General features: G+C 42.9%; 8 protein-coding genes across 68 annotated transcripts; 5 read left to right on the top strand and 3 right to left on the bottom strand.

Annotated features, from left to right (window-relative positions):
* Positions 1–47,785: 47,785 nt before the first annotated feature.
* wnt9a (wingless-type MMTV integration site family, member 9A) lies at positions 47,786–75,338 on the bottom strand. Its single transcript, XM_021613613.3, has 4 exons — positions 75,121–75,338; positions 56,378–56,637; positions 55,806–56,068; positions 47,786–51,915 (listed from the first exon to the last, which is right to left on the bottom strand). The coding sequence occupies exons 1-4, from the start codon at positions 75,321–75,323 to the stop codon at positions 51,430–51,432; spliced, it is 1,212 nt and encodes a 403-aa protein (XP_021469288.1). The 5' UTR covers positions 75,324–75,338; the 3' UTR covers positions 47,786–51,429.
* Positions 75,339–98,477: 23,139 nt separating this feature from the next.
* On the top strand, positions 98,478–133,769 carry wnt3a (wingless-type MMTV integration site family, member 3A). The gene is made up of 4 exons (XM_021614260.3): positions 98,478–98,703; positions 110,061–110,299; positions 131,660–131,925; positions 132,061–133,769. The coding sequence occupies exons 1-4, from the start codon at positions 98,609–98,611 to the stop codon at positions 132,538–132,540; spliced, it is 1,080 nt and encodes a 359-aa protein (XP_021469935.3). The 5' UTR covers positions 98,478–98,608; the 3' UTR covers positions 132,541–133,769.
* Positions 133,770–155,048: 21,279 nt separating this feature from the next.
* Positions 155,049–159,109, top strand: arf1 (ARF GTPase 1). Of its 2 annotated transcripts, none has more exons than XM_090242395.1 (5): positions 155,049–155,208; positions 155,644–155,823; positions 156,015–156,125; positions 156,224–156,348; positions 156,511–159,109. In XM_090242395.1, exons 2-5 carry the CDS (start codon positions 155,679–155,681, stop codon positions 156,670–156,672), a joined length of 543 nt encoding a protein of 180 aa, XP_090098521.1. In that variant the 5' UTR covers positions 155,049–155,208; positions 155,644–155,678; the 3' UTR covers positions 156,673–159,109.
* Positions 159,110–160,176: 1,067 nt separating this feature from the next.
* On the bottom strand, positions 160,177–164,542 carry c8h1orf35 (chromosome 8 C1orf35 homolog). Its single transcript, XM_021613612.3, has 8 exons — positions 164,129–164,542; positions 163,201–163,354; positions 163,070–163,115; positions 162,688–162,770; positions 162,205–162,277; positions 161,915–162,003; positions 161,709–161,801; positions 160,177–160,867 (listed from the first exon to the last, which is right to left on the bottom strand). The coding sequence occupies exons 1-8, from the start codon at positions 164,223–164,225 to the stop codon at positions 160,618–160,620; spliced, it is 885 nt and encodes a 294-aa protein (XP_021469287.1). The 5' UTR covers positions 164,226–164,542; the 3' UTR covers positions 160,177–160,617.
* guk1a (guanylate kinase 1a) lies at positions 163,569–174,247 on the top strand. 9 transcript variants are annotated; one of them, XM_090182552.1, is made up of 9 exons: positions 164,509–164,906; positions 167,672–167,816; positions 168,438–168,582; positions 169,722–169,835; positions 169,936–169,977; positions 170,130–170,365; positions 170,568–170,652; positions 170,753–170,838; positions 171,017–174,247. In XM_090182552.1, exons 4-9 carry the CDS (start codon positions 169,724–169,726, stop codon positions 171,053–171,055), a joined length of 600 nt encoding a protein of 199 aa, XP_090038678.1. In that variant the 5' UTR covers positions 164,509–164,906; positions 167,672–167,816; positions 168,438–168,582; positions 169,722–169,723; the 3' UTR covers positions 171,056–174,247. The 9 variants fall into 9 exon arrangements, with proteins under 9 accessions (XP_021466923.1, XP_021466920.1, XP_090038679.1 ...); XM_021611245.3 differs by lacking the exons at positions 164,509–164,906; positions 167,672–167,816 and adding an exon at positions 163,611–163,840; XM_090182553.1 differs by lacking the exon at positions 167,672–167,816 and having other exon boundaries at positions 164,455–164,560.
* Positions 174,248–174,546: 299 nt separating this feature from the next.
* On the bottom strand, positions 174,547–266,648 carry LOC110530483 (obscurin). Of its 50 annotated transcripts, XM_090182507.1 has the most exons (73): positions 266,348–266,648; positions 263,417–264,515; positions 260,122–260,391; positions 259,374–259,634; positions 256,912–257,217; positions 256,264–256,530; positions 255,397–255,503; positions 254,868–255,036; positions 253,823–254,095; positions 253,319–253,597; positions 252,566–252,844; positions 251,327–251,602; positions 250,591–250,869; positions 247,533–247,808; positions 246,888–247,163; positions 246,272–246,547; positions 245,914–246,186; positions 245,534–245,800; positions 242,757–243,026; positions 240,024–240,293; positions 239,077–239,346; positions 238,853–238,965; positions 238,551–238,704; positions 238,096–238,257; positions 237,297–237,401; positions 230,886–231,155; positions 230,416–230,682; positions 221,862–222,128; positions 221,427–221,693; positions 220,371–220,637; positions 219,651–219,917; positions 218,915–218,989; positions 218,117–218,218; positions 217,803–217,895; positions 216,509–216,595; positions 215,732–215,809; positions 212,303–212,572; positions 211,367–211,630; positions 208,768–209,046; positions 208,039–208,296; positions 207,508–207,774; positions 206,750–207,025; positions 202,978–203,244; positions 202,112–202,387; positions 201,562–201,834; positions 195,812–196,102; positions 195,267–195,539; positions 193,262–194,668; positions 192,018–192,299; positions 191,719–191,800; positions 191,464–191,585; positions 190,743–190,940; positions 190,554–190,586; positions 190,307–190,405; positions 189,345–189,563; positions 188,948–189,118; positions 187,995–188,051; positions 186,766–186,905; positions 186,257–186,457; positions 186,056–186,132; positions 185,517–185,687; positions 182,418–182,577; positions 182,184–182,300; positions 181,854–182,018; positions 181,576–181,734; positions 181,113–181,290; positions 180,788–180,901; positions 180,473–180,640; positions 179,662–179,764; positions 179,330–179,459; positions 178,850–178,943; positions 178,570–178,612; positions 174,547–177,994 (listed from the first exon to the last, which is right to left on the bottom strand). In XM_090182507.1, the coding sequence occupies exons 2-73, from the start codon at positions 264,504–264,506 to the stop codon at positions 176,854–176,856; spliced, it is 17,433 nt and encodes a 5,810-aa protein (XP_090038633.1). In that variant the 5' UTR covers positions 264,507–264,515; positions 266,348–266,648; the 3' UTR covers positions 174,547–176,853. The 50 variants fall into 50 exon arrangements, with proteins under 50 accessions (XP_090038633.1, XP_090038640.1, XP_090038634.1 ...); XM_090182514.1 differs by lacking the exon at positions 212,303–212,572; XM_090182508.1 differs by lacking the exon at positions 218,915–218,989.
* Positions 266,649–278,433: 11,785 nt separating this feature from the next.
* LOC110530481 (uncharacterized) lies at positions 278,434–280,235 on the top strand. 2 transcript variants are annotated; one of them, XM_036986852.2, is made up of 4 exons: positions 278,434–278,654; positions 278,825–278,947; positions 279,066–279,173; positions 279,431–280,235. In XM_036986852.2, the coding sequence occupies exons 1-4, from the start codon at positions 278,475–278,477 to the stop codon at positions 279,605–279,607; spliced, it is 588 nt and encodes a 195-aa protein (XP_036842747.2). In that variant the 5' UTR covers positions 278,434–278,474; the 3' UTR covers positions 279,608–280,235. The 2 variants fall into 2 exon arrangements, with proteins under 2 accessions (XP_036842747.2, XP_036842748.2); XM_036986853.2 differs by having other exon boundaries at positions 278,446–278,654; positions 279,434–280,235.
* Positions 280,236–285,474: 5,239 nt separating this feature from the next.
* Positions 285,475–287,430, top strand: LOC149982107 (uncharacterized). Of its 2 annotated transcripts, none has more exons than XM_090182501.1 (4): positions 285,475–286,200; positions 286,369–286,491; positions 286,610–286,717; positions 286,978–287,430. In XM_090182501.1, exons 1-4 carry the CDS (start codon positions 286,021–286,023, stop codon positions 287,140–287,142), a joined length of 576 nt encoding a protein of 191 aa, XP_090038627.1. In that variant the 5' UTR covers positions 285,475–286,020; the 3' UTR covers positions 287,143–287,430. The 2 variants fall into 2 exon arrangements, with proteins under 2 accessions (XP_090038627.1, XP_090038626.1); XM_090182500.1 differs by having other exon boundaries at positions 286,975–287,430.
* Positions 287,431–288,358: the final 928 nt, after the last annotated feature.

The raw sequence follows: 288,358 nt of genomic DNA, 5'->3' as shown, positions 1-288,358 counted from the left end.
TAAGCTAAGGATCCTGGGACTAAACACCTCCCTCTGCAACTGGATCCTGGACTTCCTGACAGGTGGCAAGGGTAGGCAACAACACATCTGCCACGCTGTTCCTCAACAAGGGGACAACTTATGGGTGCGTGCTTAGTCCCCTCCTATACTCCCTGTTCACCCATGACTGCGTGGCCAAGCACGACTCCAGCACCATCATTAAGTTTGATGACAAAACAATGGTTGTAGGCCTGATCACCGACAACAATGAGACAGCCTATAGGGAAGGAGGTCAGAGACCTGGCAGTGTGGTGCCAGGACAACAACCTCTCCCTCAAAGAGAGCAAGACAAAGCAGCTCATCGTGGACTACAGGAAAGGAGGGACGATCACGCCCTCATTCACATTGAAGGGGCTGTAAGGGAGCACTTCGAGAGCTTCAAGTTCCTTGATGTCCACATCACCAACAAACTTTCATAGTCCCAACACACGAATACCGTTGTGAAGAGGGCGCAACAATGCCTATTCCCCTTCAGGAGACTGAAAAGTTTTGGCATGGGTCCCCAGATCCTCAAAAAGTTCAACAGCTGCACCATCGAGAGTATCCTGGCAGGTTGCATCACCTCCTGGTATGGCAACTGCTCGACATCCGACTGTAAGGCCCTACAGAGGGTAGTGTGTATGGTTCAGTACATCACTGGGGCCAAGCTTCCTGCCATCCATGACCTCTATACTTGGCGGTGTCAGAGGAAGGCCCCAAAAAATGGTCAAAGACTCCAGTCACCCAAGTCATAGACTGGTCTCTCTTCTACTGCACAGCAAGTGGTACGGGAGTGCCAAGTCTAGGTCCAAAAGTCTCCTTAACAGCTTCTACTCCCAATCTATATGACTGCTGAACAATTAATCAAATGGCTACCCGGACTATTGGCATTTGCATTACATTTTTTTCTCTGCTGCTACTGTACTTGCTGTTTCTTATCTGCGCATAGTCACTTTACCCCTACCTACATGTACATATTACCTCTATCTCGACTAACCTGTAACCCCGCACATTGACTCGGTACCTGTGTACCCCCTGTATATAGCCTCATTGTTGTTATTTTACCATTTTAAAATTCCTTGACTATATTTTAAAACTGCATTGTTGGTTAAGGGCTTGTAAGTAAACATTTCACGGTAAGGTGTTGTGTTTGGCGCATGTGACAAATACAACATGATGAGGTCATACTGTAGGCCAATATATAAATAACCCACACATGCAGCCTTATAATTTCCTCCCAGTAGTTCTACTCCAAGACTCATACAAAGCCACATCACCCAACAGAGCCTCCCTCCAGCACACAGCCCCATCACCCTACAGAGCCTCCCTTCAGAATACAAAGCCCAATCACCCACAGAGTCTCCTTCCAGCAGACATAACCACAATCCTGTTGGAGAACCAAAATAAGAAAGGGATAGGAATTAAAAGAAAAGGAAATAAAAGAAAGTGGTGGATCAATGTAAGAATCAGTGTTCTAGTGTCAGGAGGATTGACTGGCATTCTAGTTTCCCAGGCAGCCTCTAGCCCGGCCCGGCTCCGATGGGCTCCGTGCTCACAGGGGGCAGCTCCACCCAACTCCTGCTGGCTTCTCATGGGCTTAGGCCACTGGACTGGTGGCACCTGTCTCCTCTTCAGCGCCAGCCTGGCCGGGGAGACTGTGCCGCTAGCCCTGATCCCTGCACTAATTACGCTCAAAGCAGCCTGGATTTATTGTGCTCTTCTGCAGGCGCCAATAGAGTCGCAGCCTAGCAGCTCACTACTCTGGACGTCAGATTTGATTTGCCTCTCTATCTGGCCTGGGGGCAGCATGTGGGATGTGTCGTACATGTTGGAGGACACCAGCGAAACACCTATGTACTGTTCATCTTCGAGCTTCAATTGGATGGTCTGTCATGTCTAGAATAAATACATTTTCTTCCATTGGCAGGACACAATGATAACCTGGTTCATATATTCCTTTGAGAACCCCAACCCCTCCAAGTCATATTCTGATGTTACTACATACAAAATGCTAAAAAGAAAATCACTGAATTCAAGTGTGAGACTGAAAATAACACAGATATTTCAGTAGCTACATAATTTATATTTGGAATAAGAACAGCCTTTATGTTAATAAGCAATTACACCAATCATAACTAAGCAAAATTCAGCTAATACACTAGCTTAACCTGTTCAACTCTATCGCCCTCTGGTGGTATTTTCTAAAGGACGTGTAATATTGTATACTACTTTTACCTAATGGTGACTCTCTAAACATGCGCAAATTCCCATAGGAACACAGACATTTTGAAAGTACAGGGCTTGTGAAACGTACGTTTTCGGAATAATATACACTACCGTTCAAAAGTTTGGGTTCACTTCGAAATTTCCTTGTTTTTCAAAGAAAAACTATTTTTTTGTCCATTAAAATAACATCAAATTGATCAGAAATACAGTGTAGACATTGTTAATGTTGTAAATAACTATTGTAGCTGGAAACGGCTGATGTTTTAAGGAATATCTGTCACGTCCGCTCCCGCTCTTCCCCCCTCTGGCGCTTGAGGGCGCCAGGCTGCCCTGAATCACTCACTCCTATCATCTATTACGCACACCTGGCTTCCCTCATCACGTGCATCAGCGATGTTGGACTCTCCTGGACTCACCTCATCTGTTTATTACCTCCCCTATATTTGTCAGTTTCCCTGCTCTGCTCCCTGCTGATGCATTCATTGTTTTTTGTCTGTGTTACCTGTTTGCTGACGCTGTTACTGTCTTATTCCATGTCACTTCTTTATTGTTGTTTTACTCCCCGTACCGCTTTGTCTCTCCAGCATCATACAATGTGACAATATCTACATAGGTGTACAGAGGCCCATCATCAGCAACCATCTCTCCTGTGTTCCAATGGCACGTTGTGTTAGGTAACCTTTTGCAATTATGTTAGCACAGCTGAAAACAGTTGTACCGCTTAAAGTTTGTTCTGTTCTGTGAAGGGAGTAGTACACAGCGTTGTACGAGGTCTTCAGTTTCTTGGCAATTTCTCTCATGGAATAGCCTTCATTTCACAGAACAAGAATAGACTGATGAGTTTCAGTAGAAAGTGCTTTGTTTCTGGACATTTTGAGCCTGTAATCGAACCCACAAATGCTGATGCTCCAGATACTCAACTAGTCTAAAGAAGGCCAGTTTTATTGCTTCTTTAATAAGGACAACAGTTTCATCTGTGCTAACATAATTGCAAAAGGGTTTTCTATTGATCAATAGCCGTTTAAAATTATAAACTTGGATTAGCTAACACAACGTGCCATTGGAACACAGAAGTGATGGTTGCTGATAATGGGCCTCTGTACGCCTATGTAGATATTCCATAAAAAATCAGCCGTTTCCAGCTACAATAGTAATTTACAACATTAACAATGTCTGCACTGTATTTCTGATCAATTTGATGTTATTTTAATGGACAAAAAAATTGATTTTCTTTCAATTACAAGGACATTTCTAAGTGACCCCAAACTTTTGAACCGTAGTGTACATATGAACAGGAAGCTGAACTCTCTCTAAATACTTATTTTCCACCATAATTTGCAAATAAATTCATTAAAAATCCTACAATGTGATTTTCTGGATTTTTTTTCCTCATTTTGTCTGTCATAGTTGAAGTGTACCTATGATGAAAATTACAGGCCTCTCTCATCTTTTTAAGTGGGAGAACTTGCACAATTGGTGGCTGACTAAATACTTTTTTTGCCCCACTGTATATCACCTGTCTGATTCCCAGTTCACTATATAGCAATAGGTGATCACATGATGTCTCTTTGCCACTTGGATCTGGTTTGGATAGTGAGTCCTTGTGCCAAAGTGGGAGAACGGATTTTCAAACCTGACATCTTAAAACGACCCTAGCAATCAGGTCTTTCAAGTTATCAAGTTTGTTTTTTGGAAATAAAACTAAATAAACTATCCAACAATTACTGGTCTATAGAGGGACCTCTCTTTGGGGATGTTTTATTGCTTATTGTGTTTTTCCAAAACCGAATTTGACAGATTGACCTGTATTGTATTGTTAGGATATGTTTTATTGGAATCAACTAAGAAATATTTATAACGTCACAGTTCCGGTTATATACAGTATTCACCTGATTATAACCAGGTAAAGTATTTGTTCCACTCCAAAGGAAGCGAACCGTAAAACACACAGACCGCTGTGCAGTGACCCTTCATACAGTAACCTATTCTCTCTAACTCTTTCCTTTACCCTGAAGTTGGACTGGGTCATTAATTTTACTAGTTCCTTGTGGCTTAATACATCCTTTGATGTTTTCCAACACACTGCACTTAACAGTCCCCCTGTGCTTCTGGTCACTTGTGTGTGTTGAAGTGACAAACAAATAACCCATGTACCGTGCAGTTATCAAAACACCATGCAGAGAAATGTTATAAAAGCAAAGTGGCCGAAGCTCTTGGCCCTCTGCCATCATATGCTGCTGAGATAAGGTCCCCCTTTTGATGTTGTCATCGGAACGAGGCCAGCTCTGGGAGGTCAGTGTACTCTTGACCCGGGCAACACATGCAAGCACACTTACTGAATATAATGGGTCAATTGACACAGGTTCGGGTCTGTGGAATGAAAAATATTCCTTCCTTGTTCCTTTCATTCAGTTCTATCACATATGACACCACCCGGAATGTATCATATACCTCACTGGTTCCAAATGTTTTCAAATAAATAACCTGATAAAAATCATATTGATAACATTGCATGAAATCTCATTGAATAATATCACATCATGATCCAAGGGGAAACTCCTAGCTTGATACATGGGTACAATAAATCTCTTTAGCAGCAATACTCAGTTAATACCATTTCTTATATATTATCAAGATCTGATTTTGATATGAAATACACTATATATACAAAAGTATGTAGACACCCTTTCAAATTAGTGGATTTGGCTATTTCAACCACACCCGTTGCTGACAGGTGCATAAAATCAAGTACACAGCCATGCAATCTCCATAGAAAAACAAGCTCAGTGACTTTCAATGTGGGACCGTATAGGATGCCACCTTTCCAACAAGTCAGTTCATCCAATTTCTGCCCTGCTGGAGCTGTCATGGTCAACTGTAAGTGGAAACGACTAATAGTAACAACAACTCAGCCACGAAGTGGTAGGCCACACAAGCTCACAGAATGGGACCGTCAAGCGCTGAAGCCTGTAAAAATGTGCCTGTCCTCCTCTGCAACACTCACTACCGAGTTCTAAACTGCCTCTGTAACCTACGTCATCACAAGAACTGTTCGTCGAAAGCCTCATGAAATGGGTTTCTATGGCCGAGCAGCCGCATACAAGCATAAGATCACCATGTGCAATGCCAAGTGTTGGCTGGAGTGGTGTAAAGCTCAACACCATTGGACTCTGGAGCAGTGGAAATGTGTTTTCTGGACTGATCAATCACGCTTCATCGTTTGGCGGATGCCAGGAGAACTCTACCTGCCCCAATGCATAGTGCCAACTGTAAAGTTTGGTTGAGGAGGAATAATGGCCTGAGGTTGTTTTTCATGGTTTGGCCTAGGCCCCTTAGTTCCAGTCAAGGGAAATGTTAATGCTACAGAATACAATGACATTCTAGATGATTCTGTGCTTTCAACTTTGTGGTAACAGTTTAGGGAAGGCCCTTTCCTGTTTCATCATGACAATGCCAACCGTGCACAAAGCAAGGTCCATACAGAAATGGTTTGTTGAGATCAGTGTGGAAGATCTTGACTGGCCTGCATAGAGCCCTGACCTCAGCTCAATCAAACACTTTTGAATTTATTTGGAACGCTGACTGTGAGCCAGGCCGAATCACCCAACATCAGTGCCTGACCTCACTAATGCTCATGTGGCTGAATGGAAACAAGTCCCCGCAGCAATGTTCCAATATCTAGTGGAAAGCCAACCCCAGAAGAGTGGAGGCTGTTATAGCAGTAAAGGGGGACCAACTCCATATTAATACCCATAACTTTGGAATGAGATGTTTGACAAGCAGATGTCCACATACTTTTGGTCAGTTAGTGTGCGTGGTTATTTTTTCTGAAACTGTAAAATGAATAAATGATGTATTCTTATAAAAGGTAAATCATGTTTAAAATCAGGTATGGCCCTCATCTCATCCTGAATTTCATTTCAACATGGTATTGTTATGAGTTGTTTACACTCTACAGATTGGCAGGATTGTCCGGAACTCTGGCAGTCTCTATGGGGGTGCCACAGGGTTCAATTCTTGGGACGACTCTCTTCTCTGTAAACATCAATGATGTCGCTCTTGCGGCTGGTGATTCTCTGATCCACCTCTACGCAGACAACACCGTTCTGTATACCTCTGGCCCTTTTTTGGACACTGTATTAACTAACCTCCAGACGAGTTTCAATGCCATACAACTCTCCTTCAGTGGCCTCCAACTGCTCTTAAATGCAAGTAAAACTATATGCATGCTCTTCAACCGATCGCTGTCCGCACCTGCCTGCCCGTCCAGCATCACTACTCTGGACGGTTCTGACTTAGAATATGTGGACAACTACAAAGTCCTAGGTGTCTGGTTAGACTGTAAACTCTCCTTCCAGACTCACATTAAACATCTCCAATCCAAAATTAAATCTAGAATCGGCTTCCTATTTTGCAACAAAGCATTCTTCACTCATGCTGCCAAACATACCCTCGTAAAACTGACCATCCTACCAATCCTCGACTTCGGCGATGTCATTTACAAAATAGCCTCTAACACTCTACTCAACAAATTGGATGCAGTCTATCATAGTGCCATCCGTTTTGTCACCAAAGCCCCATATACTACCCACCACTGCGACCTGTACGCACTCGTTGGCTGGCCCTCGCTTCATACTCGTTGCCAAACCCACTGGATCCAGGTCATCTACAAGTCTCTGCTAGGTAAAGCCCCACCTTATCTCAGCTCACTGGTCACCATAGCAGCACCCACCCGTAGCACGCGCTCCAGCAGGTATATCTCACTGGTCACCCCCAAAGCCAATTCTTCCTTTGGCCACCTCTCCTTCCAGTTCTCTGCTGCAAATGACTGGAACAAACTTCAAAAATCACTAAAGCTGGAGACTCTTATCTCCCTCACCAGCTTGAAGCACCAGCTGTCAGAGCCGCTCACAGATCACTGCACCTGGACATAGCCCATCCGTAAATAGCCCATTCAACTACCTCATCCCCATACTATATTCATTTATTTATCTTGCTCCTTTGCACCTCAGTATCTCTACTTGCACATTTATCTTCTGCACGTTCCGGTGTTTAATTGCTATATTGTAATTTACTTCATCACCATGGCCTATTTATTGCCTTACTTCCCTTATCCTACCTCATTTGCACATTGTATATAGACTATTTCTACTCTATTATTGATTGTATGTTTGTTTATTCCATGTGTAACTCTGTGTTGTTGTATGTGTCGAACTACTTTGCTTTATCTTGGCCAGGTCGCAGTTGCAAATGAGAACTTGTTCTCAACTAGCCTACCTGGTTAAATAAAGGTGAAATATATATATATATATTTTTTTTGAATAGGCTGATAAACTGTCTTGTTTCTTATTGACCAACTAGTTCCTTATTGCTTACAGGTAAGAGGTCTTCAAACCATTCACCCAGCATCCCAAAGGGATCTTAAAAAAAACAGACCATAGTGTTTGACCTTTTCAAGAGACTCTTGTACCAACAGGCTAGGCTCCCCTTACAACTCATATCAGCTTCCATTGAAGTCCAAACAAAGGCTCAGTAATAGTATCCAAATAAAATTCAAGCTCTGAGTAGGAGCCCTGCTGCTAGAGCCAAGGTACCAAGACATTGTGGGACGTGTGAATGTTGCAATGATGCAGAACCAGCCATCCAGAATTAACATTTTTGCGTCAGACACAGTCAATACAATGTATCAATTCAATTGGTGTTCTCATTCTTCATCCTCGCACAGTATTTATACGTAGAAGCCACAGTACACTATGAGAGAGAGAGAAAAAAAGTTGTCCTTTTTGGATATTATAATTGATCACTTCTCAGATATTCTCAGTTGTGTTCTATTAGAACCCTGATTTGCTTGTCAGAAATGTGACAACCTTAAGAACCTGTCTGTAACACTGTACAGTATCAGTGGTCTTTGTGATATTACAAGTCTGGTATCCTCTCTATTCTTATAGATTATAATTTTCATTGACACCGGGAAGGATGGTACCTCCAGGGGAGTAGCCCATTACGACTGCATTTGTAAATATTTAGGCTAAGCCACATTAAGCTGATTTGCTCTGCAGGTCTGCCGTGAACACTTGAGACTAACTAAATCTGCTTTCATTTTTACTGTGCCACTCCACGCGAGCTTCACATTCCCCATGGGAAAATGTAAATGCCTGATCATCAGGATTTCTTTACATTAACAAAGGTACTTTATGGACGGTTTCTGATTTTATTCTCCTTTTTTAAACTCTGCCTTGGCGACAGTGTCAGGAGTATGGCGATTTCTTTTGGAATTGGGTCTGGTATTTTTGGGGATCGTCATATTAGACGAGAGAGGGACGCTTTCTTTCTTTCTTTCTTTCTTGGGAAGTTGGGAAAGTCTGGGAAGGCCTGTAATAATTGATTTGAGGAGCCAAGAAGACAAAGGTTTCTGGCTGAGCGTGAGTCTACTGGTCTATTGGGTGAATGAGGGATCCAGCACCAGGTTCTTGTGGCGAGACATTGGAGATGTTGCTGTGAAAGGCTAAGCTCTTCGGGTGAAGGGCTGTAGTTGGGCTCCGAAGGAACAATTACTGGAAGAGTTAAAAAGGGTTCATGATGAGCATTAGGCTAGAAGTTGAAACAGAGATGTTTGTTTTTCCAAAATACTCTAGTCTGTTTTAGATGTTGAGACATTTTTGTGAATCTCAATCAAAAGGTCGGATGCAGAAAGAGAAAGAATGCCTGTGGTTGAATCTTTGATCCGTTGTTTCAAGGTGCAGACCCAAACCAAAACATCCAAAATAAGGGGAATAGGATTCAATTATGAAATTATCCTAAAGTGTTTTGTTTCCTCCAAAAATTGAACAAGACCAACATTTTGAGGAAGGCATGATAATAGGGTTGTCAAAACATAATCCTGGAAATATTTCACCATCCCTGAATTTTTTTACAAAGAAGATGAAATATGCTGTAAATTAATGGGAGACTGTGTTTATTTAAATTGTGGTGTCATCTATCAAAAACCCCTCCCGCTTCCCATCAACCTTCTGTCCAGAATTCTTCCACATGTGTAGTGCAACACAGCATTCAAACGAATTGGTTTCTGTGATTCCATCTCCAACGTTAGGAGGGCAGTTACCCCAGAAATCCCTGCACTGAATCTTCTATCTCGGGCAAAATTCTTAGCACAAACCAGCCTGAAGAGCCAATGACGAGCTGGTCACACAAGTATTATGTTTTATGTTTCCCCATTACTGTCTACTGTTTCACATCGAGGTTAGGACCATCAAGCAAACTGCAGCTTACAAATGAATGGGCCCATTGATTCCCTGAGGAATAATTTTAGTGAAGGGAGAATTTAGAACAGGCCAGTTAAGAGAGAACTAGCTTCTTCTCCAGTTCTTTGATCCATGACTGGGACGCCTCAGTCTTAGTCAGAGGGGAGAAAGGGGACTCTAGACTGGCACCGATTCATTCCCGTCAGCTCAATGTGTGGGAGTGATGAAGTCATATTTAGAACGATGTTTGTTTGTTTCATTCCGGAGCATAAGATGGATATGTCGGCTGCCTCCTACCTGGAATTCGGTACAACATAATTAATCAGTGTCTGTTTTTTTTTTTCAGATATGCCAAAGTAAGATAAGCAATACCTGTGAGATAAACACAGTAGTTGTTCATTTCAAAAGCTATTGGGTCGTTCCACTTCAAAAAGCAAGAACGAGAATTTCGACACCCACCATTTCAGTTCTGAAATTGTTTCTGTTGTTAGATTAGCATCCTGCAACATTCTTTTGTTAAAATTTAATGTAATCTCTGAGAAATTAACCTAATTGATTGCACCCAAATTAGCCATTTTAATTTATAGGATTCACATAATATAGAAGAAATATAGTTCCTAACATTCCATTTGGACCAAACCTTTTTCTAACAAGGAGTTAGACATGAGGAATCCAAAGAAATGGTGAAAAGCCACCCAGGAATCCCCCACACCCCACGCCAATCCCACCCCAACAATGAGTATATACTGAGTATACACTGAGTATACCAAACATTAGGAACAACTTCCTTATATTGAGTTGCACCCCCCCCCCCTCAGAACAGCCTCAATTCGTCGGGGCATGGACTCTACAAGGTGCCGAAAGCGTTCCACAGGAATGCTGGCCCATGTTGACTCCAATGCTTCCCATAACTGTGTCAAGCTGGCTGGATGTCCTTTGGGTGGTGGACCATTCTTGATACACATGAGAAACTGTTGAACATGAAAAGCCCAGCAGCATTGCAGTTCTTGACACAAACCGGTGCGCCTACTACCACAATCCATGCCTCGGTTGTCTCCAGGCTTAAAAATCCTTCTCTAACCTGTCTCATTCCCTTTGTATTGTTTCTTCATAATTTTTTCTCAATGAATTTGATGGTTTTTCCCCCCCCCCACTTCAGAGACATTAGTCATTGAAGCTGTTGGTTTTATGTCCCATTGTACATCCTAATATTACCAGGTTCTGACCATTAGACGGTAATGTTCCTGCTATTAGGTGACCCCTCCCCCCTATTTTTAAAGGGATAGTTCACCTAAATTACAAAATTACTTTACCGTTCAAAAGTTTGATGTCCTTGTTTTTGAAAAAAATGCTATTTTTTTTTGTCCATTAAAATAACATCAAATTGATCAGAAATACAGTGTAGACATTGTTAATGTTGTAAATGACTATTGTAGCTGGAAACAGCAGATTATTTTATAGAATATAAAAGAACAGTAGGCGTATAGAGTCCCATTATCAGCAACCCTCACTCCTGTGTTCATTTTAAAAGGCTAATTGATAATTGAAAATCCTTTTGCAATTATATTAGCACAGCTGAAAAGTGTTGTCCTGATTAACGAAGCAATACAACTGGCCTTCTTTAGACTAGTTGAGTATCTGGAGCATCAGCATTTGTGGGTCCGAGAACTTTCTTCTGAAACTCGTCTAGTTGCGACATTTTTCTTTGCAAATGCACAACATCAAAATCATAAGTGCACTTATAAATCTATACATTGCATGACCTTTATATGCAATATGCATACTTTTAAAAAACAGTGACATATCATAGGCTAATAATTTAAACAGCTGCAGATTAGTGGCTGTTATACAGTACAAGGTTGTTAGCAGTCAGATAGGTCATGTTCATTGGAGTACGCACTCAGCACTCTAAAACAACACTGTAACACTCCTGTCGTCCATCACCTGGTCATGAGCTGTGCAGCACGTTGTACTGTGGTGAACTGTCGACACCTGACTAGAGGAAATATGTGCTCTCTGTGTGCTCAGCCTCTTAGTCAGCCAGTAGAAATATCGTACTACGTTTTTGAAATCCCCCCTTCACTTGAAACATCTTGGATTTCAGAGATCTTTTCAGGTAGAATTTTTTCTCCATCTAATGGCGATGAAAGTAAGACCAATGTAACCTGTTACCAGGTAAATATGCCTTCAGAAAGTACCAGGTAAATACTCAAACTGTATGTTGAATATCTAGACATACTAAAGTATAGGCCTACTCTACTGTATTCAGAGTTCATAGAGTGCATAGATCCAGAATTTAAAAAAAGCCAGTCCTCCAACAGTCTTTGTTACATCGAGGCATCACTTCATTCCACATAAAAACAAACTTGAGAAAATGGCTCCACCAGGCCTCATTTGTCAGCCAGATCATGTGACATGTGTGTGGAGTTGACCCAAATCATGACCCGCTGTCATTGTGATCAGAGAATGCAAGGTGCACCCAGCTACCTCCCCTGGCCCCAGTCCTAGCCGGTTACAGCCAGAAGAATGGAGTGCACAGAGAGAGAATGCACTGACAGCTGTGGAATAGGGATGAGTAAAATTAATACATGGGAACACACAGCGAGGGAGACAGTTGCTCAACCTGTCGACAGAGTCTTCATAATTCAATAAGTCAAGGTGAAGGACCATTCCTGTGTCACTGCAGCACATCCATAAATACATGTAAATGTCAGGCTTGTGAGGGGGTTTTTCATGGTATTCTCGCCTGTCTCTCTCAACAGGTCTGCTAACGTAATTGAAAACATTGTGAAGGAAAACAAGAACCACTGACACAAGGAATGTCTCTTTGTCCTGGTCTGCTATGTGTGTGTTTGCTCTCCTGTTTTAACACGTCGCCAGAATCTCCCAATCCGTCTCCGGGTCAACTCGTTTGACAATGCACCCCTTGTTCCTAACAGTCTCTCCAAATGAAATGATCTATCACTACGTGTGTTTGATACAGATGATGACAATGTTTGAATGTTTTGCATCGCTATGGAAAATATTCTTAGGTGGTATGATTTAACAATAAATATTTGTAAGAGATGGCAATGTATGACTGCTTGGTTTTTTCCTCAGTCAATTTGTCTTTCTGACATGTTGTTTAGTCCAACATAGTTTAGTTAACCTTGATTACAGTCTGGCAAAATTGTCTAATACCTTACCATTCATATCTTAATCGTCTTATCCAAGTAAACCTGTGATAATAAAGATAAAGTACATTAACTAAATCGGTAACAATCATGTTCAACTCCATTGCATTGATCAGGTAGCGGAGATGAGGAGGAGTATCCATGGAGTTGGTTTTATAGTGAAACAAACCTACCGCAGACCACCGTTCCAATTTCCTCTTCAGACTGATCTTCAAATTCCCTCTTTTTGTTAAAGAAAAGCAGCATTTCAACTTTCCCACCATCTCCTCTCAATATCTCCCCCCCAGTCCTCATTGTGACTTAAGTCTCACTTGGAACCAGGCCAGTGTGTTAACTCCTGCAAAATCAATGGATTAACGAATTTCACCCCCCTGATCTGAAAGGGCCGACCTCAGCCAACAAATGATCAAATTCACACAAAATGGAGATCCGCCCCCTCTCTCCATGTCCTTCTAGAATAGATCCCCGTCCTTTATGAGAGGTTCCCATTGAAATCCAGCAAGCCACACTTGTTGAGTTCTTCGTGACAGATATTTAAGTGCCTCTTGGTTAAACAAGACCCCCCTATCCACTGGGATTCAATTTGGTTGGCAAACACTGGCCTTGCCGACAAAAACCAGCCAGTGTGGGAATTCGCACTAAGGCAAACTATCTAGCATTTGTGGTTGGGATTACAGCAGTAGCTAGTGCTGTAGGGTTGTAGGACTCAGTGCATTCCTCAAACTCACTCACAATTCTGCCACGTTTCATTATGTCATTTACTATTGGCATGTCTTACGAAGTTAAAATACAATGGAAAAGAAAAGAAAAAACGAATGGGGATGGACCCTTATTTGCACAACAACATAATTAACTATAACACTGTTGGTTGACAATGAATAAGACAACATTTAATTCAGTAAATTGAAAGTGTGTTTGAATTGGCATCATGGACTTTGACATTGACTCAAATGAGGACAAATGTGACAGTGCTCCGTGAGGTTCTCTATTAATGTAGCTCACTAAGTAGACTGTTTGAATTGCACAGCTGGTGAGACAGAGGGATGAAAGGCAGTCTGCCCACTGCCTTTCATCCCGGACACTAAATCCCTGTTCTGCTGCAGCTCTACAAGGGAAAATGTTTCCTTTATACAGCAATACTGTTTAATATTGTTTACTACTGTTGATAGAATACCAGAAAGATTCTGAGAGTCATTGAGAGAGTGAGACAGATAGCGAGGGTGAGAGAGAGGGAGGAAGAGAAAAAGAGAGAGAGAGAGAATGTGAGAGGCAGAGGGAGAGAGAAAGCAAGTAAGTAAGAGGCACTGCACACTCACAGGTTGAGCAGAGAATATTTATGTTAGAATATCTGTTTTACGGGCTACTGCAATAACTACCTTACTTAAGCTAGGGCTGGTTATGACCCATGAGTTCAGCATTTCTGTTGACTCTGAGCCATAGTGTCTGGTACTGTGTGTGTGTGGACTCCTTGAACCGTGTGCAGCTGTGCAAGGCTCTGAGCTGGAGGGCCTCGGGTGCTCACAGCACACACCATGCTGTCACACTGTTTGTCATTCCACATGTCAGTCAATTCAAGCACTACCCAGCCAACATGAACACATTTCGGTAAGAGGATACGGTGGAAAGCCAGGGTTATTCCTATTAACGTCACTGTTTCCCATGTTTTAAAGTTTTCCCATGGTTCCCATCAAGACCTTGTAAGTTGTTCCGCTTTGTAGAAATCAATGACTTCCCAATAGTTACTCTTCAGTGAGAGCATGTATTCAATGTTTAATCGGCTGCAAAGGGAACTTGCTATTATGGTAATTTGGACTGTATTAGAATCAACACGTTCATCTGGGTAAATTCTCTGCCTACATGAGCTGGTATTTCTCTACCTCCAGGGTTGTCCATGGATGGCCTTTAGTGTGCCCATGCCCAGCCTCATGGTGTGTTGTGCCCAATCCTGCCCATCCCATCTCATCCCATGATGGCATCACCCATCCCATCTCCCATCTCACATTCCCGGGGTGGGCCAGAGGCGCCTGGTCTAGCCACAGTGCCATGTGGCCTAATCACGTAAGCACAAAGCCTAATCCTTGGGACAGCTGGATAATCTTTACTGGACAAACTTTAGCAGGATCTGCTATGGACTGCAAACTGCAGCCTCACCGTCCCCATCGCCATCCATCTGAACCCCCTGATTGATCAGACTTTCCAACAGGCTACAGGCAGGGCATAGAAACAACCTAATAATTGTCCCATAGTCAATGATCTTGTAGAGAGACGATTCCATGTTTACTAATTGGCTAAACGCTAAAGTGGGTATAGAATTTCACCATTGTTTTTATTTTGTGTAGATGTTTGCGGTAAATTGTGTCATACAGTATTAATGTTTACCATGTTGAACCTTACCGTGCCCTTTGTTGTTCTTACATACAGCCGGTTGAGTTATTACAGACAGCCGAAACTAACTTTTGGATATCAGAGCGGCAGTAACTCACCAGCATTATGACCAGGAATATGACTTTCCCGAGTTGGATCCTTTGTTCGCACCCCCAAGGGCAATTTAACTTATCCCAGAGGCTGTTCCAACACACCACCGGCGGAGAAGAGGTATACGGAGTGGACTTCTAGTCTGACTTAGGAGGCAGGCACACCATCCATCGCTTAAGAGTATATTATTTTATAATGTTCAGTCTCTGCACAATAAAGTAGACGAGCTCAGGGCGAGGATTTCCTTCCAGAGAGACATCAGGGACAATAACATACTCTGTTTCACAGAATCATGGCTCTCTCTGGATATACTGTACCCGTCAATACAGCTATCTGGGCTCTCAGTACATCGCACAGACAGGAATAAAGAACTTTCCGGAAAAAGAAGGGCGTTTTATGTTTTATGATTAACCACTTGTGGTGTGATTGTGACAACGTACAGAAACTCAAGTCCTTTTGTTCACCTGACCTAGAATACCTCAGAATCAAATGCTGACCGTATTACCTCCCAATATATTTATCCTTCAGTTACAGTCACAGCCGTGTATATACCCCTCAAGCCGACTCAACGGCGGCCCTCAAGGAACTACACTGGACTTTATGCAAACTGGAAACCACATATCCTGAGGCAGCATTTTTTTGTGGCTGGGGATTTTAACAAAGCAAATTTGAGGAAAACGCTACCAAAGTTCTATCAACACATTGACTGTAGCACTCGCGCTGAGACAACACTCGACCACTTCTATTTTCTCTTCCGGGATGCCTACAAGGCCCTACCCGCCCAGAACATGATTCCATTTTGCTGCTCCCTTCCTATAGGCAGAAACTCAAACAGGAAGTACCCGTGCTAAGATATTTTCAACGCTGGTTTAACTAATCGGAATCCATGCTCCAAGATTGTTTCAACCTGGGATATGTCCTGGGTAGCCTTGGATAATAACATTGATGTATACACGAACATGGTCAGGAAGTTTTTAGGGGATGTTGTTCCCACTGTGACTATTAAAACCTACCCAAACCAGAAACCGTGGATAGATGGCAGCATTCGTGCTAAACTGAAAGCGCATTTAACCATTGCAAGGTGACTGGGAGTATGGTCGTATATAAACAGTGTTGTTATTCCCTCTGTAAGGCAAAAAAACAGGCAAAAAATCAGTACAGAGACAAAGTGGTGTAGGAATTCAATGGCTCAGACACGAGACATCTGTGGCAGGGCCTACAGACAATCACGGATTACAAAGGGAAAACCAGCCACGTTGTGGACACCGACGTCTTGCTCCCAGACAAGCTAAACACCTTCTTTCACTCACTTTGAGGAAAAAACAGTGCCTTCAATGCGGCCCGCTCCCAAGGACTGTGACCTCTCGTTCTAGCCGACGTGAGTAAGACATTTAAGTGTGTTAACCCTCGCAAGGCTGCCGGCCCAAATGACATCCCTAGCCGCGTCCTCAGAGCATGCGCAGACCAGCTGGCTGGAGTGTTTACCGACATATTAAATCTCTCCTTAGACCAGTCTGCTATCCCCTAATGCTTCAAGATCTCCACCATTGTTCCTGTACCCAAGAAAGAAAAGGTAACTGAACTAAATTACCATAGCCCCGTAGCACTCACTTCTGTCATCATGAAGTGCTTTGAGAGGCTAGTTAAGGATCATCTCTACCTTACCTGTCACCCTAGACCCACTTCAATTTACTTACCGCACCAATGGATCCACAGACGATGCAATCGCCATGCACACTGCCCTATCCCATCTGGACAAGAGGAATACCTATGTAAGAATGCTGTTAATTGACTATATCTCAGCCTTCAACACCATAGTATCCTCCAAGCTCATCATCAAGCTCAGGCCCTGGGTCTGAATTCTGCCCTGTGCAACTGGGTCCTGGACTTCCTGATGGGCCGCCCCCAGGTGATAAAGGTAGGAAACAACACCCCCACTTCACTGATCCTAAAAACAGGTGCCCCACAAGGGTGCGTACTCAGCCCCCTCCTGTACTCCCTGCACAATTGAGAGCATCCTGTCGGGCTGTATCACCGCCTGCTTTGGTAACTGCACCGCCCGCAACCGCAGGCCTCTCCAGAGGGTGGTGCGGTCTGCCCAACGGATCACAGGGGGCACACTGCCTGCCCTCCAGGACACCTACAGCACCTGATCCTCATGGACATCAACCACCCGAGCCACGGCCTGTTCACCCAGCTATCATCCAGAAGGCGAGGTCAGTACAAGTGCATCAAAGCTGGGGACGAGAGACTAAAAAACAGCTTCTATCTCAAGGTCATCAGACTGTTAAATAGCCATCACAAAATCCAAATAACTCCAAATAACAAAATAACAAAGATCTTCATTGTAAAGGATTTATGCTTGTTCAATGAACCATAAACAATTAATGAACATGCACCTGTGGAACGGTAGGCGGTAGGAACGGTTATGAAAACTCAGGACACTAAAGAGGCATTTCTACTGACTCTGAAAAACACCAAAAGGAAGATGCCCTGGGTCCCTGCTCATCTGCGTGAACGTGCCTTAGGCATTCTTCAAGGAGCGATGAGGACTGCAGATGTGGCCAGGGCATTAAATTGCCATGTCCGTACTGTGAGACACCTAAAACAGTGCTACAGGGAGACAGGTTGGACAGCTCATCGTCCTTGCAGTGGCAGACCAACACCCGCACAGGATCGCTGTATCAACACCCGCACAGGATTGGTACATCCGAACATCACACCTGCGGGACAGGTACAGGATGGCAACAACAACTGCCCGAGTTACACCAGGAACGCCCAATGATCCTCCAGCATGACAATGCCACCAAACATGCTACTCGTTCTGTGCGTGATTTCCTGCAAGACAGGAATGTCAGTGTTCTGCCATGGCCAGCGAAGAGCCCAGATCTCAATCCCATTGAGCACATCTGGGACCTGTTGGATCGGAGGGTGAGGGCTAGGGCCATTCTCCCCAGAAATGTCTGGGAACTTGCAGGTGCCTTGGTGGAAGAGTGGGGTAACATCTCACAGCAAGAACTGGCAAATCTGGTGCAGTCCATGAGGAGGAGATGCACTGCCGTACTTAATGCAGCTGGTGGTCACACCAGATACTGACTGTTACTTTTGATTTTGACTCCCCAATTGTTCAGGGTCACATTATTCCATTTCTGTTAGTCACATGTCTGTGGAACTTGTTCAGTTTATGTCTGTTGTTGAATCTTGTTATATTCATACAAATATTTACACATGTTAAGTTTGCTGAAAATAAACGCAGTTGACAGTGAGAGGACCTTTCTTTTTTTGTTGAGTTTACATAGACATGGAATCACTGGTCACTTTAATAATGGAACACTAGTCACTTTAATAATGTTTACGTACTGCTTTACTCATTTCATATGTATATACTGTATTATATTCTACTGTATTTTAGTCAATGCCACTCCGACATTGCTCAAGCTAATTTTTATATATTTCTTATTTCCATAATTTTATTTTAGATTTGTGTGTATTGTTGTGAATTGTTAGATATTATTACACTGTTGGAGCTAGGAACACAAGCATTTCGCTACACCCGCAATAACATCTGCTAAATATGTGTGTGACCAATAACATTTGATTTGATTTGATGTACCTAATTTGTTGAAGCCTGCCATTTCATTTAATGTAGGCTACCTGTGGATTTTGTGAGAAAGCACAGCCTCTCCACTCGTCCAACTGGTCAATATTTCATGCCTCCCTGATGCAAATAACATGTGGAAGTCCGGTGGGGGGAAGACTGTTATAGTCCTTGTTTTTCAATACTTAGCCCAGATTCTTCTACACTGTAGGTCCATTCACGTCCTCTGAAGAGGGCATTGTACAACTATTGAGTGATGAAGTCAATAGGAAGTGTGTATCCCATATGTCCTTCAACTTTCACATATGATATGCGTTTCTTTCCTAGTTGGATATCTATGGGGATGAATCGTTTTTATTCGGACTCGTCTCTGCTAGAGCATTTAGAGCGTCCAACCCCTCTGAGAACATGATGAATAATGGAGAAATAAAAGGAATTTCCTCTCAGAATAAAATGTTGCTAACCCTGCATCTCTCCTGGCAAGTGCACCAATTCCCCCGATGCAATCGCGAGATCATCAGCTCTGCCAAGAGTGTAAGGCTTCTACACAGATCTATGTTTATCCAATCCCCCTAGAAACACTGCTATGGGATCTCCAGGGCTTTTCGCACTCCCTAAGTATGTAAGCCAATGAAAGAAACACATTCTCCATTATTATTTATATGTATGTATTTATTTTGATGATATTTCTCCTGAATGAATCTTTTTTTTTTTAAGTGAAAAACAGTCCCAGACCATAATTCCTCCTCCGCCAAACTTTACAGTTGGCACTATGCATTGGGTTGGGGTAGGTAGCACTCCCCTGGCATCCCCTAAACCCAGATTGGTCCGTTGGACTGGCAGATGGTAAAGCGTTATTCATCACTCCAGAGAACGTGTTTCCACTGCTCCAGAGTCCAATGGCGGCGAGCTTTACACCACTCCAGCCGACCTTTGGCACTGCACATTTTAATCTTAGGCTTGTATGCGGCTGTTTGGCCATGGAAACCCATTTCATGAAGCTCCCATTGAACAGTTCTTGTGCTGACATTGCTTCCAGAGGCAGTTTGGAACTCGGTAGAGATTGTTGCAACCGATGACAGAAGATTTTTATGTGCCACGCACTTCAGCACTCTGCGGTCCTGTTCTGTGAGCTCTCATGGCCTGCTACTTCTCGGCTATGCCGTTTTTGCTCCTAGACGATTCCACTTCAATAACAGCACTTACAATTGACCAGGCAGCTCTAGCAAGGCAGAAATTTGACGAACTGACTTGTTGTAAAGGTGGCATAATATGACTGTGCCACGTTGAAAGCCACTGAGCTCTTCAGTAAGGCCATTTTACTGCCAATGCTTCTCTATGGACATTGCATGGCTGTGTGCTCGGTTTTATACACCTGTCAGAAACGGGTGTGGCTGAAATAGCACACCACACCACGGGGCCGGGCGTGGGCACGCCTTACCATGGAGCTGGACGTGTGCACACCACACCCGTGACGTGCACACCCACTATGTATTAAATTGTTTTTTACGTCATCAATTTACACACAATCCCCCATAATGACAAAGCAAAAACTGTTTTTTTCAATGTTTGCAAAAAAAAATTACAAAAATGAAACATCACATTTACATAAGTATTGAGACCCTTTACTTAGTACTTTGTTGAAGCACTTTTGCAGCAATTATAGCCTTGAGTCTTCTTAGGTATGAAGCTATAAACTTGGCACACCTGTATTTGTTTTTCTTTCTCCCATTCTTCTCTGCAGATCCTTTCAAGCTCTGTCAGGTTGGATGGAGAGCTTCGCTGCACAGCTATTTTCAGGTCTCTCCAGAGATGTTCGATTGGTTTCAAGTCCGGGCTCTGGCTGGGCCACTCAAGAACATTCAGAGACTTGTCCTAAAGCCATTCCTGTGTTGTCTTGGTTGTGTGCTTAGGGTTGTTGTCCTGTTGTAAGGTAAACCTTCACCCCAGTCTGAGGACCTGAGTGCTCTGGTGCAGGTTTCAATCTCTCTGTACTTTGCTCCGTTCATCTTTGCCTCAATTCTGACTAGTCTCGCCGGCCCCCTGCCGCTGAAAAACAACCCCACACCAAGATGCTGCCAACACCATGCTTCACCATAGGGATGGTGCCAGGTTCCCTCTAGACGGGATGCATGGCATTCAGTCCAAAGAGTTTAATCTTGGTTTCATCAGACCAGAGAATCTTGTTTCTCATGGTCTGAGACGCTTTAGGTCCATTTTGGCAAACTCCAAGTGGGCTGTCATGTGAAACAAGATTTTGCTCTGGCTTGGATTTTGCTCTGACATGCACTGTCAACTGTGGGACCTTATATAGACAGGTGTGTGCCTTTGCAAATCATGTGCAATCATTTGAAATCACCATAGGTGGACTCCATTCAAGTTGTAGAAACATCTCAAGGATGATCAATGGAATCAGGATGCACCTGAGCTCAATATCGAGTCTCATAGCAAAGGGTCTGAATACTTATGTAAATAAGGTATTTCTGTTTTTATTTTTTATACATTTGCAAACATTTCTAAAAACCTGTTTTCGCTTTGTCATTATGGGGAATTGCATGTAGATTGATGAGGACAATTTGTAATTTAATACATTTTTAGAATAAGACTGCACCGTAACAAAATTAGGAAAAAGTCAAGGGGTCTGAATACTTTCCAAATGCACTGTATATAGTGTATGACTAGTAAGGCTAAAATCCACCCATCATTAATCATACGTATGTGTTTACTAACTATTGATTCTCATTCTCATTTGTGTCAAATGCATTGAGTGATATGACTTGGTAGTTGCTCCAAATTGTTGATCGTTCACCACTTTGCTCAGACACCTAACTGACTCGAAGATTCCACTACTATCACATAGCAGACCAGCATTTGAGCTCAAACAAAGTTTTCCTTGTCTTCACAGCAAATACCTTAGCACAACTCACAACCAGATGCGAACAGGTGTAGGATATTACTTTGAGCCAGCAACAGGAAATGTAAATTATTATGTGAATTATAATGAATGGACATTTTTTGTGGAGGTTGAAACATTTCTCATTAGGGCAAATCTAGTCCTGTGTTGCCGTACCTCCAAAATATCATCGTTGTCACAGCTCCCTTGGGGATCTGGAGAATGTTGTATTGCAGAAACGGTTTGAATGGCCCTCCTGGCTCCCAGCGGCAAGATTTTGATTGAATTTCAAGAACCTTCCCCCCACACGCCCGTAGAACAGCTCTGCTGTGTGTTATATGCATCACTGTTTTCCGTCCGGGTAGTTGTTGACTATGCTACTTGTGGCCGACAGCCTGCAATTTATATGTTCTAAACCGCTCTTGAGACAAACACTTTTTTCATTGTCTCCATTCGTCCACATGGCTGCTGGTTGTGCTTTGCTTCCCCCAAAAATATTGTGAAGATTGCCCATTATTATGTTTTTGTAAGGACCCAAACAATGGAGGCAGTGGCAGAACATATTCAAGTAAGTAAATACATTTTTTAAATGTAAAAACGATTATCTATTATTAGCTAGCTAGCTAGATGGCTACATTAGGCCACTTTATAGGCTAACTCAATTGAGCTGCTAGCTAGATATCTAGTTAACTTTACACACTGTTTAGCTAAGTGAATTAAATGTAATCAGCTAATGTTCTATTAGCTAGCTATCTTGATTGTAAATGATTGCAATATAATATTCAGTGCTGTCTAATTTGAGTATAATGAAGCCTTTTTCTTTATGATGTTTTCTGTCCTCTGATAATCAAAGCTGTGAAAGCCTGTTTGCAGATGAAGAGAGTAGGGTATATCCTATATGGATAGGCCTACCTATGGGTGCTTGACTGCAGTTGTTGGGTCAGCTAGCTAATGTTATGTGTATCTGTGTAGTAATATTATTCATATCTCAGAGCCATTTGCTTTGCTAGTTATAGCCTAATGTTAGCTAGTTAGCAGATTCATGCAGGGTAGTAACGTCATGAGTTGGGATTATGGTTCATTGTTTACCTAGCTAGCTAGCTGCATTTCTTAACAAAAGACTCCACTATGTAAGTAACCATTTTAATAGAACGTCACTGCGACATCTGTTGATAGACATAGCTGGTATATTAGCTCTGGCTATCTACTCCCGTCTGAGTGTGCCAGAACGTAGAATAACTGACAAATTTACAAACGCTCAACACCCGATGATTATGGCCGGTGTCTGTAAACGTTGGCAAAAAAACGTAAATTGTTGTCAGCAGCACAGTTGCAGTCACCAATCCTCTGAATAACATAAAAACAGCCCAATCAGCTCTTCTAGGGTGAGTAAAATTGTCAGTGAGCTGTTCTCTCATTTATGTCTGGAAGTAGCTAGCAAGCTAGGCAATGTTAACCAGTTAACTTGGGTCATTGACTGCTGTTGTTCAAAAAAATCAAATGTTATTTGTCACATGCGTCGAATACAACAGTGAAATGCTTATTTACAAGCCCTTAAACAACAATGCAGTTTTCAGAAAAATAAGTGTTAAGAAAGTATTTACTAAACAAGCTGAAATAAAAGCAACAATAAAATAACAGTAGCAAGGCTACATACAGGGGGTACAGGTACAGAGTTAATGTGCGGGGACACAGGTTAGTCGAGGTATTTGAGATCATATAGGTAGAGGTAAAGTGACAAAGAAATAGATAATCAACAGAGCAGCAGCATAAAAATGGGGGTGTGGGGGGTTAAGGGTCAATGCAAATAGTCTGGGTAGCCATTTGATTAGCTGTTCAGGGATCTTATGGCTTGTGGGTAGAAGCTGTTAAGAAGCATTTTGGACCTAGATTTGGTGCTCTGGTACCGCTTGCCGTGTAGTAGCAGAGAGAACAGTCTATGACTTGGGTGGCTGGAGTCTTAGCAATATTTAGGGACTTCCTCTGATACCGCCTGGTATAGAGGTCCTGTATGGCAGGAAGCTGGGCCGTACAAACTACTCTCTGTAGTGCCTTGCGGTCGGAGGCTGAGCAGTTGCCATACCAGGCGGTGATGCAACCAGTCCGGATGCTTTCGATGGTGCAGCTGTAGAAACTTTTCTGCCCTCCTTTTCCTGTAGTCTCCAATCATCTCCTTTGTCTTGATCACGTTGAGGGAGATGTTGTTATCCTGGCACCACACTCCTCCCTATAGACTGTCTCATCGTTGTCGGCGATCAGGCCTACCACTGTTGTGTCGTTGGCAAACTTAATGATGATGTTGGAGTCGTGCTTGGCCATGCAGTCATGGGTGAACAGGGAATACAGGAGGGGATTTAGCACGCACCCCTGAGGGGCCCCCGTGTTGAGGATCAGTGTGGCAGATGTACTGTTACCTACCCTTACCACCTGGGAGTCCAGGATCAGGGAGAGAGTCCAGGATCCAGTTGCAGAGGGAGGTGTTTAGTCCCAGGGTCAAGGACAGGTTGAAAATGTCAGTGAAGACACCTACCAGTTGGTCAGCACATTCCCGGAGCACACGATCTGGTAATCCGCCTGGCCCCGCAGCCTTGTGTATGTTGACCTGTTTAAAGGTCTTACTCACATTGGCTGCGGAGAGCGTGATCACACAGTCGTCAAGAACAGCTGGTGCTCTCATGCATGCTTCAGTGTTGCTTGCTTCAAAGCGAGCATAGAATTATTTTAGCTCATCTTTTAAGCTTGTGTCACTGGGTAGCTCGCGGCTGTGCTACATCCGACGAGCATCGGAGACGGTGTAGTACGATTCAATCTTAGTCCTGTATTAACACTTTGCCTGTTTGAGGACGATGTCATCGATGAACTTATTGATGAAGCCAGTGACTGATGTGGTGTACTCCTCATTGCCATCGGAAGAATCCCGTAACATGTTCCAGTCTGTGCTTGCAAAACAGTCCTGTAGTTTAGCATCTGCGTCATCTGACCACTTCTGTATTGAGTGAGTCACTGGTACTTCCTGCTTTTTTTGCTTGTAAGCAGGAATCCGGAGAATATAGTTACGGTCACATTTGCAAAATGGAGGGTAAGAGAGCTTTGTACACATCTCTGTGTATGGAGTAAAAGTGGTCTCTAGTTTTAACCTTAACATCGCCTTAACATTCTATATACTCCACTTGTCCTAAGGGTAAAAAAATGACCTGCCTTCACTAAATCCCTAAAATAAAGCAGCTTAATTTAATTTCAAACCCCAAATCTATTTTACATGAAGAAGCAACCTGTCATTCATCACAAACTTTGTCAATATCTGGGTTTTCCCTCTTAACAATGCAGAAAGACTGCATTTAATCAGTGAACACCACTCGTTTTTATTACAACACACCTGTCATAATTGTTTTCTTTACTAAAGTAGAGATGTATTTTTATTATTATTATTATTATTATTATTACCAAAGGTACTGCATAGGTATAAACATATTTTGTGTTGCAAGACATAGCACAAGAAAGTAGCAGAAACGTGCAGAAAGTAGTTTTGAATGCATTTTATTGAAGAGAAACAATAACAGTCTTGAACTTTTTGTCAACATAGTGATATGCTCAAGGTGTATGAACAACAACAATAAATAAGAATAAAATAAGATAATAGATACAAAACAAAAATGTGAAGAACATAAATCAATCAACTCTAACTAGCACATGTAGGACAGTATTCAAGTGTGTGTACATGGACTTTGCAGATGTATTTCTTACATGTGCAGGACATAGTATTTGTTTAACGGTCCTTCTTTTGGGGGCAGAAATGGCAACTCCTCCTCTTACCTACCCCAGCTGCAGCATCAGGTGGATCATGACAAGATTTTGCCCCCTGAACAGCTTTCACAAGCGCTGCAGAGGCTGCTGTGCGGGGGAGGCGCTCCCGTCTTTGAATGTGTGGGGTTACAAGTGCCTTTCCCAGCTGCTCCAAGAACACCATCCTCTTGTTCCCCTTATCAAGCATCCAGGTAGGGTTGATCTTGTTCCATATCACAAAGGCATTGTATGAGGATACATCAATGATGTTATGAAAGATGACCAGGGGCCAGCGGGCAGTCATCCTCCTGCAACTGTAAGTTCCAATCACCTTGTCCAGGTTGTCCATGCCTCCTTTGTTGTGGTCGTAATCAAGGATGATGGCTGGCTTCCTGTCCTCACGATCACTGATCTCAGCCGTTTTGTGCAGTGTGCTCAGGAGGACCACGTTCTTGTTCCTCTTTGGAAGGTAAGAAACTAGAGTGGTGGTGGGGGTGAAGGCAAACTTTGATGAAAAGGCCTCTCTCCCCGTTGTTGGGAGGAATGCGGGGGGAGCTCAGGCTTGTTCTTTCTAACTGTGCCAACCATGGTGATCTTCCTCTTCAGGATCTGCTGGCTGAGTTCATAAGAGGTGAAGAAATTGTCACACGTTGGATTGTGCCCCCTCGGTCCATCTGTCACATCAAGCACAACCCGCATCCCCTGGTTCTTCTCCGGCCCTCTACCAGTCGGCTTCCCTCTGTTGTCGTGCATCTTCCAAGCATAGCTGGATTGTGCGTCACAGGCCACCCATATCTTGATATCATACTTTGCTGGCTTGCTGGGCACATACTGCCGGAAAGGACAGCAACCTTTTGTCAAAAGTGATTACTATCAGTAATTAGTATCAGTGTCACAGATAACAATCACGATAATCAATGATATTACAGCAATACATAATACAACTAACAGTGTAAATCCCTTACATTACAGATATGTAAATATAAATGTACCTCTGAATGGAACCAGTTGCTCATTCACCGTTACTTCAGGCCCAGGGTTGTAGAGGTATGGCAGGCGCTCCACCCACTTCTCCCAGAATCTCTCTTATGGCCGCCAGTTTGTCCCTCACACATCTTACAGGTCTTGACTCATGGTTGTCAAATCGTAGCATTCTTGAGAAAGTGTGAAAGACTTTCAGTGGCATCGTGGCACAGATAATCTCCCTTCCACTCTCTGCATCCCAGAGACTACACGTAGCCTCGCCTTGGGACCTATGCACACCCGCTAAGATTCACAGCCCTATGTAGGCACGCAGGTCAAACTCATCCATCCTTTTCCAGTTGTCTCCATATTTACAGAAACTCTCCAAATTTTTCATCTGCAGGATGATTTTTTCGATGGCTGTTGTGATGACCATGTAGAATGTTAAGTCGATGTCCTGGGCATGAGCAACTGCATGTCTTGTGGGCCCTGAGTCATCCTTGTGACATTTTGTGCTGCCATCCTGCCCTGGTTGTCATATGATGACAAGGACCATGTTATTTTGCTGTTCTTGTCTCTCTTTCAGCTTAGGGGTTTTCTTCTTCATCTGAAGACCAGACCCCCAGCCTCTCCATAAACGCCCTCAAAACTCTGGACGTGAACTGGGGACCCCGATCAGAGACGATGTCCTCATCGGCACCCCGTAGTGCCGGAAGACATGGGTAAACAGAGCCTCCTCAGTCCGCAGTGCCGTAGGGAGACCGGGCAACGGGATGAGACGGCAGGACTTAGAAAACCGATCCACAACGACCAGGATCGCGGTATGTCTATGGGACAGGGGAAGGTCGGTGAGGAAGTCCACTGACAAGTGTGACCACGGCCGTTGTGGAACGGGGAGGGGCTGTAACTTCCCTCTAGGCAGGTGTCAAGGAGCCTTGCTCTGAGCGCACACCGAGCAGGAGGAGACATAAAACCTCATGTCCTTCGCCAACGTGGGCCACCAGTATCTCCCCCTAAGACTCCGCACTGTCCCCCTGATGCCAGGATGACCCGAGAAGGGTAGAGTATGAGCCCAACGAATCAGCCTATCACGGACACCCCACGGCACGTACTGAGCCCCCGCTGGACAGGGGGCAGGCTCCAACCGTAATGCCCTCTCTATCTCCGCGTCCACCTCCAATACCACCGGTGCCATGAGACGTGAAGGTGGAATGATGGGGGTCGGCTCGATGGACCGCTCCTCGGTATCATACAGGCGGGACAGCGCTTCAGCTTTTGTGTTCTGGGAGCCTGGCTTGTACGAGATGGTGAAGCGGAACCGGGCAAAGTACATGGCCCATCTAGCCTGACGCGGATTCATTCTCCTCGCTGCCCGGATATACTCGAGATTACGATGGTCAGTCCAGATGAGAAAAGGGTGCTTAGCCCCCTCAAGCCAATGTCTCCACACCTTCAGAGCCTCGACTATAGCTAACAACTCCCGGTCACCCACGTCATAGTTTTGCTCCGCCGGACCAAGCTTCTTCGGAAAAAAAAGCACAAGGGCGGAGCTTTGGTGGCGCGCCCGAGCGCTAGGACAGCACGGCCCCGACCCCAGCCTCGGACGCGTCCACCTCCACTATGAATGCTAAAGAGGGGTCCGGATGCGCCAACACTGGCGCATTGGTGAACAGCTCCTTCAGACGACTGAAAGCTCTGCCCCCCTCTGCTGACCAGTGCAAGCGCGCCAGTCCTCCCTTGAGCAGTGAGGTAATGGGAGCAGCCACCTGACCAAAACCGTGGATAAACCTCCGGTAGTAATTGGCAAACCCTAAAAACCGCTGCACCTCTTTTACCATGGTCGGAGTCGGCCAATTACGCACGGCTGTAACGCGGTCACACTCAATCACCACCCCGGAGGTGGAAATGCGATAACCCAGGAAAGAAAAGGCTTGTTTGGAGAACACATATTTCTCAGCCTTGACATATAGGTCATGCTCCAGCAGTAAGTACCTTAGTACCTTACGCATCAGAGACACATGTGCGGCGCGTGTGGCAGAATAGATCAAGATGTCATCGATGTACACTACCACTCCCTGCCCGTGCAGGTCTCGGAGAATTTCGTCTACGAAAGATTGGAAGATGGCTGGAGCATTTCTCAACCCATATGGCATGACGAGGTATTCATAATGGCCAGATGTAGTGCTAAATGCGGTTTTCCACTCATCTCCTCCCCGGATACGCACCAGGTTATATGTACTCCTCGGGTCCAGTTTTGTGAAGAAATGCGCCCCGTGAAATGATTCCACCGCCGTAGCGATGAGAGGTAGTGGGTAACTAAACCCCACTGTGATTGAATTTAGACCTTTATAATCAGTGCACGGACGCAGACCTCCCTCCTTCTTCTTCACAAAAAAGAAGCTCGAGGAGATGGGTGACGTGGAGGGCCGAATGTACCCCTTCCCCAGAGATTCAGTGACATATGTCTCCATAGCCACTGTCTCCTCCTGGGACAATGGGTACACGTGACTCCTGGGAAGTGCAGCGTTCTCCAGGAGGTTTATCCCGCAGTCCCCTCGACGATGGGGTGGTAATTGGGTCGCCTTCTTCTTACAGAAGGCGAAAGCCAAATCGGCACATTCAGAGGGAAAGCGCACGGTGGAAACATGGTCTGGACTCTCCACCGTAGTCGCACCTACGGAAACTCCTATACACCTGCCTGAATACTCCTCTGACCACCCTCGATGAGCCGCCTGTCTCCCTGAAATCACCGGGTTGTGATGAGCTAGCCACGGAATCCCCAGCACCACTGGAAACGTAGGTGAATCAATAAGGAATAGACTAATCCGTTCCTTATGACCCCCCTGCGTTACCATGTCCAGTGGCACCGTGGCCTCCCTGACCAGCCCTGACCCTAATGGTCGGCTATCTAAGGAGTGCATGGGGAAAGGTTGGTCTAACGACACCAGGGGAATCCCTGGCCTTAGGGCGAGCCCATGATCCATAAAGTTCCCAGCTGCGCCTGAATCGACTAGCGCCTTATGCTGTAGAGAGGGAGAAAATCCAGGGAAAGAGATTACTACAAACATATGGCCGACAGGAAGCTCTGGGTGAGTCTGGTTCAGACTTCACTTCCGTCATCATGAAGTGCTTTGAGAGACTAGTCAAGGACCATATCACCTCCACCCTACCTGACACCCTAGACCCACTCCAATTTGCTTACCGCCCAATAGGTCCACAGACGACGCAATCGCAACCACACTGCACACTGCCCTAACCCATCTGGACAAGAGGATTACCTATGTGAGAATGCTGTTCATCGACTACAGCTCAGCATTTAACACCATAGTACCCTCCAAACTCATCATCAAGAGACCCTGGGTCTCGACCCCGCCCTGTGCAACTGGGTACTGGACTTCCTGACGGGCCGCCCCCAGGTGGTGAGGTTCGGTAACAACATCTCCAACCCGCTGATTCTCAACACTGGGGCCCCAAGAGTGCGTTCTGAGCCTTCTCTTGTACTCCCTGTTCACCCATGACTGCGTGGCCATGCACGCCTCCAACTCAATCATTAAGTTTGCAGACAACACTACAGTGGTAGGCTTGATTACCAACAACGACGAGACGGCCTACAGGGAGGAGGTGAGGGCCCTCGGAGTGTGTTGTCAGGAAAATAACCTCACACTCAACGTCAACAAAACAAAGGAGATGATCGTGGACTTCAGGAAACAGCAGAGGGAGCACCGCCCTGTGCACATCGACGGGACAGTAGTGGAGAGGGTAGTAAGTTTTAAGTTCCTCGGCGTACTTATATATACTTATTTTCGACCATAATTTGCAAATAAATTAATCAAAAATCCTACAATGTGATATACAGGAAAAAAAATTCTCATTTTGTCTGTCATAGTTGAAGTGTGCCTATGATGAAAATTACAGGCCTCTTTTTTTAAGTGGGAGAACTTGCACAATTGGTGGCTGACTAAATACTTTTTTGCCCCACTGTAAGTAGCTTACCAGGTTAGCTGACTTTTTTCAACACAAATCTAATGTTGGCTAGCTACTTGTCCTTCATGCTAGCGTTTACAGACATTTCATCCCTTCAGAAATGGCATAATAAAAAATATTGATACGGACAGCTTTGTAGACCTTTTCTCCCCTCTTGCTGCAGCTTTACCTTATTTCATTCTTAAATGTTTTGTCACCAGTGCTTGTTTTGTTGACATGTTTAGTCCTCACCCACTGTTTCTCCTAACGCACAAACCTTTTGAGCTCCACCAAGCAAGGCATTTGATTGTTTTAATGTGTTGCAAGGTGTCACTGATTTACATTGGGTTCCGACCCCTCTTCCCCAGACTTCCCATTTTAGGGAAGCCTGATTCCCGACGGGGATAGGTCAAATCAAGTCTGACATTTTAAAGTGGAAATGTACTTTTAAACCTTGAATACCCTACAAAATTGCATGTCCTGCTTTGCAGGGAAATTCCCACCAACAAAAGAGTGATCAAATTAAGATACTACATCTGTATTTTCCCTCCACCTGGTGCATTTTATTTTGCTCCTGTTTTGAGAAATGCTGAGCTCACATGTTTTTCCAGGCAAGAGGGACAAGTGGGAACCTTGACAGGTACTTAACAACAATCAAAAACAGTTGTAAACAGGGGACGTTATTGGGCAGGGTGCAGGAAGTGAGCGAGCTAAGGCACATACAGTACTGCCGAGCCTACAGACCCCTCCTATCACACTTTCCAGACAGGAACTGACTTTTTCCCAAAGAGCTAAAAAATACGAATAAAAAAATCTAAATGTATAAATCTGTGCGTTCCATAGTCCTGTATGAGCTAAGGTGTTTTTACAGGGTAGGGCATTGCCCGTTTCGTCCTGAGCTTGTCCTTGGACAACAAATATTTTGCCTTGATACTGTATGAATGGTTGAAGCATTCGGATGAAAGGTCTGAAATCATATGCACTGTTGAGCTTTTGTTTAACTGGTGTTTGATAAACACTCTCTGCATCTCTCATATAACTGTTACATTTCTGTCACTGGCCAGTCTTGACAGTCTCTTCTAGGTTGCATTCTAGTTCACCAAGCAGCAGTAACTCACTTAGTAGTAGCTAAGTGGTAGCAACTTCTCTGGCCCGCACCTCCTGGGCCTCAACACTGCATTCAATTACAAAGAAATTAACTACACCACAATCAACACTCCTTAGCAAAACCTCTACGAATACAGTGCCTTCAGAAAGGATTCATACCCTTTGACTTACTCAACATTTTGTGGTGTTACAGCCTGAATTCAAAATGATTACATATATTTCTTTCTCACCCATCTACACACAATACCCCATAATGATTATTTTTGTTTTACAAATGTAATCTGAATAATCCTTCCACATTTTTTCAAGTAGTGAAAGATTTATTGTGCAAAAAAGATTCACAGCTCCCTGAACAACTGCTGGTTGACTCACAGGTGGTAACTGAGAGAACCACTAGAGCTAAAAGTCTGATGGCACCAGCGCCCATATCGCCTATATCAACCATATCGGTGGACATACCGGTATGTCAGATTAGCTCAATTAGCTCAATCGCCAATTTCACAGCCTCTGAGTATTACAGAAACACAATACTTTGAATGAATAACAGACAAATGTTCATAACAAGAACATAACAAAAACATACAAAACGTCTAATAATTCTCAATTTGGGGTCATAAATGACCCCTGTTGGCACTTTTAGGGTTAAAGATTTTATGTAATTTTCAGCATTTCAAGGGTTATCTCATAGCCTTATTCACTAAGCTTGACGGCCACAGACCTATCCTATTGTGTGCCTCAGCAGACCAGAAGGATGAGAATGAGAGAGAGTAAGGGGGGGGGGGGGGGTTATTTGAGGCGTGTATTAGATAATGTTTTACTATTTTTTAGTTGGTCTGTGCTCTAGCTGCACCCACTTCCTCTATGGTAACAGCTGTCAAAACCTTGCTGGATTACAGCACACCACAGAGCTACGGCTCATATTAGAGCCTGGTACTGGGCAGGAAGTAAGGAGGGGTCCGGGCCGAGCAGGGAATATTCAGGACACACTGTTCCTCAGGGCAAGGCGAGTAGGACCCTGGGGAGTTATATCTAAGACCAGGTCCCTGCTGCTTGTAACTGTAGTGTCTGGTTGATTCAACTACACGTGTTGAGGATACCACAGGGCTTTTCTAGTGATGTTTTAGGTATTAGAACAGATACACTCCCTGTAATTGGGTTTTGTTTTTCACAATCTGAAGGGAGGTTATTCTTCACAGACTCAGATTCAGGGACTCAAGTCTCATTCTTTTGGATGAAGTCAGGGCTTCCAGGCTTGTGCGCATGGAGCAATGAGAAGCTTCGCCTCGTGAAGGTTGTTGAGAAACAAAATTCTTTACACATCTGGTAGGGGAATTGGGCTTGTTGAAATAATAGGAGTTCAACAAGGAGATTGTATCAGTTTTGGCAAACATGTCCTGTTCTGTGTAAACCAAAACAGACTGAAATGTTTGTAGTGATATTTCATATTAATGAGTTAGAAATTAATTGTGCTTGACTTTCTGGTAAACGGACACCATGACAGATTGAAATGTATACTGTACAATGACAGAAGACAATCGTAGGGCTTTATAATCATTTTAAAATGCTACCCTTGGGCATCGGGGGAAGACATTTGAAATGTCATAGCAAATAGTGGGTGAGTCTCCATGCTGTATATGGTAATCCAACAGGAGTGGGTATCAGATTCTAATAAACACTTATCTCGGCATGACTTAACTCAGTTCGCAGACATGACCTTCCTTGTGTGTGACATCACTCCACAACACGGGATGTACAGCTCTTTTCCAACTGAAAGTGTCTCTAATGTTCATGTGTACTTTAATCTGATGACAGAGGTGGGTACCTCTCCCTCTCTGTAGCTTCACTACTCTCAGCACCTCATCTTTATTATTTTGCACGAGGGTTTACCCCCTTTGTAGAAAAATGCATTGAAAGTTAAGCAGGAGCGTTACTTTATTCACCGCAAACAGTGATCAGTTTTACACACCTATTGTATTTCAGTACCACTACATCACTGATTGATCCCAGTTTAACATGCATCTTTAACCTCATCCAAGAATCTTCTGAAATACCTAAGTTGTGGAAGTCAGCATTTGTCCTACCTCTTTGTCCTACCTCTTTAGAAAGGAGGTGATCCTACTCTACTGAATAACGGCCCATATGTCTATTCTGGCAAAGGTATTGGAGTCCCTAGTCATAAGAAGCTTAAGGTGTACCTCCAGGAAAACAATATTTTGAGTGGTATTTCAAATCAAATCTAATCAAATGGTATTAGTCACATGCTCTAGTCGGTTAGCAGATGTTAATGCTAGTGTAGCGAAATGCTTGTGCCTCTAGTTCCGACCGTGCAGTAATATCTAACAAGACATCTAACAATTTCTCAACAACTACCTTATACACATAAGTGTAAAGGAATGAATAAGTACGTACATAAATATGTACATATAAATATATCGATGAGCGAGGGCCGTGCGGCATAGGCAAGATGCAGTAGATGGTATAGAGTACAGTAAATACATATGAGATGAGTAATGTAGGGTATGTAAACATTATATAAAGTGGCATTGTTTAAAGTGACTAGTGATACATTTTTTTCATACAATTTCCATTATTAAAGTGGCTAGAGTTGAGTCAGTATGTTGGCAGCAGCCATTCAATGTTAGTGATGGCTGTTTAACAGTCTGATGGCCTTGAGATAGAAGCTGTTTTTTAGTCTCTCGGTCCCAGCTTTGATGCATCTGTACTGACCTCGCCTTCTGAATGATAGTGGGGGGAACAGGCAGAAGCTGTGGTTGTTGTTGTCCCTGATGATATTTTTGGCCTTCCTGTGGCATCGGGTGCTGTAGGTGTAAATGGAGGGCAGGTAGTTTGCGCTCAGTGATGCGTTGTGCAGACCTTACTACCCTCTGGAGAGCCTTACGGTTGTGGGCGGAGCAGTTGCCGTACCAGGTGGTGATACAGCCCGGCAGGATGCTCTCGATTGTGCATCTGTAAAAGTTTGTGAGTGTCTTCGGTGACAAGCCACATTTTTTCAGCCTCCTGAGGTTGAAGAGGCGCTGATGCACCTTCTTCACCACGCTGTCTGTGTTGGTGGCCATTTCAGTTTGTCCATGATTGTCACGCCCTGACCGTAGATTGCTTTGTATGTTTCTATTTTAGTTTGGTCAGGGTGTGATTTGGGTGGACATTCTATGTTTGTATGTCTACGTTTTTGTATTTCTATGTTTCGGCCGGGTATGGTTCTCAATCAGGGACAGCTGTCTTTCGTCTCTGATTTTGAATCATACTTAGGTAACCTGTGTTGCCATCTTAGTTTGTGGGTAGTTAATTTCTGTTTAGTGATATTCAACTTGCAGGACTGTTTCAGTTTTCCTTTTAGTTGTTTTGTTTATTCAGTGTTAGTGCAATTATTAAAGATGAACATGTTCCCTGCTGCATTTTGGTCTGATGATTCCTCTTCTTCCGAAGCAAGCCGTTACAGAACTACCCACCACAAAAGGAACAAGCAGCGGGGTAACAGGGAGCAGAAAGTGTTGGACTCATGGACATGGGAGGAGATATTGGACAGTAAGGGACCCTGGGCACAGGCTGGGCAATATCGCTGCCCCAAAGAAGAACTGGAGGCAGCTAAAGCTGAGCGGCGGTGATAGGAGGTAAGGCAACGCAACAGGCAAGATAGGCACACAGGGAGATTGGCGGAGTCAGGCAGAGACCTGAGCGAACTCCCCGTGCTTACCGGAAGCAGTGTGGTACTGGTCAGGCACGTGTTATGCGATGAAGTGCACGGTGTCTCCAGTGCGCGTTCATAGCCCGGAGTGCTATAGGCCAGCCCCCCGCAAGTGCCATGCGAGAGTGGGCATCCAGCCAGGGCGGATTGTGCCAGCTCAGCTTGTTTGGTCTCCGGTGCACAGGTTCGGTCCAGGGTATCCTGCGCAGGCTCTGCGTACTGTGTCTCCGGGGCGTTGGGAGGGTTCAGTTCGCTCTATGCCTGCGCTCCGCTCATGCCGGCGAATGTGGGCATTGAGCCTAAGGGAGAGGTGCGTTTGGTATGCACCAGATCTCCAGTGCTCCCCCACAGCCCAGTTCGACCTGTGCCGGCACTCTGGAGGGGCCGGGTTAAAGTGGTCATCCAGCCTGAAGGAGTGGTGCCAAGGCTGCGCACCAGAGCTCCAGTGCTCCCTCACAGCCCGGTTCATCCGGTGCCTCCTCCACGCACCAAGCCTGTCCGAAGGTGCCAGAGTCGCAGCCCCTCAGTCCGGAGGTGCCAGAGTCACCTCCCCTCAGTCCAGAGGCGCCTTTCAGTCCGGGGTCAGTGGTGAGGGTCCCCGCTCTAGAGGCATCACCTAAGTGAGCCGAGCCAAACGTGGAGCGGGGTCCACATCCCTCACCAGAGCCGCCACCGCGGAGTAATGCCCACCCAGACCCTCCCCTATAGGTTCAGGTTTTGCGACCGCAGTCTGCACCTTTGGGGGGGAGGGTACTGTCACGCCCTAACCATAGATTGCTTTGTATGTTTCTATTTTTGTTTGGTCAGGGTGTAATTTGGGTGGACATTCTATGTTTGTATGTCTAGGTTTTTGTATTTCTATGTTTCGGCCGGAAATATGGGGAATCATACTTAGGTAGCCTGTGTTGCCATCTAAGTTTCTGGGTAGTTAATTTCTGTTTAGTGATATTCAACTTGCAGGACTGTTTCGGTTTTCCTTTTTGTTGTTTTGTTTATTCAGTGTTCAGTGCAATTATTAAAGATTGCACTGCATTTTGGTCCGATGATTCCTCTTCTTCCGATGAAAGCCGTTACAGAGATGTGTACGCCAAGGAACTTAAAACTTCCCACCTTCTCCACTACTGTCCCATTGATATGGATAGGGGGGTGCTCCCTCTGCTATTTCCTGAAGTCCACGATCATCTCCTTTGTTTTGTTTCCTGACACCACACTCTGAGGGCCGTCTCCTCCTCCTTGTAGGCCACCTCGTTGTTGTTGGTAATCAAGCCTACCACTGTAGGGTTGTCCGCAAATCTTATGATTGAGTGGGAGGCGTGCATGGCCACGCAGTCATGTGTGAACAGGGAGTACAGGAGAGGGCTGAGAATGCAGCCTTGTGGGGCCCCAGTGTTGAGGACCAGTGGGGTGGAGATGTTGTTTCCTACCCACACCACCTCGGGGTGGCCCGTCAGAAAGTCCAGGACACAGTTGCACAGGGCAGGGTCGTGACCCAGGGTCTCGAGCTTAATGACAAGTTTGGAGGGTACTATGGTGTTAAATGCTGAGCTGTAGTTGATGAACAGCATTCTCACATAGGTATTCCTCTTGTCCAGATGGTTTAGGGCAGTGTGCAGTGTGATTGCGATTGCGTCGTCTGTGGACCTATTGGGGCGACGTCTTGGAGTGGGTCTAGGGTGTCAGGTAGGGTGGAGGTGAGATGATCCTTGACTAGTCTCTCAAAGCACTTCATGATGACAGAAGTGAGTACTACGGGGCGATAGTTGTTTAGCTCAGTTACCTTAGCTTTCTTGGGAACAGGAACAATGGTGGCCCTCTTGATGCATGTGGGAACAGCAGACTGGGATAGGGAATGTTTGAATATGTCAGTAAACACACCAGCCAGCTGGTCTGTGCATGCTCTGAGGATGCGGCTAGGGATGCCGTCTGGGCTGGCAGCCTTGCGAGGGTTAACACATTTACATGTTTTACTCACATTGGCTTCAATGAAGGAGAGCCCGCGGGTTTTGGTAGAGGGCCGTGTCAGTGGCACAGTATTGTCCTCAAAGCGAGCAAAGAAGTTGTTTAGTTTGTCTGGGACCAAGACGTCGGTGTCTGCGACGGGGCTGGTTTTCTTTTTTGTAATCCATGATTGACTGTAGACCCTGCCATATACGTCTTGTGAGCTGTTGAATTGCGACTCTACTTTGTCTCTATACTGACGCTTAGCTTGTTTGATTGCATTGCGGAGGGAATGGTTCGTGCTTTCAGTTTTGCGCGAATGCTGCCATCAATCCACGGTTTCTGGTTGGGGAAGATTTTTATAGTCACCGTGGGTACAACATCACCGATGCACATGCTAATATACTCGCTCACTGAATCACCGCATACATCAATGTTGTTGTCTGAGGCTATCTGGAACATATCCCAGTCCACGTGATTGAGGCAATCTTAAAGTGTGGAATCAGATTGGTCGGACCAGCGTTGAACAGACCTGAGCATGGGCGTTTCCTGTTTTAGTTTCTATCTTTAGGCTGGGAGCAACAAAATGGGGTCATCGTCAGATTTTCCAAAAGGAGGGCGAGGGAGGGCTTTGTATGCATTGCGGAAGTTAGAGTAGCAATGATCCAGAATGCTGCCAGCCCGGGTCGGGCATTCGATATGCTGATAGAATTTAAGGAGCCTTGTTTTCAGATTAGCTTTGTTAAAATCCCCAGCTACAATAAATGCAGCCTCAGGATATGTGGTTTTTAGTTTACATAGAGTCCAATGAAGTTCTTTCAGGGCCGTCAAGGTGTCTGCTTGGGGGGGATATACATGGCTGTGATTATAATCGAAGATAATTATTTTGGTAGATAATGCAGTCGGCATTTGATTGTAAGGAGTTCTAGGTCAGGTGAACAAAAGGACTTGAGTTCCTGTCTGTTGTTATGATCACACCATGACTTGTTAATCATAAGGCATACACCCTCTTCTTCTTCTTACCAGAGAGATGTTTGTTTCTCTCGGTGCGATGCGTGAAGAAACCGGGTGGCTGTACCGACTCTGATAACGTATCCCGAGTGGGTCATGTTTCCATGGAACAGAGAATGTTACAATCTCAGATCTGGAAGGCAACCCTTGCTCAAATATCGTCTACCTTGTTGTCAAGAGACTGGACATTGGCGAGTAGTTTACTCGGGAGCGGTGAGCGATGTGCCCGTCTATGGAGCCTGACCAGTTGACCGCTCTGACTGCCCCTTCTGCGGCGCTGTTGTTTTGGGTCACCTACTGGGATCCGATCCATTGTCCTAGGTGGTGATCCAAACAGAGGATCCGCTTCAGGAAAGTGGTATTCATGGTCGCAATGTTGGTAAGTTGATGTTGCTCTTATATCCAATAGTTCTTCCCGGCTGTATGTAATAAGACTTAAGATTTCCTGGGGTAACAGTGTAAGAAATACTACATAAAAAAACAAAATACATGCAAAGTTTTCTAAGAACGTGAAGCGAGGCGACCATCTCTGTCGGCACCATGTTGAAATCCATGGCGCCGACATAGATGTAATCAGGTTTGAAGGTTTTGAATGATACCCACTGGGCAAAAACTGCTTGAATAAACGTTGTTTCCAAGTCATTTCAACCAAAAAATGTTTTGTGATGAAGTTGAATCAATGTGAAAAACTACACTGAACAAAAAATATAAACTCAACATATGAAGTGCTGGTCCAATGTTTCATGAGCTGAAATAAAAGATCCCAGAAATGTTCCATACTCACCAAAAAACATATTTATTTCAATTTTTTTGCATCAATTTGTTTATATCCCTCTTAGTGTGCATTTTATCCTTTGTCAAGATAATCAATCCACCTGAGAGATGTGGTATTTCAAGGAGCTGATTAAACAGCATGATCATTACACAGGTGCACCTTATGCTAGGGACAATAAAGGGCCACTCTAATACACAATGCCACAGATGTCTGTTTTGAGGTTTGAGACAGTGTGCAATTGGCATGCTGACTGCAGGAATGTCCACCAGAGCTGTTGGCTGAGAATTGAATGTTAATTTCTCTACCATTAGCCACTTCCAATGTTGTTGTCATGCGGTGAATGAGGACCCAAAAGCGAATTAACAAAACAGAGTTTCTTTAATGATGAAACACACGTAGGCTCAGATGGACAGGCAGATTCCGACAGGACAGGACAAGGTTGCAGCAAACACGACGATAGTCTGGTTCAGGCATGAGTAACACAAACGAGAATCCGACAAAGACAGGAACAAAAACAGAGAGAGATATAGAGGACTAATCAGAGGGAAAAAGGGAACAGGTGGGAAAAGGGGTGACGAGGTAGTTAGGAGGAGACAAGGAACAGCTGGGAGAAAGAGGGGGAGAAAAGGTAACCTAATAACGACCAGCAGAGGGAGACAGGGTGAAGGGAAAGGACAGAAACAAGACACAACATGACAATACATGACAGTACCCCCCCACTCACCGAGCGCCTCCTGGCGCACTCGAGGAGGAAACCTGGCGGCAACGGAGGAAATCATCGATCAGCGCACGGTCCAGCACGTCCCGAGAGGGAACCCAACTCCTCTCCTCAGGACCGTACCCCTCCCAATCTACTAGGTACTGATGACCACGGCCCCGAGGACGCATGTCCAAAATCCTACGGACCCTGTAGATGGGTGCGCCCTCGACAAGGATGGGGGGGGGGGGAAGACGAGCGGGGGCGCGAAGAACGGGCTTGACACAGGAGACATGGAAGACCGGGTGGACGCGACGAAGATATCGCGGAAGAAGAAGTCGCACTGCGACAGGATTAATGATCCGAGAAATACGGAACGGACCAATGAACCGCGGGGTCAACTTGCGAGAAGTGGTCTTAAGGGGAAGGTTCTGAGTGGAGAGCCAAACTCTCTGACCGCGACAATATCTAGGACTCTTAGTTCTACGCTTATTAGCAGCTCTCACAGTCTGCGCCCTATAACGGCAAAGTGCAGACCTGACCCTCTTCCAGGTGCGCTCGCAACGTTGGACAAAAGCCTGAGCGGAGGGGACGCTGGACTCGGCGAACTGAGATGAGAACAGCGGAGGCTGGTACCCGAGGCTACTCTGAAAAGGAGATAGCCCGGTCGCAGACGAAGGAAGCGAGTTGTGGGCGTATTCTGCCCAGGGGAGCTGTTCTGACCAAGACGCAGGGTTGCGAAAAGAAAGACTGCGTAAGATGCGACCAATAGTCTGATTGGCCCGTTCTGCTTGACCGTTAGACTGGGGGTGAAAGCCGGAAGAGAGACTGACGGAAGCCCCAATCAAACGGCAAAACTCCCTCCAAAATTGAGACGTGAATTGCGGACCTCTGTCCGAAACGACGTCTGACGGAAGGCCATGAATTCTGAAAACATTCTCGATGATGATTTGTGCCGTCTCTTTAGCAGAAGGAAGCTTAGCAAGGGGAATAAAATGAGCCGCCTTAGAGAACCTGTCGACAACCGTAAGAATAACAGTCTTCCCCGCTGACGAAGGCAGTCCGGTGACAAAATCTAAGGCGATGTGAGACCACGGTCGAGAGGGAATGGGAAGCGGCCTGAGACGGCCGGCAGGAGGGGAGTTACCGGACTTAGTCTGCGCGCAGACCGAACAAGCAGCCACGAAGCGACGCGTGTCATGCTCCCGGGTGGGCCACCAAAAACGCTGGCGAATGGAAGCAAGCGTACCCCGAACGCCAGGATGGCCGGCTAACTTGGCAGAGTGAGCCCACTGAAGAACGGCCAGACGAGTAGGAACGGGAACGAAAAGAAGGTTCCTAGGACAAGCGCGCGGCGACGGAGTTTGAGTGAGTGCTTGCTTTACCTGCCTCTCAATTCCCCAGACAGTCAACCCGCGCCTGACGCGCATTAAGTCGTTTGGCAGAACGGATGTACTCAAGGTTCCTATGGTCAGTCCAAACGACAAAAGGAACGGTCGCCCCCTCCAACCACTGTCGCCATTCGCCTAGGGCTAAGCGGATGGCGAGCAGTTCGCGGTTTCCCACATCATAGTTACGTTCCGACGGCGACAGGCGATGAGAAAAATACGCGCAAGGGTGGACCTTGTCGTCAGAGAGGGAGCGCTGAGAAAGAATGGCTCCCACGCCCACCTCTGACGCGTCAACCTCGACAACGAACTGTCTAGTGACGTCAGGTGTAACAAGGATAGGTGCGGATGTAAAACGATTCTTGAGGAGATCAAAAGCTCCCTGGGCGGAAACGGACCACTTAAAGCACGTCTTGACAGAAGTAAGGGCTGTGAGAGGAGCTGCCACCTGACCGAAATTACGGATGAAACGACGATAGAAGTTCGCGAAGCCGAGAAAGCGCTGCAGCTCGACGCGTGACTTAGGGACGGGCCAATCAATGACAGCTTGGACCTTAGCGGGATCCATCTTAATGCCTTCAGCGGAAATAACAGAACCGAGAAATGTGACGGAGGAGGCATGAAAAGAGCACTTCTCAGCCTTCACAAAAAGACAATTCTCTAAAAGGCGCTGGAGGACACGTCGAACGTGCTGAACATGAATCTGGAGTGACGGTGAAAAAATCAGGATATCGTCAAGGTAAACGAAAACAAAGATGTTCAGCATGTCTCTCAGGACATCATTGACTAATGCCTGAAAGACAGCTGGAGCGTTAGCGAGGCCGAAAGGAAGAACCCGGTATTCAAAGTGCCCTAACGGAGTGTTAAACGCCGTCTTCCACTCGTCCCCCTCCCTGATGCGCACGAGATGGTAAGCGTTACGAAGGTCCAACTTAGTGAAAAACCTGGCTCCCTGCAGGATCTCGAAGGCTGAAGACATAAGAGGAAGCGGATAACGATTCTTCACTGTTACGTCATTCAGCCCTCGATAATCTATGCAGGGGCGCAGGGACCCGTCCTTCTACTTAACAAAAAAAAACCCCGCTCCGGCGGGAGAGGAGGAGGGGACTATGGTACCGGCGGCAAGAGCTACAGACAAATAATCTTCGAGAGCCTTACGTTCGGGAGCCGACAGAGAGTATAGTCTACCCCGGGGGGGAGTGGTTCCCGGAAGGAGATCAATACTACAATCATACGACCGGTGTGGGGGAAGAGAGGTGGCCCTGGACCGACTGAACACCGTGCGCAGATCGTGATATTCCTCCGGCACCCCTGTCAAATCACCAGGCTCCTCCTGTGAAGAAGAGACAGAGGAAACAGGAGGGATAGCAGACATTAAACATTTCACATGACAAGAGACGTTCCAGGAGAGGATAGAATTACTAGACCAATTAATGGAAGGATTATGACAAACTAGCCAGGGATGGCCCAAAACAACAGGTGTAAAAGGTGAACGAAAAATTAGAAAAGAAATGGTTTCGCTATGATTACCAGAAACAGTGAGGGTTAAAGGTAGCGTCTCACGCTGAATCCTGGGGAGAGGACTACCATCCAGGGCGAACAAGGCCGTGGACTCCCTTAACTGTCTGAGAGGAATGTCATGTTCCCGAGCCCAGGTCTCGTCCATAAAACAGCCCTCCGCCCCAGAGTCTATTAAGGCACTGCAGGAAGCTGACGAACCGGTCCAGCGTAGATGGACCGACAAGGTAGTGCAGGATCTTGAAGGAGAGACAGGAGTAGTAGCGCTCACCAGTAGCCCTCCGCTTACTGATGAGCTCTGGCTTTTACTGGACATGAAGTGACAAAATGACCAGCGGAACCGCAATAGAGACAGAGGCGGTTGGTGATTCTCCGTTCCCTCTCCTTAGTCGAGATGCGGATACCTCCCAGCTGCATAGGCTCAGCACCCGAGCTGGCAGAGGAAGATGGTAGTGATGCGGAGAGGGGGCCAACGGAGAACGCGAGCTCCTTTCCACGAGCTCGGTGACGAAGATCAACCCGTCGCTCAATGCGAATAGCGAGTTCAATCAAGGAATCCACGCTGGAAGGAACCTCCCGGGAGAGAATCTCATCCTTTACCTCTGCGCGGAGACCCTCCAGAAAACGAGCGAGCAAAGCCGGCTCGTTCCAGCCACTGGAGGCAGCAAGAGTGCGAAACTCAATAGAGTAGTCTGTTATGGATCGATTACCTTGACATAGGGAAGACAGGGCCCTGGAAGCCTCCTCCCCAAAAACAGATCGATCAAAAACCCGTATCATCTCCTCCTTAAAGTCCTGATACTGGTTAGTACACTCAGCCCTTGCCTCCCAGATTGCCGCGCCCCACTCACGAGCCCGTCCAGTAAGGAGAGATATGACGTAGGCGACACGAGCAGTGCTCCTGGAGTAAGTGTTGGGCTGGAGAGAAAACACAATATCACACTGGGTGAGGAACGAGCGGCATTCAGTGGGCTCCCCAGAGTAACACGGCGGGTTATTGATTCTGGGCTCCGGAGATTCGAAAGCCCTGGAAGTGGCCGGTGGATCGAGGCGGAGATGGTGAACCTGTTCTGTGAGGTTGGAGACTTGGGTGGCCAGGGTCTCAACGGCATGTCGAGCAGCAGACAATTCCTGCTCGTGTCTGCCTAGCATCGCTCCCTGGATCTCGACGGCTGAGTGGAGAGGATCCGAAGTCGCTGGGTCCATTCTTGGTCGGATTCTTCTGTCATGCGGTGAATGAGGACCCAAAAGCGAATTAACAAAACAGAGTTTCTTTAATGATGAAACACACGTAGGCTCAGATGGACAGGCAGATTCCGACAGGACAGGACAAGGTTGCAGCAAACACGACGATAGTCTGGTTCAGGCATGAGTAACACAAACGAGAATCCGACAAAGACAGGAACAAAAACAGAGAGAGATATAGAGGACTAATCAGAGGGAAAAAGGGAACAGGTGGGAAAAGGGGTGACGAGGTAGTTAGGAGGAGACAAGGAACAGCTGGGAGAAAGAGGGGGAGAAAAGGTAACCTAATAACGACCAGCAGAGGGAGACAGGGTGAAGGGAAAGGACAGAAACAAGACACAACATGACAATACATGACAGTTGTTTTAGAGAATTTGGCAGTATGTCCAACCAGCCTCACAACTGCAGACCATGTGTAACCATGCCAGCCTAGCTTCTTTATCTGAGGGATCTGTTTGTAATAAAGCCCTTTTGTTGGGAAAAAATGTATTCTGATTGGCTGGGCCTAGCTCTCCAGTGGGTGGGCCTGGCTCCCTGCCCAGTCAAATCCATAGATTAGGGCCTAATAAATGTAAGGGATTTCTTATTGTTTTCACATAACTTTGAACCTAAGTCCAATGACAGGGTGACATTTTTGGGTTGATTTTTCATTGAATTCATGTTAGTTGACAACTCAACCAAGTATAAATAAAACCTAGCCATCGAACTGAAGTCTGTGCCCAGTGGGGTATTCACTGTGCCCTGGATAAGAAGTTGCATTGTATATCTGTATTCATAGAGGCGTTTGACATGTGGACCATACTGACTTGGTGCAGAGATTGGACTGTACTGGGATTACTGGTCATGTTCTGGAGTGATTTGTGAACTGCCTGTCAAATCAAACCCAAGGCAGATGGTTGTATGTCGGACACTGTAGAGTTGTGCTCGGGTGTGCCTCGAGGACCTATTGTAGGTCCCCTGTTGTTTATTATCTAGATCAACAATATTGGAAGACATATGGAGACTGCTGATGTATTATTATTTGACCCTGCTGGTCATCTACGAAGACTTGAACTTCTTGAAGAACAATCTGGCCTCAATGGCCATGTACTCTTACACTCTCCACCCGGCACAGCCAGAAGAGGACTGGCCACCCCTCAGAGCCTGGTTCCTCTCTAGGTTTCTTCCTAGGTTGCTGCCTTTCCAGGGAGTTTTTCCTAACCACCGTGCTTCTACATCTGCATTGCTTGCTGTTTGGGGTTTTAGGCTGGGTTTCTGTATAAGCACTTTGTGACATCTGCTGATGTAAAAAGGGCTTATAAATACTTTTGATTTGATTGACATTTTATGCGGATGACACTGTTCTCTATTCAAGTAGCAGCAGTTTGACTTTGGCCTTTGATAAAGCTCAAAAACAGCTTTAACATCATTCAACAGAATCTGTATGATTTGAAGCTTGTTCTGAATTCTTCTAAAACAAAATGCATGGTATTTAATAGTACTAAACACTGACAACCGTGTAATTACTACCTTGGAAGGACATTCTATAGATCAAGTCAAGATGTACACGTATCTGGGAGTTCAAGGGATGAGAAGTTGAGCTTCACCACCCATGAGAGAACCTTGTCAGGACACTCAAGCTGCGTGTTGGGGTTTATTACAGGCACAGACTTGTTTTTCCTTTGCCGCCAGAAAAGAGACGATTCGTTGTACTTTTCTCTCGGGTGGACATCACTAGCAATATGCAGGCTCTGACACTGGTACATTCTAATTTATTAGGCCATTTTATTTATCCTGTTCTAGCTCAAAATGAAAACACATACAAGCTCAAACCTCAATCTTGTTATATGCCAACAGTCCCGAAAAATAGAACCGAGCATGGAAAAAGTTGATTTCCTTACTCAGCCCCCAGGGTGCTGGAATTCTCTCCAAGCCAACCTAAAGTCACAGGACCTGGTGTCCCTGGAGGAGTTCAAAGGACAATTCGATTAACAGGTTGTTGAGACATGTAGTTGTCTCTAGTTATCACCTGGTGTTACTAGTTTGCATTGCCTTATGTAAGGAAGAGTGCTGTTTTACTTGACACACACCACACACATGCCCAGTGGTGGAAAAAGTACAAAATTGTCATACTTGAGTAAAAGTAAATATACCTTAAAAGAAAATGACTCAAGCACAGTTGAAGTTGGAAGTTTACATACACTTATATCCTCTTGAAGCTAGGGGGCACTATTTTTATGTTTGGAAAAATAACGTTCCCAAAGTAAACGGCCTATTTCTCAGGACCAGATGCTAGAATATGCATATAATTAGGTTAGGATAGAAAACACTCTAAACTTTCCAAAACTGTCAAAATTTTGTCTGTGAGTTAAACAGAACTGATATTGCAGGCTAAAACCTGAGGAAAATCCAATCAGGAAGTACCCCTGTTTTTGAAACCTCTCTGTTGTTAAGCATCCCTTTTGCCCATTTAAAGGGATATCAACCAGATTCCTTTTTCTATGGCTTCCCTAAGGTGTCAAAAGTCTTTAGACATAGTTTCAGGCTTTTATTTTGAAGAATGAGCGTGAACGACCACATTGCGTAAGTGGATAGGTGGGGGCTCTCAGAGTGAGTTGTGTGCAAAAGAGAAAGGCGGCCATTGTTACTCCCGGTCCTAGTGAAAAGCCAACTGTCCCGGTTGATATATTATCGAATAGATAATAATAGAAATACACCCTGAGGATTGATTATAAAAAACGTTTGACATTTTTCTGTGGACATTTTTCTGTGGATAATTCACTGCATCACAATTCCAGTGGGTCAACAAAGTCAAGGTATTGGAGTGGCCATCACAAAGCCCACACCTCAATCTTGTAGATAATTTGTGGGCAGAATTGGAAAGGGTGTGCGAGAAAGGAGGCCTACAAACATAACTCAGTTACAAACCTATTGTGGGAAGCTTGTGAAAGGCTACCTGAAACATTGACCCAAGTTAAACAATGTAAATGCAATGCTACCAAGTACTAATTGAGTGTATGTAAACTTCTGATCCACTGGGAATGTGATGAAAGACCGAAAAGCTGAAATAAATCATTCTCTCTAATATTATTCTTACATTTCTCATTCTTAAAAGAAAGTGGTGATCCTAACTGACTTAAGACAGGGCATTTTTACTTGGATTAAATGTCAGGAATTGTGAAAACTGAGTTTAAATGTATTTGGCTAAGGTATGTAAACTTCCGACTTCAACTGTAAAAGTCACCCAGTAAAATACTAATTGAGTAAAAGACTAAACATATTTGGCTTACAATACATATAAGTATCAAAAGTAAAAGTAAAACAAAATGTTTTCGAATTCCTTATATTATTAAGCAAAAAAGACAGCACGATTTTCTTGTTTATTTATTTATTTACTGATAGCCGGGGGCACACTTCAACACTCAGACATAACTTACAAACAAAGAATTTGGGTTTAGTGAGCCTGCCAGATCAAAGGCAGTAGGGATGACCTGGGATGTTATCTTGATAAGTGTGTGAATTAGACAATGTTCCTGTCCTGCTAAGCATTCAAAATGTAACAAGTACTTTGGGTGTCAGGGAAAATTTAAGGAGTAAAAAGTACATTATTTTCTTTTGGAATATAGTGGAGTAAAAGTAAAAAATATAAATAGTAAAGTACAGATACCCCAAAAAAGTACTTAAGTAGTACTTTAAAGTAATTCGTACTTAAGTACTTTACACCATTGCACATGCCGGCACATACACACACACATCTACTGTTTGGTTGCTGTTGTATTTTTGCTGTTGCCAGTGTCTTCTGTCTGTGTTGTCCATTTGTCTTACATTGTTTTTTATCCCAGCCCCCATCCCCATAGGAAGCCTTTTGCCTTTTGCCAGGCCATCATTGTAATGAAGAATTTGATCTTAATTGACTTCCCTGGTTAAATAAAATAAAACAAATACATACAAAAAGTTGCTTTGACTTATGGGGAGAAAGAAATATTAGTGTTGTAGAACTTTTACTGTTTGCTTACTTAGCCTCGGACCAAGCTCCAATTAGCAATAGATAAATAACCACTGGGTATGAATGAGACCAAACATTAAAATAATTTAAAAATTAATTTATTATTTCAGATTTTCTTGCCTTTGTTTTTACAAAGATGTTAAATAACTTAAATACATTCTTACCAGTCATTCGTGATCTGTTTATACCTACAAGCTATACACATGAGGTAGAGGAAAATCATTTACGTTCCCATAAGACATGAATAAGTGAACATGGACAAAGCTTTGTTGGTATAGTATTATCACAAAGGGTAATACATGTTTGTTTTGTTATTAGCAAGCACAGCACAAATCCTAACAAAAATGTACACGGTGATTGTGACCCTCTAAATATCATTTGTTGTGATCCTTTGCAAGAACATCAGAGTATACCAAAAATTGAATGAGTTCGCACCAATACTACTTGTGTTTGGTCAGTGTGTTTATCTGCACAGATGGCTATGTTACTGGGTACAGACAGAACCCATATACCCCTCACCAACCCCTCAAACAAATGGGTCATGCTACAAATCGGGATGCTACAAAAATACTTGGTAAGTATTGTGCAATGTCAATGACATAAAACAGCTGATCATGATCCCTTTAATAGCCTTTAGAGTTGCCTTTCGATGTGTTGTACTGTATATAAAACAGTTGAAAAGGGGAAGAGAATTGTTGATTTTCTAAATTTGTTAGGATTTGTTTTGTGCTTAGGAACGGCAAATGTTAGAGTTATCTTTAAGAACAATTATGCTGACTTTACAGTATTCACTGTCTCTTGAAGCCTCCACCGCAAAGAAGCCAAAACCCCATACAAGCCTCAAGAAAATAAACTGAGTAAAAAATACAAGTATATAAAATCAGTTTTGACTTAATGTTATTTACATTGAACACATGCTCATAATATATTTTAAAATAATTTATCTTTCTGTTATTTTCATTTTTCCTATAAAATAGATTTTTTTATACATGATCCTCTGACAACTACACAGTGCAGAGCTATGAGTTCAAAAATAGAATATGAAGGACTAAGACAATGACATTGAAGAACAACCATTGTATGATGCCGTCCTTTGTCTTGAAAAACGTAGAATATAAAACATACAAAATACATGCAATGTGCATACTGTATTCCTCTCTCCATGACTCTGTTGACCATTTGTATCCATTCAATAAATGACCACTGTAGAGAACCACAGTCTTGGGCAGGGGAGTGTGGAAGCTGTGGGAAGCAGGCATTTATGCTCAGGTTTTCAGCAGAGCCATTATGGTTTCCATGTAGCGTGCAAAGTTCTATGTATATGTTTTGACCATTCTTTATTTGGCATGACTGCTCATTTTCAAAATGTTTGGAATTCAGCTCTAGAGGATGAACCAACCAACCTTCGTTAGGCTAGACTCCCTTCTGAGAGCATGCTGCCTTTTCTGGATAAATCATGGTGGGTCAAATCAGATAGAAATCCTGTGAGCGTCACTGATTTAAAACTGTGGGCGAACTGTAGTCTATCTATCATAGTCGGTGGTCAAAGCTGTTTTCGAGGGTATTGGCATGCTATTTACTTGGTACTCGTTTGGCACTTGTTTTTCACTTACTGATGATCACTTACAATCAAAAGTTTACAGCAGCATTGTATTCCATATTCATGGTTTAGCCTTATATTTTATATTTTACCACTTGCCTTCCCAGCATCAAATGTCTTGGTCCTAACCTCCTTATTGCTACCAACTTCCTCTTTAATTGTCTGTGAGATTGTACCATGTGCCTCATTCTTGTCTCTATACCACAGGAGAATAAACCACTGCTTTTTACAATAAACAAAAACATCTGCACTGTATATATTCATAAATACAAGGTCTTTAAATACTTTAAAGGGAAATTATAAAGGGGTTCTGGGGCTTCAGTGCGTAAATGGGGCTATCTTACAATGTTGGGTTCCTCACTCAGTAGTTCATTCTCACCCACTTAAAACAAGGCAAAGACGGTATACCTAAAGGGAATCTAAAGATAACTTTGCATCTGACGAGTTATTGTAGCTGTTTACAGGGTTGGCTCTGCCTTTGCCACCAGTCAATATTAAATGTTAGTCATACAAATCTTACTGTACAACATAATGGTAACCTGCCTTAAAGAAAATTACTGTCAAAACAACACAAAAGGAGATTGTACCTTTGCAGTCACGGAGTTCTGTTAGCTATGCCCCAAACAATGGATAGAAAATGCATAGGCTACAGCTAGAGCATACATTTGCTTTGTTGTCGCAAACACATTTTGTCACCATAATACACCTTAAGCTTCAGCAGGACTATCTGTAAAAGACCGCATTTGCCTCAGGGTGTTAATTTTGAAGCCATTTTGCAGACATGTCAAGATGGATTTTAGTTTCCATAGCATCATACTGTTCATTTTCAACCTCAACCATTTATCCTTGTCAATCAAATGGTGCACTCTAGAGAGAGGAAGGAAGGATATGAGAGTGTATGTATAGAAATAGGGGTTACATTTCTCCTGTACCCATAGTTTGCTGTTTTCTTTACTTTATCGTAGTATTACTAGCAAGATTGGCTTTTCCTTTTTAAACAGAGTGCTAAGTACCAAGAAGCAAGGTGACATAGTTGGGTTGCTATTACTTAGAGCATTAGTCAGCTGATTGGAAGATGCATTCTCTATTGGTCAAGTGGTCGGTCTCCTGTTGTCATGGTGACAGTAATAGACACTAGACTCAGAAAAGCAAGGCCATTCTCTCATTGAACTTTCAATTACATGCAGATTTTCAGTTTTTCTTTTTACTCTTTCTAAATAAGTATAGTGGTTTCAGTTATTCCCTGAACATTAGTTGAGTTCGCCCAAAAGTAGCCTAAAATTACTGGCAAAAAATATATAATTTCTGTACTCAGAAATGTATTCACCAACAATTTCACTCTAGCGAAAAAGAATCAAAGACAAATGAGCGTGTTTCCTCTCCTCGGGAAGGAGTAGTCCCAAAGGGTCCAGAAATGATCCACAGAGAGACACAAAGGACACAAATGTGCTGCTTTCCAAAGGGCCTTGTCAAAAGAAATTATAAAGCAAAAGAGAGCGAGAACACACAAACAACAATACATTTGTGTAGTTAGTGGTTTGTTTAAACATATTCAGAGAAGTGGCAAGTGTATATAATATCATTATAATACAATTTAATTTATTTACATACATATGCATACACACATTGGTGTGCGAGTGTAAATATGTGTGCGTATAATAAATCTTACACCCTGTCTTCTTAACAGTTTCAGAATATGGTTGCCATGATTGCCATATGAGTTGTCATTTGACTCCCCTGCACCCTCACTCGCCGCCAACACACACATTTCTACATTGGGCAAGGCCCAAAAGCCAGTCTTTTACCATTACAGTCATTCTATTGGATCCTCATTAACAGCATGCTAGCCGGAGACAGCTGCCAAGTGCTGCGTTTTCTCACTGACACATCTGACTGGATGTTGAATAGGCGAGGTAGCCTTTATCCAAGGCTCTAACTCTACAACCAGAAAGCATGAGACACGTGTTGACCCGGTTGTCAGACATGGCCAATCTCCTGCTGCAACCCCAACCCCCATTGGCTGGGGCCACAGGGCATTAGAACCAAACCCACACGACAGAAAATCCCTCAAAGTGCTTATAAAGGTCCTCCAACTCCATTGTCTTGCTCTCTCCTCTAAGACTGGCCTACCCTTTACAGGTGTAGACCTCCTCTCTCTGCGTGCACTGCTTGCATTCGACATAGCAGCACCAGCGCACCTGACACTGGCATGGCCGGGTCACCACGCGGCTCTGGGTATTGTGGCCCCTGCCGCAGCAGATGGCATCGCAGTTCTTGTCCTTGTAGCACTTCCTGGCCGAGGTGCCTGGCGAGTACTTGCTGGGCCGGCAGAAGCTGGGCGAGTCCTCGATGTGGAGCAGGTCCATGGTGCGTGGGATTGGGTCATTGCTGGGGCCTGGTAAGGGCTGCTGCTGGGGCCGGGCCTGGGAGATTTCCCCCTCCCCCGTTGCCTCGTTGGTGGAGCTGCCCACCTTCAGAGAGGCCTCGTAGCGCTGTTTCAGCTGCTTGCCGATCTCATGGAAGGGCGAGAGCTGCCTCCAGCATGTCTGGACGGTGCAGGAGCCTGAGACGCCATGACATTTGCAGGTAGTCTCTACCCCGGCTTTGATCACCTGGTGGTGGGAGAGGAGAGGAACATACAGACAGTCAGCCACCACAGGGGATCAAAGGGACAGCCTGAGAACAACATAAAATCAACTTTGACCGACTTTATACTGTATAGTAAGCAATGTTTCAAAGAAGAAGAAAACTACCTAGATACTCACCTGTAATTTCTACAGCACAATGGGTCTATGTAATACGTCCTAATATCATAATTAATAACCTCCAATATGAAGACTTTACTCATATCATACACGGGACATCAATGTATTAAAATGTGATGAGCACCGAGGCCATAATGATATTTTCTGCTGATACTCCCACCACAGAGTTAGATTATCTAGAGGCTCTACTTATTGGTGATAAACTGTCATTAACATAATAACAATTTACATGAGAACATTGTCACACTGACGTCACTTCCCGAACAAATACCAAAACATGTGGTACACTATAAGCAATAATTTAAAAGAGAATCTTTGTGGGTGGGAGTGACGATACATCCTGTTATGATAATATTGGGTAATCGAGCTTGCTTAAAGTCATCATGGTTATTACTAGTAGTAAGTAGAGGACATAGCTGAGGCACTTTTTCTGAAGAAAAGATCCCTTGAATTCCACAGCCATGGGAAAGAAGGAGACAGGATACCCAGAACCTGGCCCCTGTTCTTGGGAGACAGGTCCATCTCTTTCACCAGGCCAACTCCATAATACTGCAGTTAGGCCAGCACGTAGAAAGCTAAACAAATCTATTTTATGTCAAATATGTTGAGGCCCGAAGATTTCTCAAAATGCATATAATGGGATCTATTCAACAGATGGCATGGAATATGGACTCAGTTCAACTTGAGAGACCACTTCTGACAGTTAATGTTCGACAAAGTAACATTTTCAGGAGTGAAAGGGTTGTTGCTTGGTCAGATACAGCACAACAGTAAATAGTACACGTTGCGACATAGCTTGAACTCTCTGTGGCAGGCAATGGTTCATTTGTGTACAGCTCAGTCAGCATCAACTGACCACAACATAAAAAAGTTGTGTGAAAATCCATAATGCATATTCTCCAAAGGAGGCTTGGACTGGACAGACAGTTTCTCTCCGGTTCTGTTCTCACACACTGGGAAACAGCTTGGGGGATAAGAAAGACGTGGTGCATATTCGCCACACTTGCAGTTCAGTTCAGGAACATTTGAGATGTCAGCTTTAAACTGTTCTAGGGATGCATAGCCCAGCACATTCCAAGGTTTGTGCTTCATATGGGACGTGGTACACCTCACTACATGTGCATATAAGAAAAAACCTGAACGAAAACAGCGTTGTAAATCTTTTATCACAAATCAAACATCCTGAGAGAATGGATTTGGAGAGCCAAGTTGAAGAGGAAGAGCACACCATGGGTCTTTGGGGAGAGCTTTCTGTCTGCTAACAATTGGGGAAGAGTGCTTCTGCTATAATTTAAATTCATACTAAAATGAAAATGGCCACAATATGAGAAAATCTGAGTAAAGCTAGCGGATGCCAGGACCTTGACTTTGCTTTGGCTTGACAATTTAAGACCATTCTCTCTTCTTTTTGATTTTACTATTAAAATCACATCCAAGCTGAAAAACCAAACCCTCGTTCCCTCACCACAAACAATTGTCTACTCCCGCCAAGGCACAAACGAAGGCTATTATCTCTCTAATTTGAGAAGGAGAACCAAAGGTTGATAAATGAGAGTTATCTTATTTGACTGAATTTAGCAGTCAATATAAGTGATTTAGGCTGGCCTTTCATCTTCCTATTAAGTGGGTTCTTTAGAATCTATAGTACGTGTTTAATAACCACAGCATGTGGGTAAATGTTTCTCTGTTGACCACTGGAATGTAGTCATAAAAACTCTGTCATTGTTATTCCTCTCGAGGTCACATTAAATTCCTATCTGGTCATTTTCACTGGTTCTGGTAATTTTGCTGTGTCTTTTTGACTGATGTCAACTTAGAGAACAATAATTTAACAACCCAACATTATATATGTAGAGATGTGTATGTAGGAGAATATATTCACCCTAGAATACGCCCATAGAACTCAACTATCTCAAGAGAGGGCAACGCATTCAGTAGCTCTACAAGGCCTAGATACAGTGCCTTGCGAAAGTATTCGGCCCCCTTGAACTTTGCGACCTTTTGCCACATTTCAGGCTTCAAACATAAAGATATAAAACTGTATTTTTTTGTGAAGAATCAACAACAAGTTGGACACAATCATGAAGTGGAACGACATTTATTGGATATTTCAAACTTTTTTAACAAATCAAAAACTGAAAAATTGGGCGTGCAAAATTATTCAGCCCCCTTAAGTTAATACTTTGTAGCGCCACCTTTTGCTGCGATTACAGCTGTAAGTCGCTTGGGGTATGTCTCTATCAGTCTATCATCTATCAAAACAGCTTGAGCTCAGTGAGGTTGGATGGAGAGCATTTGTGAACAGCAGTTTTCAGTTCTTTCCACAGATTCTCGATTGGATTCAGGTCTGGACTTTGACTTGGCCATTCTAACACCTGGATATGTTTATTTTTGAACCATTCCATTGTAGATTTTGCTTTATGTTTTGGATCATTGTCTTGTTGGAAGACAAATCTCCGTCCCAGTCTCAGGTCTTTTGCAGACTCCATCAGGTTTTCTTCCAGAATGGTCCTGTATTTGGCTCCATCCATCTTCCCATCAATTTTAACCATCATCCCTGTCCCTGCTGAAGAAAAGCAGGCCCAAACCATGATGCTGCCACCACCATGTTTGACAGTGGGGATGGTGTGTTCAGGGTGATGAGCTGTGTTGCTTTTACGCCAAACATAACGTTTTGCATTGTTGCCAAAAAGTTAAATTTTGGTTTTATCTGACCAGATCTCTGACCAGGTCTCCCAGGTGGCTTGTGGCAAACTTTAAACAACACTTTTTATGGATATCTTTAAGAAATGGCTTTCTTCTTGCCACTCTTCCATAAAGGCCAGATTTGTGCAATATACGACTGATTGTTGTCCTATGGACAGAGTCTCCCACCTCAGCTGTAGATCTCTGCAGTTCATCCAGAGTGATCATGGGCCTCTTGGCTGCATCTCTGATCAGTCTTCTCCTTGTATGAGCTGAAAGTTTAGAGGGACGGCCAGGTCTTTGTAGATTTGCAGTGGTCTGATACTCCTTCCATTTCAATATTATCGCTTGCACAGTGCTCCTTGGGATGTTTAAAGCTTGGGAAATCTTTTTGTATCCAAATCCGGCTTTAAACTTCTTCACAACAGTATCTCGGACCTGCCTGGTGTGTTCCTTGTTCTTCATGATGCTCTCTGCACTTTTAACGGACCTCTGAGACTATCACAGTGCAGGTGCATTTATAGGGAGACTTGATTACACACAGGTGGATTGTATTTATCATCATTAGTCATTTAGGTCAACATTGGATCATTCAGAAATCCTCACTGAACTTCTGGAGAGAGTTTGCTGCACTGAAAGTAAAGGGGCTGAATAATTTTGCACGCCCAATTTTTCAGTTTTTGATTTGTTAAAAAAGTTTGAAATATCCAATAAATGTCGTTCCACTTCATGATTGTGTCCCACTTGTTGTTGATTCTTCACAAAAAAATACAGTTTTATATCTTTATGTTTGAAGCCTGAAATGTGGCAAAAGGTCGCAAAGTTCAAGGGGGCCGAATACTTTCGCAAGGCACTGTATATCAAACGCCACTATCAATCAATCAATAACTAAATCACTCAATCAATCAGTCAATCTGTCAATCAACCATCAACTATTCATATAGTCCTTTTTACAGCAACAGTGGTGACGAGTTGTGAGTTGTGGTCCCATCACACGAATCAACAATATCAAATGCACTGCATCATCCAACACGGCTCCACTCTTCACTCACCTTCATGCCCACATTAGTGTTGTGCATGTCCACGCGGGCACGCAGGTCCTTGTTGGAGCGTTTGCCCAGGAAGTCCTTGACAAACTTGTTGCTGTACTTCAGGTTGTCTCCACAGCCGCCCCACTGCCAGGCCTTGCGGTTCTCCAGGTCTGGTGCTTCATCACAGGTGCAACGCTCCATCCGCCCGGCGCTACACGCCTTGGCCATGGCGTGAGTCAAGCCTGCTGAGGAGACGGCATACAGGAAGGCTGTCTCCTTAAAACCTGGAGAGAGATATGGAGCAAGGGGAAGAATCAGATATCAGATATCAGTTATAAGCTACCAGCGTCCTACTGGGCGCTCAAAAGAAACCATTGAATGTTGACCTCACATTAAAAATAACCTACAACACTCTACTGTACTATCTACTATGGCCATTCAACATTATACCATTCAATGATGGCAGCATAAATTGCAAAAATGTCTCTCCCCCTCCACCCAGAACATGAGTTATCTGCATGCTGAAAAAGTTTAACTCAGAACATATTACATGTATACTGATGTATGAAGTTGAGAAGCTTTTCTTTCCCTACCTCTCTTTAAAATGTTGGCTCTGTAGCGGCCCTCTAAAGAGCAGTTCCACCTCTCGAAGCGGAACTGGTACTGGCACTCCAGGGCGCTCATGCTGATGGCCTCCATGAGGGTCTCGGCCACACCCGGGTCTCGTCGACACATCCGCCTCTGCTTTTTCTCCAGTTTGAGCCGGTCGCACAGCTTGTAGTGGGCCCTGCCCACGTTCTCCTCGGGTTGGGAGCTCAGCGGTAGGATGGACAGGGGTTCATTACCTGTCAGTCTGTTGGAGACAGAGAGAGATACCCGTTAGATACTGTCAGATTCTCCTGCTGTGCTCCTGCTGGCAACGCTTTGACCCAAGGGCCTTCCTCAAGTTTATTCCAGGCATTACCTGTCAATTTGAGGGAAGAGAGGGAGATGTTATACTGTAACACACCATTAGAAGGGTTCAGAGAATGAAAAATCAACTACGGAACACTCAGTCAGTACTGTGGACTGGAAATGTCAAGAAAATAGTATGCTAAGTCCCAGATATAGAAGGCTGACCTTTATGGTCTAAGTCAGAGCTGGTTAATGTTCGAGGGATTTCGGCTGCCATTTTTTGAAGGTTGCATTTGAGTACAATGGTTAATGTTCCGGGGAATGCAATGTTTTCTGGAGATTGAGATCAACATTCACCATGTCTGTGTATATAGCACATTCTCAGCAGCTGAAGAACGTTCTGTGCTGATTTCTCTCTTTCAGGGTAGCTACCGATAAGGTTGCTAGTCATAACATCGCTGGCTAGCTAGCTAGATTGATACAGAGTGGTTAAAGGACATGATATGACAGATTTAAAACAATGGTCCCACACAGTCAATTTGACCGTCACACCACAGGCATGCTAAACAGTAGCCAACCAATGGAGACCTATCATATCCCAGAGACTAATGACTGTCACTCACGTCAACCAGCGGTGTATAGATTTAAACATGATCACACAGCGGGCTTTACAGCCTCATTATATAATCCTCATACAAACTTCCAGTGTTCATGACTCTAAAGCTGCAATTCATTTGAAATATAATGAGGCTAAGCTTTGTTTCTAAACACGGTATAGGAGAACATGTGGTAGAGTTGCACTCCTTTCGTCAGTTTATTTTAAGGAAGCGTATATAAAACACACAAGCTAGCCCGGGGTCTGCCGCATAGCTGGCAAAATCCTCCATGACTGACCAGCGTTCTGAGGTTGTGATGGATAGGCAAAGCAGAGCATTACTTTCACACAGAGACGCAGGGGACATGACTGTCAGTCTGTGACCATGTTGGTCACACCATCTGACAGAATTGGCAGGGTAGATGTTCATTATGTGCAATTTCAGGGCCACTTTTACACCGTTAAAGTGAAAGAGAAAAATAAATGGATTTACAGAAGAATTCACAAACAGACTCCTACAACGGACCCAGGCACATAATATGCCATTACTGAAAGAGTTTAATGCCTTTACAATGTCAATGTTTCCCTGCTAATATTGACACCTGCTATATTTGACAACAATCTGGGGTTGTCCTGACAACAGCCATCAACAAGGGATAAACATATTAGATTTACTCTGGAGGTGACAAGGAGAGGTTGTTTTTCTTCTTGTCTCCTCAATATAACTTCAGTGCTCTGCTCAGTGCCATACGGTGACCTGTCTCTGGCCTCTGCCATCAAAATGTTGGCATTTAGCAATGTGCCTTGAGTGAACTTCCCTTCCATCAATCTCAATTAAACAGCAGAGGTTTATTTTATCTAATGGGTTTAGCATGTCACCAGACAGAAAGCTGAGGACAGGATCCTATTTTAGTTACCTTGTCATGTTCAAGTGAATCTGGTGTGTCAGATTTGGATGACACAGTTCTGATCTCATTCACAAAACAATGAACTGATTGCACCATGCACAATGAGAGTTCCATGCAGACATCACCAGTCACATGGGCAGAACAGGAGGCAATAGCTAGTCTAATGAGTAACTATGACAAGTGAACCGTACAGTAACTCTTCAGTGAGGAAAGATTCCGTCCTGGTCTATAAGAGTAGGACACAAGCTAATGAGAGAGAGAGTGAGCAAGACACAGCCAGCCAGCCAGCCAGCCAGCCAGTCAGCCACTATTAGCATTTAGCTAGCGTGTTCCTGATGCCAATGAACCAGAAACCTATTCAATTCAATTTCCAGCCCATGAGTCATTTGGGTACAACTATTAACCAAAGTCACGGCCATAGAGATTCCTTCCAGATGTCCAAGGCATAGACCATGTTGCAGCGAATGTGAACACTGATTGATTCACAGTCTGTATCTCTTAGAGTTACTGGGTACTTCTGTCATCTGTGTACATCTCTGTGTACTCCTTCAAGTCAATTGTGCTACATGTTCACTTTATGACCTCATTTGACTTCTGTCATTCAGAGCCAAACGGCCTCAATGAAGAAGTCACAGAGGTCATGTAACACACAGAGAGAGAAATCTTTCAAAACGGATAATAACTGATTGTGAAGTGTTTCCCCTGGAGTCTAAAACCATGACAAATATGGTCACATACTGCATACCAATATCCTATTATGTTAAGCCTATGTTAGCTTACGTTATTAGCATGTTATTACACATTTTCTGTGGAATACTATACAGTGCTTTCATAACCTACTATGTACATGGCATGCCCCATATGAAGAACATGATCTCAACAGTCCAGTGGTGTAAAGGGCAGGTTTTGCGATTTGTGTATTCAGATCAGGTCAAATGGCTCCTATCTCTTTTTTTTTTCAAAACATGTTTGCCTTTCCTAACTTGTCTGACAACTATGAATTTTTCTAATGGAAACCTTACAAGCTGTGTCTTGACAGAAATTGTTCTCCTTTAGGGAGTAAAAGAGCTTAAGTACATAGTAGGATAGTCTGGCCTGACTGTGCCTCATTATGTACCGTACGTGTAGAGATACAAATGCTATCTTTATTCATCTTAATTGTTATTCATGTTGATACTATGTGTATCCACTAATGTATGTCTACAACACAGTGAGGATAAAATAAATAACTTATCAACTCCTGTTGATGAATGTGTACATTGACAACATTTTCACAACACTTCTGCAGTGGGCTGAGGCTCAATATTTGAATGATGGCAACACCATTTAGAGTACCTGCTTAATTCATTTCTACATGCCACCAGGAGAGCCAAGAGAATGGAAACTCCAGCCATCACTCAACAAGCCCTATGATACACAGTTGAAGTCAGAAGTTTACATACACTCATTAAAACTCATTTTTCAACCACACCACAAATGTATTGTTAACAAACTATAGTTTTGGCAAATCGGTTAGGACATCTACTGTGTGCATGACACAAGTACATTTTCCAACAATTGTTTACAGACAGATTATTTCACTTTTAATTCACTGTATCACAATGCCAGGGGGTCAGAAGTTTACATATACTAAGTTGACTGTGCCTTTAAACAGCTTGGACAATTCCAGAAAATGATGTCATGGCTTTAGAAGCCTCTGATAGGCTAATTGACATTATTTGAGTCAATTTGAGGTGTACCTGTGGATGTATTTCAAGGCCTACCTTCAAAATGAATGCCTCTTTGCTTGACATCATGGAAAAAAGAACAAAAAATTGTAGACCTCCACAAGTCTGGTTCATCTTTGGGAGCGATTTCCAAACACCTTATGGTACCACGTTCATCTGTACAAACAATCGTACGCAAGTATAAACACCATGGGACCACGCAGCCGTCATACCGCTCAAGAAGGAGACGCGTTCTGTCTCCTAGAGATGAACATACTTTGGTGCGAAAAGTGCAAATCAATCTCAGAACAACAGCAAAGGACTTTGTGAAGATGCTGGAGGAAACAGGTGCAAAAGTATCTATATCCACAGTAAAACGAGTCCTATATCGACATAACCTGAAAGCCGCTCAGCAAGGAAGAAGCCACTGCTCCAAAACCGCCGTAAAAAAGTCAGACTACGGTTTGCAACTGCACATGGGGACAAAGATCGTACTTTTTGGAGAAATGTCCTCTGGTCTGGTGAAACAAAAGTAGAACTGCTTGGCCATAATGACCATCGTTATGTTTGGAGGAAAAAGGGGGATGCTTGCAAGCCGAAGAACACCATCCCAACCACGAAGCACAGGGGTGGCAGCATCATGTTGTGGGGGTGCTTTGCTGCAGGAGTGACTGGTGCACTTCACAAAATAGGTGGCGTTATAAGGAAGGAAAATCATGTTGACGCAACATCTCCAGAAATCAGTCAGAAAGTTAAAGCTTGGACGCAAATGGGTCTTCCAAATGGATAATGACCCCAAGCATACTTCCAAAGTTGTGGCAAAATGTCTTAAGGACAACAAAGTCAAGATATTGGAATGGCCATCACAAAGGCCTGACCTTAATCCTATAGAAATATGTGGGCAGAACTGAAAAAGTGTGTGTGAGAAAGGAGGCCAACAAACCTGACTCAGTTACACCAGCTCTGTCAGGAGGAATGGGCCAAAATTCACCCAACGTATTGTGGGAAGCTTGTGGAAGGCTACCCAAAACATTTGACCCAAGTTAAACAATTTAAATGTGTGCTACCAAATATTAATTGTGTGTATGTAAACTTCTCATCCACTGGAAATGTGATGAAAGAAATATAAGCTGAAATAAATCATTCTCTCTACTATTATTGTGACATTTCACATTCTTAAAATAAAGTGGTGATCCTAACTGACCTAAAACAGGGAATTTGTACTAGGATTAAATGTCAGGAACTGTGAAAAACTGAGTTTAAATGTGTTTAGCTGAGGTGTATGTAAACTTCCGACTTCAACGGTATGCCTGAAACATAATAATATACCAGCTTTACTGAACTTAGATATCGCTGAAGGAATGAAATAAGCGATGTTGCCCAGGAGATACAAAGTGGAACCGATTATTCATGAACTTGACACTCTCAGTAAATTAAGTACCTGTTTTTAGAGAAAAAGAAAATAAAAAATCCTAGAGATTTGACAGATGTAAGCATCACGCTCCTGAAGTCTGTAAGAACAAAATAAACGTATAGCCTTTGTAATGTACCGTACACAGCAATTCAATTATGTTAGGCACAATGGTTGCTCATGGCATAACTCCAGACCGTTTGCTACCGGTTGTGCTAAACTATACATGGGTGTGCCATTATTACTAATAACAGCAGTGGTGAAACTCCACAGTCTTCATTTTCTCAATCCTGTCACCATGACATGTTACATTCCTTAGTGGACACGACACACATCAGGAGCCTCAACCACTACTGTAACTATCACAGTCTCCTCAGTGTTAACTCTCCATAGAGCACAGATGCCTGGCTGGCTGCCTGCGTGGCCCTGCGGCTATCCAAGACAAGAGTCAAATAAAATGTAATTCCTCAAAAGTGTCTGTGTGCTGTGACGTCTGTCTATCCGTCCGTCAGTCTGTCCATCTGTCTGCTTGCCTGTGTGTCTATCTGAGACACAAAGAAATTCTGAAGCTGGAGGGAGGCAAGAGACAACACTGATTCTTTGGGCTACTGCTTTGCCTGCCTAGCTGTGACTGACTTCCACACGAAGGCATGTTTTTATCCAGTTACCAAGAAGGCTGGGGGGCAAAGTGCGGATAGGAGGAGAGATTTGAGAAAATGGAGAAACACGTCAGGTCTTGCGAGAAGAAGCCACTGTGGCTCCTCTTGTCCATGTTTCCGCCATGTGTCAGACCAGTGTACATTAAAATGCTAACACAGATGTGCTTTAATTCCAGTTCCATTTCTGATATCTACAGGAGGAGCTGAGAGGAGGCTATCGGATTAGGTTTTAAAACACTGATTACTTCTTAGAGCTATCCTCAATATGCACTATGGTGGTCATGTTACTTTGAATTGTGCTGCTGCGTGTTGCCTAACAAGCACATTTGAAGAGGTGTTAGACAAAGAAGGAGAACCAAAAACCGTAAAGGCAAACTAGCTAAAGATCTGTTTAAAGATCACTTTACCTCCATAATGTGACCTATAGGAAACCCAATGCAACACACTCACTCAGACGATGCTGAGTTTTGCAGAGCCCAGTGTCACACACTGCAGTGTGAACTCATTTAACTCACTCAGAACAAAGGATGGAGTCGAAAAGGAGAGTATTGTGCACATACAGTAGCACTCCAGAAACTGATCTTGCAAGATCTTTGGTCTGAAAGTCATTTTTCTGTTTCTAGGAACACAGGAGTTCACAGGTTCTGAGTAGGAATAATGGAAAGCACTGCCCAACAACAATATCTCAATATCTATGATCCTTAAACATAACAAACCAACAAAACTACAGGGTGTACATGGTAAGAGGGTAAGGTATATGTTAACAAGGAGGTATAGTTTGCAGTGTAGTGAGCTACTGCTGCTAGGTCTTACACATTAGAATATAAGAGCATGTAGACCTGTGTTTTTCTATCATGAACTGTTTTCAGAGGCTGTTTCTGTTTGAGGTGTTGGCCCAGCAACACACATGTAACATAACACGAACAGAAAAATAATAAAGTTCACTATTATCCTACGTGAGGTAGGATTCTTACTGCTGTTTGCTCAGCTTTGCTTTTTCCTAACACTCACTCATTCACTCACTCATACACTCCTCACTCACACACAGACATCGTCGACCGAGGCTTCAAACAAGGCTAATCTCACTAGTTACCTTGCCTTCTTCCTCCCTGCCTGTGCCTTTAACGGTGGAGTTTGTTTAGGCCTTTCTCTCCACCTGTCAACACTCCCCATTGCCCATGACATTTACTTTATATACATTTTCCAATGCACAGGATGGCTGAGTGAAAACGACTCATTACGCAGTGTGTGTGTGTGTGTGTGTGTGTGTGTGTGTGTGTGTGTGTGTGTGTGTGTGTGTGTGTGTGTGTGTGTGTGTGTGTGTGTGTGTGTGTGTGTGTGTGTGTGTGTGTGTGCGTGTGTGTGTGTGTGTGTGTGTGTGTGTGTAGCCACACAGCCCTGAATCCCTGGAGGAAATCATTTATTCAGACTAAACTTTGCCGTCATCACCCTTCTGGCTTCGTGTCAGAGCACCTACCAGGACCCTGTCCTGGACTGCTGCTGCACTGGTTGATAATATGGTTGTTAATGTCACTCTTCATCTGGGGTTTATGAAGCGTTTATGAAAGGTTATTAAGGCTTACATGTGAAGGGGTAGTACAAGAACATTTAACATAATCAAATATTGGCAGCTTGATAATAATCTTGATATCACATAACCTTTGGTCTAATATTGATCATGCTAATGAGTATGTGATGAGTATGCAATGACTCATTCATTACAAACATATGCAAACATGCCGAGATGCTGGCGAGTCATTCACACTTCATAACATCAGTATGTCAGAAAGGCAGTTCAGTACAAAATCTGCAGTCACAGGGGACTAATAAAAACACATGTTGTGACACAGAGAGCTGCAGTGCAACTAACTGATTGCTCTATAACAAATTTGCTCTTGCTGTTGTGAACTACTTCATGAGTAAGTGATGAACGTAAGACAAAAACCATAACTATTGATTTTTAGACCTCCAGATTGTTCATTAACAGTGTCAGGCTACATTGGCTTTGATTGACATCTAGTGATGCTGAGTGAGAAAAACAATAACTGACCCCCCTACTCCAATCAGATCCATGCTTTTCCAGACTGCAAACCATTGGTGGTTTTGAGAGTTCCAATGGGCATTTGGTACATTACATATTACACTTGGCTGTAATATGAAAATACAGTATTACAATCCCCATTGTCTTTCGCCAATGGCTATTCTGGTTGCACACACTGGCGGACTTACCATTAGACAGAAGAGGCCTCAGGCCTCACATCATTAAGGGGCCTTGTTAGCTGGGCATAATAAAACAATATATATTTGAATTTATATTAATCATTTCTCTGCTTGCTCCATACTCGGATCGAGGAATAATAAATGAATAAATAAATAATCCCCATCAAAATCTGAATGTTTTGTACCAAAGCTGTCAGACAACAGAATAAACACGTGTGGGAGTTAGTTTTATGAGGAGCACAACAGTAGAAATAACTGGGGCATGTACTGTATGTTAAATAAAGCATACCCAGCCAACTTGACACAACTGTGGAAGCATTGGAGTCAACATGGGCCAGCATTCCTGTGGAACGCTTTCAACACCTTGTAGAGTCCACGCCCCCAACGAATTGAGGCTGTTGTGTGGGGGGGGGGGGGGGGGGGGGGCAACTTAATATTAGGAAGGTGTTATTAATGTATGGTATTGTCAGTGTGTATCAAACAGAGGCTACTGAAGGTTAGACAAATGTGCAGCTAGTGTGTACCCTTTCACCATCTCCATCCCACTTGACCAACAGGTGTGGGTGTGCATGTGTGTGTGCATATACTTGCATGTCTGCATTTGTGTGTGTTTGTGTGTGTCACGCACGTGCGCATGCATGTGCGCAGCATTTGTGTGCCTGTGTGTGTGTGTTTCTACGTAAAGTCAACACCTTTAAGAGTCTAAAGTCAACCCTGGCTGAACCCTCCTGAACAGAAAAGCAAGAAACTACAGTTTCTCATTCAGTCTCAACTTGCTGGTTTTGTGGTCTGGTGTCTCTAAGGTCAACTCCATCTCCCCTCTCTCCCTCCCTGTCTCCCCTCTCTCCCTCCCTGTCTTCCCGCTCTCCCTCCCTGTCTTCCCTCTCTCCCGGTCTGCCCTCTCTCCATCCCTGTCTTCAATCTCTCTCTCCCTGTCTCCCCTCTCTCCTTCCCTGTCTCCCCTCTCCCTCACTACCCGCCTACCCCCACTACCCTCCTTTCTCCCTCTCCTCTTCCCCCCTTTCCCGCTGTGTCTCTCTCTCTGCTTTCCCTCTCCTATCCCTCCCTCCCCCTCTCACGGGGCTGCTCTCCCCGTTCCTCTCGCCCTCCTCACCCCTACCTACCCCCAAAGGCCAATTTAGTCTAAACGAATGCCAATCCCTCCAGCTGCTGGCTCAAAACAAAGCCTGTTCCCAGAGAAAACAAACCACCCAGCTGTCTTACGAAAGGTAACCCAAAACAATGGCATCCAACCAGACACAGACAGACAGACAGACAGACAGACAGACAGACAGACAGACAGACAGACAGACAGACAGACAGACAGACAGACAGACAGACAGACAGACAGACAGACAGACAGACATGTGAAAAGTGAGCAAGGCAAGCATACAGAAACAGGTTCCATATTAAAAAAGCAGCCCCCGGTCCATATAATCCTATATCAGCACTAAGACCTCCAAGACTCTTTGTAAATACAAGCCCTGGGGTAGTTCACCTTCACCCCTCCCTGTCTGTTAGGGACAAACTACCATGCTCAACTCAGAAAAGTATAAATGTGATCTAACCCTATGGTGGTAGCCAGGCTATTGTAAAGATAACAGGGGGAATTTTTTAAGAAAATTTGGGCTAGGTGTGACCTCTGGAGGGCACAAGCCATCGTCCCACCTGGTGTCTCATGGGCCAGGCCCTGCCAGAGGTAGTAGGGATGTCAGTGTGGTATTCTCCCTCTGGCCTGGTCTGAATCCAAGGCTGCTGCCTAGGCTATGTACTACTACTGACTGAACAGAAGCTCGAGTGAAAGAGAGAAAAATCAACATTCCGACTGTGGTATCCAAGTTATTGAAAATGTTTAGGTCCACATTTGATCTGTACTGGTGTAGATGACCTACACATAGTTCATAACAACTTTACCAAGTCAACCAATGAACATTACTTTGTAATTGTTGTCATCGTACTTTGCATCATAATGCCCAAGTTGAGTCACAGTTCTGATATGTCCCATTTGGGAAGGTGACTAGAGGGACAGAGATGGCATCATGCTTGGTCACATCCTGTATAGGTCAGCTGTTGAAGATAGGGGACTTCCCTCCATCCCTCCCTCACCCCCCTCTAAGACTTAGTGAACAAGACTTTGTAGTGTTAACAGACTAGGCATCATATCTTCCCCATTCATGGAAGGTTCATTTTTCAAACGATAATGACTTACTAAAATGTAAAGTTATATGGGTCTGTTTTGGCACAGAGAGGTTGTGTTATGTGTCATGTACTGTACAGTATCAATCTCAGGCCTTAAGAAGCAATAGCCATATGACTCAGTCCTCTCTCAACCAATGGCCGATCTTAGCTTTACCTCCTCAATAACCTTTTACTCTTTCCCCCATATCTGGCATAAATTCCAAGTGAAACAGTGTCATTAAGTCTGTCAAAAGGAGGACATGCATCTCCATTCTCAACAGGGCATAGCTCTGCTCTGTCCTTCCAGCCCTACTGTACAGCAGTCAGGACACACCCTCTACCAGAGTCATTATCAACTAAACTATAGTCTTTAATCTAGAAAATGAAATACATCAGCAGATTCTTATTTCCCAATCTTTTATTCCAAATGCTACCCTGATCTGAACTATTGGCTCTGTAGCCGTGGAGCGGTCTGTACTGTATGCATACAGTACGGGGTTGGTTGGGGAATGAGACCATGGAGTTTGGTAAGAGGTTTAACTGCAGTGTGAGAACTCAAGGCTCCTAGGGTCAGCGGCTCAGTTGTAGTCACTGTGTGACTGGCACAGATTGGGCGCGCCACAACAGTGTCCACATGACTCCCCTGTTCTAGCAAACGCCATGGCACAGAGCAGCGCAGAGCACCCCTGTACCAGCACACTGACTGACCGGCACACCTAACACGTTCAGCCACGGCACACATTCATACACACCCACCGCATTCACACACCATTCACACACCATTCACACACACGCTCACACGAGAATCAGACCACCACTATTTGGTAAGAAAGAAAGTGAACCTGTGTATTTTAAAAGTTTACTTTTTGATAATACTCTGTACAATGGTTAATTGGTTATGCAGATTTTAGATTTGTAACACACACATTTACTATTTTACTCTTACTGTACAGTGGGCATTTCACTTCAAAGGGGTATCCAAGCATGTAAAGTCAAACCACTATCAGAAAAACAATAGCTGTTTTCAACCATGCATTAGCAGCTGAAAGACTGGCTAAGTTTAGTCATTATTAACGGTTATTTACAGTTTCTACTGAGAGATTGCAAGGTTTGCTTTCTTCTCTCTCAATCAGGGAATTCAAATATAATTACTGGAAAGCCAGCAGAAGCTAAATTCAATACTCAAGCTGTAAAGCCAGTAAGGGTGGTAGTGGTACAGTATATTGTTTACACTGCAGTCCTAAGTAGAAACATGAATGAATGAAGGTGATAAACTACCGTCCTGTAGCTACACACTGGTTATAACATCAAGGTACTAACTCTTAGTTACAACTGAAGAGATGTCATTTTGGCTCACTTTACATTAAGTACATCCACCTGGATTCAATCAGGTCATAATGAGATTCATATGGTGTTCCATATGGGTAAGAATCAACATACACTGAGAATTTATCACCCAATAAAATATGAATTTACTTCATGATTCTGACTTTGGTTTTTGCTAAACATTCCGAGACCTTAACTCTAGATTCTACATGTAGATTCATTTCTCAAGGACTTGTATTTGAATTCCAGCTATGGATCAGAGACAACATGGGGTAACGTGCTGCTTTGTGCTACCTGCCTGTATGGCAAGACTGCATGTAACTGCATACGACCTCCTTGAACCCATCACGACCTGAAAATGAGGTAAGAAGAGTAGAACAGATGACTTTTCGAAGCCAGAATCCAAAGCAAGCATTTGTCAATCTGGCTCATCCTGGCTGGAGACAAGGGCCACACACACACACACACACACACACACACCCACACATACACACAGACACACAGGCGTTCTCCCACAGACTTGGGTAAAAGAGGAAATTGGCCTGTGGTTAAGGACGGAAAACATATGACATGGCAATCCTGCTAATTAACGTCAGATCATCAATCCCAGACCACTAAAAGCATCATGATTCTATATTGGTTTTCCTGTTTTGCAAATTTCCCTTGTCGAGGCTATGTCCCGAGCCCCATCTGTAAAGAACATCATGTGTCTAACTCTATACCTTCTGTTACCAATGAGAATTATTTTCCGTTCCATATCTGCGAACTACCAGCCATGAAGTACACAGCTGACTGGTAAAGGCTGGATAGGAGCAGGAGCCACTCCCTCCTTTTAAAAGACAATATTTCTTAACTGTGGTCGGTCTCGGCATGCTGACGATACCAGAACCTTAAGCCCTTCGGATGTGAGTGAGCCAACACATATTTTAAAGACCTTCCCAAATGCAATAATGCCATGTAATCTTCAACATATACAGTAAAACCATATCATTATACTGTACAGAGTGTATCCAGATTATCCACTACCCAGGCCACTGCAGACATCAACTAAAACCTTCACAACAAAGGTGTGTGTGAGTACGCAAACCTCAAAATGATTCAACTCAAAAATATGACTAATCTCACTCCAACAGGCAACATTTGGTAGAGGGGCCATTTCCATGACAGACTGCCTTAACCTGCTATTCAAGGAGAAATTAAGTGGAATGAATTCTTATTTCTACATAACAATACAGCAAGGCCCTGCTGTGAGTGGGCTGAGTTGAGTGACATTGGACATGCAAGTGGATCCAAGTCAGCCTTTTGTACTTTACATTTATTTTGACCACAACAATTTTTTTTCCTGAATTTGTACTTAAGCAGTGTCCGGTGCTTTTAGATTTGGCTGTTTTCACATCTCATTTCCAACTCTCCTAAGGTTTCACAAAGGGGTTAAAAGGTGCTGAATGAGTCCTATCCTGGGCTCCAGAAAGAGGCTGCTCCCCCCTGTGGTGGCTATGGGCATAGCACCCCTTTCACCAGATGCTTCGTGGGAGGACATAGACCTAACTCTACACAGTGCAAACTCTTACTCATAAGACAAGCTTGAAACAATGCTGTGCCAAACATACCAGGATGGACAAAAACACAAAGATAACAAAGCTCTCTCTCTCTCGTTCTGTATTCACAAAGGGCATATGGGTGTTTAATCTAAGCCTCCAGCAGGTTTGTGTGGTGTGATCTCACCACTAGCCAAACTCCATGTGATCACAGCTAACCCCAAGCAGCCAGCGCTAAAAGAGAATCCTATCTTCTTGGCTCACGGTAAAGTGATACCCTTTGAGGTGTGGCTACAGCCACAGGATATCCTCTGAAGTTGGGAAATCCCTCTATCCCAGGCAGGGAACGCTTCCCACTCTGCCTGCGCCCTGCCTGTGAGCTAGCCTAGTGTCAGGGCTAATCAGTGCTTAAGGCTTCTGTAATGAGAAGCCCGCCACCACTGTCTGCCAGCCTAGCCCCACGCCAACGCCAGCCTTTATTGACTGGTAATCACCCTGAATCTTTACACAAACCACTGGTATACCAGCAGCAGCACGCACATGAGGGGAGCAGGGGGAAGTGTTTACATGGAGACTGGCTGTTGAGCAGCCTATAACCTCTTGTTTCATCTCCATACAACACTGGAAGCACACCAAATGGAGTTTGAACCTGGTCTTCCGCCCACCACAACAGTGTTAGGACGCTAAGCTAAAGCCTAAACATTAACGCTGGAGACAGTGGAGAAGCAGCACAGTGAGTATATTGAAGGCTACAAATGAATCTGCTTTGTTACGTTGTTTTAGGCATATTGCGACTTCCTCTTAATAATGTGGCTGAAAACAATGACCTTTGGGAGCTGGAACTGAGGGCAGGGAACATAAGGCTGTCGAAGCAATAAACAACCCTATTAACACTCATTGTGATGCCTTAGTGCAGGGGTTCCCAACCCTTTTTCCTCAGGGCCCCCTTTTTCACATTTAAAAAATGTCACCCAAACACACTAATACAATACCAGTTTAATTTTATTCATTTGAGGAACTTAGAAACATTTTGTTTTGAAGATCATTTCCTGCAATTCTACATATATACAGTAGTTTAACAAGACTCACGACACATTTTAGGTAGGCTATTTCATGATAATAATAATAATAATCATAATCATAATCATTTAGTGCTCCCGAGTAGCGTAGCAATCTAAGGCACTGCATCTCAGTGCTAGAGACAGCACTACAGACCCTGGTTTGATTCCCGGCTGTATCACAACCGCCCGTGATTGGGAGTCCCATAGGGCGGCGGACAATTGGCCCAGCATAGTCCGGGTTAGGGTTTGGCCAGAGTAGGCCGTCATTGTAAATAAGAATTTGTTCTTAATTGACTTGCCTAGTTAACTAAAGGTTAAATAAATACAAAATATATAGATAATCATAATCATTATGGATAAGGAAAATAGTTGACACCAAATGTTATTCCGCTACCAAATATGTTTTATGATGATAACTTATATGAACCCTCAATTTAATTATACATATTATATTTTACAGAAAGTGATTAGATCAATTGAAAGCGACAGTCACACATTGTATAGGATTACTTTCCAAGAAAATAACAATTTCTTTGACTCCTCGACTTTAGAAGGTCGTAGCTCAGCTTCTGAAAGCCATAGAGACAAATCAAAGATATTCCCATGTGCATCAGAGTCACGTCTTCCTCTGGCATTTTACCGTTTGTTTCTAGCCTAAAGCATTGTGGATTAATGCATCATTTTATATTGGTATAAACAATTGTGAATTGTAAAACGAATTACATTTAAAAATACATTTAATCCTCAAATCAAGGAAAGTCCCCCCCCCACCCACGAAACATTGGCGCCCGCACCCCCTATGTTGGGAACCCCTGCCTTAGTGATTGGTAATTCACCATACGTAGCGTAGCTGTGGGTATGATTCCTGTATATCCCGCAGCACGTAAACTAAATAAAAACAAATGTCTGTTTGAGTCAGTTTAAGGCTTGCATTGAATGCAGTTTACAAGACCACAAAATGCCTTTCCATGGGCCAAAAGTAGCCTTTAAATGAATGAAGTTAGCTTGTTTAACAGCATGCTGCTGAAACTCCTCAAGGTGAACTCTTCAGCTGGGGTCAACTAAGTGAACAATCTCACTCCCTTCACTTCTCGAAAATACAACCCAACAAAGAATATTCCAGCAAGGTACAGTATTGTCTAAGCATGAGAATGAAACTGCAGCTAACTTCCTCAATGGTAAGCCTAATGATACTGGGCTGTGAGGGAGAAGCAGCACCTGCCACAACAGGCTCTACAGGGGAAAGTAAATGAGTGCTCACATTCTTGTGGTAAAGGATGACAATTTGAGTGGGTGCTTGACCACGCTAGGAATCCCACCCCACCTTCTGCCGCTGCAGACTACGGGCAACAGAGACGGTGTGTTTACTTTACACTTACGCTCCACCACACTCGGGAAATTGGGTATGCAACATCGACCATCTATTTTGAGTAAATCAGTACCCAGGAAGAAGGCCGGAGGATGTGCTGTCCTCGTGCTCATGGCAGATATTTATTTGAACAAGTGTGTGTTAGTATGTATACTCCACTCAAAGTCAGACAGCCCAGGTACAGTGTGTGTGTGTGTGTGTGTGTGTGTGTGTGTGTGTGTGTGTGTGTGTGTGTGTGTGTGCCTGCCTGTCTGTCTGTCTGTCTGTCTGTCATGGGTAACCAGGCAGGGAGTCTGCAGAGCTAGTCGACACTGTCTGAATGGAGGAAGGAGGCCAGCGGGCTGATCAGAACAGGCTTTTCTCACTGTAGGAAGTTGGTATTGGTCTCAGTAGGGGGCAGACGTGCTCCCCTCTGAGATGATGCCTGGAGAGGATAAAACACGCTCAGTAAGGGACTTGGGAACAGTGGACTCTTGGGTGTGTGTTGTTGCTGTGAGTGTGTGTGTGTGTGTGTGTGTGTGTGTGTGTGTGTGTGTGTGTGTGTGTGTGTGTGTGTGTGTGTGTGTGTGTGTGTGTGTGTGTGTGTGTGTGTGTGTGTGTGTGTGTGTGTGTGTGCGTGCGTTTGTGCGTGCAGGCAAGTGGGCATGTGTGTTGCACTAAGTGTCAGTGGTGTCCGGTTTCTGGGTGGTCGGTTTGGCTTTGGGGCAGTATCAGAAACATTTTCTGTGTATCTATGGCACCTATGTCATCTGTTTGTCTCATGTTCTCTGGTTTAAAGGGATAATTCATTCACTGACACTCATCTCATTCATAGTATCATCACATCCTCACACCAAAGGACCCTTTGCGCTTCAATCTTATGACATGCAACTGGTTAGTTATTGAGGGCCAATGGTTATGTTGTTGGATGGTTATGATCTACCACTATGTCTCTATACCTCAAAAGCTCACTTGATACACATGTGCGATGATGTGGTTTCTATACCACTGGGCTGCTGAACAACTCTCACATGTATCATTTTCAAGACAGCATAACAGTCCAGACTGAACTAGCATAGGTCTAAACTTTACAGTAAGAACACTAAGTAATGACAGTTACCCTAACATTAGGGGTTACTTATGTTTATTATCTGTAATAACATGTCGGATTTATGGTGATAGTAACTTCCTCTGTCAACATACTGTACCGGTCAGGGGACATAACCTTTTCAGGAGTGACACATTAGACCTAAACGGACACTCCTATCATATCACACAACCTCTGGCAATGCAAACCATGATTGTGATCCAAAAAGTAATTATTTCCAAACAGCGCTATTCCTTGCTTCCACCCTAGTCCGCTTTGTCCGGTCCTTCCTAATTTATTGGTTTCCTTATATGAGATCTGAGAGAAGGTTAGACCCAATTCAGCAGCCCCTGAGGCATAACAAACCAGTTTACTGCTTCATAATGTCCAACGGGTCCTGGAGGGCCCCTCCCATCCCTGTGTCCCCCCAATGGTTCACAGCTAAACAATGCCCTTATCGTATATAGGCGGCAGGTAGCCTAGTGGTTAGAGCATTGGGCCAGTAACCGAAATGTCGCTGCTTCGAATACCCAAGCCGACAAGATGAATAACCTGTTGATGTGCTCTTGAGCAAGGCACGTGACCCTCATTTATTTCAGGGGTGCCGTACTATCGCTGCCCCTATAAAATAACACATTTCACTGTACCTATCTTCTGTATATGACAATAAAACATATATATTTATTTGATACCCCTGGAACTATACTGCTGGTGTTATCACTGACTCCACTCCACAATTTGTCAAATACAGGTTATAAAGCCCAGTTAAATAAAGGTTAAATTAAAATACAATTAAACCAGCCTAAATATTTCAGTGCTGCCAGGAGTCCACATTTGTTAGTGTGAATGACTCAAATCAACTTCATGAGATCTATTGTTTGCAACACAAGGTGGTGGTGATGACTTCTGTCATCAACAATCTATTGTTTGTATATTTTAGACAGAATGTGATTGGAATGATATGGTGTTCATGGTAGAATAAATTATCCCTAAAAATAATATTACGTTTCTGACTGAACTCTCATAGTTGCTGTAAGGTTGCAGGTGCCACTGAGAATAGATTAGTGATATATAAACCACCAACTGGGAAGGAACTTTGTGTTATAACATATCCAAGCTACAACATGCCTGCTGTAGGCTACTTGTATCCTTCACACAAGAGATTTGAAGGTGATATTGCATTTATTTTCTTGCTATCTATAGGTTAATGGTCTTCCAAGGAAGTCTGAATCCTAATTAATGAAATTCATCAGAAAAGACCAAGGCTGCCAGTAGACTCGATATATTGAGGTGGTCATAGCAAGCTACACCTTAAAAACGAAGGCGTTCCCTGGGAATAACGTGTTTAATTGTTCCTTCAATTTTAAAAAATATATACTGTCCTTGATATGATAGTCTCGTGAGATTGGGCAACGAACTGTAAATGCTGGAAACATTCTTTCAAACTGTTTCTAAACTTAGTGGGAGCGCGAACCATATGCCAGAATTTTCTCTATATCGATGTTTATGCTAGACGGGGTGTTTTCTATGCAAGCTGAACAGACGTTTCAGACACCGGTTAAGTGAGCTGCATTGCTTTATTGTAACCAGCTGTCGCGACTGAAGCCTTCACTCACCTTTCGCCCCATGTCTGTTTTCAGAGCCGACTTCAACAAAATAATCACACCACTCTGCTACTTTTCATTCAAATATGCCTGATAGGCCTATCAATGGCTTAGCGTAGGATACCTGTCAGAAGACTAGTAGCTTTTGGGATCAACTTTCTGTTGAACAACACTTACATAAGGGTTTTGTCAAAACTAGCCCTATTAGATCCATGTGAATGTGTTAGGCAAATACATGCTGTGTGTCTAAACCTGCCCAGAGACAGCTGATTATGGTTATTTTACTGTAGATAATCCCAACTCCTACTCCCCTTAAAAATATATATGTTACAGCATATTACCCACCCCAAAACCTTCGGTAGCTTGAGCTATTACACCGGTCTGTAAACCCACTGCAATGCCGACTAATTAATCTCACATCTACCTGCTCTCACCACCCGCAGTGACAGCCTACTCCGCTACCCAAGTGTCTCTGAACTGACAGTTCTGTGCAACAATGTTGCGGATACTTGAAATAAATCACAATATAGCTACAAGGACACCATGCAGTAAATAGCCTAACCTATTCATTTGCACCACGTTTGATATTACTAGAGGACACATCAACAGGGATGAATGAGAGTGCCATTCTTATGCCATATTTACGCGATACGAAAGTTGAAACAATTGAATGAACCGTATGCTAATATAAGTAAAGCAATTTATCCGCTCTATCAACGTTGCTCTAAGAGCGCATGATGTCTCGTAATAAACTCTAATCAACGACAGTGTCATGAACATGTGGATGGATACAGTGCCTACCCGAAATAAGCTGTTGTCGGTCCGGGCAAATTGAAAAGGTACACTATAACTGTGAACGATAACCATCCCAGGAGTAGGTGTCCATCCAGCATTTTGCTGCGGCTCCAGGGCAGATCATTTCGTTTCTCCTGAGTAGCTGTATAAAATCCCTTGTTGTACGTTCGGCACTTCTTATAGAGAGAGGACATTTGCGCTCCTCCCATTAGCGGAGAGCAAATCTGAGTGAGGGAAAGGGAGTGTGTGTGTGTGTGTGTGTGTGTGTGTGAGAGAGAGAGAGAGAGAGAGAGAGAGAGAGAGAGAGAGAGAGATTGCATTGAGAACCTGTTTGTTACAGATTATAAATATAAATTACTTTCAATATTTTAAGTATCACTGATGTTGTCAAACTGATGTTGTCACACACACTCACAGCCTACCTTGACAGATTGATCATATAGACCTGTTAAAAGTTTTTGTTATAAGCCAAAAATAATATTATTATGGACTAATTTGTCAAGAACATGTATACATCATATACATCAAAACATGTTATATATATATCATTGTAGAATAATAGTGAAGACATCAAAACTATGAAATAACACACACATTTCAGATTCTTCAAAGTAGCCACCCTTTGCCTTGTTGACAGCTTTCCACACTCCTGTCATTCTCTCAACCTTCATGATGTAGTCAGTCACCTTGAATGCATTTCAATTAACAGGTATGCCCTGTTCAAACTTTGTGGAATTTCTTTCCTTCTTAATGCGCCTGCCTGACCTCTCTGCCTGCCCCTGACACTGAGCCTGCCTGCCGCCCAGTACCGTTGCCCCACCTCGTTTACTGACCCCTGCCTGTCTATTGCCTGCCCCTGTTGGAATATTAAACATTTGTTTATTCTACGTGGTCTTACCTTCATACCTGATAGTATGAACTGGCCATGACTGACCAAACAGACCCGGACCAGCTGTGCAACACCATCTCCTCCCAAGGATCCTCAATTGGTAGGCACAAGAAATTCTTCATTGGCTGATAGAGGGGGTCCAAACGTTGGCTGAGCACCATGACCTGGCATTGGACATGCTGCTGGAGCAATTCCGCGTGTCGTCTGGGGGGCAGCCTGCCATGGTGGTAACCCCACCGCCCCTCAGCAACTCTGCGGTTAGCAGATGGAGAGGCGAGCACCTGTCAGGCATTTTTAGCTCAGTGTGTCCTCATTTTCGAGCTTCAGCCCTCCTCCTTCCCCTTGGATCGATCCAAAATAGCCTACCTCATCACGCTGATGTCTGGAAGGGCTCTCTCCTGGGCTACCACCGTATGGGAACAGCAGCCAGCCATTTGCGTGAGCCTGGAGGGGTTTGTGGGAGAGGTGAGGAAGTTCTTTGGTATCCCGTTCTCCGGGAGAGAAGCTGCCCGGAAGCAAATCCCCCCGGAAAGACGCCCACACTGTGGCCGACTATGCGGTGGATTTCTGTACAGTGGCAGCTGAGAGGGAGTGTAACCCAGAAGCACTGTTTGATATGTTCCTGCACAGCGTCTCGGGGGAAAGGTTAAGGATGAGCTTGCGGCTCGGGAGTTCCACAGATTTTGACCTACAGGTGTCAGGGAATCATAGCGAGACCTGCTCATCAAGTCCTCGCCAGATCCCTGTGGTTTTGGGATTCTCCTGGCTCCAGCGATACAACCCACTCATCAACTGGTCTACGGGTGCCATCATGAGCTGGAGTCCGTTCTGCCACGGCCATTGTCTAAAGTCTTCCTGGTCCTCGGAGGTGGTTACGGATCTCTCCTCCATTCTTGCGGAGTACCAGGATCTCCGGGAGGCGGCTTCACGGTCTGTGCACAGAACAAGACCCATCGTCAAGCTCAGGCTGGCCTCCTCCAACCTCTGTCCATCCCTCATTGCCCTTGGTCTCATATCTCCCTAGACTTTGTCACAGGGCCTTCCCCCCCCTTTGATGGCAGTACCGCCATCCTGACCATGGTGGATCGCTTTTCCAAGGCCGCCCACTTCATTCCTCTCCCCAAGTTACCCTCTGCCAAGGAGACGACCCAGCTCATGGTGCATCACGTCTTCCGGATCCATGGTCTGCCCATGGACTTGGTCTCCGACCGCGGTCCTGAGTTCTCGGCCCGGTTCTGGAAGGCATTCTGCACCCTCATTGGGTCGTTGGCCAGCCTGTCCTCCCGCTTCCAATCCCAGTCTAACGGCCAGTCGGAGCGAGCCAACCAGAACCTCGAGACCACCCTGCACTGCCTGATCTCCGCCAACCCCACCACCTGGAACCAGCAGCTGGTGTGGGTGGAATACATCCTCAACACCCTTCCCTGCTCTGCCATGAGCCTATCACCGTTTGAGTGTTCCCTGGGGTATCAGCCCCTCCTCAAGACCACCTCCAGGTATCGACGACAAGCGGATTGCCATCAGACCCCAGCTCCCCGGTATAATCTTGGGAAGAAGATAAGGCTGTCCACCTGGGATCTGCCCCTCCAGATGGAATCCCGCAAACTCTCCCCCCAGTTTATCGCCCCATTCCCCATCTCCAAGATCATTAGCCCCTCTGCTGTTCATCTTCTGTTGCCCCGTACCCTTCTTATAAATCCCACCTTTCATGTGTCCAGAGTCAAACCCATGTCTCACAGCCCTTTGTCTCTTATTTCCTCAGCTCCTGCTTTTTCAAGTCTCTCTTTTCTCGCCCTCCTGGTTTTGACCCTTGCTTGTCCTGACTCCGAGCCTGCCTGCCGACCACTCTGCCTGCCCCTGACTCTGAGCCTGCCTGCCGACTTGAACCTTTTCCCCCCTCTGGATTACCGACCTCTGCCATACCCTGACCCTGAGCCTGCCTGCCGCCCGGTACCATTTCCCGACCTCTGGTTTACTGACCCCTGCCTGCCTTGACCTGTCTATTGCCTGCCCCTGTTGGAATATTAAACTATTGATTATTCGACATGGTCTGCATCTGGGTCTTACCTTCATACCTGATAAACAGACACATCTCAACATCAACTGTGCGTGAATCAGGCCTTCATGGTCGAATTCCTGCAAAGACACCAATAAGAAGAAGAGACCTTCTTGGGTCAAGAAACACAAGCAATGGACATTAGACCGGTGGAAATCTGTCCTTAGGTCTGATGACTCAAATTTGAGATTTTTGGTTCCAACTGCCATGTCTTTGTGAGACGCAGAGTAGATGAACGGTTGATCTCTGCATGTGTGGTTCCCACCGTGAAGCATAGAGGAGGAGGTGTGATGGTGTGGAGGTGCTTTGCTGGTGACACTGTCTGGGATTTATTTAGAATTCAAGACACACTTAACCAGCATGGCTACCACAGCATTCCGCAGCGATACGCATTCCCATCTAATTTGCTCTTATTGGGACTATCATTTGTTTTTCAACAGGACGATGACCCAACACACCACCATGCTTTTTGAGGGCTATTTGACCTAGATGGAGTGTGATGGAGTGCTGCATCAGATGACCTGGCCTACACAATCACCCGACCTCAACCCAATTGAGGTGGTTTGGGATGAGTTGGACCGCAGAGTGAAGGAAAAGCAGCCAACAAATGCTCAGAATAGATGGGAACTCCTTCAAGACTGTTGGAAAAGCATTCCAGGTGAAGCCGGTTGAGAGAATGCCAAGAGTGTGCAAAGCTGTCATCAAGGCAAAGGGTGGCTACTTTGCTGAATCTAAAATCTAAAATATATTTTGATTTGTTTAACACTTTTATGTTTACTACATGATTCCATGTGTGTTATTTTATAGTTTTGATGTCTTCACTATTATTCAACAATGTAGAATGTAGTAGTGTCCAAGCTTTTGACTGGTACTTTAGGCTAGTGAAGTCAACAACAGCTGATTGACATTTATGAGCTGTCTTTCTTTGTTGGTAAGTATCCAGCAGTAGTTGTGCACCAGGCTAACTGAGATCAGCTGAGCAGAGGTGTCAGCCTGCTACAGTATGTCCCCTTTGTGTACTGCCAATTGGTCAATGACATGACAATTCATTTCTGGAATGTTAGCCTTTAGGGGTTAGTAGGGGTTGTGCAGTAGTTGCAAGTAACCTACACTTCTAAATGACTTGGCTTGGGAAAGTTTGTGCATTACTTATTTTTCACTAAATAATCTCTTGTATTTCTACAATACAGTATCCTGTGTAGCAGTGACTAAATAACCTCTTGTATTTCTACAATACAGTATCCTGTGTAGCAGTGACTAAATAACCTCTTGTATTTCTACAATACAGTAAGTATCCTGTGTAGCAGTGACTAAATAATCTCTTGTATTTCTACAATACAGTATCCTGTGTAGCAGTGACTAAATAATATATTGTATTTCTACAATACAGTATCCTGTGTAGCAGTGAAAAAATTGGCACTATGCTCATACAAAAACATTCTGGCGCTGAGAAAATCTGTCAAGAAGACATGGACAAAAATAATTGTATATGTTTTGTATATTGTCTACACGGAGACAAACACTATATCGATTACCTGCAGAAGAAGCATGCAGCTGGCCTGGGTATGTACAGTGAAATCATCATATATCCCAGACAGTCTAACCATTATTAATTATTTTTGGTTCAACTATTTTTGGTTCAACTAAGTTAAAGATCAGTGTATGTGCCTATCCTTTGTGGGATATCCTTTTATGTGTTTATTTGAACTAAGTAAGAACATAGGTTAATTTATAGTTAATAACTGCATGTGCAAAGCATATCTCTTTAGGCTAATATTTCGCAAGAGCTGAAGATGTAACCTTTAATTAGTAAGCACAAATTTATACTCAAAGCCATAAATCAATAGGATTTTGGCAAACATGTTCAGGAAAAGATTGTCTATGCTTGTTCTGATACTACTTTTCTGATCTACAGTTTTCGGTTCCATAATAGAGACTTTGATGGCCATAAATTAAACATATAATCAATCCATTTCATGATTTTCAGACACATTGAGATAATTTCTGTGTTCATTTAGTTAATTTATGGATCAAGGAGTAAAAAATAGAAATGGATCTGGACTTGGGAAGGATCCAGCTTTCTTAACATACCTTACACCTGGGGAGAACTAACGCCAGATCCAGAGATGAAGTCTATTCATCCCCAAAATTAAACAATAAATCCCCATTCATCACAAAGATCATAGCAACATCAACACAAGTGCCAGGAACAGCCAACCTTCTGCCAAGTTTCTGTTTACCGAATGGCCAGTTCTGCGAGCTCACAAATAGTGGATAAGAAGGACTGAGAAAAGGAATTACCAAAGATCAGCATCATGCTGAAGAACTTTCCACATCAACCATGTGATATAGAGGTATGTCGATGTGCTTCATAAATCATTGTGTAGTTAGTTACTGTTACTGAAGGGTTGCCAATGTCATAGAGATCATTTGTGTTGTGTTCACCTGACTAATGGCATAGATTACTGTGAGGCTCAAGGCAGTGGTGTAGTGGTGCCTGGAGAAGTGGTTATATTCTAATTTAGCAAAAAAAAATCCCCAACGGCCCCACCCGGCCAAGGATTAAAGGCGCCCTGTGTGAAAAATTATATGAGAAACAGTGACATACCTAAAATGATGAATCCCATATTGGTCTTTCACAGTCAGGCCAACCCAAGCTGTACTGTACAAGTAGGCTAATAGTAGGCCTACTCCTGAAACAGATAAATTAGGATGTCATCTGAGTTAGAAATGTACAGGTTTCTGATTTTATTTTTTTAAACAGGTTTTCGCTCTCAAAGCAGCCTGGTCTCATAGACTAACATAGTAAACGTAAATCCGGGACACTCAAATTAGTATGATATGTTACATTAGGTATGGTTGGTTACATAAGACAGAAGGTTATCTAAGGCTAAATCAAAAATAGGGTATATGGTCGGGGTGGATGGGTGGGCGTAAAACTAGAATATCTAGGAACTCAAAGGTTGTGTGTTCGAATCTCATCATGTAAAACTTAGCTAATTAGCAACTTACTACTTTTTAGCTACTGTGTAACTACTTAGCATGTTAGCTAACCCTTCCCATAACCATTTAACCTGCCCAGTACATCACTGGGGCCAAGCTTCCTTCCATCCAGGACCTATTTACAAGGTGGTGTCAGAGGAAGGCACAAACAATTGTCAAAGACTCCAGTCACCTAAGTCATAGACTTTTCTCTCTGCTACCGCATGGCAAGCGGTATCTAACAGCTTCTACCCCCAAGCCATAAGACTGCTGAACAATTAAGGAAATGGCCACCTGTCTTAACACTATTTTTTGAATTGCGTTGTTGGTTAAGGGCTTATAAATAAGCATTGAATTCGGCACATGTGATAAATTACATTTGATTTGATTTGATACATGGTAAAGTACTGTGGGCTTTTTACAACGAATAACACAATTATTCCTGAATGTTGAAAGAATCTCAATACAGATGTCCACTTGTATCCCATTTCAGAGAAAGGCCTTTTACAGGGTTACAGTTATACTTGTCAGTCAGTTCAGTTCTGACACTGTTGTCAGTTAATCTAGGCTTGATTAAGAGAGAGATTCCTGGCCTGCTTCTTAATAACACCTGGTTTAAAGGAGATAAGCTGGAGGGTTTGTCAGCTTCATGACAATAATGGACACTAATCCTGGTAGGCAATACCCACTGGTCCTGCATGTCTGGTGAGTGGGGCAATTGATTCCCACACCCTGCTTAACTTAAACGCTCTCCCTCAATTCTCATTACACCAGGTTGAGAAACCAGGAAAACAGTACTTCTCCGGTGTGTGTGTGTGTGTGTGTGTGTGTGTCTCTCTCTCTCTCTCTCTCTCTCTCTCTCTCTCTCTCTCTCTCTCTCTCTCTCTCTCTCTATAAAGGGGCTTCATTAGCATGGGAAACGTGTTACAGTTTTTCTCAATTGCTAAAACACTCCATTTCCTGAAAACATTAAACACAAAACCTCATTTTCAAGCACTATTTACATAACCTCTGACTCCTCTCGCAAAACAGTTTTACCTGTGTTCAAAATCAAACACTGCTCTCAAATCATAAACATAGTGATCAAAATGATATACACTCTCAGTCAGTAAACAATACACTGAAAAATAGAAAACACATTGTTCAAAACATACAATTCTCAGGGAGAAGTACATTTATCTAAAAAAATATTCATATTTTTCCATCATTGTCTTTTAATGAACGAAAACATGTTCTGTCATAGTAGCTCAAAATTGATCAGAAATTACTACTCTGCTTTGCTCTTTGCAATTTTGTTTTTTGTTCTTCCTCCTCCTTGTACCCCTATTTTTACAGTACTGTACCCTGCATCTCACAAACTTGTCCTTTGTCTCTGTGATACTGTAATTCTTGTTCTTTGTTGATATGAACCTGCAACCAGTCAAAATCTATTGAGCAGTCAGTACTGTTAATAAATGGAAAGCACAATGTTCAGGGCCATACAATTTGTCCATTGTACAGTATACAGCCTACAATGCATTGTACTACAGTATACAATACTAAAAGGGACACAAACCAAAGGAGTAAACATGGGATCAATGTGCTTCTTCTTGTCTTTGGGCTGGGTCAGGCCAGTGCACTTTGTTGACATCACAAGCAATATTGTCCCTCCTGAGGCAACGGGGGAAGAAGCCTCTTGTGTGCCGTATCCAGCCCTGACATGATTCCTCACCTATATCACCACAGGCTAAATCCATGGCTTGCAGCAGATTTACTCTGGTGTAGGGTTGTCTATCATACACTTTCCATCTCCAAGAGGAGAAAAACTCCTCCATTGGATTCAGGGAAGGCGAGTATGGAGGGAGGTACAAGTTCATAAACTGCCCATTGATGTTAAACCATTCCCTTACCTGAGCAGCTCGGTGGAAAACAAAGATGAGCTCATGGGGTCTGTCCAAGGATTCCAAGTCAAATATTGTCTGTGTAGAAATACAATGTACTGTATGTAGGATTTTGTAAGTCGTACAGAGATAGTGCGATACTGTAGAGTACAATTAGGCTTCTGATTCACATACATTGTATGTACTGAAGAGTAATGTCATTCACATAGTATGTGTTAGTACTGTAGACAATCTGGATTACAGTAAATGTTTCTGAATGTACACTTACTTGCACATACTGAGCTCGCAGTTCTTTCACCCTTGGTGAGTTGCGCTCAAAAGGTACTCTGTATACTTGTTTCATTCACATCCTGTTACGATGGAGGACACGGTCAATTGTGGAAATGCTCACACTGTCGATTCCCTGGAAGTGTGTGTTGTCTTGTATCACTTGTTCCTGGATTTCTCTGAGTTGTATTGCATTATCTTGAAGGACCATGCCAACTATAACGGCCTCTTGCTCCCGAGTGAATATAGCTGTCCTTCCACCTGCATGTGGCAGCCTTGCAATTCTACAAAAAGTAGTTGTGCAGTTACAAAACATATTCATGCAGTACAATACATACAGTGATTAACTTTACAAATGTCTATTGAAACAGCTGCATGTAGTGTAGTACAGTAAATTTGCAATTACAAAAATACAGTAGTATACTGTACCTGTTCTCTTCTCTGAATGTCCTTACTATGGTGGACACAGAAAATCGGCTCAAATTGGGTTGAACTCAAAGTCCTGCTTCCCTCATTGTCAGTCCATGGACAAGAACATGGTCTATAACTGTTGCTCGAATTTCATCAGATATTTCCACTCTTTGTCTTCCTCTTCGTCTTCCTCTTTCTTGCCCTCCTCTTCCTCCTCGTCGCCCACCTCGCATACTCACTCATCCTTGTCCTCTCACATTGATTCTTCTATCCATTCTCAGACTTTCTCCTTTACACCTTAAACAACCTGTTTGCTCTCTGAACTGGCTTATATTGGTTGTGTCGCATCATTTGAAACAGGTTAAATTCATTTTGAGTGGTTGTGTTCAATCAATGACATGTTTTCTCTATTTGTATTTGATTGTTGCCACTTGTGTTTACCAGTATGGATGACATGTGCATTAGAGTGCAGAATGTGTTTTGAGAATGAGAATATGTTTAGCGTTTTGCTGAAAAGTCTAAGTGAGATCTGCAAATTGTGTTTTACCATGTGAAATGGTTTAACGTATTGACAACAGACTGCATAATTAGCTAAATGAGTCCAGGCAACTGAGAACTTTGTTCAGCCAATGGGTTTTAAAATTGTAACATTGCCAAAGCAAGTGAAGTAGATAATATACAAAAGTGAAATAAACAATAAAAATGAACAGTAAACATTACACTCACAGAAGTTCCAAAAGAATAAAGACATTACACATGTCATATCATGCATACATTGTTGTAACAAGGTGCAAATGGTTAACGTACAAAAGGGAAAATAAATAAACATAAATATGGGTTGTATTTACAATGGTGTTTGTTCTTCACTGGTTGCCCTTTTATTGTGGCAACAGGTCACAAATCTTGCTGCTGTAATGGCACACTGTGGGATTTCACCCAGTAGATATGGGAGTTTATCAAAATCGGGTTTGTTTTCAAATTCTTTGTGGATCTGTGTAATCTGAGGGAAAATGTGTCTCTAATATGGTCATACATTTGGCAGGAGGTTAGGAAGTGCAGCTCAGTTTCCACCTCATTTTGTGGGCAGTGTACACATAGCATGTCTTCTCTTGAGAGCCAGGTCTGCCTACGGTTTCCTTTCTCAATACCAAGGCTATGCTCACTGAGTCTGTACATAGTCAAAGCTTTCCTTAAGTTTGGGTCAGTTACAGTGGTCAGGTATTCTGCCACTGGGTACTCTCTGTTTAGGGCCAAATAGCATTCTAGCTTGTTCAGTTTTTTTGTTCATTCTTTCCAATGTGTCAAGTAATTATCTTTTTGATTTCTCATGATTTGGTTGGGTCTAATTGTGCTGCTGTCCTGGTGCTCTGTGGGGTCTGTTTGTGTTTCAGCTGGATTTGATGCTTGAAGCTTTTCATACATTTGTTATGCCTTTTGCATTTGGGAATGAGAATAATATTTTGTGTGTCGAGATATAAAATATCACGTGAAAGGTATCCGTAACTAAATGCGGGTGTAGCCTTGCCTTTTCTTTTGAAAAAGTCAACCTGGTCTCAACTCCTAATGTGACTATAATACTCAGACATGATTGAAGTTAGCCTAAAGTACATTTTTCTTGCAATTACAATCAGTTTCTTCTGGGAATTGTGGTTAGGAGCACTTCTGATCACAGAGTAAACTATTCAAATTAGCTGGAATGTGCTGTAGGGTGATGATGGAGTTCTAGGTATTTCCTTCAGCACAGGCTAAAGCTAAACCCAATGGCCAATGTATGTCTGCAGCCAGATAGACTATGAACAACAAACTGTGCAGAATGTTACCATGCACCTACACAGAGATGTAAAGTACTTAAGTAAAAATACTTTAAAGTACTACTTAAGTAGCTTTTCTGTACTTTACTGTTTATATTTTTGACAACATTTACTTTAACTTCACTACATTCCTAAACAAAATAATGTACTTTTTACTCCATATATTTTCCCTGACACCCAAAAGTACTCGTTACATTTTGAATGCTTAGCAGGACAGGAAAATTGTCCAATACACTCACTTATCAGGTGAACATCCCTGGTCAACCCTACTGTCTCCGATCTGGCGGACTCACTAAACACACTTCATTTGTAAAATGTAAAATGCTTCATTTGTAAATTATGTCTGAATGTTGGAGTGTGCCCCTGGCTAGCAGTAAATAAAAAAATAAAACATTTGTGCCATCTTGTTTGCTTAATATAATGATGTTTGTATTATTCATACTTTTCCTTTTGTACTTAAGTATATTTGAGCAATTACATTTAGTTTTGATACTTAACTATATTTAAAATCAAATACTTTTGGATTTTTACTCGAGTAGTATTTTACTGGGAGACTTTCACTTTTACTTGAGTCATTTTCTATTAAGGTATCTTTAGTTTTATTCAAGTATGACAATTGGGTACTTTTTCAATCACTGCCTCTATCAAGACAGTTTATATTTGTTTTATTTGTTAAGTAACTTAAAACTGAAGGGATGAGAAGAAGATACCCACAGTATCATCTCCCTGACTGAAACAGTGAGCACAGGAGACACCACAGAAGTTCTAACATAGGGTAATAGTACTACTACAGTACTTCCAGTCTCTTGCATATTAGCCTTGCTATGACCTTGTCCTGATATCACATCCCTGGAGAAGGAATGCAAATCGTATCCGTCCAATCCGACTCTGCTACTACCACTACCAACCTCCTCTCTTGCTCTCACCAACCCTACTCTGCCCGGCTGGCCCACAGGATCTTTTCCATGCCCCAGACATCATTTGTGGCTTGGGTTTGGAGGCTGACGGTGCATTTGCGCTCGCTGCTCTGCTGTTTCAGGCGTCGGGTTGGTCAGGTCGCATCATGTACACTGTGCAGTTCTCAGGACCAGCTACCCAGTCACTCCTCCTTCGGAACCGGATAAGTAAATGTTGTTTTTGAAACGGCAATCTGTCAATTCATGGGTTGTTTTGATTGTGTCCCTGGGTACATTCTAAATGACATAACTCACCCAACACTGCAAAGTGAGGATAAGTGCGGTAACTAGGGGGATAGAGGAGATACCCTTATAAACGCTGTTCATTACAAGTTATTTAACCACATATCTGCAGACTTGATTGAATATCATAACAAATACAGTAATCAATATAGGGGGGATTGATTTGTATTAGATCAGCCAGGCATTTAGTTCCATTGTAAATGAGAGACATCAACAGGCAGGGTCTCTCACAATGCAACTTTACCTCATCCTCTCAACTCCCTAATGGTGTGCTAATTCACAGTACAATTTTCTGACATGTATTACATAATGAATTGAAGTTCAAAAAGAAAATCTTAACAAATACTGGAATTAATTTAGCTCACTGAGTATGCTGAGGTCTTTGTTGATATTTCTCAAAATGGGACAGTATCATCTGTACATAAGGGCGGCAGGAAGCCTAGCGGTTAGAGCGTTGGGCCAGTAACCCGAGCCAACAAGGTGAAAAATGTGTCATGTGTCGATGTGCCCTTGAGCAAGGCACTTAACCCTAATTTGCTCCAGGGGTGCTGTACTACTATGGCTGACCTTGTAAACAACACATTTCACTGCACTGTGTAAATAATATACAGTATATAGAGAGAGATTTAAGATAATACAGTAGGTGATATGGCAGAATAAAGTGGAGCTCTCCAGTCCCATAGAATACCTTAGTGGAACTTAATTCCAATACTTTGTTTGTGGCATGCACATTTTTTTTGTGAAATGTTATGACATACTTGAGCCAAATTGTATGTGCACGTAGTGGCATGTCCATTCTCGAAAATCTCTGCTTAAAAGACACCTTGCCATGGAAACTTCACTAATGGAGTGCAATGTTGTTGAATGATCAGGTTAGCGTTTTTTGTCATGAATCTTGTTCTGGAGGCAGCTCTGCAGAGTGGTCATGAAATCTGATTTTAAACCTAACCCCAACCGTAACCCTAACCTTAACCACACTGCTAACCCTAATACCTAATGTCAACCTTAAATGAAGACCAAAAAGCATATTTTATTTTCATACATTTTTACAATATAGGCCATTTTGACTTTACAGCTGGCCTGTCTAAGGTGAAATTGCTCCGTTCTGCCTCCAGGACAAAACTCAACCTGTGTCTAATGCAGCAGTTTTTATCACAGTATCAAATCACGACTGTGATTGTTTTCGACTAAAATGGTCAAAAAGAAACAAAAATAGCTTCTTAGCAAAGAGACATTAGTCAAGCAAGAATTGTATTAGGACTGTCTGGGAGTGGTCTGAGTGGGAAGGGGAAAACTGAAAACTAGCTGTTATTGGTAGAGAGAATTGGAACTCTGTCCCGTCCTGACCTTAGCTCCTTTTTTTATGTCTCTATTTTAGGTTGGTCAGGGCGTGAGTTGGGGTGGGCATTCTGTGTTTTGTTCTATGTTTGTATTTCTATGTGTTTGGCCTGGTATGGTTCCCAATCAGAGGCAGCTGTCAATCGTTGTCTCTGATTGAGAACCATACTTAGGCAGCCTGGTTTCGCCCTTGAGTTGTGGGTAGATGTTTTTGGTTGTGTGTCTGCACCAGCCAGAACTGTTTCGGTCGTTCGCTTTGTTATTTTTGTTATGTCTGTGTTCATTAAATAAATATGGACACATACCACGCTGCAGCTTGGTCCTCTCCTTCCAACAGCCGTTACAAACTCTCTTTCTTATTGGTCTATTAACTAATTTACCACCTGGTGATGTCATCAGGCAGTTCAAAACTCCATCCCACCACAACAGGTTGAAATTCCAGGTGGTCTTTTCAAACAGGTCTTACACAAAATAGGCATATCATGATTTTCACAGTATTATTTCAACCTCTTAGTGTGGAAATATATATAAAACACGGGTAAATAACATTTTGGACAGCAAACGACCTTGAAACTGAAAGTGCATGCATTTTCCTTTGGAAGCAGGGCAAAATAAAATAATTTGTTCTTAACTGACTTGCCTAGTTAAATTAATGTTAAATAAAAAATGTAATAATAATAACAATAACAACATCTACATGTACATTACCAGATCCAGGGTTGGCCCTAGCCTTTTGGGGGCCCTAAGTGAGATTTGGTTGGGGGGGACCACCACTTCGCGGGCAGAACATTTTTAGTAGCCCCCCTTTTGACAGCGGAGTTTAAACGTTTTCACGCGTGTTCCAAATAAATCATGCCCCAGCATGAGTTTTTTAATGCATGTGATGTCAGAATGCACTCACTGTTCCAAAACGTGATTGTTACACAACAGGAAAGTTAACCCACGCTGCCTTCAAACCAACACACGCTGCCTGCTAATTATCTATAGGCTATGTTTCAACTTGTCAATTTCTTGTTTGGACCTGTGTGCAGTCTTATCAAAGTAAGTGCTTTATTTTCTGTATGACGTGTTGTTGTTTCTACTGCAGCATACAGTATGTACAGAGCATTCAGAAAGTATTCAGACCCCTTGACTTTTTCCACATTTTATCACGTTACAACCTAATTCTAAAAAGGATGAAATCGTTTCTTCCCCTCATCAATCTACACACATTACCCCATAATGACAAAGCAAAAACAGGTTCTTAGAAATAAAATAACGGACAATTCACATTTACAGAAGTATTCAGACCTTCTGGAAGGTTCTCCCATCTCCAAAGAGGAACTTTGGAGCTCTGTCAGAGGGACCATCAGGTTCACATCCCTGACCAAGCAAGACCCTTCTCCCCTGATTGCTCAGTTTGGCCGGACAGCTAACTCTAGGAAGAGTCTTGGTGGTTCCAGAACATTGTTGAAGCACCTTTTGCATTGATTACAGCCTCGAGTCTTCTTCAGTATGACGCTACAAGTTTGGAACACCGGTATTTGGGTTTTTTCTCCCGTTGCTGCACAGATATTTTCAGGTCTCTCCAGAGATGTTCGATCGTGTTCAAGTCCGGGCTCTCCCAAAGCCACTCCTGCATTGTCTTTGCTGTGTGCTTAGGGTTGTTGTCGTGTTGGAAGGTGCACCTTTGCCCCAGCCTGGGGTCCTTAGCGCTCTGGAGCAGGTTTTCATCAAGGATCTCTCTGTACTTTAATCCGTTCATATTTCCCTCGATCCTGACTAGTCTCCCAGTCCCTGCCGCTAAAAAACATCCCCACAGCACGATGCTGCCACCACCATGCTTCACCGTAGGGATGGTGCCAGGTTTCCTCAAGACGTGACACTTGGCATTCAGGCCAATGAGTTCAATCTTGGTTTCAACAGACAAGATAATCTTGTTTATCATGGTCTGAGAGACCTTTAAATGCCTTTTGGCAAACTCCAAGCGGGCTGTCATGTGCCTTTTTGTCGTCATGTGCCTTTTACTTACCATAAAGGCCTGATTGGTGTAGTGCTGCAGAGATGGTTGTCCTTCTGGAAGGTTCTCCCATCTCCACAGAGGAACTTTGGAGCTCTGTCAGAGGGACCATCAGGTTCACATCCTTGACCAAGACCCTTCTCCCCTGATTGCTCAGTTTGGCCGGACAGCCAGCTCTAGGAAGAGTCTTGGTGGTTCAAGAATGACGGCAGTCACGGTGTTCTTGGGGACCTTCAATACTGCAGAAATGTTTTGGTACCCTTCCCCAGATCTGCACCTCAACACAATTCTGTCTCGGAGCTCTACAGACAATTTCTTCAACCTCATGGCTTGGTTTTTGCTTTGACGTGCATTGTCAACTATGGGACCTTATATAGACAGGTGTGTGCCTTTCCAAATCATGTCCAATCAATTGAATTTACCACAGGTGGACTCCAATCAAGTTGTAGAAACATCTCAAGGATGATCAATGGAAACAGGATCCATTTCCAGTCTCATAGGAAAGGGTCTGAATAGTTTTGTGAATCATTTTTTATCAATTAAAAAAATATATTTAAACATTTATTTTTGCTTTGTTATTATGGGGTATTGTGTTTAGATTGATGAGGGAAACAAATATTTCAGCCATTTTATAAAAAGTTGTAACGTAACAAAATGTGGAAAAATGCACTGTATGTATGCATATACACTACCATTCAAAAGTTTGGTGTCACTTAGAAATGTCCTTGCTTTTGAAAGAAAAGCACATTTTTGTCTGTTAAAATAACATAAAATTGATCAGAAATACAGTGTAGACTTTGTTAATGTTGTAAATGACTATTGTAGCTGGAAACGGCTGATTTTTTATTGAATATCTACATAGGCGTACAGAGGCCCATTGCAGGAAATTTATTTTAACTCTTTGACATATACCAACAAACGGGTGTGATAATTCGACAGTGGTCCCTGCACCATAAGCTCAAACCGATGTGATTAGAACACTTATTTTGAACGTCCAGTTTTGATGATGCAACAGTCAGCGTTTGAGCTGGCCACAATGTTTTTTCACAGAAATATTTTGCACAAACACAGTCCTTGCAAAGTGATGTCCAGAGATTTTTTTTCTTCTCAGTTTTAAAGGTAATTTCCTGCAATTCTGCACATTTTACCAAGACTTATGCCTTATGCATGTGAATGATATCTGAGTGAGTGACAAACAAAATCAATAGAGGCCCCCTGCAGGTCAGGCCCTTCGGCACATGTCCTGCGTGCCCGGTCGGTAGCTGGCTTGAATAACTTACCAATCTTAAAATGTTTAGCTCACATGGCTAATTGAGTGACAGACATAAAATACAGAAACTGCTGAACCACAACCACATTCCTAAATTTCACCATGTGTATTCTACTATTCTAACTCTCAACAGTAAATTGAGACCCCGACTGCGTTCCTGAACATGTATTTTTCATTTAATTTATGGTAGGGGGCCTCCTAGTGGCCGGGGCCCCTAAGCGACCGCTTATGTCGCTTATGCCTGGAGCCGGCCCTGACAAGATGAAACATTTCCTCATAGCAAAGTTTGATCTTAGTTCAACAAAGTCAATATTTGCCAGCAAACCTCGGTACAGTATCGTAGACAATAAAGAAACACATTGTAGGTGGGTTAGCTTAAGCAGCCCAACAACAAGGTATATTTGACAAGTCATTCTGGGAAAGATTTCAAAGATCTATTTATTAATGAAACATTATCTCTCAATGTTTGTCTTTGGCTTAACGATTCACTCAATTGACTACCTTCCGTTTCAAGCAAGTGAACTCTTTGTGCGTATAAACCCACAACATATGCAATTTGAATTGACCCTCAGCAGACTTGGATACTATTCAGTTATGCACAAGAGCCACAAGATATGATCAGTCCGGTGGTTGCCAAGCAAACCGAGAACACCCCGGGTAAACCATGTGTACAGAGTGACACAGGAGCCACTATTTGCCTTTACTCTCTTGGGCACCCAAGTTCATTTTTTTTTACATGAAAAAGGAAAAGGCTTTGAACCTTACAGGATGTTAAACAGCAATTCATTGATTTTTTTTATAGAGTTAACGTGTACAGATGTAGGATCCTAATTTAAGCCACTTTGCTACAGCAGGAAAATAATTATGCAGCAACAGGAGATGTGAATTATTATGTGTTTCATAATTTTTCAAAAGGGAAAATCAAGTCTGAAATTTCAAAGTGGAAAAACACACTTCAGAAGTCTTTTCAAGCCTCAAAGACATAACATGTTTTAAATGTCCTGCCTTGCAGTAAAGTTCTCCTGCAACAGGGGGATCACATTAAGATCCTACATCTGTATTAGTTTGGAATGGGTTATGGTGTTTTATTTTTTAATAACTAAAGTAAGAGTCCGCTAAAGGAACAGCTGTAGTCATTGGTGTGTCTCTCTTGGGAGACTATATCAGGCCACTGCTGATCTGGAAAACGACGAATCAAAATCTAAAACTGACCCTTACTTTACCCTAACCTTAACCAAACCCTTAACCTTAACCCTTACACTAACCCTAGCCTTTCCCATCTCTCTTAGCCAGCGATGACAACTGGGAATGACCTAGAAAAAGTGTCACCGTCTGTAGGAAGGGGGATAGGAAGGCATGGAGAGAGTGAGGGAGAGAGAGGGAGGGAGAGAGGGGGAGATGGAGTAAAGGAGAGAGGCAGAAGTTGTGAAGGAGAGATCCCTGTATCTCTGCTCCATGTGTCCGTCCTGCCAAGCTGCAGTTGATGAAAGCCACTCTGTCCTGAGTTGACAGGGATGTCAAATGTCAAAACCTCCTGTTCAGGCGCTCCACTGTTTTATCTGTGACCTCAGCTCTGACACAACTGTCCAGGTGGCTTGGAGGAAGAGCCCAGTGATCAAAGGCCAGGGCTAAGGCGACACCTGCAGATAAAGAACACAGCGATGGGCGGAGTGAGACTTTACAGCCTACCTACAGCTTTCCTCCCTTCCTACCATCCTGATCTCTGCTCATCCTGACACACACACACACGCCTGCCTGTCAATGGGTGTCCTTACCGAAACTGGCAGAACAGTGGCCACATCCTTGTCCTTCCTTCCTGACGTAGCATGAAGTCCTAGAGACTGTCCAAAGAGGTTGTGTCCAGATTGGAGGTCGCCTTCAATTATGTGTTTTACCAATATGGCACATTGCACCCAGGGAGGGAGAGGTAGACATAGTGTTGTCAACACCCATGGCAGTGCCCTTCCTGCCGATAAGGAACAGTGATGGCACTAGCCCTGTTTCCTATGTCTTGAAAGTTCTATTATATTGTATTGTATTTGAACTGAGGCAGATCTCAGGAGCTGTGGTAGGAAAGGGGAAAGTGATGGTAGTTTCCAGGTGAATTGAGCTCCTCCTGGGGTGGGTCCTGACTTAGACAGAGACGTATAGAGACACCGGTAGCCTAGCTCCCTCCTCCCTTTTCCTTGAGAACTTTGTAATGTAAACAGAGCAGCAGCAGCTGTGCTGGAGGAATGGCTGGCTGTGTTTAATCAACAGGTTGTGTTCGTCTGGCCTGGCCTGCTGTTGACTGGATTTTAACTCACTCACAGTCAGGACACAGTGGGATTGTGTTCCAGACAAGAAACATTTGACCGTGCCCGATACAGGTCAGATGGGAATGTGTGCACAGTACCGCATCTTGGTCAACTGCAGTTGTCAATGTTTATGTTTGAATGCTGATTTTACATAAACATGTGTTTTTTTAACTGCATGAAACCAATATTTTTGGGGTGGTGATTAACATGCAGTTTGCCTAGACTTGTAGCTTGACCTTTGGTTTGTCATATATGATTGTTAGAGAACATGGCCTACTGTTGCAGGAAATTAGCAAATACTTAATAAGCCACTATTGATTGTCAGCTCTGTTTGTTTTATGTCATTATCAGCTGTCAACAATGATACTGGTTGACAGTAATCAAAGCATAGTCTCTAAAGTATAATCAAAGGAAACAAGGAAACAACAGAACAATTGCACAATAAAAAGTTAAACCATAATTTCCTTAGACAACACGGACATCTAGTGGTTGACATATAGTTGCACACTTTGTCTTATTCAAACGCAAACGAAAACACAAATCGCCCACCCACCAGTTGGGTTATTTTCCCTGGACAGTAAGTAACGCAGATATTCAAGTCTATGAGTCAATGTAGACTAAAACATCAACAGTATTAGACTGTCAAAGCTGCAGAGTAGAGAAAGGAAAATCAGGAAAATAGAGAGAAATGACCTCACTGCAATGAGTTTAACGTTGTACATGTAACAGCATAACTTTAAACCGTCCCCTCGCCCATACCCGGGCTCGAACCAGGGACCCTCTGCACACATCAACAACAGTCACCCACGAAGCATCGTTACCCATCGCTCCACAAAAGCCGTGGCCCTTGCAGAGCAAGGGGAACTACTACTTCAAGGTCTCAGAGCAAGTGACGTCACCGATTGAATCACTATTTAGCGCGCACCGCTAACTAAACTAGCCGTTTCACATCCGTTACACTCACCCCCCTTTTGACCTTCCTCCTTTTCCGCAGCAACCAGTGATCCGGGTCACGGCACCAATGTAACAGTATAACTTTAAACCGTCCCCTCGCCCATACCTGGGCTCGAACCAGGGACCCTCTGCACACATCAACAACAGTCACCCACGAAGCATCATTACCGATCGCTCCACAAAAGCCGCAGCCCTTGCAGAGCAAGGGGAACAACTACTTCAAGGTCTCAGAGCAAGTGACGTCACCGATTGAAACACTATTTAGCGCGCACCGCTAACTAACTAACATTTCACATCCGTTACATACATCGTCACTCTTATGTAAATTCATAACTGAATGACTGTATCAAATCAAATCAAGCTTTATTTATACAGCTAATTTCAGACAAGGAATGCAACGTAATGTGCTTCACAGGAAAAAAACAAATAAAATCAATGAAAATAAAAACTTCAATATTTACGACACAACAAACATAAGAGGATAAAAAATGAATTAATAATAAAAACTGAATGCCTAAAAGCACGCTAAGGAAAAGCAAAGCTATAAATGTGTGTTTTAAGATCTCTTTTAAATATGTCCACAAATATGTTGACAGTGTAGGCACTCTGAAGGAATGCAAATAATCATGTTGTTGTTAGACTGAACCAATGATGTACAGTATATCAGTGGAGGCTGCTGAGAGGAGGATGGCTCGGAGCAAATGGAATGGCATCAAACACATGGAAACCATGTTTTATATATTTCATACCATTCCACTCATTCCGCTCCAGCCATGAGCCCGTCCTCCTCAATTAAAGTGCCACCAACCTCCAATGAAATGTATGTCTATGGAATCAACTAACGCTCGTCTAACTCTCCATGTCTAAATAACACAGTGGAGTCATTTATTTTCTTACCTCAGCTAAATAATCACATTAGTAATTCACATTTGGATTGATTTGATTTTTCATGTCATGCCGTTATAGTGTGCACTGCTGTCTTCTGTCAATGAGGCTGAATGAGCCATGTGCAACCAGGGATACATACTGGCTGGCCAGGGTCACCCGCTGCTCTGGATTTGGCTTGGCCTTGACAGCATGCTGGACGACATCATCGTGGCAGTGAGGTCAACATGGCCACATAGAGGTGCTATAATGGCCAAGTGACACAATGTCCCTCTGTTTCTCTCTGAGGAAAAACTGAATGGGCTGCCACTGCTGCTGCCTGAAACCCTCGGAAGAGGGTTTCAGGCACAGATACAGATACAGGTTTCAGCACAGATACTGTTTATGTATATTTTTTCATGTACTATTGTAATTATATAGTAAGTACATATCAACTAAATAGTAGCTAACTATATCAAGAACTACCGGTAATCTGAAACATTATTTGACCAGTTATTTAAATTCAGTAAACAATCATCTTTCTTTAGTAAAGCTGACAGGAAACTAGGACCTGGGGGGTTCAACACTTCAACCATGACATCAATCACGTCAGTGAAGAAGTCAACACTAACTAGCACTACACAGTCACTCACATAATGAATTCCCCACATTGGGACTGTCACTGAATCACAGCAAATGTAATGCTGACATTTAGCTGGACCTGTATGCAAGCTGATTCGTAAAGATGAATAATGGTCAAATCGTATCACACAGACGTCATGCAATGAGAAATGGTGTGACCGTCACCTCCTGACAGGGCAGTTACATTGCACAGACATTCACATGCCATACTATTACTGTAAATTGAGCAGACATCATGTGTTTTCCTCACCACCCCTGACTTTGCCCGCTTGCCAATGCTGACGGCAGTTGGAAAAGAGGCATCGTTCACACCTCCTCCCCTACCAGTACCCATTGACATATGGTCAGTACCCCCTTGCTTCTGCCTGTTTCCAGATTTCCCCTTCTATACTAGGCAGGTCTGGCACCCAGTTCTCTCTGCACCTGTAGCTCTCTCAAGCTGTTGCTGCTGAACCCCTTGACTCCACACTACATTTCCAAAGGTTAAACCAAAGTAATACGTCTGAAATCTAGTGTTTAATCCAGTCTTCATAGTTAAATATAACTTACCATGAACAGCAACACTTTTCAACATTCATTATTTTGTCTTGATCCATAGTAGTAAAGGGAATCACCTTCCTGTGAAGAAATTGGGACCCCACTGCCTCATTACAATGAACAGCAAAGCGTTCTGTCAACCAAGTGGACAACTGTAGTGGATAAAGACAGTTTATTATGCATTCAAGAGCAATAATCAATAAGATGAATGTTTATGCAGCCCACTCAAAGCAGTGTATGTCTGGAGGTCCTACTATGGTTACCTTATCTTCCTTATACAAGTTGTTGATCTAGTTGGTCCCCCGTCTTTCTGTTGGGTGGATGTGTGCCCATCATGCGCCTTCTAAAAAGTAACTTGGTTCACAGGACGCTCAATGTCCACAAGATGGCGATACAATCTTACGATGGTTAGATCTAAGGGGCTTTTGAAATCATAACGAAATACTTTTATGAGTGAGTGAGGGGTGGAGTGAATTAATTCATGAATCACCTGAATGATGAATGCGATTGGGTATCACATTATAGTAACATACATACATTTTTATAAAGCAACACATCCATAAGAAACAATATTTATGAACAAGAATAAAGTATTTCATTGATTCACAAAAAAAACATTTACTTTCTTATTGGAGTTTTAAAAATGTCAAAGTGTTTATTGGGAATAGAAAATGTGTAAAACGTTAAAGGGATTATAACCGCTGCAGGAAATATTTCATTTAAATGCGTGACATTGGACTTGAGTTTAATCCATTTGCTTGGCATCCTATCCAGTTGTAGCCTACTATCTTCGTTTCCCTTTCTTGTCAATTCAAAGCTTATTTCAGTGTAAATTCACAGTCCTTGCGACTATAGGTAAATGGTATTAAACAATCACCACAAGAATATAGTTAAAACGAAGATATGCATCAGCGAGTGCATATCAATGGAAAGTGAGGACCAGTCCACTTCCTATTAGATCACCTATCAACAGCCACTTGACACTGAGAGAGAGGAAATACAACACCATGCCATTTAAACCCGGCACAGCGCGGGACGGGCAACCCTATGGGATGCTCGCGTTGCAATGACATGACGTGGAGTGGAGCAGCCTATAGATAACCCATAAGCACCATGGACAGTTCATTGAAAAAAGTCTGGTTTATCTCGCCAAAAGTTCTTCTTTAAAAAAAAATCGTATTGTAATCTGTGTAAAGTGAACAATATTTGATTCCAGATGATATTTTACTCGTTTGCAGATGTTTTATGATGCTATTTGGACATTCGACATGAATTTCACTCTTGTATGCCTATAATTTTGTCATATAAATTAGACAAATGGCATCAATAATTAAGGCAATATGTGAAAGTGAATATAGCTCGGCTATCTGAATGGGTATAATATAATAAGGACCATTATCAGGATCCTGCAAATATGTCAGTACTTCTAAAGTAGCCCAACGTATAACTAACTACATCTGCAAGTTAAAGCTCCATGTATTTACTACTCAGCTCATCACTTACAAAATAACTTTTCAGGGGAATGTAGATGTATCCATGATGGCATACAGGGAATAAATTAAGGATTAGAAAACTGAATAGCGGGGCTCAAGCAATTCACACATATCTATTTCTGCATTTTAGCAGCTTCAAACCAGGGAGTGAAATCCGGACAGGTTGTTATAGCTACCCAATCCACGGGGGTTCGATGTCTATTTAAAAGACCGCGGACCCTCCCTCTTCTCCTTTAAACAACATTATATATCACACACAACATGCCAATGCGACCATGTCTCAATGAGCACTAAAACACTATCTTCTTAAAATGAGCTCATTCTTGTGTTTGCTTTCAGCCTGACTGACTCAGGGATAGCGCGTTCGCATGACCAGAATTTCCCCTTTGGCAATACCTGCTGATTGGGTCCTAAAAGCAAGCTGCTTTTAACTTTTTATATTTGGCTCCCTTCTGCCATGACTAGTCGCAAAATATTGTTTCTCTAGCCTATCATTATTTTTAGGACAAGGTGAGAAATATTGGTCAGCAGCACAGATTGTTTTTTGTTTTTTTCTAATTGAAAAACGGAGTGCGCGCGTATGAACGCGCGTGTATGTGGTGAAGATGTTTTGCGAAACTTTTTTAAGGATGATATACCTTGGATGTTTCCTGTTTCTTTGTGGGTTAACGCATGCAATACCAAGTTATCCTATCTGGTGGTAAGTTTCATCTTCACTCTACTTTTAACTGCAACATGTTCTGAAAAATGATAACGATCTATTATTTCATCAATATACTTTTTCGTTTATTGTTGCTTTCAGTTGGTTTGTTTGAAATAATAATATCAGCATGTGGTTTCCGATGCTAGGCGCCCCGGCAATTAAGTTGTATCCTAGGCTATCATACCCGTCTAATTGACCCTGTCAACGGACAGTGGATATCGACGTTAACCAGCAGAGACAGAATCGTGAAGATGGGTTATAGAGCTAATCAAGTGAAATTGTATGAAGAAAAAACAGCACGTGAGTCACTGAAGCTATTGATTTAAAAACGCATGCAGTGCGGAAACAAGAATAGCCTACTTACCCAGACTGGTTATACAAAATACAATTCAAAGAGATTTTTGTTTAAACTAGTTTCCGTTTGCTTTGACTACCCTAAAAAGAGGTCATGCTGCATTCTACTTGATAAGAGATCGCTGATGATAGATACTGATTAAAATAATAACGGGAAGGAAAGTAAGCCGAACGTGTTTTGTTGAATGATAATTTCAAATTATTATTATTATTTATTAATATTATTATTATTGTTGAATATTACATGCGTTTATGAGAGGGGCGGTGCGAAACGGAAAGGTTATTAGTTTCATGATACTAATATTCAACAACAATAATAATAATAAATTATAAAAAATCATGTGGAATCATCATTCAACAAAACACGTTCAGCTTACTTTCCTTCGCGTTATTATTTTAATCAAAGTTTAAACGCAACATTTAAATGACCTAATAATCTCAATGTTTTATTCGATATGTATAATATAGATTTTATTGAATACACGAATTTCACGATTGAGAATATTGATTATTTCCCAAAGCTCAGTATTTAATTGAAATTGGCCATCAGTTATGTCATCCAATGGAGTGGTGTAACCCTATACCGCAATTATTTGTATAGCTTCAGATACTGATTATCCTGGCTTCATCATTGAAATTAGTTTTCAATGATGCTTCATAAACTACAGCCTAACATGTGTTGTTTGGTGGTACCCATACGCAATTGTTATTTATTTGTGTTATTTATTAGTCTTCTTAAAGGACTGGTGTTGATCATTTCCCAAACAGTCAAATAATTTTTTGCAAGTGTTAAAGGCCTAAGGAGAATGAGGGATGGCTTTAGGCCTTGAGTTGGGGGTCAGTTGAGAAAGGAATTAAACCCAATGGTCCATTCACAGACCAATGGAAATGAGGATGTACGTTTTTTAACTGGAATTGCATTTTGATTGAAAATAATCCATAATTGACCGAATGTCTTATTTTAAAGGTAAGAGATGTCTGGTATCATCTCATCACAAAATATTTACTGTTTTCTGAGTTATTGTTTAGGCTTATTGTATGCTATAAAAGTATCTTGATTGAAGGTGACATTTATAATGTAAGTAGGACTGCCTTAGGTCATTAGAGGAGCTTCAATTGATCATTAATTGATCTCTGTTGAAAAAACAACAGCAAAAATTGATGCAAGAAAAGAGTGGGATTTGAGCCAACAACACTGGGTGAACTGGTTGAGTCAGCTGATCAAACTGAGAAAGAAACAATGATGGAAGAGTGCAATTGGAGAGGAATGAATTAGTGACAGTGGGTTGAAAAAGGATAGAAAATTGGAGGAATGTGAATTCCATTTATTCCTCTTTAGGATGGATTTCGTAGAAAGGCTAGTGGAACCCTCTTGTTGAACAACTCTTCCCTTGAGAGGGGAGACATTTGTCAGATGCTGCAGCCCAGAGGCATTATAGCCGGAGGATAGGGGATGCTACATTATAGACACAGTCCTAGATCAGAGATCCTCATCCCCAAGAAATTCACTACAGATTTATATTTCACCAATCACACAATGGCATCCTTCCTCAAATCAATGTTTCCCATGAAATATTAAAGATGCTGTGTCCCTGCACTTAATTCAGCTAATAGGTCTCCTATTAATCTACTTACATGCTCAGCTGGACAGATATCCAGCATAAACAGTGGTGGGCTCTAGTCCTAAATCAGCACTCCTGCTCTGAGACCCAGGGCTCTGAGACTGGCCAGGATCAGGATAAATCAAATCAAATCAAATCAAATTTTATTTGTCACATACACATGGTTAGCAGATGTTAATGCGAGTGTAGCGAAATGCTTGTGCTTCTAGTTCCGACAATGCAGTGATAACCAACAAATAATCTAACTAACAATTCCAAAACTACTGTCTTATACACAGTGTAAGGGGATAAAGAATATGTACATATGGATATATGAATGAGTGATGGTACAGAGCAGCATAGGCAAGATACAGTAGATGATATCGAGTACAGTATATACATATGAGATGAGTATGTAAACAAAGTGGCATAGTTAAAGTGGCTAGTGATACATGTATTACATAAGGATGCAGTCAATGATATAGAGTACAGTATATACGTATGCATGTGAGATGAATAATGTAGGGTAAGTAACATTATATAAGGTAGCATTGTTAAAAGTGGCAAGTGATATATTTACATAATTTCCTATCAATTCCCATTATTAAAGTGGCTGGAGTTGAGTCAGTGTCATTGTCAGTGTGTTGGCAGCAGCCACTCAATGTTAGTGGTGGCTGTTTAACAGTCTGATGGCCTTGAGATAGAAGCTGTTTTTCAGTCTCTCGGTCCCAGCTTTGATGCACCTGTACTGACCTCGCCTTCTGGATGATAGCGGGGTGAACAGGCAGTGGCTCGGGTGGTTGATGTCCTTGATGATCTTTATGGCCTTCCTCATTCTGAGGGGAGAAATCTAAAGGCTATGGTCTACTTCTGTGGTTCCCAAACCAACCCCCCCCCCTCCCCCGCTAGCCGTTCCCCTATTTGATCTATACCAGTACTAGTATCCGATTCAACTAGTGCTAATCATCAAGCCCTGGATATGTTGAATCAAGGTGGCCTAGTAGAATACCGTAGCTCAATTAAATGGGAGTGGCTAGGGATACTCAATTAGAGGTTTGGGAAACACTGGTCTACTACAATGCTGACAGAGGGTTGGTCCCCAAGTTCCACCAGATGGGTTCCAGAATCAAAGTGACAGAGTTATAACTTATGTCAATGCAAAACAGTATGTTCTTGAGGTACAGCGCACAGTACACAATCATTCACCCTCTCTTGTTGGATCATAAAGGAGCTGTCTTTTTTGTTTCTTTTTTGTGGGGCCAATATTGTATCAAAACACCAGATCCAGTCATGATGACTGACAAAGAGGATAGAAGGCAAGCTTCCATTTGGTCACAGTAACCAGCCTCTGTCATCAACTTGTGTGTTTATGATTTGCTATTGGCGGGTGGGTCAGAGCACTGATTCAGCCTGGGCAAGAGTGCAACGACGGAAGCAAAACAGAGGCGAGCGTGTCCAAAGACGCCATTGAGGTCTCTCTGGGTTTATTGTATCACCCCTACCAATTCAAACAAAGCTCAGCTGGAGCTGCAGCACCAGGCTATAAGGAGCTGAAGTGATGTCACCATTGAACTCTGCATACTTTACGTAATATCAAGTTTTGATTGATTCTGGCTTCATGGAAACTAGATACCTCACTAAAGAGTGAGATAAGAAGCTAAAATAGAAACGTGTTCCATGGTACTATGATTCAATACAATTTGAACACCATGCTGTTGAACAATAGGCATTTTTTAGATCCTCTCACCAAACGTGACTTTAGCAAATAACCTGTCAACCATCCAATAAATGACAGATAATATTATGATGAAAAGTAGCTTTGTGGAGGTATGTTGGTGGAAGCTGGTGCCTGAATGCCGCTTGGAATTGGAATGGCCACCAGCGGTATTTCACCTTTAACTACACTCTTAGAGAAAGGGTGCTATCTAGAACCTAAAAGGGTTCTTTGGCTGTCACCATAGGAGAACCCTTTGATGAACCCTTTTTGGTTGCACATCCTCCACCAATCCTCCACCATGATCCGCCTGCCACTGTACAGTATACACTCTTAGAAAAAAGGGTTCCAAAAGGGTTATTTGGCTGTCCCCATAGGAGGTAGAAGCCTTTTGGTTCCAAGTAGAATCCTTTCCACTGAGGGTTTTACTTGGAACCAAAAGGCTTCTACCTCCTATGGGGACAGCCAAATAACCCTTTTGGAACCCTTTTTTCTAAGAGTGTATACTGTACAGTGGCAGGCGGATCATGGTGGAGGATTGGTGGAGGATGTGGATCTCAACCAAGGCAGGTTCATGTCTGTCTAACTCCCTGACCTGTCATGGCTCAGCCTGACTGCACCCGCCACACACCCACCCCACACCACCTTAAAAGATAAATACCTGGAGGTGAAAGCTTGCCGCACATTCCTTTTCCCAAACATGCTCTCTTGATGTCAAAGTCGGCTCCAAAGCCCCGGGGCCTCCAAGAGTAAAGTGGTAATTCTACGGTACCCTGCTTGGGCTTGCTGAAATATGCATTTAACCTAGGCTGGATACACTTCAGTGAGAGGAGGACAGATCTATACTGACTGAGACTAAAATCAAACATGATATCTATTATTTTCTCTTGTGTGTGTATTTCTGATTATAACATGCAGCTACTGTTTATAGAGATGATACAGGTCTGGTTTATATGAATACTCAATGGTCTTGATTTTGTTTGAGTTTGTGTATCACCAACAGGAAATGTTTTTTTTTTCTACTCAGTGGCAAGTGGTAAGGAATGCGATATCAGACACATGATGCATTATTTACCTATGAGGAAACAAAAATACCTTTTGTAATATGTTCACTTTAGATCTATGAATTACAAGGAGGAACCATTCACTAATAAATACAAACAGTTTGCATTCAACCTTAGACCACAAATTCCATACATCTGAAATGAAGTTGTACAGCATGTAAAATATGTATTTTTTAGCACTCAATAACACCATGTCCTTTATAGTCTACCTCTGTAACAAATCCATGAATCATATTCTGTTGAAGCGTTGCCGCTTCTTCTCCTCCTGCTTCCTTACAGGCATAGAGGTGACCTGAATCACTCAGCCTGTATGGGACATCTTGAGACTTATGACTATGTGTCCAGGCAGGTTCTGTCTATCTCTTTGTCTGTCTGTCTGACTTGTATTGATCAAATCATATGTTCTACAGCGTACACTCCCATACACTACTAGGTTTAGCCAGCTCATACATGGTCAAACATGAGTTTCGCATAAATGAGAATCAACAGGTCACACCTAAAAATATACACTACCGGTCAACATTTTCAGAACACCTGCTCAAGGGTTTTACTTTATTTTTACTATATTCTACATTGTAGAATAATAGTGAAGACATCAAAACTATGAAATAGCACATGTGGAATCATGTCGTAACCAAAACAAATTCTACAAATCAGAATATATTTTATATTTGAGATAAGCAAAGAGAAACGACAGTCCATCATTGATTTATGACATGAAGGTCAGTCAGGAAATGAAGACCCAGAGTTACCTCTGCTGCAGAGGATAAGTTCATTAGAGTTACCAGCTTCAGAAATTGCAGCCAAAATAAATGCTTCACCGAGTTCAAGTAACAGACACATCTCAACATCAGCTGTTCAGATGAGACTGCATGAATCAGGCCTTCATGGTCGAATTGCTGCAAAGAAACCACTGCTAAAAGACACCAATAATAAGAAGAGACTTGCTTTGGCCCAAAAAAACACAAGAAATGGACATTAGACCAGTGGAAATCTGTCCTTTGGTCTGAGTCCAAATTGTTGATTTTTGATTCTAACCGCCGTGTCTTTATGTGTGTGGTTCACACCGTGAAGTATGGATGAGGAGATGTGATGGTGTGGGGGTGCTTTTCTGGTGACACTGCCAGTAATTTATTTAGAATTCAAGGCACACGTAACCAGCATGGCTACCACAGCATTCTGCAGCGATACGTCATCCCATCTGGTTTGGGCTTAGTGGGACTATTATTTGTTTTTCAACAGGACAATAATCCAACACACCGCCAGGCTGTGTAAGGGCTATTTTACCAAGAAGGAGGGTGATGGAGTGCTGCATCAGGTGACCTGGCTTCCACAATCCCCTGACCTCAACCAAATTGAGATGCTCAGCATATGTGGGAACTCCTTCAAGACTGTTGGAAAAGCATTCCAGGTGAAGCTGGTTGAGAGAATGCCAAGAGTGTGCAAATCTGTCATCAAGGCAAAGGGTGGCTATTTGAAGAATCTAAAATATAAAATATATTTTGATTTGTTTAACACTTGTTTGGTAACTACACGATTCCATATGTGTTTGTGGTGTTGATGTCTTAACTATTATTCTACAATGTAGAAAATAGTAAAAATAAAGAAAAACCCTTGAATGAGTAGGTGTTCTAAAACTTTTGACCGGTAGTGTATATAACCACAATCAACAGGTGTGGGGAACTGCATAAAGCAATACAACAATAAGTGCAGCACAACGGTGAAATAAAACCACATACAGTAGCAGAGTATCAGTGTAGCAAGCTAGTCAAACAGTTTGGAATCCTGCCTTTGTTTGTTTTCTTACACCTGCTGACCTCACTCAACACCCACAGAAACATTCATGAGTTCTTCCTGGCAGAACAGAACGTCTACAGGTCAAATTAAAAGCTGTGCCATTTGTTTTCCCTTCTTCCCCCTTCTGTCTTCCCCCAGACAAGATCCTATCTGCTCACACTTGCAGAGGGAGTTGTACTTGTGTTGCTGGTTCCACTTGGCATGGTTCAGTATTCACATTTCTACTCTATGTGTATTAGGGGCAAGTGTCTGAGGTACGTTGTGATGTGGACTCAGGTTTCTGTTGTAAGAGGTGTGCTATGCTATGCTCTGCTCAGCACCTCAGGATGCGGATTGACAAGGGGCCAAAGAGAGGTCACTTTGTAATAGGATTTTCCTTGTTTACTGATGCTCTTGCTTTCATTCATATTTATCGCAGACAAAATGCAGGCCATGAGGATGTGATTTTTCTCACAGACACTTTTAAAACCTGTTTCTCCCTGTCTTTCTTTTTGTATTTCTCATATATGATTAACCAGAGGTCTAGTCATGTCTAAGAGTCAAAGAAAATAATATGAGAAACCCTTTAAAGTGAGCATGACACATTGCTCCGCCATTTGCTCAGGGATATACTTTGGAAAGTACTAAATGGCTACACCTATTAGGTAACCTATTGAGGTATGTAGGCTAAAGACAAGAGGTGAAAGCAGATGCATGGGACTAGATGTATTCAGTTGAGCTTAATTTGTTTAGAGCAAACAATATATTATCTTTGTGACTGTTGATTTGCGATGCATACGTATGGTACACGAGGTCAGTGTCAGGGAGTCTCAGGGACGACCAGTGTAGGATAATGCGGTCATTTTTTATTTAAATTTTTTTTGGGGTGTAATTTAGATGTGCCTGGGGGTGGAACCTTGTCTCTGTGTGGTTATCTTGTTCTTGTGATCACAGAGTGATTACTTCTTAAACATCGTTGCACAGGTCAACAGTTAGTGAGCTAATTGAGCTGCACAAGACCTGCCTGCTTCCACCTGCTCTCACTCTAGGGCTACTGTTGGAGAAGCAAAACAGTGGGTGGACATCTCTTCTATCTACTTGATCTTCTTTTTGTCCACCTCATGTTATTTTGGATAAGTGTAAAATTCCCTTGTTCTACTGTTGGTGGTTGGAGCAGATCGCTATGCAAACAAACACTGCACTGTCAGCCTCTGTCATTATGGCCAGATCACTCAGACTTGGATCACCAGATTACTGTCATCAATAGCAGCCTTAGTGTGGACTGATGTTACTGCAGAAGGAGCTGTTGAATGGTGTGCCAAGAAGGCACTTGTTGCTACTATGTGGTAGTTACCTTGCCAATGACAATAGGAAGTCAGCTATTAAATCAAATGTTATGTTATGGCCGTTACATAATATGTTTATATTCGTGGTGAATTGATTAATATAACAATCCCATTCATAGAATGAGGTTTGTCCAAGCACATCTATGAGCTGTATCTACCTGAGCTGACAAGTATGGATAGTAATTGAAATGGAACTCACCCTCTCTAGTACGGTGGAAGAGGATGAATGGATATACAGTGCCTTGCGAAAGTATTCGGCCCCCTTGAACTTTGCGACCTTTTGCCACATTTCAAGCTTCAAACATAAAGATATAAAACTGTATTTTTTTGTGAAGAATCAACAACAAGTGGGACACAATCATGAAGTGGAACGACATTTATTGGATATTTCAAACTTTTTTAACAAATCAAAAACTGAAAAATTGGGCGTGCAAAATTATTCAGCCCCCCTAAGTTAATACTTTGTAGCGCCACCTTTTGCTGCGATTACAGCTGTAAGTCGCTTGGGGTATGTCTCTATCAGTTTTGCACATCGAGAGACTGACATTTTTTCCCATTCCTCCTTGCAAAACAGCTCGAGCTCAGTGAGGTTGGATGGAGAGCATTTGTGAACAGCAGTTTTCAGTTCTTTCCACAGATTCTCGATTGGATTCAGGTCTGGACTTTGACTTGGCCATTCTAACACCTGGATATGTTTATTTTTGAACCATTCCATTGTAGATTTTGCTTTATGTTTTGGATCATTGTCTTGTTGGAAGACAAATCTCCGTCCCAGTCTCAGGTCTTTTGCAGACTCCATCAGGTTTTCTTCCAGAATGGTCCTGTATTTGGCTCCATCCATCTTCCCATCAATTTGAACCATCTTCCCTGTCCCTGCTGAAGAAAAGCAGGCCCAAACCATGATGCTGCCACCACCATGTTGGGGATGGTGTGTGTTCAGGGTGATGAGATGTGTTGCTTTTACGCCAAAAATAACGTCTTGCATTGTTGCCAAAACAATGGTTTGGTTTCATCTGACCAGAGCACCTTCTTCCACATGTTTGGTGTGTCTCCCAGGTGGCTTGTGGCAAACTTTAAACAACACTTTTTATGGATATCTTTAAGAAATGGCTTTCTTCTTGCCACTCTTCCATAAAGGCCAGATTTGTGCAATATACGACTGATTGTTGTCCTATGGACAGAGTCTCCCACCTCAGCTGTAGATCTGTGCAGTTCATCCAGAGTGATCATGGGCCTCTTGGCTGCATCTCTGATCAGTCTTCTCCTTGTATGAGCTGAAAGTTTAGAGGGACGGCCAGGTCTTGGTAGATTTGCAGTGGTCTGATACTCCTTCCATTTCAATATTATCGCTTGTACAGTGCTCCTTGGGATGTTTAAAGCTTGGGAAATCTTTTTGTATCCAAATCCGGCTTTAAACTTCTTCACAACAGTATCTCGGACCTGCCTGGTGTGTTCCTTGTTCTTCATGATGCTCTCTGCGCTTTTAACGGACCTCTGAGACTATCACAGTGCAGGTGCATTTATACGGAGACTTGATTACACACAGGTGGATTGTATTTGTCATCATTAGTCATTTAGGTCAACATTGGATCATTCAGAGATCCTCACTGAACTTCTGGAGAGAGTTTGCTGCACTGAAAGTAAAGGGGCTGAATAATTTTGCACGCCCAATTTTTCAGTTTTTGATTTGTTAAAAAAGTTTGAAATATCCAATAAATGTCGTTCCACTTCATGATTGTGTCCCACTTGTTGTTGATTCTTCACAAAAAAATACAGTTTTATATCTTTATGTTTGAAGCCTGAAATGTGGCAAAAGGTCGCAAAGTTCAAAGGGGCCGAATACTTTCGCAAGGCACTGTAAATGGAACATGGTGGCTAGATCAAAACAGAGTGATGGGATGAGAGGAGCAGAGCAGAGAAACCGTGAGTGAGGAGTGAAGGACACATACTGTATGTAACAAGCTTCATGTGGGAAGTGTCATGAGAGTGGTCTGAGTATATCTTCTTAATATACTGTAATAATACATGAGTACAGTAGGATATCAACTAAACAGCCATATTGTGGTATGGATAATGGAACTGTGTCCTAAACAATGCCCGCCTTGGGGACAATACAGTTCATATGCTGCTGTTAGAATATAGCGGGCATAAATTAATCTAATTTCATGGCCACTGTACAAAACAGTGGAAATGCAAACTGACTGGAGACAGATTGACTGGTGCCTTTACTACCTTCTTTAGATCAAACAATTACAGCATGCTGTTGAAAAGTCTTCTACAAAAGTACTAGGATGACATAACACGAGATGACACAGCAGGGGACTAGTTGTCACGGTTCGATGGTTATGAGCGATGTAAATACCTCAATTGAGACACACACAAAAACACAGCGAGAAAGATATAATCAGGGAACAATCAAGTTTGCACTTGTTGCAACCCAGAATCCCCATCCTCAAAGGGAGGGGACGATGAGGATGGATGGATATATAATTAATACATACCTATGAAGTCCCAGTGTACATTTGCACTCTCATTACCCTAAGCCAAGGGTAAATAAAAAAAGGTTGTGGTTCTCTGTAATAACAAGGTGCCGTTTCAAAGTTCTCAACCTAGAGGTCTATGAACCACTTGGGGTTCACTGGGGACTTTCATCTTTCCCCGTGGCCCTGCTTTGTTACCTCTGGAGTATAGGATTGAGACTGTTTTAAATCCACACAAAGGCCAGGTGGTTACAGAGGGGATAGATGCAGGGATAAGGCATGGATGCTTAATGGTAGCATCTGATACACCAACCTGGTCTCAGAGCATTTCATATTATTCTGTACGTAACTCTGTAACACTCCATTTAGTATTATATGTTTAGTTTCGTATGGTATGTATTAATTTGTGGATGTCTATCAACCATCTCGTACGATTTGTTACGAAATACAATTCGTATTATATGTTACGAATTTGCGAAACATACAATATGTTACAAATTTGCCAAACGTATTATATGTAACAAATTCTAGGTAGGTGGCTAGCTGGCTAACGTTAGCTTGGCTAGGGGTTAGAGTTAAGGTTAGGGTTAAGCTTAGGAATTAGGTTAACGAGTTAAAGTTAGGGTTAGGAGAAGGGTTAGCTAAAAGGGTTAAGGCTATGGTTAGGAGAAGGGTTAGCTAAAAGGGTTAAGGCTATGGTTAGCTAACATGCTAAGTAGTTGCAAAATCGCTAAAAAGTAGTAAGTAGTTGAAAAGTTGCTAATTAGCTCAAATGCTAAAGTTGTCCATGATGAGATTCGAACTAGATGCTAGATTTTCGCATTATACGCCCACCCATCCATGGGTTTACATTTTGTATGTTACATCTAGTCTATGAGACCATGCTGGATACACACGCACATGCAAACACACACGCACACACACTGCACATACACACTGCATACACACGCAGAGATAGAAAGAGAAAAACACACTCAGTATATCATGGCACTAACCCGCCTCCTGTCTCCCCCATGCAGGTCCCTAGCGGTGGGCCACCAGTACTCGTCCCTGGGCTCCCAGCCCATCCTGTGTGGCTCCATTCCTGGCCTGGTGCCCAAACAGCTGCGATTCTGCCGGAACTACGTGGAGATCATGCCCAGTGTGGCCGAGGGGGTGAAGATCGGTATCCAGGAGTGCCAGCACCAATTCAGGGGCCGCCGCTGGAACTGTACCACCATCAACGACAAGGCCATCTTTGGACCAGTGCTTGACAAAGGTAACATACCGTAATACCCCTAAAAGACAACACAGGTTACACTCATAAAACAGTGCAAGCTAGCCATCTTTGGACCAGTGCTTGACAAAGGTAACATACCGTAATACCCCTAAAGGACAACACAGGTTACACTCATAAAACAGTGCAAGCTAGCCATCTTTGGACCAGGGCTGGACAAATGTAAGAACATATCTTGAGAGGAAAAGGCAATGTAATAAAACAGTGCAGCCTTGCCCAATGGTATTTTTCCTACTGAGTGGGCTACTCATCTCCAGAACAGGAAGGCTGTGGGTGACATGCCTACAATCTACATTTAATAACACTTAACTGTGAGAATCATGTCTAAAACCAGTTGAATTGTTGAGGGACTTGGCTACATTGGAAATAACTTTCTTCGTGCTATACAGCACAGGTGGCATGAACTGCATGACTTGAATACCTGAAGTGAGTGTTTTCCCCATAGCTATCTGTTCCCATGTTCTTGGAAGAATACTAGTGTACTATAATAATTTCCTTGTCTGTCAATGTTGGTTATGCTTGGCATGTGAAATGACAAACGATAGCTAACCCTGTCTCAACTGAACCTCTATCACTCACTTTACTCAAGGCTGCCACCTGTGTTGATATTCAGAGAGTTTAAGAGCATTATGTTGTTAGTTGTTGTTATCATGTAGTTAAACAAGCAAGGAAAGTTTTTACTCCATTCTGCTGCAGTCTGTGTGTGTGTGTGTGTGTGTGTGTGTGTGTGTGTGTGTGTGTGTGTGTGTGTGTGTGTGTGCGTGTGTGTGTGTGTGTGTGTGTGTGTGTGTGTGTGTGTGTGTGTGTGCGTGTGTGTGTGTGTATTTATCATATGCACTTAAAATCCTTGTTCAAATAGACTTGAGAGACTCCTTCAGCTATGAGCAGTGTAAACCGATGAAATTATGTGTGTATACACTTTGGGTGGAGAACGTTGTCTTTTGTTGGGATTTTCTCTAGAAGGGAATCCCCTTTAAGCCCCCCCCCCCCCCCCTCAATGTGAGGAGTGTAAAATAAGGATAAAGACACATAACTTACATTAAATTCAAAATTCTATTTGATATGAAGTTAACCAATGAATAACCCATATTTTACAAACACATTTTTGTAGCTGTATCATTCAGCTGTGATATCATGAAGTTAGTGTTTTTTTCTGTCTGCACATGTTTGCACCGTGACCCCAGGATTGTTGCCAGTAGTCAGGGATAGAGAGATGAGGTGAGAGGAGCATGGAGGGGTGATGGAAAAGAGAGGGGGAAGGAGGAAAAAGAGGGAGGGGGTCTAAACCTGTCAACTGGGTCTGGAAAAGACTGATGTTTACTATAGTGGGAGGTGGGGTTAGTTGGGGCAATTGCTTTTAATAAACTCTTGAGCCAGTTGTTCCATTGATAGAGAAGGCTTGAGCTCAAGTAGGTGGGTAATGATAGGGGTTCACAGTCCCTGGCCCCATTGTGGTGTAAATACCTCCACATCTCCCCATGGCTTCTCTCCCTCCTTGTCTAAATTGCAGGGCCACTGTGTGGAAAGGGGAGGCGGGGAGGCAGGCGGCCAGGCCAGGCTACTCTTGAGTTTTGGGCTGGGGGGGGGGGGGGGGGGGCTTTAGTAAATCATTTTGATTGGATTAAGGTCAGTGAAGCCCTTAATAACGTGAGAGGTCAAAGTGGTTGGATTAAGTGTCTTTGTCAGGGTCCGGGGAGAGTGACTGGCGGGGGCTCAGGGCCTTTTGATAGGGGAGAAGTTTCTCATTTCATTTGCTTTGATTGATGCTTGTATTTGTCTTTGGATTCTGGGCCATTGTCCCCCGGCACGACCAGTGTCTGTTCTGTTTGTCAGCCGTGCAGATGGATGTGTGTTTGTTTCCTCCTCAGGCCTTTTTGGTGGGAGAAAAGCTGAAAGGAACAGTAGGCCTCAAAAGCTTTGCACCTATCTGTTACAGTAGTTAGCCTACTATTGCCAATACCTTGTCCTAACCAGCTCATTGGCAGACGTCTCCCTGAACATCTAACAAGCAAAGATGAGTAAAGATCAGGGCTCAAGTTTGTTCCTTCAGATACTTAACCTACTGTATACGCCATCACTAGGTAGGAAAATGATGAATGAAGGCAAATATGTGTGATATATAATGGACTTGACAGAGGATAAAGTTATTTCAATATGCACACAGGTTATAGAATGCCTTGAAACATTAAGTGGAAAACATGTTTGGATTTTGAAACATTTTGTTGCAGGTTCTGGCAACAACCTGTTGTACTGATCATACCCTCTCACTCACACTATCTCTCTCTTTATTCAGTACACATCAACCAACAGTATCATGCAGATGTTGTGTTATGCAAGATTTCTACGTAGTATTTACATCTACAAAGTTTTTGCATCTACAAGGTTTTTCCATGATTTGTTTACTTGAAAACATGTGGAACCGTCCATATCCGATAAGCATGACAGAGAATATGGGCAGCCAGTGATCCTCCTGATATCTCTCTATTTCTCTCTCTCTCTCTCTCTCTCCCTGTCTCTCTCTCTCTCTCTCTCTCGCGCTCTCGCTCTCTCTTTCTCTCTGTCTATCTCTTATGCTCTCTCCCTTTGTCTCTTGCTCGCTATTTCTCTCTGTCTCTGTCTCTGTCTCTCTCTATTTCTCTCGCTCTCTCTCTCTCTCTCTTGCTCACTCTTTATCTGTCTCTGTCACTCTCTCTCGCTCACTCTCACTCACTCTCGAGCTCTCTCTCTGTCTCTATCTCTGTGTCTCGCTCTCTGTCTCTGTCTCTGTCTCTCTCTCTCTCCTGCCCTGCCCCCCTCACAGTGCCTAGCATACCTCCAGGCTATGTCTGCGTCAGCACTCATTAATTTACATTAACCAGTGTCAAAACATGCACTGCTGGAATCTGCCTGTGATGAAAGGGAAGGCAGACTGTGCAGGTGTTCTCAGTGTGTGAAAAGTCCTCACAAGGATAGTAAATCAAGGAACATTTTGACAAGTGGGGACATTTTGCCAGTCCCCACAAGGAAAAAGGCTAGGTTTAGCGTTTTTTTTTTAGAGTTAGGTTTAGCGTTACGGTTAGGGTTAGAATTAGGGTTAGGTGTTAGGGTTAGAAGTTAGGATTTGGGTTAGGGGTTTGGGGTAAAGGTTAGGCTAAATTAAGGGTTACGGGTTATGGAAAATAGTAATTTTGAATGGGTATCAATTGTTTGGTCTCCACAAGGATAGTAAAACAAATGTGTGTGTGTGTGTGTCGGACTCGGACAGGGTGTGCTTTGGGGAGCTCGCTCGGCACACTTGGCAGAGTAGGAGGAGTATAGGACATTGCAGCAGGGCTGCAGCCAAACCCTAGCCTAGTGTGAGTCATAGAAATGCTTAGAACAGGGAATGCCAACGAGAGTGGACAGGACAGACAGTCACATGAACCCAGACACAAAAGCTCTGTTTCACAGGTATAAACATGCACTGTTAGTCACCCCAGTGGATTAAATGGGTGAAAAGGATGTGTCTCTGATACAATAGGTCTCCATTATGTAAAAGTGGATATGATAGGGACACGTGTGCTTACAATGAGTTTGATCAATAGTCTGTGGCATTGTCCCGATAGTCAATTATAGTTCAGCTACAGTAGTTTTGTTCATGTGGTCTCACAGCTTCGCAGTTTGACTTTATTGTACTGCAATACTATTGAGAATAATGTGCAACTGGACAACCATAGCCACAAGGCTTGGGAAATCAGGATGTTTGTACTTGCTTTAGGGACTGATATACCCACAATAACCCTGATAAATGTCTTAGATGGAAAATACATGGAAGATATTCATAAAGGCAGTGCATCTGCTTCTATAATCTATAATCTATAAGTATATTCTACATGCACTGTGTGTGTTTCTCCTTGGTACTTAATGCCTAAACTAAACCAAACAGGGAAAAGGCCATTCACGGAATTCAGGTTACGACCCCTGACCTCAGGATGAGAAAGTGTTACAATTTAGGATGTGCTAAGAGGACCCTGCTTTTCATAAAGTGCATGTTTCTCCATGCTGGGGGAGGTGAGGTTAGTGCACCGGTATATCATTAACTCTGGCTAAGAAAGAAAGAAGGGGTGTGGTAAATGGAGTTGATGGGGGACCTTAGCTCCGCTCCCCACTGGGCGCTGCTCGAAGCACAATATCTCCGCAACCATGAGATTAAGCCAGGAGAGAAAGCGCTTTTCCCCATTCACACGCCCTTTAGATTGTTTTATTAAACCATTTGAATAGGGATTTCCCAGTCTGCCGACATGCGGGGTCTGGACAACGCATAGTTCTCTGTTGCTATGACTTAACTTGGTCCCCACTAATCACTGGCAAGGGCAGATTTCATATAAAATATCTGGGGCCATTGTGGGGCTAACACAGTGTGACAGTGGCAACACAATAGGGATTCAGCCCCCCAGCAGGTCGTAGGGACCACTTGCCATGCCAGGGTCCGGCAAAGTAGGGTGGTGGGGGGGCGATGTCACAAACAATCAGTCCACTTAGACTAGGCACATTCTTTTCCCAGGTAAGCCCTGGTCTGTCCCAGCCACCACCCACAGTCATCACTAGTTATCACAGTCATAAACCCCACCTATTTCTTAAATGGATCTTCTTAAAATGTGATTTTAAAGCTAACCTTAACCACACTGCTAACCTTGTTTTTGTTTTCATGAATATTTACGATATAGCCAATTTTGACTTTGTGTCTGTGGTAACTAGTGGAAACCACCACCAATGTTTTTCTCATCTTGTCCCCAGATAATCTTATTTTCCATCATCCCTCCATTTCTCCCTTCCCCTTTATTTGCTCTGCGGAATCCTTGTCAGTTAGTCGTAAGGGTTTGACCCACGGTTTATTGGCTTCCTGATAATAAAAGTGGAAGACTCAGTGGTTTTAAATTGATGTAGAAGTGGCGCCCTCTCAAGCTTTAGACCATTCACACCTCCGACTACCAACCACCACCTACCTACCTAGTGACTGCTCCAGGGTCAAAATTAAGTGAGCTGACATTAGTCAAATTCTATCTGTATGTTTCAAAGGAAGGAAGGCATTTTCTGATGGGGTTCAACTTGGTACAGTCCTGCTAACGGAGTACTGTAGTCCTGCCAAGGGAGTACAGTCCTTCTAATAGTGCTTGGTACAGCCCTGTTAACGGAGTACAGTCCTGCTAAAGGAGTACAGTCCTGCTAATAGTGCTTGGTACAGTCCTGCTAATAGTGCTTGGTACAGTCCTGCTAATAGTGCTTGGTACAGTCCTGCTAATAGTGCTTGGTACAGTCCTGCTAAGGGAGTACAGTCCTGCTAATAGTGCTTGGTACAGTCCTGCTAAGGGATTACAGTGGTTCTAAGGGAGTACAGTCCTGCTAAGGGAGTACAGTCCTGCTAATGGGGTACAGTCCTGCTAAGGGAGTACAGTCCTGCTAAGGGAGTACAGTCCTGCTAATGGAGCACAGTCCTGCTAAGGGGGTACAGTCCTGCTAAGGGAGTACAGTCCTGCTAAGGGAGTACATTCCTGCTAATGGAGTACAGTCCTGCTAAGGGAGTACAGTCCTGCCAAGGGGGTACAGTCCTGCTAATAGTGCTTGGTACAGTCCTGCTAAGGGATTACAGTCTTGCTAATAGTGCTTGGTATAGTCCTGCTAATAGTGCTTGGTGCAGTCCTGCTAATAGTGCTTGGTACAGTCCTGCTAAGGGAGTACAGTCCTGCTAATAGTGCTTGGTACAGTCCTGCTAAGGGAGTACAGTCCTGCTAATAGTGCTCGGTACCGTCCTGCTAAGGGAGTACAGTCCTGCTTATAGTGCTTGGTACAGTCCTGCTAAGGGAGTACAGTCCTGCTAAGGGAGTACAGTCCTGCTAAGGGAGTACAGTCCTGCTAATGGAGCACAGTCCTGCTAAGGGGGTACAGTCCTGCTAAGGGAGTACAGTCCTGCTAAGGGAGTACATTCCTGCTAATGGAGTACAGTCCTGCTAAGGGAGTACAGTCCTGCCAAGGGGGTACAGTCCTGCTAATAGTGCTTGGTACAGTCCTGCTAAGGGATTACAGTCTTGCTAATAGTGCTTGGTATAGTCCTGCTAATAGTGCTTGGTGCAGTCCTGCTAATAGTGCTTGGTACAGTCCTGCTAAGGGAGTACAGTCCTGCTAATAGTGCTTGGTACAGTCCTGCTAAGGGAGTACAGTCCTGCTAATAGTGCTCGGTACCGTCCTGCTAAGGGAGTACAGTCCTGCTAATAGTGCTTGGTACAGTCCTGCTAAGGGAGTACAGTCCTGCTAAGGGAGTACAGTCCTGCTAAGGGAGAACAGTCCTGCTAATAGTGCTTGGTACAGTCCTGCTAAGGGAGTACAGTCCTGCTAATAGTGCTTGGTACAGTCCTGCTAAGGGAGTACAGTCCTGCTAATAGTGCTTGGTACCGTCCTGCTAAGGGAGTACAGTCCTGCTAATAGTGCTTGGTACAGTCCTGCTAAGGGAGTACAGTCCTGCTAAGGGAGTACAGTCCTGCTAAGGGAGTACAGTCCTGCTAAGGGAGTACAGTCCTGCTAAGGGAGTACAGTCCTGCTAAGGGGGTACAGTCCTGCTAAGGGATTACAGTCCTGCTAAGGGAGTACAGTCCTGCTAATGGAGTACAGTCCTGCTAAGGGAGTACAGTCCTGCCAAGGGGGTACAGTCCTGCTAATAGTGCTTTGTACAGTCCTGCTAAGGGAGTACAGTCGTTCTAAGGAAGTACAGTCCTGCTAGTAGTGCTTGGTACAGTCCTGCTAAGGGATTAGAGTCGTTCTAAGGGAGTACAGTCCTGCTAAAGGAGTACAGCCGTTCTAAGGGAGTACAGTCCTGCTAATAGTGCTTGGTACAGTCCTGCTAAGGGAGTACAGTCCTGCTAAGGGAGTACAGTCCTGCTAAGGGAGTACAGTCCTTCTAAGGGAGTACAGTCCTGCTAATAGTGCTTGGTACAGTCCTGCTAAGGGAGTACAGTCCTGCTAATAGTGCTTGGTACAGTCCTGCTAAGGGATTACAGTCTTGCTAATAGTGCTTGGTACAGTCCTGCTAATAGTGCTTGTTGCAGTCCTGCTAATAGTGCTTGGTACAGTCCTGCTAAGGGAGTACAGTCCTGCTAATGGTGCTTGGTACAGTCCTGCTAAGGGAGTACAGTCTTGCTAATAGTGCTTGGTACAGTCCTGCTAAGGGAGTACAGTCCTGCTAATAGTGCTTGGTACAATCCTGCTAAGGGAGTACAGTCCTGCTAATAGTGCTTAGTACAATCCTGCTAAAGGAGTACAGTCCTGCTAATAGTGCTTGGCACAGTCCTGCTAAAGGAGTACAGTCCTGCTAAAGGAGTACAGTCCTGCTAAGGGAGTACAGTCCTGCTAATAGTGCTTGGTACAGTCCTGCTAAGGGAGTACAGACCTGCTAAAGTGCTTGGTACAGTCCTGATAAGGGAGTACAGTCCTGCTAAGGGAGTACAGTCCTGCTAATGGAGTACAGTCCTGCTAAGGGGGTACAGTCCTGCTAAGAGAGTACAGTCCTGCTAAGGGAGTACATTCCTGCTAATGGAGTACAGTCCTGCTAAGGGAGTACAGTCCTGCCAAGGGGGTACAGTCCTGCTAATAGTGCTTGGTACAGTCCTGCTAAGGGATTACAGTCTTGCTAATAGTGCTTGGTATAGTCCTGCTAATAGTGCTTGGTGCAGTCCTGCTAATAGTGCTTGGTACAGTCCTGCTAAGGGAGTAAAGTACTGCTAATTGTGCTTGGTACAGTCCTGCTAAGGGAGTACAGACCTGCTAATAGTGCTTGGTACAGTCCTGCTAAGGGAGTACAGTCCTGCTAATAGTGCTTGGTACAGTCCTGCTAAGGGAGTACAGTCCTGCTAATAGTGCTTGGTGCAATCCTGCTAAGGGAGTACAGTCCTGCTAATAGTGCTTGGTACAATCCTGCTAAAGGAGTACAGTCCTGCTAATAGTGCTTGGTACAATCCTGCTAAAGGAGTACATTCCTGCTAAAGGAGTACAGTCCTGCTATGGGAGTACAGTCCTGCTAATAGTGCTTGGTACAGTCCTGCTAAGGGAGTACAGTCCTGCTAATAGTGCTTGGTACAGACCTGCTAAGGGGGTACAGTCCGGCTAATAGTGCTTGGTACAGTCCTGCTAAGGGAGTACAGTCCTGCTAAGGGAGTACAGTCCTGCTAAGCGAGTACATTCCTGCTAATAGTGCTTTGTACAGTCCTGCTAAGGGAGTACAGTCCTGCTAAGGGAGTACAGTCCTGCTAATAGTGCTTGGTACAGTCCTGCTAAGGGATTACAGCCTTGCTAATAGTGCTTGGTATAGTCCTGCTAATAGTGCTTGGTACAGTCCTGCTAAGGGAGTACAGTCCTGCTAAGGGAGTACAGTCCTGCTAATGGAGCACAGTCCTGCTAAGGGGGTACAGTCCTGCTAAGGGAGTACAGTCCTGCTAAGGGAGTACATTCCTGCTAATGGAGTACAGTCCTGCTAAGGGAGTACAGTCCTGCCAAGGGGGTACAGTCCTGCTAATAGTGCTTGGTACAGTCCTGCTAAGGGATTACAGTCTTGCTAATAGTGCTTGGTATAGTCCTGCTAATAGTGCTTGGTGCAGTCCTGCTAATAGTGCTTGGTACAGTCCTGCTAAGGGAGTACAGTCCTGCTAATAGTGCTTGGTACAGTCCTGCTAAGGGAGTACAGTCCTGCTAATAGTGCTCGGTACCGTCCTGCTAAGGGAGTACAGTCCTGCTTATAGTGCTTGGTACAGTCCTGCTAAGGGAGTACAGTCCTGCTAAGGGAGTACAGTCCTGCTAAGGGAGTACAGTCCTGCTAATGGAGCACAGTCCTGCTAAGGGGGTACAGTCCTGCTAAGGGAGTACAGTCCTGCTAAGGGAGTACATTCCTGCTAATGGAGTACAGTCCTGCTAAGGGAGTACAGTCCTGCCAAGGGGGTACAGTCCTGCTAATAGTGCTTGGTACAGTCCTGCTAAGGGATTACAGTCTTGCTAATAGTGCTTGGTATAGTCCTGCTAATAGTGCTTGGTGCAGTCCTGCTAATAGTGCTTGGTACAGTCCTGCTAAGGGAGTACAGTCCTGCTAATAGTGCTTGGTACAGTCCTGCTAAGGGAGTACAGTCCTGCTAATAGTGCTCGGTACCGTCCTGCTAAGGGAGTACAGTCCTGCTAATAGTGCTTGGTACAGTCCTGCTAAGGGAGTACAGTCCTGCTAAGGGAGTACAGTCCTGCTAAGGGAGAACAGTCCTGCTAATAGTGCTTGGTACAGTCCTGCTAAGGGAGTACAGTCCTGCTAATAGTGCTTGGTACAGTCCTGCTAAGGGAGTACAGTCCTGCTAATAGTGCTTGGTACCGTCCTGCTAAGGGAGTACAGTCCTGCTAATAGTGCTTGGTACAGTCCTGCTAAGGGAGTACAGTCCTGCTAAGGGAGTACAGTCCTGCTAAGGGAGTACAGTCCTGCTAAGGGAGTACAGTCCTGCTAAGGGAGTACAGTCCTGCTAAGGGGGTACAGTCCTGCTAAGGGATTACAGTCCTGCTAAGGGAGTACAGTCCTGCTAATGGAGTACAGTCCTGCTAAGGGAGTACAGTCCTGCCAAGGGGGTACAGTCCTGCTAATAGTGCTTTGTACAGTCCTGCTAAGGGAGTACAGTCGTTCTAAGGAAGTACAGTCCTGCTAGTAGTGCTTGGTACAGTCCTGCTAAGGGATTACAGTCGTTCTAAGGGAGTACAGTCCTGCTAAAGGAGTACAGCCGTTCTAAGGGAGTACAGTCCTGCTAATAGTGCTTGGTACAGTCCTGCTAAGGGAGTACAGTCCTGCTAAGGGAGTACAGTCCTGCTAAGGGAGTACAGTCCTTCTAAGGGAGTACAGTCCTGCTAATAGTGCTTGGTACAGTCCTGCTAAGGGAGTACAGTCCTGCTAATAGTGCTTGGTACAGTCCTGCTAAGGGATTACAGTCTTGCTAATAGTGCTTGGTACAGTCCTGCTAATAGTGCTTGTTGCAGTCCTGCTAATAGTGCTTGGTACAGTCCTGCTAAGGGAGTACAGTCCTGCTAATGGTGCTTGGTACAGTCCTGCTAAGGGAGTACAGTCTTGCTAATAGTGCTTGGTACAGTCCTGCTAAGGGAGTACAGTCCTGCTAATAGTGCTTGGTACAATCCTGCTAAGGGAGTACAGTCCTGCTAATAGTGCTTAGTACAATCCTGCTAAAGGAGTACAGTCCTGCTAATAGTGCTTGGCACAGTCCTGCTAAAGGAGTACAGTCCTGCTAAAGGAGTACAGTCCTGCTAAGGGAGTACAGTCCTGCTAATAGTGCTTGGTACAGTCCTGCTAAGGGAGTACAGACCTGCTAAAGTGCTTGGTACAGTCCTGATAAGGGAGTACAGTCCTGCTAAGGGAGTACAGTCCTGCTAATGGAGTACAGTCCTGCTAAGGGGGTACAGTCCTGCTAAGAGAGTACAGTCCTGCTAAGGGAGTACATTCCTGCTAATGGAGTACAGTCCTGCTAAGGGAGTACAGTCCTGCCAAGGGGGTACAGTCCTGCTAATAGTGCTTGGTACAGTCCTGCTAAGGGATTACAGTCTTGCTAATAGTGCTTGGTATAGTCCTGCTAATAGTGCTTGGTGCAGTCCTGCTAATAGTGCTTGGTACAGTCCTGCTAAGGGAGTAAAGTACTGCTAATTGTGCTTGGTACAGTCCTGCTAAGGGAGTACAGACCTGCTAATAGTGCTTGGTACAGTCCTGCTAAGGGAGTACAGTCCTGCTAATAGTGCTTGGTACAGTCCTGCTAAGGGAGTACAGTCCTGCTAATAGTGCTTGGTGCAATCCTGCTAAGGGAGTACAGTCCTGCTAATAGTGCTTGGTACAATCCTGCTAAAGGAGTACAGTCCTGCTAATAGTGCTTGGTACAATCCTGCTAAAGGAGTACATTCCTGCTAAAGGAGTACAGTCCTGCTATGGGAGTACAGTCCTGCTAATAGTGCTTGGTACAGTCCTGCTAAGGGAGTACAGTCCTGCTAATAGTGCTTGGTACAGACCTGCTAAGGGGGTACAGTCCGGCTAATAGTGCTTGGTACAGTCCTGCTAAGGGAGTACAGTCCTGCTAAGGGAGTACAGTCCTGCTAAGCGAGTACATTCCTGCTAATAGTGCTTTGTACAGTCCTGCTAAGGGAGTACAGTCCTGCTAAGGGAGTACAGTCCTGCTAATAGTGCTTGGTACAGTCCTGCTAAGGGATTACAGCCTTGCTAATAGTGCTTGGTATAGTCCTGCTAATAGTGCTTGGTGCAGTCCTGCTAATAGTGCTTGGTACAGTCCTGCTAAGGGAGTACAGTCCTGCTAAGGGAGTACAGTCCTGCTAATAGTGCTTGGTACAGTCCTGCTAAGGGAGTACAGTCCTGCTAATAGTGCTTGGTACCGTCCTGCTAAGGGAGTACAGTCCTGCTAATAGTGCTTGGTACAGTCCTGCTAAGGGAGTACAGTCCTGCTAAGGGAGTACAGTCCTGCTAAGGGAGTACAGTCCTGCTAAGGGGGTACAGTCCTGCTAAGGGAGTACAGTCCTGCTAAGGGAGTACAGTCCTGCTAATGGAGTACAGTCCTGCTAAGGGAGTACAGTCCTGCCAAGGGGGTACAGTCCTGCTAATAGTGCTTGGTACAGTCCTGCTAAGGGAGTACAGTCGTTCTAAGGAAGTACAGTCCTGCTAGTAGTGCTTGGTACAGTCCTGCTAAGGGATTACAGTCGTTCTAAGGGAGTACAGTCCTGCTAAGGGAGTACAGTCCTGCTAAGCGAGTACATTCCTGCTAATAGTGCTTTGTACAGTCCTGCTAAGGGAGTACAGTCCTGCTAAGGGAGTACAGTCCTGCTAATAGTGCTTGGTACAGTCCTGCTAAGGGATTACAGCCTTGCTAATAGTGCTTGGTATAGTCCTGCTAATAGTGCTTGGTGCAGTCCTGCTAATAGTGCTTGGTACAGTCCTGCTAAGGGAGTACAGTCCTGCTAAGGGAGTACAGTCCTGCTAATAGTGCTTGGTACAGTCCTGCTAAGGGAGTACAGTCCTGCTAATAGTGCTTGGTACCGTCCTGCTAAGGGAGTACAGTCCTGCTAATAGTGCTTGGTACAGTCCTGCTAAGGGAGTACAGTCCTGCTAAGGGGTACAGTCCTGCTAAGGGAGTACAGTCCTGCTAAGGGGGTACAGTCCTGCTAAGGGAGTACAGTCCTGCTAAGGGAGTACAGTCCTGCTAATGGAGTACAGTCCTGCTAAGGGAGTACAGTCCTGCCGAGGGGGTACAATCCTGCTAATAGTGCTTGGTACAGTCCTGCTAAGGGAGTACAGTCGTTCTAAGGAAGTACAGTCCTGCTAGTTGTGCTTGGTACAGTCCTGCTAAGGGATTACAGTCGTTCTAAGGGAGTACAGTCCTGCTAAAGGAGTACAGCCGTTCTAAGGGAGTACAGTCCTGCTAAGGGAGTACAGTCCTTCTAAGGGAGTACAGTCCTGCTAATAGTGCTTGGTACAGTCCTGCTAAGGGAGTACAGTCCTGCTAATAGTGCTTGGTACAGTCCTGCTAAGGTATTACAGTCTTGCTAATAGTGCTTGGTACAGTCCTGCTAATAGTGCTTGTTGCAGTCCTGCTAATAGTGCTTGGTACAGTCCTGCTAAGGGAGTACAGTCCTGCTAATGGTGCTTGGTACAGTCCTGCTAAGGGAGTACAGTCTTGCTAATAGTGCTTGGTACAGTCCTGCTAAGGGAGTACAGTCCTGCTAATAGTGCTTGGTACATTCCTGCTAAGGGAGTACAGTCCTGCTAATGGTGCTTAGTACAATCCTGCTAAAGGAGTACAGTCCTGCTAATAGTGCTTGGTACAATCCTGCTAAGGGAGTACAGTCCTGCTAATGGTGCTTAGTACAATCCTGCTAAAGGAGTACAGTCCTGCTAATAGTGCTTGGCACAGTCCTGCTAAAGGAGTACAGTCCTGCTAAAGGAGTACAGTCCTGCTAAGGGAGTACAGTCCTGCTAATAGTGCTTGGTACAGTCCTGCTAAAGGAGTACAGACCTGCTAAAGTGCTTGGTACAGTCCTGCTAAGGGAGTACAGTCCTGCTAAGGGAGTACAGTCCTGCTAATGGAGTACAGTCCTGCTAAGGGGGTACAGTCCTGCTAAGAGAGTACAGTCCTGCTAAGGGAGTACATTCCTGCTAATGGAGTACAGTCCTGCTAAGGGAGTACAGTCCTGCCAAGGGGGTACAGTCCTGCTAATAGTGCTTGGTAAAGTCCTGCTAAGGGATCACAGTCTTGCTAATAGTGCTTGGTATAGTCCTGCTAATAGTGCTTGGTGCAGTCCTGCTAATAGTGCTTGGTACAGTCCTGCTAAGGGAGTAAAGTACTGCTAATTGTGCTTGGTACAGTCCTGCTAAGGGAGTACAGTCCTGCTAATAGTGCTTGGTACAGTCCTGCTAAGGGAGTCCAGTCCTGCTAATAGTGCTTGGTGCAATCCTGCTAAGGGAGTACAGTCCTGCTAATTGTGCTTTGTACAATCCTGCTAAAGGAGTACAGTCCTGCTAATAGCGCTTGGTACAGTCCTGCTAAATAAGTACAGTCCTGCTAAAGGAGTACAGTCCTGCTAAGGGAGTACAGTCCTGCTAATAGTGCTTGGTACAGTCCTGCTAAGGGGGTACAGTCCGGCTAATAGTGCTTGGTACAGTCCTGCTAAGGGAGTACAGTCCTGCTAAGGGAGTACAGTCCTGCTAAGGGAGTACAGTCCTGCTAATAGTGCTTGGTACAGTCCTGCTAAGGGATTACAGCCTTGCTAATAGTGCTTGGTATAGTCCTGCTAATAGTGCTTGGTGCAATCCTGCTAATAGTGCTTGGTACAGTCCTGCTAAGGGAGTACAGTCCTGCTAATAGTGCTTGGTACAGTCCTGCTAAGGGAGTACAGACCTGCTAATAGTGCTTGGTACAGTCCTGCTAAGGGAGTACAGTCCTGCTAATAGTGCTTGGTACAGTCCTGCTAAGGGAGTACAGTCCTGCTAATAGTGCTTGGTGCAATCCTGCTAAGGGAGTACAGTCCTGCTATTTGTGCTTGGTACAATCCTGCTAAAGGAGTACAGTCCTGCTAATAGTGCTTGGTACAGTCCTGCTAAAGGAGTACAGTCCTGCAAAAGGAGTACAGTCCTGCTAAGGGAGTACAGTCCAGCTAATAGTGCTTGTTACAGCCCTGCTAAGGGAGTACAGTCCTGCCAATAGTGCTTGGTACAGTCCTGCTAAGGGGGTACAGTCCGGCTAATAGTGCTTGGTACAGTCCTGCTAAGGGAGTACAGTCCTGCTCAGGGAGTACAGTCCTGCTAAGGGAGTACATTCCTGCTAATAGTGCTTTGTACAGTCCTGCTAAGGGAGTACAGTCCTGCTAAGGGAGTACAGTCCTGCTAACAGTGCTTGGTACAGTCCTGCTAAGGGAGTACAGTGCTGCTAAGGGAGTACAGTCCTGCTAAGGGAGTACAGTCCTGCTAATAGTGCTTGGTACAGTCCTGCTAAGGGAGTACAGTCCTGCTAAGGGAGTACAGTCCGGCTAATAGTTCTTGGTACAGTCCTGCTAAGGGAGAACAGTCCGGCTAATAGTGCTTGGTACAGTCCTGCTAAGGGAGTACAGTCCTGCTAAGAGAGTACAGTCCTGCTAAGGGAGTACAGTCCTGCTAATAGTGCTTGGTACAGTCCTGCTAAGGGAGTACAGTCCTGCTAATAGTGCTTGGTACAGTCCTGCTAAGGGAGTACAGTCCTGCTAATAGTGCTTGGTACCGTCCTGCTAAGGGAGTACAGTCCTGCTAATAGTGCTTGGTACAGTCCTGCTAAGGGAGTACAGTCCTGCTAAGGGAGTACAGTCCTGCTAAGGGAGTACAGTCCTGCTAAGGGGGTACAGTCCTGCTAAGGGAGTACAGTCCTGCTAAGGGAGTACAGTCCTGCTAATGGAGTACAGTCCTGCTAAGGGAGTACAGTCCTGCCAAGGGGGTACAGTCCTGCTAATAGTGCTTGGTACAGTCCTGCTAAGGGAGTACAGTCGTTCTAAGGGAGTACAGTCCTGCTAGTAGTGCTTGGTACAGTCCTGCTAAGGGATTACAGTCGTTCTAAGGGAGTACAGTCCTGCTAAAGGAGTACAGTCGTTCTAAGGGAGTACAGTCCTGCTAAGGGAGTACAGTCCTTCTAAGGGAGTACAGTCCTGCTAATAGTGCTTGGTACAGTCCTGCTAAGGGAGTACAGTCCTGCTAATAGTGCTTGGTACAGTCCTGCTAAGGGATTACAGTCTTGCTAATAGTGCTTGGTATAGTCCTGCCAATAGTGCTTGGTGCAGTCCTGCTAAGGGAGTACAGTCCTGCTAATAGTGCTTGGTACACTCCTGCTAAGGGAGTACAGTCCTGCTAATAGTGCTTGGTACAGTCCTGCTAAAGGAGTACAGTCCTGCTAATAGTGCTTGGTACAATCATGCTAAGGGAGTACAGTCCTGCTAATAGTGCTTGGTACAATCCTGCTAAAGGAGTACAGTCCTGCTAATAGTGCTTGGCACAGTCCTGCTAAAGGAGTACAGTCCTGCTAAAGGAGTACAGTCCTGCTAAGGGAGTACAGTCCTGCTAATAGTGCTTTGTACAGTCCTGCTAAGGGAGTACAGTCCTCCTAAGGGAGTACAGTCCTGCTAACAGTGCTTGGTACAGTCCTGCTAAGGGAGTACAGTCCTGCTAAGGGAGTACAGTCCTGCTAAGGGAGTACAGTCCTGCTAATAGTGCTTGGTACAGTCCTGCTAAGGGAGTACAGTCCTGCTAATAGTGCTTGGTACAGTCCTGCTAAGGGAGTACAGTCCTGCTAATAGTGCTTGGTACAGTCCTGCTAAGGGAGTACAGTCCTGCTAAGGGAGTACAGTCCTGCTAAGGGAGTACAGTCCTGCTAAGGGGGTACAGTCCTGCTAAGGGAGTACAGTCCTGCTAAGGGAGTACAGTCCTGCTAATGGAGTACAGTCCTGCTAAGGGAGTACAGTCCTGCCAAGGGGGTACAGTCCTGCTAATAGTGCTTGGTACAGTCCTGCTAAGGGAGTACAGTCGTTCTAAGGGAGTACAGTCCTGCTAGTAGTGCTTGGTACAGTCCTGCTAAGGGATTACAGTCGTTCTAAGGGAGTACAGTCCTGCTAAAGGAGTACAGTCGTTCTAAGGGAGTACAGTCCTGCTAAGGGAGTACAGTCCTTCTAAGGGAGTACAGTCCTGCTAATAGTGCTTGGTACAGTCCTGCTAAGGGAGTACAGTCCTGCTAATAGTGCTTGGTACAGTCCTGCTAAGGGATTACAGTCTTGCTAATAGTGCTTGGTATAGTCCTGCTAATAGTGCTTGGTGCAGTCCTGCTAAGGGGGTACAGTCCTGCTAAGGGAGTACAGTCCTGCTAATGGAGTACAGTCCTGCTAAGGGAGTACAGTCCTGCCAAGGGGGTACAGTCCTGCTAATAGTGCTTGGTACAGTCCTGCTAAGGGAGTACAGTCGTTCTAAGGGAGTACAGTCCTGCTAGTAGTGCTTGGTACAGTCCTGCTAAGGGATTACAGTCGTTCTAAGGGAGTACAGTCCTGCTAAAGGAGTACAGTCGTTCTAAGGGAGTACAGTCCTGCTAAGGGAGTACAGTCCTTCTAAGGGAGTACAGTCCTGCTAATAGTGCTTGGTACAGTCCTGCTAAGGGAGTACAGTCCTGCTAATAGTGCTTGGTACAGTCCTGCTAAGGGATTACAGTCTTGCTAATAGTGCTTGGTATAGTCCTGCTAATAGTGCTTGGTGCAGTCCTGCTAAGGGAGTACAGTCCTGCTAATAGTGCTTGGTACACTCCTGCTAAGGGAGTACAGTCCTGCTAATAGTGCTTGGTACAGTCCTGCTAAAGGAGTACAGTCCTGCTAATAGTGCTTGGTACAATCATGCTAAGGGAGTACAGTCCTGCTAATAGTGCTTGGTACAATCCTGCTAAAGGAGTACAGTCCTGCTAATAGTGCTTGGCACAGTCCTGCTAAAGGAGTACAGTCCTGCTAAAGGAGTACAGTCCTGCTAAGGGAGTACAGTCCTGCTAATAGTGCTTTGTACAGTCCTGCTAAGGGAGTACAGTCCTCCTAAGGGAGTACAGTCCTGCTAACAGTGCTTGGTACAGTCCTGCTAAGGGAGTACAGTCCTGCTAAGGGAGTACAGTCTTGCTAAGGGAGTACAGTCCTGCTAATAGTGCCTGGTACAGTCCTGCTAAGGGAGTACAGTCCTGCTAAGGGAGTACAGTCCTGCTAATAGTGCTTCGTACAGTCCTGCTAAGGGAGTACATTCCTGCTAAGGGAGTACAGTCCGGCTAATAGGGCTTGGTACAGTCCTGCTAAGGGAGTACAGTCCTGCTAAGGGAGTACAGTCCTGCTAATAGTGCTTCGTACAGTCCTGCTAAGGGAGTACATTCCTGCTAAGGGAGTACAGTCCGGCTAATAGGGCTTGGTACAGTCCTGCTAAGGGAGAACAGTCCGGCTAATAGTGCTTGGTACAGTCCTTCTAAGGGAGTACAGTCCTGCTAATAGTGCTTGGTACAATCCTGCTAAAGGAGTACATTCCTGCTAAAGGAGTACAGTCCTGCTAAGGGAGTACAGTCCTGCTAATACTGCTTGGTACAGTCCTGCTAAGGGAGAACAGTCCGGCTAATAGTGCTTGGTACAGTCCTGCAAAGGGAGTACAGTCCTGCTAAGAGAGTACAGTCCTGCTAAGGGAGTACAGTCCTGCTAATAGTGCTTGGTACCGTCCTGCTAAGGGAGTACAGTCCTGCTAATAGTGCTTGGTACAGTCCTGCTAAGGGAGTACAGTCCTGCTAAGGGGGTACAGTCCTGCTAAGGGAGTACAGTCCTGCTAAGGGAGTACAGTCCTGCTAATGGAGTACAGTCCTGCTAAGGGAGTACAGTCCTGCCAAGGGGGTACAGTCCTGCTAATAGTGCTTGGTACCGTCCTGCTAAGGGAGTACAGTCGTTCTAAGGGAGTACAGTCCTGCTAGTAGTGCTTGGTACAGTCCTGCTAAGGGATTACAGTCGTTCTAAGGGAGTACAGTCCTGCTAAAGCAGTACAGTCGTTCTAAAGGAGTACAGTCCTGCTAAGGGATTACAGTCGTTCTAAGGGAGTACAGTCCTGCTAAAGCAGTACAGTCGTTCTAAAGGAGTACAGTCCTGCTAAGGGATTACAGTCGTTCTAAGGGAGTACAGTCCTGCTAAAGCAGTACAGTCGTTCTAAAGGAGTACAGTCCTGCCAAGGTGGTACCATCCTGCTAATAGTGCTTGGTACAGTCCTGCTAAGGGAGTACAGTCCTTCTAAGGGAGTACAGTCCTGCTAATAGTGCTTGGTACAGTCCTGCTAAGGGAGTACAGTCCTGCTAATAGTGCTTGGTACAGTCCTGCTAAGGGATTACAGTCTTGCTAATAGTGCTTGGTATAGTCCTGCTAATAGTGCTTGGTGCAGTCCTGCTAATAGTGCTTGGTACAGTCCTGCTAAGGGAGTACAGTCCTGCTAATAGTGCTTGGTACACTCCTGCTAAGGGAGTACAGTCCTGCTAATAGTGCTTGGTACAGTCCTGCTAAAGGAGTACAGTCCTGCTAATAGTGCTTGGTACAATCATGCTAAGGGAGTACCGTCCTGCTAATAGTGCTTGGTACAATCCTGCTAAAGGAGTACAGTCCTGCTAATAGTGCTTGGCACAGTCCTGCTAAAGGAGTACAGTCCTGCTAAAGGAGTACAGTCCTGCTAAGGGAGTACAGTCCTGCTAATAGTGCTTTGTACAGTCCTGCTAAGGGAGTACAGTCCTGCTAAGGGAGTACAGTCCTGCTAACAGTGCTTGGTACAGTCCTGCTAAGGGAGTACAGTCCTGCTAAGGGAGTACAGTCTTGCTAAGGGAGTACAGTCCTGCTAAAAGTGCCTGGTACAGTCCTGCTAAGGGAGTACAGTCCTGCTAAGGGAGTACAGTCCTGCTAATAGTGCTTCGTACAGTCCTGCTAAGGGAGTACATTCCTGCTAAGGGAGTACAGTCCGGCTAATAGGGCTTGGTACAGTCCTGCTAAGGGAGAACAGTCCGGCTAATAGTGCTTGGTACAGTCCTTCTAAGGGAGTACAGTCCTGCTAATAGTGCTTGGTACAATCCTGCTAAAGGAGTACATTCCTGCTAAAGGAGTACAGTCCTGCTAAGGGAGTACAGTCCTGCTAATAGTGCTTGGTACAGTCCTGCTAATGGAGTACAGTCTTGTTAATAGTGCTTGGTACAGTCCTGCTAAGGGGGTACAGTCCGGCTAATAGTGCTTGGTACAGTCCTGCTAAGGGAGTACAGTCCTGCTAAGGGAGTACAGTCCTGTTAATAGTGCTTTGTACAGTCCTGCTAAGGGAGTACAGTCCTGCTAATAGTGCTTGGTACAGTCCTGCTAAGGGAGTACAGTCCTGCTAATGGAGTAAAGTCCTGCTAAGGGAGTACAGTCCTGCTAATAGTGCCTGGTACAGTCCTGCTAAGGGAGTACAGTCCTGCTAAGGGAGTACAGTCCTGCTAAGGGAGTACAGTCCGGCTAATAGTGCTTGGTACAGTCCTGCTAAGGGAGTACAGTCCTGCTAAGGGAGTACAGTCCTGCTAAAGGAGCACAGTCCAGCTAAGGGGGTACAGTCCTGCTAAGGGAGTACAGTCCTGCTAAGGGAGTACAGTCCTGCTAATAGTGCTTGGTACAGTCCTGCTAAGGGATTACAGTCGTTCAAAGGGGATACAGTCCTGCTAGGGGAGTACTGTCCTGCTAAGGGAGTACAATCCTGCTAAGGGAGTACAGTCCTGCTAAGGGAGTACAGTCCTGCTAATGGGGTACAGTCCTGCTAAGGGGGTACAGTCCTGCTAATAGTGCTTGGTACAGTCCTGCTAAAGGAGTACAGTCCTGCTAAGGGAGTACAGTCCTTCTAATAGTGTTTGGTACATTCCTGCTAAGGGAGCACAGTCCGGCTAATAGTGCTTGGTACAGTCCTGCTAAGGGAAGATGTGATGGATGCCAGTAAACCTCTGCTGTATCATTGCTTTTAATGCCCCTTATTCCTCAAACTGGTTGAAACCTGCAGCCTGGGAGGAGCCTTCTCTCTCCCGACTCCCTCCCTCTTTCTCCCTCTCTTTTCCAACTCTCTCACTGTTTCTCTCTTTTTCCCTACCCCGTCTTCCTATTTCTCTCCTCCCTATAGCTCTCTCTCTCTCTCTCTCTCTCCACTCTCATACCCGCTCACCCTATCTGTCTCTCTCTGTTGTTGTCATTGTGCAAGACCATACAAGACCTAAATACATATATCCAACGAATCCTCCCTGTCATAAGGGATCCTGTAAAAAGCAGGGACAGTGGAACGTCAACAAGACCTCTGTGAAAAATGGACATGTAAGACACATCCCGGAAACCCTCTCTCTTTCTCTTTCTCTCTCTCTCTCTCTCTCTCTCTTTCTCTCTCTCTCTCTCTCTTTCTCTCTCTCTCTCTCTCTCTCGCTCTCTCTCCCTCTCTCTCTCTCCCTCTCTCCCTCTCTCTCTCTCTCTCTCTCTCTCTCTCCCTCTCTCTCTCTCTTTCTTGTCCCTTCTCTCTTTATCTCTCCCTGTTGTGTCTCAGCCTAGAGTCTTATAGTGAGGCCATTTCCTAACCTTTCAAAAGCTTAATTGAGTCTGTTAATTATAGCCCTGTCAGGCCTGTCTCTTCCTCTCATCTCTCTGGAAGTTCCTGATCTTGATTAGTCATCAGTAAACTATGCCTTCCCTCTATCCCTTGCTCTCTCCCTCCATCTCTTCCTCTCTCCCACACACAAACATGCACACACCCGCACGTACACACACGCACGTACACACACGCACATACACACACAGTCAACATAGTAATTCATTCAAGATGTCTATGACATATTTTCTTTAGAAGGGTTGATGTGTGACATTTACAGTATTATACAGGATTATACAGGACAGAACAGTAGCAGGTGTCAACATCATCATTCTGCAAACACTGACCTGCATTCCTATGTGCTTGTTGAGATACATTTATGGGTACATTCCAACAAAGTTATTGGTAACAGCAATCGATCATTCTCTGCAGTGCCATGGTTTTAAATGTATAAACCTGTAACCATATCAACTATAAAACTTGAGAAATTTCTCTTTGCTAAGAAGCAATTAGATTTATCACAGTAAGGTACTTAATTGTTACCCAGAAATGATCTGATGTTAAAATAAAAACGTCTGCATTGGAACTTTAAAAACGTATGTGGTTGTTCACATCTGTATAATTGATAAATATATCAATCTGCCATCTACCTCTCCCTCTCCTTCTCTTTACAGCCACCCGGGAGTCAGCATTCGTTCATGCCATTGCCTCAGCGGGGGTGGCGTTCGCAGTGACGCGGTCCTGCGCCGAGGGCTCAGCCACCATCTGTGGTTGTGACACACGCCACAAGGGCCCACCTGGCGAGGGCTGGAAGTGGGGCGGATGCAGCGAGGATGTGGATTTCGGCAGTATGGTGTCCCGGGAGTTTGCAGACGCTCGTGAGAACCGACCCGATGCGCGCTCCGCCATGAACCGCCAAAACAACGAGGCGGGACGAACGGTGAGACGTCTCTCTGAATCACTGATAATATCAGCCTTATGGAATAAACATTCATAAGACTTAGTAATATGGTGTTACTTTGACATTCATTAAACTAATTGCACCCCCCTGTTGTCCCGTCTGTCTCTCCCTCAGTCTCTGAACGACAACATGTTCCTGAAGTGTAAGTGTCATGGCTTGTCAGGCAGCTGTGAGGTGAAGACGTGCTGGTGGTCCCAGCCTGACTTCAGAGTTATCGGAGACTACATGAAGGACAAGTACGACAGCGCATCAGAGATGGTGGTGGAGAAGCACAAGGAGTCCCGCGGCTGGGTGGAGACTTTGAGACCCAAGTTCACCTTCTTCAAACCGCCCACGGAGCGAGACCTGGTCTACTATGAGAGCTCGCCCAACTTCTGCGAGCCCAACCCAGAGACAGGCTCTTTCGGGACGCGCGACCGTGCCTGTAACCTGACATCACACGGCATCGACGGCTGCGACCTGCTGTGCTGCGGCCGGGGACACAACACCCGGACGGAGAAACGGAAGGAGAAGTGCCACTGCATCTTCCACTGGTGCTGCTACGTCAGCTGCCAAGAGTGTGTTCGAGTCTATGATGTTCACACCTGCAAATAGATAGGGCCTTTGGGACCGCTCTTTCTGCACCTCACCAAATGTATTTTTTAAAATACTTTAACGTATAAAAGAGGAAGCTACTGTACGAGCCAGGCTCAGAGAACTTGAGGGGCTTTGATTGGACTTTGATCAAGCATTAGTTGACTTGTCTGTGGATTCAGCTACAGTACAGTCACCTAATAGGCAACCAAGATGGCGGCCTGTCATGTGATGCTGTGGTGTCAGCCGCTCTTAGAATGCTGAGGTAGTTCTAGAATACAGAGGTGGACTCATGGAGGCTCTATTCAGAAAATCAACATGGTTATGTTGATGTTGATGACCACCATCTCATCGATATGTTGATGACCACCATTTCATCGATAGAGGCAAAAGAGGAGACCATTACAGAGTGAACTATGAGTAGCCAAGGAGTGACTTTCAGTGACTTCCAGAAAGATGTTTCAAGGCCTTGGTTTCCTTCCTGACACAACAAAAGAAAACTGTAGGTTGTATATGGCTACATAAACTGTACTGTTGACAAGCACCATGTTGGTGAAAAGTCTGTATTCTCTGTGTAGACTCCTTCATGTATAGCGGAACAGCACTGTCTAAACCTTTAGGACACCATACGATCTATTTTTCTAAATATTAAGTGGCACTCTGCTCTGCTTATGAGTTTTATATATCTACAAAAAAAGAACAGCATTTCTGAGCTATGTTCACAACTTTGTATGACCATGGTGCACTCAAAAGCACACATTCTACTCGACATTTGCAGTATGTAAGTGGTAACAAACTTTTCAACTGTTTTATGATAAATATAGTGTTAACATGTTACTAATGTTGAGATTAGAATGCACTTGCACCAAAGTGAATGTAGTTTTTACATTTCTGTGTTCATGTATTCTCAAATCCTGTCTTTTTTAGTCTGTGGTATGAAGTAGGATTACTCTGATCACAAAAAGCACATGAGCACAAATCAACCAAATCAAACAGGTTTGAAAATAATTTATGTTTATCCCTATACAATCTTCTATCAATGCCTCGTCGGGAACCCTGCTACAACTGCAAGCTCTTTGAAGAAAGTTTCCAAGAGTTGGCCATAGAACGATAGATGATAAAAAACAAAGTTTAGCCCAAAGACAAATTACTTTCAGCTGGAGGAGGATGAGGTGGTCAGAGAGTCTAAAGTGAGTTTGAAAGTTCAGCACTTGTGTCTAATTGAAGAGAATAAAGCTTGTTCTACTCGTTTTTATCAGTGTTAGTAACCGTTCAGCAGAACACAGTATGTGTATCACCACGTGTCCCGGTGCAGACAGACCCATGCTATTTAGTGTTTGAAAATGAAAGGATGTGAAAGAGACTGGCCCACTAGTATAATTCTGTTTTCATTATGCCCATGAATGCATGTATGCAATCTTACTGTTTCCTATCTGTAAGCTATTACTAACTGTAATCTGAAATGCTTCTCAGAGTATACTTCGTACTTTGTACAGTATGTTATGAACAGCAATCTGATGTCAAGTGGTAACCCAGCTGTAGTTTCTGTAAAACGATTACCAAAATCTGTGTATCAGATTCTGATTCCTGGCTTATAGATGTAGGTTCTTAATTTGATCACCCTGTTTCAGGAGAACCTTCCTGCAATACAGGACATTTAAAACTTGTAGTGTATTTAAGGTTTAAAAAGGCTTCGGAAGTTTGTAATTTCCACTTTGAAATGAGATTTTCCCATACAGAAAATGTACCAACCACTACAAAAATGTCAATTAATTATAATCTACATAATAATTCACAAACTGGTTCAAATTAAGATCCTCCAACCTTACAAACTGCAGCATCACTGAAACTATCAAGACTTCCCCTTTGTATGCTGCTAATTATACATGTATGTATGTATTTATGTATGTATGTATGTATGCATGTATGTATGTACACTACATGACCAATAGTATGTGGACACCTGCTCGTCAAACATCTCATTACAAGATCATGGGCATTAACCCTTTAGAGTGAAAGCCATGTCTAAGCCGGGGGATATATGTAATTGTTTTAAGAAGGTCATACCAAGGATCATTTAGCTATTTGATTTAGAATTTTAAGACCCCTTGAAGTATCCAAAAAATATATTTCAAAAATATTTGATGAAAATGTATTTTTGACCTTACTGCTATTAGCCCATACAAATGCGTTGAATAACAGATTCACTACATGGAACAACAGATAGTCCCCCAAAAATATCAAAAGGAGGATTGTTTTGAAGTGTCTCTCTTATATCTGAGAGAAATCTGAAATATCAGGAAAAATGTGTTATTCTTTTTTACTTAACCACTTATTTTTGGCACTAAACAGTCTAAGCCCTGTCTAAGCCAGGGGAAGGGGGTTCTACTAAACTATATGGAATTGTTTTAAGGTCATACCAAGGATCATTTAGCTATTTGATTTTGAAGTGTAAGACCCATTGAAGTATATATATATAAAAACAAATATATAAAGGGGCCTTCCGAGTGGCACAGGCACTGCATCACAATGTTGTGGCGTCACTACAGCCTTGGGTTCAATCCCAGTGTCACAACCAGCCGTGACCAGGAGTCCAATAGGACGGTGCACAATATGCCCAGCGCTGTCCAGTTTAGGGGAGGGTTTGGCCGGGGGGCTTTCCTTGCTACAGCTTATCGTGCTCTAGCGACTCCTTGTGGCAGGCCGGGCACCTGCAGGCTGACAGTGGTCATCTGTTGAATGGTGTTTCCTCTGACACATTAGTGCAGCTGGCTTCTGGGTTAAGCAAGCGGGTGTTAAGAAGTGTGGCTGGGTGGGTCATGTTTCAGAGGACTCAACCTTCACCTCTCCCAAGCCCGTGGAAGAGATGAGACAAGATCCTAATCACAAAATCAGGGAGAAAAAAGGGGGTAAAAATTACAATAAAAAAAAAAAAAAGATTAAAATGCATTTTTGACCTTACTGCTATGAGCCCATACAAATGCATTGTACGGGGGTTTATTGTCGTGCTGGAACATGCAGGGAATGACCTTCCCTAAACTGTTGCCACAAAGTTGGAAGCACAGAATCGTCTAGAATGCCATTGTATGCTGTAGCATTAAGATTTCCTTTCACTGGAACTAAGTGGCGTAGCCAAAACCATGAAAAACAGCCCCAGACCATTATTCCTCCTCCACCAAACTTTACCGTTGGCACTGTGCATTTGGGCAGGTAGCGTTCTTCTAGCATCCGCCAAACCCGGATTCGACCGTCGGACTGCCAGATGGTGAAGTGGGATTCATTCCTTCAAAGAACGCGTTTTCACTGCTCCAGAGTCCAATGGCACCGAGCTTTACACCACTCCAGCCGACGCTTGTTTTTGCATATGGTGATCTTAGGCTTGTGTGCGGCTGCTCGCCCATGGAAACCCATTTCATGAAGCTCCCTGATGAACAGTTATTGTGCTAACGTTGCTTCCAGAGGCAGTTTGGAACTCGGTAGTGAGTGTTGTAACCGAGGAGAGGTGATTGTTACCCGTTACGCGCTTCAGCATTCGGCTTCATCACTCGGCCGTCCCGTTCTGTGAGCTTGTGGCCTCCCACTTCTTGGCTGAACTGTTGTTGCTCCTAGACATTCCCATTTCACAATAACAGCTTTTACAGTTGACTGGGGCAACTCTAGCAGGGCAGAAATGTGATGAACTGAATTGTTGGAAAGGTTGCATCCTATGACGGTGCCACATTTAAAGTCACTGGGCTCTTCAGTAAGGCCATTCTACTGCCAATGCTTGTCTGTGCAGATTGCATGGCTGTGTGCTCGATTTTATACACCTGTCGGCAACGGGTGTGGCTGCAATAGCCAAATCCACTAATTTGAAGGGGTGTCCACATACTTTTGTATATATAGTGTATGTATGTATGTACTGTATGTTAGTTATTCTTCTTTCTATGAAAGACAGCGTTTAGATGTAGGTTGAACAAAAATGTGAAGTTTTCTACTAATTCATTTTGCATATAGACTGGATAGACATGTACATGAATGTTAACCAAATAGACATATTTTGATAAGTATTGTTTGTTAGTCTGTGTTTTGGTTGGGGAATCATGTATTCACTGGTCCAACTGTGGACTAAAAGTTATGTAGAGCTTCAGCTTAAATGAGCTTCTGATTGCTTGAACAAATATGAAACCTATATCACTTACTGCATATCAGTACACCTATGTTATATGTGAGATTAAATACAACATAATATTCATACCTTTGCAGAACAAAAATTAGACTACTGAACCTCGAATCAAGAGTTATGAATTCCATAAGGAGTGAAGAACTTCAGCAATAATTTTGTTGGTTCCAGAAGCTCTTGGGAAATAGGAAAGGTTGATGGTTGAGTAGTACATAGTAAACTATGTATTTTCCTGTCAGGCATGTGTATCTCTCACCATGTTCATCTTCCATAGACATCCATAGACTTAGAATGCATTCCTCATACAATGACTGCCACTATGCTGTATAAATGAAAGCACCAGAATGACACAATCATGTTTCACATGAGATTACTTTTTGACTATGATAAACTACCGAGCAACCATTTTCGATACAATCTGTGCTTTTCTGCATTTATATTTCAGTTCATGTTTTGTTTGTTTGTCTGTCTGTCTGTCTGTGTAGACAATTTGCTGACGTTCAAAAAAATGTGTTATGGTCTTTAAACCCAAAGTTTTGTACAAATGTGTTATTTGCATTCATGTATTTCTAAAGTCTGATGTTTTTGTAATGATTATTTATTTTACCGTAACTGTATATATTAGTAAGTAAGAGTATATATTTTAGTTTCCGAAACAGTGTTGTTACTTTTAGCACTGTAACAGTTTTACCTCAATGTCTGTTTTTATCACTGACTGTACACAGGATACTGTCTGTAATAGATTGATAGATGTTAACTTTAGAATGACATAATAAAACAACATAAAAAACTACAAACATGGAGTCACTTTTTATCACAGAAGGTTGGCAGCACCTTAATTGGAGAGGACAGGTCATGGTAATGGCTGGAATGGAAGGATTGGAATGGTATCAAATACATCAAATACATGGTTTGATGCCATTCCATTCGCTCCGTTCCAGCAATTATTATGAGCCGTTCTCCCCTCAGCAGCCTCCACTGCTAAATGCATTTTTTCTATATAGGCCTATAGTACAACCTACAAACATCCTTCCATGTCCCCATCCTCTCACCAACCACAAACAGGTATAGTTCTAGAGATCATGAAGTCGTTCTAACCATATACCCATCCATATGTTTCTTTAATATAGATAAAGGTAAATAGATTACAAGAATATAACAACCTGTCTTGTTTTAGCATCGACTGATAAATGATGTTAACTAAAGCACGTGTAGAGGTGAAATGATGCTCTAAATTCTAAAAACAGAGAGGATAATATATAAATAAAATATGTCCCGTAAACTCCATTCCTTCTCCAAGTGAGGTCACACTTTTCTTTCTCGCTCTAAAATCATGTTACCATGTGGAGGATAGATGCCGCTGGCATCACAAAAACAACTAGGCAGGTCTCCAGAATACAGTTTCTTAATTCCCTATATTTCTGCATTGAGCATGGAGATACAATAACAATTCCAAAGTGAGGAGAGAGGAGAATATTGATTAATTTTAGGAGATGCCAGTTCTAATTGACTGGAGACAGAGACAGGGACAGAGAGAGAGAGCAAGAGAGAGAGAAAGAGAGAGAGAGTGTGTGTGAGAGCTTAATATTTTAATGGATTTGAAAATACACTTGGAAGTATTTGAAATACAAAAATACACAAGACTCAAATACACTCCCATGCATTTAAACTAGGTATTTAAAAATATTATCTGAAATAAGTATTTTAAAAATGCTGTCAAAAACAATTTGGCAGGCCTTTTTTAAATTTTTTACAATAACCACTCAAATACTCAAATAAATGTACTTGTTTTGGGCTGTGCATTTGAAAATACTCAAATACACAGAAAAAGTATTTGTAATACCAGATACTGAAATACACATGCATTTGAACCCATGTCTGTAGTTGACATACTTATGTTAACGTTGGGCTCAACGTCTCTGTTCCTCCTCTGCTGTGCCTTATCTGGTCACAGGGAGAACATTTCCTGAGGCCTATTAGGGAGGACCATAGAGATGACATCATGACATGTCTACCCACACACTTCAACCACCCCTTGACGGTTTTGCACAGCACTGCCTATTGGCATGTCAACGGACAAAATACATGTTCACTTGTAAAGGGGATAATATTGATAAGATGCCTCACTGCATCAATGCATAGACTGGCTGGACAGACAAATGCAGCCAGTTTCAGTGGGTCCTTCACAATAACTATCTCAACATGCAGGCAAAAGTACAATTGACACTGAATGGCCCTAGTCCCTTGAGCTGCCCTTTCACATGCCTTAAGGTCATTGTATCCTCCATCTCCTGCTGATGGGGAGACTATAAATGACACAAGACAAATTATTAAAGTATAATGTGGGGGGGTAGAGAGAGAGGGGGTAGAGAGGGAGAGTGGGTGGAGCTTTGTGAGGAGAGAGCGCTGATCTGGGGGTAGATAGATTAGAGGGGGTGATCTGATGAATAGAGCCCACCAGTGCTCCAGCTCTGGCCCTCATTCCCGAACCAGCCACCTGATACTCTTTCAGACCCACAACAATATCACCACCAGAGGCCAGGGCTCAGTGCTATCTAACCTCATTATCAGAGAATACATTGATACACAACCCCCACTCTGAGAGGAATGGCTACAATATAGCCAGGCCACTGTGATACCCATGTCAGTCTGTTCTTATTCATGTGGATTCATGTCTTTCACCTAACTCAAATGTTATCGCAGGCTGTCATTTACTGTTAAAGTTCTTCGTAGGCCTTGGGGTCCAGCAATAAATTAATGAAGGAATGACGGCAGTTGTGCCATGCAAACACTTTTTCTCTCGTGATAAAGATTAAAGAAAGTGTTGATGTTTATCTAGTAACATTCACTCATATGTGCCCCCTCAAGACGAGAGCAGGCTTGCAGCTAGAGCGGATTAGTGACAGCCCAGACCAGTATAGCTCACTCATTCCACACACTTTGATTCTTCCACTTTTCACACAGACTGAAAGGGACTAGAAAACCCAGTATAAAACATGAAACAACCAAACAACAGAAAGATCACAGGATGGCCAGAAACTCAGCCCCTGCAGCAACACCGAGGGGGGAAATGGGCCCTTCCCTCCCTCCTCTTCCACCAGAGCCACCTAACTGCCTTGTCACCCAGGTGAGATGTACCAGATAGTTGCCAGAGGAGGCTACGGCGGCTCCAGCTATGGAAGCTGGCATCCTGACTGTGAGATAATCGACACAGCTAGACCCTCAAGTGGCACCACCCAATAACCATATAAATGGGAGACAATGGCCCTAATTGCAATCAGTGTCCTCCGCCTCTTTTTATGTCCTGTTTTTGCTGTTATTGAATAGGGAAGGCGAGAGAAACCAGGGTTTCACAATAGAAAGAGTCCCATCTCCATCCCATGCATTTCAATAAAGCTGTGGTGTTCTGGAGGGGTAGGAAGACTGGGGCATGATACATAGTGGTGGTGTGCTCTGGTGGTGTGATGCAAAGCCCATTCTTTACAAGTGACATGGTACAAAACACTCCCACGGTCTAAAACCTTTTGATGTCCATGTAGTATGGATTCCCTAATGTCATATTTGCATACAGATCACATTGAGATGTTGTTATTGTTGTTGTGGTTGGCCTGGTGATGGTGATAGATGTCTATGGTGTTTGACTACCGTATTACATATGACATATCTAGTATCCTATTGCACTTAGACTTCAAAAGATTGTCAAAGAAATGCTGATTTGATCATCCAAGATTTCATGAAATCAACACTTCTAAGTAACTAAATTAGATTTGAACCCTCGCTGATGGTATTTTACAGCACTGGGTGGAATGTCTGACATTGAACAGCAATTTGGGAAAGAACGTGGCAGTCAAAGCACTATTTGTATATCATACATCCCAAAGAGTTGGTAATGGATGCACAGAGCAAGCTACTTCAGTGTGCGGCTATTTCCTTATGCTGCGGACTGTGAAGAAAACCTTTTAATGTACATGTGTCTTTCAGTCCCAGTACCATATTGCCACACATTCAGCAAGCTTCCATACACCAGCTCTGAACAGTGCAATGAGAGACACAACGGCATGATTATAGACTCCTTCTACACCTTTTTTTAGGTAAACTATGTCAATAATGCTAGATTGAGGTGTGACTATTATGGAGGCCTACAGTTAGTCTTACAGAAGTGCAAAATATTGTCACTTGCAAGCAATATAAATCTCCTTCCAATCAAGGTAAACGTGATATATTTTACGTTAAACATAGACGTGTTGTTTCTAACACAAACCTGATTGCTGATAGTTAACAGTCATTTAAAATAAACAATCACATCACACTCCATCATTGAATCCAGACTAGGTCCTGGGGTGAAATATGTATTTGTTGATATTTATTGAACCTTTATTTCAGCAAGGGGTTCCATTCAGACCAAAGCCTCTTTTCCAAGGGAGCCTTGCATGAACACAATTTATTAACAAATTAAATGAAATTACAACATTCAAACGTACAACGTAATAAGAACATACAATACTACAAACAATTTAAGAAGCAAACACATTTAATATATAATTGAAGTATCTGTTAAGATTTATAACATATGGTAACTTCACACTGGACACGAATGCCTCTGTTTTGTTGCTGGGAAATATCTTAGAACTTTAGTTGTGCCAATCATTGCCCTATTTCATCTTTTACACCCATGAAGGGGAAACGTGAGAAGTGTGTCACCTGCCCTGAATGGCTAGAACGGGGTTATCCCCTGGCATTCTATAGATGAGAGCCACCACCAGGAAAGCTGTAGCACCTGCACAGAGCTCCTCTTTCTTTTGAAGTGCTTGTTTGTATTGTTAAAGCGAACAAAGGAATTTTGCCACCTTTAGTCAAACGTGGAGGATAATAGCAGGGAGAATGTTAATGAGCTCGCTCTGTGAGGTGGGTGTGCTACTGTAAAGGCAGTCTGGGGGGCAGGGCCAGGGGCAAAGGTTGACGAGAGGTCAGCTAGACCAAAGTGTGTGTGGGGGGGGGGGGGCAGATAGGTGGGAGCTGACATGATCACTCGGTCGGTCACCTTTTCAACTCTCAAGCTGTTTAACATGTTTGACATCCATGGATTCATTATCAGTTGATCTTATCAATGTGGGACAACATGTGTTCATTCATGTATTCAGTCATTCCTTGAACAAGGACCATGCACTGCGTTTCATGGCAGAGAAGTTACAATTTCTTGCATCTGTAGTAACTGAACAGATAACCCCAGACAATCGCTGATGAAAAAACATTGAGTAAAACACAACTATGAGAGACATTTTCTGTCCACTAAACAAAAGCAACCATATTAATCGACTCACAATACCACAGCAACACTTTGTCAAATCAAATCAAATGTTATTTGTCACGTATGTTATTGCATGTGTAGCAAAATGCTTGTGCTTGTAGTTCCAACAGTTCAGCAATATCTAACCAGTAATATCTAACAGTGTGTGTGTGTGTGTGTGTGTGTGTGTGTGTGTGTGTGTGTGTGTGTGTGTGTGTGTGTGTGTGTGTGTGTGTGTGTGTGTGTGTGTGTGTGTGTGTGTGTGTGTGTGTGTGTGTGTGTGTGTGTGTGTGTGTGTGTGTGTGTGTGTATGCATGTGTCCGATAGGGTGTATCAATGACAAGGTGACTAGCAGCGGTAGAGAGGTTATCATTAGCAGGGACTGGCGCTGGCCGCTGCTAGTTCCAGTAATTACCTCACAAAGGGCGCTGCCTGCCTTCCCACTGCTTTTCCCACACTGCACTGCAGGCTCAGAATTCCAAGCGGCCCCAGACCTGCAATCTCCTTGGTTTTAAGCAGCAAATTACTGACAAGACCATTCTTCACAGCACTGTAATTGCATTTGAGTGCTATTTTTATTGGGGCGACCCCCCCGAACCCCCTCTGCACTGCCGTCCTCCACCTTTCAAACTAAAGCTAGTTCCCACTAAGGAGGGGCGAGGGGTTAACATAGATTGCATTATTTCTGTTATTGGAAAAATTTGAAAAATGGAGGGAGGTGCGTATAATCCAGAAGATTTTAGCTTTTCTATTTCTCTCATCTCTTCACAATATATTCCACCATTGCCGGTTTGGACATCATGGCATCACTGCTAAATTAACTATTCATCCGATGAATATTTTCTGTCTAGAAAATAATTGAAATGGTCAACAAACAAAAAGTGTATGGGTCAGTCTGCTATTGACAGACTTCCTGTCTTGTTTCAAGCGATATAGCAGCAGTTGAGCATCTTGGCTTGTCTACAAGTGTAATCACTGCTTATTGTCTTTCCCATCCCTCCACATTATTCCCTCAGTGTTGTACTACATAGAAATAATTAGTCTCCATGTCAATACAAGCTCCGAGCACAGAAAACACCTAATTATCACACTGAAACAGATCCAGTTGCATTCTTGGCTCTGTCAAGCTATACCTCTTTTTTCTCGTCAATGTAGTTACTTTTCTTTTCGTGGAAGAGGGGACAAATTCTCGGTGTTCTAATGCTGGACAATCAAAAAACAGCTGCTCATTTGAAATGAGAAAAGGAGAAGATGGAAATGGTTGAAGGATTAGAGGATCAAGACAGGATAAAATAATAAGATATTCTTGGTGTGATCCAGTCGAGTTTGAAAGATGGAGGGACTTAACAAGGATTTTAGACTTTAGACTGCCATTATATCCATCCAATGCAGTTCCATCTAAATTGTCTGCAGTTTGGTGGACCGGACAGTGCAACAAGGAAGCTTCAACCCCCCAACTCAAACTCCTATACACAAACACCCGTACATGAAATAATATGTTAATCAGTTGTTCCTTTTCACTCTCAAATAAATTGAAAAAACACACAAATAAAATTACGAATATGTTTGCATTCAACTTCAGTTCCTTTTCTATTTGTTATCCTTCTTTTGAGAAGCAATTATACAGGTTACTGAAAATCTAACAGGGATGTAAGGCCATGTTACACTGCCCTATCTTCTAAAGATATATATCACTGTATGTATAACCCTGTTTCCCGTTTTTCCCGTGTTCCAAAAGGTGGAATAAAACATGATACATCAAACTAAAGTATGTCCAGCTCTCCCGGTTGTGTGCTGAGGTGCCCCAGGGTAGGACTTGGTAATTGACTCTGGGAGCAGCCCAATTCGTCTGTGGCATAATCTGTCCATCCCCCTTCCTTCCCTCCATCCTCCCTTCGTCTGTCAGTCAGAGCAGGTTGACACCTCTGACCCTGCTGTGTCTAATGGGTTGTCAGAGGGCTACAATAAAGTAAAATGACAAGCCCTCTAATGCATTACTACAGGGGGAGCTGTGGCTCCAGCCAGCAATGAGAGGCTGCCCACTGTGGTATATTTTAGCCTGGAGGTAGGCAGGTGTGCATCTGGAACAACACACACACACGCAGGAAAATGCATCTGAAAAAATTATAACAAACAAAACATTATTGTTCTGTTGATTCCACAAAGTACACTGGCTAGGTGACAAAGTACACTGGCTGGATGACATCATGGGAAGAACCACTGTTTCAACTTCTGTCAGATAATTATGGGTGTTAATTCTGCATTGCCACAATTATTTGGATAATTTCAGAAATGTCACTAATTCCATGACGGTATTCTGCCCAATTACCAAGATGACATAGCAGGTGTACTAAGGTTACTTTGTATAGAGGAATAATAATCACATAACACAATTTGGAATAACCTATAGCCTATGGCTTTATTATATCACTGATGGACATGCATACACTCAAGAGAGTTGTCAGTAGCAACACAGACCTGTACCCCAGTCAGTCCAGCCCCAGACCACCTTGGAGAGATATGTTATGAGACTGTTGGCTTTGTCAGAGTCTAGGTCTCTCTCTCCAGACCCACAGGGCCACTAACATTCACCTTGTCAGTCAGATGTCAGTCAGTGTTAGAGAAATTGAATGAGGGTGGGTTCCAAATAATTTGGCATCGACGCTGTCACAATGGCAAGGCTCGGCGATGCCAAATTAAAAGTAGTAGGTATAGGTACCTAGGATGCCACAGGTTTTCAATTGGTGCTGGGTCTCTCTGCTCTCCTCAGTCTGTGCTCTGACACGCTACTACATTCCAACCAATTATCTAGCCCAAGGTGGAACAGGTTAACATCTTACCTTTGATGCCTCCTCTACAGAGTCTTTGATTTAATCATGGCAAACTAAAGGTACAGGGTGGGGCATCCTTTATTCTTTCTTTAGTCATCATTCAGGTACAGTTCATGGCAGACGAACAGGGAGAAACTTCAAACGGACACCACTGAGGAAAAACAAATTATTTTTTTTCCCTCTCTTTGATTAACCTCAACTACTGTTGATAGTATCGTCAGGTTTCTGAATAATTGGTCACGTCATTACCTGATGTTCTCAACTCAGAAAAACAGTACATTTTTGCACACTGCAATGGAGGTCAGACAGAGACGGAAAGCCTAATCCACATGAATAATGAAAGTTCATCAAAACAGTCCTTGATAACCTCCACTCCAATCCAGTCAACTAAATAGACATTCTTTGGTAACATCCACCACACGCCAACACACACTCATCTTACATTATGACCCACAATGCCCATGCATGGTTGACAATACGTGGCCCCCCTTTTCCCTGAGGAAGTGCATCTTTGAAGCGCTTGTCTCAATCGTCCGTCACACATATCCCTAATAGATATTCCTCATGGCTCCAATGACCCACACAGTCACCACTTATCATCCCACTCAGCACCAATGTGGAATTAATGTTGGCCAAATTAGCTCCCACAAGTTAATGCTACTGGTTAGTAGATACATTCTACAACAGATTTTGTTTGTATCTGTTATAGGAAAGCGCCTCCTCATATTTTTGCAGAAGCTAGGGCAAATGGAGAATGGATTTCTGTCTTCAGGATTGGATTGTTTCTTTCAGAATGATTTAGTATAGGGGCTATTGTTTTATTGTGCCTTGTGGTCTGCTTAGCTCCTTATTGTAATTGGGATAATCTTATGCAAAACACCTAAAGTCCTAATTATTTTCGCTGACAATATTTAATTTATAGTGATTGGTCTACTTCATTTAGTCTTCTTCTTGGCACAATCCGCCATCAAAATCTCATTGAAGATGAATCCTCAACGGGCTACCACACATTTCCTTATGCGCCCAAGGCATACAAAATGTTATGTAAATCCCCTTAACGACCTTTTCAGGCCGCTGACAATCGCAACACAAAGGTGATTGGCAGCCGACACCATGGTGCACAGTTATCCTTTGCCCAGCACCACCTCGCTCTATAGCGCCCCCTACTGTGAGAGGCGTGGGGTAGGGTGCCCAGTGGCGGTCGTTGCCAATGGGGTAAAGCCAGCATGGATCCTCTCACGGCAACCATGTGGGTCGTGGTAATAATGTTCGATTTGTTTCCAGCCCCACACACCCCATTCCCTTTGGGGAATAGGCCAGGGCCAATATTCCAGCACATCAGGCGCAGAGGAAGGCATCCATGCCTGTCTGTCTGTGTTCCAGCACGACTTGGCCTTCTTTCGCCCCATTGTACTGCTCACAGGGCAGTCCATTAGTGGTCCCATTGGACCAATCTGCTCCATAATGTGTTTCTATTGTCATCATTATTCAGATTATTATTATTTGCCCCAACCCTAACCCCCACCCTGGAACCCCTGTGTAGTCCTCACGGGGGGGGGGGGGGGGGGGGGGGGGGTCTATACAGTACATGGGCTCCATCCATACACAGACTGTCTAAAACTCTGAAGGGCTACTAATCTGCTACAAGGATGACAAAATACCCCACTGTTACACACACACACACACACTAGAGCCCGACCGATATGTTTTTTTGGGGTCCCATAGCAATTCTTTGGGGGGACAAAACGTACCGATTGCCATCCAAAACAGCAATTTTCCAAGAAATGTTTCAATTCTTGATTTATTACATTGTGAAGTGAATGACACATCATGGGAATTGTCGCAAATGTTGAGATCAGCATGAGATTCCCTTTTTTCATCCAATTGATTGAATATCGGTTATTGGTTACCAATACCGATATAGCGTTAAACAGACAATGATATTAGTGAACCGATACATCAGTAGGGCTCTAACACACACACACACACACACACACACACACACGCACACACGCACATACACACACACAGCAAAACACACACACACACACACAGTAACCGACAAACAGCAACACACACAACACACACACACAGCAAAACACACACATACACTCACAGCAACAACACACACCCAAGAGTCCACTGTTCTCAAATCCCTTACTGAGCGTGTTTTATCCTCTCCAGGCATCATCTCAGAGGGGAGCACGTCTGCCCCCTACTGAGACCAATACCAACTTCCTACAGTTAGAAAAGCCTGTTCTGATCAGCCCGCTGGCCTCCTTCCTCCATTCAGACAGTGCCGACTAGCTCTGCAGACTCCCTGCCTGGTTACCCATGAATTTGCTTTGATTTGGGCATGAATGATTCAGCTACATGAATAACACATCCAGGGTTGATGACCTAAGCTGAAGATGCTACTTCAACATTTCCCATGGTCATATGTAGCCTATAGCGGGTGTTTAACACAGATACTCCTGTAGGCCTTACTGTCCTTGCTGGGGCCCAGTCTCATTTCAACAAAAGGTTGATATGGAGAAGCTATTGACGAGCATAAGGAAACTGTGTGTGTGTGTGTGTGTGTGTGTGTGTGTGTGTGTGTGTGTGTGTGTGTGTGTGTGTGTGTGTGTGTGTGTGTGTGTGAGTGAGTGAGTGAGTGAGTGAGTGAGTGAGTGAGTGAGTGAGTGAGTGAGTGAGTGAGTGCGTGAGTGAGTGAGTGAGTGAGTGAGTGAGTGTGTGTGAGTGAGTGCGTGCGTGCTTGTGTGTGCATGTGCTTGTGTTTGTGTTTTTTCAGAAGGGCGGGTGGAAGATATAGACCCTGTATTATCTCAGTTGTAACAGTCTGTCCACACAGTCACTCTTTAGACAGTTATTAAGAGAAGAGGAAGAACACCAACATATGGATAATACCACTCTATGGGAGGATGTCCGCAGAATCTCGCCTACTAAAACCAGGTCAGGGTTTGTTGCAAATTCGCATGATTTTTATACGGTATATATTTCAGGTATGATATGAAGAACATTTCGTCCAGAAACAGTGAATATGAATATTAATAGCTTTTACTGTAAAAAAGGTAATATTTTAGCTCTATTTGTGGTATAAATGTTGTATTTCTATTCATGATGCAGTGAGTAAAATTTATAAACATTGACACACGTTTTGATTGAGCAATTGTTTGGGAAATAATATTAGGTTAAGAAATAAATGTAGATAAATAAATTGTGTAATATATTGAGAAATAACTTGAGAATGAGACCCATGCAGAATGCAGCACCTAAAAAATACTATGCCTGTATTGTAACATACCGAATCCCCTATTCACATATTTTAGCCTTACAAAGAGTATTTCAAGCATCATATGGCGCTTGTTATTTCAAAACATGCAGGGAAAAAGTGATTGCTCTGCTCTCACATCCGTCCTTGTGGAATCTTGGCTTATTGACAGGATAAAATAAAATACTACCAAAATAAAATATGTATATTTGACAGGATGCCACACAGGTGTTTCCCCCTAACCTAACCTGTCAAACATCATCACCTGCACCTGTGCTCTGTGCTCTGTCTTTCTCAGTGTGTCTGTAGACTAACTGACTGGGGATATACAGTGTCTTCACAAAGTATTCACAACCCTTGACTTTTTCCAAATGTTGTTGTGTTACAGCCTGAATTTTACAAAAAATATTTTGTCACTGGCCTAAGTGGAACTTTGTTTTTCAAAATGAAAAGCTGAAATGTCTTGAATCAATAAGTATTTAACTCCTTTGTTATGGCAAGCCTAAAATAAGTTCAGGAGTAAACATTTGCTTAACAAGTCACATAATAAGTTGCATGGACTCACTCTGTATGCAATAATAGTTTTTAAGATGATTTTTGAATGACTACATCATCTCTGTACCCCACACATACAGATAATTGTAAGGTCCCTCAGTCGAGCAGAGAATTTCAAACAAAGATTCAACCACAAAGACCAGGGAGGTTTTCCAATGCCTAGCAAAGAAGGGCACCTATTGGTACAATAAAAAAACGCAGACATTGAATATCCCTTTAAGCATGGTGAAGTTATTAATTACACTTTGGATAGTGTATCAATACACTCAGTCACTACAAAGATATAGGCGTCCTTCTTAACTCAGTTGCCGGAGAAGAATGAAACAGTTCAGGGATTTCACCATGAGGCCAATGGTGTCTTTCAAACAGTTACAGAGTTAAACGGCTGGGACAGGAGAAAACTGAGGATGGATCAACAACATTGTATTTACTCGAAAATACTAACCTAAATGACAGAGTGAAAAGAAGGAAGCCTGTACAGAATAAATATATTCCAAAACGTGCATCCTGTTTGCAACAAGGCACTAAAGTAATACTACAAACAATGTGGCAAAGCAATTCACTTTTTGTCCTGAATACAAAGTGTGTGGCAAATCCAATACAACAGACTACTGAGTATAACTCGTCATATTTTCAAGCATAGTGGTGGCTGCATCATGTTATGGGTATGCTTGTAATCATCAAGGACGAGGGAGTTTTTCCAGGATAAGAAAGAAAAGGAATGGAGCTAAGCGCAGGCAAAATCCTAGAGGAAAACCTGGTTCAGTCTGCTTTCCACCAGACACTGGAAGATGAATTTATCTTTCAGCAAGACAATAACCTTAAAACACAAGAAAAACTATATTGGAGTTGCTTACCAAGATGACAGTGAATGTTTGAGTGGAAGAGTTACAGTTTTGACTTAAATCTACTTGAAAATCTATGGCAAGAGCTGAAAATGGTTGTCTAGAAATGATCAACAACCAATTTGACAGAGCTTGAAGAACTTGAATAATGGGCAAATGTTGCACAATCCAGGTGTGGAAAGATCTTAGAGATTCCCCATAAAAACTCACAGCTGTAATCGCTGCCAAAGGTGCTTCTACAAAGTACCGACTCAGGGGTGTGAATACTTATGTAAATTAGCATTAGTATTATTATTTATGTATTTCTTTTTCAAAACATTTGCAAAACATTTCTAAAAATATGTTTTCACTTTGTCATTATGGGGCATTGTGTGTAGATGGGTGAGAATTTATTTTAATTGATTTTGAATTCAGGCTGTAACACAACAAAATGTGAAATAAGTCAAGGTGTATGAATACTTTCTGAAGGCACTATGTGGGTGCGGGGTGACCGACGGACTTTCATTGGTTCCAGTTGTAAGCAAGCAAGTCCTCTCCAAGTCAAACAGTGCTTTGTTGCTGGATGTGCTTAATTTGGTCTTGTTAAACTGCATTTACTAATGTGTCCCTCGGGCATGGGTTGGGAAGTAGGAAATCACCCAAACTCTACAGGCTAGGAGGATAGGAGTCACAGAGCATGCATTGTTGTTGAGGCCTCTGTTCATTCCCTTGCCTTCCATCTGTCTAATCACGTTCCTGCGTGCTAGTTCTGTGGAAGACCACACAGTAGCAGGCTGAGGCTAATGCACTGACTGCTTTTAAGGTACTGAGGGTGTTACAATCACACTGTATTGATGCATAGGCTGGGAGGGAGCGTCGACGCACAATCCTTCATTGTGAAATTGAAGGATTGTAACAGTATTCCTTATTCAGCCTGGTTTGGTTAAATAGAACCCCATAAACGATCCATAGTTTTGAGGAAAATCATTGGCAAACTGTGTGACATTCCACAAAGCAACCTTGCCTACCCCCTATTGTGTATGAACTTGAATTGGTGGGATTTTTCACAAACAGCATGGATGTATTTGTAAAGAGGAATCTTGCTTTTCATGTCTTTAAATATAGTCCTTCTTTTCTGGTCTTACAGCATGTTTGGATATAACGACCCAACTAATTGTAACTAATTAAAGCTGAATATTTAACTTTAATGATCATAGTTATGACAAAAACTAAAAGTAATGACAACATTGGCATCACTGATACATGTAGTGCACAGACCCAGTTGGGTGGAGCTGTTTTAAGCAGTGAGGAAAAGAGGAAATAATTGACTTGAATCATACTTTTCTGAAACTGATAAAAGTGTCCCACAATAATAATGAAAAGAGCTGACAGCCCAGTAATATGACCTAACAAACACAAACACAGTGGTTTCCATTTTTTCAACTAAGTAGTCAACTGTAAGTAAGTACCCTATTAGTGGGGAAATCCCAGTCACTTTTTGCTGTCAACCTCTTATGTATGCAGTCTCTGTTTGACACATAGAGGGCGTTAGGTCACTATTGAGAAAGGGATTCCCTAGTGTTAGGTTTATACCAGTATGATACCTACTGCTTATAGCTAATAATGTTTTTTGCTTGTTGTGATATTTTAATGTTTCCAGTGCCATTGCCAAATGTGTTAATGTAATCTGTCAAAAACAGATAGGCTTTAATTACAAAAACTTGTGACTATTACAATTGAAATCATCATGTTTGTTTTTCTAAATGCTTTAGGCCGAAAACCTGATCTTAAAAAATGTGGATTGTAACTATTTATCCTGTTGAAATCATGCAGCCAAATCCAGTATATAAGGCATAAATCATGGTACTCTTATCTTAGTCTCAAAAGCACAACAGAGATGTACAAGGAAAGAAAATGAAAGGCCAAATGATAAAAATATTAGATTGATCTGGCACAGGACTGCAACATTAAAACAGTGAAACCCCAACCATCCAAAATAAAAAATAACCATCTTACAGAGAAAACACAGCACTCCTTTACAAGTGAATACAACACTGTCTGCCTGTGAAACAAACCTATGCTGAAAGCTTTTCTTCCTCAGGCATTTGGCAGGCCAAAACCACAAATGAAGGTTTCAGTAGTGAGACGGCATTATGTAGGCTTCGCTGTGTGGTCCTCCACCAACCACAGACCCACTCTCCCCCCTGCTGCTCTGTCCCTGAGTCCCAGGCACTGCGCTCTCCACTGGAGAAGGGGCAGACATGGTTGACCCTGGTTAAAATTGAACTTGTTGCACATAAATATTTGATTACTAGAATTTTGAATATTTTTGGGGACGAAATGTATTGGAATTCCAGTCAGATAAATATAGGCCAATGTGACATGCACAACAAATTGCAATCACAATAGTGTGAATTAATTATCTTTAGTAGGCCTAGAGAACATCCCCATTCTATCCATTGGAAACATTTAGCCTGAATTGTGTTTCATTGATTTATTATGTTTATTTGTTAAAGGATATTGTACAAAGGCTAAGTCTCAGAAATTAGAAGTGATGCATTGCCCCAGATTTAGCTAACAGCTAATTTACTTATCTGCAGTCTCTGGGCAGGTGAACATATAAACTTTAAAACATTATATACCAACAGACAACACACACATACTGTATATCAGAACATAAAAGCACATTCACAATTTGCTCTCTTTTGAAATGGAACCAACTCACACTTGAACATTTGGTTATGAATAGAATAGTCAAGTAATGGAACATAAAGTCATACATCTATTCTTGCAACCAACCCGGTGGCAGCGGCATTATGTTCTCTTTTTCCAATAAGATATTTTTGCTTGCTCACATTAGCATCTATTGTCAATGTATGGACACCTGTCTCACAGTCACACAGAGGACATTGTTTCATGATAAGCTATTCAGTGGACAAGGTCTTGCCATGCCAGAGAAAGGGGTGATTCTGGGCCGGGTTGGCTGGCTGGCTGGCTAGCCTCTGCACTCCACCCCCATAATGGCAACAGCTGAGCTACCCTGGTTTCACCCTGAGACCGTGAGAAGACAGACATGATGAAAAGCCAAGTGTCTCGTAGACACCCCTCAAATGCCCCCGATTGGCACTGCAGATTTGCCCACATGAATAGGCCTATGTGCCATTGTACATTGTACAGTGGCGGCAAAATCAAGGGGCAAGGGCGGTTCATTACTTTACTCAATCTAACACCTGGGAGACAAGACAGGACCTGTATAGAAAGAAACAATTATGTTTTGTAGTGACAGCAGCACCACCACCCCTTGACTTATATTATTATTTCTACACTAGAGTAGAACTAGGACAACCAATGTCCATAAGTCTGATGATGAAAACATTGGATTGGATTCATGTTCATGGGTTTGCTATGACTGTAATGTTTTTCAAACAGTGTCACAGGTCATGGTTAGAGATACAGAATCTTGTTCATACCTTATCAAACATTTCAGTGTTGTAACTCAATCTGCCCTGTTGCTAAGCCGTCAAGGAATAAAGGAGGGTATGAAATGGCCTATAATGGAAATGTTGGTCCTTAGCGAGTTTGAATAAAACAAGGCAGTTTACCACATGCACTCTTGATTTTTATCCACAAACTGATGGTCTTCCATTGTGCTAGGTGTGGAGAAAGAGGAGCTGGGTCTTTTTAGCTTTGGTCTGGATCGTGTGGGCCCTGCATCTGGCCTTTAGTGAAGTCCTTTGAAGACATGTAGTCTCCTGAAGTCTATGGCAGAAATAATGAATTATGTCATAGTGAATTATCTCCCACCTAGACAATCTCCCACCTGGACAAGAAGGGAAATAATTATGTGAGAATACTATTCATAGACTACAGCTCAACACCATAGTTCCCTGAAAACTCATCACCAAGGTAGGGACCCAGGGACTGAACCCCTCCCTCTGCAACTGGATCCTAGACTTCTTGATGGGCCGGCCCCAGGTGGTGAGAGTAGGCAACAACACCAGCTGACCCTCAACACGGCGCCCCTCAAGGGTGTGTGCTTAGTCCCCTCCTGTACTCAATTTTCACATACGACTGTGTGGCCACGCACAACTCCAACACGCACAACTCCAACACCCTCATCAAGTTTGCTGACGACACGACACGACAGTCACCGACAGCGATGAGTCAGCCTACAGGGAGGAGGTCAGAGACTTAGCAGTGTGGTACCAGGACAACAACCTCTCCCTCAATGTCAGTAAGACCAAGGAGATGATTGTGGATTCTAGGAGAAAGAGGGGAGAGCACGTTCTCATCCACATCAACGGAGCTGTTGTGGAGTGGGTCGAGCTCTTCAAGGTCCTTGGTGTCCACATCACTAAGGACTTAACATGATCCACACACATCTGCACAGTCATGAAGAGGACACGACAGTGCTTCTTCCCCCTCAGGAAATATTTGGCACGGGCCCCACGGATCCTCAAAAAGTTAAACAGCTGCACCATTGAGAGCATCTTGACTGGCTGCATCACCGCATGGTATGGTAAATGCATCACCATTGACCGCAAAGCGATACAGAGGGTGGTGTGGACTGACCAGTACATCAATGGGGCTGATCTCCCTGCCATCCAGGACCTCTATATCAGGCGGTGTCAGAGGAAGGCTCAGTATACTCACAATATACACACTCACACACACTACATTGACACTCCTACATAAAACCCACACACATTCACATACACTACATACGCACATACACACACACACAACACACACACACACTCACACACTTTTGCACTCATCATTTGCTGCTGCTACTCTGTTCTTTATTTTATATATTATATATTATATATTCTGATGCCTAGTCACTTTACCCTGCCTTCATGTACATATCTACCTCAAATACCTTGTACATCTGCACATTGATCTGGCACTGGTACTCCCTATATATAGCTCAATTTTTGTTTATTTTATTTTATGTCTTGTGTTGGTATTTTATTTGTCATACTTTTTTAAAACTGCATCATTGGGAAAGGTTCGTAAGCAAGCATTTCATGGTAAAGTCTACACCAGTTGTATTCGGTGCTTGTGACTAATACAATTTGATTAAAAAGAAAAGGAAAACACTGTTTGCCAGTAGAGCACTCTTCAGTAGCTTTCACTATGCTGTACAGGAAGAGAGTAGATCAAGTTGACTGAATTCTGTTTTCAAAATGGTGCCCACCTTGAACTTTATCCCAAAAATCTAAATATTTATAGAATGGCACATCAAATGGTAAAACATTTTTCTGATTGGAGATCATATTCAATACAATATATCACAACCCTTAAAATGTTGTCTTTCCCTATAAGTTTACCTTTCGGGCCATGCTTTTGGCATTCCTAAAACTAAAGTTATATAAGAAAAAGCAGTGTGTGCGTTTTTTATTTTCATATAATCGAATAATTATTCTCACGCACCTGCAACAAGCAAACTCATGTTTTAGCAGCACAAAAATGTAAAAATGAGTGTCATTCGCCTCCAGCCCATAGGGCGCGACATACCAAACGCTCTGTTTCACGGAAGTCGTTCTGGAAGCTCTGACGTGGCCAAATAATAACCCGACATCTTGAGGAAGGAAACGCCTTAAAGAGGAAAGAATTGAAAACAACTGTAAGCAGAAAACTGTCATTTTTACGCTTGATGTTGTTTGAATATGATAATCGTCACATACATTGTATTTAGCTGTTTAGCTATATAACGTAAAGGGGTCTCATTTCCTGGGGTCTAGCTAGTTAAAAAGGTATCTAAAAAACTTGCCAGATGGCTGGTTAGGCTAGCTTGGCGCCGCTTGCTAAAGCTAGCAAAACAGTCAGTTATCTATTAGAGAGCTAACTTATAGTGAGTGACCTTTCGATATAGCTAACGTAATAGCCATTTGTCTTTCACTGCAAGGCAGTTTAACGCGATGGTTGTTACCTTCATTTATTCAACTGATTAGTTTATGAAATTATTTGTGTAACGTTAGCTAGCAGCTATCTAAGCATTGACGCGCACTATATGGTTAGTTAACTAGCGTCTTGTTTTTAGTTATATTGTTAGCTAATCAACTAACATAGTTGTCAGAAAGTTGATATACTAGGTATATTAAACAACTCAGTTTATAAGAACCTGTATTTGGCAGCGCACAACTACACACTGACGGTTACAAAATTGGGTTCCTCTTGTTCTCTTCTAGTATTCCTACTGCCAAAGTTGAATCCGTCTTTCACTATGGGGAATTTATTTGCAAGCCTCTTTAAAGCATTTGGCAAGAAAGAGATGAGGATCCTCATGGTGGGTCTCGATGCTGCTGGTAAAACAACAATCCTGTACAAACTCAAACTTGGAGAAATTGTAACTACCATTCCAACTATAGGTAAGTAGTAGCACTGGTGGTGGCATGTAGGCCCAAGTGTTGTCAGCCCAGTTTGTATGAATATCATATTTTGTGTAACGTTGAGACTATTTAAAAATATAGAATTAGAAACAACACAATTTCCCCCTGGACATGTTCACTTGCATCAAATAGATTGTGCGGGTTATTAATATCTTCTTTCTTCAATTCAGGTTTTAATGTTGAGACAGTCGAGTACAAGAACATAAGTTTTACAGTGTGGGATGTCGGTGGTCAAGACAAAATTAGACCGTTGTGGCGTCACTATTTCCAGAACACACAGGGTAAGATGTGCTGACAGCAAGTAATTTTACTCCTGTCAAAGGAGGACCAACAGACTAGAGATGTTGACTCAAAATGTTTTTATTTTGGTGTGTTTCAGGTCTCATCTTCGTTGTGGACAGCAATGATAGAGAGCGAGTGAACGAAGCCCGCGAAGAACTGATGAGAATGTTGGCAGAGGATGAACTACGAGAGGCAGTCTTATTAGTATTCGCTAACAAACAGGTACTCCTACATTTTTCACCTGTCCATTGTGTGAAAGCAAAAAGCCTCCAACTTGTTTTTGTTGTATTAATAAAATAGAAAGGACAATACACCTGTTATATACTTTGGATGTCCTTCCCTGGCTTGGCTTTTGTCTCATTATGGGAGAACTTCTCTTTTCAGGACCTCCCAAATGCTATGAATGCGGCCGAACTCACAGACAAGTTGGGACTGCACTCCCTCCGCCATAGAAACTGGTACATCCAGGCCACCTGTGCCACCAGCGGAGACGGTCTCTATGAAGGACTGGATTGGTTGTCTAATCAGTTAAAAAACCAGAAATAGGCCTAATCATCATAATCCACTGTCCTCCTCAACTCACATATACCCTTTTCACTCTATCGTGCTGACTCAAACCGTACGGTGGCTCAGATGATTTTCTTTCACGTTGTCCTTTCCTGCATGGTTCTAGCAACTGTGTGGTAGAAGAGTTACCAGGCTGGCGCAGTACAGCCCTGCTGGCGCAGTACAGCTCTGCTCGGCTCAGTTTGGCTCGGCTCAGTAGTGTGAAAAGTGTAACACTGTATCTTCTCTATCTTTGCTTTGTACTCTTCTGATGTTGAAAATTAAGTTACTTTTGTCAAAAGTACCTACTGGAAAGCTGCCCTCATTTCTCATCTCTCGTTACAACAATACACCATATGGGCCAGGGAGGATAATAACCCAATCATGGAAAGCTGTCTGGGTTTCTTATTTAATGTAAATAGTCTTGTTTTGGATGGTGAGGGGTTTAAGAGGCAGCTTATTGCAGACTTTTAAAAATCTACCTTGGTTATTTCCTCCTCTTGACCCTTGGGCAGACATGCATGTCTAGTAAATAGAAAAGGGAGGCAAAAAATAATTGATGGGACCCTATGTTTATTGACTTTTTTACATAAGTCTGCTGGTAATTTTTACTGAAAGGAGTGTTTCTCCTGAATTAAGCATACATACAGATGTACAACTTTCAACAATTATGGTTTAACACCTCTGACGGCTACAATATCCTGCTCCCCCAAAATACCATTTAGCAAAACACTGAAGAGCATATTATTGAGATGAAGCCTAAAACAGGTTAGTGGGCTTCAAAGTCAAACTCTTGTCGACACTTACCGGCTTTTGTTGTTTGTCAGATCATGTTGGCTTTCGTTGAGAAGTGGCTGCCATGCAGAGTAACTATGTTCCTCCATGAATCTCATCATTCACCTGCTTTGTGATGGACAGAGGTACTGTCTGGTCAGCATTATGATGTATGAAAGTGGCTCAGGTTAATAATCATGTGTACTGCCCTTGTCGCAGTGAGCCTGAATTTAATAGCAAAAAAAGTGCATGATGTGGTCTGTATGTTGGACAAATGCATGTTTAAGACACACAGATTCTGTGCAAATCAACAGATTTTCACAATGCCTAGAGAAGCAGAATTCCTGCCTATCCATTTGCTATAATCCATGTTCTGTGCAGAATCGAATATCTCGAACACGTTGATTGTCAGCGGGACTATCTAATTGATTGTTAAACATTTTTGTCTAAATAAGCATTGTCATTACTCTTGTCAGCTGCAGGTGCTCAAGGGTTGGGATACCTTGATGTCCTCAACATCACCATCACAATGACTTAGCGCCACAACAACCTTGTAACTCAGGGGTCTTCAACCTTATCTTTCCCCCTTCCAGGCAAACCACTGAACCAGGGACTCCCATTATGTTAGCCAAAACATTTTTTTCCTCATGTCCTATCAGGTGAATGTCAAGGCGAAGTATTCAAAACATTTTGAAATTAATTGATTTGGTAAATGTTTTTTCATTAGTTTGACCTCCCCACATTTATAATTGGAAGAGGAAGTGTAAACTCTAACATACCTTTCTAGCTAATAGGCTAACTGCAAACACTTTCGCTAAGCGCAACTGTTTAGCTTGCTATCCATGGGTTGGCAAAAATGTATGTCCAAGTCAAGAACACTTACCAGCAGCCAGTAGCACTTACCACACTGGTAGCCTATTTTTCAAAGCCAATGTCAGATACTCCAGTGAGTGTAATTTGTTCAATATTAGTAGTGGAGAAATAAAGTTGACATCATGAGAAATAAGATATTTTCCTCTTTTCTACTGTAGGTATGTCATTCAAAATGTGTTTAGTCTGTTGCTAGCGATATTCATAAAAACATTGAACCCCCATCGCAGACACCTGGTTGTTTACCCCTGCACTCGAAGGTATATGCTGTATGATGCTCTGATATGACAAAAGCAGTTGTATTCTGAATTCTGATGTCCTCCATCATGACCTGAAGACCTTGTTTTCATCCCTTTTTATTGGGAATGATTAAAGTATATTAATAGTTTTGGAACAAGGCATGCATCAATGTCAGTGGCAATAGGAAATGTATGAACTCCATATTTTTTACTTAGTGGGCACTAGTATTTTTTTGTCCTTCGTAGCTCATGTTGTCCTTGGCTATGTTCTGGGGGGATACTTTTGTCCTCATGTCAAAGAAACATGCTGTTCCATTACAACCTTTTGTGCTTCTTATCAAAAGGTTCTGGGTGTTATTCCACCAGAGTGCTATGGACATTTCTTAGTCTTTCTTTTAAAGCAAGGCATTGGATTAAAACTGATTGCCTGAACCTTTTGTTGAAACGTTAATCTCTTTAGCAGAACTTTTGTCTAAACTTTTTTTTTTTGTAAAGTTATTTCAGCTTTAATTTTTTGGAGAAAAGCACTGTAATTAAAGTGATTAGAGACTGTTTACATGTTCTGTTATTTTTCATGTAATTCTCTTTTAAGTTATTGGATTTGATCATGCTGACATTGCACCGTTAACCTCTATCTCCTCCTTGGACTCACAGGGCTGAAGGCACAGTGAACATTATTGATCAACAGCAAGAAAGGCAACATATACTGAATCTGCCAACTGGCACAATTCAAATATTGTACATTTTACCATTTACATATTTATTATTAACTTCCAGGTTAGAAACCCACACTGCCCCATGAGTAGGAGTTAATCAAGCCTCTTTCCCCATTATGAATTCAAAATGACACCTAATCCTAATCTAAAAATGGACTTTGCCTGTGCTTTGGTCAGACAGCCTCCTCCCTTCTCTTGTCCCAAATCCGCAATCACACCCAACTACTCTCCCCCCATGACTTGGACTAAGAGAGTGGGTTGGTCCAAGGTGATGGCAGCCAACTAACCACCCAACGCGGGTGTTGAATAAGTTACAAATGGCTACAGCTGGGCCTGTCTGTTACATTTGGTCTGCGCTAGGGATGGGCGGTGGCAATAATTGGGGAGCAATTTATGATGTTCTTTCAGGTTGATTAGACTGCTGGTTAATGCAGCCAAGCCTATAAAACATGGCAGAAGTATGGTGGTCGTGGAAGGAGGGGGCAGGAGTCTCGAGTCCCTTAGTGTAACTTTGTCCATCAGCTTGGTTTGTGTGTGGCAGTCCTAATGGTACTCTGCCATATAAAAGACCACTGTTTTTTTCTTCTTTGCACACTCCTTTGTGAATGTCTTGCTCTTTTTAGTTCACCATCAGGTGCCAGCCAGTAGAATGCCCCCTTTCAGACCTGATTTAAGGCAAATACAAACACTACACTCCATTATGACCACTGGAGTGCATTGTATCTTACCCCAGCCAGGGAGGCAGGCAACTGAACCTAGAACAGAAAAGAGTGATGGGGCAAAGGAGTTCTTGCTTGATAGAGGAAAAGGAGCAAAAATGCTGAGTACTGTGAGGCACAGTGGGATGTAGAGAAGTGAATATTCTCAACTGATGACGAGACTGACAAACCAAAGAGGAGACTCGGTAACATTTAGGTGTTGGCACACATTTAAATACATTTTTTAATGGGCAAGTGTCACGCCGGATTTAATGTCTTGGACAGCAATAGTTTGTATTGACTAACTTATTTTCAGCACCAAGAACACATGCACTTAACTTGCTTTCGGTAGTCCCTGATTCAATTGTATGAATAGTGTCCTTCAATTTTGGTAGCTAGACACATAAAATACATTTGAGCTGGTTCAGAAAAATAAAATACCAATAGAAACAAATTTAACAATTCAAAATTCAACACAAATAAAAACTGGTCTGTTCAAATAAGGACACAAGCCTGCTAGTGCCTACAGATTGACCTACTGTTCTCAACCACAGCCCTCGAGTCCAGTTCATAGACCAGTCAAGCTGCTCTGCTGTGGGCTATAGAGCACTCCTCTCCCTCAATGTGTCTGAGTGGGGGGGGGAGATATTATTCGTCAGAGTCTGTGTCATGGCGCCGCCTGTGGCTTTGTGTCAGAGCAGCATGGGCTGCCTTGTGGCTGGCGCGGGGGACGGGGGACTCCCTGTGGGAGGAGTGTGTGTCATGCCTCTGCTGGCGTCGTTGAGAGGAGAGGGGGTGGCGTTCACCCTTTGGTCCCCCCTTTGAATGGCTGTCATGGGGTCTGGCTCCAGTCTGACTGAGGCATGATGGATTATGATGACGGTGGTCCTTTCTGCGCCTGAGGAGTAAAGAAACACACAATCAATGATTGAGACTAATAGGCAGGGGTCAAAGTAAGCTGAGGAAGATACATTAGGAATACACTGAATTATGATACAAACCATTGCCTCATCTATAAAAGGATAACTATCTGGGTTCCATAGGAGAATAGTAAATAAGGCCCGCCCCCCAAACAAGATAAGCATGACATGGGCTGGATGATGCATTCACTCAGTTCAAAAATCAACCCTACACCTTATTTTAACTAAGACTACCTCTTCCTGTTGCTAAACATCCCAAGCCTGCTTTAAAAAAAAAAAAAACATTTAATCAGTCTTGTATTACCACAGAATAGAGCAGCTGGACACATTAACTGACACATCCCTAGTAAGTGTACAACCTGTTCTATGTTTCTACCAAGCATACAAAGTCTAATTGTTGACAGAACATTTGCAGGTTGGCAAAAACCCATATTTTGAGATGGAACCAAAGACCAGCTCTCCACCTCGCCAACAGTGATTTAGCACCCTCTAGTGCTAAAGCAAATAAGCGGTTTAAAATTGTACCTTTATTTAACTAGGCAAATCAGTTATGAACAAATTCTTATTTACAATGACGGCCTACCCCGGACGATGCTGGGCCAATTGTGCGCCGCCCTATGGGACTCCCAATCACGGCCGGATGTGATACAGCCTGGTTTTCCACCGAGATACAGTGCCTTAGGTGGCTGCGCCACTTGTAACATTATTGGACATTGGTGTTCTGTTTTCTTGTGATTTTATCATTTAAAAAGGGGAAGGCAAAGTGAACATGACATACAAGTGACCCACAGGTATAAAAGGGAGAAACAACACGCTAACCTTTTGTCATCTTCTGAATCGGAGGAGGAAGAGTCTCTTCTCTGCCTTTTCTTCTTTTTGCGCTTCTTTTCCTTCTTTTTGCTGCTATCGTGTCTATGATGGGAAAGTATAACAGGCAAGTCTTTTGAGGGGTTTTTTGAGACAGTAATCTGAAGAAATTTACCTCAGATATTCGATTGCCAACACACTGATCAATAACACACTACCTTTGATCCACATCCTGTTTCTCTGTGTTCGCAGATGTTTTTCTGGCAGAGGCTTCCTGGTTTCCAGACTTCCCTTCTGTTTTATGGTGCTGTGAAAACAATGCTCTCCATTATGATCGTAATCATGTAACATGACTATTACAGAATCAATTCCCAAGCGGTATCAATCATGTTAGAAAAATATGTAGCTAACACAAATGGATTAACACACCTACACAGAGTGGTGTATTATTTTAGATGGCTCACCTTTGCGTGAGGATGTTTTACTCAGAGAGCATAAACAAACTTACTGTGAAGACTGACAAGCCTATTTTGGCAGCTTCCTTCTCCTGTTGGGAGAACACCATTTTCCGTGACGTTGCACTGGTGACAGAAAACATACTCCTAGTTACTCAACTAGTACACTCCAATCCATAATGTTTCCACTGTTTCTTCCACTTGAATATCAAGGGGATACTCGGTCATGGACTCATATATGCTGCTAAAAAAAGTCTAAACGAGTGAAGAGCGACCTGAGAGAATGCTTAGAAGACGTGGGAGAATAAAAAATCTCACAGTTAAAGAGCATCGGCCAGTAATCAAAAGGTTGCTGGTTCGAATCACCAAGCAACACACTTGACCCTAATTGTGCCTATAAGTCGCACTGAATAAGAGGGTCTACTAAATTACGTATATTAAAAAAATATTTTGGTGAGAAGTCTCCTACAGTATCAACCCAGCTTTAAAAACAGAATTTGTGAAACAACACTTTTGCAAACAGTTCAGTCAGTTACCCGGAGCTTCCAAGGCCAGAAACTCTGTCCACATCTCTGTCCTCAGCTTCCGCATCCTCCCTCCTGCACACATCTGCAAGGTCCTGTTGGACACATTGGAATCGGCATTACAAAAGCAATCCCGTATTCATCCTTAAGATTTATGATAAAATATGACTAGGCTAGTTACGTTAAATCATGGTGACAAATGCTAAAAATAAAATAATAAAAATGTATATAAAAGAGATTTAAACTAAACTAAATGTCATCTTCCCTGGTCTAATGCAGTTGTGACACTATCAAATTAAGACATGATTATAATCCAAAACATACTAGAACTTGTGTAAACAAAAAGCACATAATACAAATGAGTCTCAAACCCTATGAAGGCAAAAAAAAGTACCTCTTTGGTCAGGCCAGATGGTTGTCTCTTTATATTCTTGTGGCCTCTGAAAATAATGAATAAGACATTAGTTTGACATTTTACTCTAATATTTCTGTAAGGTAGTCGTTTCTGTGTGATGTTCCACTTACAGGGCAGCCAGCAGTGCCTCTTGCTCTGCTGCCTTCACAGCAGCAAGCTCCTCTTCTCTTGACATAGGCTTGACACCACCTTTTTTGTCTTTGGTATACCACGTCAGATCTTTGCCTTTCTGCCATCGCCCCACTGGTGCCATAAGAGAGTTCCCTGGGGTTGAAACAATAGCAAGGGTATAAATATACTCCAAATGCATGCATGTCCAAATCAGAGACATGGCTTAGGTAATAAAGTTACATAAAGAAGTGATTGCCATAACTATTCTTCTACAATCAACGTTGCCGTGTTGAATACACACCCCTCTCCTCCTGGCTGCACAGTGTAAAATCTTTGAGAAATAGTTCTCGTTCGTGACCAGTGTATTAATTTGGATAACATCATGTATATACAGCAAGCCATGTATATGCGCAGACTAGCATAATTGCATTCCCTGACCAGCCGCAGTCGAGTGTGCGTGGCCGCTCTCCTTGGCAGCACAGTCAATTGTTTGCGCTTGGTTTTATCTCAATCTCAAAATTCACCATTCCAACATAGCTAGCTGGGTAAAAAAATAAATAAGTATATTCCAGGCAGACAATCTGAGTTGTTGACAAGCAATGCAACATTAATGAGGGACTGACTACACTTCGGAAAAAGGTAAGAACGTGGCACTCGAGAATAAATGAGTACAGGCTAACAACCTATTGCTTTATTGCGGTAACTACCGTTAGCTAACTACATTGTCGATTATTATAACTTGCTAAGTAGTTACCTACTGTATCTAGTTTTATCTAGAACGTAGTTAGCTAGTTACTAACTAAACATTTGACCTAATTATTAGTTGGATAGTCGCCCTGCTGTCTATTCGCAAAGAAGCGAATCGTTCATTACAGTAGACAAAGGTCATTGGCGACGATGGGTTGATGCCCATTTTTCTCCACTTACCGAGGTAGTTTTCCCTGTGTTTATCGCCTTTCACGTCATCCCAGTTGAATTGGTCTTGCCCCCCCCTTACACCCCCAGATCTTGAAGCACCAAACATTATTTTAGCGTTGAATAAAGACGATGAAAGCTTTGTTTACACGTTAGGCCCTCTCGTTGTTCATCCGGGGAGTTTCCTTCTGGCTTTTCTCTCCCACGTCCGCTTACGACGATATAGTAAGCGATGGTTAGAAGCATGGATAGTAACCTTTTCCGTGTTTCGAATAAACTGAGTTAGCTAGCTAAACAAGTGAAAAACCAAGAACGCGAGACTATTCGGTCTCGCGTGTTTGTGCGCCGATCATCTGCACGCAAATAGCTATTTTTAGCTGGGGGCGTTCATTACGCACAGTTCGTAATACTGAATCTGCAACCCCTGTAAAATGCTTATATGAAGTAATTATATTATTTCTGTTTATTGGGTTGGATGTAGATTTTCAAAAGGTCTTTGTATCGCGTGCGGAGTTTAAACGCTCACAGAAATACGACACCGTTTCCTTTTTGAATGTACTCGGTTGAGGACGTATACACACTGGTATTTGAACGATGTACTCTTGTTTATTTGGCTCGTGAAGATGACGTCGAAACACCATCTATATTAATGGCCTTCACGCGGAATGTAGACAGAAAAGGCAGAAAGACCACCCAATAAGTACGGAAATGACGCCTTGGAGACATTATTGAGATATTGAACCGCAGTCATTGTAGATGTATACAAGGTATTTATCCAGGCTCTTCTCAGGTAGGATGATCATATATTATTTTGACCGCTAGTCTATGAACTATTTCTCAATAGCCTGCTGTTTTTCGTTATCATCACTGAAGCGAGCCAGTCTGTCACACAGGCCATACGCATTGGTCAATCCGTGTCAAGGCATTATTCTGTCCCCAGGAAATATCACTTCTTATTTACTGTAACATGTGGATTCCAAAATACTTTAAATATAAGGTCCGGTGTCTTTTACCTCAAAAATATGGCTCTTGAGAGGAAATGTTATGACTTTTGAACACTTTTTCAGTGGATGTAGGCGTTTTTGCCATGTCCCCGGGTGTTATTCATCAACTTCCACGAGAAATATAAACCATAAAATATTACATATTTTAGTTATTTTATAGTCCTAGTTAAATTGTCTTTCATCAATAACGTTTTTTAATAATTATTGTATTTATGGTTTTATTTAAGATTTTCTGATATCACTTTCCACCCTATTAATTTGTTGTTAATCTCCGTTTAAGAAACAAGCCCTTCCTAAAATGACACCACATTCAGGAAGTGTCATAATTTATTTGGTGGGAAAACAATGGTGCAAAGCTAAATAAATATAAACACTGTTTTATCTGTTTTTAAAATCGTGCTCAAATGTTTATACACCATTATACTAGCTCAATCTTGCTTACTCACAGAGCTATGGCTAATTTAGGCTTCACATTCCCACCCTGTTAAATTCCACCCCTTTAGGATTATGCAGCTAACTGGTTGGAAAATACACCCCAGCATTTTTTAACCAACATGTTTTTCTGAAAGTCAAACATGTCCTTTTTTCTGATAGAATACAAAAAAAGATATGCTTTTCCAAAAAAAGTATGAGCTCCAATAGGCACCACCTAGTAGGAAAGACCGAGCTGTCTAATTCACTGTCCATTTGTGTTGAAGTTGAAATGTCTTGTTTACATAATCATCATCTATACTCTCCCACACAGCTTTAGGCTATAGCAGTAAGTGGTGCCTAAATTAGTTATCAAGTACATTGCTCTATTATGGCTTGATATCTTATCAACTTGGATGTTTCTATAAAGCTATGAGTTATTATAGGGGAGAAAAGGAAAACTGATTGTTAGTACAGATTGGATCTGGTTTGGCAGCTTTTGCCTTCTTACTGTTGAATGGTAAAACATTTTCTGGCCTAATTTGAACCGCATAGAATAGGGATGGAAGACCTTTTTAGGTAAGAACCTTCTCATGCAATATGCTTTAGATCGGGGATAGTCAACTTTGATGGGGTGGCAGCCACAAAAAATCTGAACTCATCATGGGGGGGCCGTAGTAGCTTGATTGTCTGCTTACCCACATCCATACCCACACATGCATATCAGCATGGTTGCTGATAGGTTCTATAAAATCGAGCACAAAGCCATGCAATCTCCATAGACAAACATTGGCAGTAGAATGGCCTTACTGAAGAGCTCAGTGACTTTCAACGTGGCACTGTCATAAGATCCCACCTTTCCAACAAGTCAGTTTGTCAAACGTATGCCCTGCTAGAGCTGCCCCGGTCAACTGTAAGTGCTGTTATTGTGAAGTGGAAATGTCTAGGAGCAACAATTGCTCAGCTGCGAAGTGATATGCCACACAAGCTCACAGAACGGGACTGGAGAGTGCTGTGCTTCCAACTTTGTGGCAACAGTTTGGTGAAGGCCCTTTCCTGTTTCAGCATGACAATACTCCCATGCACAAAGCGAAGTCCATACAGAAATGGTTTGTCAAGATTGGTGCTGAAGAACTTGACTGGCCTGCACAGAGCCCTGATCTCAACCCCATCGAACACTTTTTGGGATGAATTGGAATGCTGACTGCGAGCCAGGCCTAATAGCCCAACGTCAGTGCCCAACCTCACTAATGCTCTTGTGGCTGAAGTCCCTGCAGCAATATTCCAACATCTAGTGGAAAGCCTTCCCAGAAGAGCGGAGGCTGTTATAGCAACTCCATATTAATGCCCATGATTTTGGAATGAGATGTTCAACAAACAGGTGTCCACATACCTTTGGACATATAGTGTATCTTACCTGACTGAGCACTTAGTTATCGCAGGCTGCAGCTGATTAGAAAACATACTAATCAGTAACAGCCTAATGAAATTAGGAGCCAACTGAATTCACATGATGAAAGGTTGGTCACTGTCTGGCAAAGATCGATCACATGCTGTGGAAAGCATATATAAGGGTTGACCTAAAGTTAACTGAATGCAACATCTGTAATGGCATGCAGAACAATGTTTCCTGTAACCATTTCAATTAGCCTTACCCTGTGCCTGCAGTCGGCTCACATGCACCTCGTTTTCTGTAACACGTGCTTTGTTTACACAGGCAGCCCAATTCTGATATTTTTTTTTACCTATCAGATCCGAAAAATATCTGACGGGAAAAGATCTGATGTGATTGGGCAAAAGGCCAAGTAGTGGAAACAATTTCAGAATTGGGCTGCCTGTGTAGATGTAGCCTATAGCCAATTTTTCTGTCACGTTTGAAAAGTGGTGCCTTTAGATGTTAGACCAAGCCTATAAGATGTCCCTATGTATGGTGTCATTGTAGACCCAATTGTTTTGAATATTTGCTGTACAGGCTAACTTGTCACCTTCTCTTGAATCGTACCATTTCTTGCTGGTATTCTGACTGCAAGGAAGAGAAAGTTAGATCTGAACCTTGCGAGAAGTGGTTTCTTATTTGACTGGATGTAGCCTAAACCACTCTTATAGTCTGTTTTCTGTCCACATGTTTTTGTGACAACAGTCTGACCCTCTGCATCCCAGCGTCAAACCCATGACTGATTCTGACTTGGAAAGGAGCTGTGAATTTGTTTGTGATTTAAACATTCAAGAGGCGGCAGAGAATGAATGCTTCTGTCACCTGCAGCTGTCAGGCTACACGCACTGAGGTTTTTCCTATCTTTTTGTCAGGGGGTGAGCTCAGGTCTGATTAGCCTATTACAAGAGAGAATCCATTTTTTTAAAATGGAAATGAGCTTATATGGGATCATAGACTACATGGCTATTATAACAAACTCCTTTTTTTGCAGACAACTCTAATTCCTTTAAATTAGCATCTGTAGATTTATGAGGAGGCGGCACCACTTAAGTAAAGTATGACACGTCATTCACATGGATTTTCTTATTTTTGGACATCTAACCAAACCCACTGATACATTACTTTTAGTAGCCTAAAACAGTGTAGGCTAGCGATATATAAATTACATGGTCGTTTAAGGTGCAATGCTATTTTGTGGATTGAAGAGGCATTTGTCATTTATGAGATATGCATTTTAGGTCTAGTTATGTTTGCAGTGTTTAATAGTAATGCAGTAGACTGTTGTATGATAATTTCTCACCTGAGTTTATTTTGTGTTTTGCATGATTCGTTTATCATTTCCGTAGACAACTGAAAGAAGCTGTCAATATCTAGGCTATGTCACGAGCTGTTGGGCAGGGTTTAGGCTACTGTGTAACTTATTGAGCGGTGATTGGAGGGAGTAGCGATTTACTTTCCTCTGTTTGTACAGTGCTGAGTCTGCGCCCACACAGACACCACATAGACTGACACACCCAGCTCCAGTATATAATAGTGCTGCTCATTCACTTGCCAATCCAGTCCTCCCACAACCTGCTGCTCTCCCTCACTCGCACGTCTACTGAAAGTGACTGAAGGTAAGGAGGAAGAGGGGCGTTAGCCTAATAATATGATCTAGCCTATATGGCTAACAACTAAAGATTAAGATCATTCTGGAATAGGACAGGTCAGAATTTTTTTTTATTGTAAAGCTGATTTGTTTGACTAATTCCAAAATAGTGTGTCATTGCTATTATCACTGTCATTATCTCTGTAGTTGACCCGGCTGTGTTGACTCGGCTGATGGTTTTTAGTACACAAGCTAAATTGAAAATCAAATAACTCCACGGTATGTGGCTGTTCCTCATTCAGATTGTACTAGTCTCAGTTTAGGCCTAGACCTATTAGTGGAACATTTGTTGGGTATGTCTAAATTGGACAACACATTCAAAAATAGCCTAGGCTACATCATAAGAAACAAGTAAACATTTAGCCTAGGATCATACTGATTTTAGTCTTTTTAAATGTATTTTATGGTTAAAAAATAATAATTGTAGACAGTGTACTGAACGCACTTATGCCTTGCAATCAGAAGCAGCAGGGTAATTTTAGGCACTCCAATTAGTAGATGGTGCCGTGGTAACGGCCTAATGGGACTTAATAACTGCTCTAGCTGTGTTGGTCCTACTAGTCTTGTTGGAACCTGTTCTGATTGCTTAGGATGTTTACTACATAATCACCTTCTGAAATGTTTTTTTGTTTGTTTCAAAAGGCAATTAATCTGTTTGTTCCATGTTTTATGGGATGCTTGGTTCATTAGGTCCATTTCATATTCATCCCTATAGTGTATTCTTTAGACCAGGCATATTACACCAAGCCTCATATTACACCTGGCCTCATATTACACCTGGCCTCATATTACACCTGGCCTCATATTACACCTGGCCTCATATTACACCTAGCCTTGTACTACAGGTAAACCAGTTACGTAAGCTCATGAGATCAGTGTGGTAGTACCAGCCTATACTACACCACCTGTCTGATCTTTTTCAATATAGGCTACTTGAGATTGTTCCAGTTTCATGTGAGTAAAGGATAGGCCTAGGTATGTTTTTAATCTGTCTGTTTCTCCTTATGACACCAGTTCCAACCATTTGTGTAAATTGATCTTTCCGTTTGGTGTGTGTGTGTGTGTGTTTTCATCTCCTCTAACCCTGTCTCTTTCTCTCTCCCCCAGCTATGGCAGGACCCAGGCCAGTGGTGCTGAGTGGCCCGTCGGGGGCTGGGAAGAGCACGCTGCTCAAGAAGCTGCTCAAGGAGTACGAGGGCATCTTTGGCTTCAGCGTCTCACGTAAGTGTGCTCTGCTCCAGTCCCATGTTAACTTTGTATGATGTCAGCGAGGTGTCAGTTACAGAAATAAGATATCCAATTGTGTGCTCTCATCCGTCAGACACAACAAGGAGCCCTCGTCCTGGTGAAGAGAATGGTAAAGGTAGGTAGGGTTTATAAACTCCCACGATGGATGATCTTGCTCCAATTCCTCCTGCTGCATCTCTTTAATTCGCTTCAACCACCTATGCTGTCCGCTGTGTCCTATTGGTTTCAACAACCAACCTTTTATATGCAACTGTTATTGTGTTACAGATTACCATTATGTTACAAGGGAGTATATGCAGGCCAGCATCGACAAAGGGGAGTTCATTGAGAGCGCAGTGTTTTCCGGGAACATGTATGGGACGAGCAGGGCCTCCGTGCAGGACGTCAAGGACAAGAACCTGATCTGCGTCCTGGACATCGACATGCAGGGCGTTAGGGCGGTCAAGACGACAGACCTCAACCCCATCTACATCTTCATCCAACCTCCGTCCATGAGCATCCTGGTGAGAGACGGGCAGCATTATAAAACTGTTTACCAGGGCCATTTTTGTCTCGTTTTACTTTGAGAGACTTGATATACCATATTGAATGTTGTTTATAAACGTGTAATGTGGTTATAAACCTATCATAACTCAGTCTGGGATTGTGATCCAAACATAAACCCCCATGACTTAATTCATCTTCTTCTGTCACTTGTAATTGTAGGAAAAACGTTTAAGAGACCGAGAGACAGAGTCAGAGGAGAGCCTCCAGAAACGTTTGCATGCTGCCCAGGTGGACATGGTGATAAGTGAGTCTGATTCTGGAGCGATTTTGGGCTAAAACAGAGTTGTATGTTTATAAATTAAATGTTTAAAAATGGTCTAAAACTGTTTCCCCCTATCTTTCAGGCAAAGATCCTGGCATATTTGACGTTGTCATTGTCAATGATAGTCTTGACGATGCCTATGGGAAGTTGAAAGACACTCTTATTGAGGTCAGTTGGTATCGACATGACATAGCTGGGTATGATGGACTGGACCATACGCACCATTTAACTTGTTGAAAACCAATTAGTCACATAATGTGTATTGTTAAATCTTTAATAGATCTTTGTCAGTGTTGATTTTCACCATCTCCAAAATGTCATCCTCAAACCTACTTTCTTTCTTAAGGAAATCAAAAAAGTCCAGAAAACCAACTTGTCCTCTTAAGCGACGAGAAGCATGACATCCATCCCAGCCGTCCTGGCCACTCCTTACAAAATGTCAGCCCCTCTATTCCAATCCTGAACTTTCTGTCAGATACTGGTGTGGGAAGGAACTCCAGACAACATCCCTTGCACCTAGACTTTTGAGTGTGCACTAAGATCTAGCCTATGTTTTTACATATTGGGAGGATATAGGTAGGTATTAAGATGATAAAAACTGTAAGTAGAAGTGGACTATTTAGCTTTATTTACTCATTCGGCACAGTTTTATTTATTTTTTGTCCACAAAGAAAAACACTCCATTAATGTTTAACCTGTGACTGAGATGGTCCCTAATAAGTTTTTCTTCTATGTTTACTGCATACAGGAGTTTCTGCCATTTTTTTTTCTCTTCTGCCCATTTAGTAGTATTATACCCCCAAAGCATTAACTGTGTTCTCTCTGCTCTTCAACAACAGAAGGCCATAATAACAAGACTCATTCCCACTAATGGCAGTATTGTAGTACTCAAGACCACATTGAGTGTCTCAGTGTTGGATACATTTGTACTCGGTCTTAACTCAGTCTGGGACCAGCCGAGATCAGCAGAGTAAAAAAACGCCTAATTACCAGCTTCCATTCAGTCAGAGCATAAAACTGCTTCTCCAGGCCAAATATATACACTCCTATCTTGAAACATAAATACCTTAACAGCTTTTATATCTAGTATGGACATGTTTTCTCAGTGGTGAACCTATAGGCCTTCAGTGTGACAGGTTAGTACAGTGGTGAACCTATAGGCCTTCAGTGTATGACAGGTTAGTACAGTGGTGAACCTATAGGTCTTCAGTGTGTGACAGGTTAGTACAGTGGTGAACCTATAGGTCTTCAGTGTGTGACAGGTTAGTACAGTGGTGAACCTATAGGTCTTCAGTGTGTGACAGGTTAGTACAGTGGTGAACCTATAGGCCTTCAGTGTATGACATGTTTGTCATTCTGAAAGGACAGCAACCATAATTCCAGCACACTCATGTATGAGAGTGCACTTTTTGTAAAATACAATATGTAGCAAGCTAAAAAACCTGGAGCCTAACGTTAGCTAGATAGCTACACTAACTAGCTGTTGACTGACTGACTTTTCCCCCTCATCGTTTTTCGGTGGCTATACACAGCTAGAGATGCAGGTATCATTTGGTTAGCTAGTAAGAACTTGAACAACTGTGTTCGGAAATTTATTCTGGCAAATGGCTCGTTTGTTTAAAGGCCTACTGTGGCTCTGATTGGCTATAGCGCACCGGTCTGTGTAGACTCCGATCCTGGACAAGACAGATGTTTTTATTCTGTTTAATTTATGGTTTTATTTACTGCAGTGTCTATTAATTGTCTAAACACACGGCTGCTTTCCCACTCTATATTGATATGGAATTTTCACAAATGCCTTTGTATACGTAATTCCCAAACATTCTAAGAATTTATGAAAATGTCAAAATGACATTTTTTTTTATATGATCACATTTTTAATAAGATTTCCTGTTCCTAAAATGCTATCAGTTCCACATTGAAATGCAACAATGTTTCACACACATGTTGTATTTTCCCTCAGCATGCATTTTCTCACTATTCTGAATGCCTAAAGAATCCGTATGTTGTTAAATATGAAAACAGAAATACTGGACATTTTGGTGGTGAGTTGACCAAATTACAATCATGGTCTTGAATTGGACTCGCATTTTTCTGGTCTTGACTCTGTCTCGGACCCCTTGTCCCCTTCCCGGTCTTGACTCAGTACTGCCCCCCCCCCCCCCCCCCCCCACACACACACACACACCTCCGTCTTGGTCTTGACTCGGACTCTATTTGCTCCGGTCTTGGTCTTGAATTGGTCTCGCTTTACACGGTCTCGAACACAACACTTGTGGATAAACCAATTTGTTCAGCAAGAGTAGACACTGGTATGGTATGTTCGCAAATGGCATTGCTGTTCTGTTTCTGTCCAGCAGAAATGTCATTAAACCAGTTAGTGTGGTTGTACAGAGATGCATTGGTTGTCGTAATGGCCACAGCAAGGTGCCATAGCCAGAAATGCGAAGAGGAGAAAATCAATGGTTATATTTTTTTTATGTTGCCTTTTCATTATTTTTAAAAGAGGGATTCTTGACCCATAGTAGTTCATCAACATAGGGCAGCTAACAAACAATCACAAGGCCAGGTGCTTGGGCACTAGCTAAGCACAGGCTAACTCTGTCTCTAAGATAGTCACACGGAAGCACCATACGTATTACAGCTGATCTCAGGAACTTACTGTAGCCTAGCTGCTGTTAGCTAATGATCCTAGTCATCTTGTGTGTAAAAATATACGTTTGAAGTTTCCCTGTTTTACCATACTGATACAATTATGATAAAGTACAATATTCATTCACTCATAAAACAAAGGATTGCCATTTAGGATTTACAATCATGATGTTAACCTCTGTATAACGAAGTTACACTTCTGGAGCCCACAACTCACGGTGATGTAGTCTAACCCCTAATACATGTTTTTGTTGTTTTGACAGTTGCATTGTAATGGTGTAAAACTTTTGTATTGTATGTTTGTAAAATAATAATCTCACCTATATTATAATGATATTCAGTTGGCCTTTTTTTGGAAAGGAAATGTTTGAGTGAGAATTAAAGAGAATGAATATGAAATAAATGGAGCAAATATTGGCTCTGTCCTCAGGAGAATATAGAAAAGCGTAGAACCAAGCACACAGAGCATTTGCTTTACTTGAAACTGGTTGCATTGAATTCCACAAAGCCTCTTTGTTCAAGGCAGCCTTCTAAAAAGGCTGCACTTATTTATTTTAAGTTTGTCGTTTAACATGTTTTCCATTCAGAACCCAAATTCAGTTCATTGGTAACTAATATGACATACTCTGGCCCATGACTCTTAAACTCCATAGCTTCTTGTCCTCTGTATTTGATCTCCCTTTGAACAAAACATTCCTTCCTTTGCACAAATTACTTATTGAAATATATTTATTTAACTTTTTCACTCTGAACAGCTTTTTAATGGTGCAAATGTTATACCACTGCTTTGAATGTGTCATCTTTGGCCAAATATTGACAATTTACCCAGCCTTCAACAAGTCCTTGTTTAATAATATGTATTTCTAGTAACATTATGTATTTTACAAGTGTAGTCAAGTAAATTAATAAAAATGTTTTGCCTGGATATCTTTTTATTTTTTTAAGCATAGTGATCCTGTTAACTTGACTGAAAACGGCCAGTGATTTGCTGACCAGTATGGTTGAAGTCCAAGCACCTTACCTGAAATATATAATCAATGGTTAGAGCTACTTGTTGTTGACTCTGACTAGTATTTCTTAGGCCTACACTTTTATATGTGAAAGATTCAATGTAATTGAAGAGGATATAGACGAGAGGCAGACAAAGCACAACCATTTACATTCGGTGATTGCATTACCAACCAACCCACACATTCACCAAGAGTGAATAAAACAACAGGCTGATCAGTTCATCAGTTGAAATTTAATTGTTTTGGTGTATTAAACACTTGGGAGTACCCTCCCAAAAATCCATGAACTATTCATTCTCTTAACTAAACATGTGCAGGCAGTCAAAACCTATGTGATTTATGTTGAATTTCTTACAAAGTTAAACATTCAATGCTTTTACAAGACATTTAAAAGAACATAAAAACAAAACATCACCCTTACTTTGGAAAGTGGTAATTAACTTTTTAAAGCAATATATTGCAACAAAGTGAATAAATCCAGTGTACAATGGCTCACTAACTATGTAACTGTGCTCCCACCTGAACTGAATGTGACAAGATGAATATTAACCCTATCAGTCCCGCAGCCCCAGCAAAAATCATCTTTTAATGTATCTGACTTTAATTTATTATAAGGGTATGTCCAGCCTTGATATTTAGCCTCACAAGGGAGTGTTCTTTTCAGGACAACCAGGGCTACACAAAACACAAAACTATTTGACATAAAACAGTTGCATTCATGAGTTTTATTGACAAATGTCAATAAAAAAATGTTTTTAATCTGCCAAAGCAAAATCCTGATCAAATGAATTGGTATGAATGCTGTAAGTACAGAAATTGTATGCTCACTGGGAAATGACAACTGTTTAGATTTTGTGAGAGCCACTATGTGAGCTTATTATAGACACTATGTCCTGGGATTTCCTATGATCTTCTATGTAGAACAACCCCTTAGCTTCTAATGACTCTTGTGTAGGTGTTGAGCGTCATAGTTACATGCATGTGTTCGTGAGAGTCTCACCTTTTCATAAATATCTGAATAGTTTGTAGCTCAAATCATTCAGACTACATAGGTTTTAGTAAAAAGACACAGCCCAGGGCCCCATTGGGATCCGCCCTTGTCTCACAAACACAGCTCTAGCTCAGCCCCCGTTAATTACACAGACTAATGGTTGGTATCTACGGATGCAGAAGAAAGACAAATCCAATGGTTCTACCCAGAAGTCCAAAACGCGTCGGCGTTACAGTGGGACTCATTGTGTTAATTAAATTATGTCAATCAGATAAACACGCAAATCGGCTTTCAAAAAGCTAATACATAACATGCTCCCACTTTTCTAAATATAATTAATTACATTTTACCTTAAAGTAATCACAAATACTTAATTATCTGAGGTCAATCTACTCTTTAATGCTCTCAATAAACTGATAATGAAGTGCCTTTCTATAAAACAAATGACCCAGTTCAAAATGAAATATCCTATATAGGTCTATGTTTTGCATGTATATGACCTAAAGTAAACAGAGACCCTTTATACGAGACCTGTATAACATAATCATAGACCTATATCATTCCACAGTCCACACCACAAGTGAGTGATATACAGTTAATGTAAAAGCATCAGCACTGCACAACATGTAACTGCCCATCTAGAAACGCTTAGAAAATTCTAGACTTCTCCATAGGACAGGACAGCCCAATCTGAAGTACAACTCAATGATCCATGTATCAGTCTTTAATCTGGCTTTCTTGTATTCTCAAGCAGACCGTGGCTGCATTTGAAAGAACATCGTCAATGTTTCACACAGTCCAGCAACGTCTGTAATCAATGCTCTTTTAGAATTATTTTGTACTTCTAGCAATTTCGTTGCTGAAGTCATTGGTTTGGTAAGTTACTGTCGAGACACATTTTTTTCCTTTCACAGGAGTTAGTTAGCCTATTTACAAACTGATATGCTACAAGTCAAGGTGGATATTCCTTGTTCATTGAACTTAAGAGACAACACACAGAGAGAAATATAGTACTGTACTGATGTTCTCCTACAGAACAGAAGTTTAACATCAAGATGTTGACATTCAAAACAGCTGTCACCTGAGGGTAAAGCAGATGGATTTTTTAAACTTTCAAACAGTGTCAGTCCATGTTGCAAGACTTGCAATTATTCTATATTTTTCTGTACATCAAATAATCAAATATGTGGCAAGCAAGGCAACAATAAATTGAAGCCTGGATAGTATACAATGGCGTTTGGAAATCATTTTGCCTAAACAACAAATCCAACCCCCTTTTGATGTTTTGTCCTTTAAAAACGACTTTGTCTGACCAAAACAACTGACTTCCTGTGTCTGCATTTGACTTTCAGATGGGTTGCTTCAAAATGGAATGATCCTCCCATTTGCAAGAAAATGCAAGGTTAGAATATGCTTTTTAACACTTAAGTAGTAATGTTCCCATTTAAGACTAAAACGGCTATTGTACGTATCACCAATGAACAAAAATCAGTTTGGTTCTGATCAAGCAACTGATTTTCACACACTAGGTTATTGGTTTTGATATGGGTTCTGGCTAATCTGAAGAGTGACTGGCTTGCCCACTGACGTGTAGACTTTGGTTTTGTATCTCTGCTGCCCTCCCTCCACTCTCTGCACCTCAGAACAGTATGCAGGCTTGACCTCTTGCTTGGCATGGCTGACCTGGATGGGAATCTCTCTCTCCCTTCTAGACTGGTCTCCGCTGGGGTGGTGGTGGTGGTGGGGGGCAGCCAGGGAGAACATGCTGCCTGAGAGGTACTCTCTAAATCGGCTGAAGAAGCCAGGGCTGCGCCCCCCCCTGGGCACCACCACAGGCCTCCCCACATTGAGCAGCACTGGCTGGCCCACGACAGAGCCCCCAATCTCCCTCTGAAGCACAGAGACCTCACAGGGTCTCTCGGTAGGGGAGGGCCTGGTATTGGAGGAGCTGTAGGTCTCCCCCTCCCTGGGAACATAGTCCTCCAAGTCCTCCAGGGTAAGAACGCAACCGGCCTGGGTCAGGGTCTTAGGCTCCAGCTTCCTGGGAGGTTCCATGTTATCATCATCATCATCCGGTTCTGTGACAAAGGCCTCTTTCTGCTCCTCTAGCCAGGCCTCATCATGTTCATGGTCGTAAGGGATTAGAACAGCGGAGACCTCGCAGGCCTCTCCACTGAGTCCAGGGGCAACCTCGGACCAAGCCATGTTCTCATCCTCCTCATCATCATCCCAGGCTATAGGATGAGCCCCCTCTAGCTCGGAGCAGTTCTGCAGCTCTACCAGCTTGTTGTTGGAATTGTTGGTGTTGGGGTTCGGGGACCTCCGTGGCCGGGTGAAGGAGGGGGTGTTCGCTCGCTCCGACCCAGCTGGTGAGACCCCTCTTCTCCTGGATAGCCTGGGCGACTTGTTCACCTTGTACTCAATGATTTCCTCTACCTCCACCCACCTGTTCTCTGCGGCCCGGGCCCCAGCACCCCCCTCGGGCTCCGTGACGTACAGGGTGGGGATGGTGGTCTTCCTGCTGGCAGAAACCTGCCTCCTCTGCCTGGCCGTGCCGGTGGGGGTGGTGGGGAGATTTGGGGTGTTGGTTTCGGAGAGGTTGAACCCAGATGGAGACATGCCGCGACGCTTCATACGGGTGTTCTTCACCACCGTAGTTATGGTCTCCTCTCTGTGGGGACACAGCACAGATGGTGTGAAAGAGGGACAGACCAGAAGGAACACTTAAAAAAAAGGTTAACTCTAGAACCTCAAAGGGTTCTTTGGCTGTCCCCATAGGAGAACCCAAAGAAGGATCCTTTTTGGTTCCAGTTAGAACCATTTTTTCTAAGAGTGTATTGTATGCCAGGAACAGAACAGAAGGTATGAGAGAGACAGCAGAGAGATAGAACAACTTGCTGGCATGCTGTTTTCACAATAAGACTACATACAAAAGGTGTTAATTAGCGTGTACACGCACACGGACACGCGCACACACACACAAAGTGGAGTCCTGTCTACTCATACAAACATGTCATGCAATGGTACATGAGTTAAGGAAAATGTGCAGACAAAAAAATATTAACAACCATTCCCTTATGGAACCATTCCAAATGCCGGCTCCTTGGAAGTTATATTTGGCGTTGAGTGAGCCCCTCTTACACTCAGGATTGAAATACTGCCTGGCCATGCATGCAGAGGCCTAAAGAGGACACACACAAGTATGCATGCTTCTTATAGTGTGTATCATAAACTGTTCACACTTACATGATGATGGTTTTCTTTGGTGTTTTAGTCTCCTGCTCAGTGACTAGAAGGAAAGCAGGACAGGGCTTATGGAGTTAGTCTGATAAATTGATAGCTAATGTTAAGACAAAAAGACTACATCATCTAAATTGTTGATGAACTGATGGTTCCTCTTTTCCTTTGTAGGAACGTGGCTTATGGAAATAAAAGCATACATTCTCTACATTTTAAGAACCTGGTAAAAGAGGTAAATTATGAAGCTAATGCACAACGGTATGTGCATGAATGGGAGTATTCCTACCTTCAATGGTGATCGCCTGCTCTCCTCTTCTAGCCACAGCAGAAGGAAGGCACAGATCAACTGCACATTTAGCACTGCCCAGTCGGTTAGACAACTGGGATGGGCAGGGAGGAGAATACATTAGGCTTACTGAAACAGTGGCTTCATCTTATGAATGTAATGTCTCATGAAAACAATCCTCTTTGAAGGATGTCAAGCATCCAAATAATGTAACTACTGTTACATGTTACTACTACTGTATCTCTCATTTTTCTTTTGTATTGATCATTCACAAGTGATACAGCAGCAGCTATTCACACGAGGTGCTTTGCAGTCCAGTGTTTTACAACTGTATGGAATGGTTTCCTGGACCCATATTAGGCAAGTCCTGGATTAAGAATCTCTATTGAAAGTACATTTCAGTCTTGTACTATGCTTTATTTGGCTGGGAAACCGGACCTATTTTTTTTTAGCTGAGGCGGTGGTGAATTAAAGGCCTACCTCACACTCGTAGTGTCCCAGGTCTCTCTCCGTAGGGCCTTTAATGACCAGCACCAGGACTCCACTACGGGACTCAGTGTAGGTCTGATACTTCTCCTGGTCAGTCAGCAGCCTGCCCTCCTTGAACCATCTGTTCAGGGACACGCATTAAATTACATTTTGAGATAATATGAATTACCTTACACATACTTATTTATTAGCTTATACAGTATATTAACTATTAAGAATGGGCAACATAATGAGCACAGTAGGAAGAAGAAAATGGCACAGTCCACTGTCACTAAAAAATTGTCAGTTTAAAAAGCCTAGGAGACAGGTGTGGTGTAGTGTACCTGATCTTGGGGCTGGGGGCGCTCTGGATGGTGCAGGAAAACTGAGCATCCTCACCAACGATTAAGACAGCATTCCTCATCTTGTTCACGAAACGAGGAGGCACTAAAACACACATTCCTCCCAGACAAATTAGATTCTTGGAATTGTAGATTTTCCCCAAAGCAAAGTATCAATCACTTTTACTTTTGACATGTACACTGAGTGTACAAAACATTAGGAACTCCATCCTAATATTGAGTTGGACCCCCTTTTGCCCTCAGAACAGCCTCGATTTATCGGGGCGTGGACCCTACAAGGTATTGAAAGCGTTCCGCTGGGATACTGGCCCATGTTGACTCCAATGCCTCTCACAATCGTGTCAAGTTGACTGGATGTCCTTTGGGTTATGGACCATTCTTGAAACACACGGAAAACTGCTGAGCATGAAAAACCCAGCAGCATTGCAGTTCTTGACACACTCAAACCGGTGTGCCTGGCACCTACTACCATAAGCCGTTCAAAGGAACCTGAATCACCATCTGAATAGCACACAATCCATGTCTCAAGGCTTAAAAATCATTCTTTATCCTGTCTCCTCCCCCTCATCTACACTGATTTGATTGAAGTAGATTTAACAGGTGACATCAATAAGGGATCATAGCTGGATTCAACTGGTCAGTCTATGTCATGGAAAGAGCAGGTGTTCCTAATGTTTTGGACACTCATTGTATGTCAATGATTCATAGGAGTAGGGTCTGGGTGTGCACTATGGTCACTTTTACAGTTCAAGCCTAATGTTGGTGTAATTTCCCCTCTGTAATAGAGACTGACCTTGGACAGTGATCTTTCCCAGGGTGCTGGCGTTGCCTGCTGTGCTAGTGGCGAAGCACATGTACTGTCCAGAGTCATCAGCCGTCATGTTGTCCAGGATCAGGGTGCAGGAACCGTCAGGGTCCTCGATGATGATGTGGTGAGGGTCGGCCTCCACTGCCCGCCCGTCTGTCATCAGAGGAGGAAACAGTTTTAACATAGGTGTTTCTACCTCAAAAGCATTAACAGGGTATGGGCTATGTAGATAAAAACAAACATGCACTGTATGCACAGCTATTGCGTTTCGCACAGCGGTCTCGATGGTGTGTCTCATACCCTTGTACCAGGTGACCACAGGTTTGGGTACTCCAGTAACCTTGCAGGCCAGTTTCACCGTCTGTCTCAGCTCCGCTGTGCAGTCAGCCAGAAGCTCATCAAAGTCAGGCATACCTGGACAGATAGAGGGATGTATTTACACATCAATCAATCCTGAGTGGAGAGATGACACATTTTATGCAATTACAGATTAAATTATAGTATGCAATTTCATAGTATGTAAAAAGTACTTGTTTGATAGTAAGGGTTAGATCACAATATACTATGTAAAACTAGTCTCTGTTTGTCTGGTGGATCTGAGTGAATATATGTGTGTCAGACTCACTCCAGGCAGGCATGGTGTAGCGCTGCTGCAGTTCCCTGAGGTCTCGCAGCCAGGAGTTCTTGATGATGACGGTGCGAGCCTGAAGCGTGTACTTCCTGACAGAGTCCTCACGCTCGTGCCAGATCTCAAAGGCCCGGTCATCACCCTCCACTGTCTCATTCACATCTATGTTGTTCAGCTAGGGAGGGAGACAGACAGAGAAACAGTAGTTATCCTCAAGACTATGATTCACTTTATTTATTTATCTGTTAGGAAATTATTTTTACGTCAGCCAGCTTCTGGCTGACTGTGACATTGATGATATATTCTCTCCAGCAGCAATCTATTTCTATGCCAACCCTGAACAACAGATTGGAATGGTCTGGTGTTTAGAGTTGACTAATTCTTTAGTGACTTGTTTCAGTGGATAGACATGCTGAGTTACTTCTGGAGTTTTTAGAAAGAGCAATGAAGAGAGTCTTACCTTCATCATGTTCTTAAAGACGTAGCCCTGGGTGTCTGTGTTGGTGTCTCTCTTGGATTTGCAGATGATGACATAGTTTTTGAAGAGGAATGCATGTCGATGGTGACCTCTGGAGGAGGACCTTACCCCAGGTGCACCCTCCCACACCATGAAGGGTCCCTGTCACAAAACACAACACCGTCACATAGGCTACGGAAACAAAATTAGTTGAAAATCCTCAAGAATATGGTCGTATTCACTAGCCACCAAACGGAAGCAAATGGATTTTGGTTATTCACCTGTCTGATGGGCTCCCCCAATACATCCAGAGTGGCAGGGTAGTTCTCTATCATGGAGACGTGGTGTGTGTTCTCTGAACGCTGAGGCAGTGATGAAACCATGGCATAGGCCTCCTCCAGCAGGCAGCAGTTCTGACCGTTCCTGGCCTTGTTCCTGATCAGCTCCTACAATCACAGAAATGGGCACAACGATTTAAGATAATAATAATAACACTAATATTTAAACAAGATTATATAACATAAAAACATGACAATTTATGCTATGGTGCATTAATTCCTAGTGTGTGAACAAGAACAAAGAATACCCAATTTACAGTGTTAAACTCTCACCTTGAGCAAGGCCTTGTACTTCTGGATTCTGTCCAGAGGTTTCTGTAGGTAGGCATTGATGCTCAGTACAGGACCTTCAGCAGGGTCGGCACTGGCCTGTTCTTTGTCTGTGTATTCCTGTGACAAAGACAACAGGGTATAGAAACATTACTAGCCTTACATAGTCACTAAGATGACAAGACTTACACATTAATGACCACATGTGCTAACAGTATTTGTGAAGGGTTCACTTACCTTGAAGAAGCGGTGTACGGTCTTGTCACTGATAGCGGCCTCTGCCTTTTGCTGGCCTACGAGGTACTGGAGGTACTTCTCAAAGCCCTCGCCACTCCTCAGGAAGCGCATGGCCACGTCGTCATCAGTGTCGCAGTGGCTCAACTTAGGGAGCATGGACCTGCACATGACACAGTATGGGGTCAATTCATTCAGCAGCTTTGTGAGAAATGTAATTATTACCAGTATATTTATAAAGCAATAAACCCAGAGGTGGTGTGATATGTTTAAGCAATAAGGCCCGAGGGGGTGTGGTATATGGCCAATATACCAAGGCTAAGGACTGTTCATTCTCACAATGCAAAACAGAGTGCCTGGACACAGCCCTTAGCCGTGGTATATTGGCAAAGTACCTCAAACCCCAGAGGTGCCTTATTGCTATTATAAACTGGTTACCAACGTAATTAGTGTAATAAAAATAAATGTTTTATGATACCCATGGTATATGATCTGATATACCATGGCTGTCAGCCAATCAGCACTCAGGGCTCAAACCACGTAGTTTATAATGGCCAATATATCACGGCTATGGGTTGTTCTTACGCAAACCTTAGGCATGACTCAAACCCCAGAGGTGACTTATTGCTTTTACAAACCGGTTACCAAGATAAATAGAACAGTAAAAAATATACTGAACATGAATATAAAAGCAATATGCAACAATTTCAAAGATTTTACTGAATTACAGTTCACATAAGGAAATTAATCAATTGAAATGGGCATAACTGGGACTACAGATATTCGTTTGTTGGTCACTGGTACCTTAAAAAAAAGGTAGGGGCGGTGGATCAGAAAACCAGTCAGTATCTGGTGTGACCACCATTTTTTTCATGCACGCCACACATCTCCTTCGTATAGAGTTTATCAGGCTGTTGATTGTGGCCTGTGGAATGTTGTCTCACTCCTCTTCAATGGCTCTGTGAAGTTGCTGGATTTTGTCGGGAACTGGAACACGCTGTCACACACTGATGAGTATGCATGCCATGGTAGAACTGGGACATTTTCAACTTCCAGGAAATGTGTACAGATCCTTGTGACATGAGGCCATGCCTTATTATGCTGAAACATAAAGTGATGGCGGTGGATGAATGGTACGAAAATGGGCCTTGGGATCTTGTCACGGTATTGATGTGCATTCAAATTGTCATTGATAAAATGCAATTGTGCTTGTTGTCCGTAGCTTATGCCTGCCCATACCATAACCTCACCATCACCATGGGGCACTCTGTTCACAACGTTGAATCAGCAAACCGCTCACCCACACAATGCTATACATGTGATTTGCAGTTGTGAGGCATGTTGGACGTACCAAATTCTCTAAAATGACGTTGGCGACGGCTTATGGTAGAGAAATGAACATTCAATTCTCTGGCAATAGCTCTGGTGGACATTCCTGCAGTCAGCATGCCAATTGCACACCACCTCAAAACTCAAAACATCTGTGTCATTGTGTTGTGTGGCCTTTTATTGTGCCCAGCACAATGGTGCACTTGTGTAAATTGTATTTATTAAGGATCCCCATTAGCTGCTGCCAATGCAGCAGCTACCCTTCCTGGGGTCCAGCAAAATTAAGGCAGTTATATACAATTAGAAATATTACATGACATTACATTATGCTTAATCAGCTTCTTAATATGCCACACCTGTCAGGTGGATGGATTATCTTGGCAAATGAGAAATTCTCACTGACAGGGATGTAAACAAATGTGTGCACAAAGTTTGAGAGAAATAATGTTTTTGTGTGTGTGAACATTTTTGGGGATCTTTTATTTCAGCTCATGAAACATGGGACCAACCCTTTACATGTTGCATTTCTATTTTTGTTCAGTGTAATTTTATGTAATCCCTGTGGTATATTGTCTGATATAGCTGGGATGCTGTTTCATCTGTTGGGTTCTGACTTTTAGACTTGAAAACATTAAATATCATTTTCCATGTCACTGGAGGAGAGAGGGGAATGTAGAATGTTTACATTCTACCAGGATATGTTATTGTCAAACATTAGGGATCCTATGGGAGGTGAAGAGACAGTCTCATGACAGTGAGTTGGGGAGGAGTGAGGAATGTGGGCAGAGGTCAGGTTAGAAGAAGTGGGGAAGAACATTCATCACTAATCTTCTGCATAGTAACAGAGGTGTATTGGCTGTTCAGATGTATAAAGAGGGGCTCAGCATAGGGGAAAGGATTAAATACTACTGCTTGTGTGGATATGATTTGTCTTATGCAGCTGTATGACCCAGTGGGTGAATAAACTTGGTTTGAGCTTTAATAAGAGTCTGAGTTTTTTTACTGTGTTTATTTAGAACCTAACACATCCAATCAGCATCCAGAACCCAAACTACCCAGTTTATAAGTGGTATATACAGAGTGTACAAAACATTACAAACACCTTCCTAATATTCAGTTGTACCCCCTTTTGCCCTCAGAACAGCCTCAATTCGTTGGTGCATGGACTCTACAAGGTGTCAAAAGCGTTCCACAGGGATGCTGGCCCATGTTGACTCAATGCTTCCCACAGTTTTGTCAAGCTGGCTGAATGTCCTTTGGGTGGTGGATCATTTTTGAGACACACAGGAAACTGTTGAGTGTGAAAAACCCAGCAGCATTGCAGTTCTTGATACACTTAAACCAGTGTGCCTGGCACCTACTACCATACCCCGTTCAAAGGCACTCAAATATTTTGCCTTGCCCATTCACCCTCTGAATGGCACACATACACAATCCATGTCTCAATTGTCTCAAGGCTTATGTCTCAAATGTCTCAATTGTCTCAAAATTACCCCTTCATCTACACTGATTGAAGTGGATTTAACAAGTGACATCAATAAGGGATCATAGCTTTCAGGTGGATTCACCTGGTCAGTCTATGTTATGGGAAAGAGCAGGTGTTCCTAATGTTTTGTAATGGTATGGTATTATATAATGACAATACAATGGAACCAGTTAGGTCATTTCTGAAGCATACATACAAGCCTTATAAAGGGTTTATGAAAGCTTCATTAATCCTTAAAAGTTTAAGTTTGTTTGAAGACGGGCCAAAAAACAGTCAGTGGTACTTACTCGCTATGGAAGGCCTTGATCTCGTTGATGTTCCTGAATATGGCCTCCTTCTGGCTGGTGATGTCAGATGGGGTGTCAGGGCTCTCCACTTGCTTGATGTGGTGGGAGGTGAAGAAGTCCATCTCTTTGACAAACTCTGCCTCGCTGTTGATCAAGTCTTGAATCAGTTGGCTGAGGATGACAGAGCATTGTGGTTACTATGGGGTGTCGTTGAGTGTGGTGGTGTTTCTTGCTTGTGCATGCAGAGCCGAATCCTAACTATCTTCTTGTTTTTTTTTTTAACATTAATTCTCGAATCAAATCAAATCAAATGTATTTGCAAAGCCCTTCTTACATCAGCTGATGTTACAAAGTGCTGTACAGAAACCCAGCCTAAAACCCGAAACAGCAAGCAGTGCAGGTGTAGAAGCACCTGCATTGATTTCACACAAATCATCTTGATTTGTGTGAAAGTCAGAGTTGCATGGCAGTCTGATCTCAGTTTAAGTTTTGGCCCTAATAGAAGAGAGTGTGAGAAGTTCTAGAAGCTCTCGACTCACAGTAGTCTCTTCTTGTACTCTCCTTCTGAGACCTCTTCTCCACCTCCCTCTGGGATGTCACCAGCAACATCAGACAGCTAGAACACAAAGGTTTAATGTAACATTAAGAACACAATAACATTTAACTAAAATAGGATCAAGAGAGTAGAGGTCGATGTACAATATTGGTGCTAAAGCAATTACTTGGATCTTCAAACACACCTTGAGTTTTTTATCCAGGTAGGCAGGTGAGACCCAGCCTTGTCGGGATGGAGTGGTTTTTGTGGGTTTGGTCCGGACCAGCCATTTGAGTGGATGTGCCGAGTCCAGAACCTCAACATACTGGCCCTCCTTCAGGGAAATGGTATCTTTGTTGGGGATGGTGGGGTTGTAGTCAGCCGTAGCCACATAGATGTCAAACATCTGTAGAAGGAGTCGAACATCAGACACAAAGTCTTGTCTATAAGAGTTTACATTTGCAGAGTGACTTGGATGAAAAAATATAATTGTATTTATAAGAGATTTGCCCAGAACTGGGTTTGCTGGTGATGCAGGCCAGTTGAGGCCCTTTTCTGAAAGGAATAAAGTCAAGTAAGTAGTCTGCAAATCCATTCAAAAATATAAGAGAAAAAAATTCAGAGTCATTAGAGAGGACCCAGTATGAGTGATGTGATACTGAGGTGTTCCAAACAAAGAACAAGAATGACAGATCCTTTTATATAGTTCCATACCTCTCCCCTGGCATCAGGGTCGTCAGACTCAGAGGAGGAGTCAGCGAGAATGGAGCCGGGGCGAGAGCGACCATGGTGTGGTGAGGCGGAGGGTGTCTTGGTCTCGTCGTCACTATCGCCTCCCGGGACACGTAGTGAGGCTGGGTCAGCAAGGGGGAGGGGTTCAGAGGGAGACAGCCAGGAGAGCATACAATACACACACACACACCTCAACATATCACAGTATATACAGGTAACTGCCAAAATAAAGGAAACACATACATTAAGTGTCAATAGTATCCTTCATTTACACAAGTGTTTCCTTTATTTCGGCAGTTACCTGCACATAGGCCTAATAATACTGTACACACATTCACAGAAAGGTGAAATTGGCCACTGAAACATCCACAGACCACCTGGAATGTGTAGCTTTGGCTTCTTGACCCATAAAATGAATATTATCACTGGCACAGCACAATTAATTATCAAGATTCCTCAGAAGGTTAGCTAAACTACACATTAGTGCCATCAACAGTTTTGCTGCTACTGCACAAGTTATTTGATTAAATAGTTTTCACTATTACAAACTAGTTAGAACACTAGATGCATGCATAAGAAAGATACTGTACAAATAAGACCTGGTGTCTTAAGTTGTGTCCATACATGTCTGAGTGCAGCCATGTATTCCAGCTATATGCTATCCGGAGAATCACTTCAAAGCCATTTGAATCATGTGCTCAGGTAATCACTGCTTTGCCAAGACACAACTTCTACTAATGCATCAAATAAATATCATGGAGCACAAAAACATAAAGGGAGAAATGTTTGACCAGGTATATATATTCTTTGTTATACTGAAATGGCAGCAGAATAATGGAACTGATTTAATGATAGTTTTGTCCCCCACTATGCAATGGCATCTTGACCATTTTGTTTCAAAATGTTTAAATGTGTCTTGAACGGTGAAATACTGTATGTTAATGTCATCTCCACAAGTCATCATCGCCGGTGATAGCCAAGATATTCTTACTGTCGTGCAACACGAACAGAGGGACGTCATTTTCTGACCCCTTGTTTCATGTCAAGTAGTACTCCTCTTTTAAATTCAGTCAATCCAATCCAAGTCAGACAGCTAGAGACAGATGCAGAGAGGAGGACATATAACATAAGAGGAGACTCACTAACTTGTGTAAAGGATGTCTGGTTTTTAGTGAGAGTAGCTGAGATCTTTATGTACTGTGGATACATACTGGAGGCTTTGGGCCATGATTTCATCCACTGGAGCACTTGATGGTTCTGTGTGCTGTCTGAATAACAAATTAACGATTGGATGAGTGCATGTGAGTGAATTAATGGATGGAGGGCTGAAGGATGATGAAATGAAGCAATGACAATTCATATCTGTCGGTCGTAGGGGAGGACAAGGTGTAGGAATCCACACATTGCTCAAAACACAAGCAGAACAAGTATTAGTGAGTGAGAAGAAAGAGATCAAAGCATACTTAATTATATGAACATAAAGAAAATGGCGAGTAGCAAGAGGCAATGTGCATGACATTTTCTTTGATTGTTCATTCTTAAAGCCTACATGAAGCTCTATTAGTAACTGACATATCCACAGTCGCAGCGGTGTAGCTGTATCCAACAAACGCTGGTGTGTTAGTTGGCCCTTTGCCTGATGTACTGCATGTGGGATGAGAGTAACTTGTCATAACATTACATAAACTGTGATGAAGTGTTATGACAGATAGCTTATAGTGTTTATGACAGCATTACAAAGGTAATGTATATATACAATTTGAATTTAGACTTGATCAATGGCAATATTAGAGACATATACATATATATTTTATTATGCTATTTAAACACTATAATAACATTTTCTGTATTAGCATAGACAAGCAGATTCAAATGTTTTAGCCTGCAATAAAAGCACAGACTGTAAAATACACCAGGATGCATTTGACCGTTATATCCCCATTTACCAGATATTAATATTACAGTACTTTAATCTATTCTAGTAGTCATTATAAGTTACATGTAAAATCGAAATACATTTGCATCAAATCAAAAAGTGTATTTACTTGATCTTAAATCAACACAAAGAGTGGAATAATATTTCTTTAAATCAAATAAGAAAATGTTCTAACTGTGCCCTATTTTGGACCTTTGATGGAACAGCCCATGACACATTTTCACTCACCTTGGCTGATCTTGGCAGATACCATTTCAGTGATCTGGGAGGTGAGCTTCATAAGGAACTCTTCTGTTCCAACTTCACCTAGATACTGCATTTTTCCTCTGCCAACATCTTCATCTGGAGGGCTGATAGTAATCCCCAGAGGGATTGTGGTCTCTTCCTTTGGTCGTGGTGCTACAACGGAAAGCAGATAATACATTAGGAATGTTTCACATTAGAACTCGCTGTCTGCCACGCATATCCTACATTAATTTAGATTATGTATGATTAGAAAAGCATGTGTCAGTATGTTTAGCTGTTTCTCTAATATGTATTGTGGACTCAAGAAATGTTGCTATAGTAACAGCTAATGGGGATCCAAACAAACAAACCAAGTACAGTGTATCGTTCAGTTTCTCACCATCCTCCACTTCAAATTGGGCAGTGCAAATGGACTGTCCGGCCCTGTTGGTGGCGATGCAGGTGTATGTGCCTGCATGCTTAGAGCCCACATCCATCAGGATGAGACTGTGTTGGCGCCCTGAGCTGGCCACCTTGTAGCCCTTAGTGTCTGGCTTGATCCACAACACGTCCTCAGCAGACTCCTCTTTCAACCACGTCACCATTGGGGTGGGAGAACCTTGGAGAGCAGACATATAGATAGTGGGACTTGGGAATTCACATGGTGTATGATGAATAGTCTTATCAAACAGTAGTCTGTGGACTCGCATGCGTGTCTGTATGATAAATGACAATATATTTTATGGAAGCGTATCTCTCATAGGACGCGTTACTGATTCTGGGTCTGCTCCTCTGACTTGGTCAACTCTCAGCCAAGGTTGAGAGATATACTGTACTGTTACTGCGGCTATAGAAACCAATTACGACATGCCAAAACAATCTGAGGTTGAAGTTGTTGTTTCTCTAGCTTAGCGTCACACTACAAAACAAAAACGTACCCACATATTATAATTAATAAATAATGACCGAGGGGGTGTGGTATATGGCCAATATATCACGGCTAAAGTCTGTTCTTAGGCATGACACAAATTACCAAGTTTATAACATGTTTTATAAACCGGGTGGTTTGAGCCCTAAATGAGAATCGGCTGACAGCCATGTTATACCACGGGTATGAAAAAACATTTACTCCTCAAATTAAGTAGGTAACCAGTTTATAATAGTAATAAGGCACCTTGGGGGTTTGTGGTATATGACCAATATACCACAGCTAAGGGCTGTATCCAGGCACTCCGCGTTGTGATGTGCATAAGAACAGCCCTTAACCGTGGTACATTGGCCATATACTGTACAACCCCTCCACGTGCCTTATTGCTTAAATATACCATCATTATATATGAGTTCAGTGTTGTTGATAGATACCTTCCACTCTGACAGACATGGTGACACTGGCTCCCTGTTTCACCTTCCTGTTGCTGAACCTCTCCAGGAAGCGGGGTGGCACCAGAGGCACCTTGGGATCTAGGAAGTAAAACATGGGTGTAGAAAAGCGTCATCATTACGTAGCTCAAAATTCAGAACAATGTGACATGCTATAGGCAACAGTGCAAGCAGTAATGAATGAATAAATGAATTAATCAATGAATATTATAAAATCATAATGAAATACCGTGCTTCTCTACAGGCGTGAGCTCTCCTGGACCTGTTGAGAGGGTAACCATGAATTCTTCAGTAAATACAAGAATGTTATGTTGTGTATACAATAACACACATATCATAATGCAGACTAAATACATCATCCTAAGTAGAAGACAGGAATCCCTCTCAATATAAACCTTTCAGTCATGAGTAGACCTACCCAGAACCAGCAGCCTAGCAGAGGAGTATGCTGTTCCAGCAGCGTTGCTGATGTAGGCAGAGTACTCTCCTGTGTCCTCCCTCTTCACCTCCAGGACTTCCAGGCTGTGGATATCTCGCTTGTCCAGCAGCAGGATCCTGTCTGAGGAACGCAGCGGGTGGCCGTCCTTGAACCAGTACACCCTTGGACTAGGGAACCCTGGGAAATATCAACAAAGAGTAAGCAACTCACTTAGTTATTGACCCTGGGGGCAGAAATAATAAATTGCCTCTGGGGGCAGTAGTTTTTACACTGCTGCTACTCATTGTTTATTATCTATGCATAGTCTATTTACAAATTACCTTGACTAACCTGTACCCCCGCACATTGACTCGGTACCGGTACCCCCTGTATTTAGCCTCGTTATCTAATATCCTTGAGTTACTTTTAGATTTGATTGTATTTTTTACTTACGGTAGTTTTTTTAGTAAATATTTTCTTAACTCTATTTCTTGAACTGCGTTGTTGGTTATGGGCTTGTAAGTAAGCATTTCGGTGCATGTGACAAATACAATTTGATTTTAGTGTTTACTTGGCTTTTTTTACCAGATCTAGGTACACATGACTGAAGTTAATTATTCTCTATTTAAGTTATCGACCTCTGAAGGAACTGAGCAGAGACAACTTAGTCTTGCAGGGTTTGATTAATGCAGAGGAGGTGGAGAGTAACCCACAGACCAACCTTTGACTTTCAGCTGCATCTTAGCGATGGGTGAGCCTGGGCTGACGTGCACATCATGGAGCTCATCCAGTACTTGTGGCATCTGCTCATCCTCTACCACAGACTCAAAGGCTTCCGTTTCCCTGAGGGGAGAGGATAGGAAGAAAGTAAAGCTGTCAGTAAAGAAGTAACATGACCAGAGAAACGTTTTAGGTACTATTAGGAATCAGGATTCCATTGTAAAGAAGGTTGCATTCAAAGAGTTGTCTCATTCACCTAGACATATAGCCCTTGGCACTGATATAGGAGCCGGTCTCAGTGGCATCAGCTGCAGTATCGTAGTCTGAGCTGCAAGACACTGAGGAAAGAGAGATGCATTACACAATTACTCTCAAAATAACATGGATGAGGATATCCTGTGCATACAGTCAACCAACCAACCAACTAAATACCCAAATAATCAACTAAATAAACAACGAAATAACCAAAAGAACCAACGACAAAAACAACATAACTAACAAAATAACAAACAAAATGACCAACCTACCAATCAATATTATATGTTCTGTACTCACTGTCGACCCTGAGCTCAGCCTTGGTGGCAGCGATGCCGCTGGTGTTCTCAGCCATACAGCGGTAGACGCCCATGTCAGAGGGCAGCACGGTGGTGATGATGAGCTGGTGGCAGCCCTCCTGGTCCTCGTTGATCATGTAGTGGTCGTTCTCCTCCAGCAGCTTACCATCCTTGAACCAACGCACACTGGGTGGAGGCTTCCCAATCACCACGCAGTCAAAGCTAACCGGGTAACCGTCTGGCACGTCCTGGCTCTGGAGTTCAGTCAGGAAGACTGGGGCCGCTGGGGGAGAGACCGGGACAATCAGTTAGGCACAACAATAAATTAGGAGCTTTTATTCATTATGCAGGGGATTCATTTCACTGGTATTCCATGTGTAATTATTACTGACCGGGATTATCTATATATATTTCTTTATAATTTGCTTTTACAGTACAACAAAAAGCACAGATATAAAAGGGTGTAAAGGCAGGCAGTGCAACGTGAGGATTATTGGATGGAAAGGATTGTATCAATACTAGAACGGAGTGGGTCAAGGAGAGCAAAGACAAACATGTTTAAAACTGAGGACTACCGCAGGGCAGAACAGCATGAGGAGAAATGGAGGGTAAGTGTGACTAGAACGATAGTATGGATATATAGTGTCAATACTGGAAAGAAGTGGGTAAAAAGAAATTGAAGCAACCATTAAATTCCAGCAAACACAAACAAACAAATGTTTGGGACATAACTGAGGACACTACATCAAAACAAACATACCAATGAAGACACACACTGATATGACTGAAAGACAAACTGTTTGGGCAAGAGAAAATTAACATTAGGTCACACACGAAGACAGAAAAGGTAATGTAGTATAACCACATGGAACACACAATACACCATGAAAAGCAAGATGAAAGCCTGGATGAGGACAATTTGACAATTTATTTAGCAAGTACACACGTAACGTCTTAGCTAACAAGCAAAGGCTCCTGTTAATGTTTGGAATTTAAACACATTGAAACATGTATTTATATTATTCAAGCAAAATAAATTACATGTACATTACTTCAATGTCAAAGGCATTAGTCTTTTTGTGATTTAACTGGTTAATTTAGATTACTAAATAGAATGGTAGACAAAATGACTTAGTATAACCGATAGAGATACATTAAATACCTATTTAATTATATGGTATAATCTCAGCATCAAACTTAATTGCAGCAAGGCGTACAGAGAATTGTACTCTCTGGTTTTCATACCGGGGGCTCCTGTCATGAACACAGGCAGCTGCTTCTCCTGTGTGGGTGTTGCAGAGCCATCTTGAGTGTATCCCATCTTCATGATGCGCAGCTCCACTTTGAGAGGTCCAGCCTCCTGGATGGTGGTCTCCACAGGGACCCCCTGGGCCGTGAACATCTCCTTGAAGCGCTGAGACGCCACCTGGGCCTCAGACCGCTTGTCAAAGCGGATGTAGATGTATCGCTCGTCCTCGCGGTACGATTTGGGGTCGGGGGCCTGCAGCTCAGCCTCATCATCACAGCTGACAAACGACTCCTCCTCCGACGTGGCCGGCAGGCGTGTGCGGAGGAGGCGGCGAAGACGTTTGCTAGCCTGCCTCAGAGACTCGTCCATCTCGCTTTCTGCCGACGAGCTCTCCGCCTCGCTGTCGGCACTGTAGCCCATGGTCAGGGGCCTCCTTCCAGATGCCTCCCGCGCCAAGCCCACCGTCACCTTGCCGCTGTGGGTGGTCACCCCGAACTTGTTGGTGACCTCACAGGTGTAGACACCCGTGTCCTTGGTGGTTATGGCGGTGATGACCAGAGAGCAGGTGCCATCGTTGTAGATGTCAATGTGGTGGTGCTTGCCGTCCGCCAGGTGCTCGCCATCCTTCAGCCAGCGCACCTTCTCTGGCTTGCCCTCCGCCACACACTCCAGGTGGATGGTGCCATTGGGTTCCTTGGTCTGGTCCTTGAAGACGTCCTTGAAGACTGGACGCATGTCCTTGCGGGCTTTGTACCCCTTGAAGGCAGCCTGGATCTTTACAGCAGCATCCAGCAGCCCCATTTCTTCGTCCTCCTCATCAACGACCTCCGTGATGTCCGTGGTCTGTGCTGTGATCTGCTGTACTGAAGATGAGGTCTGTTGGACCGAAGTCTGTTGGACTGTGGTCGCCTCTTTCAACTTGAACTGTGCGTAGAACTTCTCAGTGGAGATGGAATCTGTCTGGTCACTCACAGAGAGGGAGGACTTGCTGCTCTTCTTCAGGTAGGAAACCAGTGTTGGAGGCCTGGATTCATCCTCAGAGCTGGTGTACAAGTTTGGCTCCAACACCTTCTTCTTAGGGACGATGACATGCTCTACAACCTTTTCCTTTTCTTTCACCTTTTGTTTCTCCGGGGCTTTCACATCCACTTTCTCAGTCTCCAGGGCTTTCACCCCCACCTTCTCCTTCTCCAGGGCTTTCTTCTCCTTGACTGGTCCCTTGGGTGTCTTGGGCTCCTTGTCCTCCTCATCAGGCAGCTCAGAGATGGAGTCAAGGGTGGGCTCTCGGCTCATGCGGCGTTTCTTGGCCAGGTCCTCCCACAGTGCATGGACGTCACCCTCGGAGGCAGCCTCAGGAGGCAGGCTGGGCTGGGCCCCCTCCTCCAACTGAACCCCATCTCCACCTACAACCAGGACACAATGGAATGCTATATGCAGCAAATGGACATCTCTACAATATAGCAGCCCCAACACACACTACATTTATAAGAACTATGTTGATCATGTAGTGACAATTACCCATGGGATTAAATTATTTTCTGATAGGAGTAGTGTGTTCATGTATACTTTGAAAGAAGGAGCTCACCTCACACCATTACTAGCTGATAATAATTATAATCTATATCCGGCACAGCCAGAAGAGGACTGGCCACCCCTCATAGCCTGGTTCCTCTCTTCCTAGGTTCTGGCCTTTCTAGGGAGTTTTACCTAGTCACCGTGCTTTTTCACCTGAATTGCTTGCTGTTTGAGGTTTTCTGTACAGCAATTTGTGACACCAGCTGATATAAGAAGGGCTTTATGAATAGATTTGATTGATTGCTAGAACTAGCAGATGAACTTACCTTAACTTACCCTCAAATAACAAACACATCTCCACCAAGCTTCCAGTTTGGCTTGAGGAGAATGGCTTACAAGAGTTTCATAATAAATTCATGTGGGCGAATGGAAAAGCAAAATTAAAATTACATGGTATAATATTCTGGTTTGTTTGGGCATATGTACCTTTTGGTAGGTTGAGATTAAGGGAGCTTTCTGCCTCGTCTGAGGCCACACAGGTGTACACACCCTGGTCAGCAGACTCAAAGTCTTTGATCAGCAGCACTTGTGTCTTGCCCTCTGTGGTGACCTGGTATTTGACCCCATACTCCACCTCCTTGTTGTCTTTGAGCCAGGTGACCGAGCTGCCCTCAGCAGAGAGGTCACAAGCCACACGGGCCATCTTACCCTCCTGCAGGTCTGGACAGGCCAACTGTTGGGTCACTGTCACTGGAGCCTCTATGGACCAAAACGATTGATTGACTGTTCGTTGATTGATTGATTGGTTGTTGATTGAGTTATATTTTTTCCAATAGATGGGACACTACAGATGCAATTCATGCCAATGGGAAATGTATTAGACTCTCCTAGATTTTAAATGGTGTAACTAACACATACATGATCTAGGACTAGGTTATAATTAGGTTGTTCAAAGTGCTGGGCTTGAGACAGAGCCATATAGAGATATATATGTTTGGCTAAGGTGTGAGCTCATCAAATAGCCAACTCACCCAGCTGAACGCTCTGAGGCAGCTGGACAGGTTCTCCTGTCCCAGCTCTGTTGATGGCTGCCACCCTGAACCTGTAGCCGCTCCCTGGGATGAGGTTATCCACAGAGAACTCTGTGTTACACACAGGCTCTGCATGGCACGGCAGCCAGAGGACACTGTCCGCCAGCCTCATCTCCACCCTGTAGCCCAAAATAGGGCTGCCTCCGTCGCTGAGGGGTGTGAACCAAGACAGGGTCACCGCCTGCTTACTCTTACTGACCAGCTCTGGGTCCTCCGGGGGGTCAGGAACAGCTATAAAAAGGAGAGTGGGTCAATGGTGGGTTTGAAGAGAGAGGAATTTGTATTTGTAATTATTAGGGATCCCCATTAGCTGCTGCCAAAGCACTTATATTACACAAACAAAATATCATATAGCATTAGCACACCGCTACATATCTCCAATACAAAATGTATAATAACACCATACAACGTTATTTCAATGTGCGCTTGTAGAGTGCTATTGTTTGTGTGTGTATGCGTGTCTCTGTACCTGTGTGTCTCTTCACAGTCCCCGCTGTTCCATAAGGTGTATAAAAAAGAATAATTGGGATTCTACAGCTTACATCAGTTACCTGATGTGGAATAGAGTTCCATGTATTCATGGCTCTATGTAGTACTGTCCACCTCCCATAGTCTGTTCTGGACTTGGGGATTGTGAAGAGACCTCTGGTGACATGTCTTGTGGGGTACGCATGGGTGTCTCAGCTGTGTGCTAGTAGTTTAAATAGACAGCTTGGTGCACTCAAAATGTCAACACTTGTCAACCAGTGGTGATGAAGTCAATCTCTCCTCCACTATGAGCCACGAGAGATAAAATGCATATCATTAATGTTAGCGCCCCCATGATCTTTTAGATCAGTAATTAGTAATTTAGGTCAACATTGGATCATTCAGAGATCCTCACTGAACTTCTGGAGAGAGTTTGCTGCACTGAAAGTAAAGGGGCTGAATAATTTTGCACGCCCAATATTTCAGTTTTTGATTTGTTAAAAAGTTTGAAATATCCAATAAATGTCGTTCCACTTCATGATTGTGTCCCACTTGTTGTTGATTCTTCACAAAAAAATACAGTTTTATATCTTTATGTTTGAAGCCTGAAATGTGGCAAATGGTCGCAAAGTTCAAGGGGGCCGAATACTTTCGCAAGGCACTGTAACTCTTGATCCACAAATTAACAGGGAATGTAAAGCCATAACACATATGTTTTTCCAGCAGCAGACTATGGTCAATAATGCCAAAAGCCGCACTGAAATCTAACAGCTCCCACAATCATCAATTTCTCTCAGCCAATCAGTCATTTGTGTAAGTGCTGTGCTTGTTGACTGTCCTTCCCTATAAGCGTGCTTAAAGTCTGTTGTAAGTTTGTTTACTGTAAAACAGCATTGTAATCTGGTCAAAAATAATTTTTTCCATAAGTTTACTAAGGGTTGATAACAGGCTGATTGGTCGGCTATTTGAGCCAGTAAAGAGGGCGTTACTATTCTTAGGCAGCAGAATGACTTTTGTTTTCCACCAGGCCTGAGGGCACACACTTTCTAGTAGGCTTGAATTGAAGATATGGCAAATAGGAGTGGCAATATTGTCCGCTATTTTTCATCCAGACCCCGGTAGCTTGTCATTGTCAATAATTTTTTCACATCTTCCACACTCACTTTACGGAATTCTAAATTACAATGCTAGTCTTTCCTAATTTGGACAGAATACATGGATGTGTAGTGTCAGTGTTTATTGCTGGCATGTCATGCCTTAGTTTGCTAATCTTGCCAATGAAAAAAATCATTAAAGTAGTTGGCAATATCAGTGGGTTTTGTGATAAATGAGGCATCTGATTCGATGAATGATGGAGCTGAGTATGCTTTTTTGCCTAAAATTTAATTTAACTTGTTATGGCTGGGGGCAGTATTGAGTAGCTTGAATGAAAAAGGTGCCAAGAGTAAACTGTCTGCTACTCAGGCCCAGTTGCTAATACATGCAAATGATTAGCAGTTTTGGATAGAAAACACTCTGAAGTTTCTAAAACTGTTTGAATGATGTCTGTGAGTATAACAGAACTCATATGGCAGGCAAAAACCTGAGACAAAACCCAACCAGGAAGTGGGAAATCTGAGGTTTGTAGTTTTTCAACTCCTTCCCTATCAAATGCACAGTATCTATGGGGCCAAATTGCACTTCCTACGGCTTCCATTAGATGTCAACAGTTTTTAGAACCTTGTTTGATGCTTCTACTGTTAAGTGGGGGCGAATGAGAGGGGAATGAGTCAGAGGTCTGCCAGAGAGTCACGAGCTGGCCACGAGACTTCATGTGAGAGTTATCTTGAGTTATCATGACCGTCCTGATCAGGTCAGGTTACAGGAGACCACAACCCTACAGATTATCTCTCAACCCCAACAGAGGAGGAGAGATCTAGGGGACTGAAGATGTGGGGGGTTTTATGGACCCTCACGCCCCTGGTAAATCTCAGGCCACAGACAAATTCCTTTGTCCTGTTACTATGGAGAACCAGCCTCAGAACATTAAACATGAACTAAAGGGACTTTGGAACAATGGTTTTTGTCAGCCACAATGGTGGTCTTGACGATAGATGGAATATGAAAATGTATGTCATTTTTGTTTTGTTATTAAAGGTTAATAGATGACGTTATTACAAAAACATTGCAACATGAAGAGTTTTCCTAGTACATATTTGATGTTTATACATTGTGTGGAAAATGTCCAAATCAAAGGGAATGTTTTGGGGGAGATGAAATGTTAAGTTAGTTGTCTAAAATTGGACTTGAGTAAAATCTGGACCTTGCCTCATGAACTTGGTACGCCCAGAAAATCGCCCTAAAGGCGGCTATGCCCACTTCTGACCCAAGGCTATAAAACCTGTGAGTATAGAATTTACAGCAGGACTACGTGACCCCAGCTGCAACAAGGTCTAAAAAAGTCAATGAACCCAGAACGCAACGCAAGTTTGAGGACAAAGAAATCCTTTTCTACCCAAGCTACGGCTGAGTAGCTGTGTCTAAGCGGGTGAATTCAAGTCGAACCACCTAGCCTCCATCTCCCATCGAATCGTGGTATCTAAAGAGTTTCATTCCTATGTTGTGAGCTCTGAGCTACAGAGCTGTCTGTCCTCAGAAGACCCCTTCCAGAGAAAAGGGTGAGGGAACAGACTCCTAAGCCAAAAAGGACACTGACATGGAGAGGACGAGCAGGGAGCTGCGCAGGAGAAGTGCGCCATCGAACAGCAGAACGGTCCACGTAGAGAATCCTCGGCGATCATCCCCACGTAATTACATCATTATATTCTGACCCATAAGAGCGGCAGTTTGGGGCAAGGCTAGGGTTAGAATAAGCATAGCTGACAAATTCACCCAAACTTATATTTCTCGTGTACTTTCTTTTTTTCTCTCTTTTGAAATTCCCATTGTGGGTAACACTCACCATAGTGTGTTGGCCCATTATACTAAGTTCTAATCAATAGCCTATAATGTGTTTTGTCTATGTGTATCTTTATCATCATTTTAGCTTTTTAGTAAATAAATATTCAACGAAGATTGGTGTGGTACGAATTCATTGGTGGGACCCGGGTCCGTGCAGATTCATGGGCTATACGACGTTCAGAACGAGATTAGTAGAGGAAACTGGTTAATTAGCGGCTGTTGTAAAATCGATATTCTGATATTCTTTGAGTTAATTTGGGAAATAGAAACTCAATAAAAGCTAGTTTTCCCATGGTGCCCCAGGTTAATGAGTTAATAATTGCTTGATTCAGTTAATCACGTAATTAGAAACTTGTAATCATTCGATGAGCAACAGTCGTCACATTAACTAATACAACGTCACGACACATTATTGAAGATTTATGTTAAAAACATCCTAAAGATTGATTCTATACATCGTTTGACATGTTTCTACGGACTGTAACGGAACTTTTTGACTTTTCGTCTGCTCCTAGTGATCGAGCGCCGTGAAAAGGAGGTATTTGGACATAAATGATGGATATTATCGAACAAAACAAACATTTGTTGTGGAACTGGGATTCCTGGGAGTGCATTCTGATGAACATCATCAACGGTAAGTTAATATTTATAATGCTATTTCTGACTTCTGTTGACTACACAACATGGCGGATATCTGTTTGGGTTGTTTTGGTCTCTGAGCGCTGTACTCAGATTATTGCATGGTGTGCTTTTTCGGTAATGCTTTTTTGAAATCTGACCAAGCGGTTGCATTAAGGAGAAGTGTATGTATAATTCCATGCACAATAGTTGTATCTTTTATCAATGTTTATTATGAGTATTTCTGTAAATTGATGTGGCTCTCTGCAAAATCACCGGATGTTTTGGAACTACAAAACATAACGCGCCAATGTATACTGAGGTTTTTTATATAAATATTAACTTTATCGAACAAAACATACATGTATTGTGTACCATGAAGTCCTATGAGTGTCATCTGAGGAAGATCAAAGGTTAGTGATTAATTTATCTCTATTTCTGCTTTTTGTGACTCCTCTCTTTGTCTGGAAAAATGGCTGTTTTTCTGTGACTATGCACTCACCTAACATAAACATTTGGTTTGCTTTCATCGTAAAGCATTTTTGGAATCGGACACTGTGGTGGGATTAACAAGAAGTGTATCTTTAAAATGGTGTAAAATACTTGTATGTTTGAGGAATTTTAATTATGAGATATCTGTTGTTTTGAATTTGGCTGCACTTTCACTGGCTGTTGTCATATCGATCCCGTTAGCGGGATCTCAGCCCAAAGAGGTTTTAAGTTGCTCCAAAGCTTTTTACTATCATTCATTTTTGTTTCATGGCATAGTTTATTCTTGTTTTTATTCAGTTTTCGTCACATGATTTCTTAATTTGCAGTACGTTTGCCATTCAGTTCTGCTGACTTATTTGCCATAACTTTTGCCTCATCACTCTCTACCATACAATTCTTAAATTCCTCATCAATCAACAGGGATTTAACCGTTTTTACAGTCATGTTCTTAATGGGTGCATGCTTATTAGTAACTGGAATAAGAAATGTCATAAATGTGTCAAGTGCAGCGTCTGGTTGCTCTTTATTACAAACCACAGACCAGCAAATATTCTTTACATAATCCACATGAGAATCACTACAAAACTTGTATGACCTCTTATACACTATATTAGGCCCAGCCTTTGGAACTTTGGTTTTCCTAGACATGGCTACTAAATTATGATCACTACATCTGATGGATTGGACACTGCCTTCAAGCTAATTTCTGCAGTATTAGTAAAGATGTCAATCATACATGTTGATGATTTCAACGCTGTGCTATTTGTAACTACCCTGGTAGGTTGACTGATAACCTGAACCAGGTTGCAGGCACTGGTTACAGTTTGAAACTTTTTCTTAAGTGGGTAGCTTGATGAAAGCCAGTCAATATTTAAATTACACAGAAAATGTACCTCTGTTGATATCACATACATTATCAAGCATTTCACACGTTATCCAGATACTGATGTTAGCACTTGGTGGTCTATAGGAGCTTCCCACCAGAATGGGCTTTAGGTGAGGCAGATTAACCTGTAGCCATATAACTTCAACAGTATTTAACATGAACAGGAATGTGGTTCTGAATGTAGAGAATAGGAGAAAGAGAGACAAATGGATCTAACAGAATTGAGAATCACTTCCCTGGAGAACGCTTCTATTATTGATTCCAAAATGGCTGTTCAGACACTTACTGATGATGGTGAGCTTGGCCATGGAGATGGCGTCCCTGGCAGCGAAGGTGATCTCCTGTGGTGGCATGGCTGGTGTCTGTCTAAGCACCAGGTGGTAGGAGCAGCCATCGGCCCTCATGCCCCAGGTGTCATCAGCCTTTAGCTCGGCTCCGTTAGAGTACCAGGCTACCTCCGCCTCAGGCACAGGCTCAGTCAGCTTGCAGCTGAACTCTAGAGTCTCTCCCACCACAGCTACCTTATCCTCCAGACCACTCACCACATCCAGCTGCCAGCCTACTCACACAAAATCCATGTCATATAATGCCTAACAAACTCAAGACTCACAATACTGTTACATATACAGAAACTAATGCTAGTCTCGGTTCCTATAGCAATTGCAGGCAGATTTTCCTTATTTTCATCTGTAGTATGTTATTTCCACCAGTAGACCAGGCCTAAGACTTACGCTCCCAGAAAAAACAGGAACTAACAAACATAAGGGGATATTAACTGGGGTGACTAATTGACAAACAAACATACTGAAAGTTGGACATTAATTGGGGTGACACACCTTTGACGTTGAGCATGGCGGAGGTTGTTGCGCTGCCGGCTTGGAAAGTAACTTTGCAGCTGTCTCCAACGTGCAGATCCTTGAGCAGCAAGAGGTGGCGGCGTCCATTTTCGAAGGACACGATCTCCGTGGTGGGCGACTCCTTCACCGGCTTGCCCCCAATCAGCCAGTGGCAGTCTTTGATCTCGCAACGAGAGATAGAGCACTCGAATAGGGCCTCCCCACCATCAATGGTGTCCATGTTCTCCAAGCCTTGTAGGATTTCAATGGGTTTGGCTGTATGGGTGGAGAGGGGAGCAGGGAGAGGGCAGTTTACTGTAAAAGAATAGCTTTGACTGAGAGGGGAGAATGTGTCATAAGACAAGCTTTTGTGGGGTTTTCAGGTTCACGGTGGCCTGTAGGTCAAGTGGATTTTTTATGCTTAACACTTGCTGCTATTCAAGCGGAACCTCACAATGAAAACCTGCTAAAACTGCTAGACACACACACACACACACACACACACACACACACAATGCATGAAATGACCTGCCAGGGACGTCAATGCAGTCTTTGGTGAGTCTTACAATGCTTTGTTTTCTTACAATACTTTTGCCCCATTTTCACATTAGGGCCACGAGTTTTTCCTGTGCATGTGACCTGACCATGAGAAACAAGGGCCCTATTTAGAAGTCATGTACATTTATCATTTAGCCTTGCCTGCTAAAGAGGGGTGGGGGGAAAGATGGTATAAATTAAAGGATAAAAAAATACCTACTTTAAATCGCTATCTGCTGTTCATAATTGAAAACAACAACGAACATTTTTACAAGTTCAGTGGAAGGGTAGAATAGCAAGGTGCTCTTTCCAAATGGAGAGAAGCTCACCTTCCACCTCAAGTAAGGCAACCACACAGGTCCCCTCTGCCTCACAGGAGTATCTCCCCCTGTCCTCGGTGGACACGTGTCTAATGTACAAGCGAGCCACGGTCCAGTCCTGCTCCACTACCACCCTCTGGCCGTCAGGCTGCAACGGCCGACCATCTCTCTTCCACTGGGCCTGGACCGGCCGGGAGTACTGGCAGATGAACTCAGCCGGCTTGTCCTCAGCCACCCGCAGGTCCTGCATCTCGCTCACCACCTCTACTGTGGGGTCTGAGAGTGGGGGCAGGGGTCATATGACAAGGTCATCATGACTGACATGCACTCTCTCGGCATGCCAAATAACAATACCTGGGCTTTATAAACACCCCGGTACACCTTGGAGTATTTTGATGTATATTACTTTGAATTGAGTTAACTTTATTGTTCCCCAAGGGGGAAATTTGATACATGTTTTGAGTTGTTGGTGGTACCAGAGGTGGCTTAGTATTTTAGTATGCATTGTGTGCTGCTGTGGCAAGCCCTTAGAGTTGCCTTGATTAACAGTATATCTTATGGATGCAGCACTCCGTGGCCAAATATGCACTTAGATACAGTATGTGAATGTCTACTTATCTGTGACAGATGTTTTTGTTACTCCAAACTGAAGGGGGAGTGAAAAGCCCAATCTCCTCAAGAGGCAGGGGGAGTTAGACACAACTACTGCCCACTAACCAACCAATGAGAAAGGGGAGATATGCCAGTGGGTGGATAGATATGCCAGACTGACAGGGCAGAGGTAGGAAGGGTTAGAGAGTTTCAGTGCTTGCAGGCTAGGGGCGGTGCAGTGCAGGGTGGAGGTGAAGCAAAGAGTGAGAGTAAGTAAGGGAAAGTGGCAGGCCAGGGTGGATGGGTGGAGCAGTACTGCCCTACACTGTAATTTCCAGCTACTGATGATTCTATAGGTTGACATACAACAACAGCAAAGCTTGTTTACAGGTCAAATCTGTCCCACTGTACCAATTGAACTGCATCAAAACTAAGTTCATAAAATACACAGTGCACACTTTATTTCTTAATCACTACCTGTGTGCACACATCACTTATCAGCAATCATACATCCCACATACTGCCACAAAATAGATTACATATTATGTAATCTATTTCAATGTGAATACACTACAGTAGGCAGATATTATTTATTTCTATAATTGTTGGATAAGATTAGAGTGGATGATTCCTAGAACTATACTTGAAGCTGCAATATGTTCATTTTTGGGTGACTTGAGCAAATGTACGTATAAATGTGAGTTCTAAATCTGTCATTCTCATTGAAAGCAAGTCTAAGAAGTGGTATATCTGTTGTATGTGCGCTATTTCTATTCTTACCGTTCTTAAGTTTAGTTTTTGCATCTTTTACTTTCGGTTTTGTAAACCAGTTTCAAACATATTATTTTTGGTTATTGAAAATGTATTTCAAAGCGCTTTAGATGGTACAATGATTCTCTACACACAAACTGAAATTAGGCGAACAATTCACATTTTTGCAACCAGGAATGGTGGTGCGATTTCTGCATATTCCACCTTTAATCATCAAAATATGTCCGCTAGTCCTAATCTATTACAACTAGATATTCTGTAAACCACAACTGTTAGGTACCATTTGCCATTATTAGCTAAAAATGTAGATACACAATGGAACTATGGGTGTGAATCCTCATTGGATAACATTGCTCTTGCTCCATATTACTAAGAAACTAGTGGAAACATCCTCTACTGCTGCACCATCTTGTAGGTTTTGGTCTTATCAAAAGCATGCAGCATGAAAACTCTCATTCTAACTATTAGTGAAATGACTCAAATGTATGCTCATGCATGGAAGCATGCATGGATGAGGCACAAAAATACCTTAGCTACTGAACTAGTCATCCCCACTACTGAATCAGGGAGCTTTGAACTCTTGAGGACACTGGCATAAGACTGTCAAGATTAACATTAGTCTTGGACAGTAAGTGTGCAAATAGTAGTCTACTCTCCATGTGGTGAAAATGCTCTGGTGGTCACTTAGAGATAAATACCATAATTGAATATTATGTCTAATCTATTATGTCTAAAAAAGTATTTAGTCAGCCACCAATTGTGTAAGTTCTCCCAATTAAAAAGATGAGAGGTACACTTCAACTATGACAGACAAAATGAGAATTTTTTTTCCAGAAAATCACATTGTATGATTTTTTTATGAATTTATTTGCAAATTATGGTGGAAAATAAGTATTTGGTCACCTACAAACAAGCAAGATTTCTAGCTCTCACAGACATGTAACTTCTTCTTTAAGAGGCTCCTCTGTCCTCCACTCGTTACCTGTATTAATGGCACCTGTTTGAACTTGTTATCAGTATAAAAGACACCTGTCCACAACCTCAAACAGTCACACTCCAAACTCCACTATGGCCAAGACCAAAGAGCTGTCAAAGGACACCAGAAACAAAATTGTAGACCTGCACCAGGCTGGGAAGACTGAATCTGCAATAGGTAAGCAGCTTGGTTTGAAGAAATCAACTGTGGGAGCAATTATTAGGAAGTGGAAGACATACAAGACCACTGATAATCTCCCTCGATCTGGGGCTCCACGCAAGATCTCACCCTGTGGGGTCAAAATGATCACAAGAACGTTGAGCAAAAATCCCAGAACCACACGGGGGGACCTAGTGAATGACCTGCAGAGAGCTGGGACCAAAGTAGCAAAGCCTACCATCAGTAACATACTACGCCGCCAGGGACTCAAATCCTGCAGTGCCAGACGTGTCCCCCTGCTTAAGCCAGTACATGTCCAGGCCCATCTGAAGTTTGCTAGAGAGCATTTGGATGACCCAGAAGAAGATTGGGAGAATGTCATATGGTCAGATGAAACCAAAATATAACCTTTTGGTAAAAACTCAACTCATCGTGTTTGGAGGACAAAGAATGCTGAGTTGCATCCAAAGAACACCATACCTACTGTGAAGCATGAGGGTGGAAACATCATGCTTTGGGGCTGTTTTTCTGTAAAGGGACCAGGACAACTGATCCGTGTAAAGGAAATAATGAATGGGGCCATGCATCGTGAGATTTTGAGTGAAAGCCTCCTTCCATCAGCAAGGGCATTGAAGATGAAACGTGGCTGGGTCTTTCAGCATGACAATGATCCCAAACACACCGCCTGGGCAACGAATGAGTGGCTTCGTAAGAAGCATTTCAAGGTCCTGGAGTGGCCTAGCCAGTCTCCAGATCAACCCCATAGAAAATCTTTGGAAGGAGTTGAAAGTCTGTGTTGCCCAGCAACAGCCCCAAAACATCACTGCTCTAGAGGAGATCTGCATGGAGGAATGGGCCAAAATACCAGCAACAGTGTGTGAAAACCTTGTGAAGACTTACAGAAAACATTTGACCTCTGTCATTGCCAACAAAGGGTATAGAACAAAGTATTGAGATAAACTGTTGTTATTGACCAAATACTTATTTTCCACCATAATTTGCAAATACATTCATTAAAAATCCTACAATGTGATTTTCTGGATTTTTTTTTCTCATTTCGTCTGCCATAGTTGAAGTGTACCTATGATGAAAATTACAGGCCTCTCTCATCTTTTTAAGTGGGAGAACTTGCACAAATGGTGGCTGACTAAATACTAGTTTGCCCCACTGTATGGATGTTGAGTATTATTAGCATTGATGCTGCAAGGTCTGGAGAACACAGCTGGAACTTTAGAAGTCACTCTCCTACTCCTCTCAATCCCTCTAGTTCCTCCTCCCTGATACCTTTAACTAAGAGCTTGGCGTAGGACACCAGGCTGCAGGCTTTGAACGTGACGGTGCCCGAGGCATCCGGGGCCAGGTCCTTTAGGGTGAGGGTGTGGACGTGGCCCTTGCTCAGCCCTATCTCGCTGGAGGGGCTGTCCTGGAGAAGGGTCCCGTCCAGCCACCACTGCACCTCCCCGGGCCTCACACCGCGGGACAGCTGGCAGGAGAAGGTGGCCCACTCGCCCAAAAAGACATCGGTGCTCTTTAGACCACACACTATGAGGACTTCTGCCTCTGCAGAGTAGTGGAGATACAGTCAGACACTCAGCTACTGCCACTCACAGTCACACAACTCACCTCTAACACTCACAATGCCAGCCTATGGGATAATAAAGATTACTTCGACCTTGACCTGGTCTCATTCCTCATTTAAACTTTGACTTTAAGAGGGCATGCATCCTTGTTCACTTCATTGGGTTATTTATTCCCTATGTTCCATGATACAATATACATTTTGTTCAACTAAATGTTAACCATCTGTTTTCAATCAAAACTGGAAACATGTATGTAAACAAATAAATCTTACATCTTTTTAATTTACAATTACATCCTATAACTGGTCATCTTTAACTTGCTGAAAAACATACAATAGCCTTTGTGGTTTCAACAAGTGTATCATAAACTGTTAGGAATTCATTCCTTGATCCTAGAGAAATGAAGAAACGATACAGAAATGAACCCTTTCAGGGACAGATGGTGTAGTTGTGACATGATACCTTGTACTGCCACTGACGCCGTTGTGAGCTGGTCTCCAGCATCACAGGTGTAGTAGCCATTGTCCTCTGGCTCCAGGTTACGAATGCAGAGCTCCTGAACGCATCCCTCCTGCCTCATCTCATACTTCTTACCAGCCTGGAGGACCATGCCTCCCTTCCTCCACTCCACTTGAGTGCACGCCTTGGAGAGCTCACAGCGCAGAGTGATATCATCGCCTTCCTGGGCTTCCTTGTTCTTCAGCTCCTTCTGGAAGAATGCTGGGGCACCTGGTGGAAGTAGGAGACATGACATCAGTGTCGGACAATAGAAGATGTGTAGACGATGGTGGCATGGTGGACAGGGGCGTAGATGGCTCTGTTGTATGTTGACGGAAGACTGGGTGCCTGATAGTTTGTAGAAGGCAAGCAAGTTAAGAACACTATTGTGGGGGAACTCATCCTGAGCCTTCAGTTTTAGGAGACTATTTTCTAGTACCCATTAGATGCAGTGTAGAGGGTCCAAACTTTTCAAGTGGCAGTATCATTCTTTACCTTCCACAGTCAATGTGACGGTGCACTGTGCATCCCCGGTATCGCAGCAGTAAGTTCCAGAGTCCTCCATCTCCAGGTTGTGGATACGGAGCTGCATGAGAGCTCCATTCTTCCGCAGGTCGTACTTGAGGCCTGCTTTGATGTCAACATCATTCCTGCTCCAGTTGATAGTGGCCGTGGGGTCGGAGACGGTGCAGGACAGGGTGACTGTCTCACCCTCCAAAGCCACTGTGTCATGAGGCTTCTCTAGGATTAAGACTGTAGATATGGGAAATCCCAAGCTAAGTACATACAGTGTAATGCACTTTGAGTGTCAGATGTCATGCATGTCAAACTTGTATAGTATTTCTATGGGCAGTGTTTAAAGTGCCTCTTTTTCCACAGGTCTACAATACCGCCAATGCTAACCATAAAGACTATGTCCATTAGGCGTGAATCACTCAATTGATATTCAAATTGATACTGAAGTTAGCAAAGTGATATGTTTATGTCACTGACAACCATCTTGTTGTCAACTTAATTTCATAGTATCTTTAAAGACAAAGATGCTATAAAAAGAAAAGCCAGGAGGATGGCCAACACACGTTTACAGAAAGGTTAGAATGGAATGGATGATGGTGCACAGCAGATGAACAGAGGTTGTTCCAATGCTGTTTGATGGAAGATATAGATGGAGAGGGGTGAGGACTAGATTGCCATCTTTAACATCTCCGTTAACATCTCCATTACCTTTGGGCTTCTCTTCTACCAGTAGGCATGCGACGGTCTTCTCTTCGCCCACCACAAACGCCACGTCCCCTGACTCATCAGTGGTGACCATCTGCAGTGTCAGCCGGTGCACCCGGCCCTGGAAGGTCATCTGGTTCAGGTCGTTGTTTTGGAGGAGGTTATCCCCTAGCCACCACTCTCCATTGGTTACGCCCTCCTGGGACAACTCACACGCAAAGACAGCATCCTGCCCGGTGGTCACTGTGATGTCGTGCAGCTCCCGAGTGATGCGTAGAGACTCTGGAGGTGAATGAATGTGACGATGGGGGAGTGAGAGATTTAAAGGATCCTGGGGTCAAGGTTTCCCAGGGGATTCATTCAGGTGAAACACTCAACATTAGAGCACCAACATTGGTATCCCGATTTAAAAGTGAGTTCTATAGAGGATGGACACTTGCACTCCAGGAGACACCATGGATATTAGTGAAACTCTTTCTGCCAACTCAATGTTTAGGACTTCTCATTGAAAGAGTACAATATTACGCAAAACACACTTTCACTTCCTACGTAATGACTAACGTGTAGGAAGGTACTGTAGACATATGTATATGCAAGAAGTGATCTGACACAATAGCTTAATATAGGTCTGATTATGAAAACAAAACCAACATGCAGTAGTCCCCAACATAGCAAATAGACTGTGGTTCAAACATAAAAACACACATTAATTAATGAAACCTACATTTCATGATCAACAAACATTTTATTGTTAACTCGACAACTATGCTTACTCACAGATTATACCTCTAAAACTGGTTGCTGTAGAGCCACGACTACATAGAGCTATGACTACATGGAACTCTATACCACATCAAGTAACTGATGCAAGCAGTAGAATTAGATTTTTTTTAAATGATCAAAATACACCTTATGGAACAGCGGGGACTGTGAAGAGACACACAGGCACAGACACATGCATACACACACGATAACATACGCACTAGACAGTGCAGTCGGAAAGTATTCAGACCCCTTGACTTTTTCCACATTTTGTTATGTTACAGCCTTGTTCTAAATTGGATAATTATTATATTTGTTTTATATAAATCTGCACACAATACCCCATAATGATGAAGTGAAAACAGGTTTTTATACATTTTTGCAAATGTATTAAAAATAAAAACATAAATACCATATTTACATAAGTATTCAGACCCTTTGCTATGAGACTAGAAATTGAGCTCAGGTGCATCCTGTTTCCATTGATCATCCTTGAGATGTTTCTGCAACTTGATTGTTCACCTGTGATAAATTCAATTGATTGGACATGATTTGGAAAGGCACACCCCTGTCTATATAAGGTCCCACAGTTGACAGTGTATGTCAGAGCAAAACCCAAGGGCCTTGGTCAGGGAGGTGACCAAGATCCTGATGGTCACTCTGACAGAGCTCCAGAATTCTTCCGTGGAGATGGGAGAACCTTCCAGAAGGACAACCATCTCTGCAGCACTACACCTATCAGCCCTTTATGGTAGTGTGCACAGACGGAAGCCACTCCTCAGTAAAAGGCACATGACAGCACACTCAGAGTTTGCCAAAAGGCACCTAAAGGACTCTGACCATGAGAAATAAGATTATCTTGTCTGATGAAACCAAGATTGAACTCTTTGGCCTGAATGCCAAGCATCACGTCTGGAGGAAACCTGGCACCATCCCCACGGTCAAGCATGGTGGTGGCAGCATCATGCTGTGGAGATGTTTTTCAGCGGTAGGGACTGGAAGACTAGTCAGGATCGAGGGGAAGATGAATTTAGCAAAGTACACAGAGATCCTTGATGAAAACCTGCTCCAGAGCACTCAGGACCTCAGACTGGGGTGAAAGTTCACCTTCTAACAAGACAACGAACCTAAGCACACAACCAAGACAACACAGGAGTGGCTTCGGGAACAAGTCTCTGAATGTCCTTGAGTGGCCCATTCAGAACCCGGGCAACTCTGGAAAGACCTGAAAATAGCTGTGCAGTGACGCAGAGCTTGAGAGGATATGCAGAGAAGAAACTCCCCAAATATAGGTGTGCAAAGCTTGTAGCGTCACACCCAAGAAGACTCAAGGCTGTAATCATTGCTAAAGGTGCTTCAACAAAGTACTAGTAAAAGGACTGAATACTGAATCTGATATTTATTGTTATAAATTTGAACATTTTCAAAAAATCTGTTTTGATTTGTCATTCTGTGTTATTGTGTGTAGATTGATGAGGAAAAATGTAATGTAATAGTTTTTAGAATAAGGCTGTAACATAACAAAATGTGGAAAAGGCAAAGGGTCTGAATACTTTCCCGAATGCACTGTACATACACATGGATTTTGTGTTGTAGATATGTGGTAGTAGAGTAGTGGCCTGAGGGTACACACTTAATGTGTTGTGAAATCTTTTGTGGATGTATTGTTATGTTTTTAGAATTGTATAACTGCCTTAATTCTGTTGGACCCCAGGAAGAGTTGCTGCTGCCTTGGCATTAAGATGGAAGTTCTTAGTCCGTTGGCACACTGAATGAAAGCAGACGATAATGTAGAGTCACAGCAAACGAGAGACCGATGTGAATACAGACGCTCCATTACCTTTGACTTTCAGGGTGGCCGTGCTCTGCTTATCCCCAGTATCGCAGGTGTACTCTCCAGCATCCTCGACCTTCAGCTTGTGAACCATCAGGATGTAGGTAGAACCTGTGTGCTCCATGGAATACTTCTCCCCCTGGGTGAGGAGCACGGAGCCCCTTCTCCATGTCACCTTGCCCTCAACACTGATCTCACAGGTCAGGGAGACACTGCCCCCCTCAACTGCTTCCTGGCTCTCCAGCTCCTTCTTGAACACCACAGGGGCCCCTGGGGGGACACAGCAAGATAGATACAGACCAGGTTTAAATTGATGGAGACATTACCTGGTTTAGGGAGTGGACACGGACGGGACGGACATCCAATATCTTGAAAGGAAACATTCAACATTTAACAACAACATTTAAAAGCATTTGCTGAACAGACATTAACCACTGCAGGTTTCAAATAGCAAATGACAAAAACGGGGGGGATTTCTTGTTTCTTGCTATGTTGTAATGTGAGAGAAATGAACAAGTGGCCTACCAATGGCATGCACTGCTATGATAATCGATCTCCACAACAATATGAACATGAATTGAGAGATCTATTATTGATAAGAGAAGATAAAAGACATGAAGAATCTATGAAAGAATGGACAGAATGGCTCCAAGTATTGCGGTACAATGGAAAAGGGTTAGGTCTAGTAAAAGTCAGTGATTAGCATCATACATATATTATATAACCCCTTACCTCAGACTATACAGTATATGTACCCTTTACCTTGGACGTTCGGGGTATAAAACGGATTTGGAATGGACAGAATGGATCCTGGTATTGGGGTACAATGGGAGAAGGTTGGGGCTGATTACCAGCAGATGTATCTCTTACCTCAGACTATGTACAGTATATGACTATATACTGTATACTCCTAACCTTGGACTATGTATATGCACCCCTTACCTCCGACGGTCAGGCTGGCGGTGGAGGTATGGTGGCCGACGGTGAAAGCGACTGTGGCCGAGTCGGCCTGGGTGACCCCCCTGAGGGTGAGGCTGTGCACCTTGCCTTGGCTGCGGATCAGATTCATTTCATTGTTCTGCAGAGGGACATCCGCAAGCATCCACTGGACCTCCTTGGCATCCTCGTGGGACAGATGGCACTCAAAGTGAACGTCCTCCCCCTCGCGCACCGAGCAGCTGTTCAAGACCTTCACTATGGTCACCTCCAGCTCTGTTTTAAAAAGCCAGTTATGTGTTACTGCTTAGATGCGAATCTCACTCTAAGGGAGCACTAGTGTCTATATGGGTGTACATGGTTAGATTACAACAGAAAAAAGGCACCTAACCATACACACTCAATACAATTACAATACAGAGACAACTGTCAAGACATAAGGTTGCTCCTGTCAAGACAGAAGAAGTGGAAGTGTGAGACAGATCATTGTCCTTAACAGCAGAGCACTTGGGTGGAATGGTTATGAAGGTAGAAGTGCAGAGGAAGGTGTGTGAAGGATATGAAAGACATAGGAAGCAGTAGTTGAATCAGGAAATGGATGAAGATCCCAACAAGCTTTACTTCTGTGCTCTTTAGGCCTTTGTTCCTCTAAAGCCTTGCGTGATATTAGTCTTGTGGGACTCAGGATGGAAAGCGGTGGTAGGGATAGAGTGAATTAAAAGAGAGGTGCCATGATTCAAGAGGTGTGCAGAGAGAGAGAGTGGTTGAAAATAATGTCAGAAGACAGTAGCAGACTTTCATCTTCTCCCCTACCCTGTACAGTGAGCATGGATGAGGTCTTCTGGTAACCCGTGTCACAGATATACTCCCCAGAGTCATCGCCTTGTAGGTTATAGATGATAAGCTTCACTATGGCACCTTCCTGTTTCAGCTGATACTTGTTGTTAGACTCCAAGACCCTGTCGCCCCGGCTCCAAACAACGCTGGCCCCAGGATTTGTGATCTCACAGCGGAGGATGGCGATCTCACCTGCGTCCCACTCTAGATTCTGTAGTCGGGTTTTGAAGTAAACAGGCAGGGCTGTGGAAAGCAAAAGGGGGGGTAGGAACGATGTAGGTTGGGAGAGGTGAGATAGAGACACTTTTAGAGGGCAGAATTGTGCCTCCAAACCACAAAATATGTATAAAACGTGGGAAAGTTCGATTTTCTTTCCCGACAGCATACACAGCTAAAACCATAAGAGTTTTCTTTTAGCCTACCCTTCACAGAAAGGTTTGCTGTGGTTTTCCGGTCGCCACTGTCACAAGTATAGCTGCCTGAGTCTTCAGGGTCTAAGCTGTGGATGACAAGTCTGGCGCTGTGTCCTTCCTGGACGATTTCATACTTGGCACAGGGGCAGAGACCCACCTCCCCCTTCGTCCATTCTACAGGGACTCCAGGTTTAGAGAGCTCACAGTGCAGGGTAACACTGCCCCCTTCCTCAGGCTCCTGGCTCTGCAGATCTTTGGTGAATATGACTGGGAGAGCTGACAAATCAAAATCGCAAAATATTAATTATAAGCCTACACTTACATAATAAATGGTAGGCATTATTCCAACTGTTTTGTTGGATCACCTATTTTTACTAACTATTTATAGCATTTCAGTTAATACATGTGGTGCTTCAGATCAATTTATCATAAATCAAGGTGATATTTTCTGTGCTAGTGAAGAATTGGGCTGCAGTGAAAAGGTCATCATCCTACCATTGACTTTCAGGTATGCTGAGCTCTCTAGGTCTCCAGTGCTGCAGTGGTAGTTTCCTGTGTCTTCAGGTTTCAAATCACAGATTTGCAGTTTCACACTGCAATCTTCCTGCTTCATCTGGTACTTTTCTCCAGACTTTATAACCTGTGTTCCCTTCTTCCATTCTACAGGGAGCCCAGGTTTAGAGAGCTCACAGTGCAGGGTAACACTGCCCCCCTCCTCAACCTCCTGGCTCTCAAGATCGTGTTTGAATGTGGCTGGAAGAGCTGAGAAAGAAAGGGTTAAAATATCTTCATCCACTGTCACAATGCCTCAAAAAGAGACATTGCAAACCCATATGGTGTTAGCATCTGGAAGACGATCCCACTGGGATGGTGTCTCTACGTATGGTAAACACTTTCAATGACCATTAATGTAGGCACTCTTCTCTGCTTGGTGTCCATCCGTCCAGGCCAGCAGTTTAAAAAAAGACTTGTGTGTGACCCACCACCACATTGAAAGTGAGATTTTAACTACTCTGGGTTTACACATAACCAAGGTTATGTACAGGACTGCATGAACAATCCTGGTCTCTGCCTAAATTCAATATTTTGTACGCAGAATACACCTGGAATATCATGATCCAACTACAACAAGGAATCTACATCAAGGAGACTCCAGCAAGGTCAACAAAAGACAACCAAGACCTATAGTAGATCCCCATTTAAGGGCAAGGAGACTTGTAAATATATTACAACTGCAAGCTCCATGGCAGCATTATACAAGAATAAACTGCAAAAGAAAGTTCCTCTTTTCCCACCATTGGCTTCTACCACTGTCTTCTCCTCCTTTTCAGTCTCTGGTTTTGGCTGGACTGGAGCAACTGGTGTCTCCACAACTACAGCACAAACATGAACAATCTGTTGAATATATCTTCATTATAACATCAACTTTAAAATTGTGCACCTAAGTGAACCAGACGGAAGCAAACAAAGCCCACTGTCCACGGAGCTTCAAATCTTACCCATTCAAATGGCAACCATCATTTTAGCCTACTTTCTTTCCACTACCATTTAGAAGCATGGCAAAGTATGCAGACAAAACAATACCTGTAGCAAAATCTACTGAATATATTGTCAATAAAGAATGTACTTCGTCGAGGTAAGGATGAAAAGGACAGGAACTATATCAGATAGCCTAAAGTACGAGATGAATAACTTTTGCATTTAAAAAAATGCACGTGCAAACCTGATGGAAGCAAACCATGTCCAAAGTCAATTATTTTTAATCCATTCATACAAACAATGACCGATGTACTGAACTTAAGAATGACAAACGAATCTCCTCTCTTTGGTCTCTTGCTTCTGAGGCTCTAGTTTAAGGGTGACTGCAGGAACTGGAGGTTTCTCTACTGTGGTACAGTAATACACTTGATAAGATCCTCAACACCTCTTAAGAGAACAGCCTGACAAACCAGCCGAAGCCACAAGATAAGGGAAGCTAGCTGAAGGGCTACAGAAAGACTATGTGACACAACTTGCCTTCAGAAAGAATATATCCACACTGTTCACCACATACAGTACAACTTGAATCAAGAGCAAAGATCCAAGCTTTCTACATTGTACATAGTCTACATTGAGAAACACAGTATGATGTGACAGACAGTGCACAGGTAGGAGCTCAGACAACAGCCAGCTCATATTTTCCTACCAGAGGCTCCTACTACTGTCTTCATCTCTACTGTCTCCTTCCCGGGTTCCAGTTTGGGGGCGGCAGGAGGCTTCACGGCTATGACAAAACATCAAAGCCGGTATATGATTTAACTTCCCAATGTCATACAACAAAAAGTATTTAAACAGACAAACTGCCATTACATCCCTTTGAGTGAAGGGCAACCATCATACATGACACAGACTAATAGGACCACACAAGATAAAGCAGAGACCCAAAAATGTGCCACACAATGTGAAAGCCACAAATGATGTCCAATTGAACGGATAAAGAGCAGTGGTATTTAAATTGATATGACAGACTTGCCACAGGTATGAGCTTAACAGGCAAAAGATAGCTGATCTTCTCTACTACTGACTTATTTTCTACTGTCTCCTCCTGTGGCTCCAGTTTGAGGGCGGCAGGAGCAGCAGGCGTCTTGGCTGTAGCAAAACACCAAAATAACTACCCGTATATAATTTAACTTCATCGTCTGTCTAGTAAGCAGAAAGCTCAACCAAAAGCATGAACATGAATTCCCAACGTCATGCAACAGTCTTCAAAGAGAGAAACAGACAGTGACACAGACTGCCAATACATTGTCCTTCACTTGCAGTGTAGGCTAAGACTAAACAGAAGAAGCTTACAGGACACACTAACAGGACCACAAGGTGAAGCAGAAACCCCAAAATGAGCCATACAATGCTAAAGCCACAAATGCCGTTCGCTTGAACAGACTGACCAAAGAGCAGCAGTCCCAAAACAAAAAGTACCCACCCTGAGCGTCTGCAACAGTCTTATTTTCTACGGTCTCCTCCTTCTGGAGCTCCGGTTTGGGGGTGGCAGGGGCAGCAGGCTTAAAGGCTATAACAAAACACCAAAATGACTATAATCACCCCCAAAATTTGCCACACAATACTAAAGCCACGGATGATGTTTGCTTGAAGTTGAACAGATAGGCCAAAGAGCAGCCGTATTTGAATTGATGTGACCAGTTACCCACAGGTATGAGTTGAAAAGACAACAGATAGCTCATCTTTCCTACCAGGGGCTTCTACGATCTTCTTTTCTACAACAGGCTTAGAGACTATGACAAAACATCAAGATGACTACCAGAAAACACTGAGTAAAAAAAACATTAGGAACACCTTCCTAATATTGAGTTGGACCCCTTTTGCCCTCAGAACAGCCTCAATTCGTCGAGGCGTGGACTCTACAAGGTATCGAAAGCGTTCCATAGGGATGCTGGCCCATGTTGACTCCAATGCCTCCCACAGTTGTGTCAAGTTGACTGGATGTCCTTTAGGTGGTGGACCATTCTTGATACACAAGAGAAACTGTTGAGAGTAAAAAAACAGGCAGCGTTGTAGTTCTTGAAACACTCGAACTGGTGCGCCTGGTACCTACAACCACAACCCGTTCAAAGTCATTTCAATATTTTGTCTTGCCCATTCACCCTCTGAATGGCACACATACACAAAACATGCTCAGTAGTCGCAAGGCTTAAAAATCTCTTTAACCTGTCTCCTTCCCTTCATCTACACTGATTGAAGTGGATTTAACAGGTGACATCAATAAGGGATCATAGCTTTCACCTGGCTTCACCTGGTCAGTCTATGTCATGGAAAGAGCAGGTGTCCTTAATGTTTTGGACACTCAGTGTATAACTGAACTTCATCAGTTGTCTAGAAAGCAGAAAACTCAATAACACGCGTGACAGCATGAACATGAATTCATATTACGTCACATAACTAAACATCTTTAGAACAGACACACACTGCCATTAAAACTGAGGGAAAACCAAGCAAAAACATATTATTATTACATTACTACATTATTACACATTTGCGTCAAGTAAGATAATACTGAGAGGATCACAAGTTGAAACACAGACCCCAAAAATGAGTCACACAGTGCTAAAGCCACAAAGGAACAGATGAACTACTGCTTGTTGGCCTATCTGACTGCAATTATCGACCGGATAAAACAACACAATTACATACAGCAACACCAGAATACAATTGATTTTTTAAATTGCTGTGACAGACAACAGATAGTTCATCTTTCCTACCAGAGGCTTCTACTACGGTCTTCTTCTCTAATGTCTCCTTCTGGGGATCCGTTTTGAGAGTGGCAGGAGCAATAGGGGTCGCTGGCTCCGAGACTATGACAAAACACCATAACAACTAAACATTCTTTAACTTTACTTCAACAAGTAACCAGAAGTGTTATCTACTGTATTATTTTCTACGGTCTCCTTCTGGGGCTCTGGTTTAGGGCCGGCAGGAACAGCAGGCATCACAGATATAGCAGAAATCAGAATACCTCAATATTCTACAACTTCCAGAATGAGCTCAACAGAGAACATATCTTATATTTTCCTACCATGGGCTTCTACTACTGTCTTCCTTTCTACTGTCTCTCTCTGGGCCTCTTTGGTCTCCTGCTGCTTCTGGGTCTCCTGTTGTTTGTGAGTGACTGGAGGAGCTGGGGGTTTAAACATTTCACTTTAGATCCAACTCTGAGCTGAGTATGCTCACAAAAGCATGCCTTCAAAGGGAAGCAGAGAATCCAAAACAATGTCAGGCTGCTCAAAGCTAAGGTGACAATTGTGCACAGACAAGGTTTACATACACATACAAAACATAGTTGCAACCTGGTTAAGGGTTACTTCTTGACAGATTAACAACAAACTACATCTGGCTAATGAGAATGGTCAGTGCTAACCAGAATCCTCGGGACGTCCCTATCCTAAACCTAAACCCTAACCCCTAGCCTTAACCATAACCATAACCATAACCCTTACCTAAACCCTAACCTTAAACCTTACCTTAACCATTTTCAATTTCATCTTCAATGGTGTAGGGATGTTCCAAGGATCCCGGAGAGCACTGACCTAGGTAATACACTTGTGTTCCCCGTGGACCGGCTCGTACATAAAGCATCCCCCATTCAGGCTGCAAATGCATACTTTTCCTCCTTAACAAGCTTTAATGTTGAGCCGCTCTTTGTATATTTGTACTGTCCTAATTTAACCACAAATTTACATCAACATTTTCTGATTTTCTGACAATTTAGGATGTTGCACACCGCATTCAGCCAAGACATAGGCACTATAGACATACCATAAAGACAGATAATCAAGCATTAAACCAAACTGTTACTCTCCTTGTCCTTCCCTACCTTCTTCCTTTTTGGCCTTCTCCTTCTGGGGCTCCTCCTGTTTGGGAGTTACTGGAGGAGCTGAATACTTCAGAGCTGCCGTAAAACATGCAACTTAGAATATAAAACCTCATAACCAAACCTTTTATGACAAGACTCACCATAACAGAAAAACAGCCAACAGAGGGACGTATCATACAAACTGCCAACAAAGGATGTACCACACAAGTCTCAAATAAATACATGATAACTGTGAACACCAGAAGCAATGAGACAAAGCCTTCCGAACATATGGACTGACTGCAAACAGAATACAGAGACAAAGATGCCTGCTCAATTTCCTTTCTAAGCACAACAAACAGTGGCACAAACAAACCACAAGAAACTTCAAGTACAGCGACATATGCACTGACTGTAAAAGGACAACGAATACTATCAGCATCATCACCGACATCATCAACAGGACCAAGAAGCACGACAAACTGCACAGATGACAAGTTAAAGCAGACAGAAAAACTGTTCTCCATGTACCCTCCCCTTCCTACCTTGACCCAGTTTGGTCTCCTGCATCAGAGGCTCTTGATAACCCTAACCCTAACTGTAACCTTGGAAAGCAGTTTCTTATCAACATATAGTTTGTTGATAGAATGACCATCTGTAGCACATCTACAGATAGAAAATCCGGACCATACAAATATATTTTTACCAAACATATTTAGTGACAAAGGCACATCTAAATGTATTAACTTTCTCATACCCTTAATCTTGAGACTGGCTGTAGTCTTCTGTTCTCCACACACACAGCTGTAGTCTCCACTGTCCTCGGGTACTACTTTGCTGATCAAGAGCTCACTCACAGATTCTTTCTGCTTCATCTGGTACTTTTCTCCAGACTTCAGCACCTGTGTTCCCTTCCTCCATTCTACATGGACTCCAGGTTTAGAGAGTTCACAGTGCAGGGTAACACTGCCCCCTTCCTCAGCCTCCTGGCTCTGCAGTTTATATTTGAAGGTCACAGGTTGGGCTGAAAGTCATTCATGGTTGAGTTACGAATGACTACAGTTAACAACCAAAAACTAAAGTCATCCTCACATAGTCAATGAAACACACTCAAAGCAATAAATGGAACTAAACAGTACTAAAACATTTACATAAACAACAATATAACTCCTTGAATCAAAGCGATATAAACAACGATACACTGACGTAACACTGAAGCAAAGTATCCTTAGACACAAAGACAAAACACAGAGAGACAGACATAACATGGCATTTCACAAAACATGATGAAGTTAACCAACAAATGGACGTCATAATTGACAATTACCGAATACAGATATATTTAAAACCAAAAGTAATCTGCTTGACAATGCACTGAAATTCCATTTGAAATATTACCTACAATTGATCAGAACGTCGGAAGAACACAACAATTATGCAGTACTGTGAATAGTTATAACATAGATCTTCCCCCTACCCTTAATCTTGAGACTGGCTGTAGTCTTCTGTGTTCCACACACACAGCTGTAGTCTGCACTGTCCTCGGTTACTACTTTGCTGATCAGGAGCTCACTCACAGATTCTTTCTGCTTCATCTGGTACTTTCCTCCAGACTTCAGCACCTGTGTTCCCTTTCTCCATTCTACATGGACTCCAGGTTTAGAGAGTTCACAGTGCAGGGTAACACTGCCCCCTTCCTCAGCCTCCTGGCTCGCCAGTTTGTGTTTGAATGTAACAGGTTGGGCTGTGGATTCAAATTAAACCATATAAAATACACTGAAACACAATAACCACTGATATGAGGCAATCAGACTTGAGTTCATTCTCTAAAAATCATGAGAATGGCACAGTTCAGAAAGCAGATACTTGAATAATGAAACCAAACACAGAAACAGAGACAGAATGATCACCAGCACACAAAGACTAACAACATGATAATCAACACAATGAAGACAGACAGACTACAAAGATCAAGCTGGACAGAGACAGTTAAGACACAGAGACAGATAAGACACATAGACAGACAAGACAAAGAGACAGATGAGACAGAGACAAATGAGACAGAGACAAATAAGACAGAGAAAGATGAGACACAGAGACAGTTAAGACACAGAGACAGATAAGACACAGTCAAATAAGACACAGAGACAGATAAGACATTGAGACAGATAAGACACAGAGACAGATAAGACACAGAGACAGATAAGACACAGAGACAGATAAGACACAGAGACAGATAAGACATTGAGAGAGTAATAGTAAAATGGGAACATTTATCAGCTTAAGCACTAGATTTTCAGACAATTCTGAACTTCCTGCTGACAATGAATCATTAAATGTACAAAATTCATCAAAGCCAAGTTGACAACTACGCCAACTCAACACAAATCAGAGCCGTTATACCAAACCAAGTTCTTTAAAATATTCTGCTGAATCACACTTGAAACTTTGATAACGACAGTGACAAAGACAATACAGAACATCTTCAGCGGAACAGAAAGTAGCTATTTAATGACACCAATCTGCCCCCTACCCTTAATCTTGAGACTGGCTGTAGTCTTCAGTTCTCCACACACACAGCTGTAGTCTCCACTGTCCTCAGGTACTACTTTGCTGATCAGGAGCTCACTCACAGATTCTTTCTGCTTCATCTGGTACTTTTCTCCAGACTTCAGCACCTGTGTTCCCTTTCTCCATTCTACATGGACTCCAGGTTTAGAGAGTTCACAGTGCAGGGTAACACTGCCCCCTTCCTCAGCCTCCTGGCTCGCCAGTTTGTGTTTGAAGGTCACAGGTAACGCTGACAAACAATTGATTTAAATAGGAAATTATTCTGTATATACAATCCACTAACTACACACATTTTTGCTTCCAACACATGAACTTACACATATCAATTAAGACTGACTGACTCCTTGTAAACAAGACCTCCCCAACATTCCCATTGACCAAGAACATGTACCCATACCATTGACGTTTATAGTCGCTGTGGTCCTCTGATCTCCACACTCACAGGAGTACTCTCCACTGTCTTCAACCTTCAGATGTTTTATCTGCAGCTCACAGCAGGCATCTTTTTGCTTAATCTCATATTTGTTTCCAGCTTTGAGATTCTCAGTGCCTTTCTTCCACTGAACCTTGGCTCCAGGTTTGGCTAACACACAGCAGAGAGTAGCATTCTCTCCTTCCGTGGCCTGCTGGTTCTTCAGCTTCTGTTTAAAGCTGGCAGGCAAGGCTGGAAAAAGACGAACATGCCCAACTTCATTAAAAAGTAGGCTAAATCATTTTCTTTGCAATCTTCAGTTGTAATGGAAGGGCATAAGATGCAAAATTGTGGAGAAGAATGGGTTGTGGACAATGATTCCGATGCTTTTATTGCTGTCCTTTGGAACCTAAATATGATTCCAATGATTAGGTTGTTCAATGAAACAGATGACTTGTTAATTGAAGATAGTTATCAAACCAGTACATGGAATGAACATGGTGTTCACAACTGGTCACCACCACAAAATGAAATCCTTCCAAAGTGCACAAAGGATCAGCAGCATACAGAGAAATACATTTGTGGAGCTTTTGTACACTTATGCAGCATAACTTTGCATTGAGGCACACATCTGCACATGAACAATATTCAGAATAGTTTCAAGATAGGAATAATGTCTTAGTTTATGACCCTGCGGTATTTTCCAAGACACAATAGAAACATTGTCCAAACCTTTGATGTAAAACTGAGCCTACATGGTTAAAAAAAAGAAGCTGTTCTTGCCATAATATGGACTTGGTCTTTTACCAAATAGGTCTATCTTCTGTATACTACCCCTACCTTGTCATATCACAACTGACTGGCTCAATTGCATTAAGAAGTAAAGAAATTCCACAAATTAACAAGGCACACCTGTTAATTGAAATGCATTCCAGGTGACTACCTCATGAAGCTGGTTGAGATAATGCCAAGAGTTTCTAAATCTGTCATCAAGGCAAAGGGTGTCTACTTTGAAGAATATCAAATAAAATATATTTTGATTTGTTCAACACTTTTTTTTGGTTACGTCATGATTCCATATGTGTTATATCATAGTTTTGATGTCTTCACTATTATTATACAATGTAGAAAATAGTACAAATAAAGAAAAACTTTAAATGAGTAGGTGTGTCGAAACTTTTGACTGGTATTGTACTGTATATATTTTTTTTACATAGACATTTGTTAACTGTCTAGGTAGAGTGAGCAAATAAACTGGACAACTAAGAATCTACGGATCAGGGATGCCTCTATTCATCAAGTATGCATCCTTTAAGAATCAAATCTTTCGGTCTTTATTCTTTTACCTGCATCATGGATTCAAATACATCATGCACTTCCCATGAGGATTGGAGACCCAAAGACGAGAGAATGATTAAAACCTCTCTGGGATATGTGGGACGTTAGTGCAGAGAGCCAAATATAAATAAATTACATTAAAAATGCAACTTTCATGAAATCACACATGCAACACACCAAATTAAAGCTACACTTGTTGTAAATCCAGTGTCAGATTTCAAAAAGGCTTTACGGCAAAAGCAAATGATGCTATTATCTGAGGACAGCACCCCAGCAAACAAACACAGACAATCATATTTCAACCCTCCAGGCGCGACACAAAATGCAGAAATAAAGAATAAATAATAAATAAAGAAATAATTCATGCCTTACCTTTGACGAGCTTCTTCTGTTGGCACTCCAATATGTCCCATAAACATCACAAATGGTCCTTTTGTTCGATTAATTCAGTCGATATATATCCAAAATGTCTATTTATGTAAGCTTTGTCCAAACATTTCAAACTACTTTCCTAATACAACTTTAGGTATTTTTTAACGTAAATAATAGATCAAATTTAAGACGGAAATAACTGTGTTCAATACCGGAGGAAAACAAAGTGGAGCGTGCTTTTCAGGTCAGGCGCCTCTATCAAAGAGTACACTTCTCTCTACCCTCGTTCTGAACAGTGCTACTTCTTCTTTTCTCAAACCTCAACCAATTCCTAAAGACTGTTGACATCCAGTGGAAGCAAAAGTCCCTTAGAAATCTGGATTCCCAATGAAAACCCATTGAAAAGAGAGTGACCTCAAAAAAAAATCTGAATGGTTTGTCCTCGGGGTTTCACCCGCCAAATAAGTTCTGTTATACTCACTGATTCAAACAGTTTTAGAAACTTCAGAGTGTTTTCCATCCAGATCTACTAATAATATGCATCTTAGCTTCTGGGCTAAGCAGGCAGTTTACTTTGGACACGCTTTTCATCCGGATGTGAAAATACTGCCCCCTATCCCAAAGAAGTTTTAACAAGACCAACGCAGACCGATACTGTTACGGTGCGTGAATGAGGACCCAAAAGCGAATCAACTTAAACAGAGCTTCTTTAATTACCAAACATAGGTAGGCTCAGATGGACCGGCAGATTCCGACAGGACAGGACAAGGTTACAGCAAACATGACGACAGTCTGGTTCAGGCATGAATGACACAAACAAACAAGAATCCGACAAGGACAGGAGCAGAAACAGAGAGAGATATTGGGACCTAATCAGAGGGAAAAAAGGGAACAGGTGGGGAACGGGGTGAATGGGTAGTTAGAGGAGACAAGGGACAGCTGGGGGAAAGCGGGGGAGAAAAGGTAACCTAACACGACCAGCAGAGGGAGACAGGGTGAAGGGAAAGGACAGAGACAAGACAACATGACAGTACATGACAGTACCCCCCCACTCACCGAGCGCCTCCTGGCGCACTCGAGGAGGAAACCTGGCGGCAACGGAGGAAATCATCAATCAGCGCACGGTCCAGCACGTCCCGAGAGGGAACCCAACTCCTCTCCTCAGGACCGTACCCCTCCCAGTCAACTAGGTACTGATGACCACGGCCCCGAGGACGCATGTCCAAGATTTTACGGACCCTGTAGATAGGTGCGCCCTCGACAAGGATGGGGGGGGGGGGGGGGAAGACGAGCGGGGGCGCGAAGAACGGGCTTAACACAGGAGACATGGAAGACCGGGTGGACGCGACGAAGATATCGCGGAAGAAGAAGTCGCACTGCGACAGGATTAATGACCTGAGAGATACGGAATGGACCAATGAACCGCGGGGTCAACTTGCGAGAAGCCGTCTTAAGGGGAAGGTTCTGAGTGGAGAGCCAAACTCTCTGACCGCGACAATATCTAGGGCTCTTAGTTCTACGCTTATTAGCAGCTCTCACAGTCTGCGCCCTATAACGGCAAAGTGCAGACCTGACCCTCTTCCAGGTGCGCTCGCAACGTTGGACAAAAGCCTGAGCGGAGGGGACGCTGGACTCGGCGAACTGAGATGAGAACAACGGAGGCTGGTACCCGAGGCTACTCTGAAAAGGAGATAGCCCGGTCGCAGACGAAGGAAGCGAGTTGTGGGCGTATTCTGCCCAGGGGAGCTGTTCTGACCAAGACGCAGGGTTGCGAAAAGAAAGACTGCGTAAGATGCGACCAATAGTCTGATTGGCCCGTTCTGCTTGACCGTTAGACTGGGGGTGAAAGCCGGAAGAGAGACTGACGGAAGCCCCAATCAAACGGCAAAACTCCCTCCAAAATTGAGACGTGAATTGCGGACCTCTGTCCGAAACGACGTCTGACGGAAGGCCATGAATTCTGAAAACATTCTCGATGATGATTTGTGCCGTCTCTTTAGCAGAAGGAAGCTTAGCAAGGGGAATGAAATGAGCCGCCTTAGAGAACCTATCGACAACCGTAAGAATAACAGTCTTCCCCGCTGACGAAGGCAGTCCGGTGACAAAATCTAAGGCGATGTGAGACCACGGTCGAGAGGGAATAGGAAGCGGCCTGAGACGGCCGGCAGGAGGAGAGTTACCGGACTTAGTCTGCGCGCAGACCGAACAAGCAGCCACGAAACGACGCGTGTCATGCTCCCGGGTGGGCCACCAGAAACGCTGGCGAATGGAAGCAAGCGTACCCCGAACGCCAGGGTGGCCGGCTAACTTGGCAGAGTGAGCCCACTGAAGAACGGCCAGACGAGTAGGAACGGGAACGAAAAGAAGGTTCCTAGGACAAGCGCGCGGCGACGGAGTTTGAGTGAGTGCTTGCTTTACCTGCCTCTCAATTCCCCAGACAGTCAACCCGACAACACGCCCCTCAGGGAGAATCCCCTCGGGGTCAGTGGAGGCTACTGAAGAACTGAAGAGACGAGACAAAGCATCAGGCTTGGTGTTCTTAGAGCCCGGACGATAAGAAATCACGAACTCGAAACGAGCGAAAAACAGCGCCCAACGCGCCTGACGCGCATTAAGTCGTTTGGCAGAACGGATGTACTCAAGGTTCCTATGGTCAGTCCAAACGACAAAAGGAACGGTCGCCCCCTCCAACCACTGTCGCCATTCGCCTAGGGCTAACCGGATGGCGAGCAGTTCGCGGTTACCCACATCATAGTTACGTTCCGACGGCGACAGGCGATGAGAAAAATACGCGCATGGGTGGACCTTGTCGTCAGAGAGGGAGCGCTGAGAAAGGATGGCTCCCACTCCCACCTCTGACGCGTCAACCTCGACAACGAACTGTCTAGAGACGTCAGGTGTAACAAGGATAGGAGCGGATGTAAAACGATTCTTGAGGAGATCAAAAGCTCCCTGGGCGGAAACGGACCACTTAAAGCACGTCTTGACAGAAGTAAGGGCTGTGAGAGGAGCTGCCACCTGACCGAAATTACGGATGAAACGACGATAGAAGTTCGCGAAGCCGAGAAAGCGCTGCAGCTCGACGCGTGACTTAGGGACGGGCCAATCAATGACAGCTTGGACCTTAGCGGGATCCATCTTAATGCCTTCAGCGGAAATAACAGAACCGAGAAATGTGACGGAGGAGGCATGAAAAGTGCACTTCTCAGCCTTCACAAAAAGACAATTCTCTAAAAGGCGCTGGAGGACACGTCGAACGTGCTGAACATGAATCTGGAGTGACGGTGAAAAAATCAGGATATCGTCAAGGTAAACGAAAACAAAGATGTTCAGCATGTCTCTCAGGACATCATTGACTAATGCCTGAAAGACAGCTGGAGCGTTAGCGAGGCCGAAAGGAAGAACCCGGTATTCAAAGTGCCCTAACGGAGTGTTAAACGCCGTCTTCCACTCGTCCCCCTCCCTGATGCGCACGAGATGGTAAGCGTTACGAAGGTCCAACTTAGTGAAAAACCTGGCTCCCTGCAGGATCTCGAAGGCTGAAGACATAAGAGGAAGCGGATAACGATTCTTCACTGTTATGTCATTCAGCCCTCGATAATCTATGCAGGGGCGCAGAGACCCGTCCTTCTTCTTGACAAAAAAAAACCCCGCTCCGGCGGGAGAGGAGGAGGGGACTATGGTACCGGCGTCAAGAGCTACAGACAAATAATCTTCGAGAGCCTTACGTTCGGGAGCCGACAGAGAGTATAGTCTACCCCGGGGGGGGGGTGGTTCCCGGAAGGAGATCAATACTACAATCATACGACCGGTGTGGAGGAAGAGAGGTGGCCCTGGACCGACTGAACACCGTGCGCAGATCGTGATATTCCTCCGGCACCCCTGTCAAATCACCAGGCTCCTCCTGTGAAGAAGAGACAGAGGAAACAGGAGGGATAGCAGACATTAAACATTTCACATGACAAGAGACGTTCCAGGAGAGGATAGAATTACTAGACCAATTAATGGAAGGATTATGACAAACTAGCCAGGGATGGCCCAAAACAACAGGTGTAAAAGGTGAACGAAAAATAAAAAAAGAAATGGTTTCACTATGATTACCAGAAACAGTGAGGGTTAAAGGTAGCGTCTCACGCTGAATCCTGGGGAGAGGACTACCATCCAGGGCGAACAAGGCCGTGGGCTCCTTTAACTGTCTGAGAGGAATGTCATGTTCCCGAGCCCAGGTCTCGTCCATAAAACAGCCCTCCGCCCCAGAGTCTATTAAGGCACTGCAGGAAGCTGACGAACCGGTCCAGCGTAGATGGACCGACAAGGTAGTGCAGGATCTTGAAGGAGAGACAGGAGTAGTAGCGCTCACCAGTAGCCCTCCGCTTACTGACGAGCTCTGGCCTTTTACTGGACATGAAGTGACAAAATGACCAGCGGAACCGCAATAGAGACAGAGGCGGTTGGTGATTCTCCGTTCCCTCTCCTCAGTCGAGATGCGGATACCTCCCAGCTGCATGGGCTCAGCACCCGAGCCGGCAGAGGAAGATGGTAGTGATGCGGAGAGGGAGGCGACGGAGAGCGCGAGCTCCTTTCCACGAGCTCGGTGACGAAGATCAACCCGTCGCTCAATGCGAATAGCGAGTTCAATCAAGGAATCCACGCTGGAAGGAACCTCCCGGGAGAGAATCTCATCCTTTACCTCTGCGCGGAAACCCTCCAGAAGACGAGCGAGCAAGGCCGGCTCGTTCCAGCCACTGGAGACAGCAAGAGTGCGAAACTCAATAGAGTAGTCTGTTATGGATCGATTGCCTTGACATAGGGAAGACAGGGCCCTGGAAGCCTCCTCCCCAAAAACAGATCGATCAAAAACCCGTATCATCTCCTCCTTAAAGTCTTGATACTGGTTAGTACACTCAGCCCTTGCCTCCCAGATTGCCGTGCCCCACTCACGAGCCCGTCCAATAAGGAGAGATATGACGTAGGCGACACGAGCAGTGCTCCTGGAGTAAGTGTTGGGCTGGAGAGAAAACACAATATCACACTGGGTGAGGAACGAGCGGCATTCAGTGGGCTCCCCAGAGTAACACGGCGGGTTATTGATTCTGGGCTCCGGAGATTCGAAAGCCCTGGAAGTGGCCGGTGGATCGAGGCGGAGATGGTGAACCTGTTCTGTGAGGTTGGAGACTTGGGTGGCCAGGGTCTCAACGGCATGTCGAGCAGCAGACAATTCCTGCTTGTGTCTGCCTAGCATCGCTCCCTGGATCTCGACGGCTGAGTGGAGAGGATCCGAAGTCGCTGGGTCCATTCTTGGTCGGATTCTTCTGTTACGGTGCGTGAATGAGGACCCAAAAGCGAATCAACTTAAACAGAGCTTCTTTAATTACCAAACATAGGTAGGCTCAGATGGACCGGCAGATTCCGACAGGACAGGACAAGGTTACAGCAAACATGACGACAGTCTGGTTCAGGCATGAATGACACAAACAAACAAGAATCCGACAAGGACAGGAGCAGAAACAGAGAGAGATATTGGGACCTAATCAGAGGGAAAAAAGGGAACAGGTGGGGAACGGGGTGAATGGGTAGTTAGAGGAGACAAGGGACAGCTGGGGGAAAGCGGGGGAGAAAAGGTAACCTAACACGACCAGCAGAGGGAGACAGGGTGAAGGGAAAGGACAGAGACAAGACAACATGACAGTACATGACAGATACAGAATGGTTGACTGAGATCGAAGACACCAGAGGTGGTCACTTATGAAATTGGATGAATTGTGCATTTCACAATGCACACTGCAACAACGAGTCTAGATGAACGTTAAAAGTCAAGCAAGTATCATTTCGTTTTCAGAGAAACTGAAAAAGAGGGCAAATGCAGTGATGCACTTCCATCTCTGGTATCCACTGGAGCTGTAGACCTACAATATATATAGATACAGTGTTATGTGGGAGAGGTGGATTGTTATGAGGGTTCCCAGCCCCCTCTAGCTCACATATAATTTGAACCATGGACCCGGCCATGGGAGTTACCTTTGATCATTAGCGAAGCGTACACTCTCTTATCCCCAACCACCACAGAGATTGCGCCTGAATCCATAGGGGTCAGCTCCCTCATGGTGAGGGAGTGGAAACCCCCCTGAGGTACCTGGATCTCATTGAGGGGGCTGGGCTGCAGAGGGGTTTGATCTAGGCACCACCGCACCTGATGGGTCAGGTCAGGTGGGCTTACAAGGCACCTAAACATGGCAGAGTCCCCCTCAAAACACTCAACGTCCTGGGGTGACTCTACTATGAGCACTGTCTGACCTGGATGGAACACATCCAGGTCAAATGCTGCTCTGAGCATAATGTATTTCTTGTCCACCAACCAGCATGGGAATAGACAGTAAGAAGGAATGATCTCCCAAATTTTTAAAAATGAAGCAAAGCAAAGGGACATTAATTACGCTCAGTCAATACTGTTGCATCGTATGAATGTTGTAATCATCGGCATGTCTGCTCAAGAAGACAAGCAGGGGAGTCAATCTTACTAGATGTCACAATGTCAGCTCTGATACACCCCAACCAAACTATGACTCATATGACCTCAAGTAATATTCAAGTTCTGATCTTTAAATGTTGGCAGAGGTCAATCACATCACTCACAAAACATTTTCAGGAAAGAATCCAAATTCTCAACACAAATTCAAAGCTCTGTGCCCTGCAATGCACAGCAGTCAGCACGTCAGCAAAGCTCTTTCATTTACAGCAGGTGTAATTACTAAATAAAAAAGTTATTAACATATTAATGTGCAACACCAAAAATTTCAGACAAAGACACATATATAGGCCATGGTCTTACCTTTGACTGTCACCTTAGCCGTCATCTTGGCGGTGCCCACGTCACAGGTGTAAGTTCCGCTGTCTTTCTCCTCCAGCTGTTTAATGGTAAGTGTGAGAACGGTCTCCTTTTGGGTCATCTCGCAGCGTCCCCCGGCCTTCAGCTCTATGCCTCCCTTGGACCAGGTGGCCTTGGAGGCAGGCTGGGCCGTCTCACACTGTAGAGTCACTGAACCCTTTTCTTCCGCCTCACTGTCCTTCAGCTCCTTGGTGAACTTGTGGACTGGCTCTGAGGAAAGGGACATTTCGGTAGGAGCACAGCAGAAGGCATTGAGGTAGGAGAGGCAGCGCTTATATTTAGTGTTATTTAACATTAAAAAAAGCAGTCATAGTTGAAAAGTGGTAGTTCACTGTCAATGATACCTGAATATCCAGTAAACAAGAACCGTTAAACAACTGAAGGTGTCTGTGAAAGGAACTTGTCAGACTTACCTTTGATCACCAGCTTGGCCTTGGTAGTGGCTCCTCCGATGACCTCACAACTATATTCTCCAGAGTCCTGGACAGTGACGCTGCGGACGGTCAACTTCATGACCCTCTCCTCTTTGCTGATGTTATACTTCTCACTCTTCCTGATGTCCTTCCCATCCTTGGCCCACTGGACGGTGGTGCTGGTCTGTGAGACCTCACAGGTAAACACAGCATCCTCCCCTGAGACAACGCTGACGCTCTGCAGCTCCCGTGACACAGATTGGGCTTTGCCTGAAATAAAGGACATTTATACTACCTTTGTTTTAATTCTGAGGATGGCTCAATTCCCTTCCAATTACAGAAACCAAAAAAGCTCAGAAATTGGTTAATTGTATTAATTTCTCCCAATGGTCTACATATCCAATTTAAAACGATAACCTCAGGGATCAGTTGCTCGACGTTTCAAAACAATGAATGCTAAAAGCTCTGCAGATTGATGTTAGAGCCTCAACTGGTACAGATGTCTGACCTTCAACAGCTAGGGTAGTCTTGGAGTTCAGGTTCTTGATGTTGAAAACCACCTCACCAGTATCGGCTGGTGTCACGTTCTTGATAACCAGCGTGTGTTTGCAACTTGTACTGGAGACCTGGAAGCATCCTCCATTTGCCACAGCCTGGCCATTCAAGGTCCAGGCACACTCGTCAGTGCTCTCCCATGATAGAATACACTGAAAGTTACATGTCTCTCCCTCCATCGCCTCCACAGACTTCAACTGCTTGGTGATACCTGTGCTCAGGTCTACGTAAAAGGTGGGGAGAGGATCTTTGTTTCAAGGACCTGAGGCTTCAGCGCACTATACTCATTTGTTCGCAAGTTATGCTGCTTCGTCAAACACACCTCTCACAGTGACCTTTGACTTGGAAAGCTCAGTTCCCAGGTCACATCTGTAATCACATGCGTCTTCCTTGGTAACGGCTTTGACGATCAGACTACGGCTTTGACATACTTAGGCCCAGCGGTCAGGACCGTACCATCTTTCCTCCAGGTGGGGGAGACCCTGGGCTTGAATGCCTCACACGTCAGGGTGATCATACCTTTTACTTCTCCTACCACGTCATCCAGAGACTTGAGGAACACTGCACACTTTTCTGGAGGAATCCAAACGGAGAGCAACCCCACAACCACCAGTCAAAGACGTTTAACATATTATTTAGTCCCACTTCTACACTACAATATTTTGACTTGGAACCAGACTAGGTCATGAGTCCTTACCTTTGACCTTTAGGGTCACAGCCTCCTTGACCTCTCTGACCTTGAAGGTGATGGTGCCCCTTTCCTCAGGTGCAAGGTTCTTGAGTGTGAGCGTGTGCATTTTGCCCACCTGAGTGATGGTGTTAACTTCGTTTGAGAAGAGTACTTTGTCATTGAGCAGCTGAGTTGATCTCACAGGTGAACACTGCATCACTATCCTCATCCACCTCAGTGTCCGCCAGATGCTTGGTGATCTCCACTTTCCGAACTGCGATAAACCACAGCACACATCATCATTGTACCATGGATTTGGTTTAAATTAAGAGGATGGAATCTCATTTGAACCATCAATGCTCAGCAAAGCAAATAGCATTGAAGTCAAATCAACACCCAAAAGAAATACAAAACATACACTCTACAGTGAGAGTGACTTTGGTCTCGGCAGCAGTCGACTGACAGCGGTACTCCCCAGTGTCTTCCTCAGTCAGCTTCTGTATGGTCAGCTTAGCCCGCACAGCGTCCTGTTTCAGGCTGTACTTGTCTGATGTCGCCAGGAGGGTTTGGCCTTTGAACCAGCTCACCTCTTTGGGTGCAGTGGAGAACTTGGAGCTCAGCGTGGCTGAGCCCTTCTCTTTGGCTGTCACATCCTTAATGGGCTCTACAACCTCAAGAGGGCGCTCTGTAGTCGAGACAATAAGACGTGCAAACAGCTCTGATCATAGGCAAGTCATGTAACATGGTCCTAACCCAGTTTTGGTTGTAATCTGGTTGTAACAACGTCATTTCAGCCAGTTATACCCACTGGGAATCTGGTGCTCTGTGTGAGGAGAAGCCTCTGACCTTTGACAGTGACCTGGGCCACAGACTTGCTCTTGCTCTTGCCAGCACTGAACTGGACAGGTCCTGTCATGGAGGCCTTGGCCTTCTTGAAGGTGAGACGGTGCATGGAGCCCTCCTTCTCCATCTCCAAGTCAACAATGTCCTGCATGGCCACACCATTCAGGATCCACTTGGGGTGCTTGACTGAGTTGATGTTTATCTCCACCTCGAAGAAGGCGGAAAAGGGCTCGGTCACGTCCACGGCACTTAGCTCCCGTACGATGCTGATGGCCTGCTCTAGAGGGACCATAGATACCGAGCGTATAGGTCTAACTTGAGACAGAAGCACTCTTAATTACACTCTTTAGGGATATTATAAGAGTGCTATTTCCATTCATTCACTCACTGACGGGTAATCCTGTGTCCTGAAGTAATCATACGTGCTAAAAGAGATTGAACGTGTATTTTTATAAAGTCACATCAACCTTTATAAAAATACAATTTAAAGAAAATTCCTAGAAGTTTACAATAGACAATGTCCTGATTTTCATTCCGTTACCTTCCACAACATGTTTACAGGATGTCTTGTCGACGATGGCGTTGCAGGTGTAATTATCCTCGTCATCCGAGCCCACGTCATTGATAGTCAGTTTGCGGTATATAGCCTTGCTGCTAATCTCGTGCTTCTTGCTGGGCTTGGTCTCCTTCTTGTTCTTGTACCACTTGACCTTGGCGCTTGCCCGAGACATTTGACATTCCAGGAACCCACGGTGTGTATGCATGGCTAACTTATCCCTGAGCTTCTTCACAAACTGGACAGGGAGCTCTACAGTAACAATAACAACCGTATCAATACAAGGAAGCCATACTAAGCAGTTCCACAGTAGCATATAAAAACTCTATCATACATCAAAGCAGCACTAAAATAATACAGTCTACAAAGAAAAGAAAGTACTTGATGGGCCATGGCATTACCAAAGAAGCCTATAAGCCTATGCAGAAACCCTTCGTAAGCATATCTGATCTATTTACTGTACAGTTGCTTCCAGCATACACTACAAGACAAAACGTTTGTGGACACCTGCTAACCAAACATCTCATTCCAAAATCATGTGCATTAATATGGAGATGGTCCCTCCTTTACTGCTATATCAGCCTTCAATCTTCTGGGAAAGCTTGCCACTAGATGTTGGAACATTGCTGAGGGGACTTGCTTCCTTTCAGCCACAAGAGCATTAGTGAGGTCGGGCACTTATGTAGGGCGATTAGGCCTGGCTCGCAGTCTGCATTCCAATTACAATTCATCCCAAAGGTCTTTGATGGAGTTAAGGTCAGGGCTCTGTGCAGGCCAGTCAAGTTCTTCCACGCCAGTCTCAACAAACCATTTCTGTGTGGACCTCGCTTTGTGCACGGGGGCATTTTCATGCTGAATCAGGAAAGGGCCTTCCCCAAACTGTTGCCACAAAGTTGGAAGCACAGAATTGTCTAGAATGTCATTGTAAAATTTCCCTTCAATGGAACTGAGGGGCCTAGCCTGAACCATGAAAAACAGCCCCAGACCATTATTCATTATTATTTAGGAATGTAGTGAAGTTAAAGTAGTCAAAAATATAAATTAAAAAGTAAAGTACCAGTACCCCAAAAAACTAAAGTAGCTTTACTTAAGTACAGTCGTGGGCAAATGTTTTGAGAATGACACAATATTAATTTTCACAAAGTCTGCTGCCTCAGTGTCTTTAGAAATTTTTGTCAGATGTTACTATGGAATACTGAAGTATAATTACAAGCATTTCATAAGTATCAAAGGCTTTTATTGACAATAACATGAAGTTGATGCAAAGAGTCAATTTTTGCAGTGTTAACCCTTCCTTTTCAAGACCTCTGCAATCCACCCTGGCATGCTGTCAATTAACTTCTGGGCCACATCTTAACTGATGGCAGCCCATTCTTGCATAATCAATGCTTAGGGTTTGGCAGAATTGGTGGGTTTTTGTTTGTCCACCCGCCTCTTGAGGATTGACCACAAGTTCTCAATGGGATTAAGGTCTGTGGAGTTTCCTGGCCATGGACCCAAAATATCGATGTTTTGTTCCCCGAGCCACTTAGTTTTCACTTTTGCCTTATGGCAAGGTGTTCCATCATGCTGGAAAAGGCATTGTTCGTCACCAAACTGTTCCTGGATGGTTGGGAGGATGTGTTGGTACCATTCTTTATTCATGGCTGTGTTCTTAGGCAAAATTGTTAGTGAGCCCACTCCCTTGGCTGAGAAGCAACCCCACACATGAATGGTCTCAGGATGCTTTACTGTAGGCATGACACAGGACTGATGGTAGCGCTTACCTTGTCTTCACCGGACAAGCTTTTTTCCGGATGCCTCAAACAATCGGAAAGGGTATTCATCAGAGAAAATGACTTTACCCCAGTCCTCAGCAGTCCAATCCCTGTACCTTTTGCAGAATATCAGTCTGTCCCTGATGTTTTTCCTGGAGAGAAGTGGCTTCTTTGCTGCCCTTCTTGACACCAGGCCATCCTCCAAAAGTCTTTGCCTCACTGTACGTGCAGATGTACTCACACCTGCCTGCTGCCATTCCTGAGCAAGCTCTGTACTGGTGGTGGCCCGATCCCGCAGCTGAATCAACTTTAGGAGACGGTCCTGGCGCTTGCTGGACTTTCTTAGGTGCCCCGAAGCCTTCTTCACAACAATTGAACCGCTCTCTTTGAAGTTCTTGATGATCCAATAAATGGTTGATTTAGGTGCAATCTTATACTGGCAGCAATATCCTTGCCTGTGAAGCCCTTTTTGTGCAAGGCAATGATGACGGCACATGTTTCCTTGCAGGTAACCATGGTTGACAGAGGAAGAACAATGATGACAAGCACCACCCTCCGTTTGAAGCTTCCAGTCTATTATTCAAACTTAATCAGCATGACAGACTTATCTCCAGCCTTGTCCTCATCAACACTCACACCTGTGTTAATGAGAGAATCACTGACATGATGTCAGCTGGTCCTTTTGTGGCAGGGCTGAAATGCAGTGGAAATGTTTTTTGGGGATTCAGTTCATTTGCATGGCAAAGAGGGACTTTGCAATTAATTGCAATTCATCTGATCACTCTTCATAACGTTCTGGAGTACATGCAAATTGTCATCATACAAACTGAGGCAGCAGACTTTGTGAAAATGTATATTTGTGTCATTCTCAAAACCTTTGGCCACAACTGTACTTTACAGCACTGGCTTTTTTTACTGGCTTTTTTACAGAACAGCAAACTCCCTAAATTGAGATGGAAACACTAAAAGAGCCATGTCCCCTGGATCTCATCATAGGAAAGATCTTGAAATAACTTCAAGGAGCTCTGAAATATGTCCAATCCTCAAGATGAGGAATTCATTGGAGTAAAACGTTATAATAATCGCCCTGATGCATCAGCAGCCTACACACATTTGGACAGACTTATATTTTTACATTTTACATTTGAGTCATTTAGCAGACGCTCTTATCCAGATTTACTTACAGTTAGTACATTCATCTTAAGATAGCTAGATGAGACAACCAAATATCACAGTCATCGTAAATACATTTTTCCTCAAATTAATTTTTCTTCAAATATTTTTTTTGTACCAACTTTGTCCCAATCTACAGGATCTCAAAGTGGACTTAAGTCTAATTAAGTGGGTCATTGACTTTCTCCTCAATAGGGGTCAGTAAGCCAAAGAAAACATCTCCCTGTGCAATTCATTTCCACGGGCTACCCCAAGGAACAGGGATTTCTCCTGTGCTGTCCTCCATCTGCTCCAACGTCCTGAGGGGCTCGGATAGTCACTGCATGACCTTTTCACTCCTGGCCTGGTACAGAGGGATCTCCATAAGCAACATGAGAGCAAGCTCCCGAGGGGGGTCAGGTCACCCTAAGATCTGGGTCCCGTGGTTCAGGTTTCCAGAGGATGTAAAACAACCGTATATCAAGAAAAGACTGCACCATGGATTTCCAGGGAAACAACTCACAACCTCTACATATTCTTAGGGGTCATCTTGCCCTCTGGCCAGGGATGCAAAACACCAACATTTCAGAATAAAAGAGGCAATCCCCACAGACATCTGGCTGCTGAACCAAAATAAACCCCAGGACAATAACTCTGAGGACACAGAGGACAGACTAACTAGATTTTAGTTATGGTTAGAGCACTGAATTCACCATTGGTATGTTTAATAAGTATTAGTGAATTCTGTGGATTTGTTGTGTATATTGTGATGACCTGAACATCATTAATTTAACAAAGGTATTCTATCATATGGCATATTGTGCCGTATATAGCATTCTATGAGGAATGCATGCTGGAAATGGACTTTGTTTCTTTACCTTTCACTGTCAGTTTGGCCGTTGAAGAGGCCTTTTCAGCTGTGAATTTAATCTCCGCCACGTCTTCTGGTGTCACCGATTTAATCAGCAGCACATAGATTTTACCTTTAATTGAAAGAAGGCAACTTATAAGAACAGTACAGAATGGTAAAACACAGAAATAGTACATTAGACCTAATTAATCAATGATGTCTAATAATTCAAAAGCTGATGCATGAGCGTCTATTACTAAAATGTATAAGTGTCTTTTACTAAAATGTATGAGTGTCTTTTACTAAAATGTATGAGTGTCTATTACTAAAATGTATGCGTGTCTATTACTAAAATGTATAAGTGTCTTTTACTAAAATGTATGAGTGTCTTTTACTAAAATGTATGAGTGTCTATTACTAAAATGTATGAGTGTCTATTACTAAAATGTATGAGTGTCTATTACTAAAATGTATGAGTGTCTATTACTAAAATGCATGAGTGTCTATTACTAAAATGTATGAGTGTCTATTACTAAAATGCATGAGTGTCTATTGCTAAAATGCATGAGTGTCTATTACTAAAATGTATGAGTGTCTATTACAAAAATATATGAGTGTCTATTACAAAAATATATGAGTGTCTATTACTAAAATGTATGAGTGTCTATTAATAAAATGTATGAGTGTCTATTAATAAAATGTATGAGTTTCTATTACTAAAATATATGAGTGTCTATTACTAAAATATAATATATGAGAGTCTATTGCTAAAATGGACATCTAAACATATACTTGGAAAGAATTCTAAATGTGTGTATCCTCCTCACCGTCTTGTCTCATCTTGATGTTGTCACCAACTTTGAGTTTGGTGTCACCTTTGAACCACTGGCAGGCCACTTCATCGTGAGAGATCTCACACATGAATGACGCACTCTCTTTCTCCATCACCTCCACATCCTCTAGCTTCTTCACTATCTTAATGTCTCGGGCTTTGGGGGAGAATCACAAGAGACCATTAAAAGAGACATCAGAGAGCCTTCAACACATCTAATGCTGAATGGAATAGGGCCATTCTTTTCCATTGATTCATAGCCATATATCTGGTAAAAAGGATACCTATTATTTAAAATTGAGACATGCACTATTTTACCAACCTGTAAGTACATCTATCATTGACAAGCCTATACAATCATTGGATTGTATTATACGATCATTATCATTGGATCGCATAATATACCATGTATCATGTTGTATCATAAGAATAACATGTAAGGACTCATACCATGTACAGTGAGTTTGGCTGATGTATTGTCGTCAGACGTTCGACAAACGTATGTGCCCTCATCCTCTTTGGAACATTTATGGATGAGGAGGCTACGTGTGCGACCCTGGGAGTGGATGCCAAAGTTCTTTCCTGGTTTTAGTTCCGTATCACCCTAGGGAACAGTGATATTTTAGTACAAATGATTACTTCACTTTGTATACACAATTATGCAAAGTAAATTGCTGACATTGAAAATTTTCTCGTTTTGCATGACTGAATGTTCGAGTTCTATGATTTACCACTAGAATATGTTTTCTCACCTTGAACCACTTGACCTCAGAATTGGTTCTGGACACCTCACACTCAAGTGTTGCCTTCTCCTTCTCTGGAGCTTTGACATCCTCCATGGGCCTAGAGATCATGGCAGCAGGTTCTGTATGAGCCACAATGCAAAAAGGTACAGTATTTAAATAAGAGGTGCCACTTCAAATAACACTCAACTTGATGAATATCTTAATGTTGGTCAAAAATTGAGATAACCTACCTGCAACAATGAGCTTGCCAGAAGACTTGACCCCTTCCGCTTGGAAGACAATCGTTCCTGCGTCCTCCATCTTGAGTTGGGACAGTGTAAGGGCATGCTTCTTTCCAAGGGCCGTGATGCGACAGTTGGACCCTGCCTTGAGCTTGGCTCCGCTCCTGGTCCAGGAACCCTCCACGTCAGCTTGACTGAGCTCCACCTCCAGGGTCACTGTCTCCTTCTCATTGGCCTTGACCTCGGCCAGCAGGCCCTTGACCACCTCAATCTTCTGCACTGTGAAATACAGATAGAGGGAATATTTAGGTGTGTTGGAATATGCTAAATGTTTAGGTTATAAAGAATCATCGCTAAGTGTCCTGTGCATCTATTTTCGGCTCTGACACTGTAGATATATAGTCTGGGGCTACAGAGTGGCGCAGCGGTCTAAGGCGTTGCATCTCAGTGCTAGAGGCGTCACTACAGACCCTGGTTCAATTCCAGGCTGTATCACAACCGGCACACAATTGGCCCAGCATCGTCCGGGTTAGGGTTTGTCCGGGGTAGGCTGTCATTGTAAATAAGAATTTGTTCTTAACTGACTTGCCGAGTTAAAAAAGGTACAAAAATATATACATAACAAAATAAACATCTGTGTGGAGATCAAATGTACAAACTGCATGTCAGATTAGGAAATACTGTCTGTGCTTAACTAAGATCACTAGATCGCTATTTATACATAATCATAAAACTACAGCATCTGTAAATGCGACATACTCTTACTTGGGCGGTAGGTAGTCTAGTGCTTAAGAGCGTTGGGCCAGTAACTGAAAGGTCGCTGGATCGAATCACCGAGCTGACTAGGTGAAAATTCTGTCTATGTCCCTTTGAACAAGGCACCTAACCCTAATTTCTACTGTAAGTCACTCAGGATAAGAACGTCTGCTAAATGACTAAAATATAAATGCACTTACCATCCACCGTGAGTTTGGCCTGGGTCTTGTCATCCAGAGTTTCACAGGAGTAGTAGCCGCGGTCAGCGGTAGTCACACTCTTGAAGATCAGGGTCTGCTTGGCCCCGTCCACCCTGATGTCCATGTTTGCTCCGGGCTGCAGCACCACGCTGTTCTTCATCCACCTGACCTCTTTAGAAGGTCTACTAAGCTCCACCTCCAGCTTCACTCCCTTCTGATCCTCTACCGTCGTCACGTTCTGCAGCTTTTTCTTGAACATCACCGGCTCCACTGTCAGGGTACAAAGAAAACACAGATATTACAACTCCTTCGTGATAACTGTAGCCCTTCTAAGCTAAAATGCTTAAAAGGCTTATACATTTTTGTAAACAATGGCTATAATGGTGTATCAGTCAATCAAAACAATCTGATTCCTCTCAAAAATGTTAGAAAAGGCTGTTGCGCAGCAACTCACTGCCTTCCTGAAGACAAACAATGTATACGAAATGCTTCAGTCTGGTTTTAGACCCCACCATAGCACTGAGACTGCACTTGTGAAGGTGGTAAATGACCTTTTAATGGCATCAGACCGAGGCTCTGCATCTGTCCTCGTGCTCCTAGACCTTAGTGCTGCTTTTGATTTCATCGATCACCACATTCTTTTGGTCTACACGGACAAGTTCTGGCCTGGTTTAGATCTTATCTGTCGGAAAGATATCAGTTTGTCTCTGTGAATGGTTTGTCCTCTGACAAATCAACTGTAAATTTCGGTGTTCCTCAAGGTTTCGTTTTAGGACCACTATTGTTTTCACTATATATTTTACCTCTTGGGGATGTCATTCAAAAACATAATGTTAACTTTCACTGCTATGCGGATGACACACAGCTGTACATTTCAATGAAACATGGTGAAGCCCCAAAATTGCCCTCGCTAGAAGCATGTGTTTCAGACATAAGGAAGTGGATGGCTGCAAACTTTCTACTTTTAAACTCGGACAAAACAGAGATGCTTGTTCTAGGTCCCAAGAAACAAAGAGATCTTCTGTTGAATCTGACAATTAATCTTAATGGCTGTACAGTCGTCTCAAATGAAACTGTGAAGGACCTCGGCGTTACTCTGGACCCTGATCTCTCTTTTGAAGAACATATCAAGACCATTTCAAGGACAGCTTTTTTCCATCTATGTAACATTGCAAAAATCAGAAACTTTCTGTCCAAAAATTATGTAGAAAAATTAATCCATGCTTTTGTCACTTCTAGGTTAGACTACTGCAATGCTCTACTTTCCGGCTACCCGGATAAAGCACTAAATAAACTTCAGTTAGTGCTAAATACGGCTGCTAGAATCCTGACTAGAACCAAAAAAAATTATCATATTACTCCAGTGCTAGCCTCCCTACACTGGCTTCCAGTCAAGGCAAGGGCTGATTTCAAGGTTTTACTGCTAACCTACAAAGCATTACATGGGCTTGCTCCTACCTATCTCTCTGATTTGGTCCTGCCGTACATACCTACACGTACGCTACGGTCACAAGACGCAGGCCTCCTAATTGTCCCTAGAATTTCTAAGCAAACTGCTAGAGGCAGGGCTTTCTCCTATAGAGCTCCATTTTTATGGAATGGTCTGCCTACCCATGTAAGAGACGCAAACTCGGTCTCAACCTTTAAGTCTTTACTGAAGACTCATCTCTTCAGTGGGTCATATGATTGAGTGTAGTCTGGCCCAGGAGTGGGAAGCCGCCCTTGCTGTCTCTGCCTGGCCGGTTCCCCTCTTTCCACTGGGATTCTCTGCCTCTAACCCTATTACAGGGGCTGAGTCACTGGCTTACTGGGGCTCTTTCATACCGTCCCTAGGAGGGGTGCATCACTTGAGTGGGTTGAGTCACTGATGTGATCTTCCTGTCTGGGTTGGCGCCCCCCCTTGGGTTGTGCCGTGGCAGAGATCTTTGCGGGCTATACTCAGCCTTTTCTCAGGATGGTAAGTTGGTGGTTGAAGACATCCCTCTAGTGGTGTGGGGGCTGTGCTTTGGCAAAGTGGGTGGGGTTATATCCTTCCTGTTTGGCCCTGTCCGGGGGTGTCCTCGGATGGGGCCACAGTGTCTCCTGACCCCTCCTGTCTCAGCCTCCAGTATTTATGCTGCAGTAGTTTATGTGTCGGGGGGCTAGGGTCAGTTTGTTATATCTGGAGTACTTCTCCTGTCCTATTCGGTGTCCTGTGTGAATTTAAGTGTGCTCTCTCTAATTCTCTCTGTCTTTCTCTCTCTTGGAGGACCTGAGCCCTAGGACCATGCCTCAGTACTACCTGACATGATGACTCCTTGCTGTCCCCAGTCCACCTGGTCGTGCTGCTGCTCCAGTTTCAACTGTTCTGCCTTATTATTATTTGACCATGCTGGTCATTTATGAACATTTGAACATCTTGGCCTTGTTCTGTTATAATCTCCACCCGGCACAGCCAGAAGAGGACTGGCCACCCCACATAGCCTGGTTCCTCTCTAGGTTTCTTCCTAGGTTTTGGCCTTTCTAGGGAGTTTTTCCTAGCCACCGTGCTTCTACACCTGCATTGCTTGCTGTTTGGGGTTTTAGGCTGGGTTTCTGTACAGCACTTTGAGATATCAGCTGATGTACAAAGGGCTATATAAATACATTTTATTTTATTTGATGATAATACAGAACAGAAGTATATCCATTGGAAATTAGCTCAGATATTATATCATACAGTAAGTGTTAAAGTGAATAGAGGTTGGTTCTTACGTTGCACTTGGAGGGTAGCGCTGCAGGTTTTGCCCTCAGCTGCCATGCTGATCTCCCCAGCATCCTCCTGACTGACTGATGTGATGGTGAGGGAGTGGCTGGTGGCCCTGTGCTCAATCTTATACTTGGGCCCAGCAGTGATTGGCACGTTGTTGCGGAACCATTTTACTTTGACGTCTGCTGGGGTGACACTACACTTGAAGATGACATCTTTCCCTTCCACTGCAACGATGCTGCTCAGCTTGGAAGTCAGATTCACCAGTCTGGGGGCTGAAAAGTTCAGAATGGAAAAGATTATCTGGAGACACTTAATTAGACTCAGGCACAAAGAAAATGAGTTAATATTGAAATACATGGGTTCATATCTAGTATGTTTGACGATATGGCTGTAACTATGTTGTATGTGTCTGTAACTATGTTGTATATGTCTGTAACTATATTGTATATGTCTGTAAGTATGTTGTACAGGTCTGTAGCTATGCTGTATTTGTCTGCAACTATGTTGTATATGTCTGTAACTATGCTGTATATGTCTGTAACTATGTTGTATATGTCTGTAAATATGTTTAATATGTCTGTAATTATGTTGTATATGTCTGTAACTATGTTTATATGTCTGTAACTATGATACTCATGTCTGTAACTATGTTGCATATGTCTGTAACTATGTTGTATGTGTCTCTAACTATGTTGTATATGTCTGTAACTATGTTGTATGTGTCTCTAACTATGTTGTATATGTCTGTAACTATGTTGTATATGTCTGTAACTATGTTGTATATGTCTGTAACTATGTTGTATGTGTCTGTAACTATGTTGTATATGTCTGCAACTATGTTGCATATGTCTTTAACTATGTTATAAATGTATGTAACTACGTTGTATATGTCTGTAACTATGTTGCATATGTCTGGAACTATGTTTTACAGGTCTGTAACTATGTTGTATATGTCTGTAACTATGTTGCATATGTCTGTAACTATGTTGTAGTCTATAACTATGTTTTACAGGTTTGTAACTATGTTGTATGTGTCTGTAACTATATTGTACAGGCATGTAACTATGTTGTATATGTCTGTAACTATGTTGTATTTGTCTGTAACTATGTTGTACATGTTTGTAACATTGTAGTACAGGTCTGTAACTATGTTGTATATGTCTGTACCTATGTTGTATATGTCTGTAACTATGTTGTATATGTCTGTAACTATGTTGTATATGTATGTAACTGTGTTGTATATGTCTGTAACTATGGTGTATATGCCTCTAACTATGTTGTATTTGTCTGTAACTATGTTCTATATGTCTGTAACTATGTTGTACATGCCTGTAACTATGTTGTAGTCTATAACTATGTTTTACAGGTTTGTAACTATGTTGTATGTGTCTGTAACTATATTGTACAGGCATGTAACTATGTTGTATATGTCTGTAACTATGTTGTATTTGTCTGTAACTATGTTGTACATGTTTGTAACATTGTAGTACAGGTCTGTAACTATGTTGTATATGTCTGTACCTATGTTGTATATGTCTGTAACTATGTTGTATATGTCTGTAACTATGTTGTATATGTATGTAACTGTGTTGTATATGTCTGTAACTATGGTGTATATGCCTCTAACTATGTTGTATTTGTCTGTAACTATGTTCTATATGTCTGTAACTATGTTGTACATGCCTGTAACTATGTTGTGTATGTCTGTAACCATGTTGTATATGTCTGTACCTATGTTGTACAGGTCTGTAACTATGTTGTGTATGTCTGTAACCATGTTGTATATGTCTGTACCTATGTTGTACAGGTCTGTAACTATGTTGTGCAGGTCTGTAACTCTGTTGAATATGTATGTAACTGTACTGTATATGTCTGTAACTATGATGTATATGTCTGTAACTATGTTGTATATGTCTGTAACTGCATTGTATATGTCTGTAACTATGTTGAATATGTATGTAACTGCATTGTATATGTCTGTAACTATGTTGTATATGTCTGTAACTGTGTTGTATATGTCTGTAACTGTGTTGTATATGTCTGTAACTGTGTTGTATATGTCTGTAACTGTGTAGTACATGTCTGTAACTTTCTGGTACAAGTCTGTAACTATGTTGTACATGTCTGTAACTGTGTTGTATATGTCTGTAACTATGATGTATATGTCTGTAACTATGATGTATATGTCTGTAACTATGTTGTATATGTCTGTAACTGTGTTGTATATGTCTGTAACTGTGTTGTATATGTCTGTAACTGTGTAGTACATGTCTGTAACTTTCTGGTACAAGTCTGTAACTATGTTGTACATGTCTGTAACTGTGTTGTATATGTCTGTAACTATGATGTATATGTCTGTAACTGTGTAGTACATGTCTGTAACTTTCTGGTACAAGTCTGTAACTATGTTGTACATGTCTGTAACTGTGTTGTATATGTCTGTAACTATGATGTATATGTCTGTAACTGTGTTGTATATGTCTGTAACTATGATGTATATGTCTGTAACTGTGTTGTATATGTCTGTAACTGTGTTGTATATGTCTGTAACTATGATGTATATGTCTGTAACTGTGTTGTATATGTCTGTAACTATGTAGTACATGTCTGTAACTTTCTGGTACAAGTCTGTAACCATGTTGTACATGTCTGTAACTGTGTTGTACATGTCTGTAACTGTGTTGTATATGTCATTAACTATGTTGTTTATGTCTGTAACTATATGCTGCAGTAATGAGTGACCAAGTGTTAAATCTAATGAAAGTAAAGCCTCAGCTACCGTTGGTGGAGACCTTGGCAGAGGTCTTATCATCTTTGCATTCACAGATGTACTCTCCCTCATCCTCTTTGGTCATTCCTGTTACGGTAAGGACCCGCTTGGCACTGTCAGCGCTGACACAGAACCTGCCACCGGGTTTGACCTCACGACTGTTGTGGCGCCAGAGTACGTCCCCTGAGGCTTGGTTCAGTTCACAGGTCAGGGTCAGCGTAACACCCAGCTCTGTGGCTACAGGCTGCAACGGCACCACAAACTTCAGCGGTGTATCTGAGAGGAAACATGGACAGAACTTAATTAACTACATTTTATATGCACACTCTCATGTCAGTATTGACTGTACACGCCAATCAATTGTTCTGATGAATGAATTGCTAACTAACGTTTGACTTGAACTTTGAACTCAAGCTTGTCATCATCAGTGTGGCAAGAGTAGGTGCCACTGTCTTTGACTTCGGTGGACTTCACAATCAGGGTACGAGAATGACCCTCTCTCTTCATCTCATATTTAGTGCCTTCCTTCAACTCTACTCCATCCCTGAACCACTTAACACTGGCACTCTCCGAAGTCAGCTCAGTGGTCAAAACAATCTTCTCACTTGCTTGAACACTGCATATATCCTTCACAGCAGTCTTTTTAAACTTGGCAGAGGATTCTAGAGAAAAAAATAAGACTTGTTAGCATAGTGATGATAGTGATGGGTATAACAAATACGGTTGAATGAGTCAATGACATCATACCTGTCACCTGTATCTTAAAGACCAGCTTCTCTGCTCCAACCTCACAGGTGTACTGTCCAGCATCCTTCTTCTCCACCTTCTCTATCACCAGCTGACGAGTCTTGCCCTTTGTCTCCATGGAGACTGTCTTACTGGAAGTCAGCAGCTTACCATCCTTGTACCATTTCACCTCTGTCTTGGTATCTGACACATCACAGCTCAGAGTGGCTTTCTGGGAGAGAGTAGCTTTCACCTCCTTCTTTACAGACTCTTTGTTGGTGAAAGCTGCTTGAATCTCTGAAGGAGAAATGATGACATGCCACAGTGGAATTAGAACCCCTTCATTCAGGGTTGAACACAAAACAAACAGGAAGCACATCTCTACACTGGACAGACATGAGACTGGGAGGTGTTGAGCAATACAATGGCTAGACTATTAAGTCAATTACCAGCTATTGAAATATAGCTTTAGACACAAATATGCAACCAAGAGACAGACATCTACCAAAACAAAATGGGCAATACATTCAGAGGCCATTGACTTGAGTATACAAAACATCATCTGGTTTGGGACCATTCAGCCTACAAAGCCTTAAGAGAAACATCAATAGACAGCCAGCTTTCATATCCTCCATACCTGTCACCTGTATCTTAAAGACCAGTTTCTCTGCTCCAACCTCACAGGTGTACTCTCCAGCATCCTTCTTCTCCACCTTCTCTATCACCAGCTGACGAGTCTTGCCCTTTGTCTCCATGGAGACTGTCTTACTGGAAGTCAGCAGTTTGCCATCCTTGTACCATTTCACCTCAGTCTTGGTGTCAGATACCTCACAGCTCAGAGTGGCTTTCTGGGAGAGAGTAGCTTTCACCTCCTTCTGTACAGAGTCCTTATTGGAGAAAGCAGCCTGGGCCTCTGAATGGGGATCATTGAAGGGTATGGTAAAACCAGAAACCCTTCATTTAGGGTCAAACAATCCCAACACCAAATCAGAAACCCTTTGGATATCTTGCACATGACATACAAAAGGGAAATCAAGCGATATTGTCAGAGTAAGTTAAAAAAAAATCTGCATTTCTAAAGCATTATGAGACAGAAGAACATACAATTTAGACTTCCACACTAACAAAACCATCAAAACAAACAACAGTATAACATGTCTTTCCTTGGGAGAAGAAAATTGTAGACAACGTAGAACACAGACACAGTACATTGACAACCATCCAGCCTCCAAAACCTTGAGAGAAACATCAATGGACAGCCAGCTTTGAAATCGTCCCATACCTGTCACCTGTAGCTTAAAGACCAGCTTCTCCGCTCCAACCTCACAGGTGTACTGTCCAGCATCCTTCTTCTCCACCTTCTCTATCACCAGCTGACGAGCCTTGCCCTTTGTCTCCATGGAGACTGTCTTACTTGAAGTCAGCAGTTTGCCATCCTTGTACCATTTCACCTCAGTCTTGGTGTCAGATACCTCACAGCTCAGAGTGGCTTTCTGGGAGAGAGTAGCTTTCACCTCCTTCTGTACAGAGTCCTTATTGGTAAAAGCTGCTTGAGTTTCTGAGGGAACAATTATGGAGGGGCATGATAGTACCAGAAACATAACATTCAAGGTCAAACAATCCCAACAACCAAACCATATCTTACACACAACAGACATTAGGGGACATAAGCAATACAAATGCTAGATAAATCAACCATCTGCATTTATAAAGTAGTAAGACTCAGACAAGACAATGCAACAAACAGGGTAACGGACAATTCAGACATTAGCAAAACAATAAAAAAAGACAACACTATAACGTCTTTCTATTATGGAAAACATTTGTAGACAATGTAGAGAACATATACAGTGGGGAGAACAAGTATTTGATACTCTGGCCGATTTTGCAGGTTTTCCTACTTACAAAGCATGTAGAGGTCTGTAATTTTTATCATAGGTACACTTCAACTGTGAGAGACGGAATCTAAAACAAAAATCCAGAAAATCACATTGTATGATTTTTAAGTAATTAATTTGCATTTTATTGCATGACATAAGTATTTGATACATCAGAAAAGCAGAACTTAATATTTGATAAAGAAACCTTTGTTTGCAATTACAGAGATCATACGTTTCCTGTAGTTCTTGACCAGGTTTGCACACACTGCAGCAGGGATTTTGGCCCACTCCTCCATACAGACCTTCTCCAGATCCTTCAGGTTTCGGGGCTGTCGCTGGGCAATATAGACTTTCAGCTCCCTCCAAAGATTTTCTATTGGGTTCGGGTCTGGAGACTGGCTAGGCCACTCCAGGACCTTGAGATGCTTCTTACGGAGCCACTCCTTAGTTGCCCTGGCTGTGTGTTTCGGGTCGTTGTCATGCTGGAAGACCCAGCCACGACCCATCTTCAATGCTCTTACTGAGGGAAGGAGGTTGTTGGACAAGATCTCGCGATACATGGCCCCATCCCTCCTCCCCTCAATACGGTGCAGTCGTCCTGTCCCCTTTGCAGAAAAGCATCCCCAAAGAATGATGTTTCCACCTCCATGCTTCACGGTTGGGATGGTGTTCGTGGGGTTGTACTCATCCTTCTTCTTCCTCCAAACACGGCAGGTGGAGTTTAGACCAAAAGCTCTATTTTTGTCTCATCAGACCACATGACCTTCTCCCATTCCTCCTCTGGATCATCCAGATGGTCATTGGCAAACTTCAGACGGACCTGGACATGCGCTGGCTTGAGCAGGGGGACCTTGCGTGCGCTGCAGGATTTTAATCCATGATGGCGTAGTGTGTTACTAATGGTTTTCTTTGAGACTGTGGTCCCAGCTCTCTTCAGGTCATTGACCAGGTCCTGCCGTGTAGTTCTGGGCTGATCACTCACCTTCCTCATGATCATTGATGCCCCATGAGGTGAGATGTTGCATGGAGTCCCAGACCGAGGGGGATTGACCGTCATGTTGAACTTCTTCCATTTTCTAATAATTGCGCCAACAGTTGTTGCCTTCTCACCAAGCTGCTTGCCTATTGTCCTGTAGCCCATCCCAGCCTTGTGCAGGTCTACAATTTTATCCCTGATGTCCTTACACAGCTCTCTGGTCTTGGCCATTGTGGAGAGGTTGCACTGTTTGATTGAGTGTGTGGACAGGTGTATTTTATACAGGTAACGAGTTCAAACAGGTGCAGTTAATACAGGTAATGAGTGGAGAACAGGAGGGCTTCTTAAAGAAAAACTAACAGGTCTGTGAGAGCCGGAATTCCTACTGGTTGGTAGGTGATCAAATACTTATGTCATGCAATAAAATGCAAATGAATTACTTAAAAATCATACAATGTGATTTTCTGGATTTTTGTTTTAGATTCCGTCTCTCACAGTTGAAGTGTACCTATGATAAAAATGACAGACCTCTACATGCTTTGTAAGTAGGAAAAACCTGCAAAATCGGCAGTGTATCAAATACTTGTTCTCCCCACTGTACATTGACAACTGTTCAGCCTCCAAAGCCTTCTGAGAAACAATAATAGAGCCAGCTGTATCTTAAAGACCAACTTCTCTGCTCCAGCCTCACAGGTGTACTCTCCAGCATCCTTTTTCTACACATTTTCTATCACAAGCTGACAAGCTTTGCTCATTGACAACATGTGGACTGTCTTAGTGGAAGTCAGTAGCTTGCCATATTTGTACCATTTCACCTCTGTCTTGGTATCTAACAGCTCACAGCTCAGAGTGGCTTTCTGGGAGAGAGTAGCTTTCATTCCCTGCTGTACAAAGTCCTTATTGGAGAAAGCAGCCTTCATTTCTAAAGGAGGAACAATTTAGGGATATGATGGAAATGAGAAACCTCAATATCACATGAAAACAGGAACCATATCTCTAGACTGGACAAATACGGGAGTTATTCGACATAGAGCAGCCTTGCAAAGTCAACCATCTGAAATTCAAATGTGGCGTGGAGATGGACACACAGTCCAGAGCAACAAACTGGGAAACAGAGCACTCAGATATCCCCATGAGAAACATCTGTGAATCGAGACAAAATGTTCAAAGGACAATGCTGTGCGCAATCAAAACAACCAATTAAACCTATTTTTTTGCAAGATAGAACTCACAAATGCTAAGGCAACGTTACCAATTACACTTAGAAAATAACTAAATAGCTGTAAGTTAAAAAACAGAACTAAAAATGTAACTGTGTATGTCCCATAACATCTTCTCCGACTTAAGAAAATCTCTTACGATTATCTTTAAATAAGGAGAATACAATTTTAATTAATAGGACAGACAAACGGACAACCATTCAAGCAACCAAAACCTAAATCACATCACAGAGGGCTCCTAACTAAAAAACAACTCCTGCATACCTGTCACCTGTATCTTAAAGACCAGCTTCTCTGCTCCAACCTCACAGGTGTACTCTCCAGCATCCTTCTTCTCCACCTTCTCTATCACCAGCTGACGAGTCTTGCCCTTTGTCTCCATGGAGACTGTCTTACTGGAAGTCAGAAGTTTGCCATCCTTGTACCATTTCACCTCTGTCTTGGTATCTGATACCTCACAGCTCAGAGTGGCTTTCTGGGAGAGAGTAGCTTTCACCTCTTTCTGTATAGAGTCCTTATTGGTGAATGCAGCCTGATGTGCTTCTGATGGAACAGTCATGGAGGGGCACAATGGCAGAAAAACTTAATTTAGGGTCAAACAGTATCAGCACCAAACGCAGAACACACTACTTACTGTCCTGTACAGACACGGGGAGAATTGTCTACAGAATGACACCGAGAGTTAACTGTCAGCAATTCTAACATGGTACGGAGACAAACAAACTGCGCAACAAACACAGAAACAGACTATTCAGATGTAATATAAGCTATAGCAGCAACACAGAAACAGACTATTCAGATGTAATATAAGCTAGAGCAGCAACACAGAATGTAGGAGATGTCAACTTGGGAAGACAACTCGACAAATGAAACAACCTTTGTCAAAGACAAGTTTTATCAAATAAATATTTGTAGGTCAGGCATATAGACAACCATTCGTCCCACTATATGCCCCAGAGCAAACAATAGACAGACAGTAAATCCAATATATCCTCCATACCTGTCACATGTATCTTAAAGACCAGTTTCTCTGCTCCAACCTCACAGGTGTACTCTCCAGCATCCTTCTTCTCCACCTTCTCTATCACCAGCTGACGTGTCTTTCCCTTTGTCTCCATGGAGACTGTCTTACTGGAAGTCAGAAGTTTGCCATCCTTGTACCATTTCACCTCAGTCTTGGTATCTGACACATCACAGCTCAGAGTGGCTTTCTGGGAGAGAGCAGCTCTAACCTCTCTCTGTACAGAGTCCTTATTGGAGAAGGCAGCCTGGGCCTCTGTAAATCAACCATTAGCAGTTCAAATTTAGAATGGGAATAGACACACAGCCACAAAAGGGACAGAGACCAGTGAGACGCCCCCATAAGCCACAAAGCAAAACAACCAGAGCCAAATCAAGCAAGGAAACAACGTTGAAGCCTCAAACATAGCCCCTTGTCTGATGGAATCAACTAATCCTAAGATCTCAACTTTATCAGTATGGCAAAAAACTAGGCATTTGTTTCTTACTGAGACAAAAGCTAAATGTAATTCAACAGTACACTTGCCAAAGCATCCGAGGGGAGAGGTAAATATTTAATAGTTATCTTCTCCTAAGATAAACATGTCCAATGTGTAGAGCAGAAAGCCAGTATGAGGGTTTGCAGTCAGGCTACAATGGAAGGCAGCCGGTGTGTAGGAGAAAAAATATATGTAGAGTTCAAAAGGTACTGGCACTCAAAACCATGAAAAGGAATAACCCAAGGAGGCCGACGTGCAAAAATAATACACTTAATTTAATCCACGCTCAAAAGAATACAAAAAGTACAAAGTTAATAAACAAAAACGGAGCATACGTTTCGGCCTTATCGTCAGTAATGTACAAACAAATTAGGAAGACGTACTTAAGAAGACACACCTGCTGTGCGTAACAGGCACAACAGGTGCAAGCAGATAGTTGATTAGAGACTGGCAAAAAAGGAGTGAATACATATTAACAAGGAATATGTGGAAGAATAAAAAAAATGGACAATTCAAATGTCACATATAATTGAAAAAAGACAACGAACTGGGCTACATAACAATATTAGAAGCAATAGATATTAGGCTGAAGAGCTCAGAGTGCTTGGAGGTGGGGTGGCGGACTGCTGGTGCCTGTAACATGCAAGGTCCAATTCCTCATTAATGTAAAGAGCAGACAGACCACCATTCAAGCAATCGGGCAGAAAGGAGACAAGACAGCAAGTCGATATCCTCCTTACCTGTCACCTGTATCTCATAGACCAGTTTTTCTGCTCCAACCTCACAGGTGTACTCTCCAGCATCCTTCTTCTCCACCTTCTCTATCACCAGCTGACGAGTCTTGCCCTTTGTCTCCATGGAGACTGTCTTACTGGAAGTCAGCAGTTTGCCATCCTTGTACCATTTCACCTCAGTCTTGGAATCTGACACATCACAGCTCAGAGTGGCTTTCTGGGAGAGAGTAGCTTTCACCTCCTTCTGTACAGAGTCCTTGTTGGTGAAGGCAGCCTGTTGGGCTTCTGAGGGAACAATCATGGAGGGGCATAGTAGGGGTCAAATAATGAAAACAGGAATAATTTTTCGACACTGGACAGACATGGGTAGCATTGACATATATAACAGCCATAGTCAACCAGCTACAGCACTAATATAGCAGAGGCAGACACATCGCATCATTGAGGTGTCCTCAGAAGCCATGAAAGCAAAATCATCCAATGAAACAGCTTTGAAGCCCATATCTCCAAACAATATTTTATCTGATAACCTCACACATTTTTAGGTCTCAATTAGAACACATTGAAACTAACAAAACAACCATACATTTCTAACATAATGAGCAGAGCTGAAGAAATTCAAATGTTGTACATTGTTCAAACCATCACCAAGGACTAAGGGGGAAAACATTTCAAATTTGCAAGACTGGCACATGGACAACCACTCCAGCAACCTCGTGCAAAAGTAGACAATAGACAGTAACTCAATATTTGGCTTACCTGACACATGTATTTTAAAGACCAGCTTCTCTGCTCTAGCTTCACAGGTGTACTCTCCAGCATCCTTTTTCTCCATTTTGTCTACTACCAACAGACGACTCTTGCCCTTTGTCTCCATGGAGACTGTTTTACTTGCAATGATCTGTTTGCCATCCTTGTACCATTTCACCTCTGTCTTAGTATCTGCAACCTCACAGCTCAGAGTGGCTTTCTGGGAGAGAGTAGCTCTCACTTCCTTCTGTACAGAGTCCTTGTTGGTGAAGGCAGCCTGTTGAACTTCTGAGGGAACAGTCATGGAATGGCTAAGTAAAATCAGAAACATTTCTTTTTGGGTTGAACACTGAAAACAGGAACAGTATTTGTATGGGCAGTCTATGATTCTGAGGGGACACTAGTTTTTCTAGCTTAAACATAAAAAAAAATATATGACTAGGTATTATACAAGCTGAATACAATGATATTGTTTGTCCGGTGTGCTCTACAGACATTCCTTCTCTCTCTTACCTTTTATCTTGACCTGGAATGTGACTTTGTCTTCCGCTGTCTCGCAGGAGTAGTGTCCCTCGTCACTCTTCTTGGCGTTCTTGATAACCAGTCTCCTCTGTGTCCCTTTGGAGATAATGGTCGTTCTTTGGTCCTCAATGACCACTGTCTGATCCTTCCTCCACACCACCACCCCGCTGGCAGACGATACCTCACAGTTCAACTCAAGGTGCCCACTGAGGGCAGGTGCCACCCCCATGGGACCCCTGGGCTTGTTCAGGAATTTTGCTTCATCTGGAAGAGAAACATGGATGGATTTGTCATCAAGAACAAAAACATGATTTGTCTGCTTTTTTAGTTTATAGAGTTGTGGTGGAAATCTATTAATACCTTAAGGTTATAATTAAATGTTAACAAAGGCCCATGTGGAATTGAATATGACAAAAAAATATGCAATGACAGAATCATCTATGATGATTTATTCGCTTTACAAATATTTGATTATGCTTTTATAACCAAACAGCTACATTTCATACACCATCATATGATAGGTGGGTGTCTGCCTGTGCGTGGTTGGAGGATTGGGGACGGTACCAGTGACACATTGGACTTTATTACATGATGACAGAGAGCTCTTTCCCATGCTAGACGACTCACTACCACCTGGTGTTAGCTGTCACAGCACAGTCTGTCCCTGTGTGTCACATGGTGTGAGAGGGGCTTTCTGTAGGCAATGTAGGTTAGAGGTCGCACTTCATACGCCGTGTCAGTTTAAGATCCGGGGTCAGACTAACCTACTGGATTTCGAGTGTAACAACATCTGTCATACGTAAAAAATAAAGATAAAGTACAAAACGGGTTTTCAGTGAAGCTGTACAAAATGTAGCTATTTCTGTTATTGTATTACAATTATATGGGAATCTGAGGGATCAGGTTTCCACTTTCCACCAGGTGTCAACAAGTTATTAATATGTTGTAGACATTGGAGTGGTTTCTTATTTCTAGCATGATAGATTACTACAGGAGTTGAGTCTTTATTCTTGATATTTCGGCTGTCCTGTTGTACCTTTTAGAGAAAGCTTCAGGGACATTCTGTCTTCGTTTAGGACACACTCATAGATTCCCGTGTCCTCTTCAGTGACATTGTGCACCATCAGGATCCTCTTGTGGTCAGTGGTTATGCACTCATACTTCTTGCCCATCTTCAGCTCCCGTCCATTCTTCATCCAGACCACCTACAGAGTCGGAGGAAACATTGAAATGCACAATCCGCACAAGAGACAGCATTACACAGTGATTTACACAGTGAATTGAATCTGAACAATTCAAAAGAGAAAGTCTTAAGTATTTTTATTTTTGTATTTATAACACTACTCCTAACACTAACAGGGTTCATTAATTAATTCAGTCATCTGGACTTCATATATTATATATGCCATTAGAAAATATATGCCATTTAGCAAACACTTTTATCCAAAGTGATTTACAGTCGTGCATACATTTTATGCATGGCTGGTCCTGGGAATCAAACCCACTACCCCGGTGTGACAAGCGCCACGCGCTACCAACTGAGCTACAAAAGGACCACTACACACCTGGGCATGGTAATCAGACACCTCTGTGGTCATCTGGGCGGAGGACTGGGCGCTGCAGGTCACCACCTCAGTGTGAGCAGACTTACTGGTGAACCGGATAGGTGGAGCTGTAAATAGAGGTTTCACATAAGCTACCGGGGCTATGCTTATTACAGAGTATTGAATTGTAGTTGTTGTATGGGAAATTCCAATGGAAAGATGGTGACTGTCTACCAACAGAACAGCTAACAGATGAGGTTCCTAACTGCTTGTACAGCACTATGAGGTTGGAATAATAGTGTGAAATTGTGAAAATTAGTATAACGCCCTTTTAGTGTAAAAGTGTAAAAGCTACTTGTAAAGAAAGTCTAGAATTTCATCCTGTTTTGGTGGGATGGAGTTTTGGTCTGCCTGGTGACATCACCATGCAGTAAATTAGTCAATAGATCAATAAGAAAGAGAGGAAAGGGTTCTACATGGAACCCAAAAGGGTTCTATCTGGAACCAAAAGGGTTCTACCTACAGTAGTACCAAAAAGTGTTCAACAAAGGGTTCTTCTCCTATGGGGACAGCCAAAGAACCCTTTTCGGTTCTAGGTAGTACATTTTTTGGATTATGTATGTATAGCCTTTATACTCATCGTGTATTTATTATTACTTTTATTATTACATGTTTTATTTTCTGTTATTTCTCTATTTTCTTTCTCTCTGCATTGTTGGGAAGGGCCCGTATAAGTAAGCATTTCACTGTTAGTCTACACCTGTTGTTTACAAAGCATATTTTATTTGATTTGATTTATACAGGCAACTCAAAGCATCATGCTAATGAAGATATGCATATTCAACCACAGTTCTTATTCTTGGCATTGCCCCCTATTCCAGTGCTTACCCTTCACTTTGAGTATACAAGTGCTCTCCGAGCCACCGCCCACAAATTTGACCACGGCTCCGTTCATCTCCATCAAGACCGTCCGGATCATCAGCGTGTGCATGGTCTTTTGGCGGGTGATGAGGTAGTCACCACCACTACGCAGGAGGCGTCCGTTGATAGACCAGAAGCCAGAGCACACGGCAGACAGATCCACGGAGAGTGAGGCCTCCTCACCTGAGATGGCTGTGCTGTTCATCAGGCCTGTTTTCACCTCTGCACTGGGCTCTGTAAGAAATGGTTGAATCACATCAGTATTACAAAAGTAGCATGCTGGTGTTTTTATATATTACGGTTTGATTGTGAGTACCTGTTGAAAAGTTCCAAAAAGGTTATTCTGCTGTCCCAATAGGAGAACCATTTTAGGATCCTGGTAGAACCCTTTTTGGTTCCAGGTAGAAACCTTTTGGGTTCTATGTAGAACCCTCTTCTTGTTCTACATGGAACCTCAAAACCAAAATGGTTCTACCTGGAACCTAAAAGCCTTGGTGCAGACCCACATTCTTCTTGTCTACCTCATACATCTCCAGGAGTATTCCTAGACTGCCATTAGTTTCTTCTTCAATAAAACCAAATAATAAGGAGTAAGAAGATGTTTGTCTGTCTCACCAAGGTAGAAGGTCCCGGGCACCTCCAGGTATTGGCTCTGGCCATAGTTGTTGACTGCAGAAATGCGGAACTGGTAGCTGGCCTCCTCTGTGAAGTTCTGGATCGTGATCTCAGTAAAGGGGCTGATCTCCATGCCATTGCACCTCTGCCAGGTCTGGGCACCCACCTTCCTCCTCTCTACCATGTACCCCTTGATGGGCACAGGGCGGTCACTGTCTGGGGGGGACCAGTGGAGGGTGATGGATGAGTCTGTCTTGTTGCGCACCACCACATCGATGGGGGGATCAGGAGGATGCTTTCTGGCAGCTGGGAGGTAGGGAGGTATAGTTTGGAATGGCTCACGTATGTATGATAAATCCTGAGAAAAGTCAGTGATATGATGTATCTGCAGATGTATAGAACAAATCCAGATAGCTGATGTTCTGAAAGAGCTGCAAAATATAGACCCCTACAAATCAGCTGGGCTAGACAATCTGGACCCTCTCTTTCTAAAATGATCTGCCAAAATTGTTGCAACCCCTATTACTAGCCGGTTCAACCTCTCTGTCTGAGATTCCCAAAGATTGGAAAGCAGCCACGGTCATCCCCCTCTTCAAAGGGGGAGACACTCTAGACCCAAACTGCTACAGACCTATATCTATCCTACCATGCCTTTCTAAGGTCTTCGAAAGCCAAGTTAACAAACAGATTACCATTTAAAATACCACCGTACCTTCTTCGCTGTGCAGTCTGGTCTCCGAGCTGGTCATGGGTGTACCTCAGCCACGCTCAAGGTCTTAAACGATATCATAACCGCCATCGATAAGAGACAATACTGTGCAGCCGTACTCATCGACCTGGCTAAAGATTTCGACAATCATCACATTCTTATCGGCAGACTCAACAGCCTTGGTTTCTCAAAAGATTGCCTCGCCTGGTTCACCAACTACTTCTCTGATAGAGTTCAGAGTGTCAAATCGGAGGGCCTGTTCTCCGGACCTCTGGCAGTCTCTATGGGGGTGCCATAGGGTTCAATTCTTTGGCCGACTCTCTTCTCTGTATACATCAATGATGTCGCTCTTGCTGCTGGTGATTCTCTGATCCACCTCTACGCAGACGCCACCATTCTGTATACTTCTGGCCCTTCTTTGGACACTGTGTTAACTAATCTCCAGACGAGCTTCAATGCCATACAACTCTCCTTCCGTGGCCTCCAACTGCTCTTAAATGCAAGTAAAACTAAATGCATGCTCGTCCACCGATCGCTGCCCGCACCTGCCCGCCCGTCCAGCATCACTACTCTGGATGGTTCTGACTTAGAATATGTGGACAACTACAAATACCTATGTGTCTGGTTAGACTGTAAACTCTCCTTCCAGACTCACATTAAACATCTCCAATCCAAAATTAAATCTAGAATCTGCTTTCTATTCAGCAGCAAAGCATCCTTCACTCATGCTGTCAAACATACCCTCGTAAAACTGACCATCCTACCGATCCTCGACTTCGGCGATGTAATTTACAACACTCTACTCCAACACCTCCAACACTATTCAACAAATTGGATGCAGTCTATCACAGTGCCATCAGTTTTGTCACCGAAGCCCCATATACTACCCACCACTGCAACCTGTACGCTCTCGTTGGCTGGCCCTCGCTTCTTAGTCGTCGCCAAACCCGCTGGCTCCAGGTCATCTACAAGTCTTTGCTAGGTAAAGCCCCACCTTATCTCAGCTCACTGGTCACCATAGCAGCACCCACCCGTAGCACGCGCACCAGCAGGTATATCTCACTGGTCACCCCCAAAGCCAATTCCTCCTTTGACTGTCTCTCCTTCCAGTTCTCTGCTGCTAATGACTGGAATGAACTGCAATAATCACTGAAGCTGGAGAGTCTTATCTCCCTCACCAGCTTGAAGCACCAGCTGTCAGAGCAACTCACAGATCACTGCACATGTACATAGCCCTTCTGTAATTAGCCCATCCATCCATCTACCTCATCCCCATACTGTATTTATTTATTTATCTTGCTCCTTTGCACCCCATTATCTGTACTTGCACAATCATCTTCTGGACATCTACCATTCCAGTGTTTAATTGCTATATTGTAATTACTTCGCCACCATGGCCTATTTATTGCCTTACCTCCCTTATCTTACCTCATTTGCACACAATGCATATAGACTTTTTCTTCTTCTTCTACTGTATTATTTACTGTATGTTTGTTTTACTCCATTTGTAACTCTGTGTTGTTGTATGTGTCCAACTGCTTTGCTTTATCTTGGTTATCGCAGTTGTAAATGAGAACTTGTTCTCAACTAGCCTACCTGGTTAAATAAAGGTGAAATAAAATAAATATAGTTAGCCTTTGTGATCAGATTAATCAAAATGGAATTTAAACGTAGGATTTCCTAATTTGATGTTGTGACAGGAAAAGGGCTTTAGAGTCTGTGCTATGCATGTAGGTCTATGTTTGTAGCTCACCTGTGACAGAGAATCTTGTGGAGGTCTTGCAGTCTCCAGCCATGAAGGCCACCTCTCCTGAGTCGTCAGCTTGGCAGTGGCTGATGGTTAAAGTGTACTGCCTGAGGGTGCACGCAATTATTATGCGTGTGTCCGGCTTCAGACGCTCGGCATTGCGTGTCCAGTAGGCGTCAGAACAGGGGTGCTCCAGCTCAACGCAGAAGATCACTGTATCACTCACTGGCACTACAGTTCTCCTGGGCAGCTTCTTAGTGATGTTGCCTGTGAGTGACAAGTACAAGGGTCACCAAATGGCAAGTGTAGTCTACAACGCTGCAGCACTAACACTGTGTAAACTGAATACCAAGGTTATTGCCCCCTTGAAAGGTCAGAAAGGAAATTGGAGACTCCCTTTGCATCATTAAATGTTTTGACAGTTTTTTGACTGTATATTTTGACAATATATTTTGACACTGTATTTTGACAGTATTTTGACAGTATATTTTGACAGTACTTTGACAGTATATTTTGACAGTATACTTTGACAGTGTTTTGACAGTATATTTTGACAGTATTTTGACAGTAATAGGCAGTAATGCCTATTACATGATGAAACTGCACAACATTTCATTGTAAACTTCTCTCTGATATATTTTCCATCAAAGTATGATGTAGGAACAATCTCAATGTTGATAATGTTGCATAATATTTGTTATTGAGGCATCAAAAGTTTGTCAGAAGACTAGATACAAGAAAATGGCTCTCGTACCCAGCACAGTGAGCTCGGCCACGGTGCGGCTCCCCTCCTTCATCTCGCAGATGTAGACGGCATCATCATTGGTGGTGACGTTGTGGATGGTGAGGCGCCGCATGGTGCCCTCCTCCTCCATTCGGTACTTGGAGCAGTCCTCCAGTCGCGTCTCCTCCATGAACCAGCTGGCCTGGGTTGAGGAGATGGGCACTTCACACAGCAGCGTGGCCGTCATCTTCTCCTGGACCTCCACATCCTGCAGCTTCCTCCTGAAAGGCACCTTGGGCTCTGAGGATCATTGAAAGAACACACAATAATTGTCAGAAGGTGAGTGAAATTATGGAAATTGGTGGATGCGTAAATCAATTGCTCATAAAGTCAATCTCTTTCTGTTTTGCAGATACAATGGATGTATTTATTTTAATATGCCATACCCTGCCTTGGGCTCTGACATAGGAAGATTGCAGAACATTTTTAAAAAGGTGAGTGACTCCTGTAATTAAATGAATGTATCTTACTTTGAACCGTTCTCAGCAGAAAGTAAACAGCAACAACTAAGAGCATTGAAGCGCAAGACTCAACTTCTCCACTGTTTTGGTGTCCTGGCTACCACACTGTACACAGCACAAAGCGAATCTGTGCACATGCGCAGATACTGCGTGTGACTCTCACTCATCTCAATATCTCCGGTGCTGCCTGTGGCAACGTAATTTCACTGATTCAACCTTTAAAGTGCTTGTACAGTACTAAAGTTTCAATCACTTATGTATTTCAGTTGTACTCCATCAACAACCCAAGGTTGGACCAGTCCAAGCCAGCATTTTGTCATGTGTCCACCTCATGTGATACACACACATTCTACAGGACTGATTTCTATGGGCTCCAATACATCACAGAGTATTTCCATCAAATAAAACTAAAATTTACAGTCCTTAGAAAGCAGATTACATAGACAAGTGCTGTTCCATTTTCAGCAACAAAAGGAAACATTCCATTTCGAGAATGCTTTAGTTCTCTACGATTTAACTGTCTGTTTACTTTATTATGGAATGAGCTTAAAAGGCTACTTACAGGGCTATTATTATGTACTGCATTTCTATTTGGACAAGTTTAGAACAAGACATCAGCACTCAGAATAATCAGCTCTATTTATTTATTATTTCAAAATAGGCAGCGCAGTCAAATGACCTAGTTGCCTCATGGGTGGAATGTTATTCATATTTTGCATAATTTCTTAATTAATAAACATTATTTCAAAAACCCACCCGAAAATCAGGTGTTTCTATGTCAAACTGTTTTGTTATATTTCAGTCTTATGTGATATATATCAAGTGTAATATTGTGATGCAAACTCAAAATGGAATGCATTTCAACTCCATATCTGACATGGTACAGGTGTCTTCTTTGTTTTAAGACCATAACCATGTGTGTGAGGTGTAGACTTGTGTTTTAAAGTAAATTTGTGTAAGGCTGCCAAGACATACTGTGTGACCCTTGTTTAGCCCACTGCAGTAAAAGGTTAAATATTGGCTCATGCTCTTTGAAAACAGTTGAGAAGGAACAGAGGCTAAACCATATTCACTTACATTTTAGTTTAGCGTTTATGTGCTGGTATCATCTTTCCACATAACTTATCATTTGAATGTGTGTTTTGAATGTTTGGCTGGGACTGTGACTACTGAGTATGTTTCAATTATGACATTTCCTAGAGGTTCTTATTGTACACCAGTGGGTCATCAAATGATCTGGTGTTAATAAAAACAAAGGTACATAAAGGGTGGAGGGATACAGTCCCTCTCGCTTGTAAAGCCTCTCAAGAATCCATTATCTGGTGTCAATTACTGTATAACCAGATGCAACCAAAATCACTGCCATGGGCATTGCACTCGCTGTCAAATTGAGACCGAGATTAACAACCGCCATTGATAAATCTCCATGCTCCAGGCTTCTAGCAAATCAGGAGTTGCTCATGGAAAATCACCCTAGCTCTGGCACCTAATGGCCATCATTGCAACTGTGAACTACTCATCACTAGCAGAAAATAGATGAAACATGACACTCCCCCTTCATTTCGCTGCCAGCATTCCACCACTTAGTTGCACAGTTTAAGTCTATGTTGGGGCAAAGTAAAACTGTGCTCAGGTGAACGTTTTAGCTCACTTTGGTTAATTATTTTCGTGTGGATAGAGACTCATTTCCGTAAGAGCATGACTGTATGACATTATCCGATATCTCAAGGACAGCACACCCTCGTTTAACCTCTTCAGATTCCTTGCACTATCATGTTTAAAGGCCCAGTGCAGGACCATGTGATTTTCCTGTGTTTTATATACAGTATATTTCCACACAATGAAATTGTAATAATACTGTGTATTATACAATTGTTGATAATGTTCTTTTAGTGTAAAAGCTGTTTGTAAAGACCGCCTGAAATTTCAGCCTGTTTTGGTGGAATGGAGTGTTGCCATGGAGACATCAACATGCGGTGAATAACAGCTCATTTTTTCATTTTTAACCTCTCCACTCAGACCACTCAGACAGTCCTAGTAAAATTATTGCTGGAGTAATTGCTCTTTGCTAAGAAGCTATTTTTGTTTCTTTATTTTAATTGAGAACAATCACAATAAGGTACTTAACTGTCGCCCAGAAATTATTTGATAATGAGCTCAGTATGGGAAAAAAATAATAATAATGTATCCACTCACTGCTGTAAGTTGCTCTGGATAAGAGCGTCTGCTAAATGACTAAAATATAAAAGGTAAAACATGTAAAAAATGGCTGCATTGGGCCTTTAAACACTCTTTGAAATCAATGCTTTCACATACATAAGCCCGTGTACAGGGGGACCTCAACATCACGAGAATGACAAACTCCACTGTTATGCAGGCCTGCATTGCAGAGACATTTGAGCTATATTTAAGCAAATGCTATACATGTTATATACTAGTCGATTATCAGCAATTCATATAGAGCAATGAGAGAGAGTTAATCTAAGGTCATCTCCCCACATGACAAGCATTGTCCCTTAAATACACCTGAATCCCTTTGCCTCGTTATGGAAACGTTAAAGAAAACTACCCTCCCTTTATCCTCAACAGCCGAGTGATGAACTAGACTTGGGAGTACGGTAATGGCAGAATATGGAATAACTAATGCTAAACATTTTATTTTTAGAAGACTTAGATGTGATGCACTCTCAAATTAAAATAATAATCGATGGAGTAAATGCACTATTCTACATAATTTATATTCCAATCAAACATCGCTCTTGAAATACCAACCATTTGTGATTTGTATGTATTTTTTTGCTTACCTTTAACTATCACCAGCACGGCGCTGTAGGTGTGTCCAGCCATATTGGAGGCGTTACAGGTATACAGACCATTGTCCCTCTGTTTGCAGTACAGGATCTTGAGGATGAAGTTCTCGGCCTGGTCCTCATACATGATTTGTCTGCGTCCCTCGCCAATGTTCCCCCCATCCTTCCTCCAGATTATGTGAGGCTTGGGGTGGCCTGTCACGAAGCAGCTGAGTTTGGCGTGCTTGCCTTCAGTCACTGTGCAGGTGCGGGTGAAGACGCCTTTGGGCAGATGACTGACCAGTGCTGCGCTGCTGTGGTCTAGACCCAGAAGGCTCAACCCATCTGTGACCATAGTGGTGGCGGTCGAGGAGGTGGTGGTGGAGTTGTAAGTGGAGCTGCTGGTCTCGGTGGTGCAGTAGATAGAGATCCCTTCTTTACGCTTCTGCAGGTGGGAGAGGAGGGAGGTGCTGTTGTCCTTGCCCAGGTGATGGGAGTCCTGGGTGTCTACAACCAAGGTGGCGGCGGAGTTAGAGCGGCCTACCGAATTCTGGGCACGGCAAGTGTATGTGCCGCTGTCCAGACTGCGCACGCTCTGGATCCTCAGAGAGCTGCTGTCACTGTCCGATGTCACCTTGATGCGGTTCGTCTCGGCCAGGTAACGCCCGTCCTTCTCCCAGTCAAATTTGGGCTCTGGGTAAGCCGCAACCCGGCAGTGGAAGACCACATCGCCCCCCAGGCCTACGCGTGTGGAGGTAGGCTTGACCATGAAGACGGGGGCCCTCTCCACCATCTCCTGTGGAAGGCCTACGTGAAGGGTTACGCATGCATATGCTTCCCCAACATTGTTTTTGGCCCGGCACATGTACTGGCCGCTGTCCTCCAGGGTTAGATCGTAGATGGTGAGGCGGTAGACGTCACCATCATCCACCATCTTGAAGCGGCCCCCAGAGGTCAGACGTAGCTTCTCCTTTTCCCAGGTAATCAGTGGGATGGGGTTGCCCACGATGGTGCAGCTCAAGGTGGCATCCTTTCCCACGCACACTGCGAAAGCCTTGGGCCGCGTGAGAAACCTGGGGGCCCCTCCAAACAGGTTCTGGTCCATTACTAGATCCTAGTGTACCAAGGAAATAGTGTCATTTAGAATTGAAACACACCTTTGAGAGAATAGAATAATCAAGATTACTAGGCTATATCAAGAAGTGTATAGGAAAGGCAACCAAATCTATGAGATATCCTTCTAATCTTATTGTCAATCATTTAAATCACTTGCCTCTTGAACTGGAATGTCAAACTTGCATGACACTACACAGCCTCTAGTGTCTCATCCTTCTCATGCCTGACATAATAATGTAACTCTACATCAGCAAGTAATGACTAAAGTTTGGAAAACCTTGTTCACACATAGGTTCACACTGTGTTTGGGTGGGCCATTGTAGAGTTAATTGTTTGCTGTAAACTAAGATTGTTTTCATCGGAACTTGGAGGAATGTGTTAACATGTCTCACTTATGGCCTAGATATTTTTAGTGACGTCTGTCTGCAATGGAAGTCAACAAAACATATTTTCCAAAATGTAAGATATGCATTGAGGACAGATAACAATGATATCTCAGTAGTTAAAACATTTATAGAGCAAATCACTCAGCCTTCATCTGTTTACATTTACATAAACAATACAGAATACTGATTTAAATATTGTAAATAATGTCTCTATGAAGGTCGAACATAAAATTGTCCCATTCAATGTAACAATCTGCAGTTTTATTGTTTTGTACAGCACATTTGCCTACCCAGGACAGATTTCCAACTAAAACACTGTGATACAGAGTAGGCTAACAAGATTACAAGTAACAACCACAAAATGGATCATATTCTAGCAAAAAATGTCCAACTGATGATAAATAATCATCAGAGCTAACCAAGAGGGAGGCAGATTCTAGAGTGACAGAGGGATGCATAGAAAAACAATCCTCCTCATTCTTTCCAAAATAATAGCCGACAGTAGGTTTTTGGGTGAGAAGTGCATATTTCATAGGTTTCTGCCTATTTGTTACACTTAAAACAATACTAGCCTACTGAAGTGGAATGTTTAGATTAGTTGGTACCATAGGCGTAACTGTTCTTCAATTCTGGTCCTGGGACCCACAGGGGTGCACATTCTTTATTAATACATTATTTGAGTCTGCAGGACCAGACTTGAGGAGCACAGTCGCATATGACATCAACCAGACCCATATCAAGATCAAATAACACCCACACACTTGCTAAAAAGGCGTATCCAGAGGGGAGCAGGTGGTTTATTAGGCCTGTAGCCTACCCAAACTGATCAGCGCACTGTCAGATTACCATAAATGCTGTTTTAACCCAGTTAAATACAGCAAATATTGTATATGAAAGGGTGACATTTGCCATCTTTGTCACCTCCCTCCCCTGAGCTGCCTGTCCCAAAAATAACCTCAGCTGTCAGGCCGCGTCTCTGTCCATTGCCATTTGTAGTAGCAAAGACAGTTCAGCTGTTTGGTAGAGAACCCGCAAGAGAAGGAAAAGCTTCGTTATTCGATATTGTTTGATAAATGTACCAATACAATGATGCAAATAGATCATACATGTTTTATGTAGATGGTTTGATATACTGTAGATAGTCGGCAAAAAACATTTTAGATATGGTCTTCTTCGACCTATAAGTTACTCATTGCAATTCAACATATAAGTTATAAAAACATAGGTTTTAGACCGTGTAAAACTGTCACCACAAACATAGAACAGCACACTAATGAAGATGATTTGTCTAAAAATAAGAAACTCGACATTTAAAAATAGGCCTACATTAATTAGGCCTGATTAAATTACAATTTATGTTGTTCAGTTATTGCAAATTTAATTTACATTTAGACTATTTCAACTGGGAACTGGGTTAATTCAATTTCAGCAATAATTTTCTCACCTTGAGTCTTCAGACACTCTCTGGTAAAACAAGCACTGAAACATGTGGACGAAAACTTTAACAAAGTTTTACAGTCCGAAAGATGATGCAATCTTTGCCGTTGAGATTCAACAAATTTATGTTTGGTCAATATTCCTACAATGATGATTTGTATCCAGGGCGGTATAACATCCCCCAGTCTCCTGCAGTGGGTGTTTGACTACGGGTGTTTCTTTTTTCTTCATTGGTATCTCATGATGCCAAGTAGCTGACGTTCCTATTATGGTGCAGCCTCCTTCCCAAAATAGACTTGTCATTTACTGTAGATATAGCCTGGGTGCTGGAGCAGGGGGCTGGACAGGCTGGTATAGCTTATCTACCTTGACTAGCCTACCTCATAACAACAGATTAAAAATTGTGCATATGAGGGCCATCAAACATTTGTATTAGTATTTTTTTGTATTTTATTATGCATGCAGATTAGCTTCTGCCAAGGGAGCAGCAACTCTTCCTGGGGTCTAAGCACATCAAGGCACTTGCATTACAATTAAGCAAACAATTAAACAGTAAATCACATAACATCGCTACACCACTACTTATCCACAACACAAAAAACCCCACCATACAACAATACCACAATTTACACTACCGGTAAAAAGTTTTATAACACCTACTCATTCAAGATTTTTATTTATTTTTACTATTTTCTACATTGTAGAATAATCGTGAAGACATCAAAACTATGAAATAACACATGTGGAATCATGTAGTAACCAAAGAAAGTGTTAAACAAATCACAATATATTTTATATTTGAGATTCTTCAAATAGCCACCCTCTGCCTTCATGACAGCTTTGCACACTCTTGGCATTCTCTCAATCAGCTTCACCTGGAATTATTTTCCAACAGTCTTGAAGGAGTTCCCACATATGCTGAGCACTTGTTGGCTGCTTTTCCTTCACTCCGCAGTCCAATTCATCCCAAACTACCACAATTGGGTTGAGGTCTGGTGATTGTGGAGGCCAGGTCAGCACTCCATCACTCTCCTTCTTGGTCAAATAGCCCTTACACAACCTGGAGGTGTGATGGGTCATTGTCCTGTTGAAAATGATAGTCCCACTAAGCCCAAACCAGATGGGATGGCGTTTCGCTGCAGAATGCTGTGGTAGCCATGCTGGTTAAGTGTGCCTTGAATTCTAAATAAATCACAGACAGTGTCACCAGCAAAGCACCCCCACACCATAACACCCCATTACGGTGGGAAATACACATGCAGAGATCATCTGTTCACCCACACAGCGTCTCACAAAGACACAGCGGTTGGAACCAAAAATCTCCAATGTTAATTCCAGTCCAATGGACAAATTTCCACCAGTCTAATGTCCATTGCTCATGTTTCTTGGCAAGTCTCTTCTTCTAATTGGTGTCCTTTAGTAGTGGTTTATTTGCAGCAATTTGACTATGAAGACCTGATTCACACAGTCTCCTCAGTCTCCTCTGTTGATTTTGAGATGTGTCTGTTACTTGAACTCAGTGAAGCATTTATTTGGGCAGATATTTCTGAGGCTGGTAACTCTGATGAACTTACCCTTTGCAGCAGAGGTAACTCTGGGTCTTCCATTCCTGTGGCGGTCCTCAGGAGAGCCAGTTTCATCATAGTGCTTGATGGTTTTTGCGACTGCACTTGAAGAAACTTTCAACGTTCTTGAATTGTTCCGTATTGACTGACTTAAAGTAATAATGGTCTGTTGTTTCTCTTTGCTTATTTGAGCTGTTCTTGCCTTATTATGGACTTGGTCTTTTACTAAATAGGTCTATCTTCTATATACCTCCCCACCTTGTCACATCACAACTGATTGGGTCAAATGCATTAAGTAAAGAAATTCCACAAATTAACTTTTAATGAGGCACACCTTTAATTTAAATGCATTCCACGTGACTACCTCATGAAGCTGTTTTTTGTGTACCTGTATTTGTGTCTCTTCACAGACCACGCTGTTCCATAAGGTATATTTTTTATCAGTTATTTAAATCTGATTCTACAGCTTGCAACAGTTACCTGATGTGGAATAGAGTCCCATGTAGTTATGGCTCTGTGTAGTACTGTGTACCTCCCATAGTCTGTTCTGGACTTGGGGATTGTGAAGAGACCTCTGGTGGAATGTCTTGTGGGGTTTGCATGGGTGTCTGAGCTGTGTGCTTGTAGTTTGTCAACACTTCTTACAAAAACAAGTTGTGATGAAGTCAACCTCTCCTCCACTTTGAGCTATGAGAGATTGACATGCACATCATTAATGTTAGCTCTCCGTGTACATTTAAGGGCCAGCCCTGCTGCCCTGTTATGAGCCAATTGTAATTTTAGGAGGATTCCATCAGCTTTCTATAGGCTAGGCCTATTATATTTTCTTCTCAACTTTCCTAATATTAAGCACACTTATTTCCTTTACAACAGGAGTATAGCCTGCCTGGCTGGCATGAAAATGAACCATGGGAAAAGTGTCCTCCATTCTCTATTTAAGTGCATAGATTACATGCATTTTCCCCCCTATTCTGACAGATGCATCATAATGGTCCATTCTAAACTAAAACTAATTTCACACATACAGTACCAGTCAACGTTTTGGACACAGCTGCTCATTCAAGGGTTTTTATTCATTTTTACTATTTTCTATATTGTAGAATAATAGTGAAGACATCAAAACTATGAAATAACACATATGGAATCATGTAGTAACCAAAAAAGTGTTAAACAAATATTTTATATTTGAGATTCTTCAAAATAGCCACCCTTTGCCTTGATGACAGCTTTATGTTATTTATTTGGTATATATAAAGACAAGAATAAATCAATAATAGTGTGATGGGTGGCAATATTAACCTATCACTTGTGAATTATATATTATCACTTAAGTTGTGAATGATGCCAAGTTTGTGTACAGTAAGGCAAGAAAATCATAGTCACACACCTCATGTAGGCTAGCCCATAGGCCTATATGTATTGATAAGGTTAGTGTCACAACTAAAATAGCCAAATAACTTCTTAAAATTAAGAACATTAATCAGCTTTACAACAGGTTTAGAGTCTAACTGGCAACTATTCGCAGCACATGAGTTTGGGGAAGATCATTTTCACTATAAAAATGCACCTTTATAATTAAAACATTACATGCATAATCGCATTTGCAGTCACTTTTAAGAATGGTGTTTTCCCGTTAATGGAACATTTGCGCTTTGCTGCATTTCTAATGTGAAGTAGCCTAATAGTTTAACAAGATTTCTAAGCTAAACGTTCTGATCATTGCTTAAAAAAGTTTTTGTTGATGCTAATGGTTGTATTGATTTGGGACCTATCCCATCCCACAACTGTCACAGACTTTGTTTGGAATATTTATTTCTCTCACAGAATAAAATAAGTTAACTTTTGTACTATGGGGGATAGTAGATTGACATAGGTGAGTGCTTTTGCTGTTCCTTAGGTCTACTCATCTTGTTGGCTGACAAAAAGTATATGTGGACAGTTCTTCCAATATCTTCAATATGCGCCTCGGAATTGGATAAGGATGCACAGAGTTGCTTGTAGCCTGTGAGAAAGACCAGATCACATGACAGAGACCCACTTGAGTGAGAGGTGCCTTGGAGCATGGAGCCAGGAGAAAGGAATACTAATAATTATATGCAACCCAAGGGCACAACGGCACGTGCAACTTTTTTCAAATCACCAATAGAGTCGCATCATACAGCCTTAGAATGTATTAAAAATCAAAACATACAGTCCAACGTTTGTATCACAACTAAAGTTCCATAAATAACTCATATAGGAGGACCTGTTTCATTGTAACCACTCAAAACAGAATAGCTGCATGTGCGCACTCCCTCAAATCGTTTAGGAGAAAATACCCCTTCTATTTTATTCAGCTATGTTCAATTGTATTCTTCACACTATAAAATAATGCCACAGAATTCTATGCAAATCTTTTCTGCTAAATGAACTAGTGTAGCCTACAGCCATATGGCATAGCCAGAACAGGACCTAACATAAAGACAACTCAGAGTATGCTATTCTGTTCTGAAATAGACTACATTTTCTTCATATCATGTTTTTTTTAGACCTGTCTAAAATAAATCATGGATTTATTGTGATGGTGTAGGCTATATTACATAGATTTATTAGACATGGATTTATTGTGAAGGTGTAGGCTGTATTTCATAGATTTATAAGAGATGGAATAATTGTGATGGTGTAGGCTATATTACATATATTTATTAGACATGGATTTATTGTGAAGGTGTAGGCTGTATTTCATAGATTTATAAGAGATGGAATAATTGTGATGGTGTAGGCTATATTACATAGATTTATTAGACATGGATTTATTGTGAAGGTGTAGGCTGTATTTCATAGATTTATAAGAGATGGAATAATTGTGATGGTGTAGGCTATATTACATAGATTTATTAGACATGGATTTATTGTGAAGGTGTAGGCTGTATTTCATAGATTTATAAGAGATGGAATAATTGTGATGGTGTAGGCTATATTACATAGATTTATTAGACATGGATTTATTGTGAAGGTGTAGGCTGTATTTCATAGATTTATAAGAGATGGAATAATTGTGATGGTGTAGGCTATATTACATAGATTTATTAGACATGGATTTATTGTGAAGGTGTAGGCTGTATTTCATAGATTTATAAGAGATGGAATAATTGTGATGGTGTAGGCTATATTACATAGATTTATTAGACATGGATTTATTGTGAAGGTGTAGGCTGTATTTCATAGATTTATAAGAGATGGAATAATTGTGATGGTGTAGGCTATATTACATAGATTTATTAGACATGGATTTATTGTGAAGGTGTAGGCTGTATTTCATAGATTTATAAGAGATGGAATAATTGTGATGGTGTAGGCTATATTACATAGATTTATTAGACATGGATTTTTTTTATGTAGACGTTTCAAAGGTCTGCATCAGTGGCTTGTAGGCTATGCATGGAAGACATGAGATGCTAAATGTGTTTATGTTAATTAACAGTCAATTACTGTGTGACCGGCAGTTATTTACTTGACAATAACAGCTGGCGAAATTTCTTGACCGCCACAGCCCTAGCCACAACAGCAGACTACAATCATAACGTCAAAAGCATTGCTAAAGTCTAACAAAATAGCCCCTACAGTCTTTTTAGCATCAATTTCTCTCAGTCAATCATTGGTCATTTGTGTAAGTTCTGTGCTTGTTGAATGTCCTTTCCTATAAGCATGCTGAAAGTCTATTGTCAATTTGTTTACTGTAAAATAGCATTGTATCTGGTCGGACACAATTTTTTCCAAAGGTTTACTAAAGGTTGGTAACAGGCGATTTGAGCCAGTAAAGGGGGCTTTCCTATTCTTAGGTAGCAAAATGACTTTTGCTTCCCTCCAGGCCAGAGGGCACACACTTTCTCTTATACACTATATTAGGCCCAGCCTTTGAAACATTGGTTTTCTTAGATATGGCTACTATATTGTGATCACTACATACTATGGATCTGGATACAGCTTTCAAGCAAATTTCTGCAGCATTAGTAAAGATGTGATCAATACATGTTTATGATTTAATTCCTGTGCTGTTTGTAACTACCCTGGTAGGTTGACTGATAGCCTGAACCAGGTTGCAGGCACTGGTTACTGTTTGAAGCTTTTTTTTAAGTGGGCAGCTTGATGAAAATCAGTCAATATTTAAATCACCCAGAAAATATACCTCTCTGTTGATATCAAATACATTATAAAGCATTTCACACGTTATCCAGATACTGACTGTTAGCACTTGGTGGTCTATAACAACATCCCACCCGAATGGGCTTTAAGTGAGGCAGATGAACCTTTACCCATAAGCTTTACAAGAATGTGGTTCTGAATATAAACAGCAACACCTCCAGCATGGGCATTTCTGTATTTTCTGTAGATGTTATAACCATGTTTTGCTACCACTGTTTCATCAAAGGTATTATCTAAATGAGATTATCTAAATGAGATTGTCAGAATATGAATGTCATCTGTTACTACTGTAGCAAGTTATTCATTTGATGAACCTTGTTTCCTAAGCTACATATGTTAAAGTGGGCTATTTTAGAACTTTTCTGTGATATTTGATTGTTTTCCTAGTTTTACTGGAAAGCTTAGCAGCAGTAGACATGCCCATGCTATGTATGTTAGTGCAGGCTGAGCTGCACACAGTGGACTTCCTACTAGGGCACACCGCATCAGTGCTAACAGTATAGCCCCGGTTCATAGGCACATGATTACTGCATACAATTGCTGTAGGATCAGCAGAGGCATTCAGGGCAGTTAGAGGGACATACATTAGGTTACTTACATTGTGTCTACCAACACTCGCACCAACACCAACACTGGGATAATGTACATTTGCTGAAGCATTATAAAAACTCAGCAACACAATGGTAGGGATTAGCTGAGCTGAGCTGGGCTTGGGTCATTGATAAGACATTGTCTCAACGCAGCCTTATGATGCTGTGAAAGGATCCAGGAATGCAAATTATTTGGGTGAATCCCATCCTCCTTATAAACGTGTTTTGTTTCCAAAAGGTAGCAAAATTGTCAACAAAAGTTACACCCATTGAGCTGCAATAATCACATAGCCAGTTGTGAAGAGAGATAATCCTGCTAACACATTCAATGCCATGATTTAGAGAGGGCATAGGGCTAGATAGGATGGGATAGGACATTGTATTTGCACCAGGAACAGTCACATTTCTTACCATGGAGTTGCTCCGAATTTGCCATTACGGACAACATACAGCATTGTGTTCTTATGTCTCTGTTTACCAAAGTTCATTCAAATCAATCAAGAGAGCAATTCAAAGACAATCAATATAGAAATCATCCCTCCTATTATGGGACTACAGAACAAACTGCATCTCATTGGATGGAAGTAGGTTTGTTTTGGACTTATGCCCAACTGAGCATTCTACTCAATGAGTGGCAGAGGTGCAACCTATGAATAAGCTATTAAATATCAGGGGGGGGGGGCTCCCCACTCCCCAGATAGCATATCATGTTATGGGCAATGACTTATCTTTTTTTTTATACAGGAAATTAGCTCTAACAGCGCTATTTTCTCTGAGCCTAATGGAATAATGTGTAAAATAGCATAAGATTAGCTATACAATTTTGCTCGAACCTTGCGGGGGTACCACGAAAGTGCACTACGCCACTGGGCAAACAGTTCAAAGCAGAACCATATGAGCTTATATGGCTCTGGTTCAAAGCATGGTCTACTTCAGCTGCAATCTGAATTAAATATGGTTTATTATAGGAATAAAGTAGAGGTAGTGCAAAGCTGATGCAGCACCTGCCTGACTGTTTGCCGTCAAGCCATATCATGGTCCTAGTCCTCTCACTGGGCTTTCCCCCTCTGCTCTGCTTAGCTTACTGTGTGACTGACAACAGCAGGCCTCCGATGGCTCTTATTTAAACTCTGAAACTCTAGCGGAGGGTAATCCTAACATTACTAAGTCTCTATTGCCACGGACGACTTGAATTCAGACTTCATGTCTTTACTGAGTTACTGTATGTCCTGGGCTAAAATAATAGTCCTAGAGACTAATTAATTAATGAATTGTAGACTGACAGTCATGCTTTTGAAAAACAATGGAAAGACTAATAATATTATGTTTCAGTGACAAGGCAAGGTGTATAATTTTTCATGCTTATACTGTACCTGATAGAGGATAGTCAAATTGGATAGAGGATCACATAAACTTAATACATAGTTGTACTGTATCTGCTTTTAGAATTACAGGCGGTTTATCACATGTACAGTAATACATATAGCCATGTTTTGCTATCTATTTATGTTTGTACTATTTTTGATCAATGAGACCGACACTTCAATGTCATGATGGACACAATGTCAAAAGAGAATTTCCATACTTGGTATTGGCATGTCAAGTTCCAATGTCTCCAGCTTTGTGCATAGCTTCATACTGTAACATTCAAACTTAGTGCTCAATGTCATGCATACAATTTACTGTAGTTATGCGACATATATTTTTTTGTACATTTTAATTACATTATTATAACTGAGCATTACATTCATCATATGTGTGTTTTTTTGTTGTTGTATGTGTTTTACTGTCTACATGTGTGTGTGTTTTATAGGTGCATGTGAATTTTCACAGTCCATCTTGAGTTGTTGCGAGTGAGAATATTATCAGAGCATGCTGAAAAAACCAGCTGGTCTAGAGGCGAGTTGTAAATCTTTTCCACACCCCTCAGTAAACACCCAAAAGACATTAACAGCAAGCGGTCACTACTCCTACAGCAACTGAGGTGACTTTTGTGCCTTTACAGTGCTGCACATGTACATCTGTGTAAATGTCTCCAGCTTTGTGCATAGCTTCATACTGTAACATTCAAACTTAGTGCTCAATGTCATGCATACAATTTACTGTAGTTATGCGAAAACCATAAACAACATATGTTTTGTGGTACATTTTAATTACATTATTATAACTGAGCATTACATTCATCATATGTGTGTTTTTTTGTTGTTGTATGTGTTTTTCTGTCTACATGCGTTTGTGTTTTATAGGTGCATGTGAATTTTCACAGTCCATCTTGAGTTGTTGCGAGTGTGCCATTTGTGCCTTTACAGTGCTGCACATGTACATCTGTGTAAATGAAGGGATTCTTACAGCAGCTGCTATAGACAAGCATAGAGAAGCTACTTTAGTGTGACTCATCTCCAGACAGTACTACAACAACAACACTACAGCAGTACTGAACTCTATTCAAGTTGATTTGTAGTGACACTTCTATATATGTGTTCATGTAAATTGAAACAAAATAGGAAGGTGTGTGAAAATAAATGTCTGGAAATGTAAATGTATTTTGTTTTCAAACATGACAACAAAAAAATATCCAAATAGATAAAGCGGTTGAAATGCCTTTGTTGCAGAGGATCCAACCCTCTTTCGGTCTTTCACGTGACCTCTGCCGTCTACAGTCAAGTGTGTATGATGTTGGTGACTCAGACATGCAAATGTTTTTGGGAAGATAACAAGAGAAGAGGTTTCACAGCATGTCCAGGAGATGGCGAGAATGAGACAGTATTACTTGGTGAGCTAGCAAATTATAGTCTATGCAATAAAAAACTAGTTTAAGTGACATTGAGTCCTTGAAAAGCACTATATGTATATTTCCCAATAAATATAATTGTTATTATTATTACTACAGTGTATACTGCGGTGGATCTACAATTGAGAGCAGACTTGATACAGTTACATCATGGGTGACAATAATGTGACAATCTGAATTTTTTTTTTTATCTTGGGACATAACTGGGACATAATTGGGACATAATTGTTCATCTATACAGTCAAAGTAAAGGTATCAACATATGCATATTGTATAGGCCTACTGTTATGAACAGTAGACTGCATTGTAATATCTGCCCACATACTGATATATAACCATTTAAAATGCATGTCATTGAAACTGAATATTAAATTGCCCCACATTACCAACCCACAAGGAAAACATACAGTAGATCAGTAGCCTAATGTTCTTCACCTCTTCAATTCAAAATGATGCAAATCAATAACATCTAGCATACAGATATACTAGATCTAGAAACGGAACGTTTTGTGTAGCTGTAAAGTTTTCTGATATGTGTTTACATTTAACAGTGCCTTGACATAGTGGCAGTCAGATTGGGAAATAAAAGGTTCTAAGCGAGTTGCAACACACATTTTGAGTGACGGGGGAACATGAGTCATGAGACGTTTCACAACACTTTTTTTCCTGGCTAAGCTTTCCTACTGCTACCTTGCCAGCACCTTCAGAAGCATACGCCACTAAAGAACACTAACCTCCACATGTCTGCTGTATATTGCTGAGGAAATAAACAGGGGGACCGGTACAGAGTCAATGTACGGTGGAGGTAATTGAGGTAATATGTACATGGAGGGAGAGTTAAAGTGACTATGCATAAAAATAAACAATGAGTAGCAGCAGCGTAAAAGAGGGGTCTGGGTAGCCATTTGATAAGCTGTTCAGGAGGTTTAAGGCTTGGGGGAAGAAGCTGTTAAGCATTTTGGACCTAGACTTGGCGCTCCGGTACCCCTTGCCGTGCGGTAGCAGAGAGAACAATCTATAACTAGGGTGGCTGGAGTCTTTGAACATTTTTACGGCCTTTCTCTGACACTGCCTGGTGTGGAGGTCCTGGATGTCAGGAACCTTGGCCCCAGTGATGTACTGGGCCGTACGCACTACCCTCTGTAGTGCCTTGCGTTCAGAGTCCGAGCAGTTTCCATACCAGGCAGTGATGCAAACAGTCAGGATGGTGCAGCTGTAGAACCTTCTTAGGATCTGAGGACCCATGGCAAATCTTTTCAATCTCCTGAGGGGGAATAGGTTTTGTCGTGCCATCTTCACGACTGTCTTGGTGTGTTTGTACCATGATAGTTTGTTGGGGATGTGGACACCAAGGAACTTGAAGTTCTCAACTTGCTCCACTACAGCCCCATCGATGAGAATGGGGATGTGCTCGGTCCTCCTTTTCCTGTAGTCCACAATCATCTCCATTGTCTTGATCACGTTGAGGGAGAGGTTGTTGTCCTGGCACCACACGGCCGGGTCTCTGACCTCCTCCCTATAGGCTGTCTCATCGTTGTCAGTGATCAGGCCTACCACTGTTGTGTTATCGGCAAACTTGATGATGGTCTTGGAGTCGTGAGTGAACAGGGAGTACAGTCATGAGTGAACAGGGAGTACATGAAGGGACTGAGCACGCACCCCTGAGGTGGCAGATGTGGCAGATGTGTTGATCAACGTGGCAGATGTGTTGCTACCTACCACCCTCACCACCTGGGGGGCGGCTCGTCAGGAAGTCCAGGATCCAGTTGCAGAGGGAGGTGTTAAGTCCCCGGGTCCTTAGCTAAGTGATGATCTTTGAGGGCACTATAGTGTTGAATGCTGAGTTGTAGTCAATGAATAGCTTTCTCACATAGGAGTTGCTTTTGTCCAGGTGGGAAAGGGCAGTGTTGAGTGCAATAGAGATTGCATCATCTGAGGATCTGTTTGGGCGGTATGCTAATTGGAGTGAGTCTAGGGTTTCTGGGATAATGGTGTTAATGTGAGCCCTGAACAGCCTTTCAAAGCACTTCATGGCTGCAGACGTGAGTGCTACGGGTCGGTAGGCAAGTCATTTAGGCAGGTTACCATAGTGATCTTGGGCACACGGACTATAGTGGTCTGCTTGAAACATGTTGGTGTTACAGACTCAGTCATAGAGAGGTTGAAAAATTCAGCGAAGCCACTTGCCAGTTGGTCAGAACAAATATTGTACAATCCAGGTGGGCAAATCTCTTAAAGACTTACCCAGAAAAGTGATTCTAACATGTATTGACTCAGGGGTGTGAATCCTTAAGTAAATTTGATCTTTCATTTTCAATACATTTGCTAAAATGTAACACAACAAAATGTGAAATAAGTCAAATGGTATGAATACTTTCTGAAGGCACTGTATATATAAAAAAAGTTTTACACTGTTTTGTATATTCAACAAGAAACATATCACACAGACAAGGACGTCTGTGATAATTCTTGCCATCCAATTATGTTTGCTTGTCAACTATCTCTCCTGGTCAATTAAGTTGTGTATGTTTAGGTGTTTAGCACTTAAGTCCACTTTACATGTATACTTAATACACGTCCAAGTTTGACGAGTGCTAATTTCACTCAACAACTTTTTTTAAAGTGTAGTAGACATTACAGATCATCATAGTCTAGCCCATAACGGATGACTGTTTTAGCATGTATAAAGTAGAATACAAAACATACATCATCTTAACAAACATTATTAGAATTAGAATAATTGTTCATTACGCTGTTTAAACTAAAATATGTATCTAATTTAGCAATATACTGCAAAGGGGCCAATGGTCTGACTGATCTAATTGGCAGACAACATGTAGAGCCATTTTCGTAGACACAGATTAGGCCTAACCTAGTCCTGGAAGAAGCATGACAACCTGCAGGCAGTGGTTTCCCAAAAGCTTGGATTGCTCAACCCTAGGTTTTCCTATAAGAACAAGACAGACTATAAAACAGAGGTGGTGCTCAGAGTAGGAATCAGACATGAAGATGAAGGCTCTGGTGAGATCTCTCCTCTTGCTCGCTGTGGCTAACCTGCTGGTCAGAGGGCAGACCCAGACTGAGACCAGGTATGAAGACATCATCACAGCTGCTTCAAATCAGCTGCTTCCTGTGGAAGAGCAGGCTTTCCATCCGCTTCTGAACCAGCTGGAAGTCGAGACTGTGAGTATTGAGACAGTGAGACTGACAGTATGAACGTTTCCCTCCTCTTATTTACACAGTGCTGAGGGGCAAAACAATGTTTATGTATCATGGTTTGTTAAATAGGGGGGGGGGGGGGGGGGGTGAAAATTGAAATAATTGACAATACTGTGTTTTCTCTCTGATCCCAGTTGAATACAGAGGATGTGGACCAGTCTGAGGTGTCTGTAAGGTTGAGCTTCCCCCTGCAGGAGACGCTCTGCAGTAAGGCACAGGGGCAGCGAGGCCAACCATGCCCTCTGAAGAAAAATGGGGTAAGAACAATTGGATTTTACAGTATTGTGTGAAATAATAGTCATGGGACGCAAGAAATGACCAATAATAAGCTGAGATTGGCAAATGGCTAATTGTCAATGACTCCTTCCTCTATAGAAACAAATGATGTGCAGCATGGAGGTCAGACATCCGATTCTGGAGATTGGCAACACCCTCAACACTGACCGGTCTGACATTTCTTGTGAATACATGGAGGCAGAAGTTGTAAGTTATTTCTCAACATCTCCCTACCTATATTAGTTAGGACGTAATGCTAAAGGTAGCCTAACAGTGTCAGAACAGTTGATCTGCAATAAAAAAAATGCAGATGTTAAAGTGCATTAAATGCATAGCAGTTTATGAATTTCATGAATGTGGAAACATGCATCTCTTGAAATAATAACTTTTTCTGATTAGTCTGGTCAAAAAGGTTCTGCTTTTTCCTTTTTAAAAGTTTAAATTCATATTTTTAATGATTACAGCAGAAGATTCGGACAAGAAGAGGCAAGGACAGCGGAGGCCCTAGGGGCTCTAAGATGGGTAGAAAAGATTCCAAGGGGGGTTGGAGAGGTCGTCCTGGGAGTGGCTCTCGTCCTGGGTTTGGCTCCGGCATTGCTGGAGCTAGCGGAGTAAACCATGTTGGAACTCTCACTGCATAGAACAGCACAACACACCCTTTGGATAACTGCAAGATATCTCACCAATCAAAGACACTTCAAAAGCACTCAAAGTTGTGGTTAATGGGTGAACATGAAACCTTGAGCTTCTTTTAAAAAAATGCTTCTGGTAACTCTTTTGTCTACATTATGAATTGTTTTGTATTTTGTAGCTATCATTGTTTGTAATAATGTACCTATTCTTACATGCCAATCTTTGAATTTTAACTACCGAAAATTATTTCCAGTTCATGTTTACTGCACTAATAAACTGCAAAATAAGTTTTCAAAAGACACTGTGTGTAAAATATGTAATTTCATGGCAGTTTAGGAAGTTTTTGAGAGCTCTACGTTTTTGTGTTTATTGTTCTTTAAAAAAAGATCATTTCTCTGTTGTTCTGTTAGGCCAACAGTTTAGGCTTTGCTGAAACATGTCGGGATGGTTTCCTGGACACAGATTGAGTTAAGAGCAGTGACCTGTCATTCAGGGCAGGTGGGGCAGAGCCCCACATTTTTAGCCAGACATTTGCCTGTTTTGCATGTTATTTTGGCATTAATACGTGTCACATATCAGTTTGCCAACAATGTAAAAATATATATATTTCATTGACATAATAAAGCAGCATACAAACATGGTCTCTTTTCTGTTTTCTTGAGTAAGGCATCTCCAAAATGCAGGTGTTTCAGCCTATGTCAGTGCTTTTTGTGGTGGTGGGGCAAGCCAGCTGAAAGTACGGATTGTTGCGCCATGATTGGCTCAGTGTTCTGTCACTCATGGGGACTTTACGTCACTGCCAAGTGTAACAGGAGACATTGAAAATGCTAGCTCTTCGGTTGCTGCCATTGACGTGCCCATCCAAGAAGGCCCATGGTCATTGTTCACAGATAAAATGATGTAAAATCACGTTATATGTACAGCAGATTTGACTGGACTGTTCATGTCAACATCATACCTTCAAAATCTTAGCTAGCAGTCATCATCATGAATCAAGTTGACAATCTACTGGCAAATCCTTTTTAATCCTTGTCATATGAATAGAAATAATGAAGAGAAATTAGAAATAAAACGTATCGGTGCTCATCGGCGGTTAGACATAAACATTACACAACAAGTTGGAAATCACAAATAATTCAACGAGTGGTTTGGAAGGAATCAGTGACAGTGGCTGTGTGGACACAAATCTGGGATTAAGGGGCTCTTTTCCAAGTTTAAAATGATAAACATTAAAAATTGGCCATGCTGTCAATGAAGCATGATGATCAAAACAACTGTTAACTTGGAGGACCGCCGCATTACCTTCCTGTTCAAGTGAGCCGAGCACAACAATTTGAGTAAAACAATGTAATGTATTCAGCTTCGTAAATGATGTAATATGCCAGGAAGATATGTATACTGTAGCTAAGAAAGCAATACTAAGTGTATGTTGTGTAGTAAGATGTTAGTAGTGCATTTGTCTCACCCTAATAATTTGGTCTATTTACCCATCTTAATTTCGCCTACTGTTCTGACTGTTCTAAGGTAGCCTATAACCTGTTTTAGAGAAATGTAATAATCTAATATTGTAAGAGCTTTCATTATCTGCTTATATGCCCCCTTTATTTATTATACGGTTCTAACTTGGTGTACAGGGATAATACTGTAAGAACGGCCCATGTTCTGAATTCTGTTGCTGAACAAATAGTTATATTGACTAACGTTACGTCCGTCCTAATCAAAATTACGGATTGCCTCTTATCCGCTTGTCGTCCCCTTATGCCATAGTTTTTACATCTCAATTGTCATTAGAAACCACATTTGTTTAAGCAAGTCAAACATACAGTATCAGCTATTTTTTTTAAAGGTAGTAAATGAGGCTGAATGAACTGTTTCGCTGCCAGACAAGGCTCCACTGATATCCAGGTGTAGCAGTGGTAAGATGTTGGGACCGTGGTAAGTGGTAAGATGTGGAAATTCTAACCAATAAGGAGTGACTTTTATTTCTTCAAACAATCATACTTTAATATCGCTAAATTATTGCAATAATGAAGCTGGTCAACGACCACCCTTAGGTGATCGTTGAGAGCCTGACAATACAGGAAATACTGAGGTCTTATATAGTGGACCTAAAAATGCGTAGTCATGGCTAGTTCCATCTCTCCCCGGCAGATCAGGGGAGCTACCTTGTTTTCTTCTTGTTGGTTCGTTGGCTTATTGGTTCATAGCGCACAAATAAGTGAAAACATTAGTTCCGTTACTCCTCTCTGATCAAGCCTAACACTACAGTAAATTCTGAGGTCTTATATAGTGGACCTAAAAATGCTTATACTGTACCTGATAGAGGATAGGCAAATTGGATAGAGGATCACATAAACTAAATACATAGTTGTACTGTATCTGCTTTTAGAATTACAGGCGGTTTATCACATGTACAGTAATACATATAGCCATGTTTTGCTATCAATTTATGCTTGTACTATTTTTGATCAATGAGACCGACACTTCAATGTCATGATGGACACAATGTCAAAATTGAAATTCCATACTTACAGTGGTGGGCCGTCAGGGCCAGCAAGGCCTTCTCTGCTGGCCTAAACATCATCAGAATATAATTTTTAAAAATATATATTTTCCCACAAATATGTATTAAATTATTCCCCAGAGTAAGAGTTATACTCTTCATTTCATAGCTTTCCTCTTGGTTGCACTGCTTCCAGCCCCAGGTTGAGATTTGGAGGGCTGGTCGTTATGTTAGATCTTTTATCCAATCATATTCAGCCATCATGTGTTGCCAGGGGTCTAAAATCTGCCCTCAGGCCTTCAGAATCAACAGTGTGGGCGCTTGTAGCTTAAAGTGAATGGAAATGAAAATTTAGTGTCAACCAATCAGCTTTAGAGTTGGCTATTGTAAGCCTGCTGGCTGGCTCCAGTGTTACACAGGAGCCAGCTAGCAGGCGTAGTGCGTGCACGTCTTTTGATTGGATTACCAATATTGAGAGGCATGTCCTATGGGCAGGTCTATGCAGAACCTCAGAACTAGGAAACTGAATTTGATAAACAAATTAATTTGCGTACTACTAAGCTGTTTTTTCAACCCACAATGGCAGAAGGAGGAAAAGATATCGATTTGGTCGAGGATATAATTATAACGCCATTCTCAAGACAAACTTTTCAAGAAAAGTTAGACATTGTAAGGAGAGGTCGCTACAAAGCCTGTCACAGGCGGGAAAGGGGTTCGTTCGCCACTTTCAAAGTTCCAACTACGAGCGCTATCAATGGCTCACAGACTCCGAGAAGCACTGCAAACTGTACTGCTAGGAATGCCTATTTTTGGCAAGTGATCTATTTGGTGTTTGGAGCCACACTGGCTTTGCAAACTTGAGTTGTCTATTTTTATGCATAGTCACTTTAACTCTCCCTCCATGTACATATTACCTCAATTATCTCGACTAACCGGTGCCACCGTACATTGACTCTGTACCAGTCCCCCCCGCGCAGGGCAACGGAGCTGCACAATGAAAAGGTGAAGAAAAATAGGGAAATATTGAAAAGACTCATTGATTGTGTCATGTTTTTGGGTAAACAGGAACTGTATTGTTTTTTTTTTTGGGACTTAAAGCTCAAAGTTTGTGGACCAGAAATGGATAGAAGAAGAATATTAATATAACTTTGTTGCACTCGACTATGTTCTTGCCTATTAGTTGAACTGTACTGTATTGTACTCTTCCCCTGCAATTGTCTGAATAAAAATGTCAATTTCAAGGTGACGCAACACCTGGTTATACTGCGTTTCTGTCTAAAAGTATAGTGTCTAGAGCCATGGCATCATAATGATGGTAATAAGAGGTGGATTCATTCGAAGGGGACTGTGTAGGACCTCACTGAAGGCCCAGGCCACAGGCCCCAGGCCCACGGCACGCCACTGCATACTTGGTATTGGCATGTCAAGTTCCAATGTCTCCAGCTTTGTGCATAGCTTCATACTGTAACATTCAAACTTAGGGCTCAATGTCATGCATACAATTTACTGTAGTTATGCGAAAACCATAAACAACATATGTTTTGTGGTACATTTGAATTACATTATTATAACTGAGCATTACATTCATCATATGTGTACTTTTTTGTTGTTGTATGTGTTTTTCTGTCTACATGCGTTTGTGTTTTATAGGTGCATGTGAATTTTCACAGTCCATCTTGAGTTGTTGCGAGTGTGCCATTTGTGCCTTTACATTGCTGCACATGTACATCTGTGTAAATGAAGGGATTCTTACAGCAGCTGCTATAGACAAGCATAGAGAAGCTACTTTAGTGTGACTCATCTCCAGACAGTACTACAACAACAACACTACAGCAGTACTGAACTCTATTCAAGTTGATTTGTAGTGACACTTCTATATATGTGTTCATGTAAATTGAAACAAAATAGGAAGGTGTGTGAAAATAAATGTCTGGAAATGTAAATGTATTTTGTTTTCAAACATGACAACAAAAAAATATCCAAATAGATAAAGCGGTTGAAATGCCTTTGTTGCAGAGGATCCAACCCTCTTTCGGTCTTTCACGTGACCTCTGCCGTCTACAGTCAAGTGTGTATGATGTTGGTGACTCAGACATGCAAATGTTTTTGGCAAGATAACAAGAGAAGAGGTTTCACAGCATGTCCAGGAGATGACGAGAATGAGACAGTATTACTCGGTGAGCTAGCAAATTATAGTCTATGCAATAAAGAACTAGTTTAAGTGACATTGAGTCCTTGAAAAGCACTATATGTATATTTCCCAATAAATATAATTGTTATTATTATTGCTACTGTGTATACTGCGGTGGATCTACAATTGAGAGCAGACTTGATACAGTTACATCATGGGTGACAATAATGTGACAATCTGAAAATCTTTTTGATCTTGGAACATAATTGTTGATCTATACAGTCAAAGTAAAGGTATCAACATATGCATATAGTATAGGCCTACTGTTATGAACAATAGACTGCATTGTGATATCTGCCCACATACTGATATATAACCATTTAAAATGCATGCCATTAAACCTGAGTATTAAATTGCCCCACATTACCAACCCACAAGGAAAACATACAGTAGATCAGTAGCCTAATGTTCTTCACCTCTTCAATTCAAAATGATGCAAATCAATAACATCTAGCATACAGATATACTAGATCTAGAAACGGAACATTTTGTGTAGCTGTAAAGTTTTCTGATATGTGTTTACATTTGACAGTGCCTTGACATAGTGGCAGTCAGATTGGGAAATAAAAGGTTCTAAGCGAATTGCAACACACATTTTGAGTGACGGGGGAACATGAGTCATGAGACGTTTCACAACACTTTTTTTCCTGGCTAAGCTTTCCTACTGCTACTTGGCCAGCACCTTCAGAAGCATACGCCACTAAAGAACACAAACCTCCATATGTCTGTTGTATATTGCTGAGGCAATATACAGGGGGACTGGTACAGAGTCAATGTACGGTGGCACCGGTTAGTCGAGATAATTGAGGTAATATGTACATGGAGGGAGAGTTAAAGTGACTATGCATAAAAATAAACAATGAGTAGCAGCAGCGTAAAAGAGGGGTCTGGGTAGCCATTTGATAAGCTGTTCAGGAGGTTTAAGGCTTGGGGGAAGAAGCTGTTAAGCATTTTGGACCTAGACTTGGCACTCCGGTACCCCTTGCCGTGCGGTAGCAGAGAGAACAGTCTATAACTAGGGTGGCTGGAGTCTTTGAACATTTTTACGGCCTTTCTCTGACACTGCCTGGTGTGGAGGTCCTGGATGGCAGGAACCTTGGCCCCAGTGATGTACTGGGCCGTACGCACTACCCTCTGTAGTGCCTTGCGTTCAGAGTCCGAGCAGTTTCCATACCAGGCAGTGATGCAAACAGTCAGGATGGTGCAGCTGTAGAACCTTCTTAGGATCTGAGGACCCATGGCATGGTGTATGTTTAGGTGTTTAGCACTTAAGTCCACTTTACATGTATACTTAATACACGTCCAAGTTTGACGAGTGCTAATTTCACTCAACAACTTTTTTTAAAGTGTAGTAGACATTACAGATCATCATAGTCTAGCCCATAACGGATGACTGTTTTAGCATGTATAAAGTAGAATATAAAACATACATCATCTTAACAAACATTATTAGAATTAGAATAATTGTTCATTACGCTGTTTAAACTAAAATATGTATCTAATTTAGCAATATACTGCAAAGGGGCCAATGGTCTGACTGATCTAATTGGCAGACAACATGTAGAGCCATTTTCGTAGACACAGATTAGGCCTAACCTAGTCCTGGAAGAAGCATAACAACCTGCAGGCAATGGTTTCCCAAAAGCCTGGATTGCTCAACCCTAGGTTTTCCTATAAGAACAAGACAGACTATAAAACAGAGGTGGTTCTCAGAGTAGGAATCAGACATGAAGATGAAGGCTCTGGTGAGATCTCTCCTCTTGCTCGCTGTGGCTAACCTGCTGGTCAGAGGGCAGACCCAGACTGAGACCAGGTATGAAGACATCATCACAGCTGCTTCAAATCAGCTGCTTCCTGTGGAAGAGCAGGCTTTCCATCCGCTTCTGAACCAGCTGGAAGTCGAGACTGTGAGTATTGAGACAGTGAGACTGACAGTATGAACGTTTCCCTCCTCTTATTTACACAGTGCTGAGGGGCAAAACAATGTTTATGTATCATGGTTTGTTAAATAGGGGGGGGGGGGGGGGGTGACCATTGAAATAATTGACAATACTGTGTTTTCTCTCTGATCCCAGTTGAATACAGAGGATGTGGACCAGTCTGAGGTGTCTGTAAGGTTGAGCTTCCCCCTGCAGGAGACGCTCTGCAGTAAGGCACAGGGGCAGCAAGGCCAACCATGCCCTCTGAAGAAAAATGGGGTAAGAACAATTGGATTTTACAGTATTGTGTGAGATAATAGTCATGGGACGCAAGAAATGACCAATAATAAGCTGAGATTGGCAAATGGCTAATTGTCAATGACTCCTTCCTCTATAGAAACGAATGATGTGCAGCATGGAGGTCAGACATCCGATTCTGGAGATTGGCAACACCCTCAACACTGACCGGTCTGACATTTCTTGTGAATACATGGAGGCAGAAGTTGTAAGTTATTTCTCAACATCTCCCTACCTATATTAGTTAGGACGTAATGCTAAAGGTAGCCTAACAGTGTCAGAACAGTTGATCTGCAATAAAAAAAATGCAGATGTTAAAGTGCATTAAATGCATAGCAGTTTATGAATTTCATGAATGTGGAAACATGCATCTCTTGAAATAATAACTTTTTCTGATTAGTCTGGTCAAAAAGGCTCTGCTTTTTCCTTTTTAAAAGTTTAAATTCATATTTTTAATGATTACAGCAGAAGATTCGGACAAGAAGAGGCAAGGACAGCGGAGGCCCTAAGATGGGTAGAAAAGATTCCAAGGGGGGTTGGAGAGGTCGTCCTGGGAGTGGCTCTCGTCCTGGGTTTGGCTCCAGCATTGCTGGAGCTAGCGGAGTAAACCATGTTGGAACTCTCACTGCATAGAACAGCACAACACACCCTTTGGATAACTGCAAGATATCTCCCCAATCAAAGAAACTTCAAAAGCACTCAAAGTTGTGGTTAATGGGTGAACATGAAACCTTGAGCTTCTTTAAAAAAATGCTTCTGGTAACTCTTTTGTCTACATTATGAATTGTTTTGTATTTTGTAGCTATCATTGTTTGTAATAATGTACCTATTCTTACATGCCAATCTTTGAATTTTAACTACCGAAAATTATTTCCAGTTCATGTTTACTGCACTAATAAACTGCAAAATAAGTTTTCAAAAGACACTGTGTGTAAAATATGTAATTTCATGGCAGTTTAGGAAGTTTTTGAGAGCTCTACGTTTTTCGTTTTTGTGTTTATTGTTCTTTAAAAAAAGATCATTTCTCTGTTGTTCTGTTAGGCCGACAGTTTAGGCTTTGCTGAAACATGTCAGGATGGTTTCCTGGACACAGATTGAGTTAAGAGCAGTGACCTGTCATTCAGGGCAGGTGGGGGCAGAGCCCCACATTTTTAGCCAGACATTTGCCTGTTTTGCATGTTATTTTGGCATTAATACGTGTCACATATCAGTTTGCCAACAATGTAAAAAATATATATATTTCATTGACATAATAACGCAGCGTACAAACATGGTCTCTTTGTTCTGTTTCTCTGTTTTCTTGAGTAAGGCATCTCCAAAATGCAGGTGTTTCAGCCTAGCTCAGTGCTTTTTGTGGTGGTGGGGCAAGCCAGCAGAAAGTACAGATCGTTGCGCCATGATTGGCTCAGTGTTCTGTCACTCATGGGGACTTTACGTCACTGCCAAGTGTAAGAAGAGACATTGAAAATGCTAGCTCTTCGGTTACTGCCATAGACGTGCCCATCCAAGAAGGCTCATGGTCATTGTTCACAGATAAAATGATGTAAAATCACGTTATATGTACAGCAGATTTGACTGGACTGTTCATGTCAACATCATACCTTCAAAATCTTAGCTAGCAGTCATCATCATGAATCAAGTTGACAATCTACTGGCAAATCCTTTTTAATCCTTGTCATATGAATAGAAATAATGAAGAGAAATTATAAATAAAACGTATCGGTGCTCATCGGCGGTTAGACATAAACATTACACAACAAGTTGGAAATCACAAATAATTCAACGAGTGGTTTGGAAGGAATCAGTGACAGTGGCTGTGTGGACACAAATCTGGGATTAAGGGGCTCTT

This window comes from Oncorhynchus mykiss, chromosome 8 (genome assembly GCF_057628025.1).
Source record: "Oncorhynchus mykiss isolate SJ-2025 chromosome 8, ASM5762802v1, whole genome shotgun sequence".
In the NCBI taxonomy this organism is placed as follows: Eukaryota; Metazoa; Chordata; class Actinopteri; order Salmoniformes; family Salmonidae; genus Oncorhynchus; species Oncorhynchus mykiss.
This window is presented reverse-complemented; position numbering and strand designations above follow the sequence as displayed.

Coding starts and splice junctions, on each gene's coding strand:
- wnt9a (XM_021613613.3), bottom strand. CDS start 75,323: ATGGGAGGAGCGCAAATGTCCTCTCTCTATAAGAAGTGCCGAACGTAC. Junction 56,638..75,120: donor CCGACAACAGCTTATTTCGG/GTAGGCACTGTA, acceptor TGTCTCCAACAG/ACTGACAGGTAATGAACCCC. Junction 51,916..55,805: donor ACACTAATGTGGGCATGAAG/GTGAGTGAAGAG, acceptor TCCCACCACCAG/GTGATCAAAGCCGGGGTAGA.
- wnt3a (XM_021614260.3), top strand. CDS start 98,609: ATGTTTTGCGAAACTTTTTTAAGGATGATATACCTTGGATGTTTCCTG. Junction 98,704..110,060: donor CCAAGTTATCCTATCTGGTG/GTAAGTTTCATC, acceptor TCCCCCATGCAG/GTCCCTAGCGGTGGGCCACC. Junction 131,926..132,060: donor ACAACGAGGCGGGACGAACG/GTGAGACGTCTC, acceptor TCTCTCCCTCAG/TCTCTGAACGACAACATGTT.
- arf1 (XM_090242395.1), top strand. CDS start 155,679: ATGGGGAATTTATTTGCAAGCCTCTTTAAAGCATTTGGCAAGAAAGAG. Junction 156,126..156,223: donor CTATTTCCAGAACACACAGG/GTAAGATGTGCT, acceptor GGTGTGTTTCAG/GTCTCATCTTCGTTGTGGAC. Junction 156,349..156,510: donor TAGTATTCGCTAACAAACAG/GTACTCCTACAT, acceptor TTCTCTTTTCAG/GACCTCCCAAATGCTATGAA.
- c8h1orf35 (XM_021613612.3), bottom strand. CDS start 164,225: ATGTTTGGTGCTTCAAGATCTGGGGGTGTAAGGGGGGGGCAAGACCAA. Junction 163,355..164,128: donor ACACAGGGAAAACTACCTCG/GTAAGTGGAGAA, acceptor TTTCAACCCCAG/GGAACTCTCTTATGGCACCA. Junction 162,004..162,204: donor TAGGCTTGTCAGTCTTCACA/GTAAGTTTGTTT, acceptor TTGTTTTCACAG/CACCATAAAACAGAAGGGAA.
- guk1a (XM_090182555.1), top strand. CDS start 164,873: ATGTATACAAGGTATTTATCCAGGCTCTTCTCAG. Junction 169,836..169,935: donor CTTTGGCTTCAGCGTCTCAC/GTAAGTGTGCTC, acceptor CTCATCCGTCAG/ACACAACAAGGAGCCCTCGT. Junction 170,653..170,752: donor CCAGGTGGACATGGTGATAA/GTGAGTCTGATT, acceptor CCTATCTTTCAG/GCAAAGATCCTGGCATATTT.
- LOC110530483 (XM_036986130.2), bottom strand. CDS start 264,506: ATGGACCAGAACCTGTTTGGAGGGGCCCCCAGGTTTCTCACGCGGCCC. Junction 255,037..255,396: donor TGTCTGATTACCATGCCCAG/GTGTGTAGTGGT, acceptor CCGACTCTGTAG/GTGGTCTGGATGAAGAATGG. Junction 190,941..191,463: donor GATGCAGCTGAAAGTCAAAG/GTTGGTCTGTGG, acceptor GATATTTCCCAG/GGTTCCCTAGTCCAAGGGTG.
- LOC110530481 (XM_036986852.2), top strand. CDS start 278,475: ATGAAGATGAAGGCTCTGGTGAGATCTCTCCTCTTGCTCGCTGTGGCT. Junction 278,655..278,824: donor ACCAGCTGGAAGTCGAGACT/GTGAGTATTGAG, acceptor CTCTGATCCCAG/TTGAATACAGAGGATGTGGA. Junction 278,948..279,065: donor GCCCTCTGAAGAAAAATGGG/GTAAGAACAATT, acceptor CTTCCTCTATAG/AAACAAATGATGTGCAGCAT.
- LOC149982107 (XM_090182500.1), top strand. CDS start 286,021: ATGAAGATGAAGGCTCTGGTGAGATCTCTCCTCTTGCTCGCTGTGGCT. Junction 286,201..286,368: donor ACCAGCTGGAAGTCGAGACT/GTGAGTATTGAG, acceptor CTCTGATCCCAG/TTGAATACAGAGGATGTGGA. Junction 286,492..286,609: donor GCCCTCTGAAGAAAAATGGG/GTAAGAACAATT, acceptor CTTCCTCTATAG/AAACGAATGATGTGCAGCAT.